A 288,199-nucleotide genomic window follows, 5' to 3' on the forward strand; every position below is an offset into this window, starting at 1 on the left:
TAAGGGTTTTGATCTTTTCTTGAGGTCAGGGATCATATTTTATTTATTTTTGTATGCTCCATTGCACCTTGCACAGGGTACATGTACATAATGTTTACTGAAGAGAATGAATGAATACTGGGAAATTACAGAGATGTCACATTACAGTTATGTCACAAGCACCACAACCTTCAGTAGATATGGAGTTAGGGATGCTGTGGATTAAAAAAACAACAACCTGGAAGTGTAAGCCTGATTTCTCTGTCAACATTTCTATGACAAAGTCAATAACTGGTCTGCAGGATAAATGATTAATCACCTAGGGATTTTCTTCTGTGGCAGCTTGTATGGCAAAAAGAACAGTAATTCTCTATCCATGAATTGTTGCCTTCTCTGCAATAATTCATTGCAGCTTAAGAGGACTCCTGCAAACACCCCCCTAGGTGCTCTCTAGCTGGAGAGAGTTAATAGAAGTAATGAATGGTGAAAAATCCTAATTCTGGAAAAATCTTACTTAAGCTTACCCTGCACATTTTAAATTACACAAACCATGTAGCCCAAATCAATAATTCAAGCAAAGAGCATGCTACCTGAACTTTGTTCACATGAAACATTGCTCTCGATGCATGCACATGATCAGAAAGTGCGTCTCTAACCAAGGGGAAAGGGGTACAATGGAAAGGTCATGGAATTTGGAATCAGAGACCATGGGATTTTCCCCTGCAAGGTACATCCACTCTTTCATTCATTAAACATTGTGCTAGAAATCCACAGATGAAATAAAAATAGTTCCACCCTCAAGAAGCTTACCTCCTACTTGAGGAAAAGAGAAATAACACAGAGAAATGATAACAAAGAGAAATACAGCTACAGCCAAAGTAATTACAGGAACAGTGACCAGGGTAGTGGAGGGAGGGGAGATAGATCAGGGAAGGTAGGAGATGGCAAAAGACCCTTGAAGGAAGCTAGAGATTTGAAAAGACTAGGGGAGGGAAGCAGTGTATTCCAGGAATAAGCGGCATCCTTTGTCAAAAACATGGAGGGAACGGAATATTGTGTAGATGGAACAAAAAGGCAGTTTAACTGGAATATAGAAAGCATGAAGGTGGATAATGCGCGCTAAACCTGCACGAGGTAGTTAGGAACCAAATTGTAAAGAGCTTTAAAAGTCAAGCAGAAGGGGGCAGCTAGATGGCACAGTGGATAGAGCACTGGCCCTGAAGTCAGGAGGACTTGAGTTCAAATCCAGACTCAGGACACTTAATAATTACCTAGCTGAGTGACCTTGGGCAAGTGTCCTCTTAACCCCATTGCCTTGCCAAAAAAAAAAAAAAAGGCAAAAAGTCATGCAGAAGTGTCCCTAGAGGCAAAAGGGAGCCTTGGTTGCTTCTTGAGCTGGGGAGGGATATGGGTAGGCTAGCTTGGGAATAATCATTAGCAATTGTGTGGAAGGAATATTAAAAAGCAGACCCAAGGTAACAACAACAAGAACATCAATGATGAATTAAGGCAATGAAATAAAAAGGAAGTTATTGCAATAGTGATCAAATGATAGCATCCTAAGTGGGGAAAAAAGACACATATATGAAAGATGTTATAGAGGCAGAAATGACATGATTGTAATTTCCCAATATGGGTGATGAGGAGAATAGTAACTTTGGGGGGGGGAAAGGAAAAGTCTGAAAAAAGGGTAAGTTTGGGGGAAAGTTCTGCTTGGAACTTTTTGCTGATTTGCCCAGAATCTTATAACTAGAAAACACCAAGTACAGCACATGATCCACTATGCCACTTACCTGTTGTTAATTGTGTCAAATGCTGCCGATTAGGGTGAAAAGACTTTTTAGTAACTAAGAGATCACTGGCAATATAAAAGGAAACCATTTCAGTGATTTAACAGGATTGGGATCCCGATTGTGAGGAGCTGAGAAGTAATGGCAAGTGAAGATAAATACTTGTTTTGGTAGAAGTTTAGTGATGAAAGAGAGGAGGGATATAGGAATATAGCTTGAAGGAATGGCAGTATCAAGTGAAATTTTTATAGATGGAGAGATATGAGCATATTTGTAACAAGTGACAAGAAGTCAGGAGATAGGAAGATATTGAAGGTTAGAGAAAGTGGGACAACTAAAATATGAGAGAAGAGGGTTAATGCTAAGGTGTTTTGAGATGTAAAATCAGAAGAGGTTTGCACTTCACAATAAAAAATGAGATGAACTCTTCTACAGAGTAAGAGACAGAGATGCAATTACAATATGATTCTAGTACAATAATGTCATATAAACAAAGAAACAGATAAGGGAAATATTTGATTTAGAAAACCACAAATTGACATTGCCTATGTTATATTGCATTTTTATTTATTTTATTAAACACTTCCCAATTACATTTTAATATTTTTGAGCTGCAGCACTGGGCATCTATGTGTGTGAAGAGCTTGACACCACTTATCTATGTAAAATGTTCTAATGTTTAAGAAAAATATTTCCTAATTTACTTCTTGGAAAAAAATTGTAATTTGATTGTCAGAGATTAAATGTACTTCTATTAAGCATTTAAATATATGCAGTAGTTACTGAGAAGATCATGTATATTTCTTTTGGCACATCCAGTAGAGAACTAACCAGGAAAAAATATTATTTTTCCAAGTACAGAGTTAGTCTAAACCAGGGAAAAAGAGCTGGGTATTTGCCCATGTAAATTTGAGTGAATAGTTACATAATTTGTCAATTTACCATCTGCTGTTATCCCTGTTTTTCTTAAAAAGTCTTCAAATAATTTCCATGAGTTTTTTTAGTTGTACTTTTTTTTTCAGTTCTCAGTCACACATGTGTGTGTGTATGAACTGTGTTTGCCCAGAGGTTGTACTTCTTAAGATTAAAAACAGACATACCAAATAGGATTCCAAGTTAAGTGCATTTTCAAGCAAATTGGATCAAGAGTATTGGAGCATGGGTCATGTGGGAGTGAAAAGATTATAATCCCCTGAGCTATTTTATCCCTAAATAAATTCTTCCCCACCTACCATGGTCCTCACATGCTAAATTCACAGTCCCATCCATTTCAAACTACACATAAGATAATGTTTTATGTAGGCACAAACCCACTTTTTTCTAAGCCCTGAAACTTTAAGTTGCTATTCAAAGAAACTGAATATGTATTTAAAATTAGATCTACTTACATATTCTAAAAATATGTAACCAACATTCCTAGCAAGCAAGTGTCATATTCCTCTTCCTGCCATTTTAGATTAATCTCTTATAGTTCTCTGCTATGGCTCACCCCTTGCACAGTCAGATGGTGACTTATAGAGCTAACCAGGAAAAACAAACTGAATTCAAACAGATGCCTTTCATGTATTTATTTATTTGGGGAAGGTCAAATTCTAAGAAATTAAATTGGTCTTATGACATCTAACTTGTTACTTTGCCATGCAAAAACAATTGGAAGGAGCTCAATCTGTCCTTCACATCTGGAAAAGTGCATCCCCCCCACCCCACAAGCACAAAGAGGAGAGTGTCCTCTTCCACTCCTCCAAGGTTCCTGATATCTGAGGCAAATCCTGAATTCCTTAGCAAATAGCCCAGCTGTTCCCAGGCTCCACCCTACACTTACATGTTTCCAGAAGGCCAAAAAAAGATTTCATTGCATTAGAGACTCTCTGAGAGGAGGTGATAGATATGTCAGCATTAGTAACAGGGAGGGAACAGAGAGGCCTCAGACAGACAGGAACATCATTACCGCAAAAGTCCTCTAGCATCAGTTGGGGGGGTAGGGGGTGGGGGTGTTAGGGAGGACTCAAAGGGGAAAAACACCAGGGAAATCAAAGGGAAAAAGTCATACAATTGGACCACTATGTTCCCTAGCATATATGTAATAGTACTCCTCCCTAATAAACTTTTTTTTTCCTCTGGCAGGAGGCTGCCCTTCCATGAGGCTGTCTTCATATGTCAATGATGATGATGATGATGATAATAATGATGTTTGTCCTTTGTTCTCGAAGAGGATCATTACATCAGGGAGGTGATACCATGACAAGCACATGAACTGGACTTGAGGGAGGGGATGCTGTGCAAAGTCACCAGTCTCACTTTCTCTTCCAGAACCATCTGGTCCCATGCCTAGATATCTCCAGCACAACTGGAGATGGCCCTGGATACAAGGCAATCAGGAACAAGTGACTTGCCCAAGGTCACACGGCTAGTAAATGTCAAGTTTTCTGAGGTCACATTAGAACTCAGATTCTCCTGACTCCAAGGACAGTGCACCATGTAGCTGCTCCCATATGACAACAAACATGAAAAGAATGGTTGTTCCCTATACTTGCTGAATTTGCTGTGTCCTCAGGAAGGATGGACAAAATTGCAATGTAAAGAAGGGATCCAGAAAGGATATTTTTGTTGGTTCTGTAGTGGCCAATCTTCCTGGAAAGAGATTGATAGGGCAAGTGTTTTTTCTACCATGATTTACAGGATCTGAAAGGGACCTTAGGAGTCATCAAATCTAACCCCTTTGTCTTACAAATGAGTTCACTGAATAACCTTCAGCAAATCACTTAATCTCTCTGGGCCTCAATTTCCTCATTTATTAAACTGAAGAGATTAGACTAGATATTCTCTAAAGTCCCTTCTAGCCTAATCTCTATGATCTTTTAAGACCCCAAAGAATCTCAAAGTGGTTTTCAGTGATAATTACAAAGATAGTAAATTAGTTGAGCTGTGATTCCAGTCTGAAACCCAATCTTTCCACTATACTCTCCTGGTCTCTCCAACAAGACCATTGGAAATATCCAGGGCCATTCCTCAAACTTACCTAAAAGAATCAAGACCCATTGACAGAAATTACAGATTCCAGTGATTTACATCTGCTGCAGAGAACTGTCCAAACATCTGTTCCTTCATTTAGCTCTGCCTTGCAGACTTCCCAGTTTGTTGGAAAGCACTGCTTTTCTTGGTCTTCCTCATTGACTCCTGAATTCCTCAAGTTGTTAATGCTCAAAGGTAAATGGAGAGAATGATCACCATCAAACAATAGAAAGTGAATTTTGCCAAATTGCAAAGAATAAATATGACCCCCCCAAAAGATATAAAAAGACATTTTCTCCTTCCTTTGTCAAAATTCAAACAACTAATAAACATTTACTAAGCTCTTACTATGTTTTAGGCATTGTACTAAATGCTAGGGAAACAATTCTATGGAAACAAATATATATATATATATATATATATATATATATATATATATACACACACACATATATATGTGTGTGTTTATGTACATATAAAATATAGAAATAAAAATGTTATTATTTTATTATATTACATATTATATCAAATATTAGTATTTAATATTGTACATTATATATATATATATATATACATATATATATATATATACACACACACATGCAAGCTACCTGCAGATAAATAGGAAATAATTAAGAGAAGAGAGACTGCAGAGGATTCCAGAAAGAAAAGCTTCCAATAAAAGAAGGGATTTTAGTTGGGATTTAAAGGAAGCCTAAGAAGTCAGTAGTAGAGTTGAAGACAGACTCCTTTGCAGAGGTAGGAGTCCACAGGTGTGGAACACTGCATACATTTTTTATGATATGATCAGTTTGGCTGATATTTTTCTCTTTTTCCTTTTTATTTTTTTCCCCCTTTAAAAAATATTATTTGTGGGGCGGCTAGGTGGCATAGTGGATAAAGTACTGGCCCTGGAGTCAGGAGTACCTAGGTTCAAATCCAGTCTCAGACACTTAATAATTACCTAGCTGTGTGGCCTTGGGCAAGCCCTTAACCCTGTTTGCCTTGCAAAATACCTAAGAAAAAAATATATTATCTGTTATATGGAATGGCTCTCAAGGAGGGAGAGGGGAAAGGCTATTGGGGGAAATGTAGGGGATGTGAAAACAAAAGATATCATCAAATTTTGTTTTTGAAAAATTACTTTGTATAATTTTGCAAATTTATCACATAAAGAAATGCTGGGCAGCCTAGAGGATAAAGAGATGATTTCAGGTTCGGAAAAAGATCTTTAACATATATTGGGCGAGTCACTTAAATTTTTAATGCAGCCAGCAATTCTCTAAGATTATGAGTGACAGAACAATTGCACATCTGTTTAGTAGAAGGAATTTCCTTTGAAGAGGTCCCTACATTTCCTTATTTGCATTTTCTTATCTATGTATGAGTTGTGTTGTTCCAGCACCAGTGATCATCTCTTATAGCATGATGGTAGGAAGGATAAGCCTGGGCCTTTCTGGTATGTTCACCAAAAGGAGCCAGGGCACCAGTCTATTCCCGTGTATAAGACAAAAGCAGACAGCTCTTACACAGAATTTTATCTCTAGCATCTATCCTAGTATTTTAGGAAGTGCCTAAAAAATATTTGCTGAATTAAAAGAAATTCCAAGGTTTAAGAGAAAAATGAGAACATATCCAATCATTTGAAGAAGCTTACCTCAAACAGCACATTTTCTTCAGGTCCTGAACCAAGAGTACTTATCTAAATGTCCCCCACCCCCACTCCAAGTATGTATCATATTGAGATGTACTGAATCGCCTGGCACTAGGGCAGGGCTACATTCCCTGACATTCATTTCTTTATTTTAACACTTTAATGATCTGTGATTTCATCAGGGAGAGTGTTTCCTCCTCTAGTACAAGTCTCACCTCACCCATGCTTTACTTTATGAGTAGCTATGGTTGGAATAATTCTTAACTTGGCAAATGGATTTTTAGTGATGAGTAACTCTCCTAACTTAGCTAGGCTTCTCGAATGCGTGCACAGAGTCAGGATAGGAAGTATGTGTGTGTGTGTTGGGGGGGGGGGGATGCAGAGCTTATGCTTTGTTAGCTTAGCCTTATACAATCCAGAGTCACTTTCACTCTACAGGAAGGCATTATGGTTAGTACTTTAATAGGGATTCAATACCCATTACTCTCAGGATAAAAAACAGACTCCTCATAATCGACTTCATTTCATGTTACTTTCCTTCAAATACTTTGGATTTCAAACTGGTCTATTAATTGTACCCTGACTTCAGTATTCCATTCATGGAGTCAACAGTGAGACAGTGGAACTGGACTCAAATCCTAGATCTTCCACTTGTCCCCTGTTTGACTTTGATCAAGCTACTTATTCTCACCAGACCTCAGATTCCTTATCTATAAAATGAGGGGATTTTAGTAGATGGTCTCTACATCCCCTTGCTGTCCTATCATCGAATGAATTAGGAACACCTCTCTCTGCCACCTCACTTCTCCTTTAAAGGTAACCACAGATTTCATCTTTTCAAAAAATCTTTTCCTGATTCCTGCATTTGTTAGACTCCTCTCCCCCCTCCCACTACTTTGCATTCATTTATCTATGCATTGATTATATCATTCTAACCAACTGTACTCTCCCTGAGGGCAAGGGTTATTTTATTCCTGTCTTACTTGGCATCTACTGTTTCTTGTTTAGGAGTAGGAACTCAATAGCATTTGCTAAGTTCAATTCCATAATTTCCAAATTCATAATTTTTTTTGGATGTACATTTCCCAGAAGGGCTGTATATATAAAACCCACTACACACACACACACACACATACACACACACACACATAGTGAGTAGAACGCTGCTTTGAATAACTATGTAACTGAGCAAATCACTTACTTTACAACTTTAATTTTTGTCATCTGTAAAGTGGGAATGATAATGGCACCTGTACCTTAAAAAGCACTTTACAGACCTGAAGGCACTGTCTAAATGATAGTTATTAGTACTAAGAGAAGTTAAATCATCATCTGAAATAACAAGCCCTAAAGGCATCCTTTATGGTCAGATGATCTTCTGTTGATGGTTTGAGTTCCTCAGGCAGTTTTTTTGACCTTTTACCAGAGTCAAGAAAGCAGCTAGTGCAGCCAAAAACTCTAATAAGGAAACCAGTTTATTTCCAACAATGAGGCTGCCTGAAGACAGCATACAAAAACATGAAGACAGAAAACAGATGGTGAAATATTCCTTCCTTCTCTCAACAGAGAGCCATGGAATACTTGAGTAGAATGTTGCATGCATTGCCCGATGATGGATCATTCTATTAGTTGTATAATGAAGGTGGTCCCTCCAGAACTGTCTCAGTTGATGTAGTCTATGATCACAAAGTGTTAATAAGTTAACTAACTGTAAAGATACATCCATGTCCTATCCCTTTATGAAACATGAATACTTTCTCTTTTGAAATTTAAAGAATTCCTCACATTGGATGAACCCTTTTAAAATAGTTAAGAATTAAGGATTCCAAGAGTGTCGCTTGGGAGAACTTTGCAAAGAGGAATTTCTCCTATCTTCCTTTTTCCTACTACCCCCTCCCTACCCTTACCCCTAAAGCTCCCACAATTCCATACCTTCACACTAAAGAAGATGTCTAGCAAAGATTTGCCCAATAGGAGATATTCCAACCAGTAATTCAAAGATAGGACATCACCCTGCGATGTCACTGGTCCTCTTTGAAAACAAAAGATGAAGAACAACAATTCAAGAATTCGTCACTCAGAGACATTTTGGAGCACAGTTGAGAGGGACACAGTCCAGACATACACACATACAGAAAGTCAGTCACGTAAGGCAGTAGTTGAGGGAGAAGTCCAGAGAGGTATATTGAAATGACTTTTGTTATAGTTTTTGTTATACAGTTTTTGAAATAAGGGAATAGGGAGAGGTATATCCAGAAATGACTTAAAAAAAACGAAAAAAAAATCAGTGCAACATTTTTTTTTTACAAAAAACAGTGAGAATTTCTGCCTCTGGGATAAGGTTCCTTAAGTTCAGCTTCTTCAGTTGCTATTGAATTGTGTGTTATCATAAGAGAACCTAAGGGCAAGGTGAAACCTTGTAGCAAAGATAAGTCTGGTTCACTAGGATCTATATGTTCTTCCTGCGATATGTGTGTCCCTGGTAAAGTCTTATACTCTGGGCAACAATATGACTGGAGTCTTGGACCACCAAGAATACTGAAATCTTTGATGATGATAATGACTTGTCACATGATCAATGACAGCTGCATCCAGCTGCATCCTAACAACATCTTCTCTATTATCTTGGATATGGTACTTCGTAGAATAGTTGACTTGTAAGATAACAAGAGTTTCTTTGTGAATTTGTGAATCATTCTGTTCTATAGATGACTCTGTTATTAAGCAATAAGAAACTAATATCTCAGGGCCACCTGGTATTTGAGAACTAAACACAGACCCAATAACCTAAGATTCCGTTAAGAAATGGTGGTTTATCTTCAGTGTATCAGTCTGTACCAGAGGTTGTGGGACTCTGGTAGTCAATAAGGAAGAAATAAGTCAGCCTAGGGTCTTAAACAGTTAATCATGAAATTAGAACAACCATTAGGCAAAGTCAGTAGCTAGCTGCATAGAAGGCTACTACCATTTCTACTACTGCTAATTCTTCTTCAACCCAGAGACTTATAATAGTCCTTGCCAGAAGAGAAAAGAAAAGAAGGGAAGTTTGACCATTCATACCCTTTCAAGCATATTCAGTTTCAGATCAGCAACCTATTAAAAAGATATTTGTCACCTCACAGTAAAGCAAAATAAAATAAAAGACACCTGTAGCAAGTTCTGAAGGAGGGAGTCCTGGGACCAGAGATGATAAGCCTCTCCATCATGCATTTAAGGATGTAGGTTTACTAAGACTCCACATGGATATTGCACATACTCTAAGAGCTGACCCCTTATACTAGAAGTCCTCGTTGATTAATCCCCCTATTACCCTCTTTTCCTCTTTAAGAATTTGGGGTCCCTAACAAGTAAGCTAAGGTGCATTTTGAATATATTGCTCAGTTCCTCAATCTGAAGTGGTCTTCCATTTTCATAAATATTCCATAAACATTTTCCTTTTATTTGCTACTCCAGAGTCATTCAAGAAAGAATCTCAAAATTTCATTACAGCACAGATCTTATATGATCCCATATGTAGGCAAAAATCACAACTGTCCCACAAATAGAGTTGTTAGATTTTACAATGTTTATAAGAGATTATTTACTCACCTAAACATATTTTTAAAATGAGATCTTGAAGGTCATTTAACAATTAAATACAAAGCTTGCTTAACCTTAGGATACTGCAACATTTAGCTTAGGTAGACATATCCCTTCCTCTCTCTTTATGGCAATGCCTCTGGTCAGTAGGATAAGGCATGGAACATTTGTCTAGTCTGAAGGTCACTTATTTCATGTGAGTGAACCTTTTAATGCTGTAAAGTGACCAGTAAATCAGAATAGTCTAGCTAGAGGCCACCAGGAAACTACACAGAGGGAGGAACAGATGGAACCTTAGTCCCTGGGTCAATCAAATCCAAGCTTGGTGCTTGTGGAACAGTGTGCAATGCTTAGTTGGTACCAACTGCTACCAAAGCAATGCTGAGTTCAAAGGGGGCTGGAGTATTTTGTCCTCCCTCTGCTCTGGACTCATATTCATAGATGGGTGTTAAGTCTGTGAAATTCTTTTGGGATGCTGCAACAACAGAAGGCACACCAAATTTTTTCACAGATCCACATAAGAAATCCAGTTGGAGGGCCAGGCAAAGTCTTCAACTGTCCCTCTTGGGCCCTTGAAAAAACCTGGGATAACTCACATTTTCTCCAGGGATCCCCAAAAGACATAGGGAAATCTAACTGTAGAGCTAAACAAAATCTTTGTATCACTTTCTACACAGAGACAAATAAACTATCTCCAGGGGTCCGTGTACCACCTCTTTGGATATCCAGGATCCCTACTGGAAAGAGTTCCCCCAGATTTGACCAATAGATTGCACCTGAAGTGGCGATCCTAAAAGAATCCCCAAACCTTCAAAGAGCAGCATAATCAAGATGAGTTAAGAGAAAAGAAAATAGGATCCAGTAAGCCCCTAGTAATGTTGGGTGCTCCCCAAAAGGACTAAGGATTTAGTGTTGATTATATGACTTTCTGAGTAGCCAGCAGGTTCACTGACCCAGTGTATACTCAGACTACTAAATCAGGTCCACAGAATGCTTCTTCTTTCTCTTCCAGGATCCTAGGGGGAACTCTGAAGAGTTGGGGCTGTTTAATAGTATCACTCACGTTACCCTTAGGACCCTAATGTTGACTACTTTCTTGACTTTTAGAAACTCACAAAATCATAGCGATCTCTAATCTCTACCTCGAAGATAATAAATATCAATAACTAACAAAAGTCAGTCTTTATTTAGGCGCTCACTATGATATGTGTAAGTACCTTATAATTATTATCTCATTTGATCCTCACAACAACTTTGGGAGATAGATGTTGTTATGATCTCTATATTAAAAAAATTGAAGCAAATGGAATTTAAGTGACTTCCCCAGGGTCAGACAGCTAGTATATGAGATTGGATTCAAACTCAGATCTTTTTGACTCTGGGGCCAGAATTCTTTCCACTGTGCCATCAAACTGCTCTTAGCAAGAAGCAGAAAAGAATGGATAATAGAGATAGAAGCAACAGTAGGACCAAGTGTTCTCAGCATCCTGCCCAAGTGAGAATAAACTCAAGGCACCCCCCCCCATGTAGAAGTTCTCAGCAACTTGTCCTCCTCTAATGCCAGCAAGTCTAGAAAAGAACCACTACCAGAGACTCATCCTAATTGGGTAGTGTCTTTTTGAATGCTCCCCAGTTCTGTGGTCCTAGCCAAAAATGGCTTCTCTTTCCATATACTGTTGAAACTGAATTTTGGGGAGAACATAACTGACTCTATTTTGTTCTCTATCCACCATCTTTTTGTATACAACCCCTATAAGAACTGCAAGACAAGTTGACTGAAGGTGTTGTTTTCTTTCAGTGACTTCTTTTCAACCTCAAAGACATAATAGGTTTTAAAAACAAAGGCTAGTTCAGAGTCTCTGGAACTTCCTCTTCCTTGGTCTAGCCAGACATGTAGTTTCTTTTGATTTAAGAAAACTAGCTATACTAATAAAAATATATCTCTCATCTATCTCCTGAAGCTGATATATATTTTCCTTAAGAAGCATACTATTTTTTTCCTTGTATGATCAAATACATTGTTATAAGCAGCCATTTTTCCTATGTTTCATATCAAGTTTGTCTCAAATAATTTCTTTATTTCAAATAATAAATAAATATTGCTTGCTAAATTGTGAATGACAGCATTCTTCTTCATCTCTTAGTAAGATATGCCACACTTTGAATGTAATAAAACCTGAATGTAATAAAATTCATTCTGACTTATTTGCTTTGGCTGGTCAAGTTGATTAAAAGAAATTCATGCAACACTTTGCAATTTCTGCAGAAGTTTTAAATCTCTCCAAAACACTTCAATTACATGTCATTATATATTTCTAGAAGCAGGTTTCCCATACCATTCTACATGGGGGATTGCATCCCCAGCCCTGTTACATAATGATACACTGTGATTGGATGAGTTCATAACAGGCCTTAAATGTTATCTCATCCAGCCTCATCACTTCACAAATGAATAAATGGAGGCCTAAAGAATGTAAATGACTCACTCAAAGTCACACAGGTGGTAAATGGCAGAGGTATGATTCAGAAAATGCCATTGCAAGACTTTGTCATTCACATCACATATATGGTGATCCTATTACATGTCATCTAAGAAATTCCATATGCTTCAGGGTTGTGACAGATGGTACAAAATAAACTATAATGTCCTTCCAAATTAGAATATTAATTTCAAGTGCAAAATTTAAATAACTGAGCAGGGGCAGATGATGTTAGTAGAAACTATTCTTTAAATAACTCCACACGGTCAGCACATGTCTTAGTCTTAGGTGAAACTGAGGCAGTGATAGATCTTTTTGTGACATATTTTTGGACCCCCTAGAATTTCAGGAGCATAGCACAGCACTCCTTGGGACTATCCACCTTGTTTGCTTCAAATAGATTCTGTGTAAGAATCCTGTTTAACTGACTAACAAAATAACTCACACATTCATAGCTTTTTACCAATATAAATCATTTTGCAAGCACTCATTTGAACTTTACATTATTATAATTCATGTGGAGTAATAGTAATGGGTGTAATGGTGAGCAAGAAAATTTAGTCTCTCCTATCTGCTTCCTTTGCCCTACTACAGACTCTCAATCTGTAGAAGTATCCCAATATAAACTCTCTTCCTTTGCTCTGGAAGGTTATATAAAGGATCTCCAATTACTTCCATCATTTTGAGGAGTAGAACCTTGACTACATATTTTCAGTGTTAGCACAGTGCGTAATATGTGATAAATACTGACAAATACTTGTTGACTTGCTGTTATTGGAGTTCTCTCTCCATCTGGAGGTTGGGGAGAGGGAAGAAGAGGCTAAAAAATGGAAAGGGCAACTTCCTCTATTGCCATATTTCCTATAAGTACAACCAAACTATTAAAGGTTTGTTATTAACAGTATTTATAAATACAAAATGAACGTTTAAAACAAAGATAAAGACCTTCCTGGTCCAGATGGAGAGGCTGTGCCCTTCTGGGAAGGAGCACAAAAGGAAAAAGGAGATATAAGATTATCACGCTGAGGACTATAATGCACTACAGCAAGCCTCTGTCCCCCGACTCCTTAAACCCAATTGGCCCACTTAGCTTTGTTCCTAGAATTTTAACCTCAGGGCTTTTCCGGCTGTTTATTTCATCCTCATTGTGCTTCATCTAGAGCTTACTAAAGAAGTCTGGTCTCTGCCTGTCCTTCCCTGGAATTTAGTTTCTGTCCAAACTGCCAACTGTTTAACTATTTAAAACCCTGCCAAGGTTAATGGCTAATGTTCAATGCAGAGAGTCTCAAATTGTTCCTCTAATTGCGTCAGAGACAGATGTTCACACTTTGTTAAGAGATCACTGGGTGTGGGCACCCTGTTAATATGCTAAGGCATCATCTCTGAATACATCCCTTACAATATATTACTAAAAGGATAATTAAAAAGATCTAGAAAATTAAGCAACGATTGTGTAATTTCCTCATTGGCAGATCAAGTTAGACTAATTTCATTTCCTATTTCAGAAGTTACTAGACTTACAGATCCTGAAAAAATAGATAACATTGGCTTAGAGTTTGATGAAATATGGAGTACGTAACAAAATCTCTCATACTGTTTGTTTCTCTGTGGTTGTTCTTAAAATAAAACTTCATTGATCTTTTATATTTTTATGTCCTTTATATTCCTCGCACTATCCAGAATATCATTATTAGGTCTACATTTAGTTATAATTCAACTATTATTTTTGTATCCTGTAAAGGATATGTTTAACATCACTACTTCCTTACAATTATCTATAATTTCTGCTTTTTAGTACATGGTTTATTTTTATAAAGGTACCATATGGTTCAAAGAAATATTCTTTAATTTTTCAATTCAGAAAATACCATAAATATTTCAACTTTGAAATACTAAATTCTACTACCTTTATGTTACTGTCCATATCTATTTATAATTCAATTAACTTTTCCTTAATGAATTGAAGTTCTATATAATTTAGTATACTATTGTGTATGGTTCACTGAAATAAAATGCACTTTTCTTGTTTTTCTCTAATGATATTATAAAATTTTATTTTAGCTTTGCCTGAGAGTCTGATTGCAATTTCTGCTTTTTGGGAGGATTCACCTAGTACACAGCAAACTTTGTTGGAGCTTCTCATTTTGATTCTGTGTGTAGCTTTGTCTGTTTCCTATTTGGATTCAAATACCATTGGACAAGTCATTTCACTTCTCAATCCTTTAAAATTGATGTCAAAGTCAAATAGAAATGGGGGCCACTAATTCAAATAAGATGATCTCTTTGGGAAGTTAACTTAGTTTTTAAATTGTGCATTATCATATTTTGGGTTTTTTGTTTGTTTTTATGGGGCAGTGGGTTTAAGTGACTTGTTCAAGGTCACACAGCTAGTAAAATATCAAGGGTCTGAGATTGGATTTGAACTCATGTCCTGATTCCAGAGCTACTGCTCTTTCCACTGTCTCACCTAGCTGTCCTTTCTATTATATTTTGGAGGCAACACTTAGGAGTATTATAAGATTCATGTTTGATGCCTCTGTTCTAGGTAATTCTCTAAGACTATAGGTTGCAGAGAAACTGCACTGAACTGCAATGGTGGAAGGAATTTTCTTATCTGGGAGTTTTCTAGGGCAATAAAATCACAAGTCCAGTCTTATCCTTCATATATATAATAGTTTGTTGGTTTTTGTTTTGTTTTTGTTTTTTAACTATTTTATTTATTTATTTTTCCAAGTACATGTAACAATAGTTTTCGACAATTAGTTTTTTACAAGGTTTTTAGTTTCACATTTTTTCCCTTTCTCCCTTCCCTTCCCCCTCCCCTGACAGAAAGCAATCTAATATAGACTATACATGCATAACCATGTTAAACAAAGATCTACATTAATCATGCTGTGAAAGAATAATCAAATCAAAATGAGAGAATAAACATTAGAAAGAGAAAAAATCATAATACAAAAGACAATTTTTAAAATTTAAGATGATAAGCTTTGGTCAACATTTAAACTCCATTGTTCTTTTCTGGATATAGATGGGCTTTTCCCCATCACAAGTCTTTTTGAATTAGCCTTGATTATTGTACAGCTGAAATGAACATATCCATCATTGTTGATCATCACCCAAAGTTACTGTTAGTGTGTACTAAGTTCTTCTGATTATGCTCATTTCACTCAGCATCAATTCATGCAAGTCTTTTCAGGCTATTATGAAGTTCTTTCTCTCATGATTTCTTATAGAACAATAGAGTTCCATCACATTCACATAGCACAATTTTTTGAGCCATTCCTCAAATGATGGGCATCCCCTCAATTTTCAATTCTTTACCTCTATGAAAAGAACTGCTTTAAATTTTTTGTAAATGTGGGTTTTTAACCCTTTTTTGTGATCTCTTTGGGATGTAGATCTAGTAGTGGTATTGCTGGATCAAAGGGTATGCAGTTTTGTTGCCCTTTGGACATAATTACAAATTGCTTTCCAGAAAAGTTGGATCAGTTCACAATTCCATCAACAATGCTTTAGTATCTCACATATCCTCCAACATTGGTCATTTTCTTTTAGTTATATTGACCAATCTGATAGGTGTGAGGTGGTACCTCAGGGTTGTTTTAATTTACATTTTTCTAATCAATAATAATTTAGAGCATTTTTTGAATAACTTTAATTTCTTCATCTGAGAATTGCTTTTTCTTATCTTTTGACATTTACCAACTGGAGAATGACTTGTATTTTTATAAATTCACATTTTTTTGATTCAGTCCTCTATATATTTTATTCAGTCCATCTATATATTTTAGAAATGAATCCTTTGTAGAAATGCTAGTTGTAAAAATTGTTTCCCAACTTAGTGCCTTCCTTTTAATCTTTGTTGCATTGATTTTATTTGTGCAAAAACTTTTCAATTTAATGCAATAAAAATTATCAACTTTGCATTTTATAATGTTCTGTATTTCTTGTTTGGTCATAAACGGCTCCCCTTTCCATAGATCTGATAGATAAACTATTCCTTATTCTTCTACTTGGGTTTATGCCATTTCAACTTTATCTTGGTATAGGGTGTAAGATGTTGGTGTATACCTAGTTTCTGCTATACTATCTTGCAGTTTTTCCAGTAGTTTTTATTAAAGAAATGAGTTCTTATCCCAGTAACTAAAATCATTGAGTTTATCAAACAGCAGATTATTATAGTCATTTACTATTTTCTCTTTTTTACCTAACCTATCCCACTGATCAACCACTCTATTTCTAAGCCAAATGGGGTTGATGACTGATGCTTTATAATATAATTTTATAATATAATTCATTTACATTTTCATTAATTTCCTTGATATTCTTGTCCTTTTGTTCCTCCATATGAATTTAGTAATTCAATTCAATAACATAATTTTTGGAAGTTTGGTACTGAATGGGTAATTTAATTTAGTTAGAATTGTCATTTTTATTATATTCACTCAGCCGATCTATAAACAAATGATATTTTCTCAGTTATTTAGATTTGATTTTATTTGTGTGAAAAGTGTTTTATAGTTGTTTCAATATAGTTTCTGAGACTGCTTTGGCAGGTAGACTCCCAAGTATCTTATGTTGTCTACAGTTACTTTATTTATTTACTTATTCACTTATTAGGATTTTGTAAGGCAAATGGGATTAAGTGGCTTGCCCAAGGCCACACAGCTAGGTAATTATTAAGTGTTTGAGACCAGATTTGAACTCAGGTACTCCTGACTCCAAGGCCGGTGCTCTATCCACTGCACCACCTAGCTGCTCCCCTACAGTTACTTTAAATGGAATTTCTCTTTCTAGCTCTTGCTGCTATATCTTGTTAGTGATATATAGAAATGCTGATGAATGATATGTTTATTCTATATCCTGCAACTTTACTAAAGTTGCTAATTGTTTGAAGTAGTTGTTTTTTTGTTTTGTTTTGCTTTTTAAAAGGCAATGAAATTGGGGCAGTTAGGTGGCATTGGATAAAGCACCGGCCTTGGAGTCAGGAGTACCTGGGCTTAAATCTGGTCTCAGACACTTAAAAATTACCTAGCTGTGTGGCCTTGGGCAAGCCACTTAAACCCACTTGCCTCACAAAACCCTTAAAAAAAAAGACAATGAAATTAAGTGACTTGCCTAAGATCATACAGCTAGGTAATTTTTAAGTGTCTGAGTCTGGATTTGAACTTGGTCCTCCTGACTCCAGGGCCAGTGCTCTATCCACTGTGCAAACTAGCCACCCCTCAAGTAGTTTTTAGATGATTTTCAAAGATTCTTTAAGTAAATATATATTATCTCATCTGCAAAGAGTGAGAGTTTTGTTTCTTCATTAATTATTCTAATTCTTTCAATTTCTTTTTCTTCTCTTACTGCTAAAAACTAACATTTCTGAATACAATATTGAAAAATAGTGGTGATAAAGGGCATCCTTGTTATACCCCAATCTTATCAGATTACCAGTTTTAGATTTTGTTTTCTTATAAAAGTTACCATTGTTTTATGGAATTGTTTAGCAATGAGTATCATTTTGCTTTTTTATCCTTTATTCATTTCTTTGGTATAACTTTAAAAATATTTTTATCCCCTTTCTCTTTTAAATCAGTAATTTTTTCTACCATTAGTTTTGTTTACCTACTTGATAGTAATCTGTTCCAGTTTTCCCCTCCCCCATTTTCATTTGCCTTCTCTTCTCTTAGAGTTTGTGTTTTATCTCAATTATCGATTTCTTTCTTTTATTTAATTAGTTATCTATTTGCTCTACTCTTGTCCCATGATCTTCCCCTCCCAGATAAATGATTAGTTCAAAATCTTCTCTCCCCTTCTCCCCTCCCAATTATTTTTACTATTCAAAATTTTTTTCTTTTCTTTCTTTTGCTTCATGATTTCCTTTTCAGTCTATTATACAAATTTTTTCTCTTAGTCATTATTTATTCAACCTTTGTTCTTTCTATTCTTCTCATGGGGTCAAAACTCTGAATACTGAGTTTGGGTTCTTCTTTTTTCTTTAAGTGACTAGGTTTCCCTAACTTCCCCAGACTGTAAGTAACCCAGGAACTACTCAAGAGAGGAGTCCTGATCCAATTTGCATGGGAGCCTTTTTTTTCTAACTCTTTTTCTAACTTCTGCCAGTTCATCTCTCCTTGGGCAACTGGGTGCACTCCGTTCCTAAGCTTATCATATGCATGCCAGTGGGATGCCCCTTAGCCTTTATCAAAACTCCCCAACTCAAGAGATCCACCAGTCTCATCTTCCCTAGTTGCAAGAATTACAGACATGAACTATCATAGCTAGCTGAATTCCCTTTTCTATCAAATTGACATGTTATTGCTTGTATAGACCTTGCCTCTCATCTCTTTTTTTTTTTGCAAGGCAAAAGGGGTTAAGTGGCTTGCCCAAGGCCACACAGCTAGGTAATTATTAAGTGTTTGAGACCAGATTTGAACCCAGGTACTCCTGACTCCAAGGCCAGTGCTTTATCCACTGCACCACCTAGCCGCCCTCTCTCATCTCTTTTTATCTGCTGTGCCTCATTTTTAGAAATATTACTTCACAAGGGAAGCAATGTTAAATAGAAATAGTAGTACAATGCTGTCTGTGTTCCGAATTGTGTGACCCAGTCTTCTCCAATCCCAACCATAATTAATCTCCTTCCTGTCCCTATACAGCTTGAATATAAATTCTAATGTTCTAGTATTACCAGTAATGATTAATTACTAGATTATTTTCTAATTATTATTTAAATCCTTATTCCTTCATTTTTCTGTTTTAGTTAATATCTCTTTTACTCTTTTTAAAAAAATCTCCAAACCTCCCTATCATTATTGTATCAAAGGTGAGCTCAAGAGATACCTTCCCAACTCCCACTAACGCAGATGAATTAGAATCCCATAGTGTAGCTTCTACATTTCCTTAGAGTTACTCCAGAGGGAAATGGGAAGGTTTCTTTCTAATGCTATTGCTGATGAACTTGTGTATTTGTCTGTGTTTACTATCATGATTATCAATTGATTATAATTAATCAGCCAGAGCAAATTCACTTTTAGGTAACAAAAGTATTTATCAAAGTGGTACAATGACTGTGTATGGAAGAGGAATAATTTACAATTTCTGAAAACCCTTTTACAGGAATCATCAAAGATGTTCCCTTTGAGATCTCATTTCTCAAATATATAGAGAAGTGATTTAAATTTATAAGATCACAAGTCATTCCCTAGTTCATAAATGGTCAAAGGATATGAACAGGCAGTTTTCAGATGAAAAAACCAAAGCTATTTATAGTCCTATGAAAAAATGTTCTAAATCATTATTGATTAAAGAAATGCAAATTAAAACAGCTTTGAAATACCACCTCTCACCTATCATATTTATTAATATGATAGAAAAGGAAAATAATAAATGTTGGAGGGAATGCCGAAAAATTGGGACACTAATGCACTGTGGTAGAGTTGTGAATTGATATGACCATTCTGGAGGAATAATTTGGAACTATGCCCAAAGGGCTATAAAACTGTGCATACTCTGATTCAACAGTACCATTACTAGTATTCCAAAAAGATAAAAAAGTGGGGAAAGAAAGAAGACCTATTTGTACAATAATATTGATTGCAACTTTTTTGTCAAAGAATTGGAATTAAGGAGATGTCCAAAGAATGGCTGAACAAGTTGTAGTATACAATTATAATGAAATATTACTGTGCTATAAAAAATGATGAGCAGGAAGATTTCAGGAAAACCTGGAAAGACATATATCAAATGATGAAATGTGAAAAGAGCAGAACAAGGAGAATATTATATACAATAACAGCAATACTGTCTGATGATCAACTGTGAATGACTTAGTGATTCTCAGCAACATAATGATTCAAAACAATTCCAAAGAACTTATGATGAAAATTGCTGTCTACCTCCAAAGAAAGAATTAATGGAGTCTAGATGTAAATATAAACATAATTTTTGTGCTTTCACCAAATTGTGTTTTCCTTCACAACATGACTAAAATGATAATATATTTGGCATAATTGAACATGCATTACCTATATTAAATTGCTCACTGTTTTAGGGAGGGGGAAAGTTGATGGAAGGAAAAAGAAGATTCACAACTCAAAAATTTTTAAAAATCAATATATATTGTCTTTATATGTAATGGGTAAAAATAAAATAATATTTTAAAAAGATGTTCCCTTTGAAAAAGGTATAGGTTGTTTTTTCTGTAGAGCTTAAAATCTTTCAGTCTATCCTTGGCTTCCAGCAGACATTATCATCAGCTGATCCAGGGGTGTGATAGGATACTAATGGTAAAACAGAAAGTCCTCCACAACACCAAAGTTTACAAGGTTTTCCTCTAGTCAATATGAGAACAAGATTAAGATGAAACCAAGAGCTCTATTCCTATATCCCCTCCCTCAAAAATTGGTTCATTCTTAGGAATTTAGTTGGAATATTCACCTCCTTGGGATTGCCTAAGTTTCTTCAGCCTATCTGAACATAGTTCCTGTCAATATCATTCTAGTTAATTCTATGACTTTTTTGCATTAAAAGTAAAAATCTTGAAATACTTGATTAAATAAGTGAATGAGGGCTAATTGGATGGAATGATTGCAACCTCCCCCGCCCCCAGACACTTGATTATAGTATTTATTTACCTTTCCAGGGGTGTCTGAGATATATGTTTTTAACTTCTGTTCACATTTTTTGCTTTTGTTTTTGCAGAAATTCATCTATTTTTTTCCTTGATTATTAAGACCAGGTCTGCAGGAAATATGATTTTAATTTGGTTGAAGCTTAGCCACCTTTGGTTTTCAAAATTTGCTTTCTTTCTATATTCTCTTATGGCTTCAGAGTGATATGAGGAAGTGTGAAGAATCAGAAACACCAAGGTTATGAGTCTAGTGGGCTAGAAGAATGGCATCCCTCACTCCATAGCTACTATCAGTCACTAAATCCTTCTTTTTTTACCTTCATATCTCTCCTTTCTGAGTCCTTCTGTCTGTGTTCATACAAATACCACTTGAGTTCAGGTCAGGTCTTCTCCATTGTGCTCCTTGCCTCAGCTCTCTCCCCATTTCAGTCTCTTCTTGACTCTGTCATCAAAGTGATTTTTTTAAAATGTATAATCAATAATAATGACATCACACCCCATTCAATAAACTCCAATAGCTTCTAATTGTCTCTAAGAACAAATATAAATTTTTTAAAGTCATTTGCAACTTTGCTCTAACCCATCTTTCCAACCTCATTGAACATTACTCCTGCTCTCTTAAAACTCACCAAAATTGGCCTTTTCTCTCTCTACCACACAATGCTCCTCTTCCCTCTTGCTTTTGTACTGGCCCTCATCTATGCTTGGAATGCATCTCAGCTGCATAGAATCCTTCTCTTCCTTTTGGATAAAGTTCAAGTTGAGGCACATGAAGTCAACAAATACATTTAAAGCACCTACTATGATCCAGGCTAGTACTGTGCACAGTGTGACTAGGTGGTGCAGTAAATAGAGCACTGGCCCTAGAGTCAGGAGAACCTGAGTTCAAATCCTGCCTCAGACAATTAATAATTACCTAGCTGTGTGACCTTGGGCAAGTCACTTAATCCCATTGCCTTGCAAAAAATAAAATAAACCAAAACTACCTCTGGTTTTCTTCAAGTCCTAGCCAAAATTTCATTTTATATAGGAAGCCTTTCCAGATCTCCCTTAATTCTAGTGCCTTTCCTGCATTGGTTATCTCCAATTGGTCCTTTTTTACATCTTATCTGTATATCTGTGTTTACAAGCTGTTTTCTCTGTCCCACCAAATAGACTGTGAGCTCTTAGAAAACACAAACTCTTGTGTTGGATATATTTTAAACTTTCCTTGTATTCCCTGGATTTAGCACATAATAGGCATTTGATCAATGTTAATTAACTAACTAAATGTTAATTGAATTGAAAAACCATGATTAAGGAAAAATTCCAAAATTTGTTGTCCAAATGTTTCAAAGTATTTACTTATCCAAGTAACATGTTTTGTCTACATTTGGTCAAAAACAAAGCAAGTTTATAATAAAAATTATTACAAAAGATTGTAAAATTCAAATTTTGTGCTTTTTAGTTACTTGTTAAAACAACATTTTTGAGGGGTGCCTAGGTGGTGCAGTGGATAAAGCACCAAGCCCTGGAGTCAGGAGTACCTGGGTTCAAATCCGGTCTCAGACACTTAATAATTACCTAGCTGTGTGGCCTTGGGCAAGCCACTTAACCCCATTTGCCTTTCAAAAACCTAAAAAGAATAACAAAAAAAAATTTGGGGAGTGTCTGAACAAATGGGGAGCTATTCAGTTAAAATAAAGCATTACTAAAACAAATAATAACCATGTGATATTGGTATTTTCTTGTCCTTAGAGATAATAAAAGGAGATTATGCTATTAAAAGTACTTTCCAAAAATATTTTGATTTCATTCATTACTATATGTGGTAAAAGATTTCTCCAGCATTGATCATGTACTGTTGTCTACTTCTTCTCTTGCATTCATAAATACAATATCAGATTTCCCCCATCAGTTTTGTTTTTAAATACTTCATAGAAATATAGACATAGATATGGAAGGAAACTTAGCAGGTTACTAGTTCAACCCCTCATTTCATCATTTCTTTAAAGATGAGAGAACAGAGAGGTCCAGAGAAGTAAGGAATTTCCTGAAGGTCACATAAATAGTAAATGGTAGAGCTGGGATTAGAATCCAGCATCCCAAAACTCCAAATCTAGCTCTCTTCCATGATACCAAGTTTCACAGAGATGATCAACATTGCATGATGAGAGCACTAAACTGGAAATTAGATTTAGCCATTCATCTAAGGACTTCACTAATTGACCTTGTGCATGGTGGGGGGGGGGGGGGATTTCTATTCTTTTAAAAATGTTAAGTAACTTTTTCAAAAGTATCCAGTTTGTTTCTCTTCTTTATTCCATATCTCAGTTGCCCATCTATTTCTCCATTTATGGTTATTGCTAAATTTAAGGGGTCAAGAAGGTGCTTTTTTTTTTTGCTACTAAATACTAATAGTAATTGTGGTCAAAGGCATGGTAGGGTTGAAGGTTAAAATTATTTTGTTAAAATGAGATACAAGATTCTTGGTAAATTTTAATAATGCATGTCTTGTTTCCAGTTACCTCAGAGAACAAAAGTTCTCTGAGTTCTCATCATTTTCTTCCATTACTGTGACTCCTTGGTTGAATCTAAGGAATTTCTGTGAACTGGCAGTATTTGAAATAGAAAAAATTATCAGACAATGTTAGGAGCTCCCTTTGTGAGCTGGAGATTTGACCTATTTTACAAATTCCCAAGCTAAAGTGTCTTGCTTCTCTCTCTCTCTCTCTCTCTCTCTCTCTCTCTCTCTCTCTCTCTCTCTCTCTCTCTCCCCTAATAGGAAGCTAACTCCCAGACCCAAGTTTTCACTGCCAGGTGGTGTATACATGTTAATCTAAGTGATATACAGTGGCAGGGATTCTATTACAAACCTTTATCATCCTTTTGAATAGAAGCTTCTAAAGTTTCTGAATTGAACCTTGTCCTGGGCACTCTATTGGTTTTATTTCACAATATCTCATTAAAGTCTTAGTTTAAAAAAAAAGAAATCCCCAAGTTCTTTTGAGGCAAACTGTTCATTGTTAGCTTCTTAAGTTATAATTACTTCCTTACCACCCTGTAGCTTAGCTGTTTTAAGTTGTTTGAGCTAGATTCTTAACACTCTACCAAAGGTCATCAATGACTTCTTAATAGTTAAATCCAGGGGCCTTTTCTTAGCCTGTATCTTTTTTTTTTAATTCAAATCTATCAAAAAAGTTACTAATGACCTCTTAACTACTAAATCTAGGTAGCATCCTTTTGTAAAGACTATTTTCCTTGGCTTTTCTGCAGCACTCAACATTATTGCCCATCCCCTCCTCCTGGTGATTCTACATCTCTTCCTACCTGTCTGTCCATTCTTTCTTAGTTCCTTTGGCTATTTTTCTTATTATCTCCCTAAAGCATAAGTATAAGAGTGCCCAAGTACCACAGAATCTTAGAAAAGGAAGGAAACTCAGAGTCATCTAACTTAACTATGGTCTAGACCATATCTTCCCTACCTTCTGAAGTCAAATTTTTGAAAGTGTAAAACTTAACATATACCTCTTTTAAACTTAATTTAATTAAATCTAGCCTAATATTCTAACTTACCTAGATATTTTTGCATTCTAACTTTGATGTCCAATTTGTTAGCTATTCCCCCTAATTTGTGTCTCTTCTCAAATTTTAAAAGCATGATACCTCTGCTTTTATCCAAGTCTTAGGTAAAAATGTTCATCAGACACTGCACTAAGGATCTTCTTTCAGGATAACATTAAATAATTTGTCTTTGCTTCTAGTTAATCACCAATTCTAAATCTACCTAACTCTCTATTGTATCCCTAAGAATAGGGAAAGGAAATTGTTTTGAATGTTTGACTTAATAGTTTAACTGTTAGCTTTCCATATTTTGTATTTTCTGGAGAAATAAAACTGTCCTAAATCCAATTTGTTGTTATCAAATGGTTACATGGGTATTAAGGGCTGGTTAATGAACTTCCTTAAAAGAATGACGTATCTAACTTCCTCATGTTGTCATAAAGAACAAGTTATTTCAGATTAATCTCATTTTTTGTTGTGATAGAATTGATTTGCCAGACTAGTAAGTCAAGGGAATGTTATAGAAATAAAGTTCTTTTGGGGTGAGGTTTATTATAAGGAAACAGGTTCAGGAGGCAAGCACTTCAGCCACAAGTCACCTTGAGTTCCCAACTTTGATGTGTGTAATAGATTTTCTCCCCAAGACATGCTCATTCTCATTTAGGACAATGATTAAAAACTGAATAATCTATTCATATCATGTCCCATCCCCTAAATCAAAGTTTATATGCTATCCCCCCCCCCCCATAAAAGTTAAAACTTTCTAGGATGAATTCTTACATGTTTGAACACATTTTCTTCATGACATATCTATGAAGTAGTATGTAGTGGGATACTACTAGTGTTCTGAGTAACTAACACCTAGATCAGAAACCTAGATCAGATCATTTTTAACATCCTTGCCCTCTATAGGATGAAAACTTTTCATCTCTAATCATTAAAGGAAATGAATATTAATAATCAAACAAAAAAGGAGACAGTGAAAATTTCCTCTTATTATTCTGTATCTACATAATCATACTAGTAAAAATAGTCAAATAAATGTCACAGCAAAAAAAAGGGAAAAAATAATGGATTAATGCTTTTAAGTTCCATTAATATATTTTCAAAGGGGAAACATTTTTTACCTACATATTAGTTGCAGCAGTAAATAACATTTAAATTTCCATTAAAGAAACTCAATTTTGTCAATGACTTTATCAAAATGTATCATCTTTATATATTCATGTTCATTAGAATGTAAAACCAGTTTTTCAACATATCATCACTAGAAGGTGATCAAAGAATATTTTTTAATTAATTTTAATTTTGAAAACTTTCTTTCACATGAATCACCAGAGACAGTACAAATAGCTAAAAAATCTTAAATATAAAGATGTTTTATAGTGATCTATAAAAATTCAATTTTGCAGAGGAGATAGAGTGGAGTTAGGAGTTTTAGTAAAACTGAAATGACCACAAAAGATACAAATTAGGCAACTACTAAATTGCACCACTGATAAAATGTTTTATTTTCTTGATTCATTCAAAACCAACAGTCAATAAATATTTATTGAGTATCTACTATGTGTCAGGAACTATTAAGGGTCTGTTACATAGTAGATAAAAATATGAAAATGTAAATAGAAAAATGAAAAAATGAACAAATCCTGACTCAAAGAGCTAATAATCTAATAGAGGAAATAATGTAATCAATGAACATAATTAATAAAGAAAAATCATACATTTAATTTTTAAATCTATAATTCATAGATTTCACAACGATATAAAATTTACACTCACCTGATGAATGTATTATACCTCACAGTTTACACATTCTTTACTATTTTAAATTTTAAACACAAGTAAAAACACCAAGTGGTCACTTAGAATAACAGAATTAAAATAATTCTAGTTTAATTTCTTCATCTTTTAAAATCACTATGCTATCATTGTTTATTTTGTATCTACTGTTTAAATGTAGGAATATGTAGTAGCACAGGGGGTTAGAGAAATGAATTTGGTCAAAACAAGCTCTAATACAAAAGGTTACAAAAACAATCTCAAAAGGAAAGTATGTATGCTTAATCTCGGTATGTAGGCCCACTAAGGTCACAAAGCAATTGTTTAGAATTTAGACCAACAGAAGATATTTTCAGGGAGTAGTATTTTATTGCTGACATTGTTTAGAATTGCTGGTGCATGGTGATAATAAAAATCAGACTGACTCTGGTTTTATTACTAATTTTAAATTCTCTACAGAAATGTACTCCTTTATGACCTGCCTCCAGGAGGGACTGCTCCCACCACCTTATATTTGGTACCCTAGAGTATGGGGAAAGACAACTCAATGACCTTAGAGTCACTTTGATCTACTCTCCTCCAAACTATGGGCAAATAAGTTTTGTATAACATCTTACTTAATATCCATTTCTTAACAGTCACTTGAACAAGACTGAATTTAAATTAGAAGCTTTAAAATGAAAATCTCATTACCTTACTATTAATAACTTCAGTACTGGCTTTCCAATCTTTCTTGAATTTAGATACTTAAGTCACAGTAACTTTTTTTTTAAAGAAGCCACATGGTAGAGGAGATAGAATGGAATTAGGGATGCCTGGGTTCAAATCCTAATTCTGTTACTAGCTATGTGACCCTGGATGGTCACCTCTGCATCTCAGGCAACTCTCTAAGGTGTATCCAGTAAGTCATAAAGATTTGGTAGAGAGAGAGCCTACTTTCTTCTATACCACTTATTCTTTACATTTGAGTACTTTGTGAAATTGAGAGCAAGTCAAATACAAAATGTTTTTGCATGGAGGAAAAAAAAAGAAAATCATGGAAAACTAATCTGATGGCCAGGTTGGCATCTCCTCAATGTAACTAAATCTACCTGGATACTTTCCTGCTATTATAGCTTCAGTGTCATATTTTAACCATACTTAGGTCAAACTGAAATTGTCTTGAATTATACTCTACACCATGTTATATAAATGCCAAGATTCTTTAAGACAGTGTTATGGCAATAGATAACTGCCTGAAAGTACCATTGTCCTCGTTATTGTTTTTAACATCTGAACTAATGTTGGAACTGGGCTGTTTCTTGAAAAAAAAGCAGAATACATAGAAAAACATGGTTTTCAGCTCTTAAGTTTTTTCTACTCCAAGTGGCTGTGTTATAGAATGTCCTGGCAAATATTGTTACCATCAAAGAGGCTCATTGCTAACTTTTAACTGCTTCTCTGGAAATTGCTTACCAGTCTCCTCCGACTTGAAACTCCTAAACCTGAGCAAAAGGAGATATAATGTGTAGTCCAAAATGTCATCAAGATCTCTCTGTTGCTCATCTGGGTATGTTCACAGTACAGTGCAAGGACAGTATGTATAAAAGCATGGGTAAATTGATGGACTTCAGAATCTATTGTTTGGGGTATTGCTATGGACACAGGTTTATAGGTGGTAATTATGATGAAAGGTCTCTTACTATTTTAATATAGTAAAAATAAGAGTGTTGTTAAGTAGGAGGCAATCATCTTGCTTCCAGTTACAGTTTTTGTCCATCTTCAGATAGGTAACAAGCCTTTATTTATCAAGTATCTACATTGTACTAAGTTTTTCTTTCTCTGTTGCTGGAGAGGGAGATACAAAGTATCCCTGTGCTGGCTCTATCTACTTTGGACAGATCCGATGCATTTTGGGAATTATTAAAAAATTCTAATAATAACTTATTAGACTAACATAGATCTGTGAGTTTTTTTAGCAGAATCCCTCAAATTGGTATGTAGTCATGGGGGTTTTCATTAAGGACTTAACTAGTGAGTTAAAAGGAGTTTACAGATAAAGAATAAAGAAAACAAGGCAAAAAATATAATCAAGTTCTAAAGGCATTCATTGCCTAGGATTAATCTATGTTTCAAAGAGCTTGGTGCCTGGACAGAAAGAAACAACAATCACAACCAAAGCTCCAAGAATTCTCTTCATGAGAAGGAAACAAGCTTCTTCTTCATGAGAAATTGCTACCGTTTCAGTTTTCCTGCTAGGAAACTGGGAGTATAAGGGTTCTATCTTTCTTAAAAACCATAACTAAGTAGTCAGGTGGTGCAAAGGGGCAGCTAGGTGACGTGGCAGATAGAACCCTGGTCCTGAAGTCGAGGATTGAGTTCAAATGTGACCTTAGATACTAGAAGTGTGACCCTGGGCAAGTTACTTAACCCTAATTACCTTAAAAAAAAACTTGTAGGAAAGGAGAGAAGAGAGTTCATTCTTCTCCTTTTTTGGTGGTTTTTTTTGGGGGGGGGTTGTAAAGCAATGGGGTTAAGTGACTTGCCCAAAGTCACATGGCTAAGTGAGTATTAAGTGTCTGAGGCTGGATTTGAATTCAGGTCCTCCTGACTCCAGGGCCAGTGCTCTATCCATACTCATTCTTCTTCTAATGGAGAAATGGCACATATGCTGAATACTCCAGCTGGAAGCAGAGCGTGGAAAGCTCCAAAATATTTTGCTCAGTAGAACTATGTCTAGCAACCATCAGCAAGTGACCATAGATCTAGAGAAAAACTGTCAAACAATAGCTGCACAAGACCAAAAGTAAGTGGAGGCCTTATATCATGTCTCTATATTGGTCAGGAACTACAGATACAGCAGAGACTACACTCTGTAAGAGAGCAGCAGAAGCAGTATAACATCAACAGATGTATGAGTTGCTTTTTCATACATGTTCTGGTCATACATGTTCACTATGTCTGACACCTTCACTTATGTCCTGACTATATGTGTTCTCTACATTTGTGCCCACTTATGCCACTAATAATGTGGGTATTTATTGGAGCATATGTGCCAAGTAAGAAGCAACTAGTTATCTCAGTGAATAGAGTACAGGGCCTGGAAGCAGGAAGTCAGTTCAAATCTGGATTCAGATACTTTTTAGCTATGAAACTTTGAGCAAGTTACTTAACCCTGTTCACCTTGGTTTCCTCATCTGTAAAATGAGCTGAAGAAGGAAATGGATAACCACTCCAGTCTTAGCCAAGAAAACCCCACAGACAGCATGGTTCAGAGTCACAAAGAATCAGACATGACTGAAAGACCCAACAAGACTTCAGATTGATGGTAGAAGGGAGGAATGTGATATTACTTTTTTTATAATATTTCATAAAATGCCTTTATCATTTAGTAAATATAAGCTATCAATAGGGGTTTCTGAACTATCTTGCATCTCTAGTATCTTATCTAGAGAGACCAACATATGAATTGGGGGGAGGGCATATCCAGATCCACAATCAATTTATGTATTTTGCAATAGAGTATTGGAAAGAGTGATCTATTTAGAATCAAGTTGATAACCCAGTTCTACTTTTGATTTGGAAGACCTTTGGCAATCTGATGTCCTCTGTTTCCTCAATTGGAAGGGGTTGGATTATTTTCACTAAGATTCCTTTCAAGTTTAAATCAATGATCCTATGATCCTTCATGGTTGGAATTATCTTCATTTGAACTTCTGGTGCAAATTCACTGGGGAAAAAATGTGCTTCTGGTCTTTTATGGTCTAGTGCTGCCAGTCATCCAGCATGTTTATTACATGTTGATTTAATTTAACAAATATGTGCCAAACTGTGCTAAGTTTTAGGGATAAAAAGACAAGAAGGGAACATTTTGTGTTTTCAAGGAGATTATATTCTTCTGGGGAATATAACATGTATACAGATAAGTAAATACAGTGTTTTCCAGAGTGATTTCATGGGAAGCAAGAACCAGAAGGATCAAGAAAGGTTTTGGAGGAGGAAATGTATTCCAGACTCCTGGGATCACCCTTACAAAGCTAGAGACATAGATGATGAGATGTCTAATTTAGAATTAGCCAACAAAATGTTTATTTAGGGCTTACTAAATAGTTCCAATTTTACACCAACCATTCTACAGACCTGTAAAGTGATTTTTACATAATGTAAATTTGCTCTGGGGTGTGGGAAGAATGGGTGGGAGGGAGGGAGGGAACTTCCACTTGTGGAGATTCAAAGACAAAGGAGTGAGAACAGAAGAAGGAAGTCCAAAGGCCAGAATTATCCACATACAGAATTGGTCAAAACAAAAAATGAAAAAACATGGGGGACAAGTGATAAGTGAGGGCAAGGACTGATACAAATTACCCAATGAGTGATGGAGACAGAGACAGAGAGGGAGGGAGGGAGGGAAAGAGAGAGAGGGAAGGAGAGGGCGGGAGGGCGGGGAGGGAGACAGAGAGAGAGACAGAGAGACAGAGAGACAGAGAGACAGAGAGAGTAGGTGAGCAGAGTGAGGCAAAGGTCTCCTGTCTGTGCACCTGAGATCTCAAGCCAAGACCCCATCTGGCCCAGGTCAAGGAGATAGTGGTCTCTTCCCACTCCCTTCTTCCGCTTTCACTTAGAGGACATTTGGGAGTGGGGTAGAGGGTTTTTTTTTTTTAGTGGGTGATGGGAGGCCATGAAACAGAGCCAAGGGGCAGGAACAGAATGTCTGAGAAAGAGAACACAGTGCTATACAGTAAAGTTAATATAGGTTGTTGCTATTGGGTATTTTGGGAATGAGGATTTCTTAAAAAATTTTTTACTAAAGCTGAGTTTGTGAATTTGCATAATGAGAATTTATGCAAAATTAGAATTATATTTTATAATACGCATTGCATTGAGTTCTGGGTATAAAAAGAAAGGCAAAAATACAGTCTCTGCCTTCAAGGAACTCATTCTATTAGAATTATATATACAAGCAATGTAAATAGTAGGCATCTTCAAAGAGAAGGCAGCAATAGTGGAGGGTGAGGGTGAGTGCAGGTCAAGTTGACAAGATCAAAAAGTACCCAAAGGGAGAATTATGAAATAATCAGAAAGATAGTTGGCGGGGAGGGCAGATTGTGGAAATCTTTAATATTTAGAATATCTACATAGGACACAAGTATTTGTAAACCAATTCAGATTTTTGCCCAGTGCCTTCATCAGCTATTTTTTTAAAGTGGATATCCACTTTGTTGGAAGAGAGGAAGCAGATCTTCATGGGTAAAAATGAAACAGATAAGAAAGAAGCATTCTGGGTCAGCAAAATTGAAATGGAAAGAACATTAATTATTTTAGGAGTAAGAAAAAATGAGTTCTAGTTTTACCTCTTCCATAGCAATTCAGTCTGAACCATATAAAAATTTAAACTTATTGCTTCTTTCTTTTATCTAAACTACCTTAACTACATCACTAGGGTATTGTGAGGAAAATGAGGAAAAGTGAAATGTGTTACATAAATGCTAGGCATTCTTATTAGTTGAGGATAAAACAATGAACTTTCTCTTATCTCACTAGTACCAAAAACCAGTGAGGTAACCTTGTGACTTCCAGTGTTCCCACTCATCAGCCTCCTTCATTTTCTTTACTATAACCTGCCTCCCATTCTAACATCCCCATTCTTTCTTTGTCTTCCCTCTGCTTTCTGCTCTGTAAATTTTAACCCTCTCTCAAACCTTTGTCACTACAATCTAAGAGATCTTCATAAATAATTTGAAGCTCACAAGTCTATCATTTTGTCTTCCTAGGGAATTTGCAAAGAGTTAACTTCCTGACAAAATACAAGGTGACCCAAAAGGTTTTAATGAGGTTTAAAAGATTTAGTCTTTGGGGAGAGGAGAATAGAGCCAAGATGGCAGAATGAAGGAAGTGCTTTTTGATTCTTTTAAAAAATATTTTAGGGGCAGCTAGGTGGTGCAGTGGATAGAGCACTGGCCCTGGAGTCAGGATACCTGAGTTCAAATCCAGCCTCAGACACTTAATAATTCCCTAGTGGTGTGGCCTTGGGCAAGCCACTTAACTCCATTTGTCTTGCAAAAAAAAAAAAAACCCCTGAAAAAAACACCCCTAAAAATATTTTATCCCCTCCCCCAATTACATATTATAACAATTCTTAAGCTTTAAGTTTTGAGTTCCAAATTCTTTCCCTCCCTTCTCCCCTGCTTGAGATGATAATTTGTTATATGTTATATATGTGCAATGATGTAAAACATTTCCATATTAGTCATTTTGTACATGGATACTTGAATGAAAGAAAGAAGAAAAAAGAAAGGAAGGAAGAATGAGAAGAAAGAGATGGGGGAAGAAGAGAGGGACAGAGAGAGACAAAGACAGAAACAGAGAGACACACAGAAAGACAGAAACAGCATCCTTCAGTCATATTCAGACAACATCATTTCTTTCTAGGGAGGTAGATAAAATGCTTCATTTTGAGTCTTTTAGATTGTTTTGGATCAAAAAAAATATTGTCTTGGATCAAAGTAGTCTGAGAATAGCTAAGTCATTCACAGTTCTTCACTGTACAATATCTTTTATTGTAATGTTTTCCTAGTTCTGCTCATTTTATTCCACATCAGTTCCTGTAAGTCTTTTCAGGTTTTTATGAAATCATTTAGCTTTTCATTTCTTATAGCACAATAATATTCCATATAATCATATACCATATCTTGTTTTGCCATTCCCCAATTGATGGGCTTCCCCTTGATCCAGTTCTTAGGCACCACAAAAAGAGCAGTTAATAATATTTTCACACCTATAGGTCCTTTTTCTTTTTTTCTGATCTCTTTGGGATACAAATCTTGACAGATCAAAGGGTGTGTGTCCATTTTGGTTACCTTTTGGACATAATTCCAAATTGTTCCCCAAAATGGTTGGATCAGTTTACAACTCTATCAACAGTACATTAGTCTCCCAATTTTTACACATCCCTTCCAACATTTATTATTTTCCTTTTCTGTCATATTAGCCTATCTGATAAGTGACAGGTGGTAGCTGAGAGTTGTTTTGACTTGCATTTCTCTAATCAATAGTGATATAGAACATTTTTTTCCCATGACTATAGATAGCTTTGATTTCCTTCTCTATAACTCTTTGTTCATATCCTTTGATAATTTATCAATTGGTGAATGTCTTGTATCTTTATAAATTTGACTCAATTCCCTATATTTATGAGAATGAGGTCTTTAGCAGAGATACTTGCATATTTTTTCATAGTTTTCTGCTTTCCTTTTAATTTTGGATGCATTGGTTTTGTTCATGCAAAAACTTTTTTTTAATTTTATTTAATTATAATTATGTCTTACATTTTATTTTGCTCTATAAATTTTCTTTGGTCTTAAATTCTTCCTTTATCCAGAGATGTTACAAATAAACTAGTCCATTTTTCTCCTAATTTGCTTATGGCATCACCCTTTATGTAAATCATGTACCCATTTTGACCTTATCTTTAAAGAAGGAAGGAAATGATGGTCTATAGCTAATTTTTACCATACTATTTTCCAGTTTTTCACAGCAATTTTTATTAAATAATGAATTTTTTGTTCCAAAATTTTGGATTTGGGGGTTTATCATATACTAAATTACTATGACCATTTACTATAATATGATATGTACCTAATCTATTCCACTAATCTATCACTCTATTTCTTAGCCAGTATCAGAGTGTTTTGATAATTACCATTTGATAATATAGTGTGAGATCTGTTACAGCAACACCATTCTCCTTCATATTTTTTATTGATTCCCTTGATAGTCTTGATCTTTTTTCTAAATAAATTTTTATTATTAATTTTCTAGCTCTATAAAATAATTTTTTGGTAGTTTGATATGGCAATAAGTAAATTAATTTAGGTAGAATTAACATTTTTATTATATTGGTTTGGCCTATCCATGAACAACTAATGTTTTTCCAGTTTTTTTAGATTTGACTTTATTTGTGAGAAAAGTGAATTGTGAAGAGGTTGCTTTGCAGAATTTTACGTTTTCTACAGTTTTTAAAATAAGTTCTCTCTTGCTGCCAAAATTTCTTAGAGATGCATAAAAATGTTGATGATCTCAATAGGTTTATTTTATAACCTGCAACTTTGCTGAAGTTATTAATTATTTTCATTAGTTTTTTAGTTGATTCTCTAGGATTTTCTAAATATAACATCATATCTACAAAGAGTGATTGTTATTTTTCCTTTTGCTTATTATAATTCCTTCAATTTTCTTTTCTTCTCATTGCTATTGCCAACATTTCAAGTATAGTATTAAATAATTGAGGTGGTAATGGGCACCCTTGCTTACCCCCTGATAATATTAGTAAGGCTTCTAGTTTATCCCCATTTCAGTGAATGCTTGTTGATGACTTTAAATAAATATTACTTATCATTTTACTGTTAACTCCATTTATTCCTGTGCTCTTCAGTATTTTTACTAGAAATGGGCATTTTAGTTGTCAATGGCTTTTTTTGCACCTATTGAGATACTCATATAATTTCTATTGATATAGTCAATTATGCTGATAGTTTTCCTAATATTTAATCAGTCCTGCATTCCTGGTAAAGTGTATGATCCTTGTGATATATTGCTGTAATCTGTTTGCAAGTGTTTTTGATTTTCTTTTTCAAAAATTCATTTAGCATTTGAGTTTTCCCTAACTACATGTGAAAACAATTTTTAACATTTGTTTTTAAAACTTTGCATTATAAATTTTCTTCTTCCTCCCTCTCTACCTCCCTCATTGAAAAGGCAAGCATTTCTATATAGGTTATACATGTATAGTCATTCAAAATGTATTTCCATATTAGTTACAGACCAAAAACATTCAGTATTAAAACACAGACCAAAAAAAAGGTCAAGAAAAATAAAGAAAGCAAAAGAAAGCACACTTACAGTATCAGTTCATTCTCTGAAAATAGGTAGCTATAACTGGCCTCTAGAGAATACTGAATGAAAATAGAAAAGATTGTACCTTTTTTCTCAATTGATTATGACACCTTCATAAATTGACCATTTTTATTAGGTCATCATTTATTAGGTATTAGGTCATCATAACCTCAAAACAAATGAAAAAAAAACAGAAATATTAAATTCACCCTTTTCAGACCATTAAGTAAGAAAAATATATTCAATAAAGGGTCTTTGAAAAATAGATTAAAAATAATGAAAACTAAATAATTCATTCCTAAAAAATTAGTGAATCAAAGAATAAACCATAGAAATAAGCAATCATTTAATTAAAGAATTGGTTACTTGGTTGGTTCTTGTTCTTTGTTGTAGAAGACCAAAATGACATCATTAGGTTAGAAACCAATTACAGTGTGATTGACTGTGGCTGATCAGACCAATATGAGCTCTGAATGCTCTACCCCAGGTTGGGCACAAACAGCATATGAGAGAGTAATATTCTAGGCATGCTGCTGCTGATGTTTGTCCTTCATTTTCTTTTTCTTTTTGCCATCACTTGAGTGATGATGTTGTTTGTCCTTCATTTTTTTTCTAAATTTATTTTTATTAAAGATATTATTTGAGTTTTACAATTTCCCCCCAATCTTGCTTCCCTCCCCCCACCCCCACCCCCACGGAAAGCACTCTGTCAGTCTTTACTTTGTTTCCATGTTGTACCTTGATCCAAATTGGGTGTGATGAGAGAGAAATCATATTCTTAAAGAAGAGAAGTCTAAGAGGTAACAAGATCAGACAATAAGATATCTGTTTTTTTCTAATTAAAGGGAACAGTCCTTGCACTTTGTTCAAACTCCACAGCTCCTTATCTGGATACATATGGTGCTTTCCTTCGCAGATAGCCCAATATTGTTCCTGATTGTTGCACTGATAGAATGAGCAAGTCCTTCAAGGCTGAACATCACTCCCATGTTGCTGTTAGGGTGTACATGTTTTTCTGGTTCTGCTCATCTCACTCAGCATCAGTTCATGCAAATCCCTCCAGGCTTCCCTGAATTCCCATCCCTCCTGGTTTCTAATAGAACAATAGTGTTCCATGACATACATATACCACAATTTGCTAAGCCATTCCCCAATTGAAGGATATTTACTTGATTTCCAATTCTTTGCCACCACAAACAGGGCTGCTATAAATATTTTTGTACAAGTAATGATTTTACCCTTTTTCATCATCTCTTCAGGGTATAGATCCAGTAGTGGTATTGCTGGGTCAAAGGGTATGCACATTTTTGTTGCCCTTTGGGCATAGTTCCAAATAGCTCTCCAGAAGGGTTGGATGAGTTTACAGCTCCACCAACAGTGTAGTAGTGTCCCAGATATCCCACAACCCTTCCAACAATGATCATTACCCTTCCTGGTCATATTGGCCAATCTGAGAGGTGTGAGGTGGTACCTCAGAGAAGCTTTAATTTGCGTTTCTCTAATAATTAATGATTTGGAGCATCTTTTCATATGGCAATGGATTGCTTTGATCTCCTCATCTGTAAATTGCCTTTGCATATCCTTTGACCATTTGTCAATTGGGGAATGGCTTTTTCTTTTAAAAATATGACTCAGTTCTCTGTATATTTTAGAAATGAGTCCTTTGTCAGAATCATTAGTTGTAAAGATTGTTTCCCAATTTACTACATTTCTTTTGATTTTGGTTATATCGGTTTTATCTGTGCAAAAGCTTTTAAATTTAATGTAATTGAAATCATCTAATTAGTTTTTGGTGATGTTCTCCAACTCTTCCTTAGTTATAAACTGCTCCCCTTTTCATAGATCTGACAGGTAGACTAGTCCTTGATCTTCTAATTTGCTTATAGTATTGTTTTTTATGTCTATGTCCTGTAACCATTTGGATCTTATCTTGGTAAAGGGTGTGAGGTGTTGGTCTAATCTAAGTTTCTTCCATACTAACTTCCAATTATCCCAGCAATTTTTATCAAAGAGGGAGTTTTTATCCCAATGGCTGCACTCTTTGGGTTTATCAAACAACAGATTACTACAATCATCTCCTGCTTTTACACCTAGTCTATTCCACTGGTCCACCACTCTATTTCTTAGCCAATACCAAACAGTTTTGATGACTGATGCTTTATAATATAATTTTAGATCAGGTAGGGCTAAGCTACCTTCTTTTGCACTTTTTTTCATTAAGCTCCTGGCAATTCTTGACTTTTTATTTCTCCATATGAATTTACTTACAATTTTTTCTAACTCGTTAATGTAATTTTTTGGAATTTTGATTGGTAGCACACTAAACAGATAGTTTAGTTTTGGTAGAATTGTCATTTTTATTATATTAGCTCTATCTATCCATGAGCAGTTGATATTTGCCCAGTTATTTAAATCTGATTTAATTTGTGTGAGAAGTGTTTTATAATTGTTTTCAAAAAGATTCTGAGTCTGTCTTGGCAAATAGACTCCCAAATATTTTATATTGTCTGAGGTTACTTTGAATTGGATTTCTCTTTCTAGCTCTTCCTGCTCTTTCTTGCTAGACATATATAGAAAAGTTGAGGATTTATGAGGGCTTATTTTATAACCTGCAACTTTGCTAAAATTGCTAATTGTTTCCAGGAGTTTTTTGGATGATTTCTTGGGATTCTCTAGGTAGACCATCATGTCATCTGCAAAGAGTGAGAATTTTGTCTCTTCCTTCCCAATTCTAATTCCTTCAATTTCTTTTTCTTCTATAAATGCTGATGCTAACATTTCTAATACAATATTGAATAGTAGTGGTGATAATGGGCACCCTTGTTTCACCCCTGATCTTATTGGGAATGCCTCTAGCCTCTCCACATTGAATATAATGCTTGTTGATGGTTTCAAATAGATACTGCTAATTATTTTAAGGAACAGTCCATTTATTCCTACACTCTCTAGTGTTTTTAATAGGAATGGATGCTGTATTTTGTGAAAAGCTTTTTTCAGCATCTATTGATATGATCATATGGCTTCTGATAGGTTTGTTGTTGATATAATTGAGTATACTAACAGTTTTCCTAATATTGAAACAACCCTGCATTCCTGGAATAAATCCTACTTGATCATAATGTATTATCCTAGTGATGACTTGTTGTAATCGTTTTGCTAAGATTTTATTTAGGATTTTTGCATCTATATTCATCAGGGAAATAGTTCTATAATTTTCTTTCTCTGTTTTAACTCTTCCTGGTTTAGGTAACAGTACCATATTGTTTTCATAGAAAGAGTTAGGCAGAATTCCATCTTTCCCTATTTTTCCAAAGAGTTTATATAGGATTGGAACCAATTGTTCCTTAAATGTTTGGTAGAATTCACTTGTGAATCCATCAGGTCCTGGAGATTTTTTTAGGGAGTTCAATAATGGCTTGTTGAATTTCTTTTTCTGAGATAGGGTTGTTTAGGTATTTAATCTCTTCTTCATTTAACCTGGGCAACTTATATTTTTGTAAATATTCATCCATTTCACTTAGATTAACAAATTTATTGGCATAGAGTTGGGCAAAATAATTTTGAATTATTACTTTAATTTCCTCCTCATTGGTGGTGAGTTCACCTTTTTCATTTATGACACTAGCAATTTGGTTTTCTTCTTTTTTTAATCAAATTGACCAGAGGTTTATCAATTTTATTGGTTTTTTCATAATATCAACTTTTGGTTTCATTTATTAATTCAATAGTTTTTTTGCTTTCGATTTTATTAATTTTTCCTTTAATTTTTAGAATTTCTAATTTGGTATTTAATTGGGGATTTTTAATTTGTTCTTTCTCTAATTTTTTTAGTTCCATATTTAGTTCATTGATTTCCTCTTTCTCCAATTTATTCATGTAAGCATTTAGAGCTATAATATATCCCCTGAGAATCACTTTGAATGAATCCCATAGGTTTTGGTATGTTGTTTCATCATTATCATTATCTAGGAAAAAAATGGTTAATACTTTCTATAATTTGTTTTTTGGTCCACTCATTTTTTAAAATGAAGTTATTCAGTTTCCAATTTGTTCTGGGTCAATATCTCCTTGACCCAGTATTGTATATGACTTTTATTGCATTGTGATCTGAGAAAGATGTATTAACTATTTCTGCCTTTCTGCAGTTGATCATTAGGTTTTTATGTCCTAGTACATGGTCAATTTTTGTATAAGTTCCATGTACTGCAGAGAAAAAGGTATATTCCTTTCTATCCCCATTCAGTTTCTTCCATAAGTCTACCAAATCTAATTTTTCTAACAATCTATTTACCTCCTTAACTTCTTTCTGGTTTATTTTATGATTCAATTTATCTAGATCTGATAGCGGAAGTTCTTTCAGCTTCTCCTCTAAGAATCTGGGTGCTGTCCCACTGGGTGCATATATATTCAATATTGAAATGACTTTATTGTCTATGGTACCTTTTAGGAGGATAAAGTTTCCTTCCTTATCGCTTTTAATGCTATCTATTTTTGCTGCTGCTTTGTCTGAGATAAGGATTGCTACCCCTGCCTTTTTTACTTCAGCTGAAGCAAAATATATTTTGCTCCAACCTTTTACCTTTACTCTATATGTATCTCTCTGTTTCAAATGAGTTTCTTGTAAGCAGCATATTGTAGGATTCTGGTTTTTAATCCACTCTGCTATTTGCTTACGTTTTAAGGGAGAGTTCATCCCATTCACATTCAAGGTTATGATTACTAATTCTTTATTGCCCTCCATGCTATCTTCCCTCTGTTTGTATTTTTCCCCCTTCCCACCCCCTTTATCCATATTCCCCAGTATTTTGTTTCTGAATACCACCTCCTTCAGTTTGTTCACCCTCCTATATCACACCCTCCCCTTTCTTTCCCCTTTCCCTTTATCCCTTCCCTTCCTTTTGTTATTCCCCCTTTTCCCCCACTCCCCTTCCCTTTCTCTGTCCCCCCCTCCCCTTTTCCCCTTTTAATACTTGAAAGGTTAGATGTTTTATAAGTTAACTGAGTATGTGTAGGTTGACTTTAAGCCAAGTCTGATGAGAAGAAGATTCAGGTGTTTCTCCTCTGCTCCCTTCTTCCCCTCTATTACCATAGGTTTTTTGTACCTCTTAGTGTAATGAGATTTATCCCATTCAATCCCCTCCCTCATCCAGTCTCTTTCCTGTCCCCCTTTTTTTAGATCATTCTATCTAATTCATAGAAAATTCTGAATGTCTGTCCCTTCTAGTTCAGTATATTCTATCGAATAGAGTCAAAATTCCTGAGAGTTAATTAGAGTCTTTCTCCCAAGTGGGGTTAAAGCCAGTTACATCCCATTAGATAGCAGTCTCATGGATAGGTCATGCATGTCCATCATTTCTGGCTAGGTATATTCTCTCTGTTAGAGTTACAATTCTCAAGATTTATGAGAATCTTCCCCCCTCCCCCCCCATGCTGGGATAGAGCCAGTTTCAACTTACTGGATTGCATTTTTTTTCCTTTTACTGCCCCCCCCTTTTTTACCTTTTCATGTGTCTCTTGAACCTCCTATTTGATGTCCAAATTTTCTGTTTAGCTCTGGTCTTTTCATCAGAAATTTTTGGAATTCTTCCAATTCATTAAATGACCAGAAGAGAAGGCTCAACTTTGCAGGAAAGTAGATTCTTGGCTGCATTCCAAGCTCCCTTGCTCTTTGAAATATCTCATTCCAGGCCCTTCGATCCCTTAATGTTGATGCAGCTGGGTCCTGCATGATCCTTACTGTGGCTCCTTGATATTTAAATTGTTTCTTTCTGGCTGCTTGCAGGATTTTCTCTTTTATCTGATAGTTCTGAATTTTGGCCACAACATTCCTTGGTGTTTTCATTTTAGGATCTTTTTCTGGTGGGGATCGATGTACTCTTTCAATAACTACTTTGCCCTCTGGTTCCATGATATCAGGGCAGTTTTCCATCACTAGATCCTGTAATATTAAGTCCAGGCTTTTTTCTCTTCAATGTTTTCAGGAAGTCCTATAATTATCAAGTTGCCCCTCCTCGATCTATTCTCGAGGTCAGTGGTTTTGTTGATGAGGTATTTTATATTTGCTTCTATTTTTTTAGTTTTTGATTTTGTTTAACTGACTCTTGCTGTCTCATGGAGTCATCAGTTTCTGTAGACTCCATTCTTGTTTTTGGGGAGGAGTTTTCTACATTAACCTTTTGCAACTCCTTTTCCAATTGGTCAATTCTACTTTTGAAAGAGCTTTCCATTTGACCAATTGAGGTTTTGAGAGAATTAATTTCTTTTTGCATTTGCTCATTTGAGGATCTGAGAGAATTATTCTCATTTTGTATTTGTCCAATTGAGGATCTGAGAGATTTATTCTCATTTTGTATTGGTCCAATTGATGCTGTGAGAGATTTATTCTCATTTTGTAATTGTCCAATTGATGATCTGAGAGATTTATTCTCCTTTTGTATTTGTCCAATTGTATTTTCTAAGGTTTTGTTTTCTTGTTGCAAGGTATTAATTGTCTCTCCCAAATTTTTAAGCTCCTTCCTTATTTCTTCAAGGAAGTCTTTCTGTGCTGGAGACCAAATTGTATTTTCCTCAGAGGTTCCAGGTCTCTCTGAGTTAGGGTCTTTCCCTTCCAGGAATTTTTCTATGGATCCACCTTTCTGCTGACCCTTCTTCATTTTGCTAAGACCTGAGTTGGGGAGGGGCTGGTTCACTGGGGCTTGGGATCACTAAAGGCTTTACGCCCTGAGTGCAGTTTCTCTGGCTGTCCAGTAGGAGGTGCTGGTTGCTTTCTCTGGAGTGTCTGTGACCTTGGTTGAGTCCTTCTCCCTTTCCCTGAAGGGAGGGGTTGGAGCTATTGAATTCTTTTGCCTTCAATCAATGGTGGGCTTTACCCTGGCCTGAGGTCATTCCTCAGCTGGGCTGGTTCTTCTGCTCACACACCTGGGCCTGAGGCAGAAGTAGTTTGCATTTGTTTGTTTGGGAGGAGGTCTGAGTTGTAATGGGACCAGAGGAGCCCAGGATGGTGTCTGCAGCTCTCCTGCACCAGAAATCTCCCCCAGCCTGGGGCCCAAGCTCCAGGGGGACAGCACCAACACCAGCGCCTCTGCTCCCCTGCGGACCCAAGCCCTTGTCATCCAGCCTCACCGCTGATCCAGCATGTCCGGCTCTCGGGCCCTCAGACTCCCAGTTACAATTCAGCTGTTAATCTGGCTGATTGGGACTGATCCTCCCTCTTAGCCCAGACTCACACACCTGAATTTGGCCAAAGCTGCTGCCAGAGACAAATCCTGAGGTAGATGTTCTTTCTCCTGGCTTTTCTTTCTGAGTTTTGTGGGTCGGATTTCTTTTAAGAGGTTTGTTTCATGTGATAGATAGGGAAGAGATCAGGAGACTTTAGAACTGTACTTGTCTTCTCTCCGCTATCTTGGCTGGAAGTTCTGTCCTTCATTTTCAGAGAAGATCATAATATCAGGGGAGGTGATGCCATGCCAACCATTGGATTTGAGTGAAGGGGTGCTTTACAAAGTCACCAGCGTCACTTTCCTCTCCAGAGTCATCTGACACTGGTGGCCAGATAGGAATAAGGACTTCTAGAGATAGCCCTGGATGTGAGGCAATCAGGGTTAAGTGACAACCCCAAAGTTAAGGAGCTATTAAGTGTCAAGTGTCTGAAGTCAGATTTGAACTCCTGTCCTGACTCCAAGGCCAGTGCTCTATTCATTGAGTCACATAGCGAATGAACAAGCAAAGAAGATGAAATTAAAGCAATTATTAGAAGATATTTTATACAACTGCAACTGCTTTTCAATAAAATGAATAATCTAAGTGAAATGCATTAATATTTACAAAAGTAAAAATTGCTCAGATTTGCAGAAAAGGAAATACAATACTTAAATAACCCTATCTTGGGAAAAAAGAAATGAATAAACCATAAATGAATTCACTAAGAAAAAACACAAAACTAAATGGATTTAAAAGTGAATTCTACCAAACATTTAAAGAACAATTAATTCCAATATTATATAAATTATTTTAAAAACAAGTAAAGAAGGAATCCTACTGAATACCTTTTCTGACACAAATATAATTTTGATATTTAAACCCAGGAGAGCAAATACAGAGAAAGAAAATAATAGATCAAACTCTTTAAATATTGATGCAAAGTTTTTAAATAAAATACTAGCAAGAGGATCATAAAAATATATCATAAAGGTCATGCATTATTACCAGTCTAGATTTATACCAGAAATACAAATGTGTTTAATACTAGGAAAGCTATAGGTACAATTGACCATATTAATAACAAAACAATAAAAATTATATGATTATGTCAACTGAAGAAGAAAAAACTGTTGAAAATGCAATACTCATTCCTACATTGTAAGGCATAGGAATAGAAAGAGTCTTTCATAAAATGATAAGTAGTACTTATGTAAAACCCAGAGAAAGCATTATTTATCCTAGAAATAATATACATACACAAACATACACACACACACACACACACATACACACACACACACACACACACACACACACACACACACACACACACACACACATTTAGATATAGAAATCTATCTCACCCAACAGGAATATATGATGAGAAGGGAATAGAAGAAAGGGAGGAGGGAGGTAATAAAAGGGAGAGCAAATTGAGGGAGGCAGTGGTTAGAAGCAAAACAGACTTTTGAGAAGGGACAGGATGAAATGAGAGGAAGAGAGACAAATAGAAAAAATGGGACAGAAAGAAAAATCATAACTATAAACATGAATGGGATAAGCTCACTCATAAAATGGAAGTTGATAGTGGAAATTTTTAGAGGCTAAAATCCATCAATTGTTTACAAAAAGCATACTCAAAACAGAAAGGCACATAGAGTTAAAATAAGGAACTAGAATCTTGTATATTTTAGCTGAAATAAAAAAGGCATCATAGCAATCATGATCTTGAAACAATTATCTTTTTTCAGTCATAAAAAATCATCTTTTTTTCAGTCATATCCATTGCTCTCCAAAATGTTGTATCAGTTCACAACTCTACCAAGAGTACATTAGTGCACAATTTTTCCACATCCCTTCAACATTTGTCAGTTATCTTTTTTGTCCTATTAGCCTATCTATGGGTATGAGATGGTACCCCAATGCAGCTTTAATATGCATTTCTCTTATCAATTGTGATTTAAAGCATTTTTATATGACTATAGATATAGTTTTGATTTTTTCTTCTGAAAATTGTCTCTTCACATCTTTGACCATTTATCAATTAAGGAATGACTTGCATTCTTATAAGTTTTCTATATATTTGAGAGATGAGTTCTTTATCAGAGGAACTTGCTACGATTTTTTCCAGCTTCCTGCTTTCCCTCTAATCTTAGCTGTACTAGTTTTGCTTATATAAAACCTTTTAAATTTAATATCATTAAAATTCTCAATTTACATGCTATAACGTTCCCTTTCTTTTAATTGGTGATAACTTCTTATCCATAGATCTAACAGATAAGCTATTCCACAATCCCCTAATTTGCTTATATTATCATTCATTTTTAAATCAAGTACCCATTTTGAACTCATCCTGCATATAGTGTGAAATGTTCAACTATACTACATTTCTGCTAAACTGCTTTCCAGTTTTCCCAGTAATCTTTGAGTTTCTAAGAACTCAAATAGTGAATTCTTGTCCCAAAAGCTTACATTTTTGTATTAACAAGCATTAGAGTACTGTAATTATTGACTGCTGTGTACTATGTACCTAACCCTTCCAACACTAATTCTTCACCAGTACCAGATTGTTTTAATGTTTACCACTTTGTAATACAATTTAAAATCTGGTGCTATTTCCTTTCATATAATACATATAATTCATATCCTTAGTCACGATTGGGGTTATTTAGGGATCACAAATGGATCAGCAGAAAAGAAACTATGATGGAAAAAAATAAGAACAAAAACAAAATTAGTACAAAAAAGAAAAAAGATATCAGAAGAGGAAACAGAAGCAAATAAAATGTTATTGACATTTTTGTTTAAATTAAACTACATGTAAATATTTTAAAGTTTACAGTTTTGTGCAGTTTTTAAATTTTTGCTTGCTTATTTGAATGTTTGTTTTTGTTAACTTTTTGCATGAAGATGAGAATGAAGAACACCTGGTTATAGACTGGGTAAAGATTCCAGAATATAAAGGAGGGAAGCTTTCAATGACATTTGTAGAAAAACCTTTATAGCTTTATTTTTTTTAATATATTAGTATAGATATGCTATGTAAAGGAAATCAAAGGAAGCAGGATCTAAAGGAATGGAAGCTGTTGGTCCTTCAGGCTAAGACATGGCTTCCCAGCCAGGTGAAGACCAGATCAAAATAATCAGAATGTGTCATGCAAGTGTAACATGACTGCTACCAGTTTTTTACACCCACTGCCTCTTTAAACTCAGACAGGTTAAGTGGGATATCTTGCACTTACATTTGAATGACATTTGGGGAGGGGTCAGGAAAGAATGACACCTATGAGTGTCATAGGAATGAAAGGACTGAAATGGCTAACAATACAAAGAGGAACAAGTGGGAAATGACAGAAACAATGCACACAAAGGCAGTACAAGAAAGAATATAATCCTAAGGGATTAATTTCATGAGATAATAGAAATCCTCAAGAAATTAAAATCCAAGCTCAGCAAAAACAAAACAATAATGACAAAATTCCCAGGAAGAATTAAAAGATGATATTTATGCTGTTTAAAAAAACTCAGTAAGAATTAAAAGAATATCTAATAAGTAGAAAATCTCAAGAGTGTTTCTAGAGAGATCAAAGGGTAATGAAAATATTATGAGAATAAAAAAATAAGATAGAAAATAAGAGTATTGAAAGCATCACTGAAAACAACAAAGATCAGAATACATGCAGAGGAGATATTAAAATCATGTTATAATGTAATTTTATTAATATTGAGGAAAGCAAAGGGTCTAGAGATAATCCTCTTTGCAAACAGAATTTATTATTAGTATAGTATAGTAAATGTAGTATATTATAGTAAACAATTGTTGTCTTTATTCTCCAAGAAGACTAATTAAATCTAGAAGGTGAAGTCATGGGTAGCAAGTGAATTAGATTTAAATGAGGAAGAACAGCTGGGGGGACCAGACTCACTCTTTCCTCAGTAAGCCATTGCTAAAAGAAGAAATAGGGTCAGAGGAGCAACAATGTATACCCCTATGGTGTTGCAACCAAAAGATACTCCCTTTTCCCTTTCAAAATGATATCTGCTCCCATATGTGCCAAAGAGTTTATATTCTCTACAAGGGACTTTATTATATGTGTGTAAGGAATTATTCTTTCTTCTCTCTGTTTACTCTCTCTCCTATGAATAATGGGCTAAGTAATACAGAAGATTACAACAAAGATTAGTTATTTTCTCAGGAGAAAAACAAAACTTTACTTTTACATTTCTTCTCTAATAACTTACACATGTCTTCAACTTTTCCCAGACTAGTTAGTTTTCAGAAACCACTAGTCAAGATGACAGCATAGATTACTCAACAAGGATTAGTTTTATATAAGTGAGAACAGATGACACAGCATCAGGGACACAATAAAAGGATGGAGACATACTAGTGTTCAGTGGATTGAATAGTGGCCACAGGCTTCTGACCCATGGAGAATGGCTTTTCCTATTTACTCATCTTCTCTCTTATGGTAACGATAAAGAGATAGACTACATCCTCATTGTCTTCAGCAGTGGGAATATAGTGACTTAACATAGTCTCCAAAAGAATAGCTAGGGGAACCAAATGCTTGTGCACTCAGCATCTCACTGGTCAGCTCACAATGAACATGGTGACAAAATGGGAGCATACCACAGGAACTCTCAATGTTGTCTCCTTATTTCTCTCTTTCCAGCTTTTTCCCCAGAAATATCCCCGCCCCCAAAGTCCTAGAAACACTAACATCGTTCCTTCCAGGATTTCTAAGTTCAAAACATCAATATCAGTATGTTCTGGGGCAACACTTGCATGGCCATACTAGCCTAGAAGAAGAACCAAGATCAGGAAAGAATTGAACTGGAAAAATATTTGGATGCAGTACAGAAAAAGAATAAAAGCCACAAGACAGATGTAACAGACTCAATCTCAGAACTATCAATGTCACCAAACATATTGAAAAACAAAAGAATCTGGTATTATGCTTCAAGAAATTATTAAAGTCGGGTGGCTAGGTGGCACAGTGGATAAAGCACCGGCCCTGGAGTCAGGAGTACCTGGGTTCAAAACCGGTCTCAGACATTTACTAATTACCTAGCTGTGTGGCCTTGGGCAAGCCACTTAACCCCATTTGCCTTGCAAAAACCTAAAAAAAAAATTATTAAAGTCAATTTTCCCCTCACTTTAAAGAGAAAGTTTCACCTTGAAAATAAAAAGACTCCACTGAATTCCAACAAGGAAAAATGTAAAATTACACTCAGTTCAGCATATCATCATCATCAAATATTAAGGCTAGAAGGATACAAACAAAATGCTTGCAAACTTTTTGTAGCAAAGCCCAGAAAAGGTGAAAGGTTTTGATTCTTGGCATTTTTGCCATCCTTTTCCAGCACTCGAATGTCATTCTAGTTGCATCAAAGTCTTCATCAAGAACCACTAAAAAATCAAAAGAAAAGAAGTAATATTAAGAATATCCCTGATTTAAAAAATGATAAAGAAAAAGGCAAGATATTATAGATGAACTTCTGTTCCATGCCTCATATTTACACTCATACAACTATCCAAGAGGTTTAGAGAATAAAAGATCTTACCATGTCTATTGTTGGTTGATTTTTAAACATTTTTTATTTTACAAAATTAAAAAAATTGTCATGTGTGCAGCAAAACATGAGAGAATTTTTTCTTTGCTTTCTTGTAGGTTTTCTTCTGTTCTCTGCTGTGCACTGTTTACTTGATTTTGTCCCTCCCTCCTCCTCCCAGGAAAGCTATAGTTAAGAGTGTGTGTATGTATGTACAAATACATATACATGCACGTACATGTGTGTATAGACATATTTAGATATAAATATATTTATATACATACTTATAACAGTACTCACACATATACACCCATTATATATATGAATATACATACCTGCATACATAAAGGTAGGTATTGAGATACATATACATATATATTCATAGATATATATGTGGTTTGTGTATATATATATATATATATATATATATATATATAATTTTTATAACATTTCCTGAAAACAACAACCCCTCTCATTACTCTTTATTAAGTGACATGCAACTTGAAGTCAAGGGACAGGAAATGATAATCAATAAGTAGACACAATAGATATTGTAATCTCTATTCTCTATCTTGCCCTCTACTTCTAATCTCTACCTTGTCCTCCTATTCCATATTGTTTAATTTTTTTAAAGATATTTGACTTAGTAGAAGAAAATCAATTTTCAAACAATATATGTCCAATGTTAAGTTTGTTCAAGATTTTATGACATGCAGGAAGGAACATGGAGATAACTGTTCAATACACATCTTAAGAATTAACATCAAACAAAAAAATATCCATAACTATATCTTCAATCTCCATATGAACTCTTTATATGATATATATGTGTATATATACATACATATACTCTTTTAGATGATAAAACACACATAAATACACAGTCATTTTGTTGTTCAGTTGTATCAGTTGTGTCCATTTCTATGAGATCCCATTTGGCAAAGTTAATGGAGTGGTTTTTCATTTCCTTCTCCAGTACATTTTATTAGATGATGAAACTGAAGTAGACAGGTTTAAATGACTTGCCTAAGTTCCCACAGATAGTATGTGTCTGAGGTCACATTTTAACTCAGGTCTTTCTGCAATCTACCCACTGCATAATCTAGTTGCCTCATATGAATATGTTTATATAAGTTTTTATAAACACATTATATATATATATATATACATTGTATGTATATGTATATATATAAGTTATTATAAATTTATATATATATTATATGGGTATATATCACTTAAAGAGTTCATATGGAAATTAGATATAGGTAGACATATATATTTCCTTCACAGAATACAAGCCTACCTGACAAGGTTCTCCAAAAGTCCTTGTTTATAAATGTCAGAATGCCTCAAAGAATACTCACTGAAATATAATCATTCAAAAATAGAAAGATCTAACCATTTATACTAGAAAAACAGTGCATAAAATCCCTCAGATTGACATACTATTAGATGGGCAGTCCAATGAAATGTCCTCTATTTCTACATAGTAAATAAATACTATATCTGTATATCTTACATTGTCAATATATAAATTATATAATTAGTATTTATATAGCATTTTAAGTTGTTCAAGGCACTGTACATAATATTTCATTTGATCCTCACAATAACTCTAAGAGGGAGGTACTATTTATTATTCTCATTTTATAGTTGCAAAAAACTAAGGCAGCCCAAGGTTAAGTGACTTGTTCACAGAGTTGAGTGTTTGAGGCAGATTCCAAGTTTAGAACTCTTACTGCTTATTGCTATTATGGTAGCAATATATCTTGGTGAGCATATACAAATACACACACACACACACACACACACACACAAATATATAAAACCAATGCCAGATTGACATTTGTTGGATGAATCTCTCATTGAGAGATTAAACAAATTCATGTTTTATGAAAAACATTTTAGTAAAATAATATAGTGTATGTTTTATAGTGAATATGTGAGCATTTATATCCATTTCAAAATATATTATAAATGTACATTCTTCCCAGTTTATTTATCTACTATGTATGAAAAATACTATGTATGTCCAATGTCACACATCTGATGAAAGCTAGAATTCCAAATTAGGTCCAAATTTAGGTTATTTCAGTTTGGTGATATAATGGAAAGAATACTGAAAAATCTGAATTTAAATCTGGCCCTAGACACAGTGTGATTCTAAGCAAGTTATTTATACTCTGACTGCCTCAATTTCCTCATTTATAAAATGGATTAATTATAGTATTTATCTTCCAGGTTTTCTGGGAAGATAAAATATTTGTAAGGCATTTTGTAAACCTTAAAATTATTATGCAAATGCTAGGTATTATTATTGTCACAATTAGAGAAAATAATATATTTTATAATAACTGTTGGGGAAAATTGATTAGTAATATGGTGAAAAAAAATGAGTTTAGAGTCATCCCCCACATAACACAATGCAATAAATTCCAATAAGATTAGATAACTAAATATTTAAGTCCATAAGATATCAGAAAAAATTAATATTATTAGTCATAAAAATGGCCATGTGGAGGAGTATAATATAGAATGACAAAAAATGTAAGCAGCAATAGAATTAGGAATATTATACACATTAGCTGAAGCTATATTAAATTCTAAATAGGACATTTTCAATGACACTGGTGGACCTGGGTAGAGTATGGGTTTTCATTTTTTATATTTCTCTTAATTTTGATAAAATTGATTATCAGAAGGCTCTTATTTGATCTTCCATATGCCTATCACATATCTTTAAACTAGTTTGTTTTAGTATGTGACATGCAACTTGAAGTCAAGGGACTAGGGAATGATAACCAACAAGTAGTCACAATAGATATTGTATTCTATTCATCTTTCAGTGAATTCTGCCTCACATTTTGTATTTTAAAAAATAAGACATTCACTGTGAGCTTCCTTTTCTCCCCTCTTCCTCATTTCCTAATACTCAGGTGTTTTGTACCACTCTCTCCTCCTTCACCTTTGTCTCACCTGACCAAATGGTCTTATTTCTTATCGAGGCTAACCTGTATACTTGTTCAAATAATCCTCTTCCATTCTGTGTCCCCAAATGGATTGTTTCCACTGACATCTCCATTCTGTCACTTATTTTCAATCTCTCCCTCTCTACAAGCTCATTCCCTACTGCTTTATAAGCATATCCATGTTTCTTCCATCTTGGAAAAATTATCATTTGATTCTTTCTTTTCTTCTGTCATTCCCTATCTTGTCCTTTGGGGTTAAACTCATTAAAAAAGTCATCAACACTATGAGGTTACCATTTCTCTCCTTTCAGTCTCTTCTTGACCCCCTATAATCTGACTTCTGACTTCATCATGCCACTGAAACTACTCCACCTAAAGTAACCAATCGTCCCTTAGCTGCCAAATCCAATGACATTTTCTCAATCTTCATTCTCCTTTTTTTTTCTGCAGGCTTTGACACCATCGATTTCCTCTCCTCTTTGATACTCTCTTCCCTCTGAGTTTTCAGGACCATTTTCTCTTGTTCCTCCTCCTATCTATTTGACTGTTCCTTCTGTCTCTGTTGCTGGATCCTTATCCGGAGCATATTCTCTAACCCTAGGTGACCAACAGGGCTCTGTTTGGGGGTCACTTCTATACTCCCTTTATAATACTTCTCTTGGTGATCTCATCATCTTCTATGGATTTAATTATCCTCTCTATATTGATGATTCTCAAATTTATCTATCCTGACTCAACCTTTTTTGCTGGTCAATCTTTTATCTCCAAATATCTTTCCAACATCTTGAATTCAACATGATTAAAACCCAACTTTCCCCCTAAAAATCTCCTCCTACCTAACTTTCCTATTACTGTTCAGAATTAACTATCTTTGGGGAAGCTAGGTGGCACAGTGGATAGAGTATCAGCCCTGGAGTCAGGAGTACCTGAGTTCAAATCTGGCCTCAGACACTTAATAATTACCTAGCTGTGTGGTCTTGGGCAAGCCACTTAACCCCACTGCCTTGCAAAAAGAAAAACAACTAAAAAAAGAATTAACTACCCTTCTAGTCCCTCAGTCTCTCAACCTAGATATAATCCTCAACACTTCACTATCTTTCATCTCTCTTATCCAATCAGCTGTCAAGGTCATTGATTTCACCTTTGCAACAACTCTTAAATATGTCTTTTCTCTCTTCTGACACTGATACTATTCAAATACAGGCTCTCATCACCTCATATTTGGACTACTACAATACCTGCTGGTGGGTCTGACAGCTTCTGGCCACTCTTTGTACTCATATTTCTCCCTTTTCTAATCCATCCTCCATTCAACCATCAAAGTTTTTTCTAAAACACCGGTTCAACCATACTAACCCTGCTACCCAAAACTTCAAAAAGCTTATTACCAAAGGGAAGAATGAAGAAAACAGAGGGAGAGCATCATGGTGCAATAGCCAAAGGATCAAAATTACAAATGACCCAGAGCTACATAGCATGTGATGCAAGCTACAGAATATAACTAATATAATTTTTTTGCACAAGAAGTAGTACCAAAGATATCCAGGAAATGTATGATCAGAAAAGAAGGGCTAGACTCATAATGAAAAAGAGAAATATCAGACAAGAAGCTCAAGTTTTCACTTGTTTCCACAAAATATTAAAGGTTTCATTAGAAGGCCATCAGAAATGTAGACAGAGCTGTGATAGAGAATTTATGAAAGACCCACACAAGAATCACCCAGGTTGAGAAGAAAAGTTGTAATGGCAATAGGCACTAGTTGGAAAGAATATCTTCATCACTCAGATCACAAACTCAGTGAAAAAAGAAAGTAAAAGTCATAATAATTTAACTTTAATACATCAATATCCTCTTGATCAACTTAAATAAGACACATAAAATAATGTTTTCTCTACTGAGTCTAGGATATGGCAATATCCTCACAAGAATTTGATGTATTTTTTTCTATCTTCTCTATCAAGGAGATTTAAAAAGGTGGGGGAAAGAAAGATTACTTTAAAATTTTCTAACAATGCTATTTGTTTAATGACATCTAATAACTCCAAAGTTTAGACTTTTTCCAAAGAAATTCACCAGGGAGTGAATCTTCTTAGTTCTTGATAAAGGTAGAGAATGTAATACATATCTAATTAATTCCTAAGGAATGCTAGGGAATAAAAGACCTTTTACCTTTTCTTTTCTTTCCCTGTACTGACTTTAGCAAGAGATGTTATCTAAAAGCCAATAAATCAGATCAGAGGTCGAGATGCTGTTCTACAGCAAAGTCTGAAAAAAAACAGTGAAAATCTACCACTCAACAGACATTGAGTTGTCATTGATTCATCCAATTTCCTCATTTTTAGATGAGAAAATAGGCTCAGAGATTAAGTGAATTGCCCAAAGTTTAAAAACTGAAACCTAAAGAGATTAAGTTACTTGCTTGGGGTGATACAGGTTAAACTTTTCCATAATCAAGATTTGAACCAAAATTATATACTCCAAATCCATAACTCCTTCTACAAGCCACTCTGCCTGTGCCATCACAGATTAAAAAGAGAATACAAATTAGGATTAGATTATTTTCTTTCTCAGTGCCCTTCCTTATTAAGATGTTGAAATAAAATAAATTATCAACACATATAATACTAAATGGTTTAATAAGAAATGCTTTAGTTTCACTTTCTGCTTTATTTTTTAATTTTTAAAAATGTATTTCTAGGGGCAGCTAGGTGGCATAGTGGATAAAGCACTGGCCTTGGAGTCAGGAGTACCTGGGTTCAAATCCGGTCTCTGACACTTAATAATTACCTAGCTGTGTGGTCTTGGGCAAGCCACTTAACCCCATTTGCCTTGCAAAAATCTAAAAAAAAAATTTTTAAATGTATTAACTGCTTTATTTTAAAATTTAAACTGCATTTTACTGGATCTGCAGTAGCTTTGTCAACCCTCAAGAGTAGGATGCTGCTGATGAATAGCATTCCCCTCTTCTCTCTCAAGATACTATGAAGGGTGACAAATGATGTGATCCAGCCCACTGTGGAAATTTTTATGTGATAGGTACAATGAACTTTCCAATCTGACAGACTGATAAAGCTCAAAAAACATTACCACTCCCTTGGTCTGGGGAGTGTACAGAATGAAGAAAGAGTGAAAGAAATTCCAAGGAACTTTGAAGCTTCCAACAGTTTGCTAGGAAAAGGTCATATTGACAAATATGAGCAAGCCTAAGGCCTGGTATCAGGAAAACTTGAATTCAAATCTGACCTATGACATTTGCTAGTTATGACTCTGGGCAAGTCATTCAATGTTTGCCTACCTCAGTCTACTCAATTTTAAAATGGGAATAATAATAGCACATACCTCTTAGGTTTATTGTGATGATCAAATGAGATAATGTTTGTAAGATGCTTAGCACAGTGTCCAGCATATAGAAGGCACATAATAAATGTTTATTCCCTTCCCTCTGAGTTTCATTCTTGTGAATCTGATGACTTTGGAAAACTATTTGCAAGACTGGCTTATTTCATTTTGAAAATTATTTACATGGTTTTGTTCTCTTATTTCTTCAAGATTCCCAAGCAAATGAAACTTGGTACTGTCTGACTTAAACTTGAGATGACATAGAAATACTTTTAAAATTATTATGATTCAAAGAAAGGATATGTCCCAATTTAAATTCATGGCTAGTTTCAGCAAAACTTCCTGTTTCCTTAATAACAGGGTATCAGAAGCAGGAAAGAATGAAGTCTTTCTCTTTTTCAAGTATTTGGAAACCTCACTTATTTTGAGACTCCTCATTCATTAGTCATCTGTCTCACTGTTATTATTTGATATTTCTTTCCAGTTAACCCACTTTGGGTTAACTTGTCACAAGTTTCACAAATATAACATTGTTGGACCCATTCAGTATCTGACAATTATCTCTGATCAGAGGAATAGTGGACTTTCTTTCCCCCACCAACTTACCTACTATTCAAAAAAATGGGTAGGGAAGAGGGACTGAACAATCTGGAGGAGAGAAAGAATGCAAGGTAGATGCAAGTAGCAATTCATATGCATAATGTGTTTGCAAGCTGAATAATGAACCGCCCCTGAATATTCAATCATGAAAATGCCACTATTTTCTCCTCAGAAATATTAATCATTTTGCTTCATTAGATTCTACCATAGGTGTTCTGAATTTTGTCTCAATATATTTATAATAAATGTGAATGGCTTGGGACTTGAGGGTGCTGCTGAGAGCCAATACCAGAGCTACTACAGTCTAGATGGTAATGTTCTCTTGGTCATACACTTTGGGTAAGAATCAGCTATTTATGTGACTAATAAATGCCTCTCCCCCATCATGAGCTTTTATTGTCAAAATACACTTCATTGGATTAAAGACAGAATTATAGAGGGATGAAAAACAATGACAGCCTGCCTATTGCTCATGTATTAGCAGTATTTGGGAAAACCATACCTATTATAAGAGAGTGCCTATAATTATAGTGCCTATAATAAAAGACACATTTTCACTCTTCTAGTCACAGGGCCATTTTTCTTAAATTTGATACTGTTATGTGACTCCCCTACTCAATCAACTCCAGTGACTTCCTGTTGCCTATAAAACCAAATATCAACTCCTCTGTTTAGCTTTTAAAGCCCTATACCACCTTGCCCCAAACTAGCTTACCTGACATAATAGATAGTACTGTCCCTCTTCTGCTCTGTAATTCATTCACTGTTCTGCTGACACAGTCCTTCATCCCTTCTCTCTGTGCCTCTGCCCAGACCTTTTCATGGACTTTAGAATGAGCTCCCTCCTCACCTTCACCTCATGGAGGCATACCTCTATTTCACTTCCACCTCTCTTCTCTTAAGATTCAGTTTACACATCATCATCCACAAAGGCTTTCCTAGTCCTTCTAATAGCTAGAACACACCCTACCAAACTTCTTTATTTTTAAATACTTTGTTTACATTTGCGGTTATTCACTTTATGTTTATTTATGTTTATACTCTTTCTCCTCTTTATAGGTGTGAGTATGGGTATCCCATCAGTAATTTCAGTTTATGGGTTAAATCAGGTTGAGGGTAACCAAGGAGTCTCAAACCTGTAGGTGATTTGGGGGGTATCTACCCCATGTGTGTGTGAAGACTTCCCCTCGTGGAAAAGGCAGATGAAAAGTTTGTTCCAATGGCCATGAAGATGACTGAAGAAGATGCTGTGGAATGCTTAGAGCTTGGTTAAACACCAAAGATGTCAAGGTAATTCATTGTATCCTGGGTCATCACCAGGCCAATTGTCTTGACTGTGCCTTGCCACTGAACTGTGATGACTTGGAAGAGAGAATGAGGCCAACAACTTTGTACAACTCTGACTCATTTAGATTCAATTTATGCATGAATCAAAAGATATCAGTCATACTATTTTTTTTTTATCATTTTTGCCTATATAGGCAAAGTCCTGTGGCAATAGACAAGTTACAGAGCAGAAGGTGTGGATACACTGAGAGCTGTAATCACAATCCTCACACATGTGACCCAGGCAATTGGATCATCTTCTCACCAGAAGAAGCAATGGGACTAGGCAGCCCCTTAAATGATTGAGTAGTCTTTCAAGGCCTTAGAAAGGGGCCCTAAAAATTGTCTTACCCCCAACCTTGGCCTGATTACTGTGGCAGACAGGAATCCCATCCTACTGGCAAAACACACAAAAAAAAAAATGCACAAAAACTTGTGCAAAGATGATTCCACTCATCATCGGTACATTGAATGTGTTCATGCTTATAGACAATACAAAATGTGGATTGAAAGATGAAAGGCTCTTGTTACAAAAGAACTCAGTAGGTCTCACATCCAAATAGCAGCCCCAGAGAAACAGGGTTGTCAAATGAAGTCCGGTTTACTGAAGTCAGAACTGGATACATATCTTTCTAGAGTAGCATCAATAACAGGGAGTACTGGTGGTGTAGGTTTTAAAATCAAAACTAATTTAATCAATAAGCTTGCAAGCCTACTAAAAGGAGTGAATGATAGACTCATGACAATGCAATTGCTACCAGCAAAAAAACACAACACCACTATCCCACCATGACAATCTCTTATGAAATCAAAGACAAATTTTATGAAGACATGGAGACCCTTATCATCAATGTGCCAAAGGAAGACAAGCTTATAATTCTGGGTGACTTTAATGCTACAGGAGATTCAGACAATGGGACATAATAGGGAGGAATTAAGTTGAAAATGGCAAGAGCAGTGATCACTTACTACTGAAGTCATGCATCTTATGACCTCATCACCAACTATCATTTATCTAAATGCAATAAAACCTCATGGATGCACCCTTGCAGCATTAGCATTTAATAGACTATGTGATTGTAAGAGCCAGACAGGAAGTGGGAGTGATGAAGGCAATGTGTGCACAGAGTACTAAATTGCTTATAGACTCATCCTCTCCAAACTAAATATTTGTATTCAACAAAATTAGTGGCCGCAAGACAAAAAATCTACAGAAGAATTAATGTCAACAGATTTGAGTGCTTCTCTAAATTGGAAAAATTTGTTTCTAACTTGGAGGGAAAGTTGAGGCAATACAGAGTTAGCAATACTGGAGCAAAAAAGGTAAGGGTAGTTTTCAGAGATTTGATGTACAGCACTTCATTTGCTCATTTGGGTCAGAGCATTCACAAATATCAAGATTGGTTTAATGAAAGTGAGGGGAAAATTCAGAAGCTACTAAATGAAAAAAACAAGAACTCCACAGGGTGTACTAGTAGGATAGCTCATCCATCTCTAAGAAGGCAACATTTAATTCCATCAAGAGCTTAGAGAGATGCAAGATTCTTGACTCAGTAAGAAGACAGATGAAATTTAGTTCTATGCTGATCGTAACAATCCAAAGCATTTTTATGATGCCCTAAAGGCTTTTTATGGGTTAAAGACGTATGGTGCATCTCAACTACTCAGTACATCGATTAGTGATAAGGACAGGATCTTAGAGAGATAGATTGAATACTACCATAGTGTATGGAATAGACTATCATCAATCAATGTTGAAGGCATTAACTATTTATCTCAGGTTGTAGTCAATCCTTTTCTAGCTGAAGTTCCAATTGAAGAAGAGGGTCCAAAGGAAAATGTGGAGAGACTGACTATCAAACTGATGGTCTACAGAGCTGTTGTGTTGACCTCACTGTTTTATGCCCATAAAACCTGGACAATCTACCAGAACCATGCCAGGAAACTGATTCACTTCCTTTTGAATTGCCTTAGCAACATTTTGAAGATCACCTTACAGGATAAGATACCACACACACTGAGGCTCTTTCTCAAGCTAAACTACCAAATAACAAATTCTACTACAGAGAACATAATTCTGATGGGCTGGCCAAGTTGTTCAAATGCCAAATGGATACTTGCCATAAAGTCTGCTTTGTTGAGAACTCACATAGGGCATGTGCTCACAGAAGGGTTAGAAAACGTGACACAAGGACACTCACAAGGTCTCTCTTAAGATCTTTGAAACTAATTATGTGATATGGGAGACACTGGCACAGGCCCACCAGCATGACATGCCCTCATTAGAGAAATGCTGTGTTCTATGAACAAAGCAGAATTGAAGTAGCTCAAAGGAAATTCAAGATGTGCAAGTTTAGAAAATCCATGCCAAATGTTCCTATAGATTATTTCTGCCTAACTTGATCAGCCAGTCAGACACATTAACTTGAAAACTTTTTGAAAACAAAGGACAACAACCATTGACACTGCTTGGAACATTGTAGGCATTTAATAAATGACTGATTAATCTGTTTGGAAGTAAATGAAATAAGAACAATTTTTCTTTTTAAAATGTATTATATTTATTTTTTCATTTTGCAATTCCCAACTAGGTTTAGGTAGTGTATGCTTGGAAATTGAAATTGGTAAATGGACAGTAACCATTGTCTTCTAGTTGAAAGAAGGTTATCATTAAGAAAATTTTAAAGTTAATATGGTGGCTAGGTCACAGTATTAACTGCACAAACCAGGGCTTGTTTTTTTAAAAAGTGACAGTTTGGTAGAGCATTATATTTGAAGGCTAGAAGACTTTGTTTCAAATCTCACTTCTAAAAGTTAGCTCTTTGACTCTGGAAAATCAATCACTCAACAAATAAGTACTAAGCACTATACTACATGATAGGAATGTAAATACAATGGGGAAAAAGTCCCTAATCACAAAGAGCTTATATTCTAATGGGAGAGATAAGAGACATAAATAAGTATATACAGAATAACTATAATTAAATGCAAAGTGTTTAAATACAAATTCATTTGAGAAGTACACTAGCAGTTCATGGGAACAGAAAAGTTTCATGTAGAAGGTGTTACTTGACCTTCACTTTACAGGAAGAAAAGGATGGCAAGAGACAGAAAAAAGAGGGAATATATTCCTTGTCAGACAATAAGATAGCAGATGGAATGTTGTGTGTAAAGAACCAAGAAAAGACCAGTTTGGCTGGAAGGAGTAATTGTCAGTGAGGCTGAAAAGTTAAGCCAGGACAAAGTTATGAAAGGTTTCAAAAGTTAAGGTTCATATTTGGTTCTAGAGGAGATTAAAGAGGAGGAAAGTGAAATGGATGAATCTTCTCTTAAGGAAAGTCATTTTGGTAGGGATGAACTGAATAAAGAGAAGCCTCAAATATTATCACTCTGAACCTACAGTTCACTACCTGCTTGTGGTTTAGTCTAGCACAGTCTGCAGGAACTCCAAATAGGAGAAATATCATAGATATGCTGCTCAGACCCAAGCACAGGTAAGGAAATGATAGAGCCCTGACCAGGATGACAGCAATCAGACTTTGCCCTGAATCAGAACAATTTGGCAATTGAAAACTTGTATGTCCCCAGCCTGGACTGACCCTGAGGTAATGGTGTTATTACTCTACCATTTAGTCATGTCCAACTTTTCATGACCCTATGGACAACAGCACACTAATACAGTTCATGGGCTTTTATTGTCAAGGATATTGGAATGATTTTCATTTTCTTCTCCAGTAGATTAAGAGAATCAGAAGTTAAGTGACTTGGCCAGGGTCACTGAGGCTGGATTTAAATTCAGGTCTTCTTGACTTCAGACCCAACATTCTGTTCACTGAGTCACCTAGCTGTCTCTGAGATTATGGCACATAACACTTAATACCTCAAGCCAGAAGCAAAAGAATTCAAGAGGACATAAGTTTAGTTCAAATATTCTTTTCTTAATTACATAAAACCTTGCCCTAACACAAATTCTGAAGTTAGGAAGTATGTTGGAAGAATGAATTAAAAAAAGGAAAAAGAAAAAAGAACTCTACCACAAAGAGTTATTATGCTGACAGGGATGCTCAAGATACAGAACAGAAGGATTCCAAAACATCTACAAGAAAAACTTCAAAATAAGAAAAAAAACACAACCAAATAAATACAAATATAATACACAGAGAAGGTGCAAGTTCAACTAGAATTCCTTGAAGAGATGAAGCAAGAGCTTTTTTTTACCTGTTTATTTTTATTAATTTAATATTTATTCTCATTTTGTACAAATAATGTTTTTCATACATTAATAAAATATTCTTGTTTAAGAATAAACAAAAAAACCCTTCCCCCCAAAAATATAGACTCACTTGAGCGATAAAGTAAAGGGGAGAGAAAAAATTAAAATTAAAAAAAATAATAGTAATAATTGTAGGTATGGCCAGGTGGTGCAATGGACGGAGCACCAGCTCTGGAGCCACGAGCACCCAAGCCCACATCTGGCCCCATACAACCAACAATCACCTAGCCGTGTGACATGCAAGCCACCCCAACCCTACTGCCCTGCAAAAAAAAAAAAACAACCCAAAATAAAATAAAATAGTAATAATAGTAGGGGTGGCTGGGTGACAGACAGAGCATTGGCCCTTGAGCCAGAAGCACCCGGGTCCAAATCCGGTCTCAGGCACCCAATGATCACCTTGCTATGAGGCCCTAGACAGGCCATCCAGCTCCATTTGCCCTGCAGCCCCGCCCAAATAATAATAATAATGCTTCAGTCTTTGTTCCAACACCAACAACTCTTGTCGTGGGTGGATCACATTCTTTATGATAAGTCCATGGCAAAAGTTACTTCCATATTTTTCCACCATTGCCATTGCTGATCGCAACTCCCTCCTTTCGTTTTTCTCCACTACCATGTACTATATTTTCTCTCTCCTTTCACTCTGACTCTGCTGTAGGGTAGCTGAGTGGCGCAGCAGACAAATCCCTGGCTCTCGGGCCAAGAGGCCCTGAGCCTCCCTACCACCCCTTAGGCCCAGCATTCACCTGGCCCTATGGTCCTGGACAAGCCATCCAATCCCAGCCCCTTGCAAGAAGTAAAAAAGAAAATGTGTTATATCTGACCACTCTCTCCCCATGGTCCATCCTCTCCTCCTTCATTCACATCTCCACCCCTTCCCCCTGTCCCCTTTCTCTTCTTCTTACTACAGATGTCTAAACTCCATTGAGTATATATATGCTGTTTCTTCTCCTAGCCACCTCTGATGAGAGTGGAGATTCCCTCATTCCTCCTTGCCTTCCTCCCTTCCATATCATTGCAATAGCTCATTGTAATAAAGAAAAATCTTATATGAAATATCTTGGCCTGTTCCCCCTCTCCTTTTTCTTTCTCCCATTACATTTCCCTTTTTTCTATTTACTCCATTTTTACACCATATTTTATCTTCTAAATCAGCTTTCTCCTGTGCTTCAACTATAAAAGCTCCCTCTATCTGCTCTATTAACTGAGAAGGTTCATATGAGCATTATCAGTGTCATTTTTCTATGCAGGAATATATGCAGTTCATCCTCATTAAGTCCCTCATATCTTCCCCTTCTCCTCCACTCTCTATGCTTCACCTGAGTCCATATCTGAAGATCAAACCTTCTGTTCAGTTCTGGCCATTCCAATAGGAACATTTGAAATTCCCCTGGTTCATTGAAAGTCCATCTTTTTCCCTGGAAGAGGACATTCAGCCTTGTTGGGTAGTTGATTCTTGGTTGCATTCTAAGCTCTTTTGCCTTCCAGTATATTATATTATATTCCAAGCCCTATGAGCTTTTAATGTAGTTGCTGCTAAGTCCTGTGTGATCCTGACTGCAGCTCCACCATATTTGAACTGTGTCCTTCTGGCTGTTTGTAATATTTTCTCTTTGACTCAGGAGTTCTGGAACTTGGCTATAATATTCCTACGGGTTGTTTTTTGGGGATCTCTTTCTCGGGGGGGGGGGATTTCTATTTTGCCCTCTGCTTCTAGAGTATCAGGGCAATTTTCCTGTAGTAATTCTTTGAAAATGATGTCAAGGCTCTTTTCCTGATCATGACTTTCAGGTATTCCAATAATTTTTAAATTATCTTTCCTAAGTCTGTTTTCCATATCAGTTGTTTTTTCAATGAGATATTTCACATTTTCTTCTAAGTTTTCATTTTTTTGGTTTTGAAGTATTGATTCCTGATTTCTGGTAAATTCATCAATCTCTCTGAATTCTTTTCTTTGTCTGAAGGATTTGTTCTCCTCAGAGAGCTTTCTTATCTCTTTTTCCATCTGGCCAATTTTGCTTTTTAAAGCATTCTTCTCCTCTGTGGTGTCATATGTGTTTCAGGCTAAGAGCTATGAAGGGTTAACACAGAAATAGCTATGTGCTTTAGTGAGCAAGATGTACTTCAGAGCTTAGATAAGGGAGTAGCTGCATGTCTGAGCTAACAAGATGTATTCCCAGGCTCAGATAGAAAGCACATTCTGAGATAATTACCTTCTGCACTGTTCTCAAAACAATCTGCATTCTGTTTATCAAATCACTGTTTGGTTCTCAAAACAATCTGCATTCTGTTTATCAAAACACTGTTTGGTTCTCAAAACAATCACCTAAGACATACACAAGGTATGCATGTGAAAAAAATGCTTGCTAAAACACTTATGTAATTGGTTACATAAATGTAGAGTATAAAAGTATGTATCCTGTGATCAATAAATGAACCAGCTTATGCATCACATTGGTGTTTCACTGAGTTCCCTCCTATCGGACTCAACACTCCTCCATAACTTTTTGAATTGTTTTATCCATTTGACCTAAGCTGGTTTTTAGCATGCTATTTTCTTCAGCATTTTTTTGGATTTCCTTGACTAGGCTGCTGACTTCATTTTCATGTTTTTCCTGCATCTCTCTCCTTTCTTTTCCCAGTTTTTTCTTCTAATTCCCTCATTTGATTTCCAAAGTCTTTTTTGAGCTCTGTCATAGCCTGAGCCCAATTTCTGTCTTTCTTGGAGTCTTTATATGCAGGAGCTTGTGCTTCCTCATCTTCATACTGAGCATTTTGATCCTTCTTGGGCTCATTTGCAAAATATTTCTCAATGGTGTTCCTCTTTTTTCTCTGCTTGCTCATTTTCCCAGCCTGAGCCTGGTTTGGGGGGTGCTTCCTGAGCTTTTGGGACACTCCCACAAGGGTCTCAGTATGTGAGGCTCTGTCCTCCCTCCTGGTCTGTGAATGACCATATGCACCCCCCTCTACCATGGGGCTGAGGTGGGGGGTGGCCCTGCTGTTCTATGGTGGGCCCTAGACTGTGATCAGGATCTGAATGTGTTCAGAGCCCCAGAGTCCTGTTCTGGGGCAGAGGACAGAGTTCTGCAGTCTCTTTCTCTTCACTCCCCTCCCTAGGTTCAATGGGCTCATGCCCTGGGGGCTCCTGCTTACTGGCTCCTCCTGCTTCTGTTTCTGGATCTGGGCTGTGCTGGCCACACTGCTGGCTGTGTGCCCTGAGGGCTGGGTTCCAAGTGCGTGCTCTGGCAGAGGTCCTCTGCTGTTCCCCCAATTTGTGCCCAGTGCTCCCCGGGGTGCAGATTAGGAGACTCCCCAGCTGCTTTGAGCCATGGCTCCCAGTGCCCTGGGGCTGCCTCTGGGAGGCTGAAGTTCTTTCGCTCTGGTGGGCCACCCCTCTGGTGGCCACCCCTCCGACCCCGGGGAGCAGAGCCTTTCTGCTCTTTTCCAGGTTACCTTGAGTAGGAGAACTGCCTCACTGGGACCCTCTGTAGGTTCTGTCTCTCAAAAATTTAGTTAGAGTCCTTAGCTTACGAGTTTTATGAGAGAGCGCCTAAGACTCAATCCTTTCTTGTCGCCATCTTGGCTCCGCCCCCGAAGCAAGAGCTTTTAAAAAATTATTTAATAAGTGAATTAAACCCTAAAGGAAATATTGAAGAAGAAATGAGAGCTATAGAAGAAAAACCTAGAAAGAGAATTAATAGCTTAATACAAGAGATACAAAATCTTACAAAGCAACAGATAATTTTAAAATTAGAATGGATAAAATAAAAGTGAATGACTTCATGAGATACCAAGAAATAGTAAATCAAAGCCAAAAGACTGAAAAAAAAAATAAAAGAAAATATAAGGTGTCTCAGAGCAAAAATAATTGACCTAAAAAAGAGATCTAAGGGCAATGATTTGGTAATTATTGAACCATCTGAAAACCATGAATGCCCAAAAAGAGCCTCAATAGTATATTCAATAAATCATAGAAGTATAATACCCAGACCTCTTAGAACTAGAGGGCAAAAGTAGAAATAGAAAAAAATTTATCAATCATTTCTTGGAAGCTATCCCAAAATGGAAACCTTTTTTCCACCAACCAAAATCCAGAGCTTCCAGATCAAAGAAGATATTTTATACAACTAGAAAGAATGAATTTAAGTAGCAAGGAACCATAATGAGAATCACACAAAATTTAGCAGTCACCACTACTATAATGGAATGCAGGACTGGGTATATACATATATATATGTATATATATATATATATATATATATATATATATATATATATTATATATTATATATTATATATTATATATAATGATACGGAATGCAAAAGATTTAGGTATACAATTAAGAAGATTTACTCAACAGTATTGAACATAATCCTATGGGGTTGAAAGGGGGATATTAAAGGAAATAGAAGATTTCCAAGTATTCTGATAAAAAAATAAAAAAGAAGACTAGAACTATGTAGAAACTTTAAAATATGAAAACAGGAATCAAGACATGCATAAAAAGTAAACACAAGTGAACAATTATGAGAGACTAAACAAGGCTAAATTTTTTAATGTGAAGAGATGATGAATGTATTTCCTCAGAACTCTATCCTTATCTACCATCACAGAGTTATGAGAAAGAGGGTTTTGCTATATTTCAATGATCTTAAAAGAAGAAAGGAGAAAGGGAACAAATACACTAGGATAGAAAAGGTAGATAAGATATGGGGAAAATTATCTTACATAATATGCAAAAGAATATAAACAAAGAAGAAAGGATAGGGCAGTGAACAACATTAAAATGCTCTGTCATCTAGGAGAGAAGGAACACCCCACCACACACACACACACACACACACACACACAAACAGAGTAAGAGAGTGAGAGTGAGCGAGAGAGAGAGAGAGAGAGAGAGAGAGAGAGAGAGAGAGAGAGAGAGCTGAGTACAGAATTGCATCTCACTCAATAGAGAAATAGAAGGGGCAACTGGACAGGGACGAGGGGATAGGTAAAAAGAGTGATTAGTTCTAAGGAAACAAACTCCAACCATAGAGGATGTATTTTGAAGAGGAATTTTAAAGAAGATTAAAAAAAAAATAAGAACCTTTGATTATGCTCTGGATGAGGGAAAGAGGAGGAGGGGAGGAGAAGTAGCTTGTATCAGACCACCAATTCTGAGCACACCCTTCTCTCATTGCCCCCTTTTCCTTTATAAAGAGGGATAAGGAACAAAGACAAGTAAAAAGTACTAAAGAATATGATAGAGAGAGATATATCCAATTAAACAAGAATAACTGAAAGGGATGAACAGTCATAAAACAGAAGAGGATGGCAGGACAGATTGGAAAGGAAAATCAAACAATGCAGTGTTCATAAGAAACACACTTGAAAGATAGAGACTCATACAGAATTCAAAATAAGGGGCTAAAGAAAAATAAATTATGCTTCAGCTCAAGTAAAAAAAATGCAGAAGTGGCAATCTTGATCTCAGGCAAGGCAACAGTAAAATAGACTTAAATGATATCAAGAGAGAAATTGAATTTTGCTAAAAGGCCATATGAGCAATGAATTAATACCAGTACTAATTGTCTATGAACAAGAATGGAAAAGAACAAAGTCTACTTTTTTAAGGGACTGCTAATTAACAAGGGAAAACTGTGAAATGTCTCTTTGTGACAGTTTTCTGCAATTTCATACTTGACTTTGCCCCATACCATCAAATGTTTTAATCTGTACTGAGTTACCAACTCTGAAACCTTCTTAACCAGCAGGTTGTTGTTGACTTTGATATCACTACTTACCAGAGTGTGAGGAAAGGCCTCAAAATTTTTTTTCAGTAATGGAATACATTTGTCTTCTCCCTCACTTTGGCTTCCTTTTGGAAATGTTAACTCCAATTTGCCAAGGTAAGGTGAGAGTTCACAGAACTTCAGGTCAGAGATGCTCACATTTATTCTGGTTGATCTCTTCAGATTCTCATCGTGGGATACAACCTCTTGATCATCTTTTGAATATAATACAAGGTAAGATTAAAAAAGAAAAAGAAACAAGGAAAAGGAAGGAAGGAAGGAAGGAAGGAAGGAAGGAAGGAAGGAAGGAAGGAAGTCCCTACCTTCAAAGGGCTTATAATCTAATGGGGGAAGCTGATAATAATAATAGCTGACTTTTTATAGCTTAATTTGCAAGACATTATGCTGAGAGTTGTACAATTATTATCTCATTTGATCCTCACAAAAAATTTTTATCCTCATTTTACAGTTGAAGAAAACAAAGGCTTGTTATTTGTCCAGGATAATGCAGCTAGCAATTGTCAGAAGTCAGAACTGAACTCAGGTCTTTTGGACTCCAGGTCAGGGCATTTATCCAGTATACCACCTAGCTGCTTTCAAAAACAAAAGGAAGCTGAAGACTGGTGGGGAAGAAAGAGGGAGGAAATAGTAGAAAAAGATCCTTTGATAAAAAATGAGAAGTGTGGAGTTGAGTTCTCTCCTTAAATGAAGTCTTGGAGTTCATGTGTCCACCGTACAAACAGTGAAGTAAAGGGTTTTTTTTTTTTGTCTTTTGTTTTCAAAGACGATGTCTTGTCTCATGGGTAAATTTAATTTAAGGGAAGCAGAATTGCATATTCATCAACCTCACTATCCCTTCCAGAATAACCAAATTCAGTGGCAGGACAAAAAATTAAGATGATTAGAGATGTCTGGGAATGCAGTATATGGTCTTGGTGTCTTCAATGAATGAGCTCTTAGAACACTTTATAGGAGCTGTTTCATAGCCATTGGAACAAATTGTTCTCATCTGCCTGTTCCATGAATGGTTAATCTTCACACACTTGGGTTAGACATACCCCTAACTCACTGAGGGATTTGAGATTTACCTTCAACCTGGTTTAACCCAACTGTTGAGATGATTTACCTTGGTATGACCATTGCACATCCTACAGATTTTTGGAGCTGGGTGAAAGGTGGACACCAAAGGCAGATGAGCAGCTCTGAAAAGCACTCACCAGAGATGCTAGTCTTCCTGAACAATTCATTACAGCCCTAAGTAGACAGAGGGTAGTGATGATAAGGAGTACAGAGGTTGATGAGATCTTATAGGATGATGAGGTTAGCCTAATAATCCTTATTGGATGATTAGGTTAGCCTAATAAAATATATTGGAACAGCATGGAGAAGTTAGTCAGAGAAATCTCAAGGTTAATGCAATGAAGTGAGAAATAAGAAGATGTCTTTCTCCTTACAAGGATGTTTAACCAGATCATGGCAGACTGAAGCAAGAATGCCAGGGAAAGTTGTCAGTTTTCCATTGGTTGCAATATATTTTTATTATTTCAACGTTTCTGGTGAGCTGAGACCCAGGTGACAACTAGAAATGGGAATTTTGTGGAAGGTCTACTAATGAATACATCTTATGAGCAAGAAAGGAAAGTTAAGTTATTCTGGTGAGACTGAGAAAAACATGAAGATGTGAAAATTAGGGAGGAGAGCATGTAGCCTGAGAAGAGGGGGGAAATCAGGGCAAGGAATAGAGAAGCTGAAATTTTACCTAAAGGACAAAACTAGACATTTTATCTGTAAAGCACATTTGGTTCAGACAATCCTACCAGAACAGAGAACATTGCTCTAAAAAAATCAAAATGAAGAGAGTGTGAGCTTTTAGGAGCTAGAACCATGGCATCTCCAAGAGGGCAAGGAAGGCAACCACTAGATTCTAGTATAAGTCTGAAGTCTAGAGAAGAAAGTTTGGGCACCTAGAAGGTGAAGGGTTTATGTCATCCAGAGAGGCAAACACAGGAGTTTAGTCAACCCACAAATAATAAATTCAAGGGTGAGGGTTTGTGCCAGAAAGTCTTTGAAACCCAGGGGAAGATGACTTACAGAGTTCTACATTTTCCCCTCTTTCATTTGCTATTTTAAAACTCTATATATTTACTCAGAGGGTTAAGTAGGAAAAACTTAAGAAAGAAGTTCTAAATAACATAAATGAATAAAAATAAAAAATTCTTTTCAGAAAATAGGACAGGAGGAAAAGGCAAAGTGACAAGAAAATCAAGCCAATAGAAGTGTTAGTACCATAAATCAAATTTCTGGGCCTCCCTGGCAGAGTAAGTTCAGGAGGAGTGTGGGTATGAAGTGATCCTTCTGGATCAGTCAAGTCAATCACCACATGTGGGGAAAGAGATATTTTTTAAGAGATGAAAAGAAAAAGGGATGGTTATTGCATTTAGAGATGAAACTATATGTATATATATGTCAATCACCATATGAGGGAAGAGATTTTTTTTAAGAGAATGATTTAATGAATTTAAGAGAATGATTCCTGCATTTAGAGTGAAACTATATGCATATGTGTGTGTGTATACAAGATATATATATATATATATATGTGTGTGTGTGTGTGTGTGTGTGTGTGTGTTATATACACAAATATACATATGCATATATACACACAGATGCATATAGGATCGTGATTCTGGTGTTGAAAGAGAATTCAGAAGTCATCTAATCTAACCTCCTCACTTAACAAATAAGGAAACTAAGCCCCAGACAAGTGACCTGATTTACCCAAAGCCACACAGGTTATAAATGATAGCCTAAGCTCCCAAAAGCAGCAGAACCTCTGTAATACTTGGGAGTCCATAGGAGATCTTTGACCTTTTTATTTTTACTTAGCATTCAAGCAACACAGTCAGGGTGTTAGGGGGTTTCAGAGAAGGTGAGATTCTTGAAAAATTTTGCTTAGCAGTCTAGATTTTAAACTTGTTCCTTTACAAAAGAACAGATAAAAACGTAGAATCATCATTGGAGGGGGCCTCAGGGGCTACCCATCTCCCTAACCCAATTCCATCCTTGAAAAGGAGTCTTCTTTCTAGCATCCCATTTCACCTTAATCTGAATAGTTCAGGTGAAATGAGCAGGATCTCACCATCTATCTACCAAGTCAGCCCATTCCACTACTTTGAAGTTACTAATCATATCAAGCTGAAACTTGTCTCCATCTTCTCTTCCTAGTTAGACCATCCAGGCCTAAGCAAAAAAAAAAAAAAAAATTTAAGTATCCCATTTTAATTGATTCCTTTTGCTTTTCTATTCCATTTATTCATAAATTTATCTTTTTTTCCTCCAACCTATCTACAGAGCCATCTCTTCACACAAATATTTTTTTAAAAAGCAGTTCAGCAAAACTCACCCACTCATTCATTGAGTGTGACAGTGCATACAACAGTCCCTATCTATTGTTCCCCACATCATTAAGGGAGGGGAGTGAATATTTTCAATTCATTTCTCAAACTTGATTATTTGTTTTTGTTTGCTCTCTTTATATTACTGTAATCATTAATTATTGTTACTTTTCTGATTCTGAAGCCAATCAATTCTAAATGCTCTTTACCATGTCTTATAGTATCTCTCCTAAGCCTTCTCTTGTTATACGTAAGCATTCATAATTTCCACAGCTGTCAATCAATAGATGTTAATGATTAATGAAGTCTTTAAACAATCCAAAACTTAAAAAATAAAGGGAATAGAAAATTATAGGAAAAAAGTTACCAGTAGTATATGATAAAGATATATTCCATGCAAATAGATCAATAAACGCCTCTCCAACATCAAAATGACTTGAAGATGACCTCTGTTTCATCTTTTAGAATCTTTTTAAATATCACTAATCCACTTAAAATAGCAACATAGAAACCAGTCTTTACCAAAGAAAGAATTGTCCATATATTTTTTATTTTATTATTCTTAACTTAAAATTTCCAAAACATTCCTATATACTATATAATCTTATATAGTAGAAGATAGAAAAGAGAAGCATATATAGAGCTATATATCTTCATTTTTTGTTTGTTTTTTAAAAGCACATAATAAATTCCATGATAATTTTAAAGCTTCCCTTCTTATCTAAGCTTCCTTTTGAACTTCCTTCTGTTCTCTTTCATGCATTTAAAAAAATGTTTGAATGGCCTTCATTTTTTGGCATCAATATTGCTAAACCCTCTTTTTATCAACACCCTTCAAATAAAAAACTGAGGGGGATAGTAAAAAAAAGTAACAACTAAACATAGTTGAGCAAAACAAGGCCATTTAGTGACCATGTATAAAATTATTTCCTTTTTCTGTACCAAATGTCTATCTTTTCTCTCTCAGGAGGTGGATAACATGCTTCATCACTGGCCCTTTGGAGGTATAACTGGTCGTTGCATTAATGAGTTCTTAAGTCTTTCAAAGTTGTTTTTCCTTAAAATATTGTTCCCTTTGTATAAATACAATTCTATTTACTTCTCTCTGTATCACTTCAGAATTTTCTGAAATTTTCTTTAATTTTTTTCAGCACAATTATATTTCATTACATTCCTTAATCATTTTCCAGTCATCCTCACATTGATAGTCACTCTCTTAGATCTGATGTCTCTAATTTTCTTCTCCCCCACATTCCACAAATTCCCTCTTCCCTTTCAGGATCAGGTAGTTTGTTTTCCTTATGATTATTCCCTCCCTCGTATTATACTCCTTAACATCGGCCCTACTCCCAGCCCTCTTGCTTTTCTGTTGTTTGATATTCTATATCAAACTGCTTGTGTTTCTTCTCCTCTTCTGATAAGTAAAGTTGCTCTGTTCCCTCCAGTTCTTTTCTCTGTGTTTGTATACTTTTCTTCCCATACACACTAATTATGAGAAAAAAGCAAGTACCACCCCTTTCTTCCTCCTTTTCCCATTAGTGTATTTATTTTCCTTTCCCTTCCCTTCCCCATTCCTTTTTAAAACCCTAAAAATTGAAAAAGCCACACACAGATGCCTCTGTTTGCCTTATTTAACTCCTTTAATACTTTTTTTGAACTCATTAAAGTTGTGAAGGAATGTAGTCCTTTCCATCTTATTAGATTGTCAAAACTACATCATCATGCAGTCCCTTTTAATTTCTCAATTTTGCCTTTTTTTCTAAGTCAACTCATTTTCTTTATCTGCAAAATGAAAAGGATCAAATTGAATGATTGTAAGGTTTCCATCTGAAAATAGTCAACAAGATAGCACAGCAGAATCTTGTAAAAGTGGTGTCAGAACTGTTAAAAAAAACCATCAGAATTAGTCTGGTAAGGAATGATAAAAGTGACAGAAAGGTTTATTTTTGGTTTGCTAGATCTATTATGGAAAAAAGAATTGAAGAGGAGATAGAAACACTGTTCAGGGAGAATGGGATGATATATGATGACAGACAAAAGGCAAAATTGCTCAGCTCTTATTATCCTACTTTTTTCTTTCTGAAGGAAGATATTTGAACTATAAGACAGAAAAAACTGACTTAAAAAGGACTTGAGACTCAGGATATATATTAACTAAGATGACTTAACTGCATTTGATGAGGTCAGGCCACTCAAGCCAGATAAAATGCATCCTGGGCACACAGCTGATGAAGCCCACAATACCCCTGAATGAAACCTGAACCAGATTAAATTATAATTGGGATATATTTAAATACAATAAAACATAACTACTGGTTATCTGAGTCATTAGGCAGCCTGTAGGAATCTTTATGCATGATTTAATGACCCTGTATCTATTTGAATGTAACACCACAGAACTAGGGAATTGAAATAACCAGTAGATATGATTGCCAAGTTACTATCAATGATATTTGAAAGACTGTGGGGAACAGAAGTGCCAAAGAATTGAAGAAGAGCAAATGTAGTGTCAATTTACAGGGGGGGGGAAGGTGTATATTTGGGGGGGGGGAGAATAAATTCTGCCTGCTCTAGGATAACTAGCTTGACTTTGATTCTTGGGAAAATTCTAAAATGTATTATCAAAGAGATGATTAGTGAATATCTAGAAAAGGAAATAGTGATCACAAAGAGTCATTGTATCTCTAACAAGATTAGATCATGTCAGACTAAATTTACCTTTTTGAACAATTTCTGAATGAATAGATTGGGGAATTCCAGAGGCATAATTTACTAATCTTTTAATGGCACATATGGTAAAGTCTATTAAGTTATTTTATTTTTAGGTTTTTGCAAGGCAAATGGGGTTAAGTGGCTTACTCAAGGCCATACAGCTAGGTAATTATTAAGTGTCTGAGGCCAGATTTGAACTCAGGTACTTCTGACTCCAGGGCCAGTTCTTTATCCACTGCACCACCTAGCCACCCCTGTTAAGTTATTCTTGAGGAAAAGATGTAAGCTCAATATGAGCACATTTGAATGAACCTGGAGTTGATTGAAGGATTAGAGTAATCATGAATGACTTCTGTTAGGTATAGGTGTGTTACATTCAGCTCCAAGAAGACCTTCCATGGTATAGCCTAGTGTCAAAAATCTCATCTAGCAAATGTACAACCTATATCATATTGCCTTCCATTGGAGAAGGGGGAGGGAGGAAGGAAGGGAGGGAGAGAAAAAAATTATAAAACTCAAAATCTTGCAAAAACTGATTGGTACCATTGTATGCAATTGGAAAACAAATAAAATATTTATATAATAAAAATACTCATCTAGAAATGATAAGGATGAGGTTCTAATGGAGCTAACCTGACTGATGTGGCTTCAGCTTTCTTTCCTGTAAAATAGGGATAATAATCTATTTATAGAGTTGTTGCAAGGATCAAATAAGGTACTTGTTGGGGAAGGGTTTTGAAAAGTTAAAAGCATTAAACAAATCTAAGATTAAACAAATGTAAGGGAGAATAGGACTCTGTCTTATTCCCATTTTTTAAAAGTAATCCCAAATGGTTTTATGTTAACTTGGCAGGATGGTTCCAATTAAGTGCCTCAGGGATCTGTGTTTGGCACTGTGGTATTTATCTATGTCTTGGATAAAGTATAGATGGTAAGTTTATCAAATTAACAGATGATATATTGGGAAGGGAAAGTTCACTCAGAATTTTTTGAATCTTGATCAGCTCTCAGAGCACTAGACCAAATCTAATAAATGAAATTTAATAAGGATAAATATGAAGTTTTATACTTGAGCTAAAAACAAATCAGTTTCATAAATACAAGGTAGGGGAAGTGTGACCAATGAAGTTCATTGAAGCAATATCTAGAGACTTTAGAGGTTCAACATGAGTCAACACCATGATATAGTAGCCAAAAAATTAATATAATCTTATATTAATTAATAATATAATGATTATATTAATAATATAATCTTCAAAAGGTAACATCAGTATCTAGGAACAATTTAGTGTTTAGTTCACCTGTTTTCTCTCCTAGTAAGATCAAATCTGAAGTATAGTCCTAGGCCCAAAGTCCATTGATATGGGACTCTGTCTCAATGGTAGAGATCAATACCCTGCATGAGAAGTGCAGTGGGGTTGGCAAGAGCATGACAGAGGAGAGGTTCAGTCTCTTGACTTTCTTTGAGTCTCTAGAATTTCTTCAGGCTTTTGCTCTGGACCTATCTGGTTTCCAGTTTTAAGAGAGAAGATGGACTATGCTAACCTCATTTCAGGTTGCCAAAGGGACAATAGGACTCTAGGAAGAAGCTGACATGAGGGCAGCTAGTAGTCTTCATCATGTTTCTATCCCCAACTTTCTACACTAGAGTCTTTGGAGGAATCTCCTCTCATTTGAGCTCTGGGACCCTCTCTTTCTTAGCTGAGTTGAGTTACCTTACTGCCAATGGGAGAATTCTTTCATTTTATTTATTTTTAATTTTTTTCCAATTACATGCAAAGATAGTTTTCAACATTCATCCTTTTAAGCTTTTGAAATTCATACTTTCCTACCTCCCTTCTTTCCCCTCCCTCATCCCCATTGCAGCAAACAATCTGATTTAGGTTATATATGTACAATCATGTTAAACATATTTCCATATTAGTCATGTTGTAAAAAAGGAATTAGAGCTAAGGGGGGAAATATGAGTAAAAAAGAAAAAATATAAAAGAAATTTTTAAAGAAAGAATTTTCTATTCAGTTCCAATCTTCTTTTTATCATCTAAGTTTGAAAGTCCTCTATTTCCCTGAAAGAATATGCTGGATTTGTAGGTATACTTGGTTCTTGATTGTAATCCAAGGTTCTTTGCCCTCCAGAATATCATATTCCAGGCTCTTTGATCCTTTAATGTTTAAACTGTGAAATCCTGTGGTTCCCTGGTATTTAAATTGCATTTTTGACTACCTGCAGTATTTTCTCCTTTAGCTGAGTATTCTGAAATTTGTGTACAATATTCTTTCGAACTTTTATTCGGGGATATCTTCCTGGAGTTTATTGGTAGATTATTTCAAAGACTTCTTTGTATTTATTCTAGGATACAAGTTTCCCATGATAATTTCCAAGGTCTTTTTTTTTTAAATTAAGTTTTCAGGTAGATCAGTAATTCATAAATTATCTCTCTAGGATCTATTTTCTAGGTCTATCATTTTTCCTAAGAAGTATTTTATATTTTCTTCTATTTTTTAGCCTTTTGGTTTTGTTGAATGGAATCATGAGAGTCATTTTTCAATTTGTCCAATTCTAAGTTTTAGGGTTTAATTTTCTTCAGTTGGCCCCGGAGCCTCGGGAGGCGCGAGTGGGGACGGTGGCGATGCTGGGCCTCGGCCTGGGCGGGCTCCTCCCGGGCCAGCAGCGACCCTGAGCCCCGCCCGGACGCCTCCGGAGTGGAGCCGGCCATAAGCCGTGCTGCGCCGACAGAACCTAGTGCTCATGGGAAGCATCTTCAGTATCCTGTTGGTCATTATGATCCTTATGGCCATTTGTGTCTACAAGCCCCTTCGCCGTCACTAACTGGAAAACAGCTGAACTCTACAGACTCCTGAATCAATGGGAACACGACAAGCAGTGGTACGTGGGGACCACTGAGGCAGCTGGGATCAAAACCCAAGTACTTGAAACCCACACATTCTCTGAAGGAGACAAAAGGAAGATAGAGAAGAGCTTCTGCTTCTGCTTATAATCAAATAGACCAACCACTAACAAGTATTTTTTCCCTTCATTCTGTAGTATGTAAATAATCAGATACTTGAGAGATTTTTGCTTTGGTGTAACTAACAGAAGACAGACTTGAATTATTCAGGTGTGTACTGTGAAGACAGCAAAGTTTACTTTTGGCATAGTGTATGTACAAGCCCTCTTGGAAGGTATTAATCCTTAATTTTTACAGATGTTAATAAGAATTCAAACATAACTTTGTTAGGTTTCATGTTCTGTTAGATGGAAATGAAAAATGAGAAGAGAAAATTTCTTTTCAATGGCAAAGTTTATGGTTGACCTGAGAAAACCTAAGAGTACAAAGCCTTTTTCAGGGAGCTGGTACAACTGTGCATGCTTAACTATTGCTTCAGCTTTTCATTCTCAACATAGCTCTGCCCCCCATAGCAAGGCATGTCCCATATGCCTAAAAAGCACTGTTGTTTAACTGGAAATGTTGTGTATTTTTGTGTATGCTTGATTCGGCTTAAAGCACTGAGCTATATTTAATAACTATCTGAAAAAGCCAAAGTCCCACTTAGAAAAAGGTGCTCAGGTAGGCACCTTGGTGATGTGCCAAAACCAAGGGCAACACCTTGCATCTGGAAAGTTTTATCTTAAAATTGGCTATCTAGCTTTAAAATGTAAATGTAAAAGCTAAAGCCCAGAGACTCATTACAAACTGTGCCCAAACAAATCCTATAGTTCTTTAAAAAAAAAAAACTGGAGCTCCAGCCATGACCAGTCCTGAGTTGAAAGGGTAAATCAAGGCTTCTCAAGGGCAGCTTTGCATATCTACTGTGTATGGTGGACCTGAGTGTTTACACAAAGTAAATCTTGACTAGTAAATCCTGCTATTATTTTGCACTGTTGGAATAAACTGGAAGGTTTTTTGTTTTCTGTTTTGTTTCCTGTTTTTCAAATTTAAGTACAGAAGTATCACTAGTATTTATTTTAGAAGTGCTAGATTTAATTATTTGCTTTGTCCAAATGTTTCCTTTATGTCCCATTCAAATATAATACTGGTTTTGTGTAACCAGGGTCTGGTGAAGTGGTTATTCTGTGTGTGTGTGTGTGTGTGTGTGTGTGTGTGTGTGGTGTGTCCCCACACATACATTTGTGCATTAAGCCTTGGTAATGTATCACTTGATACATTGTTATCCATAACAGCAATTAATTTAGGTGGCCAATTTTATGTTTTCAAGCAAAATTTGAATTAAACTGAAATCCTACATTATAACATAAAAAAAAATTTTTCTTCAGTTAAGTTTCCTTTTCTCAGTTGGTTTAAATGAGTGATATTCCTTTTCCAGTTTGTCGATTTTACTTTTTGATGAGTTAATTTCTTTTCCAGTGTCATTTTTTTACTTTTAAAGGAATAGTTTTTCTTTTCATTTGATCAATTTGACTTTTAAAGGAGTTATTTTCTTCAGTCAACTTTTCATAATTCTTCTACATGGTTTCTCATTTCTTGTCTTCATTTTTCTTCTTCCTCTCTTCTTTGGTTTTTAAAATTCTTTTTTGAGCTCTTCCAAGAAGTCTTTTAGGATTTGAGATCAATTCATAAACTCCTTTGGAGCTTCACATGAAGGCATTTTGTTACTGCTTTCCTCTTCTGAGATGTTGTTTTTATCAACCCCAACAGAAGAGTAGCTATCCATGGTTGGGGCTTTTTTTGGTTTTTTGCTCATTTTGATAGTTGAGCTCCTGGAGCAGAGTTCCAAGCTTTTTGTACTCTGGTCAGAACTGGTCCCTGGCTTACCGCTTGCCTAGGGCATTGCCCACACAGTGGATTGTTCCCTGTGTTAGAGTAATCTAACTTAGCCTGTTGTGCAAGCATTTCCAGGGTGACATCCAAGCTGGGGTTGGAACCCCCATTGCTGACCTGCTACATCTTGCTGAGCCTGGTTCTCCCACTGACTATATAGCTCTCCTGCCTATCCTGGGCTATCCTCCCTTTTTACCCAGATGAGATAGATGAAGGTCCTCTACAATATCTTGAAACATGTTTCACTCATTTTGTGTTTTGTGTGTTTGTGTGTGTGTGTGTGTGTGTAGATCTGTAGCTTTAAGATTTGTGTAGAGGTTTCATTTAAAGTTATTTCAGGAAATATTCCAGGAACTTCCTAGCCTCTGGCTGCCAGAATACAGCCACACTCATGATTTCTTATAGAACAATAGTGTTCCGTCACATTCAGATACCAAAACTTGTTCTGTCATTCCTCAATGGATGGGCATCCCTTCAATTTCCAATTCTTTGCTACTACAAAAAGCTATTATAAATATTCTTATACATATGAGTCCTTTCTCCTTTTGTTTTTTATCCCTTTAGGATATAGACCCAGAAATGATATTGTGGGATCAAAGGGTATGCACAGTTTTACTGCCCTTTGAGCAGTTTTTGTTTTTCTATTTTTGTAGAATTCCTTCATTCTGTATTGTCTAATACATATTCTCCCATGTATATACTTTCTCTGATTTCTGTTTTTGTATAGACTTGGATAAGCAGGTTTCTTTGCTATTTGCTATGTGTAAGTTCAGCATAGAACTGTCATTTGGTGAGAAAGAAGTCAACCCTTTAAGTATAGTGATCAGTAGTTTATCTTGAAACTGAAAACCATATTCCCTAGACTAATAATATTTAAGGGAGCAGATTAATATAATTCTAGCACAGTCCCCTCTCTTTCTTAAGAGAGAAGAGAGGTCAAACTTCCAGTCCAATTTCCTGCTTCCCCTCCTTTCAGGAATTAAACTGTCCCTTAGAAAAGGGTAGGAGAAGAAGTTAGAAATGTCTAGTCTGCCTCCCTCTGAGCCACACAAAGATACCCTTCATGCTTCATGTGGGTAACAGCCTGGTACAGAAGGATTGTATTTCATCCTAGGCACCTTATTTTAGGAAGGAAATGTATAATGTGGAAAATATTCAACTATGATGCAAACTTGTTTGAAGGAATTTCTTGTATTTAGCCTGGGAAAAAAGTTGGGGCTGGAGAATGATCTCTTCAAGTGCTCCAGGGGCAACTTTGTTTTAAAGATTGACTCCTTATACTAGCAAAAATGGGTGGAAATAGCCAAGTGGCGAATTTAAGGATGATGTAAATAGCATCTATAGCCCAAGTTTGCCCTCTTTCTCTTCTCCCTAACTCCCATGGGCTCATATAAAGCTGGGTTAAAATTTGAAGACCTGATTCCCAAAGGGACAAATTTCTTACTTTGGCTCTTTGGTTTTACCTTGCAGGGAAACTCTAGGGAAATCTTAAAAATGAAGTTTAGAAATAGTCTGTGACTAGGTTTTCCCAGAAGTGAATAACAAGTTTGCCATTCTCCCAAAGGTTCTGAATGTACAGTACTAGTATTAAGTACAAGACATTCTCTGTTTCCTCTACCAGGAAAAATATATAGACATAGAGGAATTTTAAGAGACAGAATGTAGGGTATCTAGGTGGCACAGTGGATAGAGCACCCAATCTAGTGTCAGGAAGACCTGACTTCAAATGTGACCTCAGATGCTTACTAGCTATTTGACCCTGGGCAAGTTACTTAAAGCTGTTTGTTTCAATTTCCTCATCTGCAAAGTGAACTGGAGAAGGAAATGGCAAACCACTCCAGTACTAATCTTTTCAAAGGAAACTCTAAAAAAGGTCACAAAGAATCAGATAGGAGTAAAATGACTGAACAACAACAACAACATGCACAAATATAGAAATATTGAAGAAAAAGTCCTCCTTTGGAGGACTGCTAATCTACTTTCCCTCAGATCTCTATCATCAGAGCAATGCATAGCAATATCACTGAGGGTTGGCAAGGTCCAAATTTCTTGGTCCCTCATGGATTGGTTCAGTCTTTCAGCTGTAGACTACAGTTCTTTGAAGGACACTCTTCTCCAAGAAGCATGCTATTAAAAAAAAATCTCACTTGGAGAAGCTGGTGGTGCCCAACTCTCAAAATCAAGAATTCTCAATTTTGATAACTCTTGAACTCAGGGTTATTCATGAGGTATCCTCCACACCTGTAAACATCTATTCTCAGAATTATTAGCCTGTGACTTTTGTTCAGAATAAAAAAATCAGAAAGGCAGAAAAAGGCAGCCAGGAATTGGAGGTCCAGAAATTCCCTTCTCAGATTTCTCCTCTGCTTCTCCTGCAAGTTACCATGTCATGAAAGTTGGGGGGAATCCCTACTGCTCTAAAAATCTTAGGGAGAGAAACCTCAGGTCAAGAAAAAGAGGAGAAAACATTTGGGGCCTCTGTCTTATAGATCACTTTCTCCTGTATATCAGCTCTTTGGACAAGAGACTTACCCACTCCTCCTTTGTCCCCAGTCATGTTGAAAATGGTCTTAGACACTGGAGACCAAAGGGGTTACTTTCATTCTTTCAGCAAGGGGATAAAGTGTAAATCATTCACTTGATGTCATAGTTTTCTTCAGGTATGAAGGATAACTGCCAATATCCCCATGAAGGCTTCTTCCAGGCAAAGAACCATTCTCTGTAATCTCATCGAGTTGACTAGCTATTATTCAGTCATTTCAGTCCTGTCTGCCTCTTCATGACTGCATTTGGGGTTTTCTTGGCGAAGATACTGGAGTCTGCCATTTCCTTTTCCAATTCATTTTATAGATGAGGAAACTGAGGTAAATAAGGTTAAGTGACTTGCTCAGAGTCACATAGTAAGTTTCTGAGGTCAGATTTGAATTCAGGAAGATGAGTGTTCCTGACATTATCCACTGTTATATGTATATGCCTCACTTCCCTACCCAAAGAAGGGACTGCAAAATTTGGAGATGTGGAAATTAGATATTGCCAATCAGGAATAGGTGGGCTATGGGACAGCACCTACACTTGGCCAGCTTGGCATAAATGTTCTTAAATTATTGCATTACTTAGTTGTGGGTATAATTCCATGATTTCTGAGTAGTGATTGAGCCTGGGTGATAGGAGTAGACTGGATCATTGTGGTACTTCCCTAATTGCATAGCCCTCTTTTTGGGTTGATCCTTTATTAAATTTTGGACTTAAACATACCAAAAGAAGGAACATTTCCACAAAAATAGCAGAATGAAAAAGATTATATATGAAAATGTGATTATCCATTTCATACTGTTTGGAAATTCCACATGTGGCTTTCAAAACTGTCCTGCTTGTCTGTGATTCCTCCAGTTCTTTTCTTTTTAAAAAAATGTTGCAATGGCTCTTCTCTTTCCTCTTTTTCCTGGCAAATTGTTAACCTCCCTTCCTCACCCACCCACATCCTTTTAAGAAAAAAGAAACAAGGAAAAAAGAAAAGGCTGAAACAGTTAAAATGAATCCATAGTGTTAACATCCTAAAATTTCTCTTTCTGTACCTTGAGCCTATCACTTTTATGGAATGCATTGTTTCAATTGTAATAGTATTGCTTCTTTTTAAATTTTACATCCTTCCATGGTACATAAAAGATAAAGAAAGCTCCAAGTGGAATCTCCTATCCATCTGTAGGACATGATAAATTCTATAATTTTCTTTGTCATTACTATGAGGATTTTGGATTGGATGTTGTAGTATTAATTCTAGTAACTATTTTTCAGCAAATCAATCATTGGCAGTTTTTACTATATATGTATGAGTGTATATATGTATTTCCATTCCAACAAAATTCCAGTTAAAAGCACGTGGCAAGAAACAACTTGATCCAGTCAGACCTTGGGGTCAGGAAGACTTGGACTCAAGTCCTAAATCTGCCAAATCCTGGTTATGTGACCTTGGACAAATTTTTTTAATCTTTTAGTGCCTCTAGACAAATGGGAGACTATAATGAATTGTTGAACTGCATTGGTGGAGCAAGTTTCAACCCAGAGAGTGCTCTATACTGATGAAATCACAGGTGCAGAGGAGGGGGGGTGGGAAGAGTATCTAGCACTATAAAATTAAAGATTACCCCCACACACACACTTTTTTCACTTCAACTTTTAAATTTACTGAATATAACTCACCCCTTTGCCCTAAATCATAGCTGTCCCATACTTTGAAGCTGCCCTGATTTCCTGAGGCACTTTGAGAGAGTGTCAATATCTCTCCTGGCCGGTATATGAATTATTTCTTGGCTCTCATACCTTAGAACAGACAGTGCCATTTAGCAAGCTGTTTGTCTTGTGAAATCTGAAGCATGGACTACAGCTATTCATATTCATGGACAGGGCTACTCTCATGAGGAAAGCAGAGTAATAGTTGAAATATGTATATATACACATATATGGATATATATTATACATATTGTTTACAACTTGCTATATATATATACTTTTAGACATCTTATTTGAGATATAAACTGGGTGAGGCAGACAGTACAAGTATTGTTGTCTTTATTTTGCAGGTGAGAAACTGAAGCTCAGGACTGATTTAAGTCCAAACAACTAATAACTGTGGTAATGGGATTTGATCTGAGGCTTATCTTCCTGACTAGGGATCTTTTTACTGTGGTATGATGGTACAAACATTGACCAGGATTGTTGTTCAAACAAATCTCCCTTACGTTCTATCATTCCAGATTTTCATTCTTTTGGTTTGTAAGACTTTTCTTATTTAAATGCAAATGTGGGGATCAGAATGCCATAAGTGATAGCTAGCTGAGAACAAGATAGATGTGTTGATATGAGATGTGTTCCAGGAGGGGGCATCGGGAGGAAAGTGCAAAGCACCAGAAACAAGGGTCAACTACTACCCAATGTTGTTTATTTTTTTTTTTTGTAAATAACAAAGATTGTGGACACTCCTTATACTTTCTCTGAAAGCCTAAAATGTAACCACTTTTTAGTAGCCAAGAAGCACTGGTTTTTTTCCCCTCACTCTTTTCAGGCTAATGATGGTGATGGAGACAGTGTCCAACTTCAGGGTGGTTGGATTGTCACCCAGTAGTTACCAATGACTAAGGATGTGTAACCATTCTTTCTCTAAGCACAAAAGAGTTGGGCCATTTTGGGGGGTTACAAATACAGCTCTTCCTTCAGGTTGTCTTTTGCTTGCATTTCCAGGCAAAAAATTGTATTCCTTTGTTTTTCAATGCTTTTCTGCTCAGGACCAATAAGCCAAGATTCACTAAGGGTCTACTTCCTGTAAGAAAGGGAGATTCAGAAATTAGTTCTTGACCTCAAGGAGCTTATGTTCTACTGGTAGAAACACATTTTTTATTTTGATTTTTAGGTAGGTTATCTTTTAAAAAATTATTATTGTTTATATTTTTCCATTTACATGTAAAGACAGTTTTCAACATTGATTTTGAGTTCTACAATTTTCTCCCTCCTTCCCTTTCCCCCCTCTCCCTTTGACATGAAGAAATCTGATATAGGTTACACATGTACAGGTATGTTAAATATACTTCTATTACGCAGATATACATTTTAAACAGATTAATACAGTATAATGAGAGGAGGAGAGGAGGGGAGGGGAGGGGAGGGAAGGGAAGGGGAGGGGAGGGGAGGGGAGAGAGCACTACTAACTGAGGAATCCATAAAATCTTCTCATAGGAGTTGGTATTTTGAATGAAGCTAAGGATTCTAAGAAGCAGAAGGTGAGGGAAGAGTGAATCCCGGGGGTGGCAGCCTGTGCAATGGAGGCGGGGGGCAGACGATGAAACTAACAACTGTGCTAGTTGGGCTAGAGTCTAAGCAGGTAAAAGAGGGAATAACATAAAATAAGTCAAAAAAGGTAGTCCAGAACCACACTGTGAAGGATTGAAGAGTTTGTATTGCAGTTCTTAAACTTTCTTTGTATCATGGAACATTTTGACAGGGGTATGTGTGGTCTAGAGGCAATCAAAGTCTGTCAGAGCTATCTATCATCTATCCATTTTTCATGCAAAGACTATAAACAATATGAGTGTGTTGCAAAGGTTATAAGCACTGTGTGTGTGTGTGTGTGTGTATAATGTGAAGCCTAGAGGCACTACATATACTCACACATATACCCACTCACTCAAGGGCAAAGCCCATGCATACATGTGGGGTGCAAAGCCTAGAGGCGCTATAGACAAATATACATCCTATAGGCAAAAGCACAAAAAGGGGTGGCTAGGTGGCACAGTAGATAAAGCACCGGCCCTGGAGTCAGGAGTACCTGGGTTCAAATCCAGTCTCAGACACTTAATAATTACCTAGCTGTGTGGCCTTGGGCAAGCCACTTAACCCCATTTGCCTTGCAAAAAATAAAAAATTAAAAAAAAGCACAAAAGCTATAGGATATGTGTGTATAAGAATAGACCCTCAAATTCCTGATGCCTATGGACTTTGTGACTGTGTTTAGATAGATAGTGCGTCCAGACTTTGCACCTCTATTACATTTAGAGTAATTGTATTTAGATATGTGTGTGTTGTGTGTGTTTGGATGGAGACATAGGTAGACAGACAAATGACAGCTGGATAGATAGAAAGATGGATAGACAGATGGATAGTCTATAGACTTCATCTATGACCTCTTCTCAGAAGAATGTTTAAAAATATATGAAACGAGTGCATAGGATTACAAAGTAAACCAACTACATTGCAATGTGTTCCATCTAAATTAACAGAAACCTTTAAATCTATTTTTTTAAGAAAGATTTTATTTATTTTGAGTTTTACAGTTTTTTCCCCCATTCTTGCTTCCCTCCCCCTACAGAAGGCATTCTGTTAGTCTTTACATTGGCTCCATGTTGTACATTGATCTCAGTTGAATGTGATGACAGAGAAATCATGTCCTTTAGAAGAAAAATAAAGTATGAGATAACAAAATTACCTAATAATATAACGAAACCTTTAAATCTAACCCAGGTTAAGGACCTTAAACCTAAGATAACAGGGTGCTTCCTTTTTTCATTTTCATTGTCCTGGGGTCCAGTTCAAATCCGACCTCAGATCCTTGCCCCTCACCAGCTGTGTGGCCCATTAAGCTGTGCCTGAATCTAGGGCCATCTCCGGGTGCCAGGACTCATATCCCTGCTCCTGCCCGGCATGGCCCGGAGGGGAAAGAGAGGCTGGTGACTTGGACAACCCCTCCTCGCTCAAATCCGGGTCACGTGCTTGCCACCTCCACGCCTGGCATCTCGTTTCCGCGGGAGCCCCGGATGGTTCTTGGGCCAGGATGTCCGGGCCTGTGCCTCGGGGGGGCAGTTTCGCTGCTCCCTCAAGGATGGCATCTCCGCGGCCTGGGGGAGGGGACGAGGCGCGGAACGTGGCGGGGGGCGACAACGGTTTGGCGGGAAGGTTGAGGCGCCCTGGGCCGGCGAACCCCGGCGCCGTTTGGGTTCCCGGAGAAGGGCACCGCGGCCGGGCGAGGCGGGCGGGCCCGCTGATTGGCTGCGGGGGAACGAGGCCGCGGGGAAGCGTCTGGAAGCTCCGTGCCAACGCGGAGCCCCGACGGCGCGGATGGCCGCGCTCGCGGCGGGCATCGGCCAGTTCCGAGGAGAGGAGGATGCGGGCGGTGAGGCGGCCCGAGCCACAGGCCGGCGTGCCCGCGGGGCCCTCGGGGGCGTGGGGGGCGGGGAGCGGGCCCCCGGGTGCGGCGAGGCCTGTGTCGGAGGGGGAAGCCGCGCGGCGGGGCCTCCCTGGGCGGGGCCTCCCTGGGCGGGGCCGCCGCGGGCCCCGCCCCCTCCCCACCCCGGCCCGCGCGCCTGTGAGTGGCCGCCGCGGCCGAGGCTCCCGCCCCCTCCGCCGCGCTCATTGGCCGGCTCCCGCGCCCGCTCTGGCCGCTGACTGGGGGGCGCCGCTGCCAGTCTAGAGCTGTCGGAACATTTCCGCATGAAGGTGGGGGTGCGGGGGAGGGGGCCCGGGGGCGGCGGGGTGCTCGGAAGGGGCTGGGGGGGGCGGCCTGGGCCTGACGGGGGCGGGGCGCCGGCCGGGCTTGGGGGGCGGGGACGGAGGAGGAGGAGGAGGAGGAAGGAGCGGCGCCTCGCAGGGCACACGTCCTCCGCCCGCGCAGGCTCCCCCGGCCCGGCCGGCGCCCCTACCCAGGCCCGAGGAGCGCAGGAAGGTGGGTGCGGGCGTGCTGGCAGCGCGCCGGGGGGGGGGGGGCGGGGGCCGCCCCACCCGGGAGGGGGTCGCCCCGTGGGCCGGGCCCCCGCGCGGAGGGCGTCCCGGGGAACCCGGCCATTGGCCGCGGGCGGCGGAGGGCGGGCGGAGGCCGCGGCGCCGGCCCTGCCGCAATCCCACCCTCGGGGGTGGGGGACCAGGGGGCGGCGAAGCGCGCAGGTCCGCCTCTCATGGATGAAGTTTAAATTGGAGGGGCTCCCCCGTCCCTCGGGGCTCGGGCTGGCTCCGCACCGGACCGCGCGGACCCCGGCTCGCCCGCCGCCCGCCTGCCTTTTTTTTTCCCCAAGTGGAAAAGGAGCGACCCTCCCCCCCGTGTACTTTTTTCTTTCTTTTTTTTTTCAAAGCTACTTTTTTCTCTGAATTAACCTTCCTCCAAGTTGTCAGCTGTGGGTGGAAGCTCCGAGGCGAGTTGTGGAGCAGCAGAGGAAGAAAATCTGCTCCAACTCCGACTTGTTGAAAACATTTTTATAGAATAGATTATATTTATATACTACAGAGTATTTATTTTATTAAAGCCCCAAAATGTCGATATTTGTGCAAGGTAAGACTTTCTTATTTCCTGACCTGCTTTTCCCGTGCTTGCTGGTAGCCCCGGGAGGAAAGTGGAAAGAACTCCTTTGAAATTGCCTTTACAGAATTGCTGTCAAGCTGTTAGTTGAGCGAATGGCTCGGCCCTAGCGATGAGCCTAGTGCGTGCAGACCTGCCTTTTCCTAACATTTCGCTCCAAATTTCGCGTGAAACCTGGGTATCGGCGCTCGTGGTGACTGTGATAAAAAAGAACCAACCCTTCAGCGGCCCGGGCTGCTGCTGCGGCGGCGGCGGCGGCGGCGAGCCCCGTTCCCGGGGAGGGGTGTGGAAGGGGACCGGGGGGCAGGAGCCCGGAGCGATGACGGGGGTCAGGTGGGAGGCTGATCAGGGCTGTTGGTGAAGGTTTGGCGGTTGCCAGCTTCCACTCGAGCGTCTACGTGGTTGGAGTTTCGGATTCATTTATTGCGAAAGAGGGACTAGCCCAGAGAGAAGCTGGAGGTCATTTCAGGAGCAGGAATGACTTTGCTGCATTGCTGTGATAGTTTTCTCCTTCGAAATATGAAAAGATTAATTTAATGAATTTAAAGAAAAAGATTGCTTTCAAAATTTGAAGATCTCATACTGTCTTCTAGATATGCTTGGAAAGAGGTCCTTCAAAACCACCACAGCCTTGTAATCAGTATACTGGGGAAGTGTGTAGTATAGGAATTAAAATCAGACTTGTCTTTAAAAACTATGCCCGGGTTGTTGTGCTTACATTGCCACACTTTTTTTGTGTGCAGGTTAAATATACCCTTTATTTGCAGACCTCTTAATGTGAAAGTTGTTGCCATTTTTTGCAGACTCCAACAACCATAAAGTTCACAACTTCACAAGCTTCACATGACTTCCCGAATAAACAGAGATGCTCCAAAAAAGAAAAAGCTATTAGTAATGGCTACCTTGTTGGAAAGTGATGTAATTTTCACACCCCAAACTATCAGAACCTTATGAAATTTCACATCACTTTGTTAATTCAACTATTTAAAATATTTTGAATTTAAAAAATATTTGAAGGTAGAAATTCATCTCACATACAGGATGCTTGAACCAGTTGACTGCCTTCAGCACTAAGCTCAGAAATGTCACATGTAATTAAATTTCCAAAATGGTATTTTACCTTGTTTATGGTGAAAGATGCTTGTATTGTGATTTGAAACCTGATTAAAATAGCAGTAATGGTTCTTCCAGAATAGAATGTCAACTTTAACTCCTCAAATTTTTGTCTTAGTTGTTTTCTGTCTCTGATCTTAAATAGGAAAGAGGGGAAGGTATAGTACCCACTATGTGCTAAGACCTTTACAAATTTTATCTTATTTGGTACTTGTGACAACCTTGGGAAGCAGGTGCAACTACTATCCCTATTTTACAGTTGAAATCAAAATCCACGGGGTTACACAGTGATTGTATCCATAAAATCATTTATTTTTATAAGTCAATGAAGTCTGTTGAGTAATTTTGAAAGTTAACTATCTGCTAGACATATAAATTAAGCATTAGATTTAGAAGGGCAAAAATAGACCCTGTCCTCAATAAGTTAACCTTCCAAGAGAAGCGGGGGGGGGGGGGGGGAATATAACTTGGTTTATATAGAAATGGAGGAAAAATTCTTTTTAGAGTAAGTCAGGAACAACTTGGGGGGAGGAGGAGGAGGGAGCAGAGTACTAGGACTAAGAGGAGGACAGTATGAATCCTCCTGAGATTTGATCTGAGTCTTGAAGGAAGCTAGGGAAGTCCTGCACAAAGAAACACTGTTGGGAAACGAAGTATCTTGTGCAAGGAACAGCCAGTAGAATGTAGATGTCTTTGCATCACTTGGTACATGTATGGAGGGGGTGAAGTGTGAGAATGGCAGAAAGATAGGAAAGAGGCCCTTTATGAAGCACTGTAAATGGCAAATAGAGGATTTATATTTGATCCTGGAGGTGATAGGGAGCAATTGGCATTCCTTGAACTGGGAGGGTGACATAGTGACAGCAGAACTTTAGGAAAATCACCTTGACAGCTGAATGGAAGATGAATTGGAGTAAGGAGAGACATGAGGCAAAGAGACTAATTAGAAGACCTTTGCAGTAGTCCAGGCAAGAAGTGGTCAGGGCTTGAAGTCTCTACAATAGACAATAATTCCATTCATCTGTTTGTGGTTTCAAAATTAATTTCCCTGAAAGGGTGAAATAGTATAAATATTGTTAAATTCTCATTTTACAGATGAGTAAACAAAGGCTTAGGTGAAATCACTTGCCCCTGATTTAAATAACAAATAATTATCTTTTCACCAATGCTTTCTTAGGACTATTCATGATTAAGTTCCCAAAGAAGCTTCATTCACTAATTCATATATGTAATGAATATATAAATGTGCCTAATGGGCTCCAAAACATGTTCTACTTCTTATACCAGGTAATGTGTATATATGAGATAGATGTCTCCATTTCATTGTTTCTGACCATTATTGTATTCTTAAGTTAATAACAGTCATTCTGCAAAAAAAGTGACATTAAAAATTGTTTATCATTAGGCTTAAATTTCATATGTCAAAAGTAAATATACTATAAATTCCAGTTATTAGAGTTCATTAATGATTTCACTCCACAGTTGAATTTTTTTTTTTAGTTAAAACAAGGGTGTAATTTTGTTGGGTTTTTTCTTTTTCCTTTTTCTTTCCAAACCTACTGATTTTGAGCTCATGTAACATTTATGGTCTTTACTACTAAGGTTTCACTATCATATGCTACTATAAACGTCATAATTTTTTTGTTTCCCAGAACTTTGGTAATGTAATTGTTCAATAAATGTTGATGATAAAAATAACCCAGTTGTTTAGCTTAGAAATCAAATAGCTTTTTAAAATTAGGAGATTATTGTAAAATAGCTTAGAAATTTTATAAAATTTTAGTACTTAATAAATTATATAAGGTTAATATAATAATGTTAAATGTACAGAAGAGAACAGACATTAAATACCTTCTTTAGTCTTTCTATGTTCCCCCAAATTGATAAACCTAAAGAAAATATACCAAGGTGGCCGGAATTGATCCAAAAAAGTACTAGTAGGATTTAGAGAAGAGGGATGATAAGTTTCTATTTTTTCCATTGAAATAGAAAAATCTTTAATAGTCTACTTTTGTTTTCTTAGATGATTTCTGAGTCTTGCTACATTGTCTGCCATGTCTTCTTTAAGTATCGAACTGGAAGCTCATAAAAAAGATTCAACACATTAAGTTAGAGTTTATCAAATAAAAGTGATACCTTCGTTATAATGCTAACCAAGCCAGTGAGTGATTTCCAATAATTAATTGATTTAAAATTATGAAAATTCCCATATCCACTCTACTTTGTTTGGTCTTAAAGAATAAGAATTCCACCAATTCTCCCCCCCCCCCCCGCCCCGTTTGTTAGGACTGAAGAAAAAATTGGAGATCATGTTTAGCAATAGTGTTATAGAATAGTTATTTATCCACTAAATCCCTACTCTGATGGCTCATAATCCTGAATGCTCCAAGCCTTTGCCTTGCCTGAGTGAAAAATCTTCAAATGGGACTCTAGTGGGAGAGAGTGTGTCTATTGTCTGAGGACCAACCTAGGCAAGTTGATAGGTAATGCTCACCATGTTGACTTCAAGGTGATGAGCTTTCAACCATGATGACTTTCAAACACCCATCTACTAAATTGTAAGGAATATATCCAAGGTACATTGTGAAAGACTCTCAAAGAGACCTCCAAAGAGAGGACTTTGTATTTGATCCTAGAGTATTAGTTAAAAGAGTAGCCACACTGATGAAATAACATAGGCCATAGAAATATTAATTTTTGTTTTTATAGCATATTCAGAGTTTTCAAAGCATTTTTTTCAACTTTGAGATGAATATGATAGGCATTATCATTTTACAGATGAGGCAACTGAGGGTTAAAGAAGTTAATGGGCTTTTTTTTCCTTATAGTAAATGTTGAATGTCAGAAATGGGACCTATTTTTTTTTCTGACTCTTAAGTTTAGCACTTGATCACTAATAGAAACAGTAGAAATGTACCTTCTTGGGTGTTTTATGTAAAAGTTTATAAGAAAACAACTTTTTCCAGCCAAATTATTTGTTGATATATATAGATATATAGATATATATATATATAGATATATATATATATCTCAACATATAATCCTTTCTAAAACATGATATAGATAAGTCAGTTGCTTTATTATGAAGACTAACCAAAAGTTTGAATTATCATTTTTGAAAGTTGGTTAGGTTCTGCAATCTTAAATTAGAGGAGTCTTATCTTAGTGTGTTTCCTCTATTGGAAACCTGTTCAGTATATCTCAGTGCATGAAGTCAGGCCTCAGGATCTGGCAGGTCCTCCTAAATGAGAAAGGCTTTGATTATCAGCCTAACCTGGCCAGATTAGAAGGTGCTTATTCCTAGAAGGTTGACCACAAGGGGCTAAATTCTTCTGGCCACCCTCACAATATCATGGTGTATTAAGTAATTGTGTGTATCAGAGGGTAATGTCCATTTCTGTCCAAAAGCTATTTGAATTTTTAGAAATTATCCTTTGGACCGAATGATTGCATTTAGAATGTGCATCTTTTAAAGATCAGTCAGTAAATATTTAAATGCCTACAATGTTCAGGAGCACTATGTTAAACACTGGAGATAAAAAAGAGGCAAAAGACAGCCCCTGCCCTCAAGGATTTTGCAATCAAGTGTAGACAATAAGCAAATACATACAAACAAGATGGGAAAAAATTAAGAGAGGAAGGCACTAGAATTAAGAAGTACTGGGAAAGGCTTCCTATAAAAGGTGAGATTTTTAATTAGGGCATAAAGGAAGCCAGGAAAGTCAGTAGGGAGAGTTGAGGGAAAGTGTTCCAGGTACCAGCAATAGCCAAAGAAAATGCCAGGAGTCAAGGGATGGAGTGTCTTGTCCCAGGAACAGACAGAAGACCTGTGTCACTGGATTATAGAGTACTTGGCATGGGAGTAAGGTATTAAAGACTGAAAGGTAGGAAGATTCTAGGTTATGAAGGTCTCTAAAAGAGAACTCCAAAGAGAGGATTTTGAATTTGATCCTAGAGTAGATAAGGAGCCACTAGAGTCTGTTGAGTTAGGGGGTGATGTGATCAACTCTCCATTTTAGGAAAATTATCCTAGTGGCTGAATGGAGATTGGATTGGAATGGGGAGACATTTGAAGTGGGCAGTGGGCCAGCAGGTTTTTGCAGTAGTCCAGACTCGGGGTAATGAGGGCCTGTACTAGAGTGGTGGTAGCATCACGAGAGAAGGGGGCATGTTTGAAAGATGGTGTGAAGGTGAAATTGGAAGACCCTGGCAACAGGTTGAATATAGCATTGAGACATGGAATTCAGGATGCCTCCTAGGTTGCTCTGAACTGGGAGGATATTACCCTCTGCAGTAGCAGAAAAGGGGATTGGGAGGGTTTAGGGTGAAGGATAATGAGTTCTCTTTGTATGTGTTGAGTTTAAGGTGTCTACTACATTTAGTTCCAGTTGTCTAGAGGTAATAGGAGATGTAAGTTTGAAGGTCAGCAGAAATGGTTAGGGCAAGATAGATAGAGTTGAGAATCATCAGCATAAAAATTTAAATCCATGGGAAGATGAAATGATCAAAAACTCTCAGGGATATCTAGGGTTAGGTTGTAGCTTCTGAACAGAATCTAGGAAAGAAGACTGAATAGGAGAACAAGGAGACGGGGCTGTCCTTGAAAACCTAGAAAGAAATAGTAGTATTAAGGAAAAAGGGTGATCAATAATATCAAAGTCTGCATGTTTTTGTGGAGAACTCAAGGAGAATGAGAATTGAGAAAAGAATTGATTGATGGAAGATCTAATAAAACAATAGTTATGTGGAAGGCATTCTTCCTTTCATTCTTCAAAGCCATTTGAACCAATATCCACTTAGGGAGGTCAACTTCTTTCTTCTAGAAGACCTATTGCTTATGTGATAAACAAAGATCTAAGAGTTTTTCTATATATACTATACACCAAATATCATTAAGTTGTACATTAATGCACAGAATTCATTCAGTAGCTTGTTTATTAAATATCTAATGTGTATAAACACTTTCTTTGGTGCTGAAGAAGATAAAGAAAAGCAGATCACTGGCCTTTTTTCCCTCTTGCCAAATCAAAAGACTTCCTCTTTTTACCTTTTCTAATTGTTTTCCCGATTAGCAGATTCAGGGGCAGCCAATTAACACTGACAGACCTCTCTTTAGCAGCATTGGTTAAGGAAGGATATGGAGGTGGAGTGCCATTATTAGACCAATTCTAGTGCCTTTTACACATGACCTAGACCTCAATCCTAGAGCCCAGTTGAGTTTTTTGATTATTCAGATGACCAGAGTTTCAGGACTATGGTTTATGAATCTAGAGGTCTAGATTAATTTACAGGGGGTTTTTTTCCCCTAAGGTTTGATTTATAAAGTTACAAAGTCTTGAGGGAAGGCAATGAAAGAGGACATCATAGAAAGGGCTATACCGTATCATGTATTGCTGTAATTTTCAATAATCTTGGGCTTTACCTTAATTATAAACTTTATGAAAGATTTCCACATAAGTCTTTCTGACCAATTAACATTTGATTAGCCATATTTTCAAGTTGGGCTGATCAAGTTTACCTTACTTTTGCTGGAATTTCATAAAATTGAAAATTCTGCATTTTTGTTATTTATAATTTGAGCATAAAAACTGAAGGACTAGTTCAGGGCCAAGCTTGGGAGTTGAAACCTGGGGTACCTTTGTTATTGAGGGGAAGGCTTTGGATATTCTTTGGGCTTTAGAGTAGCAGGTGGAGGTAATATGACATGGAAAGAATCCCGGACCTGGAGCCCCTTGGATTGAATCTCTTTTTCATACTGACTAGTTGTAACACTATTGTCAAGCTGCTTAAAATACTCTGAGTCTCCATTCCCTCATCTGAGAAAGGAGATCCAGTTAATTCAACTGAAATTTATCAAAATCATCTCCTTTTGTGTACAGTGCTATACTTCTCACTCGCCAGAAAATTATATTCTATGAGGTGAAAAATCTTGTATACATAAGTTAGCACAATATAATACATAGTGAAGGGGAGGTGTATAGAACAAATTATAACTTGAGGAACTTGAGAGAAGTTGGCATCTGACCTGAAACTTGAAGGGAGTTAGGGATTCCAAGAGGAAAGGAAGGGGGGTAAATGCCTACTTTATAGGATGGTTGTCAGGATCAAATGACATAATATAAATTTCTTCAAAATGACAGTTCAGTATTAAGATGCAACATGTCACTGTGTATGAAACTGGCCTCAGAATTGGGGATACCTGGGTTCTTAAAAGTACGACTCTTTGAACCCAGGTGAATCATTAATCTCTTCCTGATCCAGGGAACTCTTGCTTTAGATTGTTGAGTAATTGATCTTTACCAATAGCCTCTATTGAACCAATAGAGTCAGTGGGAGCTCCCTGCAAAATGAAAGTAACAAAAGCTTACTAAAATCTTACTGCAGAGAATTCTTAGAAGAATAAAGGTATCTTAGAGATCAATGGTGTGTTTAAGATTGAAAACATAAGTCTTAACTACATTGGTCTTGATCCTTTTGAGTGTTGGGGTTTTTGTTAAGCTGATATTTTGAAGCTTAGGTATCTATTTGCAGAATTTTTTCTTTAATTCATAATCGAAAGAAATACTAAATTTCATTTAAAACAGGAGTTCTTAACATTTTGTGTATTCCAGATCCCTTTGGCATAGTGAAACCTATATATTCCTCAGGATAATTTTTTTAAATGCATGAAATAATTTTTAACCTTTCTTTGTATTCCCAGCCTTTGGCATTGTCTCTGATACATTTGTAGGTAATTAATAAATACTTGTTGAGTTGGCTAACTAGAATTACAGAGGAAACCAATTTTATTGAAATATAGTTCTTAACTATTTCAGTGGATCATTCCACTCTGTGGAGTGAGGGGAATCTGAGCCGGCATACCTTTCAAGGACATATGGGGGATGGGGAGAAGTGAGAGCAGGAGGAGCAGGGGGAAGACATATAGAGACTGGACGTAGACACTGACCAGAGAGGACAGACATCAGGAGGAGGCTGGAGCAGACACACGTATCTGAAATGGACAGAAAGACATTTTAGGGCCAGATCCTTGGGTGATTGGTTGGGGAGCCAGAAAAAGGTACCAGGTTACAATCTCTCTATGTTCATTCTGCTTTTACTTGGAGATGTTTTGTTTGGGGATGGAGTAGTGGGGTGGGGTGGAAACTCCAGAGAGAAGTAGGAACTTAGAGTAAGCATAGTACGGTTCAGTGATGTTTACAGGTTTTTGCTTTTTTTTTTTTTGGAATGCAGATTTCTTTAAGAATTCTTTGCATAAAATCAAATTTGTGTAAAATGTAAATTCATGTAAAATAAGAACTCTGTAGTTAATATACATACATTGGCATAATTTTAAAGTTCATGAACATAAGTTTAAAATTCTTAAGTTAGAAGTTAGTGAAAATGACAAAACCCTTTTTTATTTAAATTCACAGACACATAGGTTAAGAGTACCTATCCTAAAGGGTATTTCCCTCTAGCTCAATAAACCATATATTTTCCAAAAGAATATTTTATGGGAATTTAGGGTAGTATGAGGTTTGATTTAAGAGCACCTTGACTTTTTCAGATTAGTAGATGACTCTGAATTAACTAGCCCAGCTGAGTTGCCAACAGTTTATCTTGGAATAGTTATATTCTTTTACCAAGTATTCATAATCTAATTAGTAACATGATTTTTTTTTTCAATCTTGGCAACTGCTTTTTCATAGGAAAGAAGATACTGAGTTGAAAACAACCTCCTCAAAAACCTTTGTATACTTTCTTGCTGCAGTGTTCAAAATTATCATACCTATACCTTTTTTTGGACTTTCTACATGCAAATATAGAATTGGTCATTATATCACCTTGTTATGTAGAACTGTATAATTTTTTTTTGTAAAATATATATATATATATAAATAGTATTATATAAGAAATAAACTATTTTTCCTAATGCATTTAAATTGATTAAAGGATAGTATTTGTGATTACAATGTATCTTTTATAATATGACTTTGTACAGAAAGTAATTATTTTCCAAGAAGAAAAAGCAAATAAGAGGCTAGATGATACGGTAGATGGGGATCTTACCAGCTTTGAAGCCATGAAGGACCTGAGTTCAAGTCCCACCTCTAGGACATGTACTGACTGAAGGACCCCGGGCAAGTCACCCTCAAGTATGGTCTGAAACTCCTTCAGAAGAGTCTGTGAAGCCAAATTTTTTCCATAATAATAACACATTTTAATTTAGCACATATTGATATAAAAGCTCTTGAATTCTGTGTCTAGGAGTATAAAGGGATCCTGTGACCAAAATGCTTGAAACTACTTGTTTAAGGAGTCACGTCTTTAACACTCAATGGCAGAGATGGCCCAAAAATTGTAAGAGGGGAGTTCCCTAAAACAGTGGAATCACTGGTCTAGTGCCTGTCTATAAAAGACAAGAGCAAGTAGTATTTGAGGGCGGGAGGGGAACTCTGACCTCTGATGGAGGAGATCCAAAGTTCATGTCTAGCTCTCACCAGTGTTGGGTGACATTTTCCTAAGTCAATTCAACTCTTGGAGCATTATTTTATTCCTCTGTTTAAAGCCTCTATTTTGATTTCTCCGAAAAACTTTTTGCATGTTACACTAAATTTAAAAATGTGTAAAAAGATGGTAATGTTATCTAGGGACTTAGCCCTCCACATGATGAGATATTCTTGGCCAGCTGCAAAGAAAAATTGGCTGGACAAATAGCCAAATTTCCCCTCACTCAGTTGCTGCCCTAATTGTATTATTGCTGTAATAAAGCCTACTATGATGATGTTCCATTTGTGTTGCACTTATGTCTAGGATCTTAAAACTTCTAAAAGAATGCAGGAAAATGAAATATTATAGTCCTGTGCACAATTTAAATGCCTTTGGGTCCATTTGTGCCAACAGTAAAAATGCTTAGTCTTGGTAATAAAATATTTATAGTGATACGTAAAAGCTTTTATCAATTTTTTCTTTGCCTAGAAGACAGTCTATGTTTAAGGGATGGTAGAAGAACACAAAATGCAATAAATAGTGTTTATCTTAATTTGTGATTCTCTAATTCTGAACAGTTCATAAATTCTTGCCCAATTTTAGTTAATTTTCATCCATATTATTTATAAGTGCATATTCTAAAAGTGGTAAATTTATAACCATATATAAATATTTGTCTTGTTTCAACCTTGTTAACTTTGAAAACATCAGAGGTAGACAATCCCTATAAATCAAATTAAGAAAAAAATACCTCTGCGTGTATGAGTTATATATATATATATATATATATATATATATATATATATATATATATATATATATATCTCCTAGGTTTTAGTCAGGGATTAAGTGAATGACTATGAAGAACATAGGATTAAGGTAAAAATGACTTGGGAGATGCAAGGAATGGTCAATCTTTATTGTCTCCTTTCTGTTTTCCCACACTTTTTTTGTCATTTTAGACTCCCTTCAATCCACTGTTGTGGGGGGGGGGAGGCAGTGGAGGTTCTTCTTTGGGGAGATGGGAAGACTATATTAACATATAGCTTCTTTCATTGCAGTATTTCAGTGTTCAGCTTCAGGACATGAACTAACAGATACCCCACTATGTTAATAGGCCTTTGGGACCTTGCTAGAACCCTGGGATCTGGAACTGGCTTAAACTCAGTGCCCTTCATACCTTGGCTCTAATGAAGAGCACAAAACTTTGTTGATACACCTTTTGAAAATGTATACATTTTCCTCTCTTTACCACACCCTTCAAGACCTAAGCACCGGACCCTTTTGCATGATTTCTATTAAAAACAATTCTTAGGAAGGGTAAATTCCACTACAAATCATAAGCCTGGTTATAGATTCTTTTTTGATATTTAAAAAAAAAGACAACTGGAAAGGGCATGATCAGTAAGAACCAATAGTTTTGTCTAACCAAAAATTGTTCATGGTAATATACCATCATCCTAGAGAAGAACATAGGTGTCTGCGTTCACATAGCACTGTTTCACACAAGCCAGTTTTTTGATTGCAGATTTATTCCTTCTACCTACTACCTAGAGGGTAAAATGGCATGTGCACATTTTAAATTAAATCGAGTGTTTGGGGATACCTATTCTTTTTCCCATTCCCAAATGTAGGGAAGAAATGGACTAGGTATTGTGCTTTATTTAACCAGCAGTGTGTCATAGACTTTGGTCTAAGGTCCATCAACCTGGGTTTCAGTCCTACTTGCTTGGATACTTCTGAAAACTGGAAATTTCAGAGACAACATAAAGTATTTTACTGACAGAATTTTATTTTAGTTCAGATTAAAGGGTTCATATTGGTTTCCCTTGTTAAATTACAGATCTTCCTGGTTTGGGCTTCAATAGACCAAGAACAAAGATAGTCATTTAATAAACATTCTTAAGAATGTTTTAACTTCCAACACATTCTTGAGTTTTCTTGCCAAGTCAAAATAGAGCTGTTCCTACTGTGAGAATGGTCTCTCTTGATTTCTTATTCTTTATGATCTCTTGTGAAAACAAAACAAGCAGGTCAGATAGGAAGGTAGAGTTATTTATACAGTGGTATATTTTGCTCTTTGTTCTTCTCTCACCTAATACTTTTTGGCCTGTCCAACAATCCTACCTTAAATGTTCATTTGAAATTTTCATGTGCCATTAGGGAACACTGACCTAGCTGAAATGTTGAGACCTATTGATGTTTGATGTGCCTGAAAATATACAAGGGTCATAAGATTATAGATTTAGAGATTCACTTTATGGAGAGGCAGCTAGGTGGTGAAGTAGATAAGAGCACTGGTCTTGGAGTCAGAAGGATAGAGTTTGAATCTAGCCTCAGATGCTTTAACTTTTACTAGCTGTGTGACCTTAGGCAAGTCACTTAGGCCTGATTGCCTCCTGTCCAAGACCATCTTTAGTTGTCCTGACTCATATCTGGCCATTGGATCCAGAAGAATCCAGAAAGAAGCCTCCAGAAAGTGGGACTGGTGACTTAGCACAGCACCCCTCACTCTAATCTAATTCGTGTGCTTATCATGGCATCACCTCCATGTCATGGTCTTTTTCAAGAGTGAAGGACAAACATCATGTATGAGAAAGCTGAGGCCCAGCGAAGTTAAATGAATAGTATTTTGGTGTTGAAGGGAAGTGTGATTATTAGAAATGGAAGCATTGTGAAGGTAGCAATAATTCCTTTGGCACTTTTTTTTTTGATTTGCAACTTACCTCAGGTTAGGAAAATTGCTCTTTGATGAACAAATACACTTAATTTGGAATTAGGATACTTAGGTTCTAATTCTAGTTTTGACATATTTAATGGATTCAGTTTTTTCTCCTACTAGGCAAGGGCATAAGCATGTTGGGAAATGGATTTGGGGTCATAGCACATGTTTTTTACATACCTCCTCCCATCTTTCACCTCCTCCATTTAGTTTTTAAGTCCTTGAATTAACTACAATGATAACTTTTCCTCATTCTCTCCCCACCCCCACCCCTGCCCCTCCAACTCAAGAAGACTGGAGAATAGACCTGTAATGCATCAAACATGCACCTGCTTGTCTCAGAAGAAAAAAAAATAGTGTAAAATAATTGGGCAATTATTTACTGCTTGAGATGCCATTAATTAAAATTAGTTTACAACCCCCAAGGGATTTATAAAATGCAAACCACTGATTTAGTATTTTAAAAAACTGCTACTAGTTGCTGAGAGGCCTGAACCAGACTTTTGAGCACCTGCATTCATAATTTGGTTTTCCTACCTACTTTGTATGTGACCTTATAGAAGACTTCATGAGAAGCAGTAAGGTCAGTAAGAGAGCTGAGAGGAAAGGGAAGGGAGAAAGAGAGGAAAAAGGAGACTGAGATAGAAATATCTCTCTGAAATAACCCAGAATATAGTTACTGATTGCTGATTTAAGTTATAGGGAGTAAAGGAAGGGAAATGAGAAGGGATAGGAACTGTATTTTAATTCCTTCCTCTTCCCTCCCTTCCTCCCCCTTCTTTTTTCCTCCCTCCCTTTCCAAGTCTAGATAGGTTCTGTGACTTATTAGGTAACAAACACTTTCAGAACTGCCAAGGGTTATGCAGCTGTAATCACACATCTTTATAATGCTGTTTAAGTGGAAAGAACAGTTTCTTTCATTCTATACATTACTATCCTTATAACCCTCTGATCCCAACCTTACCTTTCCAGTCTCATTTCTTGCCATTACCCCTTCACTCACTATTCTTGACATACTAAATCAGCATTCCTCATTTCAACATTACTAACAGCTTCAGCATCCTCACAACTTGTCTGCACTCCTAAGAAATGAAATTTCTCCTAATAATTTTGATGTACTTTCTTCAAGGCTTTCCTTGAAGTCTTTCCCTTCCTTTTCATTCCTCTCTTCCACATCTCCCTATTGAGGTTACTTTGCCTGTATGAATTTGTACCATTCAAATGACCTTTAAAAACAAACTCCTCGGAAGTTGTCAGGGCGGAGCCAAGATGGCGACAAGAAAGGATCGAGTCTTAGGAGCTCTCTGATAAAATTCATCAGCTAAGGACTCTAACTAAACTTTCGAGAGACAGAACCCACAGAGGGACCCAGTGAGGCAGTTCTCCTACTCAAGGTAACCTGGAAAAGAGCAGAAAGGCTCTGCTCCCCGGGGTCGGAGAGGCTGCCCACCAGAGGGATGGCACACCAGAGCCAAAGAACCTCAGCCTCCTGGAGGCAGCCCCAGGTCGCTGGGGGTCTCAGCTCACAGCAGCAGGGGAGTCTCCTGAGCTGTACCCCGAGGAACACTGGGCACAAAGTGGGGGATCAGCGGGGACTTCTGCCCTAGTGAGCATGTGGAGCCAAGCCCTCAGGGCACACAGCAAGCAGCATCCTCTTTCCCCAGCCCTGATCCAGGAAACAGAAGCGGGCGGAGCCAGTAAGCAGGAGCCCCCAGGGCATGAGCCTATTGAGCTGAGGGAGGGGAGTGAAGAGAGACTGCCTAGCTCTGTCCTCTGCCCCTGAAACAGGACTCTGGGGCTCTGACCACATTCAGATCCTGACCACAGTCTAGGCCCCGCCATAGAGCAGCCGCCCCCCCCCCACATCAGCCCCTTGGCAGAGGGGGGCGCTTATGGTCATTCACAGACCAGGAGGGAGGACAGAACCTCACACACTGAGACCCTTGTGGGAGTGTCCCAAAAGCTCAAGAAACACCCCAAACCAGGCCCAGGCTGGGAAAATGAGCAAGCAGAGAAACAAAGACTATTGAGAAATATTTTGCAAATGAGCCCAAGAAGGACCAAAATACTCAGTCTGAAGATGAGGAAGCACAAGCTTCTGCATCTAAAGACTCCAAGGAAAACAAATTGGGCTCAGACTATGATAGAGCTCAAAAAAGACTTTGAAAGTCAAATGAGGGAGTTGGAAGAAAAACTGGGAAAAGAAAGGAGAGAGATGCAGGAAAAACATGAAGTCAGCAGCTTAGTCAAGGAAATCCAAAAAAATGCTGAAGAAAATAGCATGCTAAAAACCAGCTTAGGTCAAATGGATAGAACAGTTCAAAAAGTTATTGAGGAGAAGAATGCTTTAAAAAGCAAAACTGGCCAGATGGAAAAAGAGATAAGAAAACTCTCTGAGGAGAACAAATCCTTCAGACAAAGAATAGAATTCAGGGAGATTGATGAATTTACCAGAAATCAGGAATCAATACTTCAAAACCAAAAAAATGAAAAATTAGAAGAAAATGTGAAATATCTCATTGAAAAAACAACTGATATGGAAAACAGACTTAGGAAAGATAATTTAAAAATTATTGGAATACCTGAAAGTCATGATCAGGAAAAGAGCCTTGACATCATTTTCAAAGAATTACTACAGGAAAATTGCCCTGATATTCTAGAAGCAGAGGGCAAAATAGAAATGGAGAGAATCCACCGATCCCCCAGAGAAAGAGATCCCAAAAAACCAACCCATAGGAATATTATAGCCAAGTTCCAGAACTCTCAAGTCAAAGAGAAAATATTACAAGCAGCCAGGACACAGTTCAAATATGGTGGAGCTGCAGTCAGGATCACACAGGACTTAGCAGCAGCTACATTGGAAGCTCGTAGGGCTTGGAATACAATATACCAGAAGGCAAGAGAGCTTAGAATGCAGCCAAGAATGAACTACCCAGCAAGGCTGAATGTCCTCTTCCAGGGAAAAAGATGGACTTTCAATGAACCAGGGGAATTTCAAAGGTTCCTTTTGGAATGGCCAGAGCTGAACAGAAGATTTGATCTTCAGATACAGGACTCAAGTGAAGCATGGAGATTGGAGGAGAGGGGGGAAATATGAGGGACTTAATGAGGATGAACTGCATATATTCCTGCATAGAAAAATGACACTGATAATACTCATATGAACCTTCTCAGTTAATAGAGCAGGTAGAGAGAGCTTTTATAGTTGAAGCACAGGAGAAAGCTGAATTCGAAAATAAAATATGGTGTAAAAATGGAGTCAATAGAAAAAAAAAGGGAAATGGAATGGGAGAAAGAAAAAGGAGAGGGGGGAATAGTCCAAGATATTTCACATAAGATTTTTTTTTTTATTACAATGAGCTATTGCAATGATATGGAAGGGGGGAGGCAAGGGGGAATGAGGGAAACTTTGCTCTCATCAGAGATGGCTAGGAGAGGAAACAGCAAATATACTCAATAGGGTATAGACATCTGGAGTAAGAAGGAAGGGGGAGCAGGGGGAAGGGGTGGGGATGTGAATAAAGGAGGAGAGGATGGACCATGGGGGGAAAGTGGCCAGATATAACACATTTTCTTTCTTACTTCTTGCAAGGGGCTGGGAATGGAAGGCCTGCCCAGGACCACAGGGCCAGGTGGATTCTGGGCCTAAGGGGTGGTATGGGGGCTCGGGGCTTCTTGGCCCCGGGACCAGGGATCTGTCTGCTGGGCCAGTTAGCTACCCTACAGAAGAGTCATAGTGAAAGGAGAGAGAAAATAGAGTACATGGTAGTGGAGAAATTAGAAAGGAGGGAGTTGCTATCAGCAATGGCAATGGTGGAAAAATATGGAAATAACTTTTGTGATGGACTTATCATAAAGAATGAGATCCATCCATGACAGAGTTGTTGGTGTTGGAACAAAGACTCAAGCACATTTTTTGTTATGATTATTGGGGGGAGGGTGCAGGGCAAGTAGGGCTGGATGGCCTGCCTGGGGCCACATAGCAGGGTGATCTTTGGGTGTCTGGCGCCGGATTTGGACCCAGGTGCTGCTGGCTCAAGGGCCAATGCTCTGTCTGTCACCCAGCCACCCCTACTATTATTACTATTTTATTTTATTTTGGGTCTTTTTTTCTTTCTTTTTTTTTGGGGGGGGTTTGCAGGGCAGTGGGGATTGGGTGGCTTGCATGTCACACGGCTGGGTGATTGTTGGGTTTACGAGGCTGGATGTGGACTTGGGTGCTCGTGGCTCCAGGGCTGTTGCTTCGTCCATTGTGCCACCTGGCCATACCTACAATTATTACTATTATTATTTTTTATTTTAATTTTTTCCTCTCCCCTTCACTTTTTTTGTCCAAACAAGTCTATCTATATTCATGGGGGAGGAGGAGGGGTATTTTGTTTACTTGTAAAGAAGAATATTTTATTAATGTAAAAAAAACCATTTGTACAAAATGAGATTAAAAAAAATTAAAAAGTTGCTAAAAAAAACAAACTCCTTGAGGGCAGGAATTCATTTTTTTACCTTTGTTTTTCTCTCTGCCATTGTAGTACATGTATAGAAAATGTTTTATGAATCTTTTTATTAGCAAGAAACTTGATAATTGAGGAGATGAGAGAAGTAGGTGGCTAAAAATAGTTTTTAGCATCAGCCCTTTCTATATTTTAATTTCTCTGGTACTCATTTTTTCAAGTGATGATATTAGACTAGGTAATCTAAGTTCAGTGTTTTGTTTTTTAAATTCTTAACTCTATCAGGATTCCATGGATTTCATGCATCTGGAATGGTTTCCTTTTTATCTTATAACAGGTTGCTAAAGGAGAGCTTTTTTGCATGTCTTATTAACAGAGCTTTAAATGAAATAACATCATTGGTGTGATTCAGTTTTTTTCAGCTCTTTCAATTCAACAAATTCTGATTAAGCATCTCCTGTGTGCTAGGCACTGGAATACAAGGAAAAATTCCATATTTTTTTTATAATACTTTTTTTAAAATAATGCTTCATCTTTTCTCCCCTCATTTCTTTAAATTAGGAGGAAACAGATTGTGTGTTTTGGGTTCCTTGTTTCCAGGCTTAATTTAAAATGAGTGGCAGCTAGGTGGCACAGTGGATAGAGCATTGGCCTTGGAGACAGGAGAACAGGAATTTGAATCCAGCCCCAGACACTTGTCACTTACTAGCTGTGTGACCTTGGGCAAGTCACTTACCCTGATTGCCTCATCCAGTAACATCTCCAGACATCTTGATCCATATCTGACCACTGGACCCATATGGCTCTGGAGGAGAAAGTGAGGCTGGTGACTCAAATGCAATTCATGTGCTTGTCATAGCATCATCTTCTTTATGTTGTGGTCTTCAGAAATGAAGGACAGATATTTTAATTTAAAACAATCAGTGCCATTAATAAAATCCTACCTGCCATTTTTTTGCCACCGCTCAACATATCTACTTTTGAATGCTCAGGATCTGCATTTCATTTGAAAATCAGCATGGAGTCACCAGAGGAAGACTTACCCCAATCATTTTTAGAGAAGTAATCCCTATATCTGAACATTATCAGAAATGTTTATATTTTACCTATGTAAATAGTCCTGTTTTTATCTGTCTTTGGCACACCACCAAATCTTTCATCAACAGTAGGTGACTTTATTATAAATATTTTAATGTTTAAATTTGCCCATTTATGCCTAAGTACTTGGTAAAAGCAGAATTGCTATATTTGTATAGCAGAATATAGGATGTTTCTGAGTTCTGATTCTTTAACTAATATGTGGTATCTATTTTATTTTTGGTTTACATATTAGCAAGATAAACAGTATTTATATCATCCTACTACGTAAATGGAAGTCCTTTATATAGAAAAATATTTATAGCACTGATTTTTTAGAGAGTAAAGACCTGTAGATGCTCATCAATTGGGAGAATGGCTAAGCAAATTGTGGTATGTGAATGTGCTGTAATATTACTGCACAGAAAGAAACTATGAATATGAAGAATTCAAAGGAGCATGATTAAACTTAAATGAACTGGTGTAGTATTAACAAATCCAGGGGAAAATAGTATACAGTAACTTCAATAATATAAAAAAACAACTGAATGTTGTGAAATTGTCTTGGTCACACTTGTCCCTAGAAAAGATGAAGAACTGAAATTCTCTCATGGGTAGGATTGTGAATGTGGAACATTACTACCTTTACTGTCAGACCCAGTGGTAGATTAGTTTCACTGAATTTTTTTCCTTTTTTTACCCTTTGTTACAAGAAATGATTCACTGAGTATTGGAGGGGGAAGGGTACATTTGGAAGTAGAAGGTGAAGTAAAAAAAAGATCAGTACATTTTTTTAGAAAGATTTTATTTATTTTGAGTTTTACATTTTTCCCCTCTAATCTTGCTTCCCCCCACCCCACCCCCCCAGAAGGCAGTCTGTTAGTCTTTACACTGTTTCCATGGTATACAATGATACAAGTTGAATGTGATGAGAAAGAAATCTTATCCTTAAAGAAAAAGAATAAAGTAAGAGATAGCAAAATCACATAATAAGATATCACTTTTTTTTTTAAGTTAAAGGTAATAGTCTTTGGTCTTTGTTCAAACTCCACAATTCTTTTTCTGAATACAGATGGTATTCTTCATCACATATAGCCCAAAATTGTCCCTGATTTTTGCGCTGATGAGATGAGCAAGTCCATCAAGGTTGAAGATCAGTACACTTTAAAAAGATCAAAAGGCAGTTTAACATTTAAAATTTTTGCACCTATTCTCAAAGAGCACAGAATATGTATTTATAAGAAAAATGACTTGACTCATACTCCTGTCCATTGTATTTATTTACTCATAGGCTTTTGGGTTGGTTTTATTTTTTGTATGATTTTCTAGAGCATTAAAACAATGCTTGTCTGCCATAAATAAGTGATGTCACAAACCCCACAATTATTTATTTATTTATTTATTTTAGGATTTTGCAAGGTAAATGGGGTTAAGTGGCTTGCCCAATGCCACCTAGCTAGGTAATTATTAAGTATCTGAGGTCAGATTTGAACTCATGTACTCCTGACTCCAGGGCCAGTGCTCTATCCACCTAGCCGCCCTCAGAGACCTTCTAGTCCAATCCCAATCCCCTCTATAATATTCCCAGGAAGAGGTCATCCAGCTTTTGCTTTAAAATATGGGGCCAGGGCAGCAGTTGATGGGAGCCTGGAAAGGGGAATCCTGAGACTGTTGAACTGCAAAACTGGAGAAGAGAAGGTAACACCAGCACTCTTCCCATCAAATCACTAAGGCTAGAGAGTACTGGATGAGCCTTCTAAATAGAAATGGGCAGCTAGGTGGTACAGTTGATAGAGTACTGGCTTTAGTCAGGAAGACAGGAGTTTGAATTCATCCTTAGACACAACACTAACTACCTGTGTGACCTTGGGCAAATCACTTAACCCCGATTGCCTCACATCCAAGTCCATCTCCAGTTGTCCCGAGTCATTCATATCTGACCACTAAACTCAGATGACTTCAGAGGAGAAAGTGAGTGACTGCACAGCACACCCTCTCTCAAATTGAATTCATGTGCTTGTCATAGCATCACCTGCCTGATGTTGTGGTCTTTTTCGGGAATGAAGGACAAACATTATCATAAATAGAAATTGACAACAACCTTTCCTGGGTTTATCTTTAATCAAAGTTTATAAAAATGAAAAATTCTCTCCATAAAATCCAAGAACTGACATCCTCAAATTAGAAGACCTTTCATCTATTTCTACTTGGTAATGTTGACAATCTTTTGTTCCCACCAGTGATATCATTAAACTGCTCCTATAGCAACTGTGAACAGTCATTACTGGTAACCCTTCCAGTTTATTGTAATTTTGAAGGAGAATTAGGAAAATGAGGCTATATAAAGTGGAATGCTGGATCACATATTGTCAACTGGAAGAAACCTCAGATTTAATCCAGCCCCCAGGCATCTGAGGCCCCCTAGACAGATATGAACTTGGGGCACAAGGTAGAAGCAGAGCTAAACTTGAAGTTGGGATCTGTCACCAAATCCAGCACCAATCTACCAGCCCCACTGACAAAAGCATTGATATTGTAGGCATATAAGCGACACATAGCCTCTCAAACAGTTGGATTTTGTTCTGTATTCCATTCAATATTAATAGGACTAAGAAATTTTCTATAGCCTCTGTGATTGAAGCATTCCAGGAACAAATAAGATATTGTACTTAGGAAAAACTTCTAATTTTCATTTCCTTTTTTTGTTTTAAGATCTTAGCAAAGCAATGTCTCAAGGTGGTACTTCCCAGTTCCAAGAAGTCATCCGACAAGAGTTGGAATTATCAGTGAAGAAGGAACTAGAGAAAATACTTTCAACTGCACCACAAAATGAATCTGAGGTAGGAATTCAATTATTCCTGATTCTATTATTTTTAAAAAGTAGTATCTGGGGCAAAAAATTACTTTAATGAGTTAGAAAAAGTTGTAAGTAAATTTATAGGAGAAATAAAAAGTCAAAACTTTCCAGGGATTCAATGAAAAAAAGTACAAAAGAAGGTGGCTTAGCCTTACCAGAGCTAAAATTATATTATAAAGCGTCAGTCATCAAAACTGTCTGGTATTGGCTAAGAAATAGAGTTATGGATCAATGGAATAGACTAGGTGTAATAGCAGGAAATGATTATAGTAATCTGCTGTTTGATAAATCCAAAGAGTCCAGCTATTTGGATAGAAAACTCTCTCTTTGGTAAAAACTGTTGGAAAAATTGGAAGTTAGTATGGAAAAAACTTATATTAGACCAACACCTCACACCCTATACCAAGATAAAATCCAAATGGATACAGGATTTAGACATAAAAACCAATATTGTAAGCAAACTAGAAGATCAAGGAGTAGTTTACCTGTCAAATCTATGGAAAGGGAAACAGTTTATGACCAAGGAAGAGATAGAGAACATCATTAAAAACAAACTAGATAGTTTTGATTACATTAAATTAAAAAGCTTTTGCACAGACAAAACCACTGTAACCAAGATCAAAAGAAATGTCGTAAATTGGGAAACGATTTTTGAAACTAGTATTTCTGACAAAGGACTCATTTCTAAAATATACAGAGAATTGAGTCAAATTTTCAAAAAACCAAGCCATTCCCCAGTTGAGAAATGGTCAAAGGATATGCAGAGGCAATTTATAGCTGAGGAAATCAAAGCAATCCATAGTCATACAAAAAATTGCCCCAAATCATTACTTATTAGAGAAATGCAAATTAAAGCTTCTCTGAGGTACCACTTCACACCTCTCAGATTGACCAATATGACCAGAAAGGACAATGATCAATGTTGGAAGGGTTGTGGGAAATCTGGGACCACTAACACATTGCTGGTGGAGCTGTGAATTTATCCAACCTCTCTGGAGAGCAATTTGGGATTACGCCCAAAGGGCAACAAAAATGTGCATACCCTTTGATCCAGCAATACCACTATACCCTGAAGAGATGATGAAAAAGGGTAAAAACATCACTTGTACAAAAATATTTATAGCATCCCTGTTTGTCGTGACAAAAAATTGGAAATTAAACGAATGTCCTTCAGTTGGGGAATGGCTTAACAAACTGTGGTATATGTATGCTATGGAACACTATTGTTCTATTAGAAACCAGGAGGGATGGGAATTCAGGGAAGCCTGGAAGGATTTGCATGAACTGATGCTGAGCGAGACAAGCAGAACCAGAAAAACCATTGTACACCCTAACAGCAACATGGAGGTGATGATCAACCTTGATGGTCTTGCTCATTCCATCAGTGCAACAATCAGGGACAATTTTGGACTGTCTGCAATGGAGAATACCATCTGCATCCAGAGAAAGAATTATGGACTTTGAACAAAGACCAAAGACTATTACTTTCAAATTAGGAAAAAAACCCTTTTTCTTACTATGTAATTTTACTGTCTCATACTTTATTTTTCTTTCTCAAGGATATGATTTTTCTCTCAGCACATTCAACTGAAATCAATGTATAACATGGAGCCAATGTAAAGACTAACAGAATGCCTTCTGTGGAGGGTGGGGGAAAAATTGTAAAACTCAAAATAAATAAAATCTAAAAAAAAAGTAGTATCTAGGTGGTGCAGTGGATAGAACATGGGCCCTGGAGTCAGGAGGACCTGAGTTCAAATCCAGTCTCAGATACATAATAATTAACTAGCTGTGTGACTTTTGGGCAAGTCACTTAACCCCACTGCCTTACCAAAAAAAAAAAAGCAGTATCTAAAAAAAACAATGTGACCTGATGGTGAGAAGAATAGTTATTTCTAACATGAGTTCATTTCTACAGTGAAGAACCTACTCTATGCTACTGGATATAAAGACAAATTAGAATTTCTGAATCTGCCCTCCAGAAATTTACATTCTAGTAGAATGGAGATGTGTGGTCTGAAGAAAGGTATTTAACCTCTAGGAACAATTCTCTAAACTAGATAAGTAGGTATTATTGTCCTTGTCTTAAACTGCTTGAAAAGATTCTCTGAATTTGTTTATAAATTAAAAGTGCTTTATGAAACTGAGTAAATTGCTAAAGATCTGAAGAAGTATTTAAGATTTCTTTTCCTACAAGAGTTAAGATTTTAACAAGTGTCATTTTTCAAATTGACAAACAAATTTTTATGTTTAAATTAGTCAATATAAGAAAAATATTTAATTTTTTCTTTGGGACAGGTTTTTGATGGGAGATTAGACAGTCAGCCCATCCTAGTAACTATCTCCTGGGCCTTCCATTATCTCTTTATATTAATTTCCCCTTTCTTGTGCTCACAAGAATCTCTGAATTTCAACAAAAAAGATACTGCTTGCCACTTTTTAGTGCTGATTGAACTGTCTCTCATTCCTTCTGATGCAAGTCCCAACTAATTCACCATCTTTTATAGGAAGCCTTCCTTGTTTATACTTTCCTTCTGTCCATTATTACAGTTTTCATAGAAACTAGATATAATCTGTACGTGGTTCTTGTCCTGTTGCTTCACCTATTAGACCATGATCTCCCTGAGACCATGAAGTGACTTTTACCTTTCACAAAGACTAGCATATAATGCAGTTTTCTAAATGTTTATTGACTGATTAGACTTAAGAACAGCTTACATACCTTTTTGTTTATTCATTTATACTTCATGATCCCCCATCTGCTGCCCTTAATTTTCTTTTTTTTTTTCTGGAAAACTTTTTTTTTTATTGTGGGTGAAGAAGCAGGGCAGCTGGACAGTTTAGATGATTCCAATCTTGTTGGCAACATCTAAAGCATCAGTCTGGAGCAAGCTGGATGTAGGTCTTCCTCTCTCCATCAGGCCGGATCAGTGTGTTGACCTTTTCCACACTGATGTCATACAGCTTCTTTACCGCCTACTTGATTTGGTGCTTGTTGGCCTTGACATCCACAATGAAGACTAGGGTGTTATGATCCTTAATCATTTTTATAGCAGACTTAGTGATCAAGGGGAATTTAATGATGGTATAGTGATCAAGCTTGTTTCTCCAAGGGGCACTTTTCCGAGGGTATTTGGGCTGCCTTCGAAGTCTTAGTGTCTTGGGTCTCTGGAAGGTAGGGGAGGTTCGGATCTTCTTTTTGTGGCTATGGACACCCTTCAAAGCCGCCTACTTGGTCTTCAAGGCCCTGGACTTGGCTTCTATCTTGGGGACAACTGCTTTCTTCTTTGCCTTTGGTGCCATCTTGGGGAAAAGGTGCCCTTATTTTTCAAACTCTCTCTTTTGAAGTTTATTTCCCTTCTATCACCTGTTCCAGATCTTTTGTTGGCTATAATTGCTTGGTTTTCAAGTCACTCTTCCTCCTTTCTCAAGAAATTCAAAATCTCAAAATCAAAATCTTAGCTCCTCTTCCCATCCTAAAAGACTTCAGTTTGCACTTTAATGTACCTGAGTACACCCTGACCTTTGTAAAGTTCATCAGCCTCTTTAACTTCCTTGAACTCTACCTTCACTTTACTTTATGTAACCCACAGGGATAATCACTTAAAGCAGTGAAACAGGGACTTAGTTGTGCTGACTGTGGCAGAACCTTGCATACTAATTGGGCTAATCAGTCACAGTAGGACAATGACCCTAAAATAAGGATGTCATTTTGGTCCTCTTTGAGACCTGAAGGACAACAAGCAACTATCTCAGACCTTCCCCAAGTGCCTTTACCTTTTAATTTATGGAGGAAAATTAAGGCACTCTGTCATGAGTGCCCTTATTGCTACTTCATAACTCAAAAATCTTACCTGTATCTTCATACCTATTCTATTCTGCTTAATGTGGGTCTCTGAGGAAGAGGTAAGCCTTATCCTTGCTAAGACCAAGTTCTCTGCTTATAACCTTTCCCATTTCCCCTACTGTGTGTTCAGGGAGCTTGCTTTTTATCTTTCTTTCATAATTTTCAATTTCTCTTTGTCTTTGGTCTCCTTGTTGTCAACCATGCCTTGGTTTTCTTAAAACATTTTTGTCTTAGCTCAGAAGGATTTGGAAAAAGATAGTGAAGATATATTTTTTCTATTGTTAATTTATTTGATTATATGCTATTAGATTAGGGGTAAGGTTATATTCTTTAAATTTTTCTCTTTTGTTATTGGACTTTGAGATGTTTATTAGAATTTTCCAAAAAAAATCTTCATTTGACCTTTCCATGCCCTCTAGCCATTTCTATCTTCCTCTTCTTTTCCCTTTTAGTACCAAACTCTGAGAATCATCTTTCTTTACTTCCTTAACACCCACTCAATTCCTTGTAAACTTTTCAAGGTTACCAATAACTTCTTGATAGCTAAATTCATTGTTTTTTCTTGCCTCCTTTGTACTTGACCTCTTTTATAGTTTTTGACACTGTTTACCATGTCCTCTTGATAGGTACTCTTTCTTCCTTTGGCTCTCCTCTGACTCTCCTTGCCTGTCTGAACATTCCTTAATAGCCTTTGCTGGATCATTTCCCTTAAGACTTTGTCCAGCACCCATCTTTTTCTGTGATCCCACAGTTTCAAGACGCTACTGATGTTTAAATATGTATCCAATCCTAAATCAGTAACTGCCTGCTACATATCTCCTTAATGTCCTATATGCATTGAATTCAGTTTGTCCATAATGGAAATGATTATCTTCCCATTAAACCTGCCCTTGCCCCAAACTTCCCTGTTTCTCTGTAGGGTGACTGCCATCTTCCCACATCCACCATCCTACAGCATCTTTTTTGGTCAGTCGTGAAGTCTTGTTGATCCTGCTGTCCCTCTCTCTCTCTTCTCACAGGCATTTCTCCCCCCGACTCCTGTAATAGCTTCCTCGCTGGCTTCCTCCATCCAGCCTCTTTTCTCTCAAATCCGGCAGTTCTAAACAGGAGGCAGGGAGGACTCTGATAGACCTTCGGACTTTGTCCATCGGCCCATTTAGGTTCATCACCAGAAGGCTGGCTGCCGGTTAGTGACTCTATTTTTTATCCAGAGCACCTCAAGAAGACAGTCTCTTGAATCAGTCAGAACCTGTAGCTGCCTCTGTCTGAGGGAGCACACACTCTCTCTCTGATGCTTGATTTAGATCTGGAATCACCATTTTGTACAATTCCTCATTTTATAGATGAAGAAGTTGAGGCCTGGGAAGGTTAAGGGTCACACAGGTAGTCGGTTCCAGAGGCAGGAGTTGAACCTACATCTTCTGACTCCAGACCAAGCACTTTTTTCACTGTGTTAATGCAACTTGATATAAAAGCTGATCGTAGCAGAGGTTTGACATGTAACGTAATGATATTAGTGATCTCACAGATTTGACAAATATTTCTCTTAATGTCTCTATTTCATGAAAAACTTAGATTTTTTTCCCCCAGATTTAGTTGTCAAATTTTAGTTTTAGTGCTGTAAAACACTATGCTTTTCACTTTGAAAATCTTTGTTGAATGAAAGTAAACTACCTTTGTTGATATAATTCTTTTGTATGTGTGTATATATTTATTATATGTACAAACTGCCTGTACTGATTTCCATTTTTCCTGCCATCTTCTAAACTAATAAAGTCATGTGTATGTAATTTTAGGATTTCATTAAAATTTCTGAAATCATTGGTATTGGTGATTCAGTAAGTTCCTTGTAGCAAATCATTATTCTACTTGTGGATATTCTTTGAGGAGCTTATGAGATCATATCCCTGTAGTGTATAATATTAAGAAAGGTTATAATCCCCTCCATATTCCCAAGTAAATTTTATTCTTTAGTTTTAGGTCTCTTTTTGAAATTTTAAATTGTATAAAATTGTGTGTAACCTAAAAGTGGAAGAATTTCATTTAAGTTTATGTTAGTTTGTGACACCGTTTTAACATTAAATGTTGTTTCTTTTCTTAGCATACTAAAAAAGACCTTGAAGGATTTCAGAAGTTATTCCATAGATTCTTACAAGAAAAGGGACCTTCTGTGGATTGGGGAAAAATCCAGAGGCCTCCAGAGGATTCGGTAAGTCTTGGGTAAAATGATGCAAGAATTTAACACATTTTAAGACCTTTCCTTAAATTAAAGGGAGAGTTGTCATGGAGTTGGAAGAGATCAATTGTGGTTAATAACTGAACTCTGCTCTGTCTCTTCCTTTCCATTCCCACTGAGACCCCTTATAGACCCCCTTATCCTATTGGCAATAGTATACTTGTTGCCTTGGCATCCACTCTCTCCTGTAGTCCATGTGGCATCTTGCAAAAATTAATCTCTTTTGTGCCCTGGTCTTTTTAATAACTTTGGATGGTTCTTTGTCATATCCTTACAGTCTAAACACTACTCTAATATTGAAAGCCTTGCCAGTGTGACTTCAGTCTGTTTTTCCAGCTTTACCTTACACTATTTCCTAGGGCACACACTCAGTCCTCAAGTGAAATTGGACTATTTTCTATTTCCTGAATTAGTATTACTCTCCTTCAGTGTAGCCTTTCTAAAGTTCAGTGGGCATGAAGCCTCTGCCATTGTTCCTTTGCTGTATTATTGGCCTGCAGTGATTTCTCCACCTCAACCCCTTCTTTTGTTCAGCCTCTTTGACCAAGACATGAAGAAGGGCTTCCATAAGACCTTTCCTAATCACCAAGTTAACAATACTTCTTCTCTCTCATAAAAATACATATTGAACATTATTCTGATTCTTAAGAAATTCTACAGCACATATTATTTCATTATATCACTTAATTTGCTCTGAGCCTCTTGTGAAGGGGGGGGGGATATTGGAGAGGAAGGAGATGAGTAAGTGGGAATTTTTTTACTGTCTATCATCCACAGTTGTTATTTGGACAGTTCTCTGTATAACAATCCCCTACTTAAAAATAGTAGTATTCCCACCTTACAGATGAGGAAATGAAGACTTAGATTGTTACAAATAGAGATGATATCTGCTTAAATTTTGTAAACCTGAAAATGCTAAATAAAGGTTAGCGATTATAGATGTTGGTATACACATTTTATCTTTCATGAATCATGGAAACATTAACTGTTTAGTAAATATATATTGAATGATATGATTGTTCAATAAGTGAATGTTACAGACAATGGCTTTATCCGACTTCATTTTGCAGCTTCCTCAGTACCTTCCCTAGGATATAGAGATGAAATAAGATCACAAAGAAGTCAGTAATTTAGGAAGAAAGGGGTCAAGAGATTGTAACTTCGGGATTAAAGGATTTTGGAGACAGAAGCTTATTATTTGTATACTTCAATGGTCTATTCTAAACTTGTGCCTCTTTTAGCAAATTCTGAATGACCTCAAATTGGCATAGAATTAAAAGATGTCTAGAGTATAGTTTGAACTAATGACATAGTTTTCAAAATAAAGGGGAAAAAATCTTAAATGAAATCTAGGGTTCAAAGTATTATCCTTATTTTGAGAACAAGAACTAAAATAGAGCCCAACTATTATTTTTTTTATATTCTAACTAAATTCCTCAGGATTCTTAAGTAAGCTCCCTCTATGTTGTTTTAGTTTTTCCTTGCATGATTATTACTTGCCCTAGCATTTTCAGGTGAATTGTTCATCTGTTGATTTTTTTTTTTGGTACTCACCCCAACTCTAACCACTTCATATTTTTTGATGTTTTAGAGAACTAGAATTCTTAGGTTTTTCCCCCCTGAAGAATATAAGCATTGATTGATAAATTAATAAGCATTGACAAGAAGCAACACATTTAACAGATACTTTGAAAGGAAAATACTCATTTAACATTTAAAAAAATTTTTTTTGGAAACAGATTTATTTATACAACGTGAATCACAGTGGTGCAGTGGATAGAACACCGGCCTTGGAGTCAGGAGGACCTGAGTTCAAATCCAGTGTCTGATTTTTAATACTCACTTAACTGTGTGACCTTGGGCAAGTCATTTAACCCCATTGCCTTGCAAAAACCAAAAAAAAATTGAAAACAACAATAAAATATAAATCATAATGCTTTAGGATAGATTGGTGTAGGGGCGGCTAGGTGGCGCAGTGGATAGAGCACCAGCCCTGGAGTCAGGTGTCCCTAAGTTGAAATCCTGCCTCAGATATTTAATAATTACCTAGCTGTGTGGCCTTGGGCAAGTCACTTTACCCCATTTACCTTGCAAAAACGTAAAAAAAAAAGAATGGTGTAAGAAAATTTGTGTAGGTCATGTGTATGTGTGCAAGAGAGTAAGAGATCCTTATGGTGTTTTGGGTTTTAGAGAATAGAAACATGAACTCTTTACAAGACTTGAAATGTTTCTTTGTTCCAAGTGGAAGCTTCTTTCACTTCAAGTAGCACCCTTGTCCCCCCCCCCCCCCCAACCCACTCTTACCATTGAATTTCAGCCAGGACTGGGTTGCCTGTTACCTCCCTTGGTGGCTTCCCTTTCTCTAAACAGTAATTTTGAATCTCAAGAGTAGAATACTGAGACTTTTCACATTGTAGATCATAGTAAATGGAAGCCTTGGGACAGTATTACTATGTTACATATTCTGTAGTTTGGTATCTGATGCCTGATCTGCTTTCAGATACTTAAGAACTATGTGACCCTGGACAAGTCACTTTCTTAACTGTAAAATGGGGGTATTAATAGTTCCTGTGTCACAGGCTTGTTGTGAAGATCAAATAAGATATTTATTTTTTAAAAGTGCTTAGCCCAGTGCCTAGCACAGGAGAGGCACAATGTAATAAATAATGACTGTCTGGCTGCCTCTTCATAGAATATTTAGAGCTAAAAGGAAACACAAAGATGGATTCAGTCCAGTCCTCTCATATTTATTCATTTATTTATTTGTTTGTTTGTTTGTTTATTTATTTAATAGGTTTTTGCAAGGCAATGGGGTTAAGTGGCTTGCCCAAGGCCCACACGGGTAGGTAATTGAGTGTCTGAGACGGGATTTGAACCCAGGTACTCCTGACTCCAGGGCCGGTGCTTTATCCACTGCACCCCCTAGCCGCCCCCTAGTCCTCTCATTTTTAAATACAAAGAAACTGAGGTCCAGAGAAGTTGTGACTTGAGTAGTTTGGTTATCAAGCTGAGGAGATCATAGGAATCCTATTTAGTCTCACAATCATTTTACAGGTGACTGACTACCTGGGCAGCCTCAGGCATGGAGCAGAGGGCCCCTGCCCCTTACTGTACATGCTTGTCACAGGCTTCTTCCCATCCATTGCCCCAAAACAGATGATGATCTCTGAGCAGTGACAACACAGTTTAAGGTTGCAAAGCACTTTATACTTGCTTTTTCATCTGAGACTCACAACAGTCCTGTAAGGTGTTCTCATTTATTGATGAGGAAATTGAGTCTCAGGTAGTAGCAGAGTCAGGCCTGCCCCCTGCTCTCTTGCTTCTTTTGAAATTATAGAGAATAAGAATTTGTTAAATCTGTTGGCTTTGTAGCCTTGTATATTGTTGTTCAGTTACTGCAAGGGCATCTCTTTTTTTTTTAATGTTGCTTTTTACATAGAAAATTACTCTAGAGGGATGAGAATATATGATGTACACACACACATATGTATATATATATATATATACCTTGTTATAAAATGAGAGCACATAAAATACCATACAAAATTAAATGTGTTGTATAATGTATGATGCTTTTGTATCTTCCAGAGCACCCAATGTAGTTCTGAGCATAATTACTAAGTAATTTTCTTTTCTTTTCATAACTCTTGATATATCGAATACACAAATAAGTTTCTATCTTAAAAAGCATGGCTTTTTGATATTAGAATGATTATTTTTAAAATAATAGTGATACTTTAGCTAACCAAACAGTTCATATTGTTGTTTTAAGTGGGAAGAAATTCACTTATTATGGAATATGATACTATTTCTCACTTTTAATCTGTCATCCAAGGAGTGAACTGTTCAAACCAAAAATTAAATCCTAAATTTTAGTCTGTCCATTTGTAAAATATCATTTGCTTCATTCTTTATTGGAAGAACAGCAAAGGTTCAATGCTACTTTTAAAAATTTAATTCTATGATTATTTCAAGTTGTTGGGGTTTTTTCTTTTGGTTTTTGCAAGGCAATGGGGTTAAGTAACTTACCCAAGGTCACACAGCTAAGTAATTATTAAGTGTTTGAGACTAGATTTGAACTCGGATCCTCCTGACTCCAGTGCCAGTTCTCTATCCACAGCAATACCCAGCTGCCACAAGTTAGTTCTTTAAAAGAACCCTGCCCACTCCTACTCTCACTGATTCTTTGAGGTTAGGCCCATGCAAGTATAAAATCGTAATATCAGATTTTGCAAATAAATTCCAAGGCATCCATTTAATTATTGGGGGTATTGTTTTGCAGATAGTATTTGATTTTTCCCCCAGCACCCTGTGACATTTGAGTTAAATTTTTTTTTTAATATGATGATGGAGTTATGATAAACCAACCATTCATCTGAAACCTACCTGGGAGTTTTAGTGGACTACAAACTCCTTACAATTTGGGAATGTGAGGTAGCAACCAAGAAATACATCTGGCTGCATTAGGGGAGGCAGAACTTGCAAGAGTAGGTTGGAGGAGTCAGTTCAGTCTGTTTTATGATGTTTTGTTCCTTTTAGAACTTTTGTTATTAAAGTGGGAAGGATCCAAATAGAGGATTAATATCCCCCATTGTCTAATACAGTCTACAAAATAGAGTAAGTGCTTAATAAAAGCTTACTGGTTGACTGAGAAAATAACCAAGATAATGAAGAGCCTTGAATTTGTGCTTGTTTAGTCTAGAGAGGAAAAGATATGAGCAGTATTTCTAACCCAATCTGATAATCAGTTTGTAAGACCCTCCCATACTTAGGCTCTGGGGACCTAAAGACTACTCCAAAAATAGACTCTGCCTCCAAGAAACCTTCTCCTTAGTAATGCTTACATGTACTCAAGTTTAGAAAGACTCACTTGAAGGCATCAGTAAAGGTTTCCATTAGAAAGAAACAAATAAGCCTTGAAGAAATTGAGGCAATAGTGAGGAGGGCATGAGGAAAGAGCAGTGCAGGAGATAGAATGGTGCTGGGGACAGTCATAGGTCTGATTGGCTCAAAGGCAGAGTGATTGAAAGCACATAACATGAAACAAACCTGGAGATGGACAAGAACTATTTGTGGAAAGCTCTTAAATACTCAGATGAGGGGTTTATATCTTGGGGGAGCAGGAAGTTGCTGAAATTTCTCAAGCAAGGGAGTGAAGGGCTATTCTGTGGAAAGGGAGTAGTTGTTCTCTTCTTCTGGGCTCTTGAAAACAAGAACCACAAGTGAGAGGTAGCTTTTTAATCACAAGAACCATTCCAAACTGAAAGGAGCTGCCCTTGGAGAGAGGGGGTTCCCCATCCTGTATATCTCCATAAAAGTGTTGGAGGGAATAGAGGGGAATCTATTTTCAGATAAGGATTGGATAAGATGATTTCTGATCCCTGTCAATATAGAAATTCAATCATTTAGAATTGAGAAATGTGGAATTTAACATGAAAAGAAACTTGTCTTGTACTATCATTAAGTATATTTTTGATATTTTTCAATTTATTTTCTTCCATACATATACACATAGACAAGTTGATCATGTCTTTGTTTTACCTGATACAAAGTAAGCCCAAATGAGTTTTTTCTGTCTTCAGTTACTAAGGTTAGAAGATATTCTTTTTCTTGGTCAAAAGTGTGACCATTACTGATGTTCAAATAATCCACTGGTTTTTGGGAAGAGGGAGAAAGAAGTGGCAGGGTCACCCCAACCCTAGCTTGAAGAATTTGAGGTGGACTTTGGTGGAGAAAATCTTAAATTTAAACTACAAATGTGAACTTTATTTTACCTTGTTGCATATTCCTCTACCTGTTCTTCTCCTGTCTTGATTTCAGGAAGGGGAAAAAATAGCTTAAATATTTGTTCTATTAGTAGCACATAACAACACCACCTCATCGCTTACAACTTCCCAGGTTTTACAAATATTATATCATTTGATATTCTCATAATCACCCTGGAAGATGAGTATTATTATTATCTCTTTCTTATAGATGAGGAAAATGATGCACACAGAGGTTAAGTGATTTGCTCAGGGTCAATGTTCAATAAATATTGATTAATTTTAGTCATTGTATAAATCTGGGGGTTACAAAAAATGGAAAAAACAATCCTTGCCCTCAAAGAACTTACCATTTAATGGGGGAGGACAAAACACAAAAGGAAGCTGGAAAAATGGGTGATGGCGGGGCAGAAGTCCCAAAGGAATGCATTCAGGTGAGAAACAAAGATGTCTTAGCTGAACTCTCCCTAAGTGGAAAGAATTCTTTCAATCAGAGAGGCAGATAGTAATGATGAGGTGGAGAACCAAGACTGATCTTAAGTGAATAATGAAATTATTCTAACAGTGAGCTTCCCTGGAACAAAATAGAAAGTTCCAGAGTAATGCATCCATGTGAGAAATAAAGAGATGTCGGAACTGAGGCTCCTCTGTGATTGGAGGTCTATTTCTGGACATAGTAATTGCAGGAATTTGTTTTGCACAACTAGATAAATTTGTAATGATTTTGGTTTTTCTTGCCTTCTCAATGAGTGGGGAATGGGGAGGGAATGGGAAAATTCAGAACTGAAAACAAAATAAAGCCAATTTTGGGGGGGGGGGCAATGCAATAGGTTAAGTGACTTGCCCAAGGTCACACAGCTAAGTATTAGTTTTTGAGGCCATATTTGAACTCAGATCCTCCTGACTTCAGTCCCGGTATTCTATCCATTGTGTCACTTAAATGTCCCACTGAATTATTTTTGAAAAAAAGAAAATGTCCTAGCAATACCAGATTTATTGTTTATCCTACATTCTTGAAAAAGACCATGGCATCAGGGAGGTGATGCCATGATGAGCACATGAATTGGGGTGAGCACATGAGTGAGGGGTGCTCAGCTATGTCACCAGTCTCACTTTCTCCTCCAGAACCATCTGGGTCCAGTGGCCAGATATGAATCAGGATGATTGGAGGTGGCCCTGGCTATGATGTCTCAGGATTTGAATTCATGTCCTCTTGACTCCAAGGCCAGTGCTCTATCTACTGCCTGTCTCTCCACAATGGATGGAGAATTGACCTTGTCAGGAGGACAGAAGTTTGAATCTGGTCTCAGACACTCAACACTTAATAACTGTGTGACCTTGGGCAAATCACTTTATCATGGAAAAATGTCCTTGTTAGATCTATAGTTGAAGGAAGAGTTTATGGCCAAACAAAAGGTATTAGATCATAGGAAGTAAAAGGGATAATTTTGATTATATGAAATTAAAAAGGATTTCCACACAAACAAAAGCAATGCTGTGTTTGAATCAGAGTGGTTAAATATAAAGATGCATATAAATATAACTAGCATCAATGTCTTGTCAGAAAGGAGATATTTTGTACTTAGCAATTTTATAGTTTTACTTCTTAATCCCTGAAAACAGAATTTCCACAAGTTTTCCAGCCTAATAAAGTTTTGGGTTAATCACATATTACTTTTGATTGATATCAGATTATATTAGTGGATGAAGTATGAAGACAGTACAGTTGGGAAAGGACAGGATTGGTTAAGTGAGGAAGAGGGATCTCACCTCTGTTTCCTCTCTGCCTCTGGGTGACATTAAGTTTCCCAATGGGATTCCCAGAGAGCAAAAAGATTGGATCAGGGGCTGCTGGAATGTTAATCTTGAAAGCTTAACCATACATACACCAGGTAGGACAATTCCTCATTTATAAGGGAATAAGACATTTGTTGTTTATTTGTTTTTGACACAACTATATAATTTACTTCAGCATATGAAGTTTTTATTAGATATAATATAATCTGTGTTGCCAATAAAAAATTAATAATTAAAAAGCAGAAAATTGCTTCTGTATAATTTTAATCTTAGATATTACTCCATTTCTAAGATACTCTTTGTAGTTTACTTTTTGTGAGTTTTGTATGTTATCTTCTTCCAATATGGTTGTAACTGAGTGGTGTGTTTTAAACCCCATGTTCTAGACTACATAGCAAGCCATTGCTGCAGCTCTGCTACCTGCTTCCATCTCCAGAAGGTTTTGATGGTTGAGCTTAACTTAAAATCTAGGACTTTAGACATTTCCTTTGGATCTCTTCTGCAGTGCTTTTGTTTCAGAGGTACTAATTTAACCAATGAGTTGGTGAAGGCTTTTTAGATGGTGCTTATACTCAAGCATTTTTTGCACAGTTGAATACATAGATACTTTAAAAAATAACTCCCCTTCTTCCCTTTAATTTATAGATTTGCACTTCATATTGACTACTTTGTCACTGGTGAGCAAGCAAGGAAACTATAGTTTGCATCTGCTCTAGATGTCATTCTTTCAGTGGTTGGATGTATTGCTTTCTTTTTAATTCAGCTCATGAATACTGTTTTAATATAGAACTTAGACTTCTTTTGGAAGAACATGGCAAAGATCCATTACCCTTTCCTTCATAAAACAAAAAGACACAGTATTCAAGTCTGGCTTCCAAAAGCTGGCAGCCTGAGACTTGTGACTGAAATAACAAACAGGTGGTTTCATGGTTCTCTCTCACTTTAGGTAGTCTTACTGGAATTTCACTAACATTAAATGCATCAACATCAATTATGTTGAATGATGAGTTAGAGGACATGTGGCACTGCAAGATGTTACAGAGATGAAGGCTGCCATTTTAGTCTCTTTGGTTGGAGTATGATGCAAATTATGTTAAAAAAAAACATTGATTTGTTCCCAGCATAAAATTTGTTCTATGATTATAGAGTAAACTTCTAACCTTGGTCAGCTATGTTGTAAATTTGGACCATTGGTAGAGGATAGTGAGTTTGTGTCATTATCTGAGACAGTCATGATTTTAAGAAAAGAGAAACAATTTCTAATGTGACAATAAATGGAATATCTCTCATACTGTGTATACTGATTTTTGATTCATAAAATATTCCTCCATGGCCAGGGTAACAACGAGAAAATACTCTTATAACTTGGTAAGTGGGTGATTGGAACCCAATCTGTCTTGTTTATAGGAAACACAACTCAAATATGCCCCACTTAAAAATGATCATTTCATGCATGTTTAATTTTTTTAGTGATATTAGAGAAAGAACAGTGTTGTAAGCCCTATCTGACTTTAAAAGAGGACTGCCAATTTATTTTGTGAATCTACATGCCTCAAAATTTTTACAGGAGGAAAGGGAGAAGGCTACATGGTACTATTAATGTCCCTGAACTTTTCCTTGAAACAAAGCCCAATTGCTTTCCCATCTTTATTCTCCCTGTGAAATACAAATATGAAAAGAAATACTGGGGGCCTTTCTTGAGGAAAAAATGTCTTTATAAAATTGTATACTTTGTTCATTTTCTTAAAATAATGACTGAAATTTGCCTAAAGGCACATTACACTTAAAAGAAAACAAAGTAGTAGTTTTGTATAGTTTAAGAAAAAAGTCTAGATAAGCAACCAGTGGGAGATCAAGAGTCATCCACAGATGCACTTGAAACCAGTTATACTCTTTCTCACTCTCACTTTCACTGTCACAAAGGATAAGATTTTTGTAGAAGTATTCATATATGTCAGAATCAGAGTGCCTCATTTTGCCCAGCTTGGTTATATGGTCACCAGGTATTTTAGATTTTTGTAGGGATCATTTTTATTAATGTTAGCTTGTCTTTACATCCTAACAACTTGATAAATATTTGATTAATTGAAATAATGATTAACTCGTTGAATCACTAATAAGTTTTTGTAAAGAAATATAATAAAAATAAGCCTTAGATTTTGCCAGTATCTCCTATAGAAATGCTGACAACCATTTTGTCTGTATTTGATGTGGGACTTATGGAGTTCTCACTCTCCCCCCTCCAAAGATTTGTGTGTGTGTGTGTGTGTGTGTGTGTGTGTGTGTGTTTCTGTGTGTGTGTGTCTGTGTGTGTCTGCGTCTGTCTGCGTCTGTCTGTGTCTGTGTCTGTCTGCTTCTGCTTGTCTTCCTGTCTGCTTCTGTCTACTTCTTTCATTTTCTCAGACTTTGTTTCTGTTTCCCTTACCCTCTCCTTTGCCCTCATCTAATTTTTGAAAGGACTCTAAATCTGGTGCTACCCAAAATCAATTATCTGGTCTTATCAGAACATTTATAGATGCATATTTAGTCTCCCAATTTTTTCCATACTTATATGAGGCATTTTCTTTTGATCAAGTTTCCTTCGCTATATCTTACAATATAATACTTTTAACAAAGACTCACAATTATATTCAGATCACTAATTGTGGTAAGGAAGTAACCATAAATTGTTCAAAGCTATACTATAATCAGATGGTAAATTTTGGGAGATTTTGCCAAGCTAGAAAAGGTTCTAGCACTGTCATAGTATAGGTTAGGGTATGCCATCACTCTATAACAATCAATCACATGCCAACAAGTGATGAATTGTGTTTATAAAACTATATAATGAAAGAATTGCTGGGAATCACTGAGAAAAATCATATCACTTTTGAAGTTGAAGGAAATAGTCTTGACCTTGTTTGGCCTCATCTATACTAATACAGATATACTGTTAAGAATTATATCTTTGTATCATTATAGCTAATGGAAACAGTATTTTTCCTCCAACTGAAATTATACAAGACATTTGGGATGGTGCAAATTACTTTAGGGATCTGTAACACAATTTCTACCTTCATGGACCTTACTAATAGGGTGTTTAAGATGTGGTCATAAATAAGTGGGGTGAAGTAACATGAAAGGACCAAAGACTAGACAAAGGTGCCCTTCTATCTGGAAGCTCCCCAAAAAGTCTTTACTGAGGAGATTATCACAAGAGAGAGGAAGTACTATAGTCAGGCATGAGAAGGAACAAGCAGGGCAAGTTGTCTGAAAGTTCATAAGGAAAAGTAGAATGAAAAAAGTTATACTGGGGGAAGATAGAAAGGAAATTCAGAATGTTTGTGGTTTACCCATACCTGACCCTTTTTGATCCCATTTAGGGTTTTCTTGGCAAAGATAATGGAGTGGTTTGCCACTTCCTTCTCCAGTGGATTCATTTTGTCAGTCTATCAGAGGTTAAAAGACTTGCCCAGAGTCACACAGCTAGGAAACATCTGAGGCTGAAATTGAATCTGAGTCTTCGAAACTCCTTATCAATTTAACCACAGGCTGCCTCATTCAGATTATAGAAGGCCTTAAATACCAAGTTTGGACTTTTTCTTCTTTAGGGAATGAAAATACATCATAAAGGTTTTTGAACAAGGAAGCTGACATAGTCAACTACAGACTAGAAATTAATTGATATTGAGTTAGTGTAGACTGATGGATCTATAATGAGGGAAAACAAAGGAGTATGATAGTGAAAGAAACTAGAAGTCCGTTGTCTTTGCAATAAATGACCAGAAACTCATCAAGGGAGATAGTATTATTTGGCATTGACCTATCTTTAATATTTTCTTAAGCTGTTTAATTTTTTAAACTGATAGGTTTTTTTTGGTTATTTCTCCTCCCCCCCCTTTAGATTCAGCCTTATGAGAAGATAAAGGCCAGAGGCTTACCTGATAATATATCTTCTGTCCTGAATAAGCTGGTGGTGGTAAAACTCAATGGTGGGTTGGGAACTAGCATGGGCTGCAAAGGCCCCAAAAGTCTGATTGGTGTACGAAATGAAAATACCTTTTTGGATCTGACAGTTCAGCAAATTGAGGTAAGTAATATTCAACAAATTATAATGTTAAAGTTGAATTTAGAAAATTAAGTGATATAGAAAGTTGATTAGGGATTGTATTGATATTTGTTAACAAAAAATTTAACATTTATACAAATGTTTAAAAAAACTAAAATATTGCATTTTAATACAGTAATTGTCTGGCTTTCTCCCCTCTACAACTATTTCTTTATTAAGCTTAAGAGCTTTTTCACTCTTAAGTAGAATCTGGCTGAAATGGTCACTAGAATTCCAGACTCTCTTGGCTTACTCTTTTTCCATGCTCATATTAATACTAGTATCCTAAGTTCTAGGCTGATAAATTTACAGTTGGAAGAGACTTTATAGGTCATCAAGAGCTAGCTACCTTCCTATTTTATAGATGAGGAAATTGAAGCCCAGAGAAATTGTGATTTATTTACCTAATAAGAGTAACCACAGGTAGCATGGCATATTGGTAAGAGAACTGCTGTCCAAGACAGGAAGACCTAGGTTCAAGATCTACCTGGCTGTACAAGTCAAATTTTATTGGTAGAATTTCCTCACCTGGAAGATCACATCACATAATCATTGTCAGTGAAGTCACAGATTCAGTCCCTATCCTTATAATAATAATTGACATGGGTCACCTAAGGTTTGCAGATGGTTTTATATACATTATTTCAGAAGCAGTAAATCACAGTTCTAGGATTGAACTCAAGTCCCCCGATTTCAAATCCAGTACCATTTCCATTATGCTCCATTGCTCTTTTGTTTCAGGTGTTACATTAATGGAATTGGGGAAATAGAACTATTAATTAGGCTTACTTTTTATACTAGCTGTTGAAATATACTTAGGCCTCTTCCTCTATAATCCAAAGTACATCTGAGAAGTTTAAATGAAAATTTAAATTGAAGGTAAATTTATATCTAAGGAAGTTTCTGGTGGGCAGGGACTGCCTCTGGAAACTATACCCTTTTCTCTCTCCTCTCTACCTCCTAGTTCTGAACATTGTAGTAGGTGCTCACTAAAGACTTGTGGACTTGGTTAAATTGTAAATGGATAAAGATATTTTAGAGGAGTTTCATGTTATATTTATGAATAGTGGGGATCTTTGGGATTCTTAGACAAAAAGTACAACTGTGTAATACTTATTTCAGTTATACTTTCTTTCCTAGCACTTGAACAAAACTTACAACACAGATGTTCCTCTTGTTTTGATGAACTCTTTTAACACTGATGAAGATACCAAAAAAATACTTCAGAAGTATAGTCATTGCCGTGTGAAAATCTACACTTTTAATCAAAGCAGGTACTACAGATCTACAACTTGTAATATATTAACTTATTGAAAGAAATGAGAGAATGAGGGGTTGTTCATTTAGTGATTCTCCTCTATCACGTTCCAGGAGAGCCTCTGGAGATAATGTGTTGAAATTGAAATGATTGTTGCCATTGAAGGTTGAGCATTTGTTCCTATTCTTGGAAGTGTGAATTTTCAAGTTACTCTGTGCTTTAGCTGAAAATATAAGTGAAAATAGGTTCCAGAACAGACCGGTTAGGCCTTTGCCTAGTACGGAAAGTTTCTGTCCATATGTTAGGACATTGAAACCAAGATTGCCCCCCCCCCCAACTATGTTTTCTGTCTTTCTATAGGAGGGTTGCTTAGAGAAAAGTATACAAAGTTTCTGGGCTGGATTTGAAAACCCTTTTGGGTTGTAGTGTATTTTCTCCTGACTCCTTGAAAAACAAGAATTCCATCCAGCATCTAACTCAATTTGGTTTAAGTTCTGAGGATTTCTATCCCTTGGCCACTTTCTTTAGAGAAGGGGAGGTAATTGAGGGAATTCTTTTTTCAGGGTATAAAATATTATTATAGTATTTTAGTTTTTTCTAAGAAACAAAACTTTAAATATTGATTGGAGTATGCCTCAATTTGTAGAATTGTTCTAAGCCTTTGTGCAAATTTGTTTTCCTAAATTCATTCCTATTAATGTTATTTCAGTAATTTTTACAACATTCATTTCTCGTTTACTTTGGACTTTCCTTAATGTTCTTTTCCTGTGTACCTAGCAATTTTATGCACTTTTTTATAAAAAGAACAGTATTTAGAGAAACCCTGTAGTGAATCCTTTTGTAAAAGCATCTTCCCTGAATTTGCTTAAGCTTTTTCATAGAAGATTTTCTTAAAGGGCTGCAGTTCATTAAATCAGTAGTTTAAAAGTTTACCAGAAATGGTTCTTGAAAAGAGTGTTAACTTCTATTTTGAAGTATTGTCATTTATAAGAAAGTATCTGCACTTCTTTGGAGTTACTAAGTGATTTCTTTTTTTTTTCAGGTACCCTAGAATTAATAAAGAATCTTTACTGCCTGTAGCGAAGGATGTGTCTTACTCAGGGGAAAATACAGAAGCTTGGTATCCTCCAGGTCATGGTGACATTTATGCCAGTTTCTACAATTCTGGTTTGCTTGATACTCTTATAGGAGAGGGGAAAGAATACATTTTTGTGTCCAACATAGATAATTTGGGTGCCACAGTGGATCTGTATATTCTTAACCATCTTATGAATCCACCCAATGGAAAACGTTGTGAATTTGTCATGGAAGTCACAAACAAGACAAGGGCAGATGTAAAGGTAAAGCCTAAAAGAAATTGCTATTTTCATTTTGATGTAATCCTTTTGCATTTTTAGTTCCTTTTACCCACTTAAAAACTACATTTGTTATATGTGTTGCATTTTTAGAGTGTTTATGATTGTAATTGAGAGGCATTATAGTGGAAAGAGAAAAAGTTTGTACCAAAATGGTTGGGTTCCAGACTTGCCTGCCATATTCTGGCTATGTAATCCTTGATTTCTCAGGGCCCTTACATAGTTCTAGGTCTGTAAGTGACAGAGTGGATGCTCCACTGCATGGGAAGAGAGAGCTTCCTCCCCTGGGAGTCACAGGACCCTTGCATCTGGGATGATGAGCCTAGAAGGCATCATATGGCATCCTGCCGACTATCCTTGCCCTAGGAATTTTGCAATTTGATACAACTTGTTACAAAACTAATAAGTAATAAAAGCAGGATTTGAATCCAGATTTTGACTCCAAATCCATTGTGTTTTTCACTGTTATAGCTTTGATTCTCTGTAGATTAATTATAGCTATGCTTGTAAAAATCCAATTGTCTCAGTATGAATTGGCAATAAGTTAGGTGGCAGAAATATTTTGTTGTAGCTACTGAAAATTACTAGGGTGTCCATAGCAGCTTTTCTTTTCTGCCTTTCCTACTTCCTCTCTTCCCTTTTCCCTTCCCATTCTTCCCCACCTTTTTTTTTCTTCCTTTCTTCTCTCTGTCTCTCTCTCTCTTCTTAAATCCTAACCCATTAACCATTTCAGTTTATTTCAGTCTGGGGATTCAATTTAAGGTGATGAGAGACAAGGTGAAAGTAAATCCTCAAAGCTACTCTAAATCCTTCCCCCACTACAATTTCCAGATCTCCTATTTCTTAGCTTCTCAGGTCCCTTAGGGCTTCTTATCAGGTTTTTCCTCTGAATTCCTGATTAAGACTCCTTTGAGTCTTAAATGAGGAAAGGCCGTGGTAGTGAGTGTAAGGGGTAAAGGAAGTGATGCCTATAGGATGTTCACATCCACCAGGCAGTTGATGATTTGGGATACGGATCTCAGTAGATTAGAGGTAGCTCTGAAAATATGGGAACCATCCGCTTAAAGATAATGAACCTAGGAGAGGGTTGTTGAGAGAAGACGACTCAGGACATGGATAATGACCAGCAAAGTGACTGAGGACCAGACAGGTAGCAAAAACGAGCAAAGTCAGGAAAAGCCAGAGGAAAAGATGAACAGCACAGATACAGCAGTGAATTCAAGAATAGGTATTGAAAAAGAGATAGTTGGATTTTACCCTTGAGAAACCTCTTGGTAAATTTAGAGAGAGCAGTTTCAGTTAAATAGTAAGATTGGAAGTCAGATTGCATGGAATTCAGTAGTGAGAATAGTACAAGTACAATAAAAGAATATCCTTTTACAAAAGCTTTGTTAACACTGGACTTTATTTTCTTAAAATTGGGGGATTATGTTACTAAGCATTTGTAGGTGGGGCTGACAACCTAACCACTTCTATAACCCTTTCTATAGAAAAATGCCTTCTAAATTTTTAACAGGTTAGGGTGTTTTTTTTAAGTTGGAGATAGCCTACTGACAAAGTGCTATTCTAGCATAAACTGTTCCCCAGATTCAAAAATATTATAAATATACATATTGGTTCAAATCCTGCCCAAATTATATAACATGTTGAAGTCTGATGTGATTAGTCATGAAAAAGATATTAGTCCTATACCTATTGCTGCGTATACCAAGATCAGCCAATCAACAGGTATTAAGCATCTTGTATGTTCTACATGCTATATATTTTATAAATATGGAGAAATAAATGAAAAAGTCCTTTAGAAACCAGAGTCCAAACCTCTTCACTTTTACAGAATGAGGAAGGTGAGGCACAGTGAACTTCTGAGACTTCCTTAGGGTCAGAAGGCTGTTTGAGGCAGGACTTGGAGTTGGGAACCTTGTGGGGAACAGCTCCTACAGCTTCTCAGAGCCTCAGAAAAATGAGGGTGGAACCAGTTGTGTTCTATCATATAATCATCATGAAAACTACTTCTTAACCTTCTAGTAATTTGTCAAGATATGGGGGTTGTTATTATCCAGCATTAAGAAAAACAATCAGATTAACTTCTTGTTTCTAAGATGATGTTGCTGTGAGCTAAAGTCATACAGTACTCTAAAGTCAAGTTAACTCTAAAGACAAGAGAGTAATATTTATGTATTTATTTATGGTGTTATAGACATAAACATTGATTTATAAGGTATTAGAATAGTCCCCCATCATAATTTCCTGGTTGTTTCAAACAGGTGGTTCTTTGCCTCATATAAAATCATTATTGCTGTGGTTTATTTTTAGAGCTTTTTTTTTAAATCTAGTATTTATAAAAAAAAACTGATGATTTAGATGTAAACATTCAATGCTACTTTTTCCCCCCTGCCTTCTAGGGTGGTACCCTCACACAGTATGAAGGCAAACTGAGGTTGGTGGAAATTGCTCAAGTGCCAAAAGCCCACGTTGATGAATTCAAGTCTGTATCAAAATTTAAAATATTTAACACAAACAACCTGTGGATTTCTCTAGCAGCAGTCAAGAGACTGCAGGAACAGAATTCCATTGATATGGAAATCATTGTCAATCCAAAGGTGAGCAAGCACATGGGGAAGAGTAGTTCAGGATATCCATGGATACTGGGCACATTTCCATTAGGAAATTTCAATGGATCTCTATTTAAGTCATCTCATAGTTTTTAATATCTCAGAACCAAGGTGACATGTATATACAGCCTAGTATATTCCCTTTTTCAGACCTTGGATGGAGGCCTAAATGTTATTCAATTGGAGACTGCAGTTGGAGCTGCTATTAAGAGTTTTGAGAATTCTCTTGGCATTAATGTTCCCAGAAGCCGATTTCTGCCTGTTAAAACTACATCAGATCTTCTACTTGTGATGTCAAACCTCTACAGCCTTAATGCAGGATCCTTAACAATGAGTGAAAAGCGAGAGTTTCCTACTGTGCCCTTGGTTAAATTAGGAAGCTCTTTTACAAAGGTAATATCTTAAAAATAAATGTCAGTTTGATTATGTGAGTGAAAATGATTATCATAAGAATGTTTTAAATTTCTTTTTTAGCATTTTAAAATGAAGTGTTTGCCTCCATAGTTCAGTTACTTTGACCATAGTACATTTTAAGTTAACGACCTTTGTAACTGAAGTAGGCTGCTGTAGAGATACCTGATTTTACCTTTTAAAAAAATCATTATCTCTTTTTTCATTGCCAGTTTCTATAATCAAATCTGTTTCAAAATATGGAATAGTCTGTTTTGGGATATCTTAGCAGTAAAAAAGCATTCCATAAGCAAAATGTCATTTGATAATAAAAATCCATTGTTAATTTAGAGTAAATACTTTTACATTTCCAAAATGTTTAATGCATGTTGTCAGAAGCCATTGCTTCAACTTTGTAAATTATAGCTGTGGTTAGAACAGCTCATATTGCCTTTAAATTAACTTATTCTTTACCTGTCCTCCGCAAACTGTACTTCCTGGTCCAAACATTTCTCTCCCAGTGCTCTTCTTGCCTCTGTGACAGCCACCAGACTCCCTCATCTGCCATGTAGATGCTCATTACTGTCAGTGACCTTTCTTTGTGTCCAGGTCTCATGTCCCTAACTAGACAACTAGACTGCAGGTTCTTTGAGGGGAGTTTTTTCCTCTCCTTCACAGTGCAGTACAATTGGTCAACTTATCAGACTCTTGGTATGAATAGTGGTGAATCGAGGTACTGGAGAAAGACATGATTTCAGCTTCTATTTTTTTTAACTTTTTCCCAACTTCTATAGGTATAATGATCTGTTAACTTTTCTTACTTGTATATAAGAAGGTAGAGTCAGTGCTGTTTTTTCTGTATTGTCAGAGCTTAGCATGCTAGGCATGTGTTGTTTGTTAACAATGAATTATTAATACAGGTTTTTTTTCTTATATAAGGTCCAAGATTACCTAAGGAGATTTGAAAGTATCCCAGATATGCTTGAATTGGATCATCTTACAGTGTCAGGAGATGTGACATTTGGCAAGAATGTCTCCTTAAAGGTGTGGAAAATATAGTGTAAACAAGAGCATGCAGTGTTTTCTTTTTCTTTTTTAATATGGAAGAAATGTTTTTAGCCTTGTATTTAGTTGTATTATAGGGAAGATGTTTGGTTGAGTTCAAATATGCAGAAGGTATGTTTATTTTCTAAATGAGAAGCACATTGACTAATGCACTGATGTTGAACTGTTAGTTTTATATTCTTTACCTGTACTGGCTAATGCTCACACGTGAGACTAGGTAATGTCAAAGTATATAAAGATAAATGCAGTTCAAATACCTGTTGTACATTTGGGAATTCTGTCTCTGAATTTTTTAGAGTACAATTTATTCTCTTGGTAAATTGACCACCCTAAATTGTTCCATAGGCATTCAGAAGAAATGTGAAATATAGAATAAAATCCATTCATTTTTGTCTATAGGTGGTCTCATAATGCCAAACTTAATTAGTAAGGCCTGAGTTCAAATACAGCCTCAGTCAGTTTCCTCATCTGCAAATAGGTTAATAACACCTATCTCAAAGTTGTGAGCATTAAATGAAAAAAGGACCCATATATGTCAGCTAATTTTTGTTACCTATCTGCAGTTAGATATTAAGTAAATACTGTGAAACTTGCTTGTTTTTCCAGCATGACATAAAAGTATCAGTAAATCAGAAATGGATTTGAGTCCTGGGACTGACAGTAGTCTAATTTTGTGCAAGTCTTGGGTCAGAATTTCCTTGAGTGAACATGTGAACTAAGCCTGTTTTGTTCCCTTCCAAGGTAGCACCTTGTCTTTGATGGAGGCATTTGGTTCCGTCTTCTACCTCTGACACTTACTCACCTTGATATGCCCTCACTGGGTTTTAGTTTCCTCCCAAGAGGTCCCTTCTGTCTCTATATCTGTGACTCATTTGTTTTGTTTGAGGCAATAGATTTGGAATCAGTCTATATGTCACTCCTGCTCTTCACTTCTACTTGTACAACCTTAGGCAAATTAGCAAGAAGTCTCTCTGGACCTCAGTTTCTCATTTGAAAAGGAAGTCAGCAAAAAGTCTTACCCAAAATCCCAATTTTGGAGGATTTTACTGTAGGAATTGGCACTGAGTCCATTAGTCTCATTGGTATTGGAAATACTTGGAGAACTGCCTAGAGCAATGAGTTAGAACTTGACTCCAGGTCCTCTTGTCTTCCAGGCCCCATAGCTATGACACAGTCTCTCCCCCAAGATTATGTATGACACAGGATAAGAGCATGATTATAGATAAATCATATGGGTCACCAGAGCAGCAGTCTTCAGGGTTGGTCACTATTAACAGGGACCTGAGAAGTCCTGACCTACCAGTTCTGCTATAATAGGAATAATGTAATAGGGAAATTATGTAAAGCACTGTATGTCTAATATTTATAGTAAATGTTTGTAATTTCATGTTATGAAGAGTTGAATGTGCCTCTTGGAACTTCCCTGGAAAGATATGCAATTTGCATCCTAACTTATCTCTGCCCCAGGCTAGGATGTTCATGTAAACTAATGGTAACTGAAGCATGAAAATGTAAAGCTGCCTTTTACTCATTTAAATTTTTTTTTATTTTTCTCTTAATTTAGGGAACAGTTATCATCATTGCAAACCATGGTGACAGAATTGATATCCCTCCTGGAGCTGTGTTAGAGAATAAAATTGTATCTGGTAACCTTCGGATCTTGGACCATTGAAGGAAAAAAATGCTCTGTATACCTGATTATGAGCTAAATTGTTTTTCACAAATGGAATGTTCATTAAGGTTTGGGAATAGAGGCAGGTGCTTTATCCACTATTTCACTGTACCCTGAAGTATTAATTTTTAAAGTAGAATTTTCTGCAGTATGCTCTTATTTAAAAGCACAGATGGACATTTGAAAGCAATACTACTTCTTCTTTGAAGAAATCTGTATGTCATTAACTTTTAAGTGCAATATTGCTGGTCTTAACGAGGGAATGGCTCGGCTGGAAGATCTTTTAATAGAGGCCTGCCTGCCTGGCTCTGGTCATTTTGAACTGCTTGTAATTTAAAAATAAAGCTGTGAAGCAATATATATGTGTACATCTATAACTTTTCATTTATATCATTTTTATGAAGTAATCTTTCACTTGCAGAATAGATATTTAAGAGACTGGAAAGGTTTGAAATTGTGGTACTAAATTTTTGCATCTATGAGAATCCTGTTTGGCTTTATATACAAAATGAATTAATACCTCAGTGTGTTTCATTGTGAGGATGTAGATTATTAGCCAGTTTTATTTTCTTCCAAAGAATGTGTTTATTCAAGCCTGTCTGTATGTATGGATGTGTGTTATTTTTGCTTGGTGGGAATTGGTTACTGGATTGGATTTGGCTCCTTAGCCATTCCCCTCCACATCCCTAGTGAGGCCGATGAGTAGTAAGCAATGCTTTCCCCTTATTCCTTTCCTTCCTTTTGCTGTACCCTCCCCTTTATGATTTTGAGAGGTTTTTTGGTTGTTGAGTTTTTTGTTTAATTATACACTGAAACAATCTTCAGGAGAAAAGAGATTAATCAAGTTTCTCAGAATGGCCAAATAAAGCTCACAAACAGCATTGCAAGTGGTCTACTTGTCATTAAATTACTATGCTCTTTGTTATAATGGTCCCTTTTCCAATTCTTCCATGCTTGTTCTTAGGCCATGTACTTTTAAGATCCATTGTAACATTAAATTGTATCTTATTGTATAATTATTAAAAGAAGTTGGTCTTTAAAAGTCTTGATATTTTCATAGCTTTATTTCTTAGACAGTTTAAGAACTGATGACATCTTCATAATGGTAAAGAAAAAAGACAGGCTTGCCTTTCTGAGGAAATCTTGACATAAGACCATTTGGTTGTACATAATCATTACAAGGTTAGGCACTCTGACATGTTAATGTGAGATGAAGCACAGGCACTTTGTTACTTGTAGAGTGCTTACTGATTCTAATATTGAAGGTAAAGTGTTTATAAAAAGTCTCCAAACAAGTTAGCTCCATTTATCATCTCAACTTCCCTCCCCAATACTGTAGCTTATATATAGCAGCCTGTACTATATTTTGCTAAAAGAAAAAAAATCTACTTCTCTCTGGTCTATAGGACAGATATCACACATCAAAGTAACTTAAAATTAAAAACCAAAGAGGGGCAATGCTTAGGTAACATACAAAATTTTAAAATTAAAAACTTTCACAAGTAGGCATTTTTACCTCTGCCAGAAATGAGAAAAGAAAAAAATTCTTCATAGGTTGTTTTATAAATATAAAAATACAGATGTAGAACATCAGCCCTACTCAACTATTACTGAAAAGTATTTAAATTAGTAGCTTTATAAATTAATGCCAACATCTTATTCTTTAACCATCACTAATGATCAGCATTTCAAGTGGTCAGATTAATCTGAAAAGCATTACTCAGTCAGCATTGGTGGCAGTATAAAGAGAAGGGATGAGACACACAAACCCTGAAACATGAAACTGCTTACTAAAACAAAAAGGGGAATCCTAAATCCAAGCAATCAAAAGATGTTTATTTTTTTATAGAAAGATCTGTAAAAAAATAATTTTCCAAACAGCATTACTTTCATAGAGAAAACATTTTCTACAGAGGTTTACTAAGATTTTAATATTTTAAATTGTACCATCATTAAATAAGGTGGGACACCATATGAATTTCATTGCACTGGAAGAAATGCAAAGCATTTTTTTAATATAAAGGTATATAGAGCATTCTAGTCAACTACAGCTGTGTTACAGCTATGTGTTCTTTTGGATTTGGTCCAAAGAAACCTGAGTCTGTTTCCAGAGAGAATGAAAAATGTTATAGACACCTGATCAGTTATCCCTCACAGAGGATGCACAAAAAAAGGACATTTCTTGCAGGTCCCACTGAGTGCAATTCCCAACACTGATACTTCCCCCTTCCCTTTCCCCTGCATACATGCTTTTGTACTCTGCTTTAAATATTTGAGACAGGCATCAAAATTCTTCTCAGATACATCTTGTGGTCTGACACAAATACACAGTTTTCCAGTATGTTATCACCTCTTCTGTTCCCAGATCTCAGCCATATTTAGGTCCAAATCTTTAAGTCCTTTTAAGGCTTGAAGATTTCCAGTGTAAAAAGCTACATCTGCTGTAACCAACCTAAAAATCAGAAAAAAAAATATTTAAAAATACATTAACTGACTTTTGGCTATTTAATCTCAATGTAAACTAAATCGGTTTATCTAGAAAATCCAATTAGAAGCCAATTCCCCTTTCTTACAAAATATATCCTATTAAGCTACTATAATATAGCTATGCATAGGATATTTAAGGACTAATATATGTTGGGATTAGGATATTATTGAGTTTTGCTTTATGATATGCTTCAGTATAATATCTGAAAAAAAATTAGTATGATGTGCAGGGCACTGAAAGTCAAAGGCACTGAGTTTGGGGTCAGGACTCCAGGCTCTCCAAGTTTGAATGCAGATTGAAGAATACTATCTTTACTTTACCTTAGGCAAGTCAATAAATCTCTGGCAATAAATTTCTTCATCTGTAAAATAAGGAGGCTGAGAAACTAATGATCACCTCATTTGATAATTTGATTTTAGGATGAAACCAAAATTTTAGGTTTGGGAGAATGATGATAATGGTAACAGCCTATAAATGCTTAATATTTGACAATTTACAGCATAAGTTTTTTTGCCTTCTCCCCTTATGTACAAGAATAGGATTTAATGAGTAAAGGATATGAATTTTAAAAACTGTTGTATATTAAAATAAGAGAAAATTATCCTCTATGGTTAAAAACTGTGGGGATAAAGCCACATTGAAGCACTATCCCTATAACACAGCAGCCTACTGCCTATAAGAAGTTTCTGTGTGTTTTACAGGGGTCAGGGAGAAAGGGTAAGATATAAATAATCCAGTAAAAAATCAGTCTTGAAATTTTTTTTTTTAGGTTTTTTTGCAAGGCAAATGGGGTTAAGTGGCTTGCCCAAGGCCACACAGCTAGGCAATTATTAAGTGTCTGAAGCCGGATTTCAACTCAGGTACTCCTGACTCCAGGGCTGGTGCTCTATCCACTGCACCACCTAGCCATACCTTGAAATAATTTTCTAAAACAATTGGATGGAGATTTATCAAGAAGCATTTATTAATTTCTAGAGATCTCAACCAATAGTTTTATTCACTTAGCTCATTTTTCACTTCCTACTCCGGCACCTTTCCTTCTCACTTAACCCCAGTCATTGCCTGATTCAGATTTATTATCTGTACCAATTCCTGCCTTTTAACTAGGGAATGCTGACATACCTGTTAACATCTCCTCAAACTCTTCAGCTATGCACAGGGATAGTCACATCTTTGATCCCACCAATACTCAAAAATGTACTTCCATGGTTCTATCATTCAAAGATCATCCTGCTCCCCCAGTCATCCATTCTGAGTCAGTTATTATTCATCTTCACCATGATTTCCACCCTTCAGAACTCTCCCTGACCATCATGCTGCTCTATATTCACTTTCCCACCTTCCTAATCTCAATTAAAATGATAGAATTCATATATAGACTTGAAAGCTTGCACTTTACATGTTATCTCAAGTGATTCTCACAACAAACCTATAAGGGATGCTACTATTATCTGCATTTTACAGATAAGAAGTTTTAGTACACAGTAACAGTAATATTATACAATTATCAACCAAATAACAACTCTCTCCAGCAATACAATTATCCAAGCCATTTCTAATGATGAAAAATTCTATCCACCTCTAGAGAAAGAACTGATGGAGTTTGAATGCAGATTGAAGAATACTATTTTTACTTTACTTTTTCTTAATCTGTTTTCTTTCTCAACATGGCTAATATGTAAATGTTTTGTCTGACTGTATATGTATAATGTATACTAAATTACTTGCCTTCCTTGAGAAGTGGGAAGGAGAGAGATAATTTAGAACTCAAAATTTAATTTTAAATGAATATTAAAAATTGTCTTTTACTTAGGCTGAAAAAAGGTAATATGGCTTGCTTACAGTTATACAGCTATTAAGTTTTAAGAGTCAGGGTTTAGACTTAAACCTCCCTGAGATTCCAAGATCCTGCAGACCTGTGCTCTGAAGACCTTTCCTTCTCTTTCATCCCCACTCCTCCAGTTATGTAGGTCAGAGGAATGGCTAAGAGGCAGCATAGTGTAATGAATTAAGCAGAAGACCTCAAAATCTGGAAGACCTGAGCTCAGCCTCTCAATACCCCAAGACACTCTTTTAGTGGAGGAGGTTTCCACACTTAGGATGTAGTGCTCAATATGTACACAGACTGAGTGGAACAATGATTCAAAAAGCTCAAAACCTTATCAATGGTGAAGCCATAATCTTACAAGTTAAATGACAATTTAGCATAAGATATTTGGTAACATTTCTTCTGCAGTGCCATTGGGGAGATAGTTACCCTAGAATAAATGCTTTTTTAGGTAGCAAGACCAAAATTTAACATATACCCTGCTTTAAATAGGATATACAAAAAATAATGCAAGGAAAATAATAAATATATTTTATAGGTTCATTTAAAGGACAAAGGCTGCTTCAATCTCAGTTTATTATGTACTTGATGAGTAATAAAGCCTACAATTTCATGGATGACGTTCTTTCAAGAACTTAAAAGACATGAAATGCCTCCCTTGAATGGTTAAGTAGAAAGAGACTGGGACAGTAATAAGAAAATAAATTCACAACAAAAACTTCTGGCTAATAAATGAGATAAGTTGGTTGCCTTACAACTGGTAATGCTTGAAGATCAAACCATAATTTATTAATGGGAATTAAAAAAATGAGGTATCTGCCACCCACTATGGGATCAGAGGTTTTTAATCCTATTCCTGACTATTCCCTTTAGGGGAAATTACATATTTTAGAAACTCCAAATTAGTAATATCTTTTTTTAAAAAGCTAGTTAGTAAAAGCAGTCCAATGATCATTTGTTACAAAAAGAACTATAATGATAAGAAGGAAATAATATTTTTCTTCTTTTTTCCTATTTTAAATGATTTTAAACTAAACTAAACTGAAACTAGTGTCAGTATCTAATGGGATAAGTTGGGGGTAAAAAGGTTTTCAAAATGGTTTTTAGTAGGATAACTTCAGAATATTACTTCAGGCCAATTTTCCTAGTACAGGACTCAACAGCCCTCCCCAAATACTTCTCCTTCCTGCTTGCTGATGTCTGAAATTCCTTTTACAAGGTACAAAGCTTTTAATTTCATAATTAGAGAAAAAGACTTAAACTTTCACTACCCTAGAAAGAGGAAGATACCAGGCTGAATTTATCCTAAGGAGAAAAATAACTAATAAGATCCTTTCTAAAATGCACATTTTAATAGAGAGCAAGATACTGAATACTTGAAGACAACACCATTAGATGGAAGGGGAAATTAAGGATCAAAGACAAATTCTGTGAACTTAAAAATTCTGTGGAGGGTAGATATTGGGCATGAGTTAGAGGAGGGAAAAATGGAACCATAAAAGAAAATTTAATAAAGTAATATAGAAACGAAAAATACATTAAAATATACCCATTTTGAGGTCCTCCATCATTTACCACGTTTAAATGAGTTAATTGTCTCTTCATGTGGATTTTGTAGCTTGTATTAATTCTTAAAAACAATATCTGAAAGCACAAAGGGAAAAAAAGTTATTTGATATTCTCCTGAAAAGGAAAATAAAATGAGATCTCAATTGTCCATTTTTTAAAAAAGGAAAACATCTAAACTAAACCTTAAAACCATTAGTCACAATTGCCTTTCTTAATGCAATTGCCTTCTCTGCAGGATAAAAACTTGCTTTTATACCAATTGACTTCCTATTTTTTACAAGAAAATGAGTTCTGGGGTAGTTTGGATCAGATGATTAAAAATTAATGAAATAACAATATAATGGAAAAAGACAGTAGAGATAAGTCAGTACAAAGCAAGGTGAAGAGGAAGAATTGGAGAATAAGGAAAATCTTCCTGGAGGGGGTGGCTCCCTAAGTATGAAAAAAAAATCTCCTAAATAATTTATCTCATTAATTCCCCAAAGAACTATTTACGGGTGTGTATGTGGGTGTGTGGGTGTGTGGGTGTGTGGGTGTGCGTGTGGTTTGTCTTCCATATCTCCTTTTTTTTAAACACAGTTCTTTGAATGGCTCTTAAGGAACATTTGTGTTCATTTGAATTGAACTTTAAAATCCATTCACTTAGGCACCAAAGGTAAATGTTTAGAAGGGGAAAGACATCCATTAAGAATGAACCAGAGAAGCCACACAGGGAAGTCCCCACCACATTACTGCTGAAACCAAACTTTGAGTATTGTGTCACCTGTGGTCAAGCATGCCTTCTTATAAGGATTTTATGAGCTTGTACATTTTCCCCTTTTCTCTTAACCTAAAACTGCATGGTTTTTAATCTATGAAGAATCCTTGGGATTGATAGAATAGCATAAAAATTTGCCACATTTTGACACAAACTAGTTTTGATGAAAGTTTCATTCATTTCTTAAGAAGTCAAAAGAATGCAGATAAAGGCCAAAGTAACAAATATATTCCTTCAACTATAACTTGTAGGTCTAGAATAGCAGAACATTTCAGGGATGTTGTGCATGAAGTAGGACAGATCAATAAGAAAAGGAAAAACAGTGAGAGACCCTACAAGGGGTACTTCATATGCTCCCTGGTAATTTGGTCACTTTGGTTGTGAGTTACTAAGGCACTTGGGAGATGACATACATTCATGTTGAGGAAATAAACTAGTTTTTAAAAATTCCCTTACATGAGGAAAATCATCTAATTAAGTAGCATCAAAACTGGTTGGTGTATACTTTCTTTGATTCTACTTATTTTTAAAAAAGAAAACTTAAATGAAAGGGGAAAAGATGTTATGATTTGGTAGGCAAAAAAAAAGCAAAAAAAACATTTTAAATACATAAAAGTTCTGTAAAAGATAGTCTCCGAGAAAATTATTTTTAAAAATTTAATACATGCTTTGAAAAAATGAACTACATAATAGAAGTTGATAGTTTCATATGTATTATTTTGTTTTCCATATACTGAAATTGTTTGGATGATCAAGTTCATAATAAAAAAGAAAAATATAAAAAAGTAGTAACAGTATCAGTAAGGTGAGAAATAGAATAAAGAAAGGAGAAACAGCAAACAAAGACCACTGGGAAGATTTTATCAATATTACTTTGCCTTAACTTGAGATCAACAGACACTGAGGAGATGGAAATTTTGTTGGGGAAAGAAAAAAAAGAAACAATCATTTTAAAATGAGCATGGGGTTTTCAGAAGAGGATAAACCCATGTGGATTTACCATAATAATGCCATCCAGTACATAGTATAAAAACACTAAATAAATTAAATGAAAAAATATTTTTTTAAAAATAAGACAACCATCTAGGGATGAGTATCAAGAAGGAAGAGAAAATATAGAGAGGAAACTAAGAAGGTGCCAGGGAGTAATTTTCTTACTCAAATGAGTTGGGCAACTTATCTTGTCTCATAAAACATACTGTTAACAACAAAATTTACTGATTTTGAGCTAACTGACCTTTAAATATCACTACCAAATTCTCCTATATTCCATCCGATTCCACTAACAGTGGGAAAATGTATCATGCCTCTCAATAACTGACATCTCTGATTATTAAACTGATTAGAAATTTTGAATCTATGACCCCTACAATCCTAGATTTTCAGTGAAAACTTTCTCTTTTTAATTGCTATGGACTTTTCAGATCAAGATACACTTTAACTTTAGAAATTATATATTTAGTCAACTAATATTCAACACATTAACTGAAAAAAAATGTCACAAATAAGCTAACAATAACAAACAGAGAATTTTAATTGTAAAAATTACATTGGGTCAAAAATGGCATACAGTGATACCTTGATGCTGCAAGCACTAACTGTATATATATGCAAATTCAGGAACAGAGACTTGCCTGTGTTTGTTCCTCTGGAAGAAGTTCATATATAGCTTCATGCATTTTTGCCATTTGTTTACAGATATTCCTGAAGCATGTAGAAGGAACAGGAGCTTTCACCTCATACTGGTAATAGAAGATAATAAAAAAAAGTTCACAAACTTTGTGTGAATATAAGTTTTCTCAAGGGTATATTGATCATAATTTTCGGTGATCCCTAATTAAAAGCATTATGGTGGCAAGAGTCCTAGACTGAGAGTCAGAAAGACCCAGCTTAAAATACTACCTCTGATACTAGCCATGGAGCTCTAGGCAAGTCATTTCTCTTAAGCCTAGGTTTCTTCATTATAAAATGGGAATAATAACAGCTAATGGATGTAAGGGTTGATGTAAGGCTCAAACAATAGAATACATATAAAGTGCTTTGAGAATTTTAAAGTATGAGCTATATAGGCACTAACCAATAGTAATGTACTACTATTAACTACTCATATAGCACTTAGGCTTACTAATGTGAAATCACTTGCAAATTCGATTTCTATTTATTCTCTCAATACAAAACTTGAAAAATTTATAAATATCCTCATGCTATGTTTTGTTAGAGAATAAGTGGTAGAAAATATCATGTGGGAAATCTGTTAAAATTCTCCCTTCTAGCCATACCCCCCAAAAAGTAATGAGATTGCTTTTTTTTTTAAGAAGGGGGGGAGGGAATCTAAGGAAAGTATCTGCATTTTCAGTTCTGAAATCAATATTATTTTGCTGGCCTGGAATCAAACTCTGTTTTACTTTGTAGTCAAGTATTTACAGAAGTTTTCAAAGAGTATGCCACCAAATTTTGGATACTATGTTATTGTAGATAAAAGAAAAATTTCTAAATTTTTTTAAATGTAAATCTTTCTTACCTGTAATATATAGAACACTAAGTATAGCAGTCATGAAATAAACCATATTTGTCTATTACCCTTATATAGTAACCTGAAAATGTTAGACCTTCTAAAGAATTAAACAAAATTGCAAAAATTAAACAAACTCAACTGCAGAGTTCAGTATGCCATGATTCCTCATAGCAAAGAATGCTATACAATGCAAAAAAATCTGAGAGCCACTGGAATATTCACCACCATTTTTATTTCTTTTTTCTCAAGTAATCAAAAGTCAAATACTGGGTCTAGACTTTTTTAGCTACCACCTAAATTCTACTTTTCAATCAATAAGACTGAAGACAGCAAGCTGGTACCATCCAAATTATCATTTTTAGGCTAACATAAAACTTGCCACATTTGAAATATATCCATATTCAAATTATCATTTTATTTACATGATTCTAACTAACTAAAAACCAAGCAAACATATCTAGTACTATTCTTTGGTAAAATGTGAAATGTTATTATCTATTTTTTTTCTAATAAAACAAATACTATGGAATAGGAATATTAGGAAAGTCATAACAATTGTTATATTTCTTTAATATACTTGTACTGACTTAACTCATCAGGAATAATTTCTTTATAGAAGTATAAATTATATGGATAGGATAATTTGGATTTATGCAAAACAGACTTTTTTGATGTACTGAGCAAAAATGCTAGTGTTTCTTTCTCTTCTTTCTTTAAAAATATTTGTTAAATGGGATTGCTCTCAGAGAGATAAGGAGATAAAATCTGGTGACATAAGTTGACAATAAAAATGTGTCCTTTTAAAAAAAGACCTAAAATAATGAATTTTGGCTAAGAAGTTTGTTTGAGCCATGCTAGATGTTCTCATATTCCCTTAGAACTCAGAATGAAATTTCCTGTGAAACTAGAAAAATAGAAATGTGGTAAAAAATTCTGTGATGTGTCCAACACTATCCTAAGCACTTTGAATACAAAAATAAAGTAGGTCTTATCCTCAAGATATATGAGTATATATTACACATAGATTAATAAGTAAAAAGTAGTTTCAGGAAGAAAAGTTCTAATAACTAGAAGGATCAAAAAAGGCCTCCTTCAAGTAAATGCACCTGATCTAATCCCTAAATGAAGGTAGAAGTCTTAGAAAAGCAAGATGGCATGTGAAACAGTTAGTATGAAAGCATAACGATGGAAGATAGTAAGTCAGGTCTGAGAAAATAGCAATAGTAGTAGTTGTAACAGTAACAATAGAAGTAGCAGTACTAGCAGCAACAGTAGCAGTAATAGTACTGATGATATTTATAACTGATATTTACATAGTATTTTAAGTTTTCAAAAGCACTTTACATACACTACTCATTTGATCCTTATAATAATCTTTTAAGGCAGGTGCTATTATTATCCTCATTTTACAGTTGAGGAAACTGAGACTCAGAAGGGTTAAATGATTGCCCAGGATTTCACGGTCATTATGTGCTTAAGGAAGAATTTGAACTCAGGTTTTTCTAACTCCAGAACCAACACTCCTCACTGTAACATATCACTGCCAACTTTGTTATGCTGAATCGGTGAAGAGGAAAGAACACTACATAGTAAGCACATTTACATCCTGATCTATCACCTCATTCCCATTTCACAAATCACTAAGTCCTCAGTGGGAAGGTAGAAAAGATAAGCATGTATTTAATTAAAGCTCTTATTCTTTCATAATGATCTGGGAATGCCAGATTTAAAGTTGTAAATTGAAATCTTTCTGTGAGCCTCTACCCTTTCCCAGACAACTAAATGTAAAAACTATTGCTGTCAATTCTCTCTCCACAATGCTCTGCAATCTGGCTTTTGTCTCTATCACTCAACTGCAACTGCTCTCTTAATGGTCACCCACTAACTTCTTCATCATAAAACAGTTTTTTCTTAGTTGTGATCCTCCCCTAGCCTCAGTAGAATTTGATCCTCCTGATCACTTTCTCCTTCTGAAGATACTCTTTTTTTTACCTGGTTCCCTAATTCTCTAACCACTCCTCTCCTCAGTCTATGCTGACTTCTGATCCTTGTTCTGACTTCTCAAGGTGGGTGCTATTCCCCCAAGTCTTGTCCTTGGGCCTTTTCCCTCTCTCCCCTCTCATCTCATATCTAATCAGTTGCAGAATCCTGCCATTTCTATCTCTGCATTATCTCTAGCATCCATCCTTGCTTCTCTATTCCCAGTGCCACCATCTTAGTTCATGTCTTAGGTATAATCCATCTGTACTGTTGTAGCAACATTCTAACAGGTTTTCCTATTCCCATTCTTTTTCCCCATTCCAATCTAACCTTAGCCATGCTATCAGACTAATCTTCTTTACCCACACAGATGGTCAAGTTATACCACTACATAAAAGTCTTTAATGATTCTCTATGAGATAAAGTTCAAATCCATCACCTGGCATGGAGTCAGAGCTTTCATACTCTGGTTTTGTTCTGTCTTTCTGGCTTCTCTTCTATTCTATATTCTAGTCAAATGCCCTACTTGCAACAGCCCTCAATTTCCTGTCTCTATGACTTTGTTCATAATATTCCCAATGTACTGAATACCCATTTCTTCCCTCTTTCTACCTCTTGAACTCCTACCTATCCTTTAAACCTCATATATCATCTTTTCAAGAAAGCATTCCTTAATTCCCCACAAAACCCTTACCATTTTAGACCTAATACAGCCTTTGGTTTAATACCTCTTTTTTTTAAAGTTAGATATAATTTTGTATTCTAATTATTTGCCTGTGTCTAATGCCCATTCTAAACTCTTAAGCTCTATAAGTACAATGCCTCTGTCTTATCTAAACTTTGTATTTCACCTAATGTCTAGCAAAGTACTTTGTATACAGTGGAGCACTATGCATAATAAATGTTTGTTGAATTTTAAATATGAATTACCTGGTACGTCTACTGCCTCTTGGATACTCTTGGATTGTAGATTTCACACTAAAACCCGTCTCTTGAAAAAAAAAGAATGACTTCTCCCACTATACTAATAAAAAAAGTCCCATATTAAAGAAAAATTACAGTATCCTGGATTTTTTTTTGCATTTTCTCCTTAATGGATTATCTCACCTCCTTGTGGACTTGAGTATACTATTCTAATGCTTTTCAAAGACTGAAGAACATAACATACTATATAGCTAGATGAATGGTTATATCCATCTTCCTAAAGAACATTTCTCCAATGCTAGGTCCACTTCAAAGAGTTTATACTCTCCTAAGAAACTTCAAGTTATATAGGAAAGATTCTAATTAAATTAAAAGTCATTATACTCTTTAAATACATCTGATTACTTCCATGCATCATTACCTTAGATAACAGTTTGTCAAATAAGCTATCCATGATCGCTACAAGTTTTGCAGAGATTTCTGCTATGTGGTCATGGTAATCCTGTAATGAAAAAATAAAGGCTCAGATTTAAATCCCCAGGCACATCTATTTAACAACTAAGAAACTAATTTTATAAAACCAAAATGGAAAATACATGAAAAATTACCTTAGTGATATGATCAAAATGCCTGAGCATGCTATACTGCTTAGGCTGCAGGCGAGCTTCAAAATGAGCTCGGATCACAGGAATGTAGTGCACAATTAACTGGAGGCAGCGTGAAGAAAGGGCTGTGAGATTTAGGAAGAGTGGACAGGGTTGGGGTGGGAGGAGGAGGGGCAATGAAAGAAAAAATGATGACTGACTTTAATTGAATAACTCTTTATTATACAAAAATATAATAATTACATACAAGTCCCAACTTATATTGTTAATGAAGAGAACAGTACCAAAGATAAGATATTCCACCATAAAGAAAATCATCTAACCATGAACATGTATTACTTTAGGTCTTTCCCCAAATAACACTCTCAATACAATACACCTATAATTTCTATTATCATGTCACTATGGCTAACCAATCTAATGTCTTCTATCATTCAACAGTACCTTTCATCCTGAGACACTTCATATCTATTCTATTTTTAACATATTTTTCAAAACAGTTCAACTTCTAAATAATATATCCTGAATATTAACAATACTTTACTATTTTATACCATTTGCTTAGTTTTCAATCATGATCATGAATGAAAAAGGGTGGCCTTTACAATGCCTGGGAAAGGACCATGAAGCCTCATCTCCCTCCCTGGTCACCTCCAATCCTGCTTTTTCACCAGTACCTTCCCACCTCTCTTCACATTCTACTTCTGACACAGTCCCATATCAACACCACTGCTCTGGGAAAGGCATGCTAGTTGACTGCTGAATTATTTACATCGGTCATTACTGTGATTACCTAGAACAAAATCATTCCCTGACCACCACTCTCTCAATATTCATTTTCTTCCTTGAGGAAAGCAGTGCTCTTGTTTTTGTATTTATATTCCTTTGGCAAATGACTCTTAAATGTTTTTCATCTTTCCTTCCTGTGCTACTTTAAGATTCTAAGGTTGGGCTTATAGAAATTCAATGTAAACAAAAACATAAAAAATATAGGGACACTGCTTATAACTTTACAATATGAAACCACAATTTTAAAATACAGTTATCCATACCCAGGTTTTTTGTAGTTATTGTTTTCAAGCCAACGACCTGCAAAGCCCCAGCTCCAAGAACTAACTGGCAACTTCTTGAGTTGAAATACTAATGGATATAGGAAGGAGGAAAACAAAATGTACAGATTAAAAATATTCTACATATGATATTAACTTACAACCTCTGAATGAAAGTATTTCTTTCTAATCCACTGACTAAAAAGAAACAAAACTATCTAGACCAAAAAAAATCTTTCTGAGGGAAGAGACTTTAATATTCATGGTCTAAGAAAAATAATCAAGTTTTTACATAATTTCTCAGGCTTTAAAATAAAATCTTCAAATTGTATTCACAAAATCACAAATCAATTTTAGCCAGTCTTCTCTAACAGTCCTGTTTTCAGAAGTATAACATATAGTGTAAACATTTTTTGCATACTGAAATTTGGCTTCTCTAAGCTTAAACAAAAGAAGTTGTTTATTTTAAGAACAGCAACAAAACATTTTCCTTTTATTCATTTCACTGGCTTTGATAAAATTATTTTTTAAATCCCCTATCTTGGTGAGACAAATCATGAAAAATTTAATAAATTTTTAATTTTCACCATATACATATTGAAAACAACACAGGGAGTCCAAGTCACATCCAGAAGTTAATAAACAAATCTTCAGACTTCAGGGTTATTAAAGAGGCTGCTACATGGCTTCTGACAAGAAATTACTAAATGATATATGAGAGACAAAAATGTTGCTCTTTTTCAATCATTTATTTTTAATATATTGTTATTCAACTGCATTTAAATGTCAAAAGATCAAGATCATAAAAAATTAGTTTTTCTTGACATGCTGTCTTAAAATTTAAAGATTCAAATTAGTTCATAGCTTAATATAAAATTTGTTCAAACGATTTTTGCACATTGATGTGAAACATCATACATACCTTCAATAAATCTGACAAACGAGTAAGCATGTCAGTAGTAACAGATGGGATGTTATCTACACACTGGCAATATTCAAGAATAATTCTTATCAAGAGCAATACTGTTCTGTGATGGGGGGAAAAGAAAATGCAATGTTCAAAGCTTACTACAAAAAGAAAATCAAACTGATTCAGTATATAAAATTAGAAATCCAATAAAGAGGATAAATTTGTGCAAAAAAGTGTTACACCCTTCCAACTTGTCACTTTATTTTTAACATCCCCAAGGGTTAAACATATTAATCAGTCACATTAAACCATTAAAGTCCAAACTCTAGCAGATTCCAGTGACCTGGAAAGGCTTTTGAGTCTGAGCCTGGATATCTACTGTGTCTTTCTTCCAAGCCCTAGTCTAACTAAATTCAGAAAGGAAAATTCCAAGAAATATTAGGTAAGTTAATGATCATATCTCCTAAGATGGGGTGATGTGATCTTCACCTATGGAGAAAATACAACAGTGATGGACTATTGTAATCAGTAGCAATGTTGTATGGAGGAAACATACACATAAAATTTGGGGAGGGAAAAAAATTTACCTGCATGTTTCCTCACACAATGGTACTAGTTACATTAGTATTATCATAAAATTTACTATTAAAGTTATCATTGATAACTAAAATTGAAAGATCAAATTTTACTAACCTACACAAGTAATGTCTTACTTAAATTATTAAATAACAAAAGGTTTCAAGTGCTAGATAAGCAGCCTTGGAATAACGAGAAATCAAATTAGTGTTATTTGAAAGGAGGTAAAGTCACAATGATGCAAAATGAAGAAAGAAATTTAACCAGAAAAAGTGTTTTAAAAATTAAAATTTTCTTTAACTATTTTGTAGAGTAAATAAAATTTTAGTTGTTTTGTTTAAGATAGTTGTTAGTTATATATGCTAATGGAGAAAGACTATACAATATAAAAATATTCAAAATTTTTAAAAATTCCAAACTGCATTACTCTTCAGTGTTAAGGGACATACAAATCAGAAATATGCATACAAATATATATATGTATATTTGTATATATATATATATATATATATGAAATACAAATATATGCCATGCTTAACCCTCTCATATTTTGACTCTACTTCTGGTATATTAGGGTCTATGTGGATATGTGGATTCTGGGAATAAAGGGAAGTTCAAAATGTTATACATTAACAAGAATTTACTATGTAAGCATTTTCACATTTATTCTGCTACAAATTATTTAATTCAAATATTGCCATCATAGAATTTCTTAAAGAGGAAGCTTTAAATATTATTTTATCTGACATTTTAAAAGAATTTTAATCAAAACTTGATTTTAAGAACTAGTGTATATCTGTGCAAACAATATTCAATGATATCAAATAAATACCATGACAAAGGTATGTGAAATGATTTAAAAAACTTGAGTTAAAGAAATTTGAATTTTCCTTCCAAATATTCCTATCACATTTGAAAAAGGAAACAATTCCAGTTTTTAAAAACACAATAAAAATGACAGAAACAAAAAGTACACAACTTACCCAACAACAGCATATGGCTGCCCTTCAACTATCAGAAAGTCTGCTGGTTTTCTCTCCTCTATAGTGAGAAATTCAAAGAAAGAAACAAAACCATCAACAAAAGCATTAATTATTATAGAATCTCTTAAAACAAACTGGAAAAAATAAACAAATTGGAAAAATACTGTTTAAGGACTGAAACCAATTCATTTCTGAGAGTATTCTTCCTTTGAATACACAGCTACCATTTCAATTTGTTAAGTCTCTGATTACAAAATACTTAATTTCTAAAATTTTAAGGGAATTAAACATAAGCTAGCCAAAACCCAAAAATTTATCTGCAAGGTCTGTTACAAACAATATTACTATATTTTCAGCATATGGCATTAAATAGAACAATTTAGGATCTCCGGTTAAAATAAAATATTATTTCAGGAGATCTGTGATTTATTTCATCAGTGTACCTATTCTACAGATATAAATCAGATCATAATCTCTGGTGAGGAGTTTAATTTGCTGTGGTTGAAAAATTCATCAATCTGACCTTTCACACTTCAAGGACCTACTAAAGAGGGGCTACATTCTACTGACTCAAGTTTTGAGAACCTTACATTGCTCTCCTAGCCACAATGAATCACTGGAGTAACTATGGAACAAGACAAAACTTTTATCTAATCTTTCAGTCAATCAATTCAAATTACAGTTTTCCAACCAGCATTCTGCTATTTTACATGGGAAAAAATACTTAAGAGTTTAAAATGTTTGTTTAAGTCTTACTACTATTTTGTAAGCAATCTCAAAGAAGAAAAACAAATATTTCAGAGAGGAAACGGAGAAATTCAACTCTATTCACTTTTCAGGACAATATTCAACAAATTCCAGTTCCTCTGTGTTCACAACTACTCAGAGGTTTCGATTCAAGTCAAAAAGTAACAAGTTAGTTGCTAACATATAAACTACCTCAAGAACTTCTACAAACCATAAAAATTTCACAGAATAAAGTAGATCTCTAGTTGTAGGAGGAAATTTTAAAAACATCATATACAAATATACTTTAGAACTTCAAGGATCTCCTCAATGTGGGTATCCTTTCCACTTACACATATCATATTACCTTAACAAGTAGTAGATGGTCTCTCAGACCTGCATCCAACTAGCTAGCTGTTCTGGTATTCTCAGGACAACAGATATACTGGCAATTACTGAGTCTACAAATTGTTAAAATAACAATATAAAATATAGGAAGATAGAAAAGAGAAAAACACAACTCTAGTTTTCTAAAAGACTGCAAATACCTCCAGATTTTTTTTCAGGTAAAGCAATTTTCCCATCTGTTATGGAATCAACAAGATCCTGAAATTCTGCAGGTACATCAGCTTGCTTCCACCGTTCATTCTCTAACAGGAGACTATTTAAAAATTAAAGGTAAAGTTAATAAAGAGAGGAAGGTGAAAGTTGAAAATGTTTTGATGACTTCCTTCTTGTTGGGATAAAAGTGTAATTAAAACTAAGTGGGTATAAAATGGATTTAAGAAAGCTTAGGTGGAGGTGGGTACAGTAAACATAATACAATGAAATGAACTCTCCAATGAGTAATCCAATAATAAAGAACTCTTCTTTCTAAAGTTATAGTTCCAATATGCTCTTAACTCAGGCAGAAGTGACAGAGTTAACTTGCTTCATTTTGTATGAAGAAGCTGCAAGAATCAAGCACATTTCTAACATGACATAGAGAAAAAATATTCTTCTTGAGTGCTATTAACTTCATAAAGGAAATAACTAATATGAATGAAAATCCAGCAGGGTGATTTTTATTCTCCAATTTAACTTTACTTTTTAAAAAAGTATGGGCTAAGTTAATGTTGTTCAAGTTATTAAAGTTTTCTATTGCACCAGTAAGTGCAGTTTGATAAGGAAAAGGAATTTTTTAATATTAAAAAGCTAAGCAAATTCTAGGGATACCTGAGTTTGGTTTTTCTCTCTTCATGAAATCTATTTACAAATTTATTAGCCTGACTCTGAAGAGCCCCACGTAGTGACATGCTTTTTCGTCCACAGATCTGTTCAGTATCTAAAATAAATGTTTCCATTAATCGAGAAAGCGCGACGAACTCAGACGAATTCAACTTCTCAAGAAAGCCATCCTAAATTTACAAAGTAACACAAAAAACTTCTGTCAGAAAGTTAGCAGAGCACCAAGACATGGTTTAATTATGAAACCTACTAAATAAAACCAAATAGAAACTACAAACTTAAATCCATAATATGGCCTGTTTCAGAATGATAAATCATATCTCCCTGTATTATTGCTCCAACTATTAGACATATAAAAATTTGATGTCAAATCTAAAAACACACAACTACTGTCACTAATCTATTTAGTCTTAATCTCCCACTTCTCCTTGACCTTTAACCAAACTAAATTCTCACTGACCCTAAATATTTTCTCATCTTCCTCTTCTTTTCCACTCCCCCACCCTCCAAGACTAATTTCAAATGCAGTTTTCCTGTAGGAAGTTTTTCTAGATTTGGCCACTAAAATATAAGCTCTTCCTCCTTGGAAGCTCTATAAGACTTTCTCTAGGGGCAACTACGTGGCGTAGTGGGTAAAGCACCAGCCCTGGAGTCAGGAGTACCAGGGTTCAAATCTGGTCTCAGACACTTAATAATTACCTAGCTGTGTGGCCTTGGGCAAACCACTTAACCCTGTTTGCCTTGCAAAAAAAAAAAAAAGACTTTCTCTATAACTCTACCTTATAGTCTGTGATTTGTGTCTTGTGTTATCCTTTCTACCAGGTTCTATCTAACCTGCATCCCCTCCAAAATTTAACACACAATAGCAGATATTCAATCAACAATACAAAATTGAATACATTAGCAAATAAATTCATATCAATCACTGTAAACTTTTTAAAAGTATTTTCCCTAATTCACTAATTCTATTAATAAAACAATGTGGGACAAACTTAAAAGCATCAAAGTATTTTATAATTCATAATTGTTTTGAGAGATTTTTAAATTATAACCATTAAAATTTCAAAATAAAACTTTTATTAACTTTAAAAATTAGTAATAGTCCAAACATTTATATTTTATCTGGACTACTCTGAACTTCTTTAACTTCCCACATTACCTACAATATAGATAATCTTAAAGTCAGCTCATATTTATTTACGTAGTGCTTTATGCTTTGCTTTATTTTTAAACTCTGAAGCTCGATCCATTTAACTAACCTTGGCTCTTGCCATCAGAAATTTGACCGACCGATCATGACATATATCTGAAGCATTATACAGCAGCTCTTGGATGCTATTTGCCAGCTTCCCCAGCTCTAAATCAGTCAGCTTCATGTCCTCACTGACCCTGAAAATGATATGATTACTTATAAGTAGGATAAAAAGGCACATTATTCATTATAACATACACACTCTAAAGAAGAATAAATAAATGCTTTATCAATCAAATGAGAACATCTCTACTATACCATATGCATAAGACTATTTGTGATGAAATAGCTCTTTAATGGGCTCCAAGAGACTTAACATCTTTTTTTCCAAGACTTTACAGGATGAACTTCAATTATATTTGAAAGCCCCATAGCAGAAAACTTAATTTCAGTATGAAGGGGAACGGGAGGGGCTTGGGATTTCAAAAAGGGAGGGAGGCTGTTGTTACGTTCCAATAATTAAGCAAGAAATTCATGTGGTATAGGAGAAAGAGGACTAGTTCAAGAACCTCAGGCCCTGAATTCATGCTCCTCCTCTAATGCTTTGCTTCAGTAAATAACAGAAAAACCACTACAAAAGTTAAAAAGAATCACGGATCTCAATTTCAGGAAGCATAGAATAATAGGAATTATATTATGTACATGCTTCTTTCATAGCCAAATCAAAATGAAATGTGTATAAAATGCAGACCTCTCTCCCATTAGAAGAGGAGGTATAAGGAATAGGAGGGTAGGGGCTCTGTCTGGCTTCTAATTTAAAAGTCCCTCATGCCCTCCCCCTCTCTGCTCTACCATTTCATGACACATTCCTCAACTCACTTCACTCTGCTTTTAACAAACTCCTCACCAAGGCAGCTAGGTGCTGCAGTGGATAGAACACGGGCCCTGGAGTTAGGAAGACTGGAGTTCAAATCTAACCTCATCCTTAATAATTACCCAGCTGTGTGACCATAAGCAAGTCACTTAACCACATTGCTTTGCAAAATAACAAAACCAAACAAAAAACAAAAAAACTCCTCATCAATATTCCATTTCCTATCTGCCTGGAATCTACTCCCTCCTCCTCCTCCTCCTTCTCACTTTGAACTTGGAGAATCTCTTCCTTACTCTAAGATTCACCTCAAACATCTGCATGAAGTCTTTCCTGATGCTCCCAGGGGCTCCCCCACTCCCATCTTTGTATGCCAAGCTCATAGGAAATACTAATATGTGTTTAGCAAATTGAATTAAACTGAAATAGGGGGGGAAAAAAAAGAGGAAAAATCTCAAGAGGTAGAATCTAAAGCATTTCCAGGGTTTAATGAAATGATATAGAAAAATGTGCTCTAGAAGGGAAGAACTACACCATCATTTATTAAAACACTGTACAATGTTTACAGCATTTGTCTTCAAGACAAAACCAAAAGCATTCCTGCCTTCAAAGGCAACAAACAATAACAAGCTGGCATTTATGGAGCATCTTAAGACTTGTAAAGAATTCTCCATGATTCTCATCTAATCCACAACAGCTCTGTGAGGTAAGTGCTATTATTATCTCCATTTTACAGATGAGAAAACTAAGACTGAGAAAGTTCACTAATCTGTCCAGGGACACAAAGTGAAAAAGTGTCCAAGCCTCATACATGATTCAATTGTCACCTTGCTGTCCCTCTAAGGCTGAGGGATGAGAGACACACATAATATATACTTAGAAAAAACACCACCATTCAATAGATATAGGAAAAACATAAAAAGGTAAACATGAAATGATAATTATAAAGTTAAGTTGTTTACATTCTTAGATGGGAAGAGGATGCATGTAAATCTATGAACTTTATTACTACTGGGCAGTTAAAAGGATTTTACATATCAGAGGGCATAGATATCATTTGATTATACTGGAATAATCTGAAAATAAAAGAAGGGATGAGAAAGAAGAATGCTCTGGGAGAAGGAGAAGGGAGAAGTAGAATGGGAGAAATTTTTTCATATAAAAGAAGGAAGAGCTTTTTTTGGCAGAAGGGGGAGGGAGGGATGGTTTCAATGCCTGGACCAATATCACATATTCAAATTGTGTGTGTGTGTGTGTATCTAGATATAGATAGATAGATAGATAGATAGATAGATAGATAGATAGAGATATCCAAATACATACACACACACACACACACACACACACACACACACACACACACAAAAGAGTTGTGTATAGAAATGTAACTTACCCAATAGGGAAACAGGAGAGGAAAAGGGATAAGAGAAAAGGGGAGAGGCAGATTAAGGAAGGCAGTGGTTAGTAGCAAAACAGGCTTTTGAGGAGGGGTAGGATACAAAGAGAGAGAGAGAGAGAAAAAGAAGCAACAAGAAAATGGGGGAGGGCAGCATGAGGATAGGATTTCCCAGAAGCCCTTCTAAATTTTAGAGAGGCAGAACCCACAGAAAAACCCAATGAAACAATTCTCCAACCCAAAGTAACCTGAAGATCTGTGGGGAGGCTATGTTCCACTGGGATCAGAAGATGAGGCAGTGCAGCCAAGGCTGTACCACAGAAGAATGAATGAGCTCCAATCATACAGGATGGCTGAAGAAAATAGCATGCTAAAAACCAGCTTAGGTCAAATGGATAAAACAGTTCAAAAAGTTATTGTGGAGAAGAATGCTTTCAAAAGCAGAACTGGCCAGATGGAAAAGGAGATAAGAAAGTTCTCTGAGGAAAACAAATCCTTCAGACAAAAGAATAGAACTCAGGGAGACTGTTGATTTTACTAGAAATCAGGACTCAATACTTAAAACCAAAACAATGAAAAATTAAAAGAAAATGTGAAACATCTCATTGAAAAAACAACTGATATGGAAAACAGATTTAGGAAAGATAATTTAAAAATCATTGGAATACCTGAAAGTCATGATCAGGAAAAGAGCCTTGACATCATTTTCAAAGAATTATTACAGGAAAATTGCCCTGACACTCTAGAAGCAGAGGGGAAAATAGAAATGGAAAGAATCCACCAATCACCCCGAGAAAGAGATTAAAAAAAAACCAACCCCCAGGAATATTATAGCCAAGTTCCAGAACTCCCAAGTCAAAGAGAAAATATTACAAGCAGCCAGAAAGACAAAATTCAAATATCATGGAGCTGCAGTCAGGATAACACAGGACTTAGCAGCAACTATATTAAAAGCCTGTAGGGCTTGGAATATAATATATATATATGTATATATATTATATAACATATAATATAATAATATTCCGGAAGACAAAAGAGCTTAGAATGCAACCAAGAATCAACTACCCAGCAAAACTGAATGTCCTCTTCCAGGGAAAAAGATGGACTTTCAATGAATCAGGGGAATTCTAAATGTTCCTCTTGGAATGGCCAAAGCTGAAGAGAAGGTTTGATCTTCAAATACAGGACTGAGATGAAGCATAGAGAGTGGAGGAGAAGGGGAAAATATGAGGGACTTAATGATGATGAACTGCATGTATTCCTGTATAGAAAAATGATACTGATAATAATCATGTGAACCTTCTCATTTAATAGAGCAGGTAGAAGGAGTTTTTTATAGATGAAGCACAGAAGAAAGCTGAATTTGAAGATAAAATATGGTGTAAAAATGGAGTCAATAGATAAAAGTTAAATGTAATGGGAGAAAGAAAAAGGACAGGAGGAATAGGCTAAGATATTTCATATAATAAGATTTTTCTTTATTACAATGAGCTATTGCAATGATATGGAAGTGGGGAAGGCAATGAGGAATGAGAATCTTCGCTCTCATCAGAGGTGGCTAGGAGAGGAAACAGCATATATACTCAATGGGGTACAGACATCTGGAGTAAGGAGAGAAGGGGCAGGGGGAAGGGGAGAATGTGAGTGATGAAGGAGAGGCTGGACCATGGCAGGAGAGTGGTCAGATATAACACATTTTCTTTTTTACTTCTTGCAAGGGGCTGGGATTGGATGGCCTGTCCGGGACCATAGGGCCAGGTGGATTCTGGGCCTAAGGGGTGGTATGTGGGCTCGGAGCCTCTTGACACCAGAGTTGGGGATCTGTCTGCTGCGCCACTCAGCTACCCTGCAGCAGAAACAGAATGAAAGGAGAGAGAAAATATAGTTCATGGTAGTAGAGAAGTATGAATGGAGGGAGTTGCAATCAGCAATGGCAATGGTGTAAAAATATGGAAGTAACTTTTGTGATGTACTTATCATAAAGAATGTGATCTACCCACGACAGAGCTGGTGGTGTTGGAACACAGACTGAAGCACATTTTTATTGTTATTATTTTTGGGGGGGGGGTTGCAGGGCAAATGGGGCTGAGTGGCATGCCTGGGGCCGCACAGCTGGGTGACTGTTGGGTGTCTGAGTTCAGATTTGGACCTGGGTGCTCCTGGCTCAAGGGCCAGTGATCTGTCTGCCACCCAGCCGCCCCTACTATTATTATTATTATTATTATTATTATTATTACTATTTTATTTTGGGTCTTTTTGGGGGAGGGTTGTAGGGCAATGGGGTTGGGGTGGCTTGCATGGGGTCTCACAATTGGGAGTCTAGGGCCAGATTTTGGCTCAGGTGCTCCTGACTCCAGGGCTGGTGCTCCATCCACTGCATCACCTGGCCATACCTACAATTATTATTACTATTATTTTTAATTTTAATTTTATTTTTTTCTCTCCCCTTTACTTTATCACTCATGTGGGTCTATATTTTGGGGGGTATTATGTTTACTCTTCAACAAGAATATTTTAGTAATGTATAAAAAAATATTTGTACAAAATAAGAATAAATAAATAAATAAATTTAATTTTTAAAAAAGCCAAATTGGCCAAATGGAAGAGGAAATAGGAAAGAAAACAACTCCTTCAAATGTAGATTGGAGCTTAGAGAAGCTGATGACTTTGTGAGAAATCAAGAAACAATAAAACAAAACCAAAAAAATGAAAAACTAGAAGAAAATGTGAAAGATCTCACTGGAAAAACAACTAACCTGGAAAACAGATCCAGGAAAGATAATTTAAAAACTGTCAAGGTTACCTGAAAGTCATGACCAGGAAAAGAGCCTAGGTTTCATTTTTAAATAATTTCTTCAGGAAAATTGTCCTGATATCCTAGAAGTAGAGGGTAAAACAGAAATTGAGGGAATCTACCAATCACCTCCTGAAAGAGATCAAAAAAAAACCCCAACTTCCAGGAATATCATAGCCAAATTCCAGAATTCCCAAGTCAAAGAGAAAATATTACAAGCAGCCAGAGTGAAACACTTCAAATATCGTGGCACTACATTCAGGATTACAGAGAATTTGGCAGTCTACATTAAGGGCTGGTTTGGAATATGATATTCTGGAAGGTAAAACAGCTTAGATTACAACCGAAAATCAACTACCCAGAAAAACTGAACATCTCTTCCAGGGGAAAGGATAAAATAGGGAAATTTCAAATGTTCCTGCTGAAATGAACAGAGCCGAACAGAAAGTTTGATCTCCAAGTACAGGACTCAGGGAAGCATAGAGACAAGTGGGTGAGAAGGATAAATTATGAGGGATTTAATGATGCTGAGTTGTTTATATTCCTGCATGGGAAGATGATACTGATAACTCATATGAACCTTCTCAATTAATAGAGTAGTAAGGAGGAGCATATTTAGGCAAGGCACAGGAAGGAGCTGAATATAAGAGTTATAATATATTATAAAGATGGAGTCAATGGGTGAAAAAGGAATGTACTGGGAGAAAGAAAAGGAGAGGTAGAATAGACTAAAATATTTTCACATAAAAGAGTCAGAAAAAGTTTTTGCAATGAAGTGGAAGTGGGGAAGGTTAGGGCATATGAGTAAGCCTTCACTCTCATTGGAGATGGCTTGGAGAGGAAATGACATACTCGATTTAATAGGGTATAGAAAACTCTTATCCTAGAGTAAAAAAAGAGAGGAAGAGGATGGGAGAAAGGGGTCAGGAGAGGGAAGGGGGGTCTGTAGGTGATAGAGTAGGAGAGGGTAGATCTTAGGAGAGGGTAGTCAGATACATCACACTTTTGGGGTTTTTTTGCAAGGTGATGGGGTTGGGTAACCTTCCTGGGACCACACAGCTGGGTGATTGTTGGGTATCTCGAGTAGGATTTGGGCTTGGATCCTCCTGGCCCCAGGGCCAGTACTCTACCTGCAACACCACTCAGCTGCCCCATAGCACACTTTTGAGGAGGGACAAAATAAAAGGAGAGAGAAAATAAAATAAATAGGAGTGGGAAGGAATGGGTTGGAGGGAAATACAATCAAGGATAACAACTATGGGAAAAAATATGGAAGCAACTTCTCCGATAAAGAATGTGATCTACCCCAAAGACAAAGAATCTCAACACAGAATGAAGTACATTCTTTTTCTCTTTCTTTCACTTTATTTTTTGTGAAATTTTCCTATTTTTGTGGGGGGAGATTATGCTTATTCTTACAACAAGACTATTTTAGTAATATGCAAATAAAAATGTAAAAATAAATTTTTTAATGGAATAGAAGGAAATACAGAGTTAATAATCCTACCTAATTGTGAAAGGGAGGAGTTCACACATAAAATGGAAGCAGGTAGAGAATCCAACAATATGTTTTTTACAAGAGATATACTTGAAGCAAATAGACACAGAGTTAAAATAAAGGGTTAGAGCAGAATCAAATGTTTCAGGCTGAAGGGAAAAAAGGCAGAGATAGCAATTGTGATCTCAGACAAAGCAAAGCAAATTAAAAGAAATAATTATGGAGACGGCATTAGGCCAAAAAGAACCATTGACAATGAAGTAATTTCAAAAATGTTTACAAGTTTCTCTGATAAAGTTTTCATTTCTCAAGTATATAGCAAGTACTGAACTGATTTAAATGTATAAAAATAAGTCATTTCCCAAACAGATAAATGGACAAGGATATAAATAGGCAGTTTTCAGAAGAAGAAAGCAAAGCCATCAATAGTTATATGAAATTATAACTCTGAAGTAATACCTCACATCTATAATGACAAATGCTGGAGGAGGTGAGGAGAAAAAAACCGGTACACTAATGGAACTCTTGGTGGAATAGTGAACTGCTATTCTAAAGAATAATTTGGAATTGGGCTCAAAGGGTATAAAATTGTGCATACCCTTTTAACTAGCAATATCACTTTACTCCAGCAATCCAACTGTATTCCAAACAAATCAAAGAAAAAAGGAAAAACCTGTATTACAAAAATATTTATAAGCAACTCTTTTTGTGGTGGCAATAACTTGGAAATCAATTGGGGAAATAGGTAAACAAGTCATGGCATGTGATTACGAAAGAATACTTCTGTGCTGTGGGAAATAATGAAGGGGGGTAGTTTCAGAAAAAACAATACAAAAGCCATATGAAATAATGCAAAGTGAAGTGAGAAGACCCAGGAAAACATGTGCACACTAAAAGCAATGTTGTAAAGATGATCAATTGTACAATGATCCAAGACAATTCCAAAGGATTCGTCATTAAAAACAAAATCTCTCCAACTCTAAAGAGAGAACTAAAGAACTCTTAGTGCAAACTGATGTATGACTTTCTCACTTTCTTTATTTTTCTTGCTTTTGGGGAGAAATGTGGCTAATAAGAAAATGTGTTTGCATGATTTCATATAAAAATGGACATATTTCTTGCCTTCTCAGTGGATGTTAAGAAGCAGCAGAAAAGAGAGAATTTGAAATTCAAAATTTAAAAAGAAAAGAATGCTTTAAAATTAATGAATAACAAATCAGTATACACACACACACACACACACACACACACACACACACACACACATAAAGAATGCAAGACAGTGTGTGTATAAGCTGCAGGACAGTTAGTAGTCCAGTTGGATTTTAATTTATAGTATGCAAAGGGATAGTAATATGAAAATTACCTGGAGATATGTACATTAATCAGACTGTGGAGGATTTTAAAATCATCTGCTTACAGGTGACTGCCAAAAGAGAGGAAGTATGGAGAAAAGAAAACCCAGGAAAGAGTACTATTGGGGGGGGGGGGGGCAGGGGACACAGATAATGATTTAGCAAAGGAGACTAAGGAGTGACTAAATAGGTAAGAAGAAAAGCAAGAGAGAAAAGTATGAGGAAAACCCCAAAGTAGAAACAGATGAAGGCCCCAATTTAAAAAAAAAAGGAAAAAAAGTGGATTCTTTAAATTATGGGCTGATGATATGATCTTGATTCTTAGCAACATTTTGGGACATATTGGGATGTTTTGTGAGTCATTTAGAAAGAAGAGTCCATTTCTATAAACTAGCATGGATTCATCAGGAATAATTCCTGTAAGATTTAGCTTCATTTAAAATTCTATCTTGGGGTGTCTAGGTGGCATAGTGGATAGAGCATCGGCCCTGGAATGGAGTTACCTGAGTTCAAATACGGCCTCAGACACTTAATAATTACCTAGCCGTGTGGCCTTGGGTAAGCCACTTAACCCCACTGCTTTACCAAAAAAAAAAAAAAAAAAAAAAATTCTATCTTTGTCTTGATTCAAGTCACTGATAAAACATTCATAATAATTTTTTGGGTCATTATTACACTAAAATATCAGGGGAAAAAACTTAAATATACTATGACTGAATTTCAGCAAGGCATTTGACAAAATTTGCATGAAAACTTTCCCAAGAAGTTGAGAAAATGCCATTTCGGTATTCAGCCAATTCAAAACCTACCTATGATTGGACCTTATGAGTATTGATTAACAGACTGATGAAAATCTAGGAGGGATCTCTAGCTCGAGAGATCTGTCTTTTGGCAAATTCGATTCAACACATTTTATCAATGGCTTGAATGAAGACCCAGACTGAATACTAAATAAAGCTAAATTGCTGGACAATACAGAATTCAAAAAGAACTCAGCAGTTAGAGGGATGACCCAAATCTAATAAGATAAAATATAACAATGAAAAATATAAAGTTCTACACTTGGGTTCAATGACTCAACTACAAGAGTACTGGATGAGAGAAGTGTGGCCAGATAGTAGTTTGTTGTATAAAAAAGCATGGAGATTGTTGGAGGATTGCAAACTCAATAAAAATAGACAATGACCATTCCAGCAGGAAGCAATAAAAGGAGAAATTTCATTTGAAAAATAACTACTGAAAATATAAAAAATTTGAAAGTCTAACTGCCAAGAAGTACACAGGAACTATATGAACACAATTATAACTTACATTTTACAGAAATAGACAGTTCTAAATAATTGGAGAAATATTAATTGGGAAACTAATAGGTAAACTGAGCAAGTATAATAAAAATTACACTCCTAAGAAAAAATACAGAATTCATTTGGAAGAACAAATGGTCAAGAAAAATGAATGGGGAAAAATGTGAAGAACAAGGGGCCCAACAGTACCAGATTTTAAATGACACTATCAAGTTGTGATCATTAGAATAATCTAGTAATAGTTAAGAAATGGAATTGATTCATAGATTAGATTAACTATACAAGATACAAAGGAAATGAGCATAGCAACTTAATGTTTGATAAACCCAAAGTTAAAGTTATCAGTTATGGGGACAAGAATTTATTATCTGACAAAAACTGCTGGAAAAATTGTAAAGCAGTCTGGTAAATTCCAGGTATATAATAGACAACATCTCCGACTTTATACCAAGATAAGCTCCAAATTGGTATGGCTTAGCTATAAAGATTTGCATCATAAACAAATTGTCAAATTTATAAAGGAAAAATCAAAGACCAAACATGAAATAGAGAAGAGTAAATAAGAAGTAAAATGGATAATGTTGATAAAAAAATTTTGATTAAAAAAATTTTAAATGCTTTGCATCAACAAAACTAATGAAGCTAAAATTAGAAGATGAAACTGATTCAAATTTATAAGAATAAAGAAAACAGATATGTTTCAGAAAAATAAATATAAGTTATCAATAGCCATATGGAAAACAAAATGCTCCAAAATCACTAATAATTAGAGAAATGCAAATACATGCAATTTTGTATTTCTACATCATGTTCATCAGATTGGAGAAACTGAAAATAAAGGAAAATGACAGGTGCTGGAGGAGCTATGGGAAAAGAGGTATTTTAATGCACTTCTTGGTAAAGCTATGAACTTATCCAAACATTTTGGAAAGCAATTTGAAACTATGCCCAATTTAATTGTGTATAACTTTTGACCCAGTTATATCACTTTTAAATTTTTAACCCAAGGAAATCAAAGAGACAGGGAAAAGACTTATAATTCTTTGGAAAAAAGCAATAAGCTCCTGTCTCTTCTGAATATACTCGAAACAGAATGTAGGGGCAGCTAGATGGGCTCAGTGGTTAGAGCACCAACCCTGGAGTCAGGAAGACCTGAGTTCAAATCCAACCTCAGACACTTAATAATAATTGCCTAGTGGTTGCCTTGCAAAAACCAAAAACCAAAACGAAACAAATAAATAAACAATGTAGAAATTTTTATGGTAATTTCACTAGACTACATTCTAATTTCTGTATAAGCAAACTAATTACAATAATTTGCTAGCATTTTCTTTTACTTAAGAATAAAGCACAGATCCACTTGGATTTTGGTCCTGATCAATAAAAATTTTAAGTTATATTTTTTAAATAGTATAAAACTCAGATTTTAAACCTTTTTTTTTAAAGAGTTGTAGGTATTCTTTTGAGTTGTTTAGTTTTAACACAACATTTAGTTCCAATGTCAAATTTTATATATTTCTATTAGCTAATAATAATGTATCTAAATAAAACAACTGTCAACAATTCGGTCAATATTATGCAATAGCCAGTATACTTACATAAGCTCTACTCCTCCTGGTGTAAGAGAAGATATTTGCTCTTTACTAGATGAAGAATCAGTAGTACATTCTGGTTCGGATACCGAATCACTGCTGCAGGGCTCACTGCTTGGAGATGCATTTCTTTGAGAGGTAGTGTCAGTTATTCCAGGTGGTAGCTCACCCTCACTAAATGCATCACTTATAAACATACCTTCATGGGTTAAATATGCCACCTCTGTATCTAATGAATTGTCTTTTGCAGCATTCTTTTGTTCTGAAGTTTCTTCCAGTTCCCTAGTCCTCTGATTTTTATCAAGGACTGAGAGGATAACACTTCGAACAATATTTAATGTTGCCTAGAATAAAACATAAAAATATTTTTTAAAATATTTTTCAATGCTTTGTATCATTATCTTCTAAAGCACTGAACTTCCTTCTCTCCTCCCCAGATGAGAAACCAATTTTTATAATTATTTATTTATAATTACAGTGCAGTGAAGATATTTGTCAGAACTACTCAGTAAAAATAGAAACAATAACACTTAAAAGTACTACTTTATTTGCAATTATAATAATAAGTCACTAATTTTGATGTAAGATGGAAAGCATCACTAAATCTGGCCATGTTTTTTATATGCAGAGTATTTGGAAATACTCTAAAATTTTTTCTTATAAGTTTTTTTTTTGGGGGGGGAAGAATAAGTCATCAGTGATCATTTTTTTCAACTTTAACTGTTTCTAAATGATTCATTCAATAAGCCAGCATTTTAAAAGTACCTACTAGATACAAAGTAGTACAGTAGTTCAAGGCAGAGAGAAGCTCATACAAATTATTAAACAAATTATAAATATTATAAAATCTGTCTTCGTGTACCTTACAGACTAGCAGAAGGACTATTAAACTTACACAAATATACAATTACTACACAAGTAAATAGTAAAACAGGATATGAGAATACAAGGATAGGTATTACAAAGAAAGTAAAGTACACTAAAAAAATAATCATTTTTGAGCCAGATTAGAACCAGGAAGGCTATTTTAGGACTAGAGCTTGAATATAGCTACAAGAATATTCCTAAGTAGTAATTCACTTTGAACAGACTACAGTGAATAGAGGGACAATGATAGGCAAGTTAGGGATTGCAACTTCTCCAGGGCTTTTGAGGCATTGATAAAGAGTTTATTTACTTATTTGGTATGCAATAAGAATTCACTGAAGTGTTTTGAGCACAAGTAATAATGAGTTCCAAGAATATGTGGATATTTTATAAGAGCTAGGATTTTATTAATACAGATAACAAATTTCTCCACATTTCATCAGCTGCTATGGCCAAAAAATTTCATCACTTGGTATCTAGCCTTCTGATGGAAGACATCTCCTTGCTTAGACTGAATTGTCCCCAGACAACACAAACACACAAGTCCCATACTCAAAATCATACCCAAACCCCTTTATCTGTTAAGATCTACCAAGCTGGGGGTGGCTAGGTGGCGCAGTAGATAAAGCACCAGCCCTGGGGTCAGGAGTACCTGGGTTCAAATCCAGTCTCAAACACTTAATAATTACCTAGCTGTGTGGCCTTGGGCAAGCCACTTAACCCCATTTGCCTTGCAAAAACCTAAAAAAAAAAAAAATTTAAAAAAAAAAGATCTACCAAGCTCCTGGCACAAGGCATCTACAACACAAAGAGAAAGCCCTAAGGTAGGTCTCTAGAGGAGGCTTGAGGAAGATGAATCTGGCAGAGATAATGAAGGATGTACTGCAGTGGGTGGAGAGGGGGGAACAAAGCAGTTAGGAAGTGATTTATAGTCACCTTAGAAAGATGTTTAGGGCTGATGGCAACAGATACACAGAAGAAGGGACAGGTGTGAGAGAGATTTAAATATGGAAGATTATGAAGAAAGAAGAATTTAAGCTAATAGTGAAGTTTTGAACTTGGTGAATGGGTGGCTTCTGATATTATTAATAGAAATGGGGAAATCAAAAGGATTCTGTATTGAAGAAAAGATTGTAAATTCTGTTTTAGATGTGATGAATTTGACTTGCCACCAGTGAAGAGGGAGGTCACTGAAGAAAATGACTGAAGAGAATGAAGAAAGATCAGAAAGCCTTGACAGAAGAACCAATAATGTGTAGTATCAAGGAATCCAGGAAAGAAGTATACAGGAAGAAGGGGTATTAAACATAATCAAAGATAGCAAAGACAAGGAGGATGGAAAAAAGGTCATGTGAACTAATTATTACAAAATCACTGATCATCTTTGTATTCGATAGAGTAACAGAGGCTGAAGTCAGAGTTCAAGGAATTAAAGAATTAAAGAATTAAAGAAAATAGATGTCATCAGGTCTAGATTTTTTTTTCTGATTTTTAGTGAGGTGGGGGAAGAAAGGGATATAAAATAGTTTGATGGAAGTTTTTCTAAAAGTGATTATACAGAGTGCTGCAGAATGAAGAAAACATAGCTAAAACACAACATAACAATAACTAAATTTGTAAATAAAGACAATAAAAGGCAATAAAACTCAAGTTAAATACATTGGACAATGTTGGAATCAAATTGTTAAGATCAAAACCGTGTAAACATCTTAATATTATTAATCCATAAACTAAAAAACCAGAATGAGAAATACTATTGGTTGAAATCACTTTTGGGCAGCGGGGAATGTGTTGAGGGGCTAGTTTGTTGTAGCAAAACAAAACATATTAATTGTTTAAAAATAAAATTAATTTCATATTTTCTAGTCTTTTTAAAAGAGCAAATTGAACAAAACTGAGTATTTTTCTTGATTTTTTTAATCATGGAGATGAATGAACTTTTCGTTCTACTAGGGTAGACAATAAATATGCTTCCTGATTTCTGAGCTATAATAGATGATTTTTTTTTTACAATATACTAATATCTTTAAGGAACAACTAATGTAAAAGTTGGTTTCTGCTCACTACTCTCCCACTCACTCACCACTTTCTTACCCCCTCAAAAAAGTACCTTGGACCCATGGTTGCAAGCACCACATTTACTTATTGTGACTGGCTGCCCACTTCCACAGCCCTACAGCTCCCTGGCACAAATTTTTCTTTGTTCAACTTTGTCTCAAAGACCAACTCTAAAGTCTGAGTATCTGTTGGCCATCTATCATTGTTTTTCCCATTGTCTATTCAAATTGCTGTTATCTCTACTTATACAAATAATCCTTCCTTAGACTTCTTTCTAGTCTCTTCTCACCCCATGCATCTGTACATTTCATGTACATCTCAGTTTTTATGGGAAAAGGCTGGCCTATTACCAGCATCACTCTTCAATTAATAAACTCATTTCCACTGATTAATTCAATCAATCACAGTATATAGGGTATATAACTTCTTGGTTCATTTTAAATCTCAACTCAAAGATTCTCTGTTTAATGTCAGAGAAGTTTTCTCTTTCTCTATCTCCCTATTTTACCTGGGCTGAAGGTGCAGTAGCAGTGAGTTCACCATAAAATTGATCAGTACCAAACATTTTAAATCTGCTCTGTTTTTCGTCCCATGGGGCCAGTTCACCTCTTCTTAGTTCTCAAATGGGTCTCCACCCTGAGGAGTTCACAATGTTGGTGCCAAACTTCTTATGGACACTGATGTCAAAATTATAATGGCCACCAGATTATTCTGAACTTGCATAAACCATGATTCCAAGCCTTCCCTAGCAGCAGGATTACAGATATATGCCACCTTGTCTATCACAACAATATTTTATCTTTACAAAATACCCCCCTAGGAGACAACTATAAAAAAACTATCAAATATTAGAAAAACAGGAGTTGAAATCAAGCATCACTATATATGAAGAGAATCAGAGGCTGGAGTCAGGAGAATCTTATACACTCCAAACTCAATTCCTCTATTGATGAGCAGTGTGACAATGGGAGGAAGCATTTACTCTTTCTCAGCCTCATCTTACTGACATGTAAAATGGTTGAAATTGCCACCTGGGTTGCATGCCTCACTGGGTTGTTGTGAAAGTCAAATAACACAATGTTTTCAAAGTACTCTATACACCTTAAAATACCATATAAATGTTAATTATTCTTCTTAAATAATTATTCATTTTATCATATACAAATTTTGAAATGATTTAACATTAAAAATGTTATCAAAACAAAACCTGTGTGGATTGGTAGATGTATGTGTTAAATATTTAGATCTCCATAAAACATTTGTAAAAGTTTAAAAGTTATACTTGGGGCAGCTAGGTGGCGCAGTGGATAGAACATTGGCCCTGGAGTCAGGAGTACCTGAGTTCAATCAAATCTGACCTCAGACACTTAATAAATTGCCTGGTTGTGTGACCTTGGGCAAATCACTTAAACCCACTGCCATAAATTAAAAAAATGAAAAAAACAAAACAAAACAAAAACAAATCATCGACTCACCATCAATCTTTTAATGTCTCTTTAAACATGGCTAAGATGGTCTTCAAATATCAAATGCAGATTTATCACCTAGCTTCCTAATTTGGCAGAATCTTGAGAATTATTGTCTTATTATAGTATTTAATAACCAAGAGTCACCTCCATACTATAATTAGGGATTTAGTAGAGAAGTTTGATTCAATGCTATATTAAACATCTAAAATCTTACCTTAACCCTCTGGAGGAAGACTGTAAACTTGGAGAAAATGTCCTTTAAGAGATCAAACCACTGAGGAAAATTCATCAGTCTCATCTGATCTGCAAGTCTGCAAAAACACAAACAATTTAGGGGATGATATTTTTCCTTTAACTTAAAATTTTTTTTTAATTACTTTCTGTTTATGCCTCACCTTCACTTCTAAATATGTACCTCCCACCTCCGTCCAGCAAGCCATCCCTTATAACAGAGAAAAAAGAGGAGAAAACAGCCTAGCAAAATGAAATATACAGACCCAGCCTAACAGGCTATGTAAATTCTCCACACTCATGAAAAATACATATTTTTCATCTCTTCTTTGGAGCCAGGCTTGGTCATTATAATTATATGGGATTCAGCTTCACTGATTTTTTTTGTTATTTTCATTGTTATTATTTTTAGTTTCTATTAACTTATTTTTCTAATTATATGTAAAGACAATTTTCAACATTTACTTTTGTAAGGTTTTCTCCCTCCTCCCCCCCCTCCCAAGATAGTAAGTACTCTGATATAGGTTATACATGTAAATATGTATAAATACATGTATATATACATATACATATGTTGCACATATTTTCACATTAGTCATGCTGAGAAACAAGAATCAAAACAAAGGGGAAAAATTATGAGAAAAAAAAAACAAAAAACAAATTAAAGTGAAAACAGTATGTTTTGATCTGTATTCAGATTTCAGTTCTTTCTCAGAATGTGGATGGCATTTTTCATCATAATTCCTTAGAACTGTCTTTGATCAAGGTATTGTTGAGAAGAGTTAAGTCCATCATAGTTGGTCATCACAGTGTTGCTGTTATTGTGTACATAGTTTTGCTGACTTTACTCACTTCACTCAGCATCAGTTCATTTAAGTTATCTGAGTTTTTATGAAATCTGCCTATTCAATATTTCTTACAGAATAATATTTCATTGCATTCATATACCACAATTTGTATATCCAGTAGTTAACGTTGTCATTGTCATTAGATATGTTCCCCTAGCTCTGCTAATTTCACTCTACATCAGTTCATAATATGAATGAAAAGCTTTTCAGAAATCTTCAGTTTTCATCTCTTATGAAATGGCTAAAACAAATTATGACACATTCATTACATTTATATATCACATCTGTATGCCAAAGAGATCATAAAATGGGGGGAAAGACCCATGGGTACAAAAATATTACTAGCAGCTTTTTTTGTTGTGGCAAAGAATTGGAAATTGAAGAGATGCCCATCAATTGGGGAATGACTAAATAAGAATGTAATGGAGTGTTATTGTTTTATAAGAAACCTGAACTAATGTTGAGGGAGGTGAACAGAACCAAGACAGCATTGTACACAGTAATAGCAACATTGTGTGATGATCAATTCTAAAAGAATTGTGATGGAGAATAACATCAAGAGGAGGCTAAGTGGCCAGTGGATAGAGCACTGCCCTGGAGTCAGGAGGACCTGAATTCAAATTCAGTCTCAGACATTTAATAATTACCTAGCTGTGTACCTTGGGCAAACCACTTAACCCCATTGCCTTGTCAAGAAAGAAAGAAAGAAAGAAAGAAAGAAAGAAAGAAAGAAGGAAGGAAGGAAGGAAGGAAGGAAGGAAGGAAGGAAGGAAGGAAGGAAGGAAGGAAGGAAGGAAGGAAGGAAGGAAGGAAGGAAGGAAGGAAAGAAGGAAAGGAAGGAAAGGAAGGAAGGAAGGAAGGAAGGAAGGAAGGAAGGAAGAAAGAAAGAAAGAAAGAAAGAAAGAAAGAAAGAAAGAAAGAAAGAAAGAAAGAAAGAGAGAGCTATCATATCCAGAGAAAGAACTAATGAATCTGGAACACAGATCAAAACATACTATTTTCATTTTTTTTAAAATTTGTTTTTCTGATGATTTTTCTCTTTTGTTCCAATTCTTCTTTCACAGCATGACTGTGTAACATGATTGTGTATGTATAACCTATATCAGATTACTTGCTATCTTAGGGAGGAGGGAAAAGTAGGATAGAAGGGAGAAAACTTTAAAAAATGAATGCTGAAAACTATCTTTACCTATAATTGGAAAAACTAATCAACATTTATGTACCACAATTTGTTGAACCATTTCCTAATCAATGGGCATCTACTTTGCCCTAATTCTTTGGTACCACAATAAGTACTGCATAAAATATTTTGAAGTATATACGAATCCTTTCAGTCTTTTATTTTCTTGGGCCTAGCACTGACATCTCTGGATCAAAGGTTATGGAATTTACTCACTTTTTAAGCATAATTACAAACTATATGCAATTTTCAAAAAGGCTAGGTCAATTCATAGCTCAACCAACAATGTATTACTGTATCTTTCTTCCCAGAAATCTTCCCCATCTGCCATTTCTTTTGTCAACTTGCAGATGAAACTTCAGAGTTACTATGATTTTCATTTCTATTATTATTACTATTATTAATGATTTGGAACAATATTTCATAGAGTCAAAGAGTTTACATGTCTTAACTTGAGAATTCTATTAATGTTCTCCCTATCCCCTGGGGAAAGACTTTGGGGTTTATGCATGACCCCCAGGCCAGGTGGAGCTGTCACACTGATTTCATCCAGGGCATCCAATCAAAAAGAACTGCCGAAGTAGTTCTCTTCCCTCTTGCTTTCCTTTTGCCAATACCTTGGCCCTGGTTCCTACAGATCCTATCTGGACAGACAGGGAGAGTAAAGGGGCCATTCATCAGGCCTTTCAATCTACCTGCTCTCATATACTAAAGTGGTGTTTTACATCTGGGTTGTACAAACCACATACTCTGCTGATTTATGGGTCTTTTCACATTCCTTGAAGTGAACTCTGCTTTAAGTTTTGGATCCCCCCAATCAAAATCCTCATGAGAAAAAAGACTATCTCATTTTTTTATATTTTTAGTCCCAGGAATTAGTATACAGTAAGCACTAAACAAATGCTCTTTCATTCATTCAATCTCTTCTGCTTTTTTATGGCACAGTCTTCAAAGTTGCACATCATTCTGAGTTTATAAGATGTTATATAAACATAATTTTGGTCAAACTTCTTTCTAGTTTTCCTGGTAATTCTTGGCAAATTGTAATTTATGTTCAATTATTAAGGTAAATTGTTTCTCATGTATTGTTACACTGATCTATTTTTCTGTTTTTAAAAGTTTATAACTAAATAAGGGATAGAGATTAAATTACAGTGACAGAGATTCAAGAAAGAAGGAATGAAGAAAGGCTCAATGGAAGAGAGAGGCTCTGAGGCAGAACATAAGAAATAAAGATACTGTTCTAAATACATGTATACAAATAACAAAATACAAAGGATAACGTAAGTGCTAAGAAGAGATAGAGGCAAGGTGCTCTAAGGAATTTTAATTGTAAGATATCATTTTCATTTAGAGTAAAAGATTTCATGAAAGAGCTAACATTTCATTTAGATCCTGATCAAACTTGTAGAGATGGAGAAAAATTATTTTTTAGATGAAGTTAATAAAGATATTACAGTAGCAGAGTAATATGATCAAAGTAGCCTCAGTGCATAGCGGTGTGGCAAAAGGACTGTAGAAATAGAAACACCATTTCACCATACTCCTGGTAAGAGGTCATATAGATCCTGATTAAAGTGTTATTTGTTGGAGTGGAAAGGATTTTTATTATTCTTTTCTAAATGAGGATAAAACTGAATGAAAACAAGGAAAAATGAAAAATAAGTGGTGGGAATAAGTATTCAATAACTCAGAGCTGACTTCACACTATTCAGTGGCATCTAATAAAAGGCTATGATTCAGGGCAGAGCCAAGATGGCGACAAGAACGGATCCTGTCTTAGGCGCTTCTCTCATAAAACTCATAAGCTAAGGACTCTAACTAAATTTTCGAGAGACAAAACCCACAGAGGGACCCAATCAGGCAGTTCTCCTACTCAAGGTAACCTGGAAAAGAGCAGAAAGGCTCCGCTCCCCAGGGTTGGAGGGGCAGCCCACCAGAGGGGTGGCCCACTGGAGCAAAAGAACTTCAGCCTCCCGGAGGCAGCCCCAGAGCACTGGGAGCCGTGGCTCACAGCAGCAGGGGAGTCTCCTGAGCTACGCCCCAGGGAGCACCTGGCACAAATTGGGGGAAAGGGGGGGCCTCTGCCAGAGCAAGCACGTGAAACCCAGCCCTCAGGGCACACAGCAAGCAAAGTGGTCTTTCTGCAGCCCAGATCCAGGAACAGAAGCAGGCGAGCCCATAAGCAGGAGCCCCAGGGCATGAGCCCATTGAACCTAGGGAGGGGAGTGAAGAGAGAGACTGCAGAGTTCTGTCCCTGGAACAGGACTCTGGGGCTCTGACCACATTCAGATCCTGATCGCAGTCTAGGCCCTCCCATAGAACAGCAGGGGCCCCCTCCACTTTAGCCCCATGGCAGAGGGAGGCGCATATGGTCATTCACAGACCAGGAGAGAGGACAGAGCCTCACACACTGAGGGCCTTGTGGGAGGTCCCAAAAGCTCAGGAAGCACCCCAAAACCAGGCTCAGAATGGGAAAATGAGCAAGCAGAGAAAAAAGAGGAACACCATTGAGAAATATTTTGCATATGAGCCCAAGAAGGATCAAAATACTCAGTCTGAAGATGAGGAAGCACAAGCTCCTGCATCTAAAAGACTCCAAGAAAAACAGAAATTGGGCTCAGGCTATGACAGAGCTCAAAAAAAGACTTTGAAAATGAAATGAGGGAGTTGGAAGAAAAACTGGGAAAAGAAAGGAGAGAGATGCAGGAAAAACATGAAAATGAAGTCAGCAGCTTAGTCAAGGAAATCCAAAAAAATGCTGAAGAAAATAGCATGCTAAAAACCAGCTTAGGTCAAATGGATAAAACAGTTCAAAAAGTTATTGAGAAGAAGAATGCTTTAAAAAAGCAAAATTGGCCAGATGGAAAAAAGAGATAAGAAAACTCTCTGAGGAGAACAAATCCTTCAGACAAAGAATAGAATTCAGGGAGAATGATGAATTTACCAGAAATCAGGAATCAATACTTCAAAACCAAAAAAATGAAAAATTAGAAGAAAATGTGAAATATCTCATTGAAAAAACAACTGATATGGAAAACAGACTTAGGAAAGATAATTTAAAAATTATTGGAATACCTGAAAGTCATGATCAGGAAAAGAGCCTTGACATCATTTTCAAAGAATTACTACAGGAAAATTGCCCTGATATTCTAGAAGCAGAAGGCAAAATAGAAATGGAGAGACTCCACTGATCCCTCCGAGAAAGAGATCCCAAAAAACCAACCCCTAGGAATATGATAGCCAAGTTCCAGAACTCCCAAGTCAAAGAGAAAATATTACAAGCAGCCAGAAGGACACAGTTCAAATACCGTGGAGCTGCAGTCAGGATAACACAGGACTTAGCAGCAACTACATTAAAAGCTCGTAGGGCTTGGAATAGAATATACCGGAAGGCAAAAGAGCTTGGAATGCAACCGAGAATGAACTACTCAGCAAAAATGAATGTCCTCTTCCAGTGAAAAAGATGGACTTTCAATGAACTGGGGAATTTCAAATGTTCCTATTGGAATAGCCAGAGCTGAACAGAAGGTTTGATCTTCAGATACAGGACTCAGGTGAAACATACAGATTGGAGGAGAAGGGGGAAATATGAGGGACTTAATGATGATGAACTGCATGTATTCCTATATAAAAAAATGACACTGATAATACTCATATGAACCTTCTCAGTTAATAGAGCAGGGAGAAGGAGCTTTTATAGTTGAAGCACAAGAGAAAGCTGAATTTGAAGATAAAATATAGTGTAAAAATGGAGTCAATAGAAAAAAAGGGAAATGTAATGGGAGAAAGAAAAAGGAGAGGGGGGAATAGGCCAAGATATTTCATAGAATAAGATTTTTCTTTATTACAATGAGCTATTGCAATGATGTGGAAGGCAGGAAGGCAAGGAGGAATGAGGGAATCTTCACTCTCATCAGAGGTGGCTAGGAGAGGAAACAGCATATATACTCAATGGGGTATAGGCATCTGGAATAAGGAGGGGAGGACAGGGGGAAGGGGGTGATGTGAGTGAGGGAGGAGAGGATGGACCTCGGGGGGAGAGTGGTCAAATATAACACATTTTCTTTTTTACATCTTGCAAGGGGCTGGGATTGGATGGCCTGTCCGGGACGATAGGGCCAGGTGGATGCTGGGCCTAAGGGTGGTAGGGGGGCCCGGGGCCTCTTGGCCTCAGGACCAGGGATCTGTCTGCTGCACCACTCAGCTACCCTACGGCAGAGTCAGAGTGAAAGGAGAGAGAAAATATAGTACATGATACTGGAGAAATACAAAAGGAGGGAGTTGCGATCAGCAATAGCTGAAATAGGTGAAAAAATATGGAAGTAACTTTTGTCATGGACTTATAAAGAATGTGATCTACCCTGCGACAGAGTTGTTGGGGTTGGAACAACAATTATTATTAATTTTGGGGGGGGTTCAGGGCAAATGGAGCTGGGGGGGCCTGCCTGGGGCCGCATAGCAGGGTGATCGTTGGGTGTCTGACGCTGGATTTGGACCTGGGTGCTCCTGGCTCAAGGGCCAATGCTCTGTCCACCACCCAGCCACCCCTACTATTATTACTATTTTATTTTATTTTGGATCTTTTTTCTTTTTTTTTTTTTGGTTTTTGCAGGGCAGTGGGGTTCGGGTGGCTTGCATGTCACATGGCTGGGTGATTGTTGGGTGTACGGGGCCGGATGTGGGCTCAGGTGCTCATGGCTCCAGGGCTGGTGCTCCATCCATTGCACCACCTGGCCATACCTACAATTATTACTATTATTTTTTTTAATTTTAATTTTTTTTCTCTCCCCTTTACTTTATCACTCAAGCAAATCTATATTTATGGGGGGGAGGGGATATTTCATTTACTCTTAAACAAGAATATTTTATTAATGTAAAAAAATTATTTGTACAAAATGAGAATAAATATTAAATTAAAAAATAAATAAATAATTTTTTTAAAAAAAGCTATGATTCCATTAATTATATGGTAGATCTGAGAAGCTAGCCTTTAAAGATTTTCTGAGTGTTCTGATAATTACACAAAGGTTACTTTAACTGTCCAGGGTTAGTTTTTATTACTTGCACTTAAGGCATTTAATATCCCCATGCCATTCCCAAATCTGAATTTATACTTACTTCACAACAACTTCTGTGTCTATTTCTTCTATCTGTGAAACTGTATTAATCACACACTGAAAAGTTAAAAAAAAAAGATATTTGCTTATTTGTTCCTATGGCATTATAACAACATTCTTACTGTATTATACAAATATTTCTTTCATTGGTATATGCAAGTATAAGTATTCTTCTGAGTAAAATTATTTAAATTAAAACTTCTTAAAACTGTTTAAGATGTGTAAAAACCAAGGTTACACAATAGACTTAACAATATTTTACCACCATGATATTAAAATCCATGAAATAATTCAAGGAAACACAAGGTAATCATAAGGGTTAAAATATGGCTATAAAACTTAGGCTAAATAATTCTGTCATAATATCTTTATTGGCAGTAAATTAAGGCACTTAATTTGATAATTTAATTGAAGAATGGATGTATTAGATACTCAGTAGAGCAGATCTCCTAGCATATTTTACTTATCATGATACAGCCTAAGCAATGTGTCACTATTACCATTACTAGCATCAGTTGAAAGAATTCCTAATCCTCAAAATACACTATTATCTGGAATAAAAATTGTGTTTACATACCCATAAGAAATTGGGAATTTTTTAAAAGACATTTCAAAAACTATAAAGTGTGAGAATAAGCTATGAAATGTTGTTCCCTTTAAATAAGAACCCTACATTTATAAATATATAATATATATATATATATAATATTCAATTTATTGGTAGTAAATTAGTCTTTCAGTAATATATTTTATATTTCACAGATGATAAACTCAACCATGGAGAGTTAGTCTTAATCCAAGTAAAAAACAAAACAAAGAACAGGAATGACAAGCAAACACCCACATTTTATCATCCAAATTCATACTATAGGTTTACTTCAAACATAAACAAAAATTTCAAAAAAAAGTGCCATTACCTGTTTGATGATATTCTTTGCTGTAATAATCATCTCTTCACCATAAATTTCTAAAAAATTGAGTTTTCTTTGTTTTAAAAGTCCAAATATAAGTGATACTAGTCTTTCCTATTAAAAGAAGGATAGTATTAATAACTCACATTTCAAAATACCTAATGAATAAAACAACTAACCCTGTTCAAGAGTAGCAATATTCAATAGGATGGACTTGATCACCTAGAGACCAGATTCTCTAGTCAGCAAATGATATTCCCTACTAATCGGTGAAAAAAAGAAAGCAATTCTTTGTTATTCTTTCTTCTAGTTTTTGAACAAATGCCTTAATGCAGATGAATCCTATTGTACCAAAACAGTTCAACTGAGGCTGATGTGGCAAAAGAAAGTCTGGCTATTTTTTAAGAATGTTTCTAAAATACATGAAAAAATCACAAATCCCATGAACAACTTTGATCTTTCTTTGCTGCACAGATCTGAACATGGCAATCCACTTGATATAACCATATCTTCCTTACCATATATCACATTTTAAATACTTATGCAACACTTTTCATATCATATCTAAAAGTTCTCATTTGCTTGACAGCATCAGAGGAAGTATTCCACATAAGAAATTTTTCAAAAAAACGAAACACCAAAAAAAAAGTAAAGGAAGCACTTTAAAAATATTAATGATCTTGGGGGCAGCTAGGTGGCGCAGTGGATAGAGAACCGACCCTGGAGTCAGGAATACCTGAGTTCAAATCCGACTTCAGACACTTAATAATTACCTAGCTGTGTGGCCTTGGGTAAGTCACTTAACCCCACTGCCTTACCACCAAAAATATTAATGATTTTGGAAGAAAAGTTAACTAAAATATAATATTCTAAAATTTCTCTGGATGGATAGAGCACTGGATGTAAAGTCAAGAAGACCTGGGCTCAAATCCAGTCTCAGACACTTAGCAGCTATTTAATCCTAGGGAAGTCACTTAATTTCTATTTGCCTCAGTTTCTTCAACTGTAAAACGTGAATAATAATAGCACCTACCTTTCAGGGTTGTGAGGGTCAAATGAGATAATATTTGTAAAGTGTTAAGCACAGTGCCTGATACACAGCAGGCACTATTTAAATATCTTCTCTCTATCCCTCCCTCCCTCCTTCCTTCCTTCCACAAAGCATACTGAACAGAATTTAATGGAGCAGCAATTATGGATATCAATTCAGTTATCACCCTCAAGGGCTAGTGTGGTGTATCAAGTTAAATAGTCCTATTCTAACTGGTCACAGACTATCAGGTTTTTTCTGTTATTTTCTCTTCCCTTTCACTCTGCCACGTTCTCCTAACACCTTTTGTTGTTATCTGAGTAGTATATGCCTCTTCTAAATAACTATTTCTATTTTTTGATGGACTGGGAAACCATTTACTAAACATATTACTGTCTTAGAGAAGAGTAAGGACTTTGAGTAAAGGACTAAAGAACTCTCTTTTGATTAGTGGATGAAATCTGAGACACCTAGTGTGGCTGGTGAGAGTTCTTTAATTTTTCTTGGTGGCTTTTTTCTGGGTTCTCCGGGACTGATAGTCCAAATTGTGGAAGCTGCAGAACTCATACCTTATACTAAAAACCAAAACTAATAAGGTAAAGAAAGATCTTAAAAACTGTAAAGCACTATTTGACTATATAGTATTACAAGTATTGTTAAACGAGATGTTTATGAGTATGCCTGAGTACATACAAAAAGAATTGTAATTAGTAACAAAATAACATAGCTAAAGTAATTCCTTGTATTTATAGAATATTTTTTATTTTTCAAAGCATTGTCAAATACATAAAATTATTTGACAACACGATACAGTGAAGACAGAAGGAACCTCAACATTAGGGACCACCTGGATTCAAGTTCCACTTCAGGCCCCCACTAACTATATTTCCTGTGAAAAAAGTCACTTAGCCTCCTAATACTCCAGAAAACTCTTTTTAAACTAAAAAGTATTTAAGAGTTAATGATCTGGGGCAGCTAGGTGGCACAGTGGATAGAGCACCAGCCCTGAAGTCAGGAGTACCTGAGTTCAAATCCGGTCTCAGACACTTAATAATTACCTAGCTGTGTGGCCTCGGGCAAGCCACTTAACCCCACTGCCTTGCAAAAAAATTTTTTAAAAAAGAGTTAATGATCTGCATTGGTTATTTTCTTACTAGAAACTTTTATATCAACAAAATTAGAGGTCTAGTCAAAAAAAAGAACCTATAAACATAGCTGACATCATTTCTCCAATTTGACAGATGGAGAAACTCAATTAGAGAGGTTAGGTGACTTGCCTGAGGTCACACAGCTAGTCAGTGACAATACTGAGATTATAATGTACTATCTTACAGACTGTGACACAGTAAAAAGGATTAAGCAAAGACAACAAAACTTTTGCTTGACTTAATTTGCAAGAAATGTGTTATATGAAGGGACTTTATTTTTCTTCTATAATTCCAAATACATACCTCTTCTAAAATTTGACAGTCATCTTCCAGTGGTCTATTTAAATCACTATGAGAATAAGTAGAAAATTCTGCAATCATCATTTTATCTATCAATTTTTCTAATTCACAAAGTTGTGATCCTAGGTGCCTACAAAGAAACACAAAGAAATTATCTAAATATTCATTAAAACCTAAAAATACACTTTTAGTACAAGACCTAAAAATAAGTCAAAGTCTTTCAACAGATACTTTTTTCAATTTAATTCTACATACAAGTGAAAAAGACATTAAAACAAAACTGTCTATCATTTATAAAGTACTGTACACACACACACACACACACACACACACACACACACACACACACACACACAGAGCACAATGGAGATTCAAAAGGAAAGTTACAACCTACTTGGGGGAAGAGGCAGAGAACATTACCAACTGGGAAGATCAGGAAAGCTTTGTGTAAGAGGTGACATCACGTTGAGTTTTGAAGGAAGCTAGAATTAATAGGCACAGAAAACTCCAGGCAAAGTCAAAGAAATGAGAGATGAAAGAGTAAATGAAATCAGTTTTCCAAAAACATGAACTATGAAAAGGAGAGTAATATAAAATAAATCTAAAAAGGAACATGAAAGTCATATTTTTAGTTGTCTTTAATGCCAGGCTAAAGAGTTTCTATTTTATCCTAAAGACACTAGGGAACCACAGAAGTTCTTGAACAGAAGGTGCTATGGTCAGACCTATGTCTTAGAAATACTAATTAGTCAGATATGTAGAAGATGGAGGACAGCAAGGGCAGAATAGAATTGAAATAGGAAAACTAGAGGTTGGTAGTCAGAAGATGGGTGAGATGTTTAAAAAAGCAGAGTCAATAAGACTGGGCATTGAGTTGGTTCTGGAGGGCAAGCTAAAAGGGGGTACAATCAAGATGCATCCAAGGTTTAAACCTGGTTAAAAGGAAAAGACAAAAAGAGAAAGTGAGTTATATTTCAGATACATCTTATTTGAGATACCAAATGGCTGTCCAACAGGCAGCTAGGAACAAAGAGAAGGAAGATGAAAAATAAAATTATGAAGGAGGCGCTTTCCTAGAAGGAAACATGAGGGTGCAGGATCAGAGCCTTCTGGTCGGTCTCCATGCCTCTCCCCAGTCCAGTCTATCCTCCACTCAGTTGTCCTCTTCCTAAAGGACTGGTCTGATCATGTCCCACATGCCCAGCACTCTACAAGTCCTCATGAATGGATCCCTATGACCTCCAGGATCCCATGTAAAACCTATCTGAATGTTCTGAGTCATTCACAAACTGGTCCCTGCCTCTATTTCCAAGTTCTACTTGACTCTCTTAAATACAGACCACAATCCATGAAATACTAGCCTTCTTGCTACTACTTACAGACAACACTCCCTCTCCTGACTCCAGGCCTTTTCCCTGGCTGCCCTCCATGCATGAAATGCTCTCCCTTCTCACCTCTTTCTCTCCAGCTTTCCTCAAGACTCAACTCAAATATCATGTAATCTGAAAAAAAAAAACTTTTCTGAATGTACTACCTCACCCCAACTAGTGCTTTCCCTCTGCAGTGACCTCCCATTTACACTGTATGTATATTTTATATACTCGGGGACCTGAATGTTGTGCCCATTAAAATGTTAGCTCCTCAAGGACAGTGATAAAGTTTTAGCTGTTCTTTGCATTCTCAGTCCTAAGTACAGTGCTTGGCCCTTAGTGAGCAATTAATAAATGTGTATGGACTAACTATAAATATGTTTGAGTATATGCACATATATGGACATATACATAAACACAGAGTGGTGTGAAGCTTATTTGGGATTAGCAATAATTTTGATGTGTTTTGGTTTTGTAAAAGCAATGGTTATGAGTATATACTTCCACTGCTACTAGGCTAATTCAGAATATATAGATGATTGTTGACCACTGAAACTGGACTGAAGTGGTTTAGCTAGTTCTTTGTCAGTTAAGTGATAGATTTTATGACACATACACAATTCATTATTTTCTTTTGTTATGGGTTTTTGAAAAATTCTGTGATTTTTAATTACGGATGTTATTCCAGAGATATGTACAAACTATTAGCTCTTGAAGATCACACATCAAGGACAATTACAAGTACAGAGGTTGTTGGTGTGAAGTCATGTTTCAAAGCATCATGCAAAATCTCAACAGAAAGGGATTAGTCAAAATAAAGAATAAAGAAAAATAGTTGAAAATGAGAAATGTCACAAATTATTGCTTCAAAACATCCCGTGAAGTATAGTTTCCTTGAAATTAGGAAAGATGTACTTTAAAAAATAAAAAAATAAATAAACTGATAACCCATTGCTATGAAGAAAACATTTGTCATGGGGGAAAACTTACAAAGATTTTGAATACTAAAGATTGGAAAAAGCTAATTTTTATTGATGGAACTCATTCAAGTACTAAAACCATTTGTTAGGAGTTCAGGTGAACCTATAACTGTTAGAAGTCCAGGTGAAAACTATCAGGTGAGCATCTTCATTAAACTATAAGATACATGCTCAAAAAAAAAATTAGAGGATTTCTTACTTTCCCTGGGCCTAGAAGTCTCATCCCCAATGAGATAATGATAAATCACTGATATACTCAGAGAAGTAAAATTGTTCTGGAAGTAAAGAAATTTCCAGATAGAGGCAGAATACTACAATGCTATCCTAGACCATGCCACATGTTAAGGAAGACAAAGAAATGCATCCAAGAGATAAAAAAAAAATGTTTCAGTGGCTCAGGAATACATCTAATTTAAATCCAAGTGAAAATGTATGGACTCTAGTAAACATAAGAAAAGAGTATGTTTGTCATAAGATAGGCTTAATACTCAATATAAAAGCATAGTTTCATGATGAAGAATTAAAGATTATGTCAAATCTTGGGAATTCAAAAACCAATTCATGTAAAACAAGTGACTGAAGCAAAAGGAGAGTATATTAAGTTTTTTTAAAGATATAAAATATCCACACAGACCCACACATAATACACTTACATATTACACATTTTAGAGCTGAAAATTATCTTGAAGGTCCTTTAGTCCTATTTCTTAATTTAAGAGATGAAGAAACTATAGCCTAAACCATTAATGGCTTGTCTAAAGTCAATTAATTAGTGGAAAGCCCAGGATCTAAAATATCTAATAATTTAAAGTTAGGTCCACTACACCCTCATGCAGTCAATTTTTTTAAACAGACAGCAATTTTTTTGGCAAAAGAAGACAGTAATTTTTCAGAACTAAATAGTTTCTATTTATAAAACACTCTGCAGTTTATAAAATACTTCCTTTATAATAATTCTATGAGTCAGGTAGTACAAATACAATTATCCCATTTACAGATGAAAAAACAGGCTGAGAGGTTAAATGACTTACTTATTTCAAGTTCTGGGAACTGATAAGAGTATTTTAAAAGAAAATTTATAAAACAATCAAATGAAGGAGAAAATCTCAATTAACTTGCCTAAAAGTTTGTTATGAACCAGTGAAGCAATCAATAAAGAATCCAAGACAGAAGTCCACAGTCGAAACTTATGATTAGAAAATCCCTTTTCTTAGAAATTGTATTACTCTGATTGATCATACTCTGTATGATCTCTGAATTAGAAGAAAATTTATTTTAAAAACCAATTTATTAATTTAAACAAAACTCTTTAACTTGGTGACAATTATTATGTTAAAATACATCCAAGGTTGGTCTCCCATAAAATGCAAAGTGTTCAGATCTCTACTGGTCATACCTCCTTGTCAAAAATCTACTGTTAGGAAATATAGATTATAGTAAAATAAAGTAATCAGAAGTCATCACAAATTATTTAAGGAGGGCACTCAGGGCAGATATCTCATCATTTCCCACCTGACTGAACTCCTGGACTTCATTTCTAGAAATTTATCACCCTTTAAGATCACATGAACTCTGAAATTCATTGACATTTAAATACCTCCTGCCCCTAGGGTCCATCCCTCCCTCTGGAGGAATGAAATAGCTCAGGACTACCATCTCAATTTCTGACCTGGCTGTATTCTTTTGGATTTTACTATGCTTTATACTATATACCCTATCAACCTCCCTCCCCAGTCATTTTTAAAAATTTTCTATTTCTTCTATTAAAGCTTCTCCTGTTTTGCCAATCTTAATCTGAGCTTGGATCCAAATTCTAGCTTAATATTAAATCTCACAATCCAACTCTTCCTTTCAAAATTTTCTTACAAAAAATATGTAACACTTGTAAGAAAACAATTAAAGACAGTAGTAATCCAATCTCAAATGTACAAATGTTTCTTTAAAATCAAGATCAATTTTAGCCTGCTGGGAAGATGTTAACTATGTCTCAAAATACCAGTTGGATAAAGAGAGTCTATATACTTTAATATAAACAAGACATTGAAATAGCACCTACAGTTGAAGCTCCATATACTATTCATCAGACACATTATCTTCACTTTAAATATCTGTCTAAAGGTTGCTTCACTTGCAGTCATGATCATTATATTTTATTGTAAATCCAAAAATGTTTTCTGCTTTGAAACTAATGTTTGAAGTATATATACATTCTACTAAATTATCTATGCCAATAAAATCTATTGGCATCAAATTTATCATGATAGTTTTGGAGTACAATTTCTTTTCACTACACAAGAATTTACACTCAAACATATGAAGTCAGCTTTGGTGGATTGAAATGGGTCAGTCTTTACAGTAACTAGTCAAGATTAAACTTTGCTGAAATGGTTTCAAAATGTTTTCAAATAATTCAAAAGAATATACAAAGAGATTATTCTAAAGATTCTCAAAAGAAGAACCCTAAACTAGGATTTCATACTTACCTGGCTCAAGTACTCATCAAAAGTTGGTTTTCATTTTCTTTAAAGAGTTATGAGCAGCAATGGCACACGGACAGAGGCCTAATATCTATTAGGAGGAAAACTTGATCTCAAAAACTCAAGAAAGTCTCTAACACACTAAGCTTTTACATGAGTAGAACGAATTTCCATATTAAGAGTTCTCTGTACTAATGAAATCCTTAGTCTGGATTTTAAAAAATGTTACACTAGTACAAACCCACATCAACATATAGTAATTGAGTCATTTCTAGCTCAATGAGGAAATTTTAGTTTTTTGGTTTTGTTTTTTGGCAAACTTAGTTATCAAATTGTTATTATATCTTGAAAGTCAGTTGAACAAATAGGATTTTTAAAGGGCTTTAATTTATCCTTAACAATCTTATTTCAAGTCACAGAAAATAATTGAATTCTTAAAGTTGCACATAGCCAGCTACAAATATTAAGATTTAGTCATTAATTTCTTCAATTAGGATAGTTTTACACCTGTATCCAAATGTCCATGCAACATACATGAACTTTTAGCTTGCTAGTACTATTACAACACTAAAAACTTGAAAACACTATTAAATACTAGGAAAAAGCCATCTTCCCCTCCCCCTCATTTAATTATAAATATATTTCAAATGAACATTTTTAACACATGCCATGTATGATATTATTTCTAATTCATAATTGAATACATACCGGAAACTGTGAATGCCCTGAAGTTCCTGCTGCAGAACCTCCTGGGTTGTTGCTATTAAGTCCAAGGCTCCAACATATTCAGAAGTGGATAACAACACCTGTACTGTAGGCTGAGTCTGGTGCACAGTGGCCATTAACTTCAATTTATTATACACTTTTACACAGTTATTTCTGGTAAGTGCCAGTCTTAAAATGCGCAAAGAGCCTTCACACATTACTTTATCAATCTGTGCAATTTTATCTCGAAGCATTTTTACAGCCTGGGAAGTTTTCTTGAGGTAGTCCTGCAATTCGTGCTGAGAGGTCATTGCATGAAAAAATGCTTCTGAACGTAGGGAGATCTGATGAGCAATGTTTACTTCCACAATATCCAGATAATGGCTCAGCTTAAGAAAGAAAAAAAAAAGTCGCGTGGTATTATCGATCAAGTATAGGTTTTCTAATGTGTGCATAAAAAGAAACAACAATCACATAGGCAGCTCTATGAGAGCACTGGTTCAGGTAATCTGCTGAGTGTAGCACCCTTTATGTGGACCTTAAAAAAGAGTTAGGAAAAAAAGGAACTGTATTCCTACTGACTTCCCCTCTATCACTTCTTAAAATCTTGTTCCCATCATGACCCTGAAGCTATTCCCTCCACAGGCACCAATGATCACTGAGATACCCAGTATCCTTCAATTACATTTGACAGAGCTGATCATCTCCTGCATTTGGATGCTTTCTCCCATTTGGCTTCAGGAATATTAATCCAAACTGATACTCCTTCTACCTCCTCTTTTTTAAAAGTATGATTCCCCCCCCCTTACTCTTCCTCCAGCATATATAACCTCCAAGATTTGTCCTCTATTCTTGTATGCTTATATTCTCTTCCTTAATGATCTCACCCAATCATATAGCTTTAATACTACCACTATGAAGATGATTCCCAAGTCTACCTCCAAACTGGATATCTCCATTGAACTCCAGTTTTAAATTTCCCGCTTACAGCTGAAATATCTGTGGATCTCCAAATGAACCCATCTGCCTTACCCCCAAACTTCTCTATATCATCTTATATCTCTATATCATCATCATCATTAGCATCATCTAAGCTAACTATAGTCAGAAAATTAAAGTTCTCCATTATAAATGCAAAATGAATAATTTGATTACATTAAATTAAAAAGGTTTTGCACAAATAAAAGCATGTAACCAAGATTAGAAGGATTGAAGAAAGTTGGGAAATAATTTTTACAGTTAGCATTTCTGATAAAGGACTCATTTCTATTAAACATAGAGAACCGAGTCAAATTTCTAAGAATACAAGTCATTCTTCGATTGATAAATGGTCAAAGGATATGAACAGGAAGTTTTTAGATAAAAAATTAGAACTACCTCTAGTCATATTAAAAAATGCCCTAAATCATTACTGATCAGAGAAATGCAAATTAAAACAACTCTAAGATATCACCTCCCACCTATCAATTAGCTAATATGGTAAAAAGGAAAATGATAAATGTTGGAGGGGAAATAGGAAAATGGGGACACTAATACAGGGTTGAGGGAGTTGTGAAATGATCCAACTATCTGGAGAGAGCAATTTGTAACTATGCCCAAAGGGCTATAAAACTGTGCATATTCTTTGATCCAGCAATACCACTATTAAATCAGTATCCCAACGAGATCATAAAAAAAGGAAAAAGACCCATATATACAAAAATAACTTATAGCAGTAATTTTTGTAATGGCAAAGAATTAGAAATTAAGGGAATGCCCATCAAGGGGAATGGCTGAAGAAACTCAAGTATATGAATATTATGGAATAGTTTTGTTCTGTAAGAAATCATGAGCAGAGGGGCAGCTAGGCGGCACAATGGATAAAGCACTGGCCCTGGAGACAGGAGTACCTGGGTTCAAATCTAGTCTCAGACACTAAAATAATTACCTAGCTGTGTGGCCTTGGGCAAGCCACTTAACCCCGTTTGCCTTGCAAAAACCTAAAAAAAAAAAAAAAAAAAAAAGAAAGAAAAAGAAATCATGAGCAGTAAAAGTTTACAAAAAGATAAATAATGAATACTATTTTTTGATGTAACTGAAAAAATAAGATAAAATTTTTAAAAAGAGAAATCATGAACAGATGAATTTCAGAAAAATCTGAAAAGTTACATGAACTGATATTGAGTGAAGTGAGCAGAACCAGGAGAACATTATTAACAACATTATGTGATGATCAATATGATAGACTTAGCTCTTCTCAGCAGCGCAATGATCAAAAACTATTCTAAAAGACTGGGGATAGAAAATACCATCCATGTCAAAGGAAAGAATTATGTAACATAAATGTTGATTTAAAATATAATATTTTTACTTTTAATATTTTTTCCTTTCTCATTTTTCCCCTTTTGTTCTGATTCTTCTTTTAAAAGGTGACAAATATGGAAATATGTTTAACATGATTGCACATGATATATATAACCTAAATATATAACATGGGACATATATATATATCATATATAGCATGATATATAATCTAAATCAGATTACTCATTGTCAAGGGGAAGAGGGAGGGAAAGTAGAAAAATGTAGAACTCAAAATCTTATAAAAATTGAATATTGAAAACTATCTTTAAGTATGACTGGAAAAAAATTAAATTTAAATTTAAAAAATAACATTATAATTCTCATTGAATTGAATTCCCCTATTTCCAATTAGATGTCATCATACTGGTTTTCTCTTAGCAATATCACTTAAACCCATCTCCTTGCTTTTCTCACTCTCCACTTCTATCACCGTATTTCAGACCCTCATTATTAATTCCTGGACTTTTAGAAAGTGCCTCCTAATTAGTCTCCATCCTTTTCATCCTGTTCTTAACTTAATCTGATCCTATCACTTTTCTCAGATACACTGCATGGCACACACCACACAAGTCAGAATGGACCACTAACACATGTACAAACTTATCCTTGTCCCCTCTCCAACCATCACAGATTTGCACACTCTTTCCTAGGCCTACAATATTCCTAACATAGTTCTCTATAAAAGGAAGGATTAGCAATGGCTCTAAACTTGGCAAGCATTCCATAGTAACAGTATTGTGAACTTAGAAATAACAGCTTCAATAGCATAAGGGCAACAAATAAGAATGCTACAGGAAGGCACAGGTAAGGATAATAAAAATTCTTTGCATCTAGAATATGAGAAGAGAATATCAATCATGGAAAAGGAAGGCAAATTATAAATGAGAACCCAAGGGAAGAAAAGCACATTTATGTAGTTACTTACTATCTAACAACAAAGACAAGAAAAAACTGATGAATGTTAATGACCAGATAATGAAAGCAAACAGCAAAGGCAAGTTTAATCACCTAAAAAAATAAGGAGTTTGGACTAGATGTTCTTTAAGGCCCCTTTCAATTCTAGATCAATGTTTCAGTGATCCTGTTATATATGTGATTAATAATTAAATTATATTTCGTAAGGAATAAGGGGGAAGCATTGTTTAAGTGAAGATTTGTTTTCCAGAGGGAATCAAGGAATGTATGATTATTATTACTGAAGCATGATTACTTCTTAAAGTAATTGATTACATCTTAAAGGAAAATGATCATTTAAACCTTTTTGTATGTACTTTTTGCATTTCAGTTTTAGCATCATAGATAAAGGGTAAGTGCTTTTATTAACTCCATTCTATAGATGAGGAAACTGAGGCTCTAGGAGATTAAGGGGTTCTTGCACAGTTATATAGCAAATAATGGTCCAAAGCAGTATATGAAACAGATCTTTCCTGACTCCAAATTAAGTATCCTATATATTATACCAAACATCAAGTTTATTGAATTGAAAATTAAAGTGGTAGAAAACCTTGGTTTTGAAGATATTTCATAAAAAGTGCTACAAAGTTTAAAGAATAGCAGCAGAGACACCCAGAAGGTCACAAGAGACAAAATCTAAGAAAACAGCCTCCAAAGTTACTAAAAGGATAAACTGAGATCAGATTCATGACTAGAATATCCTTCTATCATTCAAAAGAAACCAGATAGTTTTGAAGGAAGCATTCTCCCATACAGACAGTAACAACACTGCATATTAAAAAGATATAGACATAGAGAAAGGGGGAAGTATGATAGATATGTGGACAAGAAAGAATAGAGGAAGAAAAACAATACTGTCATCTGAATGATACTATAGTTCATCTTGACAAAAAAACAGGTAAGGAATTAAGTAAATAGATCACAAATTGGAATAAAAACATATTATATTAGTGATGAAGGTCTTCTATCATCTAGATATCTAAATATCTACCAACTACAGAAAAAACTATCTCTTGACTTCCCTAAACAATTATTTCGACTTTCAAAATATGGAGGAACCAATATGAAAATTTTTATTTGAATCTATCTATTCTCACTCATACAATCTGTATACTGGGATAGAAATGATGAGAATCTTGAAGGGAACTGACCATTCCAACTCTGGATGAGAAAGAAGTTTCAACTGAGTTTTGAACTTGGAAGAGAGAAGGTTCAATGGATTGAGAACTGAGTAAACTAAGAGGAAATGGAGGCAATAAGTAGTTTTCTAGAAGTTTGGTTGTGAAAAGGAAAAACTTTTTGGATAAATATTTGAGGGAATGGTAGGGTTTTAAGAAAGTTGTTAAAAAGGATGGAAGAGATATAAGCATGTTGTAAGCAAGAGCAGTATATAAGGAAAGTCTGAAGATTGGAGGAAGGGAGAATAGGACAAGGGACTCCTAGGAAGCACTGGAATCAAGAGCACAGTTTTCCAAGGAGAAGGATTACCTCATATTAAAGACACAGCAAGAGGAGGTGAGGTAATGTCAAAGGGCTCTGAGGTATAGAAAAGGGAAGAAAAAGGAACTCTTGCAAATGGTCTCGATTTCTCAGTTAAGGAGGAATCTGTGTTTGATCCTGGGTTCTTTAATATTTTTATCAATACTTTGGATAAAGATTTGGAGGGTATACTTGTTTTGGGAGTTGCTTTTTTATGGTTTTTGCAAGGCAATGGGGCTAAGTGACTTGCCCAAGGACACACAGATAGGTCATTATTAAGTATCTGAGGCCGGATCTGAATTCAGTTCCTCCTGACTCCGGAACTGGTGCTCTATTCACTGCATCTAGCTGCCCCTTAGAAGGTACATTTGTCAAACGAGCAAATGACACAAAGTCAATATATTAAATGGCAGTTAGCATTCATTAAGATCTTGACAAGATAGAAGACTAAGTGGAAGTCTATTAAGATGATATTTAATAGGAAGAAATACAAAGCCTTAGAATAAAAACAAATAAATTCTACAAGTATAAGATGGGAGAAAAGCAGCTAGAAAGCAATCAATCAAAAAAAAAAAACTGGGAGTTTTAATGGACATTAAGTACAAGACAAGTCAAAAGGGAGATGTGGAAACCAAGAAAACTGCAGAAATTTTAGACTGAATTTCAAAAGGATTTTCAGGATGAGGGAGACAACAATGCTGTAGCAGTCCTGGACAGACCACATCTGAAGGACTGCATTCAGGTCTAGGTTCAGCTTCATTTTAGAAAGAACAGTGATAAGTTGGTGACTAAGGAAAAAGTAACCAAGATGGCAAAGGGCTTTAAATGCCTGCCATATAAGAATCCATTTAAGATACTAGGGATATTTAGTCTAGAGAAAACAAAAGTTAGGGGGAAACATGCTTACTGTCCAACAGTATTTAAAAGCCATAATAATATTATTAATAACAAATATATTTATATTATGATTTAAGATTTGCAAAAAATACTTTCTAGACACCATTTTTACAATTTCTCTGAAGTAATTTATTATTATCCCCACTTTACAAATGAGGAAACTATGCTTCAAAAGCATGAAATGAGCCAATGATGATACAGTTAATAAGTGCAATTGAAAGGATTTAAACCCAGTTGTCATCTGACTAACATACTTCCCACTATACATCATGCTACTTTTAATAGTCTTATCATGCCCAACATCATTAGCAGGACTAGGAGCAACTGGTAGAAGTTGCAACAGAGCAAACATAGGCTTGATGAAAGGAAAAAAAATTCCTGGATCAAACAGTCAAGTCTACTGAAATCTCTCTCTTTATTCACAACCCTGTTTAGGTACTACCTCCTCCACAAAGCCTTTGCTAGTCCTTCCCACAGATATCACCAGCTAGAAGTATCTTTTCTACTGAATATCTTATCTCTTTTGACCTTCCTTAAACAATTATCACATTCCAAATTATATTATTTACATATATATCTTACATCCCTTACTAGAACTATGTTCTTCAAGTCTGTATTATCACTTCTTTGCATATAGTAAACACCTAAATGTCCACTAAATTGAATCCTCCAGATCCAGGAGGTGCAGAATTACTACCTGTGTGATTCTGAAACACCACTTTACTTCCCTAGGCCTCAGTTTCTATAAAATGAGAGGGTGGGACTAGATGGCCTCTGAGGACTCTTCTAGCTTTAGATTATTTTTTTAAATTTTTGCAAGGCAATGGGTTTAAGTATTAAGTATCTGAGACTGAATTTGAACTCAGGTCCTCCTGACTCCAGGGTTGATACTCTATCCACTGCACCACCTAGTTGCCCCCTCCAGCTTTATATAATCCTGGGGGGGGGGGGGGGAACGACACAATTAACTTCCTTTTATAATCTTGTCTCAATTTCATGTTAACAAAATCATTCCAGTTACAGTACATGGAATGTTGTCAATGAAACAGTAAGCTCTTCCTTAGAGATCACTTAGATCAGAAAGAATTCTCTATTCTTTCAATTAATTTTATTTTCAATTTGCTCACATTCTGTCTCATTTTTCAACTCTAGATTTTAAAAAATTTTAATAAAAAACCAATTTATATGTAATATTTTATTTTAAACACAACCAAACTTTAATTACTAAATTAGTTTGCAAAACAAACAAATTCTAATATTCACAAATCAGAACACTGCATTGTTTCCTATTTTCTAACCAAACACATTCCCTTAAATATGTCACAGTCCCACCCTTCTCACTCTTCCTTATAGCTGGTGACATAACTCTCTCTCAATACTGAGGCAATCCTGAGTCTACTTAAAACCACATACTTTAAGAAATAGAAATGACATCCCGTGCCTCATAAAAGAGAATTTATAAATTTTCCCCATAAATGTTTAGATTTGGTTTATAATTTTCTTTCAAATGTGTTTAAAAATTAGCTCCTTAAGAAAAACTTAAAGAGGATTTATCTTTCCTTTAGAGAGTTCAAGCACAGTACAGTAGCCAGGATCATCTCAGAAAGCCACTAATTTCTGTGGGTCTCAGTTCTGTTCTCTGCAACAGGAAGAGAGTGAAGATCTCAGATCCCTTCCATCTCTGAATGCTATGCCAGGAAACCCCCCACTTGAAACAGAATATGAAATAAACTAGTATTTTTAATTAGGACTCATGGCAAAAGAAATGTAGACTCTTTATTATGGACTATGAATAAAAGGGACCTTCTCTGACTTTTTCCCATTTTCTTCTAAACAACAAAAGTTCATTGTTAAGGAGGGCTCAGACTTACAGGGAGCTTGTCAGGGTTATGCTATCAGTCTCCATAAGGTGTCACTAGAGAGTAAGACAACACATTTTCTTAACAGATATATGAATCACTATCAGACACTATATATTCTCAATTTCAGAACAGGAAAAAGTCTAATCAAACTGGATCTTTACTTCTTATTATAATTGTAAAAGACACATATTCTAGAAATAATGAACATGAGTTTAAAGTGAAGTATTCAAACATCCAAATCTCAAATGTCAATTTTAATTACTTAATAATTTAATGATATAATCAAATTAATGTATGCAAATGTCTACACACATTTACTTCATTAAGTTTTAAAGAGGAGAAGCTGGGTCTATAGCCCAAAAAGATCACAAAAAAGGGGGGGGGATTGCTGGGTCATACAGTGGATAGAGCACCAGCCCTAGAGTCAGGAGAACCTGAGCTTAAATTCAGTCTCTGACAATTAATTGCTGAACTGTGTGACCTTGGGCAAGTCACTTAACTCCACTGCCTTTGAAAAACAAAAAAATTATAAAATTTATAAAAATTATAAAGTTATATTAAAAATTTATATAGAAATTATATAAAAGACCCACATGAACAAAAATATTTATAGCAGCTCTTTTTAGAGTAGCAAAGAACTAAAAATTGAGGGAATGACCATCAATTGGGAAATGGCTGGACAAGTTATGGCATATGAATGAGCAGCTGAATGTTAGAAAAGTCTGAACAGACTTGTACGAACTAATGCAGAATGAAATGAGCAGAACCAGGAAAACATTGTACACATTCACAACAGGTCTTCTCAACAAGCCAGTGATCAAAGGAAACCCTGAGAGACTTGGTATGGAAAACAACATACACATTCAGAAAAAAAACAACAAAAAAACCACTTACATAAATTTCTAAGCTTTTATTTTACTTTTAAAATATGATGAATGTAGAGCAAAGTATGTTTTTTCTTTCTCATGATTTTTTTTCTTTAGCTCTAATTATTCTTTCATAACATGATTAACATGGAAAATATATAAAACACAATTGTACATGTACAACTTTTGCCAAATTGTTAACTGGCATGGAAAGAGGGGGAAAGGAAGAGAAGATGATAAAATTGTGGAACTCAAACTTGCAAACTCTGCATGTAATTGGAAAAAAAGGAAAAATGTTGGTCAATAAGTCCAAGTACATAAAAGTATTTTGTCCTAACATTGAAAAGTTTTGTTTCAAAACAACTTTTGTGAACTGAACAGGAAAATATTTATGACTAGAGATTATAACTTTCCATTTCATGGTTTAATGAGACATTTATGAAAAATAAAATTTCTAAGACTAACACATTTATATAGTGATTTAAGTTTACCAAGTATTTTCTTCATTTTACCAATAAGGAAAATGAGGTTCAAAAGGTAAAATGATTTACTCAAAATAAGAATTAAGTCAAGGTTCCAACCCAGGTCTGCTGACTCCATGCTTTTATTTACACTGTCTCCTAGAAACTTAAAGGTAAGTAACCAAAATCCTGTCTGGTTTCACTTGTCATTTTAAATGACTGCTTACATAAATTTCTAAACTGTTATTTTTGCTCATGCTAAAAAAAAAGCAATATTTATACTATGTTTTATATATATATATGTATTTATAGGTATTTATCTATATCTATATAAATATATAAAAATATGAGGGAAAAGTCTTAAATTTTCCTCCTTCCACTAAGAGGCAGAAGATTTTATTGTTTTCTTATTCAGGTTGTAGGCTTAAATAATCATAAATAATGATATTAAAACTTTAAAAGAAACACTTAAAACCAAGTAATTATAGTCTTACTAAGAAATAATACCACATTTTGAAAATGGAGTTTTCTATTTGTCTTTCAAAGGTCACAATGAATAATCTCATAGTGAGAATTTACCTTTTCTTGAAGCAACTTTGAGGATGCTGCATCACGATTTCCTTTTCCTCCAGCAGTATTAAAATGAGACCATGGTAAAACTGAATTAAATGTTGAGGGATCTTCCAAGGCAAAATCTGGTTTCAAAAAAATCTAAAAGAAAAAAACTATTTCAATCTCTCACAAGCACTTTATTTAACGTATGCCATTCATAAGACTATGAATAATAAATCTATAAAACTCTACATGTGAATAGCATAAGTAAATTAATGTGTAATTTCTTTTACGATTTCAAATAATTAATCTACATTATTTAATCAAATCAGCTTGACATGGAGCAGGTGGAATAAAAAGAATCACACTCTCTCAACTGTAAGTCAATGTGGAAATATGGACATTTCTTCAAGGTCTTTTCTCTTGCATCACCCCTAGAGAATGTTCTTATTGGCTGGGTAGGGAAGTCACTCAGAAAGTATGGATAGTTCTCTATATTCAAAGGACAAAGGGCATATTTGAAGAGAAATAGCCAAATTTCTAACTGCCTTTTGGCTATCTCTATCTAGATGTCCTGCTGATACTTCAATCTTTAAGTTTTCAAAATTAAACTCATCTTTTCTTTCATTCATTTAACAAGCACCACTCAGCATCTCTTATGTACAAGGTATTTTGTTGTGTCCTCAGGATTAAAAAACAAACAAAAATAAATTATTCTTGACCACAGTAAGCTTACATGCTACAAGAAGGAACATATTCTGGTAAATCAATAAAAACCATACAAAATAAAAATACAAATGATTATTTCACTGAGGGAATCAGGAAAGATAAAATGCAGGAATTGGCAACTGAGTTAAGTTTTGGAAGGAGCTAGGGACTACACAAGGTGGAGATGGATGAGGGAGGGCATTCCAGACATGCAAGGAAACAATCTGTGCAAGGTCATAGAAGTAGAAATAATATCATGTGTGAAATACCATGAATATAACATGAATATGACAGAAACAGTGTGTGGGAAGAGGAATAATATGAAATAAGTATGGAAAAATAGGTTGGAAATAGTCTGTGAGATCTCTGAATGCCCTCCAGAGGTTTGTATTTTATTTTATATACAGCAGGGATTTTACTTCAATATTTCTTGATCAGGGAAATGACAGACTACCAATTTGGCAGCCACAAGGAAGGCGGATCAGAAAGGGGAGAGATGTCAGAAAGATTAATTGGGAAGCTATTATAATAGTCCACTAGGGTGGGGGTCTGTGTGTGGAGAGCAAGGGCTTGACATGAAAGATATTGTGGCAATCAGTGCATTGTGTGTGAGGGTTGGGTAAAAGAGGGAAGGGCTGAAGATGATACTGGGGTTACAAACATGAGTGACTAGAAGGATAGTAATGCACTTGGAAAAAAATGGGAAAGCATATTTGAGGGTGGGTGGTGAGATAAGGAATTCTGTTTTGGACAAAATCATCTACTTGAACATATTCAACTGGCATATCTGGGAGTTTCCACATATAAATGAAAACTGAATCTATGAATGCTTCTGAGGTCACCTAAAGAAAAGACATGAGGGGAGAATAAGGAAATAGGCCTAAGTGGACCCTTGGGGGATACATATAGGGGTAAGAACACACCTACCTACTTCCATCTTAATTGTTCTGGTTCTGGCTCTCATTGTCTCTTGCCTGACCTTCTGTAATAACTTCTTTACTATACTTACTATTTTCAAGTCTCTGTCCTCTCCAATCCATCCTTAACACACTTTCAGAGTAATCTTCCTAATGGGCTTTTCTGATCATATCATTCCTCTATTCAAAAATGTTGAGTGACTATTCATTATTATCTACTAAATAAAATAAGAACTTCTTATCCTAGTATTAAAACCCTTCACGATTTAGTTCTACCCTATCTTTCCCAGTTTTATCACATTTATTCTCCCTTCCTATATTCTATATTCCTGCAAAACTGGTTTTCATTCTGCCTCTTCTCACAAGCAGAACAGGTCTTTTTGCTCAGGTACTGAACAGACTTCTCCATGAAGCCTACTTCATCTCTATACATTGAAGTCCTTCCCTTCAGCAAGATCCAACACAGGTATGATACTATCTTCTACTCTGAAGTCTTTCCCGACTTCTCTATTCAGAACCATCACCACCCAGCTCGTTCATTTTTTTCCCCTGGACCTTCCCCCTGAATTAATATAGAGATCAGAAAAACTAACTAGAAATTAGACAGATCACTTTCCTAATCCTTGATTTTCATTAGGCTTAATGGCAAGTTGGTTAACCTCCTTGGGCCTCAGTATCTCCTGTGTAAAATGAGGGGGGTCTAGATGACTTCTGCTTTTCCTTTCAGCTCTAGATCTGTGATCCCATGAAGAGGGAACTCAGAGTGAACTATTCTTGGAAGACAAATTCTGAAAATCTGAAAGGCAGCATTTCCCTAAAGTACCTTAGGTACTTGTTCCAGATCTGTCCTGGATTTATCTGCAAGAAAAAGAAAAGAATGTGTGATGAAAACTTTGTATTTCATTGCAACTTTAAACAAAACTTCTAACTAGGGGACCACAACACAGTAACTACCTCACCATTTGTACATTGCCACCCATTTTGGGGGTTCCTGTATGACCAGCACTGTTAAGCAATGAAAAAGAAATAGTATGTGTTTCAAGATCAGTTTTCATTATTTAGGTACTTGCTATAAGAATCATTTGTATTACATGAATATTTTACTAGAGAAAATAAAACATTTTCTAATGGTTAAGTGAATATAAGCATTAATGAGATTAAATTGGTGTATTTGGTAGCTATAACAAACTTCTATGAACTTTAACACAATCCTATAGAAGGGAGAAAATATAGCAGAAAAACTTTATTTTTAAAAAACACAAATTCAAACTCTAACAAAAAAAATTTTAATGGTTTTAACCTAAGGAATAGAAGAATTAAAAAAATTTGTCTAGGGGAGGCTAGGCAACGCAATGGATGGAGCACTGGCCCTGGAGTCAGGAGTACCTGAGTTCAAATCCGGTCTCAGACACTTAATAATTACCTAGCTGTGTGGCCTTGGGCAAGCCACTTAACCCCATTTGCCTTGCAAAAACTAAAAAAAAAAAAAAAAAAAAAAATTTGTCCATCAACTCATGAAAAATTCCTTAAAATCAATGGGTGGTATTCTGTGTAAAAGGTTGAAATTTAAAAAAAATTCTTTTCCTAGTCACAAATACTCTTCCTTACTAAGGTTACTATCATCAAACATATATACTGGCATAGGGAAGGAGAAGGAAGAGAAGAAGAGATCTCATTAAAAATGCATTTAAAAGTTATTACACTAATAAAGTATAAAAATGTTACTGGAAAGTAGAATATGTAATTATTCTTATAGAGTCAATAAGTGTTCTCCAAATAGATATTACTTTTTTCATTCATTCAATTAAGTATATAAGTTGTTACTTCACTCATATTATATAACATGATCTTAAAATATGCACCATACCATGAGTATGTAAGAGAGTCCTATCAAAGGTATCTTTTGGAGGACAAATAGTCTTGCATCTCTCATGAATCTTCTCTCGCTATTAAAAAAAAAAATCAAGACAGTATTTTGACATCACTACCAGAAAATAATGTGTTTTCAAATCTTAAAAATGTTTCAATATATGCTAGTTATGCTCCCATCCCAATTTTCCAACTTTTGCCACTAGTTTCAACAACTAAGAATACAATTAACTCCAATGTATATTTACATGTGAGATATAGGAAATAGAGACTTAGGTTCTAATCCTGCCTCTATTACTTATTATTTGTGTAAAACTGCTGCAAGCCAATTTCTCTGTTTCATTACCCATAAAAATTTAATTGTAAGGAAATCATGTTGTAAATCTTAAAATAATACATAAATGTGCATTATTACCAAAGCATTATTTATTACCAAATATTGCTGTGGCAAGATCATATGCTAATGATCAATCCACTTGACCTATTTAATACAGCTCTGTGAAAGTTGAACAACAACAAAAAAGAAGCATGGCAAATGGAAAATGCTCTCATAAATTATTGGTAAGGGAGAACAAAGGATTATTTTAAAAGAAATGCAACACTGATATTTGAATGTACATATATTAAATTCAAATATAAACTATCTACTAATACTTAATCCTATGTGCTAATATAAAATTTTATTCTGATACCAATCAGGAACTACCTATAGCACTTCTGTCATTCCAGGGGATGTGAACAATACAGGAGTTGAACATCTGAAGCACTATCCACAAAGGGGCAGTCTAACATAGGAAAAAAGTATTGGACAATGAGTCAGGAGCTCTGGATTCTACACTCACCTGTCATGAACTCATTTAATACCCTGAAGCAAATAATTAATCTTCCTCTAAGTGACTCCTCATTAGTAAAAATAGAGAAATACTTTAACTTTCTATAGATCTAATGTGAGGATAAAATAATGGATAAGAAATAATAACTGATATGTAAATGTCAGATATGATATAATCATGAAATCTGAATTTAATTCTCAAAAAAAAGTCACTAAGCTGTTCACATACTTTGACCCAAGAATACAAAAGAAGATTTGTAAAAGATGTTCATTTAACCAATCATTAACAGGTTAATTCATGAGTTCAAATGCTTTAAACAAAAACACCCTCTGAAAATTCTAGGCAGTCTATGGCTGCATTCAACAGGGAAAGCAGCATTACAGATTTGTAGAGTAAAATTAAATTCTAATAATAAAACACATTAATATCTCGATTATCAATAATATGGTAAAAAAATCTAATTCAGGATAAAATATGATCAGATGAGGAAATGTAAAGTACTGTTAATGAAATTTTGATATTGTTGCTGATAGGAAAAAGGAATAGTTAAGCTTATTATTATCCTTAAATATTTGATAAATTTTATGATAAAAGAATTTTTTCTGTAAGATAATTGTTAAAAATCTAAAAATATCCAATAATCTACTTTTATTTACAGCAACACAGTTAGACACTGATCTCAGAAGCTAAGGGCAAAAACAAAAGATTTAGAGTCTAACCCAAGGTCCAAAACTCATTCATAGAGCATTACTACATTTTTTTATTATACTAATTGGTAATATGGTAACCATGTAGTCAAAAATAAATATTAAATTCTATTTGTGATCCTTAACATGGTTTGGTTAGTTGATGCAGCTCAGAAGAGCTAAAAATTAGGACATTCATGATTTAGACAAAAGTTATATTTGAAAATTTTCACAACTAGTTGCTAAAAGCAACAAGGACTTGGTTTAGAACACCACTAAAATTTGCAATGGACTTTCTAGACATATGAAATAGAAAGAAGCCTTATTTATTTTCCTCTTGAAAATGAGGACAGAATTTCAGATACTGAACTATATAATAATAAATAGCATTGCTAAATGTTGGGAAAGTGTATTTATATAAACATATTCAAACATTATAGGCTTAGAAAAAACTATTAAGAATACAATAAAAGGAAAAATGGGAGGCAATTTAAAAATTAAAACATTAAGCACCTAAAAATGATATGTCTATCAACTAGCTTATTGAATTCATATTATCATTTTTTCAAACAAAACAACCCAAGAAGAATATAATGAAAAAGCTGGAAAGAACAGTCAATTCAATGAATAAAGAACTGGGCTTCAAAAAGATCTCAAAGGCTGCAATGATAAATCAAATCTAACAAGATAAAATTTAATAGAGATAAATGTATGGTCTTTCCTACACTTGGGTTGGAAAAAACCCCACAGAGAATGACATCAGTAGATGACAGTTAGCGTGAAAAATCACTAAGCATTTTAGTGAATAGCAAGTTCAATCAATAGCTCAACAGAGACATTGAATGATGGAAAAAAAAAATGCTGATTTTGAGGTCAGAGGATATGGTACAAATCCCAGTTCTGCTATTTACCACATGTGAGACTTCCCTTACTCTGGCTCTAAGTTTCCTCTTCTGCAAAATGTGAGAATTAGATATTGAGTTTCCAGGGTACCATGCAATTTCAAATCTATGACTCCATTGATTTTATAAAGTAGAGAGAATTGTGAAGAAATTTTACCTATATTAATGAAATCAAGAATCCTTGAAATATTAGCATATGTTGTAGTAATTGGCATATTAAGTAGTAGCAAACAACATCTCCTCATAGTTAAGTCATTGATTAACAGTCAAAAGTAGCAGTTTAATATTTTAATCCATATTTAAACTAAATTTGATAAAATAAAAATACATAAGGGAAAGAAAAGGGGAGACATGGTGTCAGAGGCTGAGTAAATTAAGGGGGGATAAGTCCCAAGCAAAACAAACTCTAAGAATGTATAAAAATATTTATAGCCTTTTTTGAGTTGGCAATGAATGGGTATAGGAGGAATTATGAGGGTGCTCAGAAACTGAGAAATGGGTAAGCAAAATACAATACAAATATGGGATGAAATTATGCTCAATTATTGTGCTGATATTACTCTTATCAGTCTAATAACCAATCAGGATCCCAGAAGACTATTAATCAAACATGCTAATCAACTCCTGATAGAGAGGTGAAGGACTCAAAATGCAGAATAAGACAATTTTTCTGAACATGGATAATGTAGAAATTTTTTTTGATTGACTATACATGTTTGCAAAGTGAAGAAGAAAGGGGATCTTGATGGGCAGATGAAAGAGAGGAAGGAAGGAAGGAAGGAAGGAAGGAAGGAAGGAAGGAAGGAAGGAAGGAAGGAAGGAAGGAAGGAAGGAAGGAAGGAAGGAAGGAAGGAAAGAAGGAAGGAAGGAAGGAGAAAAAACTGCATTCAAGAAATGATTCTATTTGGGGGTAGCTAAGTGGTACAGTGGACAGAGCACCAGCCCTGGAGTCAGGAAGACCTGAGATCAAATCCAAAATCAGACACTTGATGATTACTAGCTGTGTGACCTTGAGCAAGTCAATTAACCCCACTGCCTCACCAAGGGGAAAAAAAAAAAGAAATGACTTTACCTGAGAGATTTCCTGTTGATATATTGCAAAATGTTCTTTGCTGATCTGTGGGAGGTAGAATGAAGGCATAACTTCTGTGTCCACAAAGTCTAGACCCCATGTTTTTGTGAAGAAATCGGATTCTCTTTTTGCTAATCTAGGATCATTTAATGCTGCTGGAAGATTTACTTTGGAATGATAAATTGTCCATCTATGTTGATCTGCAACTAGAGATGGGGCATCACATAAACTATGTGAATCACCTGCAGAAAAAAGAAAATGAAAAAATAACAAATTCTATTTTACACAAACCACCTAAAATCACTTTCAATAGTAAATACTTTAATCAAATAAATCTGTAATAACTATTATTTTCCCATCTCAATCCCCAGAAAAATGTCCAAAATTCTTTAGTTAATTCAAATTCTTGATTTTAGAGAACCTACAGTTGTATAATTATACTATCTGAGGGAACAAAGATTTATTCTTTATTAAGAAAAGCAAATGGGGCAATTAGGTGGCACAGTGGATAGATCACAGATCTTGGAGTCAGGAAGACCTGAGTTCAAATCCAGCCTCAAACATATAATAATTACCTCTGTGTGACCCCAGGCAAGTCACTAAAACCCCACTGTTTTGCAAAAAAAAAAAAAAAAGAAAGAAAAGCAAATGATCCTCTAATAATCAAATATATTTCACTATATATATTCTGCTGTTTAAAAAAAGAATTCACGGGGCAGCTAGGTGGCGCAGTGGATAAAGCACTGGCCCTGGGGTCAGGAGTACCTGGGTTCAAATCTGGTCTCAAACATTTAATAATTACCTAGCTGTGTGGCCTTGGGCAAGCCACTTAACCCCATTTGCCTTGCAAAAACCTAAAAAAAAAAATTAAAAAAAAAGAATTCATTACCTGTGGGTTCCTTGGGACATACATCTGGCAGTGACTGTACAGATCGAATATGTTTAGTAGAATCTACCTCCTTTTTAAAGAAAACATCACTGCTACTTGCTTGAGGCACTGGTGAAGAACTGTGGCTTGAAGCCATTGCATAAAATCACCCCTCAAATGGAACTAAATAGGAAAGAAAAATAAATATACATCAGATCATTTATCTATCATACAATGAATTCAGATCTTTTTCTTCCTTCTTTCTTCAAAAAACTTCAAAGGGAAATTTCTACCAAGTTTCCCCTCTAGAAAAAGAATTTGTCTATAATTGGGAAGAATTGGTAGCACGGTGGTTAGCATGTTATTGTGAGATTCAAAGTAGATAATATTTGTAAAAGATCTCTACAAAGCTTAAAACACTATACAAATGCTAACTACTGTTATGATTGTTTTTGTTGTCAAATTTTCTCATAGAATGCAAGTATAATAGCTATACAGTCGTGTACCAACTGTTAAAAACACAACCCACTAGAAACTCTTAGATAGGTTGACATTTATGAAAGACATAAATATAAAACGTTATATGATTAAGTAAAAAATGAAGGGTACAGATGATAATAATATGCTTATAAGTTCAGAAAAGAGAAAGATGAACTGAGCAAGTTTACAGGAAAAGATCAGTATAATTCTATAAGTTGAAGACAGATGAACAAAGAGTTTAATAAAAATATCTCATGTTATTCTACAAGGAAAGTTAACAGAGGATGAATTTTTTAAAAAGCAAGGTATGATACTAAGGATAGTGTCTCGGTGATAATGATAATAATATTTGTCGTTCAATCTCAAAGACCACCATGACATCAGGGAGATGATGCCATGACAAACACATGTATTGGATTTGAGTGAGGAGGTACGTGTTGAGTAACCAATCTTACTTTCTCCTTCAGAACCATCTGGGTCCAGTGGCCAGACAGATATGAATCATAAGACTGAAGATGGTCCCAGATGTAAGGGAATCAGAGTTAAGAGACTTGCCCAGGGTGACACAGCTAGGTAATTATTAAGTGTCTGAGGCTGGATTTGAATTTGGTCATCCTGACTCCAAGACCAGTGCCATCCAGATGCCCTATAGTGTCTGAGTTCAAAAGCTGAGAATGAAAAGAGGTTGTTGAGAAAAGGGGACTGTGGGTTTTTTCTGTTGCTTTATTTAATGGGATGGGGGGGGGGTTATATTGGAAGCCAGGATCAGTGGATGGAATTAAAATGATACAATCTGGCTCCTGTCTCTGACTTCCATTGACTATGGGAACAGGGTCATTCAAATCCTCTTTTTTTGCTCCTGACTGAATTCTTTTCCTGATGAGGAAAATAATCTTTGCAAAGAAAAATTCTGAAATAAATGTCTGATAGAGTTATCTTTATCTTCCAGATAAACAAGGAGATATTAGGGGAGCACCTAATTTCCTTTGATAAGTACATAAATATACAAATAGCAAGGTGTGCATGCACACATATATACTGTATATCAGTATATACAGGAAAAAACCTAGCAGTTTTAAACCACTATATCAGTATTCTCTAAAAGATCGATAGAAAACTACATGGAATTTATAAGGTAAATGTTCTGATTCTTTTTTAAAAAGTAGAGAATAGAAAATGAAAGCTACAGGTCAATGAGTTCGTTTTCTATTCCAGATAAAATTCTAGAACATATAATCAAAGAGATGGTTAGTAAAGATCTAGAAGAGGAAGTGGTAATCATAAGAGTCAGCACTGCTTTATTAAAACACACTGTGCCCATCTAGTCTCATTTCCTTTTTTAACAGAGTTACTGAACTAGCAAATCAAGAGAATACTATTTATCTAGATATTGGGAAAACATGTGACAAAATTTCTCATTCTATTCTTATGGAAAAGATTGGAGAGAAGTAAATTAGCAATAAAGCAATTAGATGGGCTCAGAACTGACTGAAGGACCTAACACAAAGCATAGTCATCAAGTGCTTCATAGTCATCTTGGAAAATCTCCAGGAGTGCCTCGTGGATCTTTGGTGGACCTTGGTCTTGGCCTTTTTAACATTTCTAACAATAACTTAAAAGGTATGATGGCTGCTTCTCAGACAGGTAACACCCTGGATGACAAAGTTAGAATTCACAGGCTAGAAAACTAAATCAAATTGGATAAAATGACATAATAGTCATAAATTATTCTGGGTCACACAATCAACATCACAAGTAAAAAATGGAATTGTGGCTAAGCAATAGTTCATCTGAAAAAAATATGGTTTATCGGAGAAGATCAATAGAATTCTATCAGTTGAAGACAGATGAACAAAGAGTGTAATAAAAATATCTCATGTTATTCTACAAGGAAAGTTAACAGAGGAACTAGAAGATACCATATAGGCTGTATAACTCAACCCTGTCATTTTATGGATGTTGGAACTAAGGCCCAGGGTCAGTAAGCAATTAGTGGAAGATGTTAGGTGTGGTATCAGGGATGGGATTTGCTAGGTCTAGAACCAGAGCTCTTTCCATTGTACCAAGCTGCCACCCTAACTGAACTCTGACAGTTTAAGTCAACAATGCGATACAGAAGCCAAGTAAAATTTATTTAGTGAGATTAATACTGAAGAGACTAAAGATAATTAGCCTGAAAACTGGGAAGAGAGGTAGAGGGAGACAGTGTTAAAGACAGTGTTAAAGAAGGGCTGTTAAATTAGAAATTAGATTTGCTCTATTTGGTCCCAGAAGAAGTAGTTAGAAAATAGGTAGATGTTTTTCAGAGAAATCTTTCTGAATATGCAAAAGTAAACTTGTTATCTTATGAGGTGGTATGTTACCCTTCATATCAAATAAAGGTTAAAACATCACTTACTGGACACAATATAGAAGGAATTCTTGTTTAAATACAGGTTGGACTAAATAGCCTCAGGAATCCCTTCCAACTTTGAGATCCTATGAATTAAGATTACTATTTTTCTTTCTCTATTCTCTTTTTTAACATATCCTCTTTTTATATTTGGGATATGCCAAATACTATTCCTTATACACATTATTAGAAGTTCTGATAATGCTACCTAATGTTGCCTTGATGCCTAATCTTTAGTTTTTTTTTTAATCAATAGGACTAAATATTAGCTCCACATGGGTTTGCTACGGGTGAGCCATGCACTCTGAGTATCACAATATGACTAAACTATTTCTAGTAATACAAATGTAAAAGTATGAGAAGTTTTGCCAATCTTAAAGTGTTATTTATTGTTGTAACTATGTGGACAAATAATTAGAATAATGCAAGACACCATGGCATACTAGATAAAGCACTAAATGTAGAACCAGGAAAATGGGTCAAATGTTACCTTTGGCCAGCAGTATGAGAAGAAATTTTTGTGCACAAAATAGTATTGCAAAATAAATTCTCAAATTCTAAAGACAAATTCAATTGAGTTAGATAAGAGACCTAGGGTTACATAGTTCTTGGGAAGAGAGATCCTAAACACCTCCTCTACTGGAAGGTGGAAAGAAAGGAAATCAGGATAGATTCCCCTGCAGCACCACCTGTGATAAAAGGTAGACCATCTGATAGCTTCCTAATTAAATGAATAATTCTTCTTAACTAGGTGCTGTTCAGGGTTTTTTGGTACTGCTGGAGTATCACCATCAGTGTTCTCTATATTTCAGTATGGGCAAAAGTCTACTATGAGACTAAAGTTCCTCATCTGTAAAATGGGGATGACGATATCATCCCTGATGATAACCTAGTCAAAGTTATTATGAGGCTCAAATGAGAGACTATTTTGCAAAATGGCAAATACTAAATATGTTTCAGTTGATATTATGACAGCATAATACATACTGTAAGAGAATTACAAAGTATCCTCATATATGAGTGTGTTCTCAGAATGAAGTGTTCTAGAGCAGGGAATGCTTCTTGTTGAAAGTGACCTTTGAGCTGATCCTTAAAAAAAAATTGTATCTTGATAGATAGAAAATCTGCCAGAGTGGATATTCCACAATGAAGGAATTGATAGAAATATGGGGTAGACAGAGAAGATCAAAATGGGTACAGGATTTAGACATAAAAGACAATATTATAGGCAAATGAGGAGATCAAGGAATAGTTTACCTGTCAGATCTATAGAAATGGAAGCAGTTTATGACCAAGGAAGAGATGGAGAACATCATTAAAAACAAATTAGATCATTTTGATTACATTAAATTAAAAAGCTTTTTGCACAAACATCACTGTAACCAAGATCAAAAGAAATGTAATTGGGAAACAATTTTTGCAACTAGTATTTCTGACAAAGGACTCATTTCTTAAAAATACAGAGAATTGAGTCAAATTTAAAAAACAAACAACCATTCCCCAATTGACAAATGATCAAAGGATATGCAAAGGCAATTTATAGATGAGGAAATCAAAGCGATCCATAGTCATATAAAAAACTGCTCTAAATCATTACTGATCAGAAAAATGCAAATTAAAGCAGCTCTGGGGTACCATCTCATACCTATCAGATTGGCCAATATGACCAGAAAGGACAATGATCAATGTTGGAAGGGATGTGGGAAATCTGGGACACTAATACAATGCAGGTGGAGCTGTGAACTCATCCAACCTTTCTGGAGAGCAATCTGGAATTATGCCCAAAGGGCAATAAAAATGTGCATATCCTTTGATCCAGCAATACCACTACTGAGTCTAAGCCCTAAAGAGATCATAAAAAAGGGTAAAAACATAACTTGTACAAAAATATTCATAGCAGTCCTGTTTGTGGTAGCAAATTGGAAATCGTGTGAATGTCCATCAATTGGGGAATGACTAAACAAATTGTGGTATGTGTATGTTATGGAACATTATTGTTCCATTAGAAACCAAGAGGGAGGCGATTTCAGAGAAGCCTTGCATGAACTGATGCTAGTGAGATGAGCAGAACCGGAAGAACATTATACACTGTAACAGCAACAAAGGGTTAATGATCAACCTTAATGGACTTGCTCATTCCATCAATGCAATCATCAGGGACAATTTTAGAGCACCTGCAACAGAGAATACCATCTGTACCCAGAGAAAGACTTGTAGAGTTTAAACAAAGACCAAAGTCTATTACCTTCAATTTAAAAAAAAAAGTGTCTTATGTACTACAAAATTTTGCTATATCTCTAATATTTTATTTCTTCTTAAGGATATCATTTCTCTCTCAACACATTCAATTTCAATGTATAGCATGGAAACAATGTAAAGATTATCAGACTGCCTTCTGTGGGGTGATGGGGGAAGGAAGGAAGGGTGGGGGAAAATTGTAAAATTCAAAGCCTTACAAAAAAATGATAGGTAAAAACTATTATTGTATATAATTGAAAACAAATAAAATATTAATTAAAAAAGAAAATGTGGAGTAGAAAAGCATAAAAGATGCTTAGAGAATAGTGACTAATTGAATAAAGGATAGATGCAAAGGATGAGAATAGGCTAGGAAGGTCACTCACATGGAAGGAAATCAGTAGCAATAGAAGTAGCAGTGTAACCTAAAAATGTCTGTAGGCAGAAGGGTAAAAACAAGAGAAAAAAAGGAAGAAACTGAATATACTGCAAAGAGAATTTCTCAAAAATGAACAACTGACATTTCCTATTAATTGAAGTACATTCAAAATAACTCAGAAAACCATGTCAGAAATCAATTTCAGTTAGTATAGGTATTCCTAAGTTACAAATAGCCATCCATTGAACTTCTTTAAAAACTAGTAACTATTCTATGCTAGACTATGGTGTGTGACAAGTAAAACCCATCATGACTATCCCCCAGCTCCTTGTTTCTGAGTTCTTTACCTTCCTCAGTAACACACATCAGTAACTAGTTCTCAAAAGCCATGCCAGTAGGATACCAGAAATGGAGGAAGGAAAAAGAAAATATCAAACAGGAGCAAGATTGAAAAATATGGAACACAAGAGCAAAAAGCAATTCTGAAGATAAAGTCAAGATTATGAGTAGCCCTAGAACTGGTTTCCTGCTTCAAGTCTCCCCACTCCAATTCATTCTCCTCCCAGTTGTGAAGGTGCTTTTTCAAATCTAGCTATGACTATGTCACCAATTTCCTCATGGAGGACCACCTCCAGGATCAATAAAAATTCCTTTGGCATTTAAAGCTCTTCCTCCCCTACCTTTCCAAGTCTACTTATATTTTCTTCCATATGATCCAATGACCCTAGCCTCCTTGCTGATGCCAGCACCATGTCCTCACTCTCCACCTCCATGCTTTCAAATAGTTTGTATGCTTTACCACCACTCACCTCAATCATCTAAGTTTCCCTGATTTCCTTCAAGACTAAGCTCAAATTCCACCTATTACAGAAGACCTTTCCTAGGCTCCCAGCTGCAAATTCTTTCTATCTACTCTGTATATCTCTTCCATGTACCACACTGTTTACATACTTCCTATACAAATCTTCCCTATTAGAATGTAAGCTTCTTGAGGGTAGGCACTGCTCCTGCATCAAGCTATAGAATACTGCAGAACCTCTTAAATAAGATGCATTAAGTCAAAATAATTAAAAGCCTAACCATATATACAGGTGGCTAGAGAGGTGAATGGTTAATCCATAGAGCTCATCCATCAATACATATACCTTGGATAGACACTGCAGATAATGAGCTATGCCCAGAATTGAACAGAAAAAGAGTAGGATTACCATTGGGGAAACAGCATAGTTATTTTAATAACTCCATGGGTTTTCTTGAAACAAAGCCCCAAGTTTAAAACAAATATTCTTCTTATTGAAGTTGTACAGCTGACGTCACAGAATACCATAGCTTTTAAAGAAGATAAGCTGAGACTTAGCCCAAAAGTCAGTGAAGTACACAGTGGATTATTCATATTACACAGAAGTGATATGTCATCAGATAACTATATGATCAGAAAAAAAAGATAATCACACAGGAAAGCAAAAGCTAATTGATAAGAAGGTCCAATGGTAACCATGAAATATCAATAAAATTGAAGGCCACAGCACAATGGGTATGCTGAATTGTATTGAATTTATGGAAGGGCAGAAAAGTCTTACAGGGTAGACAGGTATGCATAGTTTATAGTAAGTACCACTGGAGTAAAAACACACATTTGTTAAGTTACAGGTATACTAAGGTATAGAAATTCCTAATGGTAAAGACTAGGTAAAAGGTATTATCTTGTTTTTTAAAAAAAATTCTTAAGTCTAAGCATTTATTAGATTCTTGATGTATAAAGTATAAACATATAATACTGTAGATAAAAAAATCTTATATTAGTCCAAATATGTTTATAATTTTAAATTGAGATGTTTTTGAAAGGAAAAAGTATACAAGGATATAGTGAAATATATATTATAGATTATATATATAAAACAGTGAAACACTTTTAAAATTTATTTACATTAAGATAAAGATTTTTCTCATTTTAGCATCACTTTTCCTCTTTATCACTTTTTTCTTATTCTTACAAAATATGTGATTATATGAAAGTGAGCCTTTTGATACTGAAAGTATGGTACTCAATAATAAAGTGGACTTGAGTAAAAATTAGTCTTTAATAAAGCAAGAATTTTACTTCTAATAGAATAGAGCATTGGGGACAGCTGGGTGGGAGCACCGGCCCTGGAGTCAGGAAGACCTGAGTTCAAATCTAAGCTCAGACACTTAATAATTACCTAGCTATGTGATCTTGGGCAAATCACTTAACCCCATTACCTTGCAAAAACTTAAAAAAAAAAAAAAAAAGAGCAATGGTATTTGTTTTACTTTTTTCTATCACTGATACTCATACGTAATGTCAGGAATATCAGGAAAATTTCTGCAGTATATTTGATTATGGAATTCATGAGATTATATGTATGTTTTTGTCTTTTCCACTTGCCTATCCAGTACTAGAAAACAAATCAGACAATTTATTCAGAGTTATTAGAGCTATGACTAGAAACCTATCTCACTGTTCTCAGATATATCAAAGTACTCCTAAGTTTCTTTTACCAAGCTAACACATATGCTTTTAACCCAAACTATAAATACTCAGTTAAGTATTTTAAAACACTCAATGAAGAGACCAAATTAAGAACTTCCTAAAGAAAAAGGAAGGGTGTGTGTGTGTGTGTGTGTGTGTGTGTGTGTGTGTGTGTGTAATGTTACAAATTCAAAACCAATTAGCCAAGACAGCTAATTTTAATATAACCCAAAGCAAAGAAAAAGAGGTCTATGTGTGGTCTCTATGTCACAAATTCAAAACCAAAAAGTCAAGCACCTCATTTTAACTCAAAATAGCAAGAAGAAAATTGTGCAGTGGGGCATACCAAAGACAAACAGATCTTAGAGCAAACATTTTGTATTACTACTTTAGATTTTTTTTAGAAGGAATTATCTAGACTAACCATATGGTTTGTTTTTTAAATATCATCAGTCTCAATTTTATATCCTGGAAGGACAGAGCCTTCAAATAATTCTAAATCATGTTACTTCAGAGTCAGAAAGGACCTTAAAAGCTGGCTAATTCAGCTCAAAACTGAATAGGATGAATCCCTTTTAAAAGAAACATTAAATAGCCATCCAATGGCCATCAACTGAAGACCTCCAGTGAGAGTTATCTCCTCTCCAAGGTAGACAATTCAAACTATTAAAGAACTCTATCTTAAAGCAATTTTCTTATAGCAAAATTTCTTAAAAAATTTTCATACAGCAAGTTAAAAATACATCTCTTCCATCCAGAGTCAAACAACATAAGCCTAAACTCATATTTGAGACTTTCAAATATTTGAAACTATCATGACCCAGTAAGTCTTCTCTTCAAGTTAAATATCCCCCAGTTCTTTCAATTAGCAATCAATAAATATTATTGAAGATGGCTTAGAAAAATCATATTTCAAAAAGTATTAAACAAATCAAAAGAAAAAAGATACACACACACATATGTATTAGAGATTCATCCCACTAAAGTCAGGAGGCATATATAGTAATATCCAAGCTGACTGACAGATCTAAGATAATTCAACTTCTTCCAGAATGCTGTTAAATATCCCTAATTCACCATCCCATTATCTGTACCACCCTTAATGAATTAGTTAAGAAGACCCCTCAAAAAACAAAAACTGTCAAGTCCTTTTCAAAGGCAAAATGGAATGAAAGGAGTGGAAGAGAAATGTTTTAACTTGACCTAAAAGAAAACTGATATCATTTTAAAATATTTCTATTAAAAAAAGAGACCAAATTTTTTCCATCACAAAATAGTGGCAGCAAACAGCACTCATTCAGCCAAAGATATTAAAGTATTATACAAATATATCAACCATCCTTTAAATGTTTCAAAGTTGAATAAAGAAACAAATCTATTCAAATGTTATGAAGTCTCTGGGGGGGGGGTCCCCAAAGTTTAATCACAACAAACAGCACTAGTTCAACTGGAGACAGTATTACACAATTAGGAAAGTAAAAAAATATATATAAAAGGTCTCACACTCCTACAGTCTGAAGGTAGGCATTAGCTATTCTTCAAAGATTTCAAATTTATCCTTGTGCATCCTACTACTTGAACAAGTCTCAAAGTGAGGTTCAGGGACCACTGAAGCCCATTCAGAGGGTCTTCAGGATCAAAATTATTTTCATAACAATAATTTATAATATGATATATTTTATATTTTATATAAAATTATATGAATTTATACAATAAATTATATAAATTTATACAATAAATTATATAAATATAAAATATTAAGTTATGATTGTATAAATTATGTAATTATAATTTATAATACAATATAATTCAATATAATATATAATACAATATTCAACACAATATAACTTATAATACAATAAATATCAATATACAGAATCCACACAAACAAAAGCTTTTTGGGTCATCCTAAATAATTTTTAAGAGTGTGACTGGGACTTAGGACTGTGAAGTTTAACAATCACTGGCCTATGCAATAAAAATGATTGAAAAAGAAAACTAGGTTCTAGAATACTTATGCTAACTGACCAATTTCTGAGGTTAAAATCTAAATTCCATTTTTTTGCAATAGTCATTAATTAATATCAATCATCATGGATAAAACCAGTTATTAAAACTGCTAATTTTATAAGAATGTAAATATATCTGATATATTCCCAAATACAGAAACATATCAAATCATGGATGAGGAAAATAAAATATCTAAGTATAATGTAATGATACCTTCTCTAATGAATTAAAAGAATGAATTTCAACAGTAAAGTTCTATTGCCAAAAAGATTTTACTAGAAAAGTATAGTGGGCCACTTTGGTAAACAGTGATTCCTCATGCTGGAGGTTATATCCAAGTAAAGAGTGGATGAACACTTAATGGCTATGTTGTAAAAAATTCTTGTGCAGGTATGCATTAGACATGATAGCCACTGAGATCCCTCCCAACTCTGAAATTGCTCCTTCACCACCACATGAGGTAGGTTCTGACCCTCAAGCCCTTTTAGGCTCTATTTGGACTATTCTAAGATCCTCTTCTGCTCAGAAGGTGTTGCATGTCTTTGGATTACAAAGAAGACACTTAATTTTAGTAATCTGCAAAGCCTGTACAGACCCTGACCCACCTGCTATTGACTTAAGCATCTAAAAAAGTCCCCAACACCAATCCAGCAAAGAGAATACTGTGGAGTTCCCCATGGTGTAGTTTAAAAGTGCTAAACTAAACTGTCAAAAGTTATAAGACACATAAGAATCTCAGTTTCCTCAAGGAAGATAACAATAGTACTAACTTCAATGAGTTAACTGTAATATTCAAATCAAATAATATATGCAAAGCTATCATTACTACTACTACTACTACTACTACTACTACTACTACTACTACTACTATTCCCTCAACTTCATTCTGTTCATATTGATCTTGTTAAAGTCAGTCAGTTGGTTTCCAGAGACAGTTGTTTCCCAAAAGATTTATCAGTTATCACTGTATTCAGAAATACATTAGAATAAATAAATGGCACAGTAGTCAATATGGACACTACAAGTTAAATTATCAATTATCCACTTAAAAATTATTCTCTTTATGGCTCCTCTTCAGTGTTCAAGGTCAGTAACACCCCATTTCACTCCCTCCTAGCAAAACACTGAGTTGCTGCTACCACAACAAATTCACACTTGACTAACGTATATTTTAAAGAAATTTCAATAGTCTGAGTTAAACAAAAATAGGAATATAAATATTCAATGGGAAAAGTTATATCATACATTACTATATGTTTTGATTATTTATTGCCTAGAATTATTGCACTTTAACCAGTACATAAATTGATAAGCTAATTTTACAAGTGAAAGTTTAAAGATTTATTTAGAAAGTCTAGATAACAGATCTCCCAGAAAGAAAAGGCATAGAGAAATTATTATTGATACAAGATAAGGGACTCATCAATGAGAAAATTGGTCTGTTTAAGTATTAATCATTTTTATCTTAGGTGCTGATAGAACTATTTCAATATCTTAATTCAACTTAATACAACTACATCTTTCTCTCAGGAAATTTACTGTTTATTTTGACACATTATTTTGACCAAATTCTTCCTTTTTCCTCCTATAAAACATACAAAATTAATAATTAAGATTCCTTAATATCTCAATTGATAGCCAGTATTTATATAGTACTTAAGGTTTGTAAAATAGTTAAGATACATGTTCTCATTTGAATGTCTCAACAAGTCTTTAAGGTATGTACTATTAGAATACCCATTTTATAGATGAAGAAATTGAGGCTGAGAGGTTAACTTAACCAGGGTCACAAGACTAAGTTAATTAGAATTTAAATTCAGATCTTCCTAACTCCCAGTGCCTAGAACTATCAAACAAATCATTTCATTTATTCTCTCAGGGAGAGAGAAGAGAGTCTCTTTGTAGTAAAATGATTCAAGACCATATTCAGTCTCTTTCATATACTCAATAATTACTGATCCATCTAAAAGGTTCCATCTAAAGGTAAATTATTCAGATATTTAGTTTGCCAAATAGACACAAATCAATGTCATTTTCTGCATAATCTTCAAAAAAAAGAAGTGTTGTAAGAATGAAAAATTTTAAGAGAAATCTCTAAGATAACTGGAGAACTGGAACTATTTGTTTTGTATCACAAGTACAAGGACATAACTGGCACATATATTAAGTGCCTGATAATTGTTTGCTAAATCAAATAAAAAGTCTTTTTCCATTATATACAAAGTTCAACTGGCTGAACTAACCATCAAGTCCAACATCCTCATTTAACAGATAAGGCAACTGAAATCTGGGGGGGGGGGGGGGGGGTTAAGTAATTTATCCAAGTTATGCAAGTAAAATCAAGGGCAGGATCTGAACTGAGGTCCTCAGACTGGAGAGCCATCTTGCAATTTCTGATAGGCCTTACAACCAGTTGAAAGAATTTTGAGGACAAGTTCGATCAGATTTTAAGTTTATGATTAAAGAACCGAGTTAACTCAAGGTCATCAATCACCTCCTTAGCCAAAGGGGCACAAATTTGTTGACCAAAACATCTCATCTGTAAGATAGCTTTTAAACTGCTATTACCAAAGGGAGTACCTACCTGCATTGACAAGATCTAATATCCTTAAAGAACTGTTGACTTATGGTTATTGTCATGAACAGTATTTTACTACATGGCAACACAATGTTGCTGGAGCTATTAAGGTATCAGGAGTTGTTTGCCTCAGTATCAAAAATCTCCCCACCTCCCCCATTGTTTTTTTTTTTCCTGTTGTTATTTTTTTTAGGTTTTTGCAAGGCAGATGGGGTTAAGTGGCTTGCCCAAGGCCACACAGCTAGGTAATTAAGTGTCTGAGACTGGATTTGAACCCAGGTACTCCTGACTCCAAGGCTGGTTATCCACTACGACACATTGTTTTTGGCCATTTCTGTTTCTTACATTTTGTTCTTTAGGTTATTTTTTTTGTAAGGCAAACGGGGTTAAGCGGCTTGCCCAAGGCCACACAGCTAGGTAATCATTAAGTGTCTGAGACCGGATTTGAACCCAGGTGCTCCTTCCTGACTCCAGGGCCGGTGCTTTATCCACTGCACCACCTAGCCACCCCTATTTCTACTTTTTAATTTGATTCCTGTCCCTTGACAAGGTACTTAATAAGAGGCTTCCAACTCTCTCATGCTGTCAATGCTATTCACTTCTCCTGTAATCTTCAGGCCATGTCATGTATGATTTGCACAACCTCCTCAACTCTGCTTTCTTCCAGAAAGACTCCTTGATTCCCCTCAGCTTAAAGGATTCTCTCCCTCCTCATACTGTCCCTGACCATCTTTGTCTCTAATGCACTGGTAGCTGTCACACTTATCCAAGAATTGTATTCTCCCCATATATTGTAAGGTATTGGAAGGAGGGACTGTCCTCATCTTTGCACTTCTAGGACACCATAGGTAGTTAGTAGACATTTACTAATTGAATTGAACCCTAATCTGTTTAGGATTAGGACACCAGATAAATATGGTTGTTTATGTCTGATAAAATTCAAAAATGAGGACCTAATTGCATGGGCTTTAATTCATACAACTCTGATGGTTTGCTTATTTCCTGGTTCTTGATTGTGCCCTGGGATAGTTGTGGTAACAGATAATCTCTCGAAAATGAGTTATTCTAAATTCTAGAAGGTACTGCAATGAAAAAGAAAGAGTACTGAGTAGTGAGAGACCCCCATCTTGGCCATACTCATCACCTGCTATGAAGCTTTAGCGGAGTCTCTGAACTTTGTATCTCACTTGTTACAGGAGACTGGACTTTGTAAACTTCTAAAATTTCTCAAGATCATTACCAATTTCAAAAGTTTAAACAGTACTGTAATAAAGATTCTGAAACTCTAGTAATAATATTTCATATTTATATAAGTTACAGCTGCCATTTTCTTTTTTTTTAACTAGGTCTCCCCATATGCTTCAGGCTTTTTTTAAAAGCTCAGCAGCTTCTCTCAAGATCAGATCCCACTACTGATTGGCAAAGATTTCACTACTGATTGACAAAGAAGCAATGACCTGGGTCTGTCTGCCCCACTTGGTGACCCTCTACTCCTGGGGGTGGGAGTGGAGGGGTTCAAGTACTGATGGATCAAACAATCTACTAGTCTAAACCTTTGCAACAGCTGAGATTACAGGCATGTGTGCCATCACCCCTAGCTAAACATCTATTTCTTCAAATCCATGGGTTATTTGTGAAATTCCACATTTATCACTTTGTTCTCTGCTACCACTTGTCCCAAGAAAGCATTCTGAGGTATCTATGAGCAGAAACATGATATGTTTACTATGAACCAGCCTTGTAGGTTAACCTCCTTGAGGCTAACCTGAGGCAGTATTGGTTGATGATGCTTCAGGCTTTCTGTATTTTAGTAGCCTTCAGAAATTCCTTTCCAAAGAAGTCAAGCTTCAGATGAAATTTTTACCAGTCACTATTTGAGATTCTGCCAATCTTCTCTTCCTGTTTTTTCCCCCTCACTTTAAAAGGATATTCAGATGGTGTAGGAAAGACAAAAAGGAGTTTCTGATCCTTATCTATTTTTCTATTGGAGAGTTGTCCCATAAGAGTAATTAGTAAGCTATCTTTAAGATTTATGAATTTCACCAGAAATAAGTGTTCCACTTATTTTCTGAGGGAGTAGAAGTCAACCAAACAACTTAATTTTTTTAATTTCTGGAAATGTTCAAACCAAAACCAAAAGGGTTCTTCATTTAATAATGTATTAGCAGAATTGTCAAGTATATGTTTATAATGAAGGTAAAGGCAAATTAAAAGCAAAGCCAAAGTGAACTTTTAAGTCTCAAATTTTCACTTCTCTACCATGCTTTAAATAACTGCTATCAACTTCAAGTAGAAACAGAACCCTGTAGGCAGAAAATTGGCTTAGAAAACCACAAATTAATATTACTTATGTCCTATTGATAGAGCACCAAAGTGGATGGGGCCTAAAGTTAGGAAGACTCATTTTCCTGAGTTCAAATCTGGCCTCAGACACTTACTGTGACCCTGGGCTAAGGCAATTAACCCTGTTTATCTTAGTCTCATTTGTAAAATGAGATGGAGAAGGAAATAACTAACTACTCCAAAATCTTTTGTCAAGAAGAATGGGGGCACAAAAAGTCAGACAGGACTGAAATGATTGAACAAATGTATTTTTTTTTTATTTTCTACATTTCCCAATTCCATTTTTTTTTTTAGGTTTTTGCAAGGCAATGGGGTTAAGTGGTTTGCCCAAGGCCACACAGCTAGGTAATTAAGTATCTGAGAGCGGATTTGAAACCCAGGTACTCCTGACTCCAAGGCTGGTGCTTTATCCACTACAACACCTAGCTGCTGCAATTCCATTTTAATTTGGGTGTTTTTACATTTCATCTCTAATTTAAATGTTCTTAAACCACATAATCAAAGTATCTAACTCTCAATTAGTAAGCAGTTGATGGCTCAGTGGATAGAGGTTAGTTCTAAAGTCAGTAAGACGAATTCAAATCCTACCCCAGAAACTCATTTTTTCTATTTATGACTTTAGGGCAGTCACTTAACCTCAAGTTTCTTCTGCTGTATAATGGAAATGATAATAATAGCACCTCCCAGAGTTGTTATGATAGAATTAAGAGAATATTTGTAAGATACCTGGCACATACTAGGCATTGTAGAAATGCTACCTATTATTATTCCCTAAATCACACTATCCTTGGTCTTGTCATATTATCTGTGGAAAGAACAGAAGAGGATTTCATGACAAGTTTCTTTTCCAAAAATGCTCTTCAATCCTCTGAAGATGTGAGCCTTTAAGCCAGTAGAGTCTTACTGTGTGTGCCAGACCTTAAGCAACTGTTATACAAAGAAGAGCAAAAAAACCAGCCCTGCTCTCAGCACTAAGGGAGGCGACAACACACAAATAACTAAGGACAAACCAGGTACAGACAAGATAGACTGGAAATAATCAACAGGAGGAGATTGAGGGACTGGGGAAAGGCTTCCTATAAAGAAGGGAGTTTAGCTGGGCCTGGAGGGAAGCTGAGGAAGAGGAGAGGAAATGGGGGGTAGGGGTGGTAGGTGGAGCCTTCCAGGTCTGGACCTCCATCCAGTAAAGGGTCCTTGAGTTGGGAGAAGGAAGGTCTTGTTCAAGGAAGCACTTACGGTGTTTAAGAAGGTACTTAATAAATTAATACCAATCACTAAATCAGTCTTGAAGCCATTTCTAATTTTTCCAGTCCTTCAAACATCACGTTTATGATGAGAATGTGTTGAGAAGTACTAACTTCATTAATTTGCTCTCACATGTTTTTTAAATAATACTAATTTTTTTTAATTGCTGCTTATTCCTAAATAAAACAGAAGCTAGTTAACAGTATTTAAGTTAGTGATCTTCAGGGATCAAAACTTTCAAAAATTTCTTTGTTCATATTTATAAAATTAATGACAAAATCAATAACTGATTTCGATCTAGTTTCTTAAAGTTTGCAGAGTATTTTATATGCATTATTTCAGCTAAGCATCAGAATGGCCAACCTGAGACTAAGAGGTTAAAATGATTTGCCCAAGGGCACAACCAACAAAAATGTCAGAAGCAGGACACAAACCAAGTCTTCTTCCAGACTCCAAGTCCAACTTTATCCATTAAAATATAAATCTATCCAATTCTGGCATTAATAAAAAGAGATTAAATTAAAAATTAAAAATTAGTTTCACAAGCAAGATTTCTAAGTTTCTTAATGTCATAACACTATAAATCACAAATTTTATATTTTGATTTCTAAGATGGCATTAATTTCTTATTCAAATCTATTTTAACATCTCCAAAGAAAACTCAAAAAACATGTGTAACCTTTGTCTATTTAAAATTTCTTTCTACCCATTATTTTGTCACCAGTGAAAAACACCTTCAGAAAGAAAAATTTCTCCTTGTTCACAACCTTCATATATATACATATAGTATAACAAACTAAATTTTTGCAGTAACAGGAAAACCAGAATTTCCTTGTTTTAAAAAGGGAATCGTTAAAATAATTCCCTCTTCTTTTTATGAAAGAAACCTATAACCAGAATTTTCAAAGATCTAATAGGTTTACAAAAAAAAATAGTACACACACACACACACACCACTATAGCATGGATCCAATATAGTCCATATGGCAAAACTAAACAAATTTCTAAAAGCCACAATTACTAATCACACACACACACACACACACACACACACACACACAAATGCATATGTACATGTGTGTATATATACAGATACATATAGCTACACGTACAAAATGAATAATTTCACCAGCAATTAACACATACATATATATACATGCATATATACACATATATACATATACACATGCATATATACATATATATGTACAGACAAAATGACTAATTTCGCCAGCAATTAACACATATACAGACACACATGCATATACACGTGCACACATGCATGTGTGCACACACATGCATACACAAAATGAATTTCACCAGCAACTAACACATACATATATGTATATATAGATATACACATGCATATAGCACACATATATACTCAAATATATGTGCACACATACTATATACACACATACGCACACACAAAATGAATAATTTCACCAGCAACTAACACACATCTATACACACATACATATGTACACACATATATACCACAAACATGTACACACATATATATATACACACACAAAATAAATAATTTCACCAGCAACTAACACACATATATACACATATACATTATATACAAATATATACACATACTACATATGTACAGACACATCTATACGCGCACACCACACACAAAATGAATAATTTCACCAGCACCTAACACAAGTTGTATCTGAAAGACACACTCCCGAGGTTTCCCGAGCCTCTGACTATTGAACAGAGACTTTCCAAACAAACTCCTTTCTTTCCCTTGGTCCCTTTGTACCAGCTCAGGAAACATTTTGAATCCAAAAATCAGTAAACATTATGAATCCAAAAACAAGGTGTTCTGCAACTGGGTACGCTAAGACAGAAACTTACTCCCGACCCATCATAACCCGTAGCACAAATTAATCGATCATAGGAGGCACAGTGCTCATGATCTATTATTGGGGGGGAGGGGAGAAGGGAATGAAAGCACTTTTTTTATTTTTCAAATCGATTAGCTTAGTAAGCATATGTCTCATTAAAGTTCTTGGAGTTTTACAAATCGTGGATCTGGTAACCAATTTGGAAAAAGAACAAATATTTAAGTATTATTTTAATGATGAAATTTTTAAAAGACAACTAAATTTGGGGGTTTTGCAGATTACAGTATCACTTCCTTTCGGCACGGTGGATCCACTAGAAAGTGCTCACTGAGGCCGGCGCCGGGGAGGAACAATAAGAGGGGCTCCCCTGTCTGCTCCGCAGAGCCCGAGGAGGGTCAGCCGCGGCCCGGGTGGCAGGGAGGGGAGGCCCCCAAGCAAGCTGGGGACCCCAGAGCTCAGGCGGGGGCGCTCCCAGGCTGAGCTCGGGGCCGGGGGGGAGGGGGCGACGGGAAGCCGCACGCTGCGAACTCTGCCCGCGGGCGGCGGCGGCAGGGAAGGGCGGGGGGGCGGCGGGCCCGGGGGCTGCGGCGGGGGGCTGCCCCGGGGCCGGGAGGCGAGAGCCCGGGGTCTCCGGGCGGGGAGATCCGCCGGGGGCGGGGGGCGCCAGGCGGCCCCGTAGCGTACCTGCGGGTCCCGGGCAGCCGCCCCTGGGCGAGGCCTAGCGCATGGCCGGGCGCCTCCGGACTCCCCCGTCGCCGCTGCCGCCGCCGCTGCCGCTGCCGCCGCCGCCGGCGCTCTGGGCCCCCGGGAGCCGGCCTCGGGCCTCGGCCCGGGCCGCACGCGGAGGCGCAGGCCGGCCGTGCTCCCGGGCCCGGCGCCGCTCCCGGGTCGGCGCTGCTCCTGGGCCCGGCGATGCTCCCGGGCCGGCGCCGCTCCCGGGCCCGGCGGTGTTCCCGGCCCGGCGCTGCTCCCGGCCCGGCGGTGCTCCCGGGCCCGGCGGTGCTCCCGGGCCGGCGCCGCTCCTGGGCCCGGCGCCGCTCCTGGGCCCGGCGGTGCTCCCGGCCCGGCGCTGCTCCCGGGCCCGGCGGTGCTCCCGGGCCCGGCGGTGCTCCCGGGCCGGCGCCGCTCCTGGGCCCGGCGCCGCTCCTGGGCCCGGCGGTGCTCCCGGGCCGGCGCTGCTCCCGGGCCCGGCGCTGCTCCCGGCCCGGCGGTGCTCCCGGGCCCGGCGGTGCTCCCGGGCCGGCGCCGCTCCTGGGCCCGGCGCTGCTCCTGGGCCCGGCGGTGCTCCCGGCCCGGCGCTGCTCCCGGGCCCGGCGGTGCTCCCGGGCCCGGCGGTGCTCCCGGGCCGGCGCCGCTCCTGGGCCCGGCGCCGCTCCTGGGCCCGGCGGTGCTCCCGGGCCGGCGCTGCTCCCGGGCCCGGCGGTGCTCCCGGCCCGGCGCTGCCTCCCGGGCGAGGGGCGGCCGCGGCGGCTCCTTCACGCCTCCGCCGGGCGTCCCGTCCGCCCGCAGCTGCCCCCGGCTCCGCAGCGCCGCCTCCGCCGCCTCTCCCGCATCCCCGGCCGCCGAGCCCGCCGCCGCGACAGCCGGCCCGGCCCGCCCCGGCCCGGCCTGGCCCCGGGCTGACGCCGCCGCCGCCGCCGCCTCAGCCGCGGCCCCCGGCCCACAATCCACCGCGGCCCCGGCCCCGCCAGCCGGGCTGGAAGGCCGGGGCGCCGGAGGGGGGGTCTCCCCGCGGCCCGGCCGGCCCCCCGCGGCCGCCGAGCCGCCTCCCGCTTTGACCCCGGCCTTTGGGAGGGCGAAGACATGTCGCCGCTTCTCTCGTCGCCTTCCTCGCGGGGTCCGCCCGCCCTCCGATGCTCCGAGTCACGGGGGCCCGGGTTGTGCCCCGGGGGGGGGGACGTTACACCCCAAATTGTGACAGCCCCCACCCCCTCCCAAAACGTCTCCACTTAACTAGGATTAAATAAGCCCGAAAAAACTTCCCGGAGACCCAGAAGGGAAGGAATACCCCCCCCCATCTGTCCAGAGGCTCCTTAGCAAAAAGCCGTTCCTTCAGTTTCCCAAAGGTTCCCTTAAAGAGGGGGAGACCCCCCCACCTCCCAGGCCCAGGCCCACAATGCTTGTGACCACACACACACACACACACACAGTGTTTGGGGATGAGTTTAAGCATATGGTCAGTAGAAGATAAATATATGGCCAAGAGCAGGGAAGGCTCTTAGGCATCAACCAAGGTCACCCAGGTGAGCGGCACCGCCGGTGACTCCAGAGTTCCTCAGTCCATCAAGCTTGGAAAAAGAAAGAAACTTGAAACAAATTTGACTTCCTGTTACAGTCATTTTTGAAAACTGAAGGGAAAAAAGTGTTTGAAGCCAAAGAAAATGTCTTTTGGTTCTTTGTGATTTGTAGAAGGAAAAAATACAGAGCCTTCCTTAAAAGTGTTAGGAAAAATTTATAAATTGGGCAAACTGCTTTGTTTCAGACACTGGAGGTATAAAAAAGCATATTCTCTGCACTATGAGAACTTAATAGTTCATTTTAAATATGTTAAATGTATAGAAAAAAATCAAATCAAATGACTCAAGAGTTCAAAGTACACCAAAGGGGCACAGTGAAAAAACCAGCAAGCCTGGGGTGGCTAGGTGGCGGTGGAGTCGGGAGTACCTGAGTTCAAATCTGGCCTCAGACACTTAATAATTGCCTAGCTGTGTAGTCTTGGGCAATCCACTTAACCCCATTGCCTTGCAAAAACCTTAAAAAAAAATCAGCAAGCTTTATTTTGTAGCTCCTATGTGTGGGGCACTATTCTAGGCCTTGGGTTAACATATAAAATGAAACTGTCTCTGCCCTAAGGCACTCATATTCTACTATAGAGATGCAATGTGTTGGCCAATAAGTAGAAAGTATACTTGTAATAGGGTATTGACTTCTGAGCCCAATCTTATGAATACATTGATACAGAGTACCACTCTGCAGAGTACTACTGATACAGTTCACTTACTAGAAGAGGATATGGTGAGGACACATAATAGAAATGCCTTAGCAAGATTCAGTAACATTCAGAGACATTTGTAATTGGTTCTTTGTAAAACTCAGGAACTGGTTCCTATCTGCTAACCATTGGAGGAACCTTTTTGATTGGCTGAGGCTGCATTCAAAAGACACTAAGCAAGCAGTCTGACACCCCACTTCCTGTAATTTCCTCCTGGCAGATAGCTTCAGGTAAGAAATGGTGCTCTAAGGGGGAGGCCCAAGGCTTCTTCCTCTAAGAATCACAGGTGGTAACCTTTAGTTCTTTGCCTCGTTGTTTGTTTTTTTTCACTTGGGGCAAAGAATCTGAAAGCTAAGATGTGAGTTTTGAAAGATCAGAAGAACTTTCAGTGTGTGGGGGAGGAAGATGGGAAAAAGAGAACTTGGAATTGAAAATAAAATTTAAAAAACAAAACTTCAGATGAGCGATCCTTCCAAATTAGTCTGAGAATTGAGGCAATGCCTAGTTTTGAAACCAACACATCGCCGATGCCTGAAGGAGAATTGGGCAACCTCAGGAGCCAGCCAAGGCAATGACTTATCCAGTATCTATCACTTTGGGACCTGAACTTGGTGGGACCAATGTTATGTAGAAACTGTTAAATCTCCAAACATATTTTTCCAGAGATCAAGGTAGTATAGGAGAGAGTTATCCTGAAATATTGATGGGGGGTTCTGTTCTTACTATATCTTCAAAGTAAATCTCCATTTAGAAAAGCAAATTAATGTTATTTGGTTAAATGCCAACTGGGGTGCTAGATAGAGGCTAAGAGTAAGGGAATATTTAGAATGAAGGCTCAAGTTGATGGCTTTGGCGAAGAAATAGAACCCTGAGGAAGAGATAGAGCTTTTGTGAGGGTGCTTACATCTGGGAGAATCTTTTGAAGATAAGCCAAAGCATTTCAGACTAGGGGCATTGCCTCTGTAAAAGGCATGAAGGTAAGAAATGGAATGTCATATATGACAAAAGCAAGTTCTGAAGCGAGAAGGAATGAGCAGGATAATACATTATCAAACTAGAGAAATAGGCATCAGTAAAAGGCTCCAAATTTCACACGGAAGAGCAAGGACTCACTAGCATTTCTTGGACATGGGGGTGAGGGACAAATGTTCAGACCAGATTATGCCTTAAATCTGAGACCAATTAGGAAACTACTGCAGTAATCCAGGCCAGACTTCATGGAGAAAATGGCTCCTTATCTGGCTCTTAGAGGAAGGGAAGTCTTTCAATAGAGGGATGATGACAAGAACCCCAATTTTCCATTATATTCTCAAATTTCCCAGGAGCAGATCTTGGAGGGGACAAATAAAACAAAGTAACTCATTTAGTGGAGACCTACCCTTAAAATTTCATATACTTAAGTAAGCCCAAAACCTAGGCTGCTAGATCAAAAATTATTTTATGCATCTCTTCAGTTACTTTGTCAAAATGGACTAAAAATAGCTTCTGCCTAGATCCCCTCAGATGTGGGCAAAATGGTTCCCATATCCCATGTAAGTACTCAAGAAAACAAATGTATTGGGTCCAAGATTATTATTCCATCTTAGAGAAAATATATAAAATATGTAAAGAATTCACAGAAAACTATAATTAATTCCATTTTCCTTCTGTGGTGAGTCCCACTTTTCCCCAAGGTCCTATATTCTTACACATTTAAGAGCAAGCTCCACTAGGTGGCTTTGGATTCCCCTTGGAAAAGGAGACAAATCTAGGGTTATTAGTGGAACAATATCCAATTCTGATGAGTCTCAGTTTCACCCCAGAAATACATACAAGTATTGCACTAATAGACTCTGGACCCCACTCTCAAACTTGTGGGTTAGCTTCCCAGAGAGGAAGGGTAGGTACTGTTTCCCTCAGGACTCTGTGGACACCACTAAGGGGTTGCAGCTGGGGCTTATCTTTCTACTTTTTCCTTGAGCCTCAATCCAAAGTGTCCTTTCCAATATGAATCATTCATTTAGTATCTCCCTTTTATCATCTAACCAATGTAATCAATATTGATTTGCTCATTGATCTGAATTCTATCAATCAGTTAATACTAGTTTTTAAAAATTTATATTCACTGAGAAAGAATAGCAAGGACAGAAATATACAGACTTCCTCCTCCAAAATGAGACACACAGTCCCTTGAGGAGAGTGAATTCGAAAGTGACTTCTATTAAACACCACCCCCCACCAAATTCACGTGCAGGTATGGTATAGCTGAAGGACAAGGTGAGTCACTCCCTAGTTTACAGAACGTTTTTTCCACTGTTGGTATAAGTCAGTGCTGAGCCAAGTCATGCAGGTCATGCCTCTTGGCTCTTCAGTCAACTCCTCTGTTACATTTATGTTTATACTACCATGGATTCCAGTTCCTGATCTCTGATGTGACTCTTCCAACCTATTGAAATTTATAGGTTTGTGACTCACATTTCAGGCATCTTAGATCAAGAAAAAAAAGACAGACAAAACAAAAACAATATGCATTCATGGTCATAAGGGCAGCCCAAGGGGAGATAAGACAGCCTAAGTGGCTGCACATCCACTCACCCAGAGGCTTACAGAAGTTCTCTCTCACTTGTATGCTATCAGGAAGAGAACCTTTTCTTTTGTGCATGTATACCCAGTTCATGCTTAACACCAACAAAACACAGGTGCTCTATCAGCCAGGATCACACCATCCATATGTGGAAACATTGATTACAACAAATGGAGAAGTTTAGAGTACTGTGGGAAAGTTCACTTACTTTGGCAGTGTACTTTCCAAGGAGGAACACATTGACAATGAGGTTGATACATGCCATGCAAGAGCTAACTCAGTTTTTGGAAGGCTACAAAAGAGTGTGAGAGAAGAGGTATTTTACTAACTGAAGGACTACAGAGCTGTTGTGCTGACCTAAATTCTGTATTCCTGTGAAACCTGGATAGTCTACCAGCACCATGTCAGGAAACTGAATTGCTTCCATTTATATTGTCTTAGGAAGATTCTGAAGATCACTTGACAGGAAAACATACCAGACATTGAGGTCCTTTCTTGAGCTAAACTGCCTAGCATTCCAATATTACTACAAACAGTGCAATTACGACAGGCTGACCACGTTAGAATGCCAGAAGTATGCTTGCCAAAAAGACTATTCTATGGAGAATTCACACAGGGCAAGTGTTCACCATGGGGTCATTACCAGGACACCCTGAAGGTCTCTCTTATGAACTTTGGAATTAATTGTGCAACATGGGAGACACAAGCATAGGACCATCCAGCATGGCATGTTCTCATCAGTGAGGGTTCTGCACTCTATGAGAAGGGCAGAATTGAAGCAGCTCAAAAGAAACATGATATATGTAAGTTTAGAGTACCTATCCCAGGTGTTCACATGGCCTATTTGTGCCCTATCTATGTTAGAGCATTCTAAGCTCGTATTGGTCTGATCAGTCACAGTGGGACACACTGTAATTTGTCTCAAATATTGTGTTGTCATTTTGGTCTTCTATGATAAAGAAGGACAGGAACCACCCAACCTGCCAACTACAAGGTTTTTCCTTACTGTGCAGTATAAAGACCAAAAATAGTAATAGAATACTTGCACATGCTTCAGATTGGGGCAGGGCCCTTCCATTACACCTCATCATGGTATTTCTGGAAATAGGTTCTAAATGTTTAAACAGTGGACAGAGAACATTGTGGAGGTTTCCAGGACTGGACAGAACCTTCCCCTTACAAAGTCATGTAACCTTTCAGGTTGGCCTCCCCAAGAGAAACAATACCATGGAATTGCTAGATAGACAACCCCCTTTCCATTAAGCCTGTGATATACAATAACTCATGGCAATAGCAAAGGGCAAGGATCAAATCTTTTACTCTCCCATGTCATGGGTACAATCCTCTTTTTCTAGAAATTTAGTTTTGCTCAAGAACATCCCTTCTTTAAATAGGTGAAATTTCTGAACTCCTGAATATGGGGTTTCTGGAAAGACAGCTATGAGGCTAATATCACTTGGGAATTTCCTTTATCTCCCCAGAAGGCTAGATATCGGGATCTCATTGTCCTGGAATTCTTCTTGCCTTTCTCCATGAGGTTCAGAAACTCTCAACATTTTTTTAAAAACCTGGAGTTAGGGAACTCCCACCATAAAGACCATGTAGTTCTCTGCTCCCTAACTGCCATAGGATTTCAAGCATATATGCCTCTATTGACCTTTGTAAGACCTTGGGTCAGGACCCTCTGAGTCCAGAAATTCTACCTGGTTTGCTGTAGCCTTTGGTCACTTCTCTTCCTATGACTGAGGGGAAGGAAGTTTTCCCACAAGAGACCAAAGGTCAGGTTTTTCTTGTTAAAGGGTTTGTGTTTGTGTTTTGTTTTTTAAGCTAAGAGGGGGAAAAGGTCAAGTTTATGATTAAAAATTTCCTTGCTTGGTCCCCACAACATGAAATTAGACTGGAGCCAAATTGTGGCTTGCATTAAATGTAAATGATTCTGACTGGTCTGATTCAGGCCAGTCCCCTACTCATTTAGGTAAGACATTAGAACAAGACAAAATGAGACACTTTGGGTCATTCAGCAATTAAGAAAAAGATTTACTTAGCTGTTGTTACAGAAGTATATTCAATAAATAGAGATTTCTGAGGTCCCCTCAAGTTGATTCAATTGAGCAGTTCCCTTGCCTGAGGTATGCAGAGCAGACATGGAGTTCCTCATAGCTCTTTTCAATTTAGGAGATGAGGAAATGATGCCAATAGTCACATGCCAATAAACCTTTAGTCACAGGAATCAACCAAGTCTGAAAGATGATTTCAATTTCCTTTAAAGAAAAATTAGCCTAAAATGCAGGGGGAAAGGCTAGCATATTGCTTCTACCACACCAAATTAAGGAGTTTACTTTTTTATTCTAAACCTCACCTCTCCTTTTATCTAAGTGAAAGGCAATAGAGTACAATTGAAAGTATACTGGCCATCATATCAAGAGAACTGAGACTAAATCCCAATTCTACTATGATACAACCTAGGACATGATATTTAATCCATCTTAACCTCAGAATGACCTGAAATTCTATTATCTAGAGGATAGTAGATATAGAATCAGAGGAGACTTTAGAGGTCAGCTAGTGCAAAAATGGGGGTAATAGTCTAATTCAATAAACATTTATTAAGCTCTCTATCCATGGTACCAGCTCGGTGCTGTGTTGATGTCTGCCTGTTTATTCATCTACCATTTTTCAATGTCAATAGTTTATTTGAATGGGTCAAATTACAATTGCTTCAATTGCATGCTTTTTCATTTTTATTCCTTCTCTTAATTGGGTATTAAGTTTGATCTTTATTCTATCAAGTCATTGGACTGCTTGTACACTGCCAAACTAAAAATGTGACTCCCAAGTCAGTAACCAGTTTTTCTTGTTAGAATAATCGGGGTGGGGGGGGGGTGTTGTGCCATTTGGAACTTATCAAGTAAAACATCTCTTCACTCTCCCCTTAAAGTTTATACCACATAAGCATTCATTGAAGATGAGTTATTTAGCTGGAGTGAAAAAGACTTATTGAAGATATGATAGCAGCCTGACTTCCTGTCCTTGAAATTCTGCTATGTGGAAGAGAGAGAGAGAGATTAAAACTTGTTTTACTTGATCTCAGAAGGCATACTTGGGACAAATATGAGAGCATGGCAAAGAGGCATATTTAGTGCTGAAATAAGGGAAAACTGACTAATATTAAAGTTATGGGAAAATGGAATAGTTTGCCTTATGAAGTAATAGGTTTTCACTGGAGGTCTTTGAGCAAAGGTTGGATGATGACTTATGGTCTATATTCTTCTTCTGATATGGTTAGACCAGATCACTTCTGAGATCCTTCTAACACTGAAATTGGGTAAATTTTTGTATCAATATCTGTGTTAGAAGACATTAGAGACATTTTATAAAGAGCTAAAAAATATCTTCCAGACTAAACAACATAATTTAATATTTGGTGATTTCTTTTTTTTTATTTGCAAGGGAACGGGGTTAAATGGCTTGCCCAAGGCCACACAGCTAGGTAATTATTAAGTATATGAGACTGCATTTGAACTCAGGTACTCCTGGCTCCAGAGCTGGTGCTCTATCCACTGTGCCACCTACTGCCCCATATTTGGTGATTTCATGAAAAGAGAACAAAAGACATTTCAGAGAACAAAAAAACTGAAGAATATGGTTCATTCATCCATTCATTTATTCAATGAACATTTTAAAAATATCATTGGCAGGCACAGTTTAAGGTAGTACTAGGTGCTTTAGTTTACAAGAACCAAAATGAAATGGTCTTTATTCTCAAGGAACTCACATTCTAATGAGGGGGAAATGACATATAAACAGATAAATCAATAAAATATATGTGCAAAGTAATTACAAAATAATTTGGTGTGGTCACGGGGAGAGGGTGGGGAGAGACACTAAAACTTGGAGATCAGGAAAGGCCTAACTTGATCTGAATCTTGAAGGTCTTAGATATTCTACCAATAAGGAGAACGTACATACTAGGCTTGGAGCTCAGTCTTTGCAAAGGAACAAAGGTGAGAGATGGGATGTGATGACCAGTATTGAATACAATTCTACAGTTATGATCTGATCAGGGCAAAAAACAGACAAATTATCTTGATATTTGAGTGCTGTTTTATTTTGTCCAGATATGTTATGTATGTCTTCATAGATCTGTCTAGATATGACTTTCATGGAATCAAGAATAGATATTTCTAGCATCTCCTCTTTTTACCCTTTTCCAAGAAAGACTGATTCCCACCAGGAGGAAAAGCAGATGCTTGGAGGTCTGAGGTTGGTCACTCTCTTCTTAAATAAAGGGAATATTGGACAAGAATTTCAACTGCCTTATAGCTCCCTTAAATATGGTTAGTCTAGGGGAGATAATGGGAAAAGAGCCCCCCCCCAGGCTATATGTTTAAAGTTTGGCCTCATTTCCACCAAATAACAGTTCCACAATATAGCAAATAGCAAGTAAATCCTTCTAGACAAGTCAATAGCAAAACAGAAATCAGAAAAAATATGAGAATATATATATATATATATATATAGTAAATATATATTGTACAATACAGAAAGTGATTGAGTTTTCCCTTTGAAAGAAAGACATCAACTCAATACAGACGATGTCCCAAATCTCACCCAAGGGGAAATTACCCAAAGTCTCTAGAATGGAGAATCAGGATAGATATTGCTAGCTCCTCTCTATACCAACTTCTTTCCAAAGAGTTCCCCTCCTTTCAGAGACTTGAAAACAGATCTCTCAAAGTTGGAAACAAAAAAGCCTAGATCTCTCTTCTCAGACTCTCTCCAATTCTGTTCACTCATTACTCAGGTGCAGGGCATTACATAATCAGTCTCCACCAATAAGGAGAGAATCATTCAATTGGCCCTTTGAGCCAAGTGTTACCTGGAAACCATGCCTCTATTAATGCAGCTGTAAATTGTATTAGCTATTTTGGTTTCCATATCCACTATTTGTTCATATTAAGATTAAATCTTTTTTAGTCAGCATATTATCTTCCTGATGTAGTTGCAGAATTCATTTCCTAGACCCAAGTGTAATACTTTACATTTATCACTTTTAAATTTCATTTTATTGAGCTCAGCTCAATTTTCTAAACTATCCATTTCTTTTTTTTAACCCTACCTCCTATTGCTGTCATCTGGGAATGCAAAAGAGAATATTATTTATGTCTTTATAAGAGTCATTGATACAAATGTTAAACAACAGAAGGTCCAGCACAAATTACTGGAAAACATCAGGCAATATTTAACTATTTCAAATTCCTCATGAGGCTTTCACTTCTTTGTCTTTTCCTAAAAGAATAACATGACAGATAACATTATATATGTATATATGTATATATATAATACACTTTGCTAAGATCTATGTAGATTATATCAATAACATTCCTTTAAAAATTTTAGTAAGCCTATCAATAAAGGAAAAAAGGTTTACTTGGTATGGCTTGATCTTGATGAAGCCATGCTGGTTTTTGTAATCACTACTTTCTTTTCCAACTGTTCACAAACCATCTCCTTAATAATACATTCTAAAATTCTCCCAGAAATTAAAATCAAGTCCACTGGTCTATAGTTTTTAGATGTTATTCTCTTCCTTTTTTGGAATATCATTTGCCCCTTTCCAACCATTATAGAACCCTTTTAGTTCTCTATGTTTTTCAGCTATTATTGACAGTGACTCAGTATTCCCATCTTCTTTATCTTTCAGAACACATGATGTAGCTCATTGTGCTCCTGAGACCAGAATTTATCAAGAGAAAGTATGTGTTCTCATACTATTGCTTTATTTATCTTGGATATAAACTTCCTACTAGTCATTGTTGTTCAGTCCTTTCTATTCCAAAGGTCATTCTACTTGGCAAAAAACAAAAAACAAAAAAAACTACCAAGTCATTGAGCAGCTCTTCTGGTTCATCTGGATTGCTCCTCTTCTACCTCCTCTTGGCAATCTCTTGTGCATCTTGATCACTTGGCTCAAGGTTCTCTTTGTCTAAGAAACATTACTCAGATATTTGAATAGCACATTTATCACTCCAAATTCTCTCAGAATTTCTGTATGGTCAGATTCCATTCAAAAGTATTTAAGTTTTGAGAATTTTTCTTTGGTGAAGATTTTTGAGAGTTTTGGGTATTTGAGCAAGGAACATCTAGTTTGGAAACTAACTTTTTCCCTTAATGGAGCAATAGTTTTTGATGTGAAAAATAGACAATAAACATTTTTAAAAATATTTTTGGAGGCAATCAAGATTAAGGAGGTGTCTGAGACTGTATTTGAACTCAGGTTTTCCTGACTCCAGGTTCAGTGTTCTATCTACTGTGTCATCTAGCTGTCCCTGAAATAATTTTTATTGATGTTTTCTGTTTCTTACATCACCATAACATTCCATTCCATATGATAAATAGTATTTTTTAAAGAAGAAAAAAAGTCATTACAATTTATCAATATATCAAGAAAGTCCAAGAACATGTACATTAACTAGTATCTGTAAACCTCTCACCTACCCAAAAAGATAAATGAGGTGTCTCATATCCCTTGATCTTTATAATTCTTGTGTTAACTTTGTTTTTAGTTTTTGCAAGGCTTTATCCACTGCGTCACCTATCCACCCTTGTGTTAACTTTTGATGTTTTAGTATGTCATTTTTCTTTTCTTCTTTTTTTTTTAGTTTTTTTTCAAGGCAAACAGGGTTAAGTGGCTTGCCCAAGGCCACACAGCTAGGTAATTATTAAGTGTCTGAGACTGGATTTGAACCCAGGTACTCCTGACTCCAGGGCTGGTGCTTTATCCACTATGCCACCTAGCTGCCCCAATTTTTCTTTTCATTTATATTGTTGTGGTTACTGTGTATATTGTTTTCTTGGATCTACTTACCTCACTTTGCCTCAATTCATATAGCTCTTTTCATATTTCTCTGTATTCATCACACACATCATTTCTTACATTGTAGAAATATTCCATTGCATTCATGTACCACAATTTATTTAGACATTCCCTAATTGGTGGGCAACTACTTTGTTTCCAGTTCTTAGACATCACAGAAAGTGTTGCTTTAAATATTTCACAACTTGTTGCTTATTACTGATTTCCTTGAGATATAATCCCATTAATGGAGTCTCTGGTTCAAAAGGTATGGACATTTTAGTCACTTTATTTGCAGAATTTCAAACTGCTTTCTAAAATGGTTGTAGTATTTCACAACTCCACTAACAATCTATTAGTGTGCCTAACTTTCCACACCTCCTCTAGCATTGTCATTTTTTGGTCATTTTGTTCAATTACAGGATATGAAGTGAGCCAATAAACATTTAAATATTTATTATGTGCCAAACACATTGATAAGCACTAGAATTAAAAAGAAAAGAAAAAGACAGACACTTATCTCAAGGAGCTCAGGGACCAATTAATGGAGATGACATCCAAACAATTATCACAAATAAAATATATGCAGAGATAATCAACATAAGGAAGGCACTAACATTAAAAAGAAGGGGGGAAATTTTTTTATGGTTGGTAAAAAAAAGAAGGTGGCACTATAAATGGAAATGAATGCAAATCTGGTTATTGAAGGAAGGACCCACAGACTGGGACCAAGCATACTCCAGCAGTGGATAGTGGGGAAAACAAGTCTTTTTATAGGGTATGGGAAATAGGAGGCTGGGTGGTATGGTTTCTATAGGGACTGGAAACTGTTTGGGGTCTCCATGGAGGATGCATTTTGTTGGAGGCATTACTAAAGTGAGATTGGAAGGTGTTTGTAGTTTCTATGGAGATTAAGATTTCACCCTTTACATTTTGCTGTACCTGATGACATCATCACCCCTACTCGGCTAGAAGCAGCTCCAGAAGAACCAACCTCCCACACCAATCCCCCTTAGTAAATTGAGAAAAAAAAGCTGAAATGAGTTTCATTTTTTTTTAGTAGCATGCCATTGATTATCTTTTCCTATGTGTACAAATCCTAACCTCCATAGAAACTCCAAGCACATTCCAATCTCACATTCATGACCCCCCAAAACAAAACACATCCTCCATGGAGGCCCCAAATGGCTCCCAGTCCCTATAGAAACCATACCACCCTGCTTCCTAAGCCCCATGCCCCATAAAAAGACCTGTTCTTCTCATTACCCACTGCTGGAGACTGCTTGGATCCAGTCTGCTGGTCCTTCCTTCAATAACAGCTTTGCATTCACTTCCATTTATAGTGCCACTTTCCTTTTTAACCAAGGGTTCACTTTTTGACAAGGTTATGAAGGACTTTTTAAAAGTCAAATAGGACTTTTAAATTTGGTCCTGGAGACGGCAGGAGTCATTGGAATTAATTGAATATAGATTGGCATATTTAGATGTATATTATAGGAAGATCAGTTTAACAGTTGAGTGAAGTATGGGTTAGAGTAGAAAGATATTTTTGGAGGGGAAACCAGTAGGCCATTTCTATAGTCCAACATGAGATGATGAAGACCTAGTTAGCAATAGGGTCAGAGAAAAGAAGAGTCCATTTTCAAAAGATCTTATAAAAATAGAAATTGACAGTCCTTTGGTAAAAGATTGGATATGGGAAGTGAACAAGTGTGAGGAGCCAAGGATAACATCTAGGAGGTGAACCTTTGGAATTGGGTGTGGGGGGGTGGATAATGGTACCTTTGACTATGGGAAAGCTAATAAGAGAGAAGAGTTTGGGGGGAGACAGATGTGAAGATAGGGATAGAGTCAGGAGGCATCTAGAGATGTGAGATGAGGAAGAGAGAAGAGGAATCTCTTGAATCTTGATCTCATTTTTTCAGTAAACTAACAATGTCATTTGAGAGTGTGGGGAGGACAGTTATAGAAGGGTTTGAGGAAGCTAAAAAGATGGTTAGTGGGATAGTGAGACAATTAGAGAAATATAAAAGAATTGCCTTGCCACAGTGAGGGCCTAACTGAGATTATAAAACATACATCTGTAGTGAATCTAATCATTATGGTTTTGTGATTTTTTTTCCCTTAGTGAAAAATAGAGCATTTAAGCTGTCAAGAAAGGAGTCTGTTGTCTAGGCAGCCAGACTTCCAGATCCATTTACCCAGGGCTTGAAATTCCTCCATCTCCACTCCTTCCTTCCCATGCCCTCAACTTTTTCTTTCACTGTTTTTTTTCTGTTTCTCTTAAATGAGTCTCTCTATATATAGAGTTCCTACTGTGACCTCTCCAACCACAAGCAAACTACAGGCTGCAGCTAGGGGGCAAGAGCTAGGGAACACAGAAGATCAGGGTATGAGGAGGGATTTTGAGGTGTATCTCGGAAAATTTACAGGACAATTTTTGAAATTTAAATTTTAAATTTCAAATTTTCTTTCTCTCTCTACTCCTCCCTCACACATTGAGAAGGCAAGAAATACAATACCCATTATATATTTGAAATTGTGTAGAACATTTCCCCCAGGAAGGCAGAAATGAGAAAGATAAAGGGAAAAAAATGCTTCAATCTGTTTTTAGACTCCATTAGTTTTCTCTCTGGAGGTGGATAGCATTTTTCATCATGAGTCTTTTGGAATTGTCATATAGCATTGTATTGTTCAGAGTAGCTAAATATTTTACAGTTGATCATCCATTATAATGTTGCTGCTACTGTGAACAATATTCTCCTGGTTCTGCTCACTTTACTTTGCATAAGTTCATATAAGTCTTCCCAGATTTTTCTGAAACTATCTCCTTCATCATTTCTTACAGCACAGTAGTATTCCATCACAATCAAATACAACATATTCATCCATTCTCTAATTGATGAGCAACACTTCAGTTTCCTGTTTTCTTATGGAATTCTAATGTGCTAAAGAATACTCTTTGAGAACCACAGATCTATTAATGGTATAGTAGCAGCAGAGGAAAGACTGGAAATTCCAGGTCAGGAAAGTCAAGACAAGAGTTGGGACCGGGGTTAGGAGCAAGTCAGTCTCAGGGTCTGGAACTAGGACTAGAGCTAGGCCAGAAAGACCTGGGTGGACAGGAAACCAGAACCAGGTCCTAAGGGATCCATTTAAAAATTTAAAATAAATGTCCTACTGCCAGTATAGTTAATACCACAAAACTCTGTTCTCTGTGTAATATACACATTTGTTTTGTATGTTATGGTGAAGATACATAATGGACAGTAACATTTCTTTGAAAGTGACCAACAAGCATTATCAAAACCAAACCCCTCTTTGCTACAAAAACTTTTTAAAAAATATTGCTTTGTGGCATTGTATTTTGTATATGGTACCAAAAATGACTTCAGAGTTTAATGAAGTCTAATGTGTGTAGACTACTATCTGGCAGTGAAATTGCCTTTATTAATGGAGAAAATTATTGATAGATTATGAAAATGTTAACCTAATTTTTCCATTAATCTTTAAGCACAATAGGTATCAGAATAATTAAGAAGCCAAGCATCATTTTTAACAGGTGAGACATTAAATACCGCTGCTTACCACACAGCATTATTAGAATTTAAATTTCTCAAAGGATCCTATAAAAATAATAGCATTTTATAAAGCCCTTCAAGGTTTTCAAAGCCTTGTTTTACAGTTATGATCTTATTTTAATCTGAAAGCAACCCTGAGAGGTAGAAGTTATTATTTTCATTTTAGAGATGAGATAAACCGAGGCGGACAGACAGTAAATGATGTGCAGTCTCATAGTATCTAATGGAAGAATTTGAACTCAGTTATCCCTAGAAAGAATCAGAAGCTATCTCATTCTGCCCTGCTCATTTTCCATGAGGAATCTGAGTCCTAAAGATCTTAAATGACTTACTTGTCCTTGATTGCACTGCTCATGTCAAAAGTAGGATTTGAACCTAGGTTTCTCTGACTCCAAATTTTATATTTGACTTTGTATCTTGAGCACTTAGCATAGTACATAACATATCACAAGCACCTAATAAATCCTTGCTGAATTCAATTTAGATGAATTAGCACTACACCAAGGCTGGCAAATATTCTCCTGGCAGTCAAATAATGAATAGCATTTCTTTTTTTTTTGAATTTTTGTAATGCAATGGGGTTAAGTGACTTGCCCAAGGTCACACAGTTAAGTATTACATTCCTGAGGTCAAATTTGAACTCAGGTCCTTCTGATTCTAGGGGCAGTAGTCTATCCACAACATCTCTTAGCTGCCTCCTTGAATAGTATTTCTATCCACAGACTTATTTGGGAAGTACTACGTCAAGAGCAAACCATATTTATGCCAAGTTGTTGATTTGTGAATTATTTATAATTAGCAAAGAGAAAGATAAATGATCCATTTTTTTCTATCATGTAACCAGATATGCATTTTGGAGTTCTGAGGTGATGAATTTAGGCCATATTAAATAGAAAGAAGTATTCAGATTGCTATACTAATGGCCAAAATGGTTGACTATATAAAGAACTTTATTCATTTATTATACAAAGACTTTTAGAAAAAAAATAAGCACTTGGAAAGTTCCATTTCAAATAGACATCTCTGAAGTACTTGAGCCCTTTGTTTAAATTAATAAATTAAATTAAATAAGTTAATTAAAAAATAATGCTAGGTGGAAAGGTGGCTAGAACTCTGATTGCCTTGTCAAAACAAACCCCAAAAAATTATTTTAGAGGTCAGCCAGCCACAGATAATTAAATGTAAATTTTAATACTGTACCAAATTTATATACTTCATTAATGACAATATTCTTAACTAAGATTTATTTATGCCAACATTATCCAAAGTATAGGTTTCAATATAAGGCATGATGGTGAATACTGCTTCATGGATTACTGGTTTCCCAAGCAATTTTTGCTCTTGCTCTCTCTCTCTCTCTGATTTGTTTTTCAATGAGGCAGTTAGGGTTAAGTGATTTGCCCAGGATTACACAACTAGTAAGTGTCAAGTGTCTGGAACTGGTTTTTAACTCAAGTCCACCTGACTCCAGGGTCTAAAAATTTCTCTGCCTTCAAACAACTTTTAATGTAAATTTTAGTAACAGACTGGAATGTATAAATAGATACATATACAATATACACACATATAGAGCAACAACCAATTTTCATTTTTTCTTCCTTGTGTTCTCAGACAAAACATTATAACATCAAATTCTCAGAAAGGATATTCTGATTGGAAAAACTTACATAGAAGATCATGAAAATTCATTAACTTATGACCCAAATTTTTTTCAGAGGAGAAATAAATGAAAAATGGAAGAAAATACTTCTCATTCTTAATAGAATTCAACAACAAAACCAGAAAAGAAAAAAAAAATTGGCAGCAAATTCTTCAATGTATTTTGCAGGCCATCCTTGCTTGTGGGAAAACTGCCAGTAAACAACTTGACTCATAGGTACCCATTCCTCCTACATTCTAGGGCAAGATAGGAGAAACCTTTCACATGACTAGCCTTTACAGATCTGAAAGATATTAGGCTTTCCTATAGCTTTCCAAGTCTCCTCTGCAACTAACCATCCACTGAAACATAATGACCACTCTTTGAGTCTGATTGTTAAGCCAGTTCTCATTGTACTTTAATTGAGTCCTCACCTCTCTTATTCACAAGACTGGAGTGGTTCTTTGTCAAATGCTTCATTGGAACAAGGAATAATATCAATAACGTATTGTATTTTTACTCTGGGCAGTCACCATGCTAAGAGCTTTATAAATAATTATCTCATTTGATCTTTAAAGCAACCCTAGGACACAGGTAACATTATTATCCCTATTTTACAGTTAAAGAAACTGAGGCAAAGAGAGATTAAGTTACATGTCCAGGATCACATAGCTAATAAGTGTGTGAGACCAGATTTGAAATCAGGTCTTCCAGGCCCAGTACTCTATCCACTGTACCTTAGTGTTGTTTGGATTTACCAGTCTAGTTACCATGTCAAAAATGGAAATGAGATCAGTACCTTAAACTGATTTTGCTGAACTCATGCTTATATTTAATAACTGCTTCTCTTTTTAAACGCTCATGAACTTTGTTAATGAACTTGGAAACTCAAGCATTTTGACAAAACTTAAAGTCACACTAACTGTCCTTTAATTTAGCAAACTCAATGTTTCCCTTTTTTGAAATTTGAAACCAATTTTGTATCTCTTCAATCCTTTCCCATTTTCCAAAATGGTTCAAAGATCACTGTCAATAAGACAGTATATTTTGTGAGATTACTTAACTCTTTTGAACTTCAGTTTCCTCACTGTAAAATGGAAATAATACTTGTAATGCCAACTTCGCAGGATCTTTTCTTTGATATATTATCCTCCCCTATTAGATGGTAAGTTCCTTGATTGCCTTTCTTCATAGATGCTTAATAAATGTTAATTGAATTGAATTGAATGAGTTATTGTGAGGTTTAAATGAGCTAATATATAACAAATACTTTGAAAAAACTTAAAGGGTTATATAAATATAAGATACTAGGACTATCCTAGGATGTGATTCATCCGGGTCTGGTGACTTCAAACTAATGAAAACAGTTAAGTACACCTTTACTTCCCATGTCTTCATTTTCAGCTTTTAACTAATTTTCTATTCTTCCCCACTCCAAAACTCATTCTTCTTAGCAGAGAAAACAGAGAAAAATTACAGTTGAGAAACTCAGTCTACTTATCCTCAGTAATTATTATTTCATTCACTGTAAGCAGCAGTCCTCTCCTTTTTTTGACCCTTATATTATCTCTAATATAGCTCAAAATGAAAATAAAACAACCCTTTTGGATTCTTAGTACTCCTTTTTTCTCTCCATCCAATTTCTCAGAGTCATTACAAAAGCTAAAGAGATACACATATTATTGTGTAAAAAATTGGAAACTGAGGAGATGCCTATCATTTGTGGAATGGCTGAACAAGTTACGATATATGAATGTTATAGAATACTATTATTCTATAAGAAATCAGGAGCAGTCAAACTTTAGAGAAACATGGAAAGACTTACAAACTGAGGTTGTGTGAAGTGAGCAGAGCCAGTGAACATTGTATACATTAACAACATTATGAGGTGCAGTGGATAGAGTATAGGCCCTGGAGTAAGGAGGACCTGAGTTCAAATCTGGACTCAAACACTAGCTGTGTGACCTTGGGCAGGTCATTTAATCTCATTGCCTTTCTAAAAACCCAAAACAACAACATTATGAGATGATCACCTATGATGGATACAGCTCCTCTCAGCAGTTCAGAGATCAAGCACAATCCTGAGAGACCCCGCTATGGACAATGCCATCCACATTCAGGGTGGGGAACAAACTATGAAGTCTGAATGCAGAATAAAACATTATATTCACTTTTTAAAAACTTTTGTGTTTTTCCTTTCTTTCTCATGGTTTTTTCCTCCCTTAATTCTAATTCCTCTTTCACAAGACTAATGCAGAAATATATTAAATACAATTGCAGACCTACAACTTTTACCAAACTGTTCACTGCCATGGAAGGGAGTGTGTTAGGAAAATGTGAAACTCATAAATCTGCAAATGGATGAATGTTGAAAAAATACTTTTCCATGTAAGTGGAAAAAAAAAATAAAATTTCAATTGAAAAAATAAAGGAAAAAAGAGAATATAGGGTCACCTTCATACTAAAATGAAGAATAAAATACAGATGCTACTCTGAAGCAAATATCCTTTTTTTATTAACAATTTCTTGAGAATTTGAGGGGAGTAGCTGAATTCTCCCAGATTTCTCCTTTCTCCTCCCACTGGACAGCCAGGGCTGTAGATCTTTCTTTGGTCCTCTCCTTTCGTCCTTGTCATCAAAGGTTGAAGTCTTTCAGGGACTGCCTTATTCAAAGAGTCTTTACCCAAGCTACAATAAAATAAACTTTCTAGCCTAGAGTTGAAATGATTCAGTCAATCAATCACTAAACATGTATTAAGTGCCTACTATGTGTAAGGCACTGTGCTAAGCACTGGAGATACAAAAAGTGTCTTTATTATTGTCTGTTAATTTAAGGAATGTTAGTTCTTTCAAAAGGTACCAGCCATAGCAGATCTCATTGTGCCTCCATGCAAATTGTCTGCCCTGGCATATCTGTTACCTTCTGAGTTCCATCACTGCCTCTCATTTACAGCAATTACTTCTCTCTCAGATCTACTGTAGACTGCATATCTTTTTTCCATGTCCATCCTGTCCTACGCCCCTCCCACCATAGCAAAGCAAATCAAAAGCTCCCAGTCCAGAGAATTCCAATCTTTCATCCTTCCTATATCTCTTCTTCTCCATCTCCAAAGGTCATGATATTCCAAATAAACAGGAAGGTGTCTTCTGTCTGTCTTGTCTGTCTGTCTCTGTCTGTCTCTGTCTTTGTCTTTGTCTCTGTCTCTGTCTGTCTGTCTGTCTGTCTGTCTCTCTCTCTCTCTGTCTCTCTCTGTCTCTGTCTCTCTCTCTCTCTCTCTCTCTCTCTCTCTCTCTCTCTCTCTCTCTCTCTCTCTTTCTCCCCACCCCAACCTCAAATCCCCAGAATTCCCAGTGATGACCTAGATATTTGCCTGCCTTCAGGATAGCTACTCCTGTTACAGAAGCAGCAGAGGAAAAATTTTTATGGAGTATATACATGAATCAAATATTTCTCTTTTGATAATTACCATGTCAGAGAAATTAAGCTTTCCAAGAATGTTCATTGGATTCCCAACTCTTTTCTGGCTCCACACTAACACATTTGTAACTGATCAAATTTAAGGGACCACAAACTATCCGACTGGGAAATACAGCAAGAGTCCCTGGGTCCTGGTTTAATCTGGGGGGTCAGGAAGGGCTAGATTTATTATCTGCCTTGAAATTAGCTATACATGGAATCTTTATCTTTGCCGGCTAACAGTATTGTGCCTTCAGAGTTGCTGTTCAAATATAGAAATAGCACTGTTAGAGTTATTGTCTTTCTTTTCATTTTGGAACACATGAAAGTAGCTCCAGAAAATGAAAAAGAATGAATAATAATGGTTAACGTGTATATAGTTCTATGTGCCAATCCTATGCTAAATGCTTCTTATTTGATCCTCATAGCAAGCCTGGGTGTTAGGTGCCATTATTATTACCATTTTATAATTGAGGAATCTGAGGCAGGTAACAGTTAAATGACTTGCCCAGGGTCACATAGCTAGTAACTCTATCCATTAAACCATCTAGCTGTCTCACAGAGAAAGAGCCAGAGTATGTCTTCCCAAGGACTTTCTCAGGATTTGTCTCATTCATCAACTGTTGCTGTATGTGCCTTCAGACCAATTAGCATTCAAAGGGAAACCCACAATTGCCAGAATGCACTAGAAAGACAATATAGATGCTTATACCATTATACAGTGCTTTAAAACATAACAACCAAAAAAAAATTCTGCTTGCAGTGAGGAAATATTTTACAAGCACAACTAACTCAGACCAAACTAATTCAGAGCAGTCATAAAACTTAGAAAATCTAACCATGTAATCCAAAATGAAAGACCAACTATAACAAAAGATTGCAATTATATGTTGACTTCCCCACTTAGTTATCAAAATATTTATAATAAAAGATCATTTAATCCTCATAACACTGCAAGGACATTTGAGTCTCCTGAATTTGCAGCTTTATTTCTTTTACAACCCTAGGCACTGCTGAAAATAAAAATCTCAACCAGAGTCTCTTTTTTGAATTAGCATAATCCCAGAACCTTCATTTAATTTTGAAGTTTTTTCTTTTTCCCACAACTAGCTTTTTAATCTTTACATTTTCCTTTTCTTAATATTTTTTATTTATTTTTCCAATTACATGCAAAGATAGTTTTCAACAATTATTTTTGTAGGGTTTTGAGTTTCAAATTTTTCTCTCTCTCTCTCCATTCTCTTCCCCCTTCCCCTGACAGAAAACATTCTAATATAGGTTATATATGTATAACTATGTTGAACTTATATCCATATTAATCATGTTGTGAAGGAAGAATCAAATCAAAAAGGTTGTGAAAGAAGAATCAAATCAAAAAAGGGGAAAAAACTATGAGAGAAAAAGACACAATATATAAAACAAATTTTAAAAACTGAAAATAGTAAACTTTGGTCTGCATTCAGACTCCACAGTTTTTTCTCTGGATATGGATATTTTTCTTCACAAGTCCTTTAGAATTGTCTTTGATGATTATACTGCTGAGATAAACAAGTTTATCATAGTTGATCATCACACAATGTTGCTATTAGTGTGTGCAACACTCTTATGACTCTGTTCATTTTACCCAGCATCAGTTCTTGCAAGACTTTCTAGATTTTTCAGAAGTCCTGTTCCTCATGATTTTTTTTTAGGTTTTTGCAAGGCAAATGGGGTTAAGTGGCTTGCCTAAGGCCACACAGCTAGGTAATTATTAAGTGTCTGAGACCAGATTTGAACCCAGGTACCCTTGACTCCAGAGCTGGTGCTTTATCCACTATGCCACTTAGCCACCCCTCCTCATGATTTTTTACAGAACAATAGTACTCCATCACAATTCGTACTACAATTTGTTCAGTCATTTCTCAATTGTTGGGTATCTCCTCAATTACCAATTTATTGTCACTATGAAAAAAATCTATAAATGTATATATATGCACATGTATAGATATTTTTGTACATGTGGGTTTTTTACCTTTTTAATGATCTTTTTGGGATACAGACCTAGTAGGAGTATTGCTGAATCCAAGGGCATATATATATATATATATATATATATATATATATATATATATATAGTTTTATTGCCATTTGAGTATAGCACAACTAATTTTTAAGTACTAATATAAAACTAAAATAAATTGGAAAGGAAGAAAATGAATGAGTATTGTAGGATTGTAAAGGACCTTAGTGACCTTTGGGGGAAGCTAGGTGGTGCAGTGGATGGAACGCTGGCCTTGGATTCAGGAGGATGGGAGTTTGAATTAGGCCTCAGACACTTGCCATTTACTAGCTGTGTGACCTTGGGTAAGTCACTTAACCCTGATTGCCTCACATCCAGGGTCATCTCTAGTTGTCCTGATTCAATTCAGACCACTAGACCCAGATGAAGGAGAAAGTAAGACTGGTGACTTAGCACAGCATCCTCCTCACTCAAATCCAGTTTACCTGCTTGTCATGATAATACCGACCTGATGTCATGGTCTTCTTTGAAATGAAGGACAAACATTAGTGACCATTGGTCCAATCCTTTCTTTTTTCTTAGTCTGTTCTGAGAAAGGTTAAATTGCTCCATGGTTATGTAGCCAACCATAACAAGCCTAGAAGCAGACACCAAGCCCTCCTACCTCTGACTGAAACCACTTTGGGTGTTTGCTGTTGAAATAACTTACTATGAAAATTAATTGAAAAAGTTTCTCAAAGTTTTTGGTCCTATAAATTTCATAATGCATTTGATCCTGTTAGTTCCACCTCAACTTGCCAAAAAAATAGATGAGGAACAAAGGAATTCCTTTATAGAGCCCAGCCCTGAAATCAGGGGGACCTGAGTTCAAATTTGACCCTAGAGACACTTCAAAACTTACTTAGTTGTGTGACCTGGTAAGTTATTTAACCCCGTTGCCTTGCAACACCCCCAATAAAATAAAATGTATAATTTTAAGTGTTTTCCTACTTGTAATATCAAGCATCTTATAGAAAACATTTCATATATATACAGTAAAAAATTTGAAAATATGAAATTACTTAGTATAATAAAGTAGTGTAGGTTAATGTTACTGAGTGTGAATTTTAAAAAAGGCAAATACTATACATTCAGCAAGCAATGTGTCGGAGTGATAAAAGTACCAAAGCAAATAAATTAAGCACCAGGGATAATTGTATCTAATTATATTAAAATGTAAACTCCTTGAGAACAGGCATATGTTTACTTTTGTATTAAAATCTAAAATGTTGATTTTGTCCTTTATTCTCCAAGAAGATCATGACATCATGGATGTGATGCCATGACAAGCACATGAATTGGGAGGGGGGGCTGTGCTAAATCACCAGCCTCACTTTCTCCTCCAGAGCCATCTGGGTCCAGTGACCAGATATGGATTAGGATGACTGGAGATGGCCCTGGATGTGAGGTAATCAGGATTAAGTGATTTGCCCAAGGTCACACAGCTAGTGTCAAGTGTCTGGGCTGGTTTCGAACTCCTAATCTCCTATCTCCAAAGTCAGTGCTCTATCCACTGAACTACCTAGTTGCCTTACATTCTAATAAGGAAGTCAACACAAAAAGAGTTGTTGCCGGGGAGAAACACTTTGGTTTGGTGAGATAAAAGCCAGTGAGTGAGGGTCATAGGAAAATAAATACCCTGGGCCACCTGCCACTGGACCTCTTTTTAGGGGGATCCTCATAGAAGGCAAAAGAAGAGTCTCATCAATCCCACCAGGTCCAAGCTACCCACCTTCAAGTTTCTTTACTCCAGGGTTTTCTGCTGTGCTCCAGAGACCATGCCTGAACCAGACCCATGTTTCACTGGGCACTTGCTTCCTGATGAGACCGTTCAAGAGCAAACTTCTATTTATTCATGCCACTTGTGACTTGAGTCCTCGCAGGTCACAAGATCAACATTTGTTACAAAGTTGCACTTCAAGGGAAGACTTTGAACAGTCTACTAACCTGCCTCCTTCATCAGACCTCCTTCCAACCATTAATACCTAGTCACTGCGTGAGTCACCACACCTTTATTGAGCCATTACTGTATCAGACACTGCTGTGTGCTGGAGATATAAAGAAAGAAAATAAAGTCTTTGTCTTCAAAGAGCTCACATTCTAATGGAGGAGACTCTAAATCTTTGTCTCTGTCTCTCTCATCTTCAGTCTTTCTCAGTCAACCAGATGCTTCCCTACTTCCTACAAAATTGCCCCTGTCTCTCCCAATCTCAAAACATTTTTGTTTGAGCATACCATCTCTGCTAGCTCCTGTCTTATGTCTCTTTAACCCCTTCATCATTAAATTTGAGAAGGCTGGCTATGTCACTCTGCCACCATTTTCTTTACTCATTTTCTTCTAAACCATTTTTTTTTTTAGATTTTTTTCAAGGAAATGGGGTTAAGTGGCTTGCCCAAGGCCACACGGCTAGGTAATTATTAAGTGTCTGAGGTTGGATTTGAACCCAGGTACTCCTGACTCCAAGGCTGGTGCTCTATCCACTACGCCACCTAGCTGCCCCTTTCTAAACCATTTTTGATCTGACTTCTAAGCTTATCATTCAACTGAAACTCCTCCCTCCAAAGTCATGATTGCACTTTTATTTTTTTAATGAAAAAAATTTTTAAAAGATTTTATTTATTTTGAGTTTTACAATTTCCCCCCATTCTTGCTTCTCTCCCCCCCCCACACACAGAAGGCATTCTTAGTGTTATATTGGTTCCATGTTATACATTGATCTCAGCTGAATGTGATGACAGAGAAATCATATCCTTAAGGAAGAAAAAGTATGAAATAGTAAAATTACATAATACTATAACGCACTTCCCCCCCCCCCCCCCGCTAATTTGACAGTAATAGTCTTTGGTCTTTGTTCAAAGTCCATAATTCTTTCTCTGGATACAGATGGTATTCCCCATTGCACATAGCCCAAAATTGTCCCTGGTTGTTGCACTGAAGGGATGAGCAAGTCCATCAGGGTTGATCATCACCCCCATGTTCCTGTTAGGGTGTACAATGTTTTTCTGGTTCTGCTTATCACACTCAGCATCAGTTCATGCAAATCCCTCCAGGCTTCCCTGAATTCCCATCCCTCCTGGTTTCTAATAGAACAATAGTGTTCCATGACATACATATACCACAGTTTGTTAAGCCATTCCTCAATTGAAAGACATTTACTTAATTTCCAATTTTTTGCCACTACAAACAGAGCTGCTATATTTTTGTACAAGTGATGTTTTTACCCTCTTTCATCATCTCTTCAGGGTATAGACCCAGTAGTGGTATTGCTGGATCAAAGGGTATGCACATTTTTTTTGTCCTTTGGGCATAATCCCAAATTGCTCTCCAGAAAGTTTGGATGAGTTCACAGCTCCACCAACAATGTATTAGTGTCCCAGATTTCCTGCATCCCTTCTAAAATTGATCATTGTTCTTTCTGATCATATTGGCCAGTCTGAGAGGCATGAAGTGGTACCTGAGTGATGCTTTAATTTGAATTTCTCTAATAAGTAATGATGAATGCACTTTTAAAAAATGTTATTTTAATTTATTTTTTCCAATTACATGCAAAGACAGTTTTCAACATTCATCTTTTTGTAAGTTTGGGATTTTACATTTTTTTCTTCTCTCCCTTCCCTCTGCCTCCTCCCCATGACAACAAACAATCTATATAGATTATACATGGTTAACATATCTCCATACTAATCATGTTATAAAAGACGAATCAGAACTAAAGGGGAAAAAACCCCGAGAAAGGAAAAACATAAAACAAGTTTTAAAAAGTGAAAATAGTATGCTTTGATCTTCATCTGGACTCCACAGGTTTCCCCTCTGGATGTGGTTGGCAATGTACTCTTAATTTCTTAATGACTTTTTCTCAAAATTCATTCTTCTTGACCTTTTATAGTTTTTGATATTCTTGATCACCCTCTTTTCTCTAGATTTTTGTGATAATGCTGATTATCCCACCTATCTTTTTCTGCTTTAACCATTGGTATTTTCCATGATTTTGGGCTGGTCCTTCTTTTTTTCTCTCCATGCCATCATGCATGTTGATATTATCAGCTTCCATAGAATGATTCCCCCATCTATATTAGTTAGCCCATATCACTCTGCTGGAGCTCTAGTCTCACATCACAACCAGTTGGAAACCTAGTAGACATCTCAAACACAGAACTCATTATCTCCCGCCCCAAACCCTTCCCTTTTCCAAAATTCCCTATTACTGTAGATCACAGTGTCATCCTTCCAGGTTCAAACCTATGTTATTCTCATCTCTCTCATATATGGATTCAGACTACATATATCCAGTGTTTTACCAGGCCTTCAGAACATCTCTTGGATACATTCTCTCCTCTCCTTTTACATAGCTATCATACTAATACAGGTCCTTATCACCTCATCCTGTACTATATACAACTGATTTCCCTGCTTCACATCTTTCACCATTTTAGTTCATCCTCTACTCAGCTGCCAAAGTGATTTTTTCTGACATACAGATATAAATATGTCATTACTCACTTCTCATTAGACTCTGGTAGCTCTCTGTTAGCTCCAGGATCAAATAAAAAATCCTCCCTTAGGCTTTTAAAGACCTTTACAATTAAGCTTCTTCTTACTTTTTCTGACTGATACTTCCTTTCCTTCCATGTACTCTGAGAACCAGCTCTTTTGCTGTCCATTATGCATTACACACTATTTCCCAACTCTTAGTCTTTTATTCAGTGTTCTCTAGAGCTGGAATGTCTTCCATCCTAGTCTTACCCTAGTTTCCTTCAAGACTCAGTTCAAAACTTACTTTTTAAGAAATTTCTCCTTTAAGAAAAGAGACTTTCTTAATCCTTCTGCCACTCACCATTAGTGCCTCTCCTCTGAGATTACTTCCCTCCCATATCCAATTTATATATGTGTATATATACATATATTTATATCTTTAATGTATAGCATTGTTTGTATGCTGTCTCCTTGAGATCATTAGCCACTTGGGGTCAAGGACAGTGTTCTCTGTTACCTGTTTATATCCAAGGCATGAAACATACTATGTCTTAATTTTTTAAAAATCTAGATATTTTCAACATTTCAATGTAATAGCTCAAAATTTAAACTATAAGTTTCTTGGGGCAGGGGAGAAAATGTGTCTAATATAACCACAATCCCCCATAGTGCCTTGTGATAATATTCGCTGAACTGGACAAATTTTTTTAATGGATTTTTCTCATGCAATTCTATAAAAAACAAAAACAAAATCCCCCCTGCAAAACACATTATTGATTCTACTTGTATTCTTTTATGTTTGTTTCAAACCACCTTTTTCTATGAGAGAAGTAGGAAACTAAGGACATATCTGACAATTGAATCTCTTCTGAATTGACTATAATTTGAAGAACAAAATGGTGAGTATCTCTTCATACACAGACATACAGAAGTTACAAAATGGATTGGTGAGCAAATAAAAGACTCATGTGCAAAGCTTTACTAACAACTTTTGTACTCAGGATAAGTGGTGGAAAAAAACCCAGAGAAAGCAGGACAAAACATGCCCTCAAATACATTCAGAGGATTGCTATAAAGATGGAGTAGCAAGTCAGGGAAGAATTCAGCTGAGGTGTGGCTGCTGGTAGTGTCCTATTTCAGCTAATTATTTTTGCTCCTTAAGTGCTAAGATCAGTTTGTTTCTGCACTGCTGAAGCACTTCAAGTACTATTAGTCCCTTCAAAAATTTTTGTTCCTGGGGCAAAACCCTAACCACCCCATCCTAGTTATGGCTCTTCTTGAATGAATGGCTTTAAACTAGTTTAAGACACATGTAATCTAATTTGACTTTGTCCCAAATAGCTATTTAATCTCCCTAGCTTCTAGCCATCATACTATCTGATTTCTTAATGCCTATTCTATTCATCCAATACTCAGCATATCTGTAATGTACTCCAATCATTTGCCACTAACATTAAGCAAAATTGTGAGATTCGACTTTAATGGTCCTGCTATTCTAATTCTAATGCTAAATCTGTGATTTTTTTAAGTGTAAGGTTAGAAAAGGTGTACTTATTACAATTACCTCTATCTGGCAACCTAGTTACCAGTTTAGTGCCAGAAGATCTCATCTTCCAAGGAAATCTGACTCCACAGATTGTCGGTGACAAATTTTCCTCTCTAGTCCACTTTGTAAATTTTTTAATCCAGAGCAATTAATCTGTTCACTATCATCTCACCTTTCATTTTTTCAAATTTGCTCATGATGTTCCCTCTACCTTGAGCATCTTCCTATCCAATCTGTCAAATTCATATGTTCATCTTTCAGGAAGAAGTGATCTGTCTTCTCCGAACACTTAAAGCATTTATAACCTATACCTATGTAGCATTTATCATTTGATATCTTATGTAGTAATTATCTCTCTTATCTCCCCTGCTAGACTGTCAGCTAGTAGACCATTTCTTACATATTTTTGTATCCTTTACAACAGTGATTCTCAAACTTGCTCAGGATTCCTTTAAATTCTTAAAATTGATTGAGAATATCCCCCCCCCAAAGAACTTCATGGGAATTGTCTCTATAATTAGGAAATTAGAAAAAAGAAACTGACACATTCTTAAACCATGATATTTATAAATTCATTTAAAATAACAAATGCATTTTGTTATCATAATATTTTTATGAAAAATTACTCCATTTTTCAAAAGAAAAAATCTAATGAGAATAGCATTTTCTTCCATACCATTACAAATCTCTTTTTGTTGTTTAATCATGTCCAACTGCTCATGACCCCATTTGAGATTTTCTTGGCAAAAATGCTACAGTGATTCGCCAGTTTCTTTTTTATAACATTTTACAGATGAGGAGAATGAGGCAAGCAGGATAAGTGACTTGCCCAGGGTCATACAGCTAGTAAGTATCTGAGGCCAGATTTGAATTCAGGAAAGCAAATCTTCCTGACTTCAGGTCCAGGATTCTATAATGTTACTTGGCTGCCCCCTACAAATTTCTTTAATTTCTGACTTAATAGAGGACAGCTGAATTTTCATATCTACTTTATTCAATCTGTTCCAGTGTTTTGATTGAAGTATATGAAGAAAATCTAGCTTCACGCAGAGAGGATAGATGAAAAGGGGAGGAATATTTTAACAGGCAAGTAACAGCCTAATACTCTTTTGAAAAGAGTTTTGACTTCAAGGACCCCTGAAAGGGTCCATACACTTTGAGAACAATACCACTCAGCAATACTAATCACAGGTGCCTGCAGAGTTGGATTGAATCTCATTGTTGATGAATGAATAATACTGGTTATCCTTTACACATAGCACTTTCTAGTACACCAAATGCTTTTCTCATAACAAACCTATGAAGACCCTACTTCACATATTATTATGTCACTCCCTTCATCTCCATTACTAAATTTCAGGGAAAATTAGGTAAGTGAATCACAATCCTGTAGGATGTAAATGCTCAATTGAGCTAGAAACACAAACCCATCCAATTAACCTCTTTCCATCACATCATGCTGATTGAATAAAGAGAAGGGACAAAACCTCCAAAGGATCATTTAAAAAATATATTTTATTTATTTATTTTCATCTATTTGTACATGCATATTTCCAAGTTACAAAGTTTCCCTCCACCCTCCCTTCCCACCCCACTCCCCTCCATTGGAAACAGTTAGCATTTTACATACATACTTTGTTAAACATATTTATAAATTAGTAATTTTGGGCATAAGGATTAAGAGATACATAAGAGATAATTTCTATAGAGTGTTCATTAGATTCTGTAGGGGTGGTTTTTTTTTCCTGTGTGTTTTGTTTTGTTTTCCTCTGGTTAGGGATAAAATAGTCCATATTCTGTCACATATGGTTGTGCTAGCTCTCTGGACTGCTGAGGGGGGTTGCTTACATCAAGGTTGTTCATCTCATAATGTTGATTGTTCTCTTGACTCTACCCACTTTGCTCAGCTTCAGATCCGGTAAATCATTCCATGCTTCTCTAGAGTCTGACCATTTATTGCTTCTTATAGAACAATAATATTCCATAGTATTCATGTACCATAACTTGTTTAGTCATTTCCCAAATGATGGCGAGTGGAATATTCCCTCCTAAGAGTTAATATTCCTAGTGAAGTTCTCTCAGGGTTAAAAATCATTAAAACAAAGACAGACTATTACTCAGACTATTCTTAGAAGAAAGGGAGAGAGGCCTTGTATTCCCAGCCAGATACCCTCCTGATTCTGTTAGGGGAGGGAAATAGTGGAATACTTCCAGAGAAGAGATCTTGCATTCTTAGTTAGCCACCTATTTGATGATAGACTGGGAGAACAGTAGACCGCCTTCTCTTGTTTGATGATAAATGCTAAGATAGTAGAATTTCTTAGAAGACCTTGTATACTCAGGCTTAATTATTTAGGTAGACAACAAAAGGCCATTATAAATCTTCTTCTGATATCTTCACCATCTGGATGGTGAGGTAATATTCTATGAAAACATTTTATTCTTCTCTTTGTTACCAGGCAGATTTTTCACTTAAAGATTGTAACTCTGAAAACCTTAACCAATCAGGTTGGAAGAGAGGGGGTCTAGGGAGGGAGAGAATTACTCTAGGCCATATAATTTTGCTTGACTGTCACTTCAGGACAGCTCCTTGATCTTCACTACCTTTGTGAGACTTGGCGCATGCCCTTTTCTTGAGAAAAGCCAAAATAAACTTTCTTTTTTTCTCAGAGGAGTTTCTATAATTTTTTAAGTGGATTTTTATCTCACACAATGGGCATCCCCTTGATTTCCAGTTCTTTGCCATTACAAAAAGAGCTGCTATGAATATTTTGGAACATGTAGGACTTTTCCCACTTTTTTTACAAATTCTTCTGAATATGGCCCTAGAATTGGAATTGCTGGGTCAAAGGGTATGAACAGTTTTGTTGCTCTCTGGTCATATTGCTCTCCAGAAAGGTTGGATATGTTCACAACTCTACCAGCAATGCATCAATGTCCCAACCTCTCCAATACTGATCATCTTCCCTTTTTCTCATCTGGGCTAATCTGATAGGTAGGTGTGAGGTGATACCTCATTGTTGTTTTAATTTGCATTTCTCTAATCAATAGTGATTTGGAGCATTTTTTCATGTTTATATATAGCTTTAATTTCTTCATTAAAAACTGTTCATATTCTTTTATCAATTGGGGAATAACTTGTGACCTTATAAATTTAATGCACTTCTGTATATATTTTAGAAATGAGACCTTTATCAGAACTCCTGATTATGAAGATCTTTTCCCAGCTCTCTGCTATTCTTCTAATTTTGGCAGCATTGATTTTTATTAGTGCAAAATCTTTTTTAATTCAATATAGTCAAAATCATTCATTTTGCAGCTTATAATGTGCTCTAATTCTTGTTTGGTCATAAATTTATCCCTTTTCCATAGATCAAATAGGTAGAATTTTTTGACTATTAATTTATCTATGATATTGCTCTATATGTCTAAATCCTGTACCCATTTTAACCTTATTTTGGTATAGGGTGTGAGATGTAGATCTATGCCTAGTTTTTGCATGCTATTTTCCAGTTTTCCCCAACATTTTTTTTTATCAAATAGTGAGTTCTTATCCCAGAGACTGTAATTTAATTTGGATAGAATTGTCATTTTTCTTATATTAGCTCAACCTAACCATGTGCATTTGACATTTTTCCAATTATTTAGAACTGACTTTATTTAGGTGAGGAGAGCTTTATAATTGTGTTCATATAATTTCTGGGTTTGTCTTAGGAGGTAGGTTCCCAAGTATTTAATGCTATCTACAGTTATTTTTAAATGGAATTTCTCTATCTCTTGTTTTTGGATTTTGTTGTTCATATAAGAAAAGCTGATGATTTATGTGGGTTTATTTAATATCCTGCTACTTTGCTGAATTTGTTAATTGTTTCAAGGAGTTTTTTAGATGATTTTCTTGGGTTCTGTATATCATCTGCAAAAAGTGAAAGTTTTGCTTCCTCATTGCCTGTTTTGATTCCTTCATTTTCTTTTTCTTCTCTTACTGCTACTACTAGTGCTTCTAATTGAATAGTAATGGTGATAGTGGGCATCCTTGTTTTACCCCTGAATTTATTGGAAATTCTCTGAATTTATTCCCATTAAATATAATATTTGTTGATGGTTTTAGATAGATACCATTTATTATTTTAAGGAAAACTCCATTTATTCCTATACATTCTAGTATTTATAGTAGGATTAGATGTTGTATTTTATCAAAGGCTTTTTCAGGATCTATTAAGATTATCATATGGTTTCTGTTGGTTTTACTGTTGAATGTTTAATTATGTTGAGTGCTTTCCTAATGTTGAATCATCCCTGCCTGCCTGGTATAAATCCAACCGGATCATGATATATTAACCTAGTAATAACTTGTTGTAGTCACATTGCTAAGATTTTATTTAATATTTTTGCATCAATATTCATTAGGAAGATTGGTCTATAATTTTCTTTGTCTGTTTTGGTTCTTCCTAAGTTAGGTATCAGCACCAACACAGGAGTTTGGTAGAATTTCATCCTCTCCTATTTTTTAAATAGTTTATGTAGAATGGGAATTAATTGTTCCTTAAATATTTGATAGAATTTACTTGTAAATCCATCTGACCTAGAGACTTTTTCTTAAGGAGTTTATTGATGGTTTCTTCAATTTCTTTTTCTGAAATGGGGTTATTTAAGTAATTTATTTCCTCTTCTGTTAATCTGGGCAGTTGGTATTTTTGTAAATATTCATACATTTCACTCAAGTTGTCCAATTTATTGGCATACAGTTTGGCCAATAGCTCCTGATTATCTCTTTAATTTCCTCCTCATTGGTGGTTAGTTCACCCTTTTCATTTTTGATACTAGTTATTTGATTATCTTCTCTCTCTCTCTTTTTAATCAGCTTAACTAGAGGTTTGTCTATTTTATTGGCTTTTTCATAAAACCAACTCTTAGATTTATTTATGAGATCAATGGACTTTTTGCTTTCTATTTTATTAATATCTCCCTTTATTTTCAGAATTTCTAGTTTGGCATTTAATTGGGGAAGCTTAATTTGTTCTTTTTTCTAGCTTTTTTTAGTTACATACCCAATTCATTGATCTCTTTCTCTATTTTATTCATATAGGCAGTTACAGATATAAAGGTTCCGCTCAAAACTGCCTTGGGGGGTGGCTAGGTGGCACAGTGGATAGAGCACCAGCCCTGGAGTCAGGAGTACCTGAATTCAAATCCGGCCTCAGACACTTATTAATTACCTATCTAAGTGGCCTTGGGCAAGCCACTTAACCCCATTTGCCTTGTAAAAAAAAACCACTGCCATGGCTGCATCCCATAAATTTTGGTATAATGTCTCATTATTATCATTCTCTTGGATATAATTATTGATTATTTCTATTATTTACTGTTTGATCCTTATTTTAAGATAATTGTTTAATTTCCAATTAGTTCTTGTTTTATCTTTTCCTGACCCTTTCGTAAGTGTAATTTTTATTGCATAACGATCTGAGAAATGTATATTTATTATCTCTGCCTTTCTGCATTTGATTTTAAGGGGTTTTTTGCCCTAGTACATGCTCAGTTTTGGTGAAGGTGCCATGTATTGTCCCCATTTCTGTCCCCATTAAGTTTTCTCCATAAGTCTAGCATATCTAAGCTTTGAAGATTTCATTTACCTTCTTAACTTCCTTCTTGTTTATTTTGTTGTTAGATTTATCTAGTTCTGAGAGAGTGAGGTTGAGGTCTCCCATTATTAAAGTATTGCTATTTATTTCTCCTTGTAATTCACTCAACTTTTTCTCTAGGAATCTGGAAGCCATCCCACTAGGTGCATACGTGTTCTCTAATGATATAGTTTCATTTCCAATGGTGCTGAGTGGAATATTCCCTCTTAAGAGTTAACATTCCTAGTGAAGTCCTCTCAGGGTTAAAAATCATTAAAACAATGACAAAAAAAGCCCAAAACAAAACAAAAAAAACCCCCCAAACAATAGCAAACTATTACTCTTAGACTATTCTTAGAAGAAAGAGGGAGAGAGACCTTACATTCTGAGCCAGGCACCCTCCTAATTCTGTTGGGCAATGGGGGCTGGGGGGGGGAATAGTGGACTATTTCCAGAGAGACCTTGCATTTTTAGTTAGTCATCATTTGATGATAAAACTATCTTAACTGGGAGTATAGTAGACTGTTCCCATGAGAAAAACTTTGCATTCCAACTAAGCTCATAAGACTCCTCATTTGATGATAAGTAGACTATTCCTAGACCTTGTGTTTCAAGACAAGTTAAATTACTTCAATAAAATAGTTATAATCCCGAAGGTTATTCTCACCATCTGAATGGTGAGGTAATATTTTATGAAAACCTTTCATCCTTTTTTTTTTTTTTTTGGTGCTGGGGCAGATTTTCACAAGTAGAATGCAATTCTGAAGACTAACCAATGAGTGGACAGAGAGAGACAATAGGAAGAAGGAAGGGATCACATTAGGCCAAATAATCTTACTTGACTGTCAATTTGAGGCAGTTCCTTGATCTTCACTAACTTTGTGAGACTTGGAGTGTGTCCTTTTCTTGAGAAAAGCCAAAGTAAACTTATTTTTTTTGCTTAGAGAAGTCTCTATATTTAAGTGGATTTTTATCCCATATAGTGCCTTTTAAGAAGATATAGATCAGGGCGGCTAGGTGGCGCAGTGGATAAAGCACAGGCCCTGGAGTCAGAAGTACCTGGGTTCAAATCCGGTCTCAGACACTTACTAATTACCTAGCTGTGTGGCCTTGGGCAAGCCACTTAACCCCATTTGCCTTACAAAAGAAACCTAAAAAAAAAAAGAAGATATAGTTTCCTTCCTCATGCCTTTTAATGAAATTGATTTTTGCTCTTACTTTGAGATTAGAATTACTACCCCAGATTTTTTCCACTTCAATTGAGGCATAATATATTTTTCTCCAAACTTTTACCTTTACCCTGTGTGTATCTTTCTGCTTCAAATGTTTTCTTGCAAACAACATATAGCAGGTTTCTGGTTTTTAATCCATTATGTTATCCATTTCCATTTTATGGAGGTCAAACTTTATGTTCAGCTCTGGTTGTTTCCACAGGAACTTTTGAAATTTTCCTGGTTCATTGAAAGTCCATATTTTCCCCTCGAAGAGGATGTTCAGTTTTTCTGGGTAGTTGATTCTTGGTTGCATTCCAAGCTCTTTTGCCTTCCAGAATATTATATTCCAAGCCCTATGAGTCCTTAATGTAGTTGCTGCTAAGTTCTGGGTGATCCTGCCTGCAGCTCCACGATATTTGAACTGTGTCCTTCTGCCTGCTTGCAATATTTTCTCTTTGACTTGGGAGTTCTAGAACTTGGCTATAATATTCCTGGGGGTTGTTTTTTTTTGGACCTTTTTCTGGGGGAGATTGGTGGATTTTCTCAATTTCTATTTTGTCCTCTGATTCTAGGATATCAGGGCAATTTTTCAGTAGGATTTCTTTAAAAATGAGGTCAAGGCTCTTTTCCTGATCATGACTTTCAGGTATTGTAAGAGACTGTTGCAACATTGTATGACAGTACTAACCTGAAGGAGTAAACCTCTGCTTGATTATAAGAGACTGTTGATTAGCAACATTATATGGGAATACTGGCCTGAGAGACTAAACTAAACACCAGCTACTTAAAGACTTGGGGGAAACTAGGGACAACCAGCGTATTTAAGCACTTGTTTTCTGTGAAATAAAGAGAGAACTTGTCATCTTTGTCTCTCAGCTCTTCAGTGTTCACCTGAATAAAATAATAGGTAAGGAATAAAGTATAATTTAGCTGGCAAGCACCTAACAAGGTATTCCAATAATTTTAAAATTATCTTTCCTGAATCTGTTTTCCAGATCAGTTGTTTTTCCAGTGAGATGTTTCACATTTTCTTCTCATTTTTCATTTTTTTGGTGTTGAAGTATTGTGTCTTGACTTCTCATAAAGTCATCAGCTTCCTTTAGCTCCATTCTAAATCTGAAGGATGCATTTTCCTCAGAGAGCTTTCTTATCTCCTTTTCCATCTGGCCAGTTCTGCTTTTTTAAAGCATTCTTCTTCTCAATGACTTTTTGGACTGTTTTATCCATTTACCCAAACACTATGCTGGTTTTTAACGTGTTATTTTCTTCAGCATTTTTTGGATCTCCTTGACTAAGCTGCTGACTTTTTTTTCATGTTTTTTCCTGCATCTCTCTCATTTCTTTTCCCAATTTTTCTTCTATCTCCCTTACTTGATTTTCAAAATTGAGCTCTGTGATAGCCTGAGCCCAACTTCCATTTTTCATAGAGTCTTTAGATGCAGAAGCTTGTACTTTCTCATCTTCAGATTGAGGAGGATTCTTGGGATCATAGACAATATATTTCTCGATGGTGCTCCTCTGTTTTCTCTGTTTTCTCATTTCTCCAGCCTATGCCTGGTTTGGGGGAACTTCCTGAGCTTTTGAGTATTATTGGGACACCTGCTTTGGTGGGCTTTTTTGGTACACTGGGACCTTTATTCCTTCAAAGACATATGTTCTCTTGCCTTTGCTTTGATATGTAGATGACCACAGGCGCTCCCCTCTGCCCTGGAGCTGTGAGGTGGGGCCCTACTCAACTATCTTAGTATGGAAGGCCAAACTACAACCTGAATCTGGGTGTGGGCAAACAGCAGAGTCCTGCCCCAGGGAGAGCAGAAAGAGTTCTGCAGTCTCCCCTGACCCCCGTACCATTTGTGGGTTGTGCTCTGGAAGTGCAGGCTGGTTTCCCCCAATTCTTGATGCAGGTTCTGTGGCCAGTGATCCTCACTCCACACTCATTCTTGTGTAGCAGAGTTCTCTCAGCACCCCTTCAAGCTTTATCTTGTGATGCCTGGGCTGGACTTGGCTGGGCTGTGCTGCAATTGTGACTTTTTTCCAACCCCTTGTCCCGGTGAAACACACCTTTCTTGCAGAACTTCTGAGTTATCTTGGACTGGGAAAATGTATCACTCAGTCTTCTGTGGGTTCTGCCCCTCTAAATTTCGGCTAGAGTCATATTTTTTTGGCTTTTGGAGTTTTGGGGGAAGGAGTTTCTGGGAAATGCTGCCTTCATGCCTCCATCTTGGTTTTGCCCCCCATTTCAGTTTTATGGGACAGTTCATCCCATTCACATTTACAGTTAAGATTACCAATTCTGTATTTCCCTCTATGCTATCTTTCTCCATTTATATTTATTTCTTTTATCTTATTCCTCTTCACCAAAATTTTACTACCTTTCCCTTTTGATTTATCTTTTAAAAATTAAACCTTCCATTCCCTTTTATCAGTCTCTTCCCTTATTTTCCCCTTCCCAGTCCCCTCCCTTCCCCATAGTTGTTGGATTTTTAGACCCCAGTGGTAATGTATCTTATGCCTTCACTGGGCTAAAGCTATTGTTTGGAATTTACTCAGCATTCACATTCTCCCTTCTTTTCCTCTAAAATTATAAATCTTTGTGCCTCTTCCCTTGGTGCTCTAATATTATTGGTCAGGTCTCCTCAATCACAGTTCTTGATTGCTTGATAAGTTCCTGTTGTTATCAGTATATCATCATAGATTGTTTACTTGACTGTTTGATAAGCAGCTTTGACTCAAATTGTATCAAATTATAATTATAATCTTTTTTACCTTACCCACTTTTCAATTAGCTTTCAAATACACACAGTCCTCTTGAAAAGCCAATGTATCCTCCAAAGCCATATCATTTCTTGAACTATTTGTGCCCCTCCCTCCTGGCAGCTAATTTCTTTTCCACTTTTCCTTCCTACCTCCCACCCAGGATACTTAACCCCCTGATAATCTTATCTAATTAACTGAAAATATCTTGAAATCTCTAAATACTGGGAGACTCACTGCGAACTTTACAAATAATTGTAAGTAATAGAGACACTGTCTCAGGTCCTTGCAGCTTAAGATGTCCTCATTAGACAAGATGCTTAGCACCTTGTGATTAAAGCCAGTCAGAGTGTAATGAGATACTTAAGTTAAAGTGGACACTCCTGCTTTTTTTTTTCAGGGCTTTTTAACTCAGATATAGTGATGTGATCTTGGACCTCTTCAATTGAGTGACAAAACCCAATTAATATCCCTTAGGTTCTCTTCAATTATATTCTACCTTCTAATTATCCTTAGAGAAGTAAAGTTAAAATCATTATATCTTCTTTTTTAAGGACCAACATTTGTTTAAAACAATTTTGTTTTTTCAGTCCTCTCTTTTTTATTTACCTTTTTTATGTAACTCTTCAGTTGCATTTGACAATTGAATTCTCTGTTGAATTCTGGTTTTTGTGTCAGGAAATTCTGGAAGTCCTGTATTTCACTGAACATCCATCTTTTCCCCTGACAATAGATACTGAATTTTGTAGGGCGGTACATTCTGGGTTGTAATCCCAGGTCCTTAGCTCTCTGAAATATGTTATTCCAGTTCTTTCTATCCTTCAATGTTGAGGTTGATAGATCCTGTGTTAGTATGATTGTGTTCCCTTTGTATTTGAATTGTTTTCTTTTTGCTGTCTGCAATATTCTGTCTTTTATTTGAGGGTTCTGGAATTTGGCTATTACAGCCCTTGGAGTTTTTATCCTGGGTTTCTTTCTGGAGGGGTTCTGTGGATTCTTTCAATTGTTGTATTATTATCTTGTTTTAGTAGATTGGGGCAGTTTTCCCTTATAATTTCCTGTGTGATGTTTTCTAGGTTCTTTTGTTTTACTCCAGGCTTTTTTAGTAGTCCAGTGATTTGTAGATTCTCCCAAATCTGTTTTCCAAGTCATTCGTTTTCCCTAGAAGGTACTTTATATTTGCTTCAGTTTTTTCATCCTTTTAAATTTGATTGATGGAATCTTGTAGTCTTGTAGATTCATTGGTTTCTAACTGTTCATTTCTAGTTTTTAGTATTTTATTTTTTTCAATTATTTTTTGTGTTAACTTTTTAAAGGTGTTGAATTCTCTGGTCAACTTTTGATAATTTTCCTGCATGACTCATTTCTTTTTTTTCCATTTTGCTTCTTCCTCTCTTCTTTGGTTTTTAAATTCTTTTTTTTTAAGCTCTTCAATGAGCTTTTGTATTTGAGTCCAATTAATGGACTGTCTTGATACTTCTGTGAGTGATGTTTCACATCTTTCTTCTTCAGACATGGCATTGCTGTCATCTTTATCTGTGAAGTATCTTTCTACAGTAAGCTCTTTTTTAGCCTTTTTGCTCATCTTTATTGTTGTAGTTCTGCTTCTGGGATGTTTGGAGTATAGTTCCAAGCTTTTATTTTGCTGGCACTGGGGTCTGATCCCTGGCTTGTTGTTGGCCAAGATGTTGCCTGTGTAGTCCAGGCTGAGTGGAATATTCCCTCTTAAGAATCAATCTTCCTAGTGAAGTCCTCTCAGAGTTAAAACTCATGAAAACAAAGGCAGACTATTACTCTTAGACTATTCTTAGAAGAGGGAGAGAGGCCTTGCATTCCCAGTCAGACACCCTCCCTAGGGATTGAAGCAGTAGACTATTTCCAGAAAGACCTTGCATTGATTCTGTTAGGGAGGGAAATAGTGGAATACTTCCAGAGAAGAGACCTTGCAGTCATAGTTAGCCACCTATTTGATAATAGCCTGTGAGAACAGTAGCCTGGCTTCCCTTGTTTGATAAGTACTAAACTAAGAAGATAGTAGAGTTCCTCAGACGACCTTTAATACTCAGACATTAATTCATTTAACAGAAGGTCACTAGGAATCTTCTTCTGATAGCCTCGCCATCTGGATGGTGAGGTAATATTTTACGAAAACCTTATATTCTCTTTGTTGCTGGGTAGATTTTTCACATAAAGATTGTAACTCTGTAAACCTTAACCAATCAGGTTGGAAGAGAGGGGGCTAGGGAGGGGGAAAACGTGCTAGGCCATATAATCTTGCTTGACTGTCACCTCGGGGTAACTCCTTGATCTTCACTACCTTTGTGAGCCTTGGGGTATGCCTTTTTCACACAAAAAAACAAAAACAAAATAAACTTTCCTTTTTGCTCAGAGGAATCTCTATGTTTTTTAAAATGGATTTTTATCCCACACAAGGCCTTTGGGTTTTTTCTCTTCTTTTATGTCTAGGTTCTGACCTAACAGAGAATTGTTTCCAACCCATTCCTGTCTTTTACCCCAGTGTTTTTAGGGTTCAGACTTTGGGGTTGGGATCTTCCCTGCTGGCTTGCTAACTAGCTGCCAGAACCTCTTGTTATTATTAAGCTGTGGGGATCTGGATTGCACTGTGGCTAAAAGCCTCCCTCTGGCTTTCTCTGCTCTACCACCTCCTGGACTTTTCTTTCCCTTTTCCCCCAAAGAGACAGATGTTCACTGAAGATCCTCCACGATGTCTTCGGTTGAAAATTTCTTTGAATCTTCTCTTTTTCTTGGTGGGATCTGTAGTGTGAGTGTCAGAATAGAAGCTTCATTTATCTTTGGTAGGAAAAGGCTCCAGGAGCTTATTAGCTTTGTGCCAGCATCTTGACTCCATCCTGGAAGACCCAAAGGACCATTTTGACTTGTGGTATACTGTATGGGGGGTGGGTTGGGGAGGACAAGCTAGAGATCTCAGAGGCAGATTTTGACCTCGCCTCCCAAAGAAGTTTAAAAGGGACTAGACATTTTTTCCCAAGCTACTAAGGCAAATAATCATATCAAAAATAAGCACTTACTAATTCTTTTTTTTCTTTTTTAATTTCTTTTTTTATTCTCATTTTGTACAAATGTTTTTTTACATTAATAAAATATTCTTGTTTACAAGTAAACAAAATACCCCTCCTCCCCCATGAATATAGATAGACTTGCTTGGGCAAAAAAAGTAAAGGGGAAAGAAAAAAAATTAAAATTAAAAAATAATAGTAATAATTGTAGGTATGGCCAGGTGGCGCAATGGACAAAGCACCAGCCCTGGAGCCATGAACACCCGAGCCCATATCCAGCATCATAAACCCAACCATCACCCAGCCGTGTGACATGCAAGCCACCCAATCCCCACTGCCCTGCAAAAACCAAAAAGAAGAAACAAAAAGACCCAAAATAAAATAAAATAGTAATGATAGTAGGGGTGGCTGGGTGGCAGACAGAGCATTGGCCCTTGAGCCAGGAGTACCTGGGTCCAAATCCAGCCCCAGACACCCAAAGATCACCCTGCTATGTGGCCCCACGCAGGCCATCCAGCCCCACCTGCCCTGCACCCTCCCCCAAATAATAATAATAACAAAAAATGTGCTTGAGTCTTTGTTCCAACACCAACAACTCTGTCATGGGTGGATCTCATTCTTTATGATAAGTCCATCACAGAAGTTACTTCCATATTTTTCCACTGTTGCCATTGCTGATTGCAACTCCCTCCTTTCTTATTTCTCCACTACCATGTACTCTATTTTCTCTCTCCTTTCACTATGACTCTGCTGTAGGTTCGTTGACTGGCTCAGCAGACAGATCCCTAGTCCTGGGGCCAAGAAACCCTGAGCCCCCATACCACCCCTTAGGCCCAGAATCCACCTGGCCCTATGGTCCTGGGCAGGCCTTCCAATCCCAGCCCCTTGCATGAAGTAAGAAAGAAAGTGTGTTATATCTGGCCACTCTCCCCCCATGGTCCATCCTCTCCTCCTTTATTCATATCCCCACCCCTTCCCCCTGCTCCCCCCTCCTTCTTACTCCAGATGTCTATACCCCATTGAGTATATATGCTGTTTCCTCTCCTAGCCATCTCTGATGAGAGCAAAGGTTCCCTCATTCCCCCTTACCTCCCCCCCTTCCATATCATTGCAATAGCTCATTGTAATAAAAAAATCTTATGTGAAATATCTTGGACTATTCCCCCTCTCCCTTTTCTTTCTCCCATTCCATTTCCCTTTTTTTCTATTGACTCCATTTTTTACACCATATTTTAGCTTCGAATTCAGCTTTCTCCTGTGCTTCAACTATAAAAGCTCTCTCTACCTGGTCTATTAACTGAGAAGGTTCATATGAGTATTATCAGTGTCATTTTTCTATGCAGGAATACATGCAGTTCATCCTCATTAAGTCCCTCATATTTCCCCCCTCTCCTCCAATCTCCATGCTTCACCTGAGTCCTGTATCTGAAGATCAAATCTTCTGTTCAGCTCTGGCCATTCCAAAAGGAACCTTTGAAATTCCCCTGGTTCATTGAAAGTCCATCTTTTTCCCTGGAAGAGGACATTCAGCCTTGCTGGGTAGTTCATTCTTGGCTGTATTCTAAGCTCTTTTGCCTTCTGGTATATTGCATTCCAAGCCCTATGAGCTTCCAATGTAGTTGCTGCTAAGCCCTGTGTGATCCTGACTGCAGCTCCACGATATTTGAACTGTGTCCTTCTGGCTGCTTGTAATATTTTCTCTTTGACTTGGGAGTTCTGGAACTTGGCTATAATATTCCTAGGGGTTGTTTTTTTGGGATCTCTTTCTCGGGGGAATTGGTGGATTCTCTCCATTTCTATTTTGCCCTCTGCTTCTAGGATATCGGGGCAATTTTCCTGTAGTAATTCTTTGAAAATGATGTCAAGGCTCTTTTCCTGATCATGACTTTCAGGTATTCCAATGATTTTTAAATTATCTTTCCTAAGTCTGTTTTCCATATCAGTTGTTTTTTCAATGAGATATTTCACATTTTCTTCTAATTTTTCATTTTTTTGGTTTTGAAGTATTGATTCCTGATTTCTGGTAAATTCATCAATCTCCCTGAATTCTATTCTTTGTCTGAAGGATTTGTTCTCCTCAGAGAGTTTTCTTATCTCTTTTTTCCATCTGGCCAATTTTGCTTTTTTAAAGCATTCTTCTCCTCAATAACTTTTTGAACTGTTTTATCCATTTGACCTAAGCTGGTTTTTTAGCATGCTATTTTCTTCAGCATTTTTTTTGGATTTCCTTGACTAAGCTGCTGACTTCATTTTCATGTTTTTCCTGCATCTCTCTCCTTTCTTTTCCCAGTTTTTCTTCCAACTCTCTCATTTGATTTTCAAAGTCTTTTTTGATCTCTGTCATAGCCTGAGCCCAATTTCTGTTTTTCTTGGAGGCTTTAGATGCAGGAGCTTGTGCTTCCTCATCTTCAGACTGAGTATTTTGAACCTTCTTGGGCTCATTTGCAAAATATTTCTCAATAGTCTTTCTTTTGTTTCTCTGCTTGCTCATTTTCCCAGCCTGGGTCTGGTTTGGGGTGCTTCCTGAGCTTTTGGGACACTCCCACAAGGGTCTCAGTGTGTGAGGCTCTGTCCTCCCTCCTGGTCTGTGAATGACCATATGCGCCTCCCTCTGCCACAGGGCTGAAGTGGAGGGGGCCCCTGCTGTTCTATGGGGGGTCCTAGACTGCGATCAGGATCTGAATGTGGTCAGAGCCCCAGAGTCCTGTTCCAGGGGCAGAGGACTGAGCTCAGCAGTCTCTCTTCACTCCCCTCTCTCAGCTCAATGGGCTCATGCCCTGGGGGCTCCTGCTTACTGGCTCTGCCTGCTTCTGTTTCCTGATCTGGGCTGCAGAAAGACCAAACTGCTCCCTGTGTGCTGAGGGATGGGCTCCATGTGCTCGCTCTGGTAGAGGTCCCCTGCTGTTTCCCCACTTTGTGCCCTGTGCTCCTTGGGGTGCAGCTCAGGAGACTCCCCCGCTGTGGTGAGCTGAGATTCCCAGCACCCTGGGGCTGCCTCCGGGAGGCTGAAGTTCTTTGGCTCTGGTGGGCCACCCCTCTGGCAGGCCGCCTCTCTGATCCCGGGGAGCAGAGCCTTTCTGCTCTTTTCCAGGTTACCTTGAGTAGGAGAACTGCCTCACTGGGTCCCTTTGTGGGTTCTGTATCTCGAAAGTTTAGTTAGAGTCCTTAGTTTCAAGTTTTATCAGAGAGTGCCTAAGACTCGATCCCTTCTTGTCACCATCTTGGCTCCACCCCAAATCTTACTAATTCTAGTTATCATTCAATTCAACATATATTTAAGAAGAAATTTTGCTTAGTTTTTGGGCACTGATGCTCAAATTTGATTTGCAAGTAAATCTGCATCTTATATAAGGCCTAATGCTATTATATTTTAGTGCCCCCTCTCAGGTTTAAGAACATTAAGTTATAAGGAATTGTGACTCTTAAAACCCTAGTGGCAAATCTGAAGAAGTGGTGATAAAGTGATACAATTAACTAGATCTTAATTTCCTCCACTGTTTTAGGAGAAAATAAGGAAATATCAACAAAACAAATAATCATCAAGGTTTTAATCTTTCCAACCCCCCCCCCCCCCAAGGATCCTATCACCAAGGACACCATAATACAAGTCTGATGGGTCCAGGGACACTCTCTCTGCCTGTGCCTATACTTGAAAAAGACAAATGAAAAGACCAAAACTCCCAGACAGATTCTCAGTATCAAAGGGCCTAAATGGGAAAGAGAGAAGGCAGCCCTATTCTATTCCCTCACCACTTCCCTAACCCACACCGTCCCTGAGTTTAGTTTATGGTATGGAAGCTTTGGGTGAATTTCACACTCCCTGGATATACCTGGAAGGGTGACTTAGTCTTGTGCTTTTAAAGATGCACCATGTTGTGACTAGGACGATAGTAAAAAAGTTGCTTCCATCTCAGAGATAGGGGAACATAGAATGTCCTCCCCCAGAAGCAGTACCCTAATCTTTTCCATGAAGGTGCCTCCATTTTGGTTGATCTAGACATGTCAAAATTCTGTGACAGAATCAATTATTAAAAACTTACTCTATGCCAAATAGATAGATGGTGAGGTAGATAAGGCGCTGGACCTGAAGTCAGGAAGACTCATCTTCCCTGAATTGAAATCCAGCCTCAGATACTTATTAGCTGTGTGACCCTGAGTTAGTTACTTAACCCTGTTTGTCTCAGTTTTCTCATCTGTAAAATGACCTGGAGAAGGAAATGTTAGGCTACAGTATCTCTACCAAGAAAATCTCAAGTGGGTTATAACTGAAGGAATTGAAAAATGGACCAGAAACTATACTAAATGCTAGGGTACATAAAAAAGGCAAAATAGATGAACGAACGAACAAATGAACAAATAAGTACATAAATAAACAAAGGAATGATCAGTTAAAAAAAAAACCAAATAAATAGAGAACCTGTCCCTGCTTTCCAAGAGTTTTGTCTAACAGGGGAGGGGAGAGATAACCTGCAAACAACCAAATTCAATCTCCTGCATACAAACAAGATATACAAGTCCTCCAGCTGCAGTCTGACCAAGGCAAAGAACAGAGAGTCTATTATAGGATTCCTAATCCTGGATTCTGTGCTTCTCTTAATGCACTCTAAGATTACGTTAGCTTTTAGGGTGACCACATCACACTATTGACTCATATTGAGCTTGTAGCCACAGCTTCCATATCTTGTAATTGTGGGGTTGGGTTGGGTTTTGTTAGTTTTGGGGGAGGTTTGGCTACAAATTCAAGACATTATAATTACCTCCTATCAAATTCCATCTTTTTAAGCCATAAACCCACATCTTTTAGCGTGTTTTATGATTGTATGTGTTAGTCGTCCCTCCTAGTGTCATGTTTTTTGGAATTCTGTGTGTTTATTCAATCACTGATTGAATAAAGTGATCCTGGATCACCCCTTCAGAGACCTCTTTCTTACCTGACAACTCATCATTAATTGCATGTTATGGAAGCAGTATGGTACAGTGAGTTGGATTTTGGTTTTGAACTTAGGAAGACCTGGTTCAGATCCTGCTTCTCAGACTTGGATGATCTCATGTGAGTAAACTAAATACTTAGGGTGTCAGTTTTCTCATCTGTAAAATTAAGAAATTGAGCTTTAGGTCTCTTCCAGCCCTGTATCTGTGATCCTATGATCTTCCTTGGACAGGCCATTCAACCAATTTAGCATCCACTTAACTGAATGATCTGAGCTCTCTCCTTCCCAGATTTTCCATAGTGACACAGAGTCGACTCAGTTTGCCTTCCACAGTTCTCTAGAATTGTGATTGGTGGTCAGAACAATAGCACTAATTCACAGCAAGATCATTAGGAATTACACTATTATTACTATGCTGTGTGTAAGTACAATGACACATTGTTGAAAGATTTCCAAAAGCAAGGGTAAAACAAAAAATGCATTCTTATTTGACACCAAATGAACCAGAAAGTGCAATTAACCAGAACGTGACTTTACCCCACAAATTCCAATGATCAGGGTTTTACAATAGACACAAAGGCATATATTTCCAAGCATCAGGATCATATTCATGTTTTTAATAATGAAATTGCCCTATCCTAAGTGGGCGGGGGGGGAAATACCACAGCCGCCACTGCACTGCATCTGAATAACTAAAAAGAAAAATTATTTACTTCTTTCTTTTTTCTCACTTTCTTCCTTCTTTTCTTTCTTCTTTCCCTCCTTTCTTTCCTTCTTTTTATTTCTCTCCTTTTTCTTTCTTCTCCCTTTCTTTCATCCTTTTCTTTTTTCTCTCCTTTCCTTCCTCTTTTGCTGCTATCTTTCTATGTTCCTCCCTCTCTTTCTTCCTTTCTCTTTTTCTTCCTTCTTTTTTATTGTATTTCTTTTTCTCAGTCTTTTTATTCTTTCTTTTCTCTTTCTTTTTCCTTTCTTTCTATTTTCCTTCCTCCTTTCCTCCCTCCCTCCCTTCCTTCCTTCCTTTCCTTCCTTCCATCCTTTCTCTCTCTCTCTCTCTCTCTCTCTCTCTCTCTCTCTCTCTCTCTCCCCCTTTCTCTCTCTCTCTCCTCTCTCCAGTTGGAACAGAATATCTTAGAGTAGTTTGTTATTCAGGTTTTTCCCTTAAATTTCAGATTTCTTTGGGGACCCATTTGGAGTTTTACCAAGACAACTACCTCATTAGTCATTATTTAGCTTGCAAAAGATAAAAGAGTTATAGGGGGGATTGATTGAGGTATAAAAAATTGTTATTATAGAGGGCACAATGAAAATATGTTTTTCTTTTTTTATAGTTCTAAACAATACAGTGATGATGGAACTTTAAATAAAATAACTAATGTAAGAAAGAAAGCAAGTAGATATTGAAGGTGTGATATTTATAACTACATAGAGGGACATCAGGAAAAAATACTGTGGTAGAAATAAATAAATAATTGAGTAACTATAAATATCATTTGATGTTTAATGTTTAATCCCAATAAAACAATTTATTTTTATTTTATTAAACAGGGGCACTTATATTCTTTCTAGTATAAGAAAAGAACATGATTGTAGTAATTACCAAGATAGGGAGTACATAATAATAAATAAACCTAGAGGAAGAGTAACAATGTTGACAATGTCACAAATATCATTCTGCGGAATAACTAAAAATTAGCTCATGTGCATTTTTTCAGTAGATAATGAAGATGATGTTTTGTCTGCATTCTCAGATTATGTGGCTCATGCTTATTAGTAAAACAGATATGAATTTACACTGCTCTAAATCTAGTTACTTCTTTGGTCTCTTTTTCATCAGCACCCCAGTAGTGTGTTTAAGCCAAATCTAATTGGTTTGCAAAAAGAAATACTAAATTTTCAGTGAGGATATTTATACCTCAGAAACCATCAATCACTACAAATCAGTACTTGATTTTGACAGTGCTGACAAAATGCAAAAGAAAAGTGCTAAAATTGATACATACTATTGACAGTTTTAAAATATAATATATTTTTTATTTATTTTGCAGAATAGTTCCCAATTACATTTTAATCTTATATTCTAATTTTACAGTGCCTGGAACATGGTAGGAGCTTAATAAATGAGTATTAAATTATTGAATTGGTTGGGGTAGTGTTGTGAGCTCCATAACTCAAGGTCAGCATGTTTAATAGCTCCAATCTAGACTGAAGAAAGTGTTAATGCAAATTAAACTTAAAAGTATGTGTGTGTGTGTGTGTGCACAGATATCCTTCCCTTCTCTTTTCTATGTTGTTAAACATTTATCAGCTCACCTTATATTGCTTTATAAACATTGCTTGGGCTCAGTAAGAAGGTAGTTGGAGGCTAAGGGAAAGATGTCATCACAGACTAGAGGCTAATAATACTAATGATGATTATAAATTGGATTTATATTATACTTTAAGATTTACAAAGTGCTTTGCATCCATTATCTCATTTGAGCCTCTCAACACCCCTGCCAATAGACTAAGCTGTGAGTGATTATGTGAATAATTAATGAGAATAGAGTCTGGAATTGAAACCTGTGATTTCTTTGTTGTAAAAAACTGAGGGATGCGACAAATTCTCTCTGAAATACAGGTCTGCATAGATGGTGAGTAAATATTTTTAATGATAATAATAACCTACCCATATTTATCAGAAAAGTTAGAGAAGAGTTTGGAAATACTGAAGAAACTTCTCTCTAGGCAACTCAATGAAAAAAAGCAGTGACATGGATGATACAAACCATAATTAATCCAGGACTCATATCAACACTTCAAAGAGCTGAGAGTCTCATAGTGTATAAATTCCCTCCTCATTGCCTGCTAAGGGTTTCTTGAGACTGAGAAATGCTAAGTGACCTTGTCCAAGGTCACCCAATAAATGACAACATGATATAGTTAATGAAGTAGTGAGCTTAGAGTTGGAAAGACCTGCCTCTTACACTTACTAGTGTATGTCTCCTTGGGCCTCAGTTTCCCCAGTTGTTAAATGGACAAGTTCATTATAATTTTGTGACTAATCCAAATTAAAGAATTTATTTATATTATTATTGAATTGGTTATTATTATTATTAGTTATTATTATTATTTATTTTTATTACTTGGTTGTTGTCCTTTGTTCTTGAAGAGGACCAAAAATGACATCACCAGGATGCTGTACCACAGGTTGGGTAAAAATAGTACATGTGAACATTTAGGGTGAATTCTCTAAATCTGCACATCTCAAGTTTCCTTTGAGTTACTTCAGTTCTGCTTTTCTCATAGATGAGGGTACACTATGCTGGATGGTCTGTGCCAGTGTCTCCTACATCTCACAATCAAGTCCAAATGAGTGTCAGAATTCCTATGATGGAAGCATATAGCAGCAAATAAGTCTGGAAGGCATGGCAGTAATATCAGGTATAATCCTTTCCAGCCCTAAATCTATGATCCTATAAAATATAGATTTGTGATTTGAACCCAGGTCTTCTTGACTGAAAGTTCTTCTAGAACTCTATTTTCACACCATACTGTTGTTTTTGGAAATCAGTGTATGTATACATATACATATGCATATATATGATATTTTATCATCACAAATTTTTCTTTGGTTAATATTAATCTCATTTTAATTCTCTGAATATACAGCTGGTATATAAAATGATGGATGATTTATAAGTATGATTAGAGGCAGAAGCTTCTGAGCCTAGAAGGAATCTTGTTGTTTTGTCATTTCAGACATGTCCAACTCTTCCTGATCCCATGTGGAATTTTCTTAGCAAAGATATTACCATTTCCTTTTCCAGCTCCTTTTAGAAATGAAGAAACTGAGACAAACAAGGTGAAGTGATTTGCCCAGCATCCCACAGCTAGTAAGTGTCTGAGATCAGATTTGAACTCAGGACAAAGATTTTTCCTAACTCCAAACCTAGTACTCTATCCACTGTGCCACCTAACTGCCCCCCAAAAGACCTTAATCTAATCTCAATAAAGAAACTGAAGCTTAAAGGAATGAAATGATTTCCCAGTCATACAACCTAGTATATGTCAGAGATAGAACTTGGACCCTGATCTTCTTGTCTCAGAGGTTGACTCTCTATCAACCAAGTAGACACTTACTAAAATTGAGTTTAAAGTCCTTTGTTTGGCATCTAAAAGTTCTTCCTAACCTGATTTCTTCTTACCTTTTCCTTCTTCTTTTCCTTTATTTTCCTCTTCCCTTTGGCTTTTTTAAATGCTGTTGTTTGCACACGGCAACCCATCAGGTAATATAATATTTGTATAAAAAGCCCTTAGCATTGTGCTGTATCATAGCAGACACCCTTCCCTTCCCCATCTCCCATCTATGTGCTTCTGCATAGGCTATCTGTCCTCAATGGCTGGAAGGCTCATCCTCCTCAGATAGGCTTCTGATTTCCCTGGATTTCTTTAAGACCATTCAAACCCCACCTCCTGACTGATAGAGGTAGAGTTTGTGCCACTCTTTTAAATTATCTTCCATTCACTTGGTATATACCTTTTTTTATACCAAGTCAACTATATGTTGTCTCCCTAGTTAATTATGAGTTGTAAGAAGTTAAGGATTGCCTTTAGCCTTTTCTTTTTTGTATCTCCTACATAGTGCCTAATTCATAGGAAGTATTTAATGCATGCTTAATGACTAACTATAGTAGAGATAAAAACTAAACCCATGGGAGTTGAGGAAGAGAATGTAGAAAAATAAGAGGAGGCCTGGACCAGAGCCTTGCATTTCAACACAGACCGAAGATATCTAGGCTTAGTGAGAAACAAATAGATGATAATCCAACAAAGGACTTTGATATTAAGTAAAATATAGGTAGCAAGAGAATTAAAAGAGAAAGCAGTTAAGGAAGCTACAGAAAGAGGGAACATACAGGAGGAAGTCAGTGGTATAGGAAAGCTATAGATATACATCAAAAGTTCAATATAGTGGGAGCAATATCCCAACATTTCCCCTCCTTAGGAGGATTTTTTTTTAGGTTTTTGCAAGTCAATGGGATTAAGTGGCTTGCCCAAGGCCACATAACTAGGTACTTATTAAGTGTCTGAGGCCGGATTTGAGCTCAGGTCCTCCGGACTCCAGGGCAGGTGCTCTATCCACTGCACCACCTGGCTGCCATCTAGCTGCCCCACCCCCTCCTTGCAGTTTAGGCTAGTTTTTCCTTAAAAGAAATTGAGACTTCCTTGTGACTTGGTTGGTTCAGGGAACTGTCAACATCAGCTTCTCATATCCTGATTACAAAGAAGTCATAAGGATCTAGGAAGGTTCTTGGACATTTTGGCTGGTGAGTCATGTTGTGAGCTTTGCTTATCTGAATCAACATGAGGTTTCCTCAATGCCTATCCTTGTTGAATATCCTTCTCTTTTTATGATTAAGTAAATATTTTACTATTAAATGACTTTTGAGAGTCTCCTTTTGTTCCATGATCAAACCTAGAAGGGAACTGATCTGAGTCAGATTCACTGCAGAATGAATGGTATATTCTTGAGGACTGGAATGTAATGATTTCCTTGAAGTGGGGGATGAACAGAAGAGGGGAATGATGAGCCCAAATTGATCTTCATGTTCTGATGGTGCTTTTGCTAATGCCTCTAGAAATGGTGATTGTGGACTGTGAGACCATCTCCACTCCTGTAGATTAAAGAGTAAACTCCTCAGGGCAAGTTGGCTTTGCTGTGTGGTCATTTCAACTTCTTCCAGGTTCTAACTAGGAGATCTCTTCAGAGCTTGTTTTACTTTCCAAGTGTTTGGAGAACTGAGTTTTGGGGAATGGTGAAAAAATGTGTCCCTCATTAAAGGGGGCTTGCTTGGATTTTGTATAAATATCCTTTCTGCATCACAACCTTCCCAATCTCAGGGGTTAGCATTAGAAATTAAATGGGAATTTCTTGGGAGATTTGAGTAAGACATAGATGACATGTAAAGGTTAGCAGATGACAAAGAAAAAGTTCAGAAATTTAGAAATGTACTATATATTTAATATTGTTTAATATCAATATGTTTTATCTTTTAATTCTAAAATAATTCAGACTTAGTCTCTGGTATGGGGGGCACAAAAAATTTTACATGAATTTTCCAGACTGCAGAGGCACCTGGCTCCTAATCTTGATGTGGAAGGGGTACTGCTAAAAGTTATTATCCACCAATTGCCTTGGGTGGGCAGAGACCCTCCTTATTTTAAGTTTATTTTTATAAATGTTTTTAGTTTTTAATACTTTTTTTTGGAAACAATAATGCACTTGAACCAGCAGTCTTCAGTTTTATAATTGTATATGGACAGCCATTGAAGAGTAGCATGAGGGACGCCAATAGTAAGAGAATGAAAACTAATGCAATGCTTTGAATTATAGGCATAACAACAATGCTAAAGAAACTGCTTGAGTTTTCTTTCTTTCTTTTTTTTTTAATTTGGAATTTGAGAAATCAATTGTGATTTTCCCACATGTATTTTCTTATGATTCTTTGGTGCAAACTGTTGGGAGAGATATTTCAAAGGACACTGCTTAATTTTCCCTAGGAGCCTAAAGATATTTTTGGCATCCAGAATACAGACCAATATGGCAATTGAATTCCATTTAAGACTGAGGATAGGCAGGGGAGCTGCATGAGTTTAAAACTTCTCCAATTTCAGCCCAGAACTGTGGACTGTAATTCCTTCTGTAGCTTCTGGTGAAGGGCCCCACCGAGCAAAACACGTGGGCCACAGAAGCATTTTCCCCAACCCAGCAGAAATAGCTGCAGTTTGTCCATGGGGAAGAGCCTAGAAGAACCTCAGGCTTTGTTTTTTTTTTTTTGTTTTTTGTTTTGATGTTTGTTCTGTGTCTATAGATTCTGGCAGTAACAATAGCATCACTTTTGACAAATATATGAAGCCAATACAAGGTAGATCCACAGAAACCTTCATGGCAGAGTCAAGTCAACTATACTGGAGCCCTCTCCCCCCCTCCCCACTCCATCTAGCTGAGTCTGGTAGAGGCAATTGTCATTCTGCTCTGGCCCAGGAGAAAGTAGCTGACCCTGGCAGAGTAAGCGGCAGGCAGAGATGTGGGCCCTAGTGCCGCATCAGTAACAGTGGGTAATGGCTTACAGCAGTTTGATAACTGCTCATTTTACCCCTCCTCCCCAGGGAGGCTTGGAGGACCAACCAGTAGCATTGTTGGGAGTGAACTTACTTTCTCACAAGGGAGAGCTGAAAGTGTCTTACCAGCCTCAAAGAAGGGGAGCAGTCCCTCAGAGGCTCAGTGTTCCATCCTTGCTCTCCATTAGGTTCACAGGGAGGGGGCAGTCCTGGTTGATGGACCAAAGAAAATTAAGAGGATTTGGATATGGAATCATTCTACCTGACCCATGATGAGAACTGGTGATCATGCAGATGATCTTTGCTACTAACCCTGGTGCTGGCCCTCTTTCTACATTAGAAGAGCTGTGAACTGTAAAGATCTAGCACTGCCCACATGGACCTGAATGTTTAGACTTGGGATTTAGTCTCCCAGATTAAGTTAATCCTTTAGGGTCCTGCCACATTGTTTTTATTCTTTGCTGTTTCTTAGTTTTTTTCACTTCCTCTTTTAGTGCTGCCTGTATTAATGTTTCTTGGTCAGAGTTGTCTAATACTTCTCTGAATGAATGGATAAAGCTTTTACTAACTGCTTGTATAGAAAACACAATGCATGCAGATAAACTGGTAATAGAGTCCCTGCCTACTCTTAAGGAGTTCACTTTTTAATGATAAAGAGAATGCAGATACAAGTCAGAGTACAGCATCAAAGCAGATGGCAATGCTTTTTTTTTCTAAATGTCATTTCTAATGGGAAAGAAATCTTATCAGTTTCTCATTTTGACAGGGCCAAGGACTTTGAAGACAAGAACTTTCTTTATTGGTCTTCTAGAAATGTGACTGCAGCACTTGAAGGATCCCTTGTGAAGGGATGCTGACTGTGGTCCCTGGGCTGGAGGCAGAGCTATTCTAAAGGCTAGCCTGTCATTTTCAGACTCTGATGGAGTTTGGCTCGTCTGCTGTATGCTGCCCTCTGCCTCTCCCTTGCTGCTTCAGCCAGACTGGCTTGCCTACCCTGTTGTGTCAGTTGGTTGGCAGTTGGTAAGAATAGTTTACCTTTACACAGAGGAGTCAATCTCGAAAATGTTGCTGTGAGGGTTGGGCTCCAGAAAGACCAATGGTCTGGGGGCTCTTGTGCCCATCTGCTTGTTGGTGGAAGCTGGCCAGGAAGTTGTTGCTGGTGGTAACAAAATGCTACTCTTCTCCATGACAATTTGTCCCCTCAGTGATGGTTGCAGGAGCAAGCTGAAAGCAAGTCTAGTCATGCTCTTCCCAAGACTATTTCTCATCCAAGAGTTCAAAGGGAGTGGAGGGTGATAGGAGCAATATCCTAACTCCTCCTTCATAAAGGTTAGACTAGTTTTTCCTTAGAAAGCATTGAGATGGTCCTCAAGACATGGTTGGTTCAGGGGACTATTGCAATCACTTTTGCATCACCTGAGAACACAGCAGCCGAGAAGGGCTGGAGGGGCTTCTAATTGGGAGAAAAAAAAAGAGCTATATGCCAAATAATTCTGAGGTTGGTGTTTGGATTCTTGAAGTCAATAATAATTATGGCACATCGAAGCCTCAAGTTCATTTGTCAGTAAAAGCACTGTGCTGGGTGTGGCAGAATTCTGCCTGTATGCTTAGAATCATCATAAATGTACTGTGTAAATTCCAACAGAGAGAACAACACTGGCAAGCTGGGGGCTAGGCATTGAAGTGAATTATATTGTAAGTTGTTCTAGATGGTTCTTCTTGTTGAATAGCATTCTCCTGAAATGGCTAAATAAATATCTTTTTTGTTAATTGTTACATATTTTATTCTCATATCTAGCCTAAATCATCAGCACAGTCTTAGATGAAGACTAAACAAAGTCCATTGGATTTAGTAGTTAATATTTTTATTATCGAACTATTATTATGAGCTAGGTGGCTCAGTAGATGCAGCACCGGGACCTGAATTCAAATGGGGCTTCAGACACCCAGCTGTGTGACCTTAGGCAAGTCGCTTAACCTCATTGTCTTGCAAAAGCAAGAGTGATTATGTTGAAATTAAAATTTTCGAGGTCTCGAGAAATAGAAGCAGTAAATGTAATTTTCAGTTAAAAAAAGAATAGAATTATATAGAGTGATAAGTTTGAGATTTTTTTAAGGATAAAGGAAAGTTAAATATGTTAGGCATTGAGGGAGCCAGGAAATGGGGAGAGCTTGAAAAATGAAACATCTGTTTGTGTGTGTGTGTGTGTGTGTGTGTGTGTGTGTGTGTGTGTGTGTGTGTGTCTCTGTGTGTGTGTGTGTGTGTGTGTGTGTGTCTGTGTGTGTGTGTGTGTGTGTGTGTGTGTGTGTGTGTGTGTCCATGAATGGAGAAGGATGCATGGAGCAACTTCTCTCCTTAGGTAATAAGGGAAGTAATAGGACTGAAAACATAAAAAAGTGTCTCCTCGACCTTATCAAGAAGAAGAATCACCTCTTCATCAAATACTGGAGTAAATGAGGAATCAATAGATGTAAAAGGGGTCTAAGGTATATGGTAGGGGAGATGAGGAAGCTCCTGAGTAATGGAGAAGGCAAGGTCAACTCACAACACCGTGTGGGCTCACTCTGAGATCATGATCTTGTGAAAGAAAAAGCAAATCAGAATTTTATCTTCCTGTGTTTGTACATGTGATTTTTCTAAAGCCAAACACAATATCTAACATTTATCCCTGTTAAATACCATCTTTTTCATCTTCTGCAACAGCTGCTAATCCATAAGCTACAATTACCATGATGACAATTCCTTTGTCCATGTTCATCATAATCACTGCAAGGTAAGTTTATAAAGTACTCTATTAAATGATGGTTCTTTTTTGTCCTTGGACACACAATAAATCCCTTCAAAGGAGAAACTGAGTCAGACTTCCATTAAGATGTGATATCTTTATATGTTATCCTGGTTTCATTTATAGTAAGAATGTCAATAGGGACAAGTTCAGTTTCCCAGATATATATCATCTCATTGGCCACAAGACAAAGCTCTCATATTCAGAGTACCAATAGTTAAATTTATAGATGTAGATGGTATAAGAATTATGAGAGTCCTTAACATTTCTTATTCCCTTGTCCACAATATTTCCTCCTATCCCTATAAAAGCAGAAGAGGACCACATAGAACTGGAAACCATCTCTTTCATAATTTGTCTTGGCCAGAGAATCCACCCAGTAGCCAACGTGTTTATAATATTGAAATGGTAGACTTGAGGCTAGGTATCTAGAAGGCTACTGATAATATGTCTAATTAGATTGGAAAAGAAAATGAAGGAAAAAAAAACTTTCCATATATTTTGCCAAGTCAGTTACCATAGCCATTAGCAGATAAAATATAAGGAGAATATCAATCATTTGCAAGGGGCAATATCCAATAAGAAAGTCTGCAAAAAAAGGATGATCTCAGTCAGATGGTAATATACAAATAAACAAAAAATTTGAGATCTTAAAGTATGGCAGTGAATTTAGACCTTGTATCACTGAGACTTTGTAGGCTAGACTCATAACTAGAATATGGCTCTAAAAGGGGATATTCCTTTTTTACTTGTACCATCAGTACCTAGCAATTTTTATCTGGCACATGGTTATTAATTGATAGAAGCTTTTTCATTCATTCTTCTCTCCCCAGAGGTAGCATTTTTCATATTTTCTTTTATTGAACATGGCATAAATAGGATTTTGTTCTGCACAACTATACATATTTGTAAATTTTTTTGCCTTCTCAGTGAATGGGGCAGAAAGAGAAAGGAGGGAGAGAATTTGGGATTGAAAATAAAATAAAAATTAAATTAGAAAAGAAAGTTCCATTAGGACACTGATAAGTTCAAAATGGAAATACTGATAATGTATTTGTAAGATGAAAGATTAACAATCTTAATAGGGAAGTTAGTGAGGCACATGATTCAACAAATAAATGCCAAATAAACTAGTCAGATAGGTTTTGTTGGTAGTGACTGTTAATTTTCATGTTATGCAACTCCACCAAAAACCATTTCTTTCATTTCCTGCTTCTATATACAGTTCCTTCCTGCTCATGAATTCAGATGAAAGGTGACCTAGTGGTAAGAGGCAGCCACATCAGCTCTTTAGAAACTAAAGAGCAATGGTGCTTCCTGAAGAACTTGCTAGAGGTTATGCAGTCATTTTCTTTCAGTTGCTTGGTTTTCTTTTCCCTAGAACAGCTTAGCCAAGGGAATGTTAGGTGGTGCAGGGGACAGAGCACTGGTCCTGGAGTCAGGAAAATCAGAATTCAATTGTGGTCTCAGACACATTTTAACTGTGTAATCCTGATCAAGTCACTTAACCCCCATTGCCTCTGCTTCCTCCTCCCCACAAAAAAGGGGAGAATTACATGACCAGTACAGATACCATATAAATACTAAGTCATTTTGAAAGTGGAGGTGGAAGAGATGATGAATAACTTAGAAAGTCAGGAAAAGCCTCTGTAATCTGTAATCAAGGAAAGTCCTTTTGTCATTCATCAAACATCATTCCCCCCCCCCCCCCCCAGCAAGGTGATTTTGGATGAATGATCTCAGTCTTTGAGAATTCTTGGCTCGTACTTTTCTTTGGATTGGTGGTTATTAATCTTCATTTGCAAATAGGCCATCTTATTTTTGTTTCTATTTCAATTTTAGTTTTGTGAAGGGTGATTTTCCTGGGGATGTTCAATGCTGAGGAAGATACAGGAAAGGGCCTGTCATAAGCTAGAGTAAGGCTTGTGATGACTTTCTGAGAGACAAAAGCTCTTTCAAAGATGCAGGAGCAGCAGACAAGGGAAACTGATAGGTTGTGAATGAATAGTGCTAGGATCCAACCAGAGAAAAAACAAGGCTGTCTAGTCAAGCTGCTTCACTATTCTCCCTTTCCCCCCACCCCCATTTCTAGAATAATGCCTGACATTATTGAATAATAAATTTTATTGGTTGATTGATTAAAACAAAACAACTCTTTTGTTTGGCATTGAAAACCCTTGGCAACCTCACCATTCCACACTATTCTTCCTTCCAGACTCTACATTCCAACCAAACCCACCTACTCTATGGTCCCCATGTAATCTCCTGGTCTCTAGGCATAGTTTGCCTTCCTTTCTGGGAATGTTTTCTCTCTCTTTACCTCCACCTTGTGGAAACCAAACTCCCTTCAAGGTTCAGGTGAAATATGATCTAGAAGAGGCTTTTCCTGATTTTCTAAGTTAGTCATCATCTCCTCCAACCCCACTTTCAAAATGTCTTGGTATTTTTATTTTGGTATATAGTTTACATTTCCTAATTTTAATCTGAATAGCTTTCTTTTCTCCCAGAGCAGGGACTGTTTCATTTTTGCCTTTTCTCCTAGCACCCAGCAAAGGACCAGAAACATTGTGAGCATTTAACGAATGTTTATTGAATTGAATTGAATTGAAGTAAATAAGATAATCTGCTGGTCTTTAAGGAGAGGATCCTTCCCACAGAGGGATCCTATACTAAGGGGATCAATGACATGTACAAGGTCCTATAGATGACAAAATATTCAAAGCAGCTCTCTTTGTGGTAGCAAAAATCTGAAAACAAAGTGAGTGCTTTCGAGTGAAGAATGGCTTATTGAATTGTATTATATAAATAAGATAAAATAGCATTACTTTGCAGCTATGAGACTTGGGAAAACTTGTTTGAATTGATGCAGAACAAAGAAATAGAATCAAGATATATATGTATATACATATGAAAACTTAAAGTTAAGGAAAACACCACTCAAGATGTCAGAATTCAGATCAATATATAATCTTAATGTCAGAAGATAGATGGATGGCTGGCTGAAAAAAATGTATCATGAGCTTATAATGATTGTGCTAAAAAAAGGAATCAGGTTTTATTCCAAAGAGCTCACACTCTAATTGGGAGAGTTGGATTTGTTTCAGTTGTAGCCAACTCTCATGACCCCAGTTGGGGGTTTCTTGGCAAAGATACAGGAGTAGTTTGCCATTTCCTTCTCCAGCTCATTTTATAGTTACAGGATAAAGTGACTTGCTCAGTGTGACACAGTTCATATCTGAAACCAGATTTGAACTCAGGAAGAGGAGTTTTTTTGACTTTCTGCACCATTTGGCTGCCTCATAATTAAAGAAGACAACACCAATGAAGGAGTTCAGTTACAGGACAGATGGAAAAATCCAGGATTCCTTTGGGTTTTGGGATCCCTAAGGTTCATTGGCAGGTCAGATTTGATAATATGATGATAAAACCTATCTTCTTTCTCTCCATAGAAAGGTGATAGAGGATAGGAGCAGAATTAGAGATGTGTCATAAGACATAGCCAATGTATGGTTTTGTTAGCTGTAATAAGAACAACCATCACAACTAACATTCCTATAGTGCTTTGAAGTTTGCAAAGTCTGCCTTATTGGATTGGACCATTGGGAAGTGATAATAATATAAAAATCAATACTACTTTTTAATAAAAAAAAAGATCCTGAGATTAAATAATAGAGCCATTTATTGAGTACCTGTTGTGTACAACCATTATAGGTCCTGTGGAAGGTATAAGGAAATGTAAGATGGCAACCCTTGCCTTCAAGGAGAAAGTTGAGGTTCTGATGGATAAAGAAATATCCTGAATTTATGACATTGTTTCAAGAGCTGCAATTTCTTGATTTTTAATCTTCTTCCTTCTCATCTTCCCTTTGATAATCAATCCACAGGACACCAGGAGGGATAGCCCTTAGACTGACTGGTAGTCAGGAGACCCAAGTTCAAGCCCCTGCTCTCCCTCTAACTTAGGCAAGTTATTGCTCAATTTCCCCAGCTGTCAATTTAAGGGATTGAACCAGATTGTACCTTCAAGCTTTAAAATGTTGTGTGTTCTTCCTAAACAAATCAATTCAACATGCAAGATACTGAAGAAGATATATGAAGCAATATATCTGGCATTCCCAGAAATTTGTTTTCTGGGTCATTAATGAATGATCTGTGAGTTAGTTTGAAAAACACTATTAAACTCTGAAGAAAACATACTCTCTCCTATTCAGCTACTTATGGTAATGCCAGGATCTTCTGGCCTCATTCATATGGATCAGCTTGCCTTTTGCCCTCCATGAGCAAGCATCAGAAGGATGCCCCTCATTTGCCCTCTTCTTTATGATCCTGATGCAGAGAAATTAAGGCAGATGGAGCTATGCATACATTAGTTTTGCATGAAAGATCTTTCTTTTCTTTTTCATTGTCCTGGTCAACAACCAAATGCTAATGTATTACAGCAGATGGCAGCCTTTTCCCAGACTTCCTGAGAGCTAAGAAGGAAGAACAAGTCTGATGAAGTACAGGGTGGTAGTTTTTTTTCCTCCTCTTTAATAGCTTCCATTTGACTCAAGTTTCAGATGGATTCTTCATTGGATTCTTTCAAAGTCACAACAGGCTTCACCAGAGAATGAGAAGGAGAGGAAATGGAGGAAGGATATGATGAAGGATCCAGTAGTCCAAGAACTCTTGGAGGATGTCCTATGGTCCCTGCTTCCTGTAGTCCTGCTAATCTTTATGGTAGTTGAGAAACTAGAGAGAAAAATCAAGATGGAACCCTGACACCAGACCAGATGGCAGGTATAGATCTGGCTACTTTTAGTCCAGAGAGGAGGATTGACCTGCTGCTCAGGATGCTCTTCCATAGTTGATTTAGACAGTTACCAATTGTCCCTTGATAATATCCTCCCATTTCTTCCCCACCATGAAGGGCATAGTGGATAGAGAGCGTGGTCCTCCATCTGATAATGACAAATCAGCTCTGGGACCACAGCCAAGTCTCCCAACTTTTCAATCTACAAGCAACCACTCTAAGTTGTAAAGTCAGGAATAATCTACCTTGGCAAAGGGAGTTTCCTCCCTTTATACCAATGCAGTCCCAGTTCTGGTCCAATATCATTTCCTTTCTTCCTATTCCTGCTATCATCATAATCCAGGCTTTGAGGTTACTTCCCACCAGGATTCTGCAACTGTTTTGTAACTGGTTTCCCTTACTCCAGTCTCATTCTCTGACAATCCATCTCTCATTGTTGGATGAGCCTTCTTATGATTAGACCTAATCATGTCACTCCACTGCTCCCCAGTGTCTACCAAATAAAACATAAACCCCTTAGCCAGGTTTTTGAGGACTGTCACAATCTCTTACCAACCTCTCTGGTCAGCCCAAACTTTTTGTTGTTGTTGTTCAGTTGTTTTAGTCATGTCCAACTCTTCCTGATCCCTTTCAGGGTTTTCTTGGCAAAGATAGTCTGCCATTTCTTTCTCCAGCTCATTTTACAGATAAGGAAACTGAGGATCCCCTTTATATATTCTATGCTCCAGAAAATAGGTACATTACAATTTGATGAACTTAGCCACACTATCTTTCATTTGTGCTCTTGCATATGTATGCATGTATATAAAATTATCTAACTTTTCATTTGTATGTTGAAATTCTATTAATTCTTCAGTGAAACTTCTACCATGAAGTTTTCTTCATTCATATACCTATCTGTATATTCACTCAGATGTCTTCTCTACTTTTAGCCAGTCAAGCTTCCCATCTTTAGAATTCTAATAACATGGTTTTTATTACTCTCATACTCTTTTTTTTTTTGTTTTTAGTTTTTGCAAGGCAATGGAGGTTAAGTGGCTTGCCCAAGGCCACACAGCTAGGTAATTATTAAGTGTCTGAGGCAGGATTTGAACTCAGGTACTCCTGACTCCAGGGCTGGTGCTTTATCCACTGCACCACCTAGCCACCCCTCCTCTCATACTCTTAAAAATCATAAACCTTGATCTGGAAGGGATTTGATGGGGTCATCAAGTCCAACTTTCTCATTTTACAAATTGTGGGAGCTTAGGCCTATGGCAATTAAGGGATTTACCCAACATAATATAGGTAGTAAATTTGAACTCAGGTCCTGGGATCCCATTTCAGTACTCTTTTCCCTGCACTATAATACTGTCTTATCCTATTTTAGATTCTAGTTATTTGTGTACTTATCTTATTTTCTTTGTTAGGTTGTCAGTTCCATGAGGACAAGAATCATGTTTTACTTATCCTGTGTTTTTCTTAGGGCCTAGCATAGAGTTTAAAAATCTTGAGGGATGAAGCTGCTGTGCATTAAATATCAGTGGGATGGTTTTCACTGATGACTGTTTAAAGAAATATGTATATTTGAAAGGTACTTATCAATTGGATACTCACTCTATATCTATCTATATCTATATATGTGTGTGTATGCACATGTGTTTATGTATATATAGATCCATATGTGTCTATGTATATGTGTTTTGTAATTACATAATGTGGGGTAAGGTCCAGGTACATGAGAATCTAACACACTTCAGTGATCCATTATCTGTGAGTTCCCCAAATGGAGCTTTCTGGACCTGCCACCTGTTGGTTGTTAATTCTAGCAACATTCCTTGTGCTTCCTAATAAGCCAAGTTGTTTTTAACACCTTTTAGAGGAGTTATTTGCATATTTCTCTCAATTGCTGTTAGGAATGCATGCACAATTTTAATTTCTCAAATAGTTTATTGACAAGTAGGTACAAAGTTCTATTTGTAGTAATATTGGAACACTTTCAATTTAGGTTAGCACCACTCAAGACAGAAGCATAGCTGACATTTTTTTAGTGTTGTAGGAACCATAGAGAATGTTGGATAGCTGAAGTGATCAAATGAAATGCTATTGTATTGGGGAAAGCACAACCCAGATTATTTACAGGTATATCTTTGTATATTGAAATTCGGAATACATTTAAAAACCCTATATATCCCATATGAACCCTTAGAAAATCTGGGAACCCCTACCTCAAGATATTTTCTAGATTTGGATCTACTCAAAAGAATATTTTTATATGCCCTTCTTCCCCTCAAAAGATATTTACTTTAAACAATTTGTCAATGGAAACAGTCTGAAACAAAAATAATTTACGTTAGAGTATGATAAGAACAGTAACAATACACATTCTCTCCCATAGAACTGGGATATCTTCCATAAACATACATTTATACAAATATACAAATACACATACACACACACATATACACACATGCATATATATATTACTCTATGTGCTAATAGCATTTATTCTACCATTGCATGGGAATTATTTGGGAAAAGCCATAATTTTAATATGATTTCAGTTTGGCATGAAGGGGAAGTTATATATGGTGGGACTTGGTGTCACAGAGTCCAGAAGTTAGGGGAGGATAAGAAAAGCAAGTAACTAACCAGTCAAATTTGCTCTACACTGCTACCTGCTGGTCACACAAGGATGACCCTGCTGCTGGTAACCTGGATTCTAGAAGAGTTATAGAACCCTCCAAAGACATTCAGAAGAAAGGTGTTTTTTTTTTTTTTTTTTTTTAGGGGGCAGAGTGGGGAGAAAGATAATGAGTTCTATTTGACCATATTGAGTTTGAAATGCTTAGGGGAATCCCATTTGAAATAACCAATAGGCATTTGATGGATGAAGTTTGATGCTCAAGGGAGATGAGGCATTAATGTGTGGATTTAGGAGTCATATGCATAGATGTGCAAATTGAACACATGGGAATTAATGAGATCACTAACTGAAAGAATATAGAGAAGGAAGAGCCCAGGACAAAGCCTTTGGATAATATACTCTCAGTTAGTGGAGTTGATAGGACATGACTGATGATCCAGCCAAGGGGACTGAGGAAAAAACAAGTCAGTCAGCTAGGAGAAAGACAAAAGACAAAAGAGAGGAGTGTCAGGAAAATACAGAGAGGAGAAAGTATTCAGGAGGAGAGGAGATTTAAGAGTATCACATGCTGCTAAGGACAAATATGAAAACTGAGAAAAGATCATTACATTTAGCAATAAAGGGATCATGGGTATAACTTTGTAGAATGAAGTTTCATTTTGTTGTTGAGGTCAGAAACCAATTTGCTAGGGGGCGGCTAGGGGGCGCAATGGATAGAGCACTGGCCCTGGAGTCAGGAGGACCTGAGTTCAAATTTGACCTCAGACACTTAATAATTACCTAGCTGTGTGGCCTTGGGCAAGCCACTTAACCCCATTGTCTTGCAAAAACAAAAAGAAAGGAAGAAAAGAAGAAAGGAAGAAAGGAAGAAAGGAAGAAAGGAAGAAAGGAAGAATGGAAGGAAGGAAGGAAGGAAGGAAGGAAGGAAGGAAGGAAGGAAGGAAGGAAGGAAGGAAGGAAGGAAGGAAGAAAGAAGGAAAGAAAGAAAGAAAGAAAGAAAGAAAGAAAGAAAGAAAGAAAGAAAGAAAAGAAACCAATTTTCTTAGAGATTAAAAGAGAGAAAGTAGAAGCTGTGAGAACAGCTTTTCCCAAAGAACTTCTCTGATAAAAGAGGACAGACATAGGATGAAAGCTAACAGGGATGGCACAATCTGGCCAAGGTTTTTTGGGTTTTGTTTTTTAAGGCTGGGGGAGACTTGCGCATGTGTGTAAGCAAAAGGAAGTAATGAGTAGATGAAGAGAGTTTGATATTAGAGAGAAGGAATGTTAGTGGTGGCAGTCTTCTGCAGAAGAAAAGGGATGGAACAAGGATACTTCAAGAGGCAGTCTAGATTATCCACACATGTTTGATGTCTTCAATATATCCAAAATAGGTAAACTTTGAGGAAAGCTTAGTTTTCAACTGATGATAAGCTTTCCTCAGAGTTTTCCTTTGAAAATTTGCCAATAGCTTGAAGATTTGCAATTTATCTTGGGGAAGATCTGAAAGGTAAAAGGAAAGGTAGAGCCCCACATTCTCAGACCCTAACTTAGGCTCTCCTTTTAGAACTTTCCCATTGCCAGTTATCAATATTGGAACTCATTTTTAAGGTTAATTGATTTAACAGGTGAATTTTCCAGAAAAAAGAATTCATGTTTGTGGTTACACAATCCTAAGACCTAGATAGGAATCAGTAACCAGCAAGCTACCATCCTTAGCTCTTCCAGATGAATGATTCAAAGCTACCATACAGAAGGTTCTAGGTGAACATTACCTAAATAATGGGTACAGTCTACTAAAGACATATCTCCTCACAATTTTCAAAGGGTAACCAGAATGAGGACCCATGGGACTCACAGAAGTAGAATTTGACCTCAGGCTACCCTGGGTTAAAAATAAAATAAAAGAGAATGGTACCCAGAATCTGTGGTACTTACCTTCAGAACTCTCCACTTAAGATGCCCTTTCCCCTAAAACTGAGGTTAGAAGTGGTTTACCTCTACAGAGCGTATTTTGAATAAGAGGTAGATCCATCATTTCCTCATATTTTTCCAGAAGTAAATAGGCTTTAGAGATATGAAATAATTTCCCTAAGGTAACACAAGCAGTAAAGAGAGAAACTAGACTTTCCATTCAGGTTTTTCTGTCCAAACATGTACCCTTTCTACCTCATCACTTCTACTGTTTGAGTGTACCCCCACTCTGCATCAGGGAGAGTCCAACATTTTCTTGTATGTGGGCCACTTTTTGGCCAGATTCCCACAGATTCTACTTCACAGTTGGTTTTCTTCTTCAGGTGGCAGTTTAACTATTTTCTTGTAAATCATTTCTTTAAACCTTTACCTCATTAACAACTTTGTTTTTCTTTTAAGCAAAAAAAAATCACTTTTTACTAATCTTTGCTTTTTCTTTGAGTGTCCAATGCTTGGGTAGACTTGGCATATTTAATAAATGCTTGTAGATCTATTGGTTGCTGTCAAGGGATAGAGCCCTTGAAAAAACATTAGAGGGATGCTCAGCTGACCCTCTCCCTTTAACTCTTGCTTCTTTTTTTGCCTTTTTTTTAGGCTTTTGTAAGGCAATGGAGTTAAGTGGCTTGCCCAAGGTCACACATCTAGGTGATTATTAACTATCTGAGGCCGGATTTGAACTCAGGTACTCTTGACTCCAGAGTCGGTGCTCTATCCACTGCATAACTCTTGCTTCTTTAGCTAACATATTCCACACCCCACATCCCCTCAGCAATATTTAAAAGGAAAGAAACCAAGTAAACACATTTGAAAGCTTGGGCAATCAGTGAGCCTTAAAATAGCAGTTGATATGCAGCAGGTTAAATACACACAGATACACATGCTAATTTTTCAAATTTTATAACTACCCACAATTTACACTCTGATCTATCTTAATTGACTATTTAAAAGAGCTGCTCTTTTTTCCATGACATAAATATAGATACTCGTTATAGCTCCAGTAAGTTTCATAAGGTTTCTTATGAGGAAAACCACAATTACTTCACTTTGACCCTGCATAGAAAGTGACATCACTAGTTTCTTCAAAGCTGGTATAACCGGTGCTGGTGGGTATCCAGCCCTTGAAGTATTTGCCAGTCTCTCTTTATACTGGTGGGTGGTACAGTAGATAGAGTATCTGACCTGAATTAAAATCTGGTCTCAGATACTTATAGTTGTGTGACCCTAGGCAAGTCACTTAACCCTATTTGCCTCAATGACTTCATCTGGAAAAAGAAATGACAAACCATTCCAGTATGTTTGCCAAGAAAGCCCCAAAAGAGGTAATAAAGAGTTGGACACAACCTGGAAAACAACTAAACACTACACTTATGGTGTAATGTAAGTTTTTAAAATGCTCTTGTCCTTTCTGACTTCCAATTCAAGTATAACTCAGGTTGATGGAGTTTTAGTTCAGAGCTGTGATGGAATGTGTATAAATAGGGGGAGGGGGAAGAGAAACTTCCTGAGTACATAATGTTTCTTGCCAGGGCTGATTGAGGGCAGAAGCAGATTCTTTTTATGAAGTTGTATGCTTAGCCCTTGGTAGATAGGAACAAAGAATGAGATTTATTAGGGTCATAAGAGACCTCAGAAGCAGAGTCCATCCTTCTCATTTTACAGACAAGGAAATGGGGACTGAGAGATGGTAATTGACTGCCCCATCGTCATACATCATACAACTAGGAAATGTCTTCCTTAGGATTTGAACTCAGCTCTTCCTGACTCCAAGTCCAGGATTTACTCACTGTGCCACCTAATTTTCAATAAGTAGGCACTTATAAATACTTATTGAATTGCACTGAATGCAATTGTTGTCAAGTGCTCTTAATCACTGATATGAATTCTTAATAATGTATTATCTCCTCTGTAGGACAATCTGCTACCAAAGACACAAACTGTTTCTATTTTAGTCATCAATCCTCAGTCATAAATAAGGAAATAATTCTTTTTTTTCCTATTTATGTAGTTTGAATATAACTTTAATGCTGGCCTTAGAGTCAGATGACTAGGCTTCAAAGACTTCTTCAGACACTAGGTATGCCACCTTTTTTAGTTACTTAACCTTCATGTGGTTCAGCCAACTCCTTAATGCTTAGCCATTAAGTTATTAACTAAATCCTTAATCCCATTTTTTCCTATTATTGCCTACCCTCTTATAAAACACCTCTGGTCTCTTGGTTTTCATGACACTGGTTCTCTTCCTACTTTTTTTACTTCCAATGAACCCAAAAATCTTCTCTGCATTGGGGGAGCAATAAACTCTGATAAATATATAAATTTATCAAGAATTGGAATTATTCCAGGAATACAAAATTTTCCAGCTGGAAATAGAATACAGAAATGGAACTTTCTACTCTGCCACTCATCACAAAAGGTTAATAAATTTATTTTTGTTTGTTGTTTGTCCTTCATCCTCAAAGAGGATCATGACATCAGGGAGGTAATACTATAACAAGTACATGAATTGAATTTGAGGGAGGTGGGGGGGCTGTGCTAAGTCACCAGCCTCATTTTCCTCTGGAGCCATCTGGGTCCAGTAGCCAAAAAAGAATCAGGATGTCTAGAGATGGCTTGGAATTCAAGGCAATTACAATTAAGTGACTTGCCCAAGGTCACACAGCTAGAAAGTCTCAAGTGTATGAGGTTGAATTTGAACCCAGGTCCTCTTGACTCCAGGGCTCTCTCCACTATGCCATCCAACTGTCCCTGTTAATAAATTTATCCAAGTGATAAATATACTTCAATGAACTGGGAACCTATCCATTTAAATCCCATTGAAAGCCTACTGGCTGGAGGGGGCAATTGGGTGGCAGAGTGGATAGAGCACAGCCCTGAAGTCAGAAGGACCTGAGTTCAAATGTGACCTCAGATACTTAATAATTACCTAGCTGTGTGACCTTGGGCAAGTTACTTAATTCCATTGTCTTAAATTTTTAAAAAAGAAAGAAAACCTATGGGCTATAATCAAAGCTATATTTGTTTTTTTTAAAGGGCAGAGATCCATTTAACAACCTCTGTAATAAAACTATGGTTTCAAAGTGAAAATTTAAAAAACCTTGTGAAGACAGGGCCAAATCATATAAAACAGCCAAAGAAAGATGTTAATGCTAAAAAAAATTCTTTTAAGATTTGAAAATGTGTAAGGTTTATTGTATGGCCATAAATTTAATCATTTGATTTTGTCCCAAGTAATTCACATACCTTTTTATAAGCCACTCCCTTCTAC

At 36.4% G+C, this 288,199-nt stretch overlaps 2 protein-coding genes and 1 pseudogene across 4 annotated transcripts; 1 reads left to right on the forward strand and 2 right to left on the reverse strand.

Annotated features, from left to right (window-relative positions):
- Positions 1–85,205: 85,205 nt before the first annotated feature.
- UGP2 (UDP-glucose pyrophosphorylase 2) lies at positions 85,206–133,908 on the forward strand. Of its 3 annotated transcripts, none has more exons than XM_074207183.1 (10): positions 85,206–85,226; positions 106,624–106,751; positions 112,717–112,824; positions 124,297–124,482; positions 125,641–125,774; positions 126,801–127,098; positions 129,516–129,713; positions 129,876–130,118; positions 131,055–131,159; positions 132,745–133,908. In XM_074207183.1, the coding sequence occupies exons 2-10, from the start codon at positions 106,638–106,640 to the stop codon at positions 132,850–132,852; spliced, it is 1,494 nt and encodes a 497-aa protein (XP_074063284.1). In that variant the 5' UTR covers positions 85,206–85,226; positions 106,624–106,637; the 3' UTR covers positions 132,853–133,908. The 3 variants fall into 3 exon arrangements, with proteins under 3 accessions (XP_074063284.1, XP_074063292.1, XP_074063276.1); XM_074207191.1 differs by lacking the exon at positions 85,206–85,226 and adding an exon at positions 85,351–85,452 and having other exon boundaries at positions 132,745–133,907; XM_074207175.1 differs by lacking the exon at positions 85,206–85,226 and adding an exon at positions 85,720–86,052 and having other exon boundaries at positions 132,745–133,907.
- On the reverse strand, positions 109,574–110,071 carry LOC141493137 (large ribosomal subunit protein uL23-like; annotated as a pseudogene).
- Positions 133,564–219,751, reverse strand: VPS54 (VPS54 subunit of GARP complex). The gene is made up of 23 exons (XM_074207169.1): positions 219,657–219,751; positions 200,976–201,137; positions 200,087–200,328; positions 196,592–196,670; positions 195,548–195,582; positions 193,127–193,258; positions 183,689–184,074; positions 178,157–178,283; positions 175,682–175,789; positions 174,766–174,821; positions 167,600–167,696; positions 162,998–163,335; positions 152,249–152,378; positions 150,978–151,159; positions 150,311–150,423; positions 149,037–149,094; positions 147,490–147,595; positions 146,571–146,658; positions 145,522–145,643; positions 145,335–145,415; positions 141,129–141,236; positions 138,718–138,812; positions 133,564–135,304 (listed from the first exon to the last, which is right to left on the reverse strand). The coding sequence occupies exons 2-23, from the start codon at positions 201,109–201,111 to the stop codon at positions 135,199–135,201; spliced, it is 2,925 nt and encodes a 974-aa protein (XP_074063270.1). The 5' UTR covers positions 201,112–201,137; positions 219,657–219,751; the 3' UTR covers positions 133,564–135,198.
- Between the last annotated feature and the right edge of the window lie 68,448 nt (positions 219,752–288,199).

This window comes from Macrotis lagotis, chromosome 1, assembly GCF_037893015.1.
Source record: "Macrotis lagotis isolate mMagLag1 chromosome 1, bilby.v1.9.chrom.fasta, whole genome shotgun sequence".
In the NCBI taxonomy this organism is placed as follows: domain Eukaryota; kingdom Metazoa; phylum Chordata; class Mammalia; order Peramelemorphia; family Peramelidae; genus Macrotis; species Macrotis lagotis.

Bases quoted from the DNA above. Each gene is read 5' to 3' on its own strand.
- VPS54 (XM_074207169.1), bottom strand. From the start codon at position 201,111: ATGGCTTCAAGCCACAGTTCTTCACCAGTGCCTCAAGCAAGTAGCAGT. The intron at 193,259-195,547 runs GTACTTTAGGGA...TTTTTCTTTTAG, and splicing joins ATCTGGAACAAGTACCTAAG to ATTTTTTTGAAACCAGATTT. The intron at 138,813-141,128 runs GCAAGTCTCTGT...TTGTGCTTTCAG, and splicing joins TTCCAGAGGAACAAACACAG to ATATTGTTTTTAAGAATTAA.
- UGP2 (XM_074207175.1), top strand. The intron at 106,752-112,716 runs GTAGGAATTCAA...TTCTTTTCTTAG, and splicing joins CACCACAAAATGAATCTGAG to CATACTAAAAAAGACCTTGA. The intron at 129,714-129,875 runs GTGAGCAAGCAC...TCCCTTTTTCAG, and splicing joins AAATCATTGTCAATCCAAAG to ACCTTGGATGGAGGCCTAAA.